The sequence below is a fragment of the Lissotriton helveticus genome, chromosome 12 (genome assembly GCF_964261635.1).
Source record: "Lissotriton helveticus chromosome 12, aLisHel1.1, whole genome shotgun sequence".
In the NCBI taxonomy this organism is placed as follows: domain Eukaryota; kingdom Metazoa; phylum Chordata; class Amphibia; order Caudata; family Salamandridae; genus Lissotriton; species Lissotriton helveticus.
In genome coordinates, this window is record NC_136073.1 from 917,986,659 (window position 1) to 918,275,016 (window position 288,358).

At 49.4% G+C, this 288,358-nt stretch overlaps 1 protein-coding gene across 1 annotated transcript; it reads right to left on the minus strand.

Moving 5' to 3' along the window:
- Positions 1–4,396: 4,396 nt before the first annotated feature.
- On the minus strand, positions 4,397–144,052 carry LOC144798234 (uncharacterized). The gene is made up of 6 exons (XM_078668983.1): positions 143,857–144,052; positions 142,342–142,427; positions 47,209–48,727; positions 20,505–21,146; positions 18,995–19,734; positions 4,397–6,999 (listed from the first exon to the last, which is right to left on the minus strand). The coding sequence occupies exons 3-6, from the start codon at positions 48,065–48,067 to the stop codon at positions 6,136–6,138; spliced, it is 3,105 nt and encodes a 1,034-aa protein (XP_078525109.1). The 5' UTR covers positions 48,068–48,727; positions 142,342–142,427; positions 143,857–144,052; the 3' UTR covers positions 4,397–6,135.
- Between the last annotated feature and the right edge of the window lie 144,306 nt (positions 144,053–288,358).

Genomic DNA, 288,358 nt, shown 5'->3' on the forward strand with positions numbered 1-288,358 from the left:
TGAAGGAACGCACTTCACAGAGGCCATGCAATCACTTTAATGTCCTTTATTAACGTGCATTGGCATAGCCAATAGGTCTCGCCTTTGGGACCTTATAAGTGTTTAGCCGTGCAACACTTGATGTTGTTGCAGTAAGGATATTGTGCTGCATAACTAAATACTTATAAGGTCCCAAAGGCGAGATCTATTGGCTATGCCAATGCATGTTAATAACTAGCTATAAGACACTGGCAAAGCCAATAGCTCCCACATAGGCAAAACCTATTGGGGTGAGGTCAGAGGGGGTGGGATCAGAGAGGGTGGGATCAGAGGGGGTGGGATCAGAGGGGGTGAGGTCAGAGGGGGTGGGGTCAGAGGGGGTGAGGTCAGAGGGGGTGAGGTCAGAGGGGTTGGGGTCAGAGGGGGTGGGGTCAGAGGGGGTGGGGTCAGAGGGGGTGGGGTCAGAGGGGGTGGGGTCAGAGGGGGTGGGGTCAGAGGGGGTGGGGTCAGAGGGGGTGGGGTCAGAGGGGGTGAGGTCAGTGGGGGTGAGGTCAGTGGGGGTGAGGTCAGTGGGGGTGAGGTCAGTGGGGGTGAGGTCAGAGGGGGTGAGGTCAGAGGGGGTGAGGTCAGAGGGGGTGAGGTCAGAGGGGGTGAGGTCAGAGGGGGTGAGGTCAGAGGGGGTGAGGTCAGAAAGGGTGAGGTCAGAAAGGGTGAGGTCAGAGGGGGTGGGGTCAGAGGGGGTGAGGTCAGAGGGGGTGAGGTCAGTGGGGGTGAGGTCAGAGGGGGTGAGATCAGAGAGGGTGAGGTCAGAGGGGGTGAGGTCAGTGGGGGTGAGATCAGAGGGGGTGAGGTCAGAGGGGGTGAGGTCAGAGGGGGTGAGGTCAGAGGGGGTGAGGTCAGAGGGGGTGAGGTCAGAGGGGGTGAGGTCAGTGGGGGTGAGGTCAGAGGGGGTGAGGTCAGAGGGGGTGAGGTCAGTGGGGGTGAGGTCAGTGGGGGTGAGGTCAGAGGGGGTGAGGTCAGAGGGGGTGAGGTCAGTGGGGGTGAGGTCAGTGGGGGTGAGGTCAGAGGGGGTGAGGTCAGAGGGGGGGGGTGTTTACGCTAGTCTGATGATTTCTGAACCCTGCACTGTTGTCTCATTGAAAGATTTAAACATACGGTTGGACCACTGATGATTCTATATCAAAGCAGTCTTAAGAAATGTTATTTCAAGTGATACATTGAACCACTATCTCGAGGAATAAAACAAACCTACTTATTGACCTAAAGAAAATTGAAAACTATTCTACGTGTCGGCGAACAGAAAGAACTGTTTAGAGGGCTGGGGAAGAGCTCCGATGACCAACAGAGCGACAGCTGGAAACACAAAACATCCCAAACACGCAGAAAACATGGGCCATCCGAGTCCAGCCGAAGACATGCGGCAGTAGGACCAGGGCCAGCCACGGCTGCACTCTTATAACATACAATATGGATACAAGCCAGTTTAAACGAAAACCGCTGGCACCATCTCCAGTAGCAGAGGTTCCAGTAAAAAGCATTATTTGTTCCATCTGCTTTCACTTCATTCATCCAACTAAATCTGTGTTCCGTTCGGCGACTCCACTATTTCTTGCGCTCTAAGTACATCCAGTGAATGTCAAAGGGAAGAGCTCAATAAGTGGAAACCACCTGCACTTTGTTGGTTTTGCTGCTGTTTTTGTAGAACACACATCTGTTAATGAATTTTGAGTCCTGCATAACATTCTAAAATGTTTTGAACAATGCAGTTTAGGCCTCGACGCAATAATAATGAATAATCTTCGTAAAAACTTGGATAAATATTTAATGAGCCTGAGTGGTAGCCCGATGTGCTGCGCAGAAGGAGAATGCGCTAGAAATACCACTATTTTATTTATTTTGAAAGCGCTACTAATCCCGCTGCAGGGTGCCGGAGCGCTTTCTGTAACATGCATGTTACCTATCCAGCCAAAATAAAAATCTGTCATCGCAGGTTACAGGATGTGCTATTTACAGGTTATATTACAGCTTTGTAAATGGAGCATAGGATGAGCACGAGCAGGCTCCTTGGGGAGAGTAATCCGCATTCCTCTTTCCTATAAACCATCTCACTTTTATGTCATCCAAAAGCAAAGTAAACACCAAGCTCCCTCGTAGACGCAGCTTGATCTCTGAACTCTATCTTTGAATGAACAGCAAACGTGACGAGATAAGAACAAGACTTAAAGGCCTGTTTACAGAAAGCAAGTTTGTGGAAGAATACCGAAAGAAGGGTTTAGGCAACGGGAGGTATGAACTGAGCCTGGAGAGCTGAAAGCAAACAAAGCCAGCAAAGAGAAAGCCAGAAAATGTGAGTTACTAACCAGAAAGTCAATGGTAAGCAATGGACGGAATGCATTCCTAGATCAACTTTCACCGTCTTCAAGATGTCTTCAGCAAACCAGAAAGCTGCACTGTCTGGGAGGCTGCGACCTAAAAACAGATATCGCAAAGGGGGACATATTTAGGATTTCTTCCAACTAATCAGGAAAATACTTGTCAAAGAGAATTAAGGGGTGGAGGTCTGTGAGAAAACCAGTGATGGAATTGGCTCAAAGGTATGATCTCACAGTCTGCTGGTGCTCTCGCCATAGATCCGTATTTGTAAGGCGAGAACTACTCACCCTTACTGGTCTCAAGGCGCTGGACGCCGTCGTGGAAATTAAGTGAGCTATTGCCCAGAGTCACACAGTGCAGAGCTGCCGCTGGAGCCGGGGATCGAACCGTGAACCCAGTGCTCCGAAGTCATCTGCCCTGGCCGCTGCGCCACACCTTCCCATTGGGGAAGGCCATAGGGATGTAAAGTTAATATAAGATAATGCAACAGATGCAATTCTGGGTAGTCCGAGGTGGAAGACGTACATGATAAACAGCGGGACAACTGGTGATTTTTGGTGGTCGCTTCTTACCCCTGCACGACCCAAAGCAAGCTTGAGGACTTCTCTCTAAATGTCTTGTGTGAGCCCTGATTCTTTGATCCACCACAAGAGACACCTTTAAGATTTTTTGTGCTAACATGCTTGTTTATTAATACCATCTATCATTTGTATCATTTGTGGTTTTTAAATTACGTTGAATAAAAAATACAAGAACCGATAATTCAATATTTTCAAATGCATGCCAAACACCGGCAAAGCCGCCACCACCACCTTTCCCCACTCGGTCTTCAAGAGGGCCATCAAACACTTGCTGCACCCTCAAACTGTGAAGCAGTATATTCTAACTTCCTAAAAGACTTACTTTTTTTCCTCTTCCAACTATAGCTAAGTAGGATTCAAACAGCTTCTTCAACAGAAAAAAGGCCCCCCCGCCTCATTCGCAAACAATGGGGGTTGTGACACTGGCTACTGCCATGGTGCAATTAACAAAATTAAATTAAAAAGGAAAATAAACTACCAGACTGAACAAAACGAATATAAATATCCAACAAAAGGTAAAAGGGGTGACTTGCACACCTAACACAAGCGACTGGAGCAGGGTCTGTTCTAGATCAGGCACTTCAAAAACAAAACTGAAATCACTGGATGTCCAGGACTGTGGTCAGCTTAGAGTCTCCAGGATACCTCTGCTAGAGCTGTGGCCCTCAGCTTACAGGTGAACGCAACAGGTTCAGAGACGCAGGCCCTGTACACAGACATCACGCGTGCCTGTAGCACCTATAAGAGGGCAACTGCTATGAGAGACCATCCGTGGACATGGAAATCCTCACTCCCATTACTGACCACAACCGGAGGCTTCTCTCACAGCCTGGACAGCTTCGCCACTGGTTTCGTCTGCTGTGGAGGGCTGGCTGCCCTTGGCACCGTCTGCCCAGATACACAGGGCATGGATGGCACATGGCTCTGCCGTCCCGCCACACACATCTTTGACAGCATTATTGCAGTCAGTGTCAGTATACAACCCCATGCCTGGTGTCTCCACTTGCTAAATCCTCTCCCTTGGCCTAGTAGTTTGTGAACTACACCTGGCCTGAACATGCCCTACTATCTGCAAGTACAGCATCAAAACCGATCGGCGTCAGATAAGCCCAGCAGTTATGTTATGTTAAATTTTATTTATTCAGCGCACGTACGCCCGTGGGCTTCATGGCGCTATCGAAGTTTTTTGAGAACACAGCATAACACTTAAAGGTACATTTCGCAAGGGTACATTTCGCACTTATTTAAGGATAGGCCTGTCTGAAAAGCCATGTTTTAAAGACCGTAATGGAAGCAGCAATGGAGACAAATGTGCACACGGTCAGGGGTTTTATGTCCTGCTGCGCCTTTCCCCTGAATGTCCCCTTAATGGATGAACATCATGAATGAATCAAGAACATGCAATTCCTGGTAAATCTCTCAGCCAATGTTAAACCCTGAAAAAAAAAATCTTCAATAGATACCATCTCCAATACGGTTTATTTCTGCAAACTGATACAGTTTCCACCTCTGTTGCTTTCGTGACTTTAAACTTTTTTTGGTCAGAGTGACCATCAACAAGATCAACAGTTAATTAACAACACTACAAGGCATGTTAGTGACTGTTGACAGCATTGCGAATCCCTAGAAGGAACCAGGGTCTCAGCTGAAATAACTATTTTAATAATTTGCCTGTCGTGCCCGTGTCGAAGTCCGACACACGAAGGTCCTTGGTTAGCTCGTGTCGGGTGAGGTTCTGAGGCTGTACATTCACCCAGCATATGTTTTCAACTGATCCATAAGGAATCAGGAGAATTGAAAACCACCCAGCATCCACTGAATGCGCCTGCTTATTCTGATGGGTTCTTGCTCAGCGCAGGCCATTGAAACGCATTCAGAATTCACTTCATGTTTACTTTCCTGTCAGTTCTGGCGAGTTCTCGTGGATTAGAACCAATTTAAGCATTTCCCAAAAATGCACAATTGGACCCTATTTAGTTTGGTGGATGGGTTACTCTGTCACGAAGGAGACAGAAATCCGGTCTGTCTCACTACAAGTGCCAAAGGCTATAATGCACTAGTAATATGGCAGGGAGGATAATCCGCCCGCCAAACTCCATATCAGGCTCCTTTTCGGTGCTCGAATGGCCAGGCTGGGTTAGGTGTAACATACACACAGTTACAGGATCTAACCTCATTCCTAAGTGAAGGTACACCACAATAATGGCCTGCACAGTAGGTGGCACGACACTAGAGCTTTAAGCGTCAATACGATGCACATTATGTAGTGTTATGGATTCTGCATCTTAGGATTTATTATCTTAGTACTGACCACCAATATTCATGTTGGACTGATGGCACAGCAAAGATGTCTGACGTGGTGGAAACAAAGGCAACTCAAACACTTCTAAATCGACTAGACAACAGTGAGTGTGTTCACTTAGGTTTCTTTAGATGTCAAAATTGAATTATCGTTCTTGCGACATTCAAGGCATGTGCGGGCTTCCTGACCTGCGTGCATTCCCGGAAGAGTCCTTCGGTGTTAGAACTGTTAAAGTTCAGTGCATCGGTAACAACAAAGTGTATCCCCTCAGAAATCTGTTTCCAGTAAAACATTCCTCACAGCAAGCTCAGAACTGATGAAATCAAGACAGTGCATGTTCACACATAACATGACATTGCATGTCATTTCTAAATGTGGTGTTTTCCCTAAATCCCTATTCTGCTGTGCTATACAACATTATTGCATACCAGAACTTGAAACATTCATACTCAGGCTAAGTGGGAGCTTTAAAACTTTATACTACAACTTTCCCAACATTATCGCTCTCACAACTGTCTACGAATAGCAGGACAATGCATTATCGATACATGTCCACAAAGAGCACTCCAATCTATTATCCATATCGATGACAATATTACCAATAGTGTGAGGCATCCTTATTAATCAAAGCATGGTTAATTAGCTTAACATTTGGAGCCAGGAGTATACCGCTCTAATGTGCGTGAGAAGAAAATTACATAATGCGCCCAATGGAAACCCCATCACCAGCTACACTCCTTATACGTCAGTAACCATTAACACTGGGTATGGTGTAGCATAATGCCCATCTGCAAAGCATTTCAGCGCCACATCAGTGGTTGTATGCGCTATATGAATACCTCTACTATATGGGGTGTCTTCTCTCATGTGTGTTCACTGACAGGATATTTGACCTGAAGATCAACTGACATTAACTTCACTTTCACTTGTTATGTTCTTTTCTCCTCTGTGTGTTCGCAGATGTCGCTTTAGGGCTGATGAGACTCCGAAACCCCTGCCGCATTCTTTGCAGCCATATGGTTTTTCCCCTGTGTGTCTTCGCTTATGGGCCCTTAGATGCGATAAGGCTCTGAAAGTCATCCCACAGTCGCTACATTCATATGGCTTTTCCCCTGAATGTATTCTCCGATGGGCTGTTAAGCTCGACGAGGCTCTGAAATTCATCCCACATTCGGTGCACGTATGTGGTTTTTCTCCCGTGTGTGTTCTCTGATGACGTCTTAGGGCTGATGAGACATTAAAACTCATTCCACACTCATCACATCCGTACGGCTTTTCTCCTGTGTGTGTTCGCTCGTGTGCCCTTAGGTTTGATAACCGAGAACAGTCCAGCCCACATTCCTTGCATATGTATGTTTTTCTTTCTATGTGTATTTGCTGATGGACCCTTAGCGACGTTAAGTCATTGAAACTCATACTACAGTCTGGACACACGTATGAATTATCTCCTACATGTGTTCGCTCATGTTTTCGCAAGATCGATGAGTCATTAAATCTCTTTCCACATTCGCTGCATGTGAATGGTTTTTCCCCTGTGTGTATTCGTTGATGAATTGTTCGATCAAATGATCGACTGAAAGCCATCCCACACTCACCACATATGAAAGGTTTTTCTCCTGTGTGCGTTTGCTGATGGCGTTTTAGGCTCGATGAGCGAGTGAAGCCCTTCCCACATTCAATACATACGTATAATATTTCTCTTGCAGGTACAGTGGCAAACAAGGGTATGATTCGGTGTGCAAGCGATTGCTGCTGGGCCATCATTGTTCAACACTCCTTTATAATATTTCAGATAAACGTCGGCCAATTTCACAGCATGGTTTAAATGTCACTTAAAATAGTATCACATATGGTCAACAAACTCTTAGGGGTACAGTTTCCAAGCTGGGCAATGGTTTTCATAAAAATAGTTTGACTAATGAATCTCATCGTTCATCTGGAATTCCAGTCATGTGTTCGAAATGGACTGAACACACGTTCTATTCAACCTTCTTCTGTCCAGCTCTTCGTTTAGGTTTGCTGCACCTTTGCGCTAGCTCTGTTTGCAGTGGTCCATCGATGAGTGGAGCCGACAACGAATTATGTATTTGAAAGGTTAGCGCTGTACAAAACCTCTTCTTGATATTTCTGGACCAGGGCTGGTCGCCAGCATGTTTCTATGCTAGATGGTAGGTTGCAGGGCATGCCACCTACTCAGATTCTATGCAGACATTTTCGGAGTCCATCTGCAGGGTGGCACCCACCTGCCTGACCGTGCTGGTTTCTTCAACTGTTTGTCTGTTCCTGTGAGTGTTTCTCTGTTTCAATCTTGTTCCTTCAGTTTCTGATTGCAGACCATTCTCTCCCGGGTTCTTGCAGCAGTTTTGTTACAGGAGTCATCAGTAATTCAATTTATGCTCCATCTTCGTCACATGGGTTTGAAGATTTCTGTTGGATGTAAAAATATTTACCATAGTTAAAACCTAGAATATGTCTTTCATACTAATTCAAAGCACCACAAAAAAACATTTAACCAGTTATTGAAGAACTCACTTCACAAATGAACATATTTCAAATATAATAAATCATAAATGGAACAAGTAACAAAAACCGCTGAAAGCCACAAAACTGTCAAACACAAGTAGCAAAATGACCAGAAAATAGATGAGTGCGAGTTACCCAGAACGTTGTGTCATCAGTAAACCTTTTTCTCAAACAGTTTATTTTATGGTTTAACTTTTTTATTGAAAGCTACACAGAAAGAAAAAAACAGAAAGTACAACATTCACCTTCGGGGCAAATACTGTTAAGTGACATAAAAGGAAATGGGGTTCGATGTAGGTACGTTGCGATCTCCAAAATACAGTCTGATAAACCCCCAGCCACTGAAATGCCTATAAAGGTTATAACAACAAAATGAAGAACCTCCCCCCCCACCCCACCAGCCACCCCCCCCCCGCGGTCCAGTGCACATAACCACCCCCAGTTTCCCCGCCTCTCGCGTCCACTGTGTCTCCCCCTCCATTTCCGCCTTAAGGGTCTACCTCTTTTGGCTCCGAGAGCCTCAACAGCCGGAGGTACCTAGGACAGGTGATTTCTCTGAACTCGGTGATCAAGAGGGATCGAAATGGTAGCCAGAGCTCTTCGTATTGATCTCCTTCCCCCGCCATGGTGAGCGATAGTTTTTCCATGCCCAACACATGCCACAACTTATGCAGCCAGCCAGTGATGGAAGGGGTTGTGTCGGTGCGCCAGTCAGTGTGCGAGGATGTTTTGCAACACGGAACCCAGTGCAATGGCTATTTGACGTCCTCTGCAGGAGCGTAAGGAATACGTTAGAGGGTTAGGAAGCCCTAATAGCACATATGCTGGGAAGCGTGGAAGCTCCGTTTGGAAGGGGTTGTCCACATCATCCAGCACCTGTGTCCAGTACGATTGGAGATGGTTACATTCCCACAACAGGTGTACCAGGTTGCCAACCTGGCCGCAACCCCGCCAACAGAGTTTCTCTTTGCTATGATCCATCTCGTGCAGGCGTTCCGGAGTGTAGTACCAATATGTTGCTATTTTCGTGAGTGTGTCGTAAGAACCCTGCCTAGTTCTCTCTCCCATCGTTCCCTGCCAGGGTTATAGATATGCGTCTGTGGTGTCTGCAGCATCTTGTAAAGGTCAGATATGAGTTTAGCATCCGCGGTGCGAGATAGGAGCCATCTTTCAAACGGTAAAAACCGTCTGTCTGCGTCTGTCCTCACTTGTGGTTGTAGTGCCCAGTGTCTGACTTGGAGGTATCTCATCCGTTCTGTCTCCGGGAAGCCATACTCTTGTTTAAAATGTGTAAATGGGAGCACTCCCTCTGGGCTATAGATGTTATATAAGAAGCGGCAGCCCGCAGGTCTCCAGTGTGCAAAAGTCAGTTTCCCTGTGCCTGGTGTAAAGTCTGGGTTATCCACCAGCGGGGTAAGCGGGGACGGGAAAGTCGTGAGGCCGTGGGTAAGGCTAGTGGCGTCCCACACCTCCAAAGGGACTCGCGTGATGGACAATGCATATAGATTGGCAGGCCTGTGGCCTTTCCGGAGAAAGGGGATTTCCAGTAACGGGCGGCCTGCCACGGCCTGGTCCTGGAAGAGCCAGTGTTTCTCTGACTCCCATTTGCTCCATTCTACCAGGTAGCGCAATTGCACCGCCTGATAGTATTTGTGCAAGTCCGGTATCCCCAGACCCCCGGATTCCGGGGCTAGTGTGACCAATGCCCTCCGCATTCTAGGTTTCTGGCCCTGCCAGATGAATTGGGCAAGTTCAGCTTGTGTTTGCTGTATCCAACCGGCGGGTGGTCGCAAGGGTAGGGCCCGGAAAAGATAGAGAATTTGGGGTAAGATGGTCATCTTGACCGCTGCAATCCTACCCAGCCAGGAGAGCAGGAAGTGTCGCCAGCGGCCCAGTTCCTCCCGTATCTTCCCACGGAGTGTCGTGTAGTTAGCCACTGCCATGGTGGTGAGTGAGGGGGCCAGCTGGATCCCCTAGTATGGAACCGTGCCCGATGCCCACTGGATAGGAAATAGGCCCTGTAAATAAGCTCTCGTGGAAGGAGATGGCGATAGGTCTAGGGCAAGCGATTTATCTGTGTTCATTTTGAACCCGGCCACTTTGATGAGTGCCTCCAGTTCCGCCATACAGGCTGGTAGAGCAGTTCGTGGATTTTAGATCAGTATATCGTTTGCATATAGACTGATGGTATGTGTGAAGCCGCCGAACTTTATCCCTATAGTCTCCTGATTTTGACGTGTGCTCTTGGCGAGAGGTTCCATGTACAGGGCAAATAAGAGGGGCGAGAGTGGGCACCCCTGCCTCGTGCCCCTCTCAATGATAAAACTGACCGAACTATATCCATTCACCCGGACTACTGCAGTGGGGGATCTGTAACAGTTAAAAATGAGGTTGCGGAATTTCTATCCAATCCCTACCTTTGCCATAACCATTTCTAAATAAGGCCAATGGACTCTGTCAAACGCCTTTTCGGCGTCCACTGCCAGCATCATTCTCTCTCCCTGCACTCGGGTAGCTTTTTCTATCAGGTGCGTGATGCGCTTCGTATTATCTACCGTCTGGCGCTCAGGGATAAAGCCTGCCTGGTCTAGGTCTATTAGGCCTGGTAGATGGGGTGCTAGGCGGACTGCCAGGATGCCTGTGTAGAGTTTGAGATCCACGTTTAACAACGATATCGGCCGGTAGGCCCCATATCTAGTCCTGTCTTTCCCCGGTTTGGGAATGACCGTTATGGATGCCTGTAGGAGGTCAGGTGGTATAGCTCCGGGTTCAGCAAAAGTGTTAAACAGGCGAGTGAGGGGCGGAGCCAGCGTGGTGCAAAATTTCTTATAAAAAATGGCTGGGAAGCCATCCGGCCCCGGTGCCATCCCCAGTTTGAGCCTAGAGATAGCGGCAATTACCTCTCCCACACGAATGTCCCTCTCGAGATGTTCTGCTTAAGGCGCAGATAACGAGGGGAGTGGGACAGAATCTAGGTAAGAGGTAGCCTCCGGGCCATTCGGCGGGTCGCCGGTGTAGAGGGTGGCATAAAATTTGCAGGAGGCGTCCGAAATGTCGGCATCTTCCGAGACACCGATCCCATCGGATCGAATAATCTCTTTAACCTTTTGTTGTTGATGTGCTACCCGCAACCGGTTAGCTAACAGGCGACCACACCTGTCCCCTCCTGTATAGTAGGCATGCTGCAACCTCAACGCCGCAAATTCCGCTTGATCCATATCTAAGGCCATTAACTGGTGTCGCATGGCCTTATGTTGCTTATAAAATTCTTGGGGCCCCTATCCTCTGGTGCATTTGCTCCAATTCATGGACGCGCTGCGTAAGTTTGTCGCGTTTACGCTGCCTGTCCCTGTTTTCAGCTGAGGAAAGGGCTATAAATTCCCCGCGGAGGACAGCCTTCAGAGCTGGCCATTGCGTCGCAAGGGATGTATCGGAATTGGCATTGTGGGAGAGGTAGTCTTTGATTGTGTCTTGAATGTGTGTTATTACGTCCCTTCTATGCAATAGCGCGTCTCTAAGGCGCCACACTCTAGGGGGGTAAGATGTAGGTGGCAGAGTGAGCGTGGCGGTGACTGGTGCGTAGTCTGAGAGAGAAATAACTCCTATCTCTGTCGAGGTCGTTAGTGTGCGTGCTGGTCCTGAGGCTAAAAGGTAATCTAATCTGGCATACGTTTTGTGTGCATTAGAATAGTAGGAGTATTCTGTGGCCCGGGGATGGTGTCTGCGCCAAAGATCGTGGAGATCAAAATCCCTCAGCCGTTCAATGCTGCTAGTGGAGAGCGCGCCTACGTGGTGAGTGCGTTGGCCTGACCTATCTAGGATATTATCGAAGGCTAGGTTTAGATCACCCCCTAGAATAATGTGTCTGTCTGGCGTGGCTGTGACTTTGGTGATAGCCGAGTGGAGGAACTGTTCCTGGCCCTCATTGGGGGCGTACAATAACCCCACCGTGAACGTGAGACCCCCCCCCCCAAGGTGAAGCGGTATGCAAGCAGCCTCCCTCTAAGTTCTGCACTTTTATGTAATACCTCCCCCTTGAAGTGTTGTGCCACCCAGATCGCTACTCCCGCTGTCTTGGTTGGGCCAGAGGAGAAGAACTGTGTTGGAAATTTGCGAGAGCGCACCCGATAGCAGTCTCGCGCCAATAGTCTCCTGCAATAAGCATATGTCTACTTGCGCGTTTTCTAGGCATGACAAAATCGCTCGCTGTTTGACAGGATTGTTAAGTCCCCGCACATTGAGGGTCAGTACTTTAAAAGGTGGTGAGAGGCATGATCTATGGGAGATCTAGTCGCGCTAGTGCATGAGGCCCGACGTGGCAAGGCATAGGGACGCGTGATTGTTTGGCGCGAGGGGTACCCCCCACCCTGCGTGAGTGTAGCCTCTGGGAGCAAAGGTCGAATACTGAACGCCCTTCCTATCCCGCTTCCCCAACTCCCCCAAGAACTCACCCCGTCACCCCTTCTCCCCCCACACTCCCCCGTCCCCCCCTCCCTGGTCCTTCCTAACCCCAACAAAGAACTCCAGTGATCGGTCTATAGTCCCAGGCCGGTTAACACTCAGTTCTGGCCTGTGGTAACAACACATGAAGGAGCAAGTGGTTGTGGCGACTCATTCGCCCCCCCCGCCCGACCCGCTAAAGCAAAGTGCAAGGAGAGCCCCTGCCCCTATGTGGTCAATGGAATGCAGCTGTGTCCTTAGACACCTCCTGGATAGCCGATGCTTGCTCCTGTGCCAGCGTGGCAGGGTGCGGTTTCGGGGCGGCCTTGGGTGAGCGTCTGCAGCCCACTTGCTGCCACCCCTCTTGCGAGGAACGTGAGGACTTCTCTTGTGCAGATCGCAGAGCAACCTCCAGTGGCTGGGGCTCCTCAGGAGAGTCAATACCCAGTAGGTCACACATGTCGTGCAATGATGGAAGTTGGTGCAAAGTCCCCTTTCATTTAAAAATCAGTCTAAAGGGGTGGCCCCATGAGTAGGGAACTCCTTTGTCTCTGAGGAACGACGTAGCAACTCGGAATGCCTCCCTCTTGTGTAGGGTGATAGCTGAGAGGGCCTGATACAATGCTACCTGGTGCCCCTGGTGGCTTAGGGGCTGTTTCTGATGTGCTGCTTGCCGGATCCTCTCTTTCAAAGGGTAGTCGGGCAGGTAGGCCAGGATGTCAGGCGGCGGGGCAGGGGCCCGGTGCGCAATGCCTACCCTGTGGACTCTGTCTATGCGGATGGGAAAATCGTTGGTTTCTCGCAAAATGTCCCTGAACATCTCCTGTAAGAAGCTGATGACGTTGTTCCCTTCTGCTTTGGACGGAACGCCTCGGACCCTGATGTTGTTCCTCCGAGAGCGATTCTCGAGGTCCTCCATATGTGCCTGGAGGTCTACCTGTTGTTCTTTCAGGCGAATAACTTCTTGCTGCAGCTAGTTGAGCTCCTCGCTCCTAGCTTGCGCCGTTTCCTCCACTGCTGCCACCCGTTCATCCAATCCATCGGCGTCTCACCTTAGCTCACGGTGCTCCCCGGCCATTTCTTGTTTTAGCGCCTGGAAGTCTTCGTGCAAGGAATTAAATAAAGTCTCCAAGAATGATTTTGTGATGGGCATCTCCTCTTCCCCTGATCCCGAGGCCTCCTTCTTCACTACATTTCGGTGATGGTGCGTCCGCCCCTGCCTCCGGCGTTGGCCATGATTTACTGCTCCCCCTCCTCAGTGGCACTCTCACCTTCTGCCTGACAGGGGAAAGTGCGTAGATCTTAGCCTCCTCACCCCCTCAGTTTACACAGTTACTGGGTACTCCCCGGCAATCACCGCCTCGACTGGGCCCCTCGAAGTTCTGTCTCACCCCCGGATCCCGGGGCGCTCGGGGTATCTTGCTCACGAAGTAGTTCGGTCGCAATTATGGCGGGAAGGGGTCCAGGCAGGCAGGCTCCTCTTTGTAGCAGTTCGGATTGAGCCTCAGGAGCCGCACCTGCCAAAATAAAAAGCGGCGCCCAGAGGGCCTTCCTCAAGCCGCCTTCCCGCAGTTCCTCAGCTGTCGTAGGGGCTCTCGGGGCCACCACCTCCCCTGCTCTCCTCACCTCGCAGATTAGTGGCCCGGGTGCCGGGCAGAGGCAGGCACCTGTTCAGCTCCCGGCTCCAGTCTCTCGGGTGTCAACGCTGGGTCCCACGTCTCAACCCCGGCTCCTCTGCCTCCACCTCCAGCACTCTGCTATATGCCCCGGTGCGCCATGGAGTGTGTATGTCCGCGTAGTGCCACTCCGGCAAGGTCAAGTGCGTCTCCTCCGGGGCAGGCCGCAAAGCCCCGGCTCAGTTTTCGCGCCCGCAGCTACCGGGTCTCCACCACCTCGCCTGCGGTCCCCGGCCTCCGTTTCGGCGGTCATTAAGTGCGGTCACTCCGCTACCCCACCTCGTCTTCTTAGCTCCACTGTGCAGGGGATTGGGACCGGACCGGACCAGACTGGGTGATGGTCCGCAAAGCCTGGGGATCAAGTGTCGCGTTGCCCTCGGCCGGGCCACTCGTACTGCCGCTGGCGGTTTCTTTAGCTAATTCCCTTATTACAACGGTGCCTTCGCAGCCTCCCTACATGCGGTCACTCCTCTGCCTCCGCTTGCTCCGCTGTGTAGGGGGCCTGGGCCGGGTCCGTCTGGTGGGCGCCCCGGGTTGTAGGCCGCAAAGCCTGGGGCTCAGGTTTCGCGCTTCCCGCGAAGGGGCTGTACGTGCTGCTGCTGGCGGCATTCCGTCGCCAAAGCAAGGGCGAGGCCAGCGAAGCTGACTGGCAGTCAGTCACAATTATGCTAGCCACGCAGGGCCGGGGGATGCTGGCCAATAAGCCGCTGTGTGCCTCCCCAGCGGAGGCCCCAAAGCCCGGGGCTCAAGTTTGGTGTCTCCCTCGGTCACCTCCGCCGCCACTGTCAGCTCCACCTGTGAGCCTCAATGGTAGTTTCGCTCCGTCGCTCACCACACCCGAGCTCTCCCTGCTTCTCAATGGGCGTCCTCGGCTCTGTACTGCAGACGAAGTTCTCTTCAGGGCCCCGCAGGCAGCAGAGTGATGTCACGGTGCCGCGGCCCGGACCACAGCCATGCTGCGGTCGCGTCCCTCCGGTCTCCTATGCTCGAGAGGAAGACTCTCCTCTTCAAAAACGCTTCAGGGAGGGTCACCAGGTGCTCGAAGTGACTCTTAACTTCAGGGTTCACTCGTCAGGGGCCGAAGCGCTGTGCAAGGGTCACAACAGGAGACCGCGGACGGGGAGCCTCTCGATCTTCCGTCTGTTCAGGTCGCCATCTTGGCCACGCCCCAAACAGTTTATTTAAGAGGTATTTAAGAGTTATTAATATGTACACTGTAACCCCAATGCACATCAATGTGTCGTTTCTAAGTAGGTTACGGCCCACTCCAAAAGATGGCACAAAACTTCACACTCTCGCAATCTCCAGGGTTATGTGCCGATGCTTGGCGCACTGTGTCAACCACGTCATCAAACCACTACCATCTCATCAACATGTCCTACATAGGCCGAACCAATTAACAACTCCCTTTCAACCATTCACCCACTGTAAGATGGGGCACTTCTCAAACTCACAAGAGACATGATGTGCTCTATAAATAATTCAGCCTTTCACCCAGAAAGCACTTTAGGCCTAGCAAGGGATAGGAGAAGCAATATATAATTAACCTGTACTATACAATAGAACACAACCCTATACTCTAGAACAATATAATCTCAAAAGATATTCTATAGCCCTAATGAGGCTTTTCAAAGAGCCAAGCAGCATATGTCCTCTATTAATTAAGCACACTGCATATCCCCAGTGCTTTAACAGTTCTCACTTTGCACAGTAATAAACCACTTACAACCCAACATTACCGAAAGACCTCAAGTAAGGCAAATAATAATGATGCAAACAATACTAATCATGTTTTTTTCTCCCGAGCTTAACTGAGGACCTGCTTTTGTCATCCATGCGCAATTTATTGATGAAGCCATAATCACGACTGCACATTAGCACATGCAACAAACCAGATAATTTCAGGTTTTGCACTTCCAAGACTAACTCTCTCCAGAACGTTAATGCCTCAAAATGACCCTAGCACATGTCCACGAGCAAATTCTTTCCAGGCATTCAAGCTGGTGATGAAGTGAATTTGACCACTCTCCGTCGGGGTCTCATAGTGGCTCCAGCACCTGGGATGGTTGATCAGAGAAGGTGCAGTAGAACTCCAGCAGATATCCATCTGGACCTGGGTTCTGGTTGGTCACTAATGACCGAGTAATCTGTATTTTTTTGAGTAGCGGAGCTAGAGAGGTCAAGCTATTGGTGCTACCCTGAGATGAGTTATGGCAGAGGAACCTCAGCCAGGAAGGTTGCCATTGCCTTCTGTGGCATAAAGGTTTGTGTAGGTCAGTCAGGGAGTGCAGATATGTGTCTTGATTGAGCCACATGGAAGGGATGGTGAGATGGGGTTGCTGCTACTTTATGAGCCACATGAGAAGGACAACAGATTTGGTGGCCTTCGTGTGGGCTTTCACTGTGTGTGCCGTAAAGTGAATGCAACAGAGCTGTTCAAGTAGATCAGAATGCTTCACTCGAGGCTCCAGGATCACCTGCTGGTGTTCAGTATTGCTAAACATCTAAATCTCCAAGCGTAGCCCGGGCCCATCGTTAGTCCGCAGATCTGAATCAAATACAGTGCAAGCACCTACCACTGTCAAAATGTAAAGTCCTCTGAATGTGACTTTAACAGCATCCGATTGTAGAGCCTGGATAGAAGCTGAATTTTGATTAAGGCTGAAATAGTCTACGACTTAGTCACGGAGGACAGCAGGAAACCACTGGTTCTCCAGTAGAGAGGGCTGAAACTTACATATAGGTATATGCAACAACAAAAACTATTGATGGTGGAATGCTGAACAATGTCAAACATTCAACCCCAGTACAGAGATCTGGAACGAAATCCATCCTTTTTTTGTTCGCCAATCCAGTTTAGACCCAGACATATGGAAATCAGTCTTGAATCTAATCCCTATGGGAGCTGTCCAACCCAAACTGTCAGATCAGGTCCGGTTGGGACCGATTTTGGGGTATCATCTCATATCAGCCAGGCTAGCTTGACTCCAGTGGCATGATGAGCACGGGACTTGGATGTCACCCAAGAAAAAAAAACACACAAAAAAACATAAAATGTAGGTGAGTAGGCATGGTCTTGGGCAGGTAATAGCTGGGTTGAGAGGACATACTTTTATAATTAAGGGGGCAGGGTGACGCATGAGGCTCTCCTCTCCAAGTTGATTACAGCCCCACCTCGGGCCCAGACGAAAGTGAAAACGGGCGAAGAGGCCTGTGTGGCCCCCTGCTGGGTTTAATTTCAGCTATGGGGATCCCATCACCTCTGGGTCTCTGCTAGATCACAGAATAGAGAGGAGGGCAGTGCTGCCCCCTACCGTGCTGTTTTTGACTCCAGGGATCCCATTCACCAGGGCTGGCTCAACTATACTCTGGAGTGCTCAAAAATGCTCTCGCCCGGTGGGGGTGGACTTTTCGTCTGTTTCCCTGCCTGCTGTAGGAAACAGATGAAACCATTCCTCCCAGCTGCAGGGAGCAGCATTTGGAGCTGTGGGGTTCCTGGGGCTCCCCCGATGCCCCCAACAATGGTGAAGTGGGCCCCGGGCACCCACTCGTTATTGGCCGGGCTCCGGCGGACGGGGTTCCGTGGCCAAAATCAACACATGGGGAGGGGCGCAGGCGGCCTCCCTCCCCAATTGGTAAGTGCCTAGACCCCAGGCGTCAATATTGGTTCAGGTGGTGGGGCTGTGTACATCCTCTCCCTTAATATGGCTGAGCCCCGGGAGATGGTGTCCTGGGGCCAGAAATCGGCCGGGGTTACGTGCCTCTCTCTCCACCATAATTTAAATGTCCGGCCCCATTTAATGGGATCCCTGGGACCAAATGCGGCCCTTGAGCAGAGTCCCAGAAAAACATAAAAAATGAAAAGGAGGCAAATGTTGAAATACCCTGACCTCCTAGGCCTAGTCCTACAGGGCCACAAAGAGCATTTTTTTCTTCTTTCGGCGCAAGTTGTGTTGGATCTGCGCATTTAATCAACAATTGCCCTCCGGGTGGGCCAGGTCTCAGGGGCATGTGCACAGTATGGGGGGGGGGCCTCACTGGCCCACCCGCCTGGGGCTTATGAATGCCCTGGAGACCACCGCCTCCTCCTACAGTACTCCGCTTCCCTTGCGGTACACTCCTCCACTCACATTCAAGTCCTACCACAGCTGTTCCCAGGATCACTTTACCTACCAGTTTCTTAGCACTCAAAGATTATTTTAGTTCATTGCCCAAGTACATAGACAGTACTAGGCTACAGTCGGTGGAAGACATAGTCATTAATGCACAAGAAATTTCAACAGTCGACAAAGGACATGGGGAGAGGGCAAACCAATGTAACATAAGATTATTTGTGGTGACAATATCATCATATTATATAGTCATTCAAACTCGTCTTCCTGGGTTGGCTGTAGTGTCTCTTGGTGCACTTCTAGAGTTGGCTCTGGTGTGTCTTGATGCACTTCTAGGGTTGGCTGTAGTGTGTCTTGATGCACTTCTAGGGTTGGCTGTAGTGTGTCTTGATGCACTTCTAGAGTTGGCTCTGGTATGTCTTGTGCACTTCTAGGGTTGGCTCTGGTGTGTCTTGGTGCACTTCTAGGGTTGGCCCTAGAGTGTCTTGATGCACTTCTAGAGTTGGCTCTGGTGTGTCTTGTGCACTTCTAGGGTTGGCCCTAGAGTGTCTTGTGCACTTCTAGGGTTGGCTGTAGTGTGTCTTGATGCACTTCTAGAGTTGGCTCTGGTGTGTCTTGTGCACTTCTAGGGTTGGCCCTAGAGTGTCTTGATGCACTTCTAGGGTTGGCCGGAGTGTGTGTCTTGATGCACTTCTAGGGTTGGCTGTAGTGTGTGTCTTGATGCACTCTAGGGTTGGCCCGAGCGTGTGTCTTGGTGCACTGCTAGAGTTGGCTCTACTGTGTCTTGTGCACTTCTAGAGTTGGCCCTAGAGTGGCGTGTGCACTTCTAGGGTTGGCTGTAGTGTGTGTCTTGATGCACTCTAGGGTTGGCCCGAGCGTGTGTCTTGATGCACTTCTACAGTTGGCTCTGGTGTGTCTTGTGCACTTCTAGGGTTTGCCCTAGAGTGTCTTGTGCACTTCTAGGGTTGGCTGTAGTGTGTCTTGGTGCACTTCTAGAGTTGGCTCTACTGTGTCTTGGTGCACTGCTAGAGTTGGCTCTACTGTGTCTTGGTGCACTGCTAGAGTTGGCTCTACTGTGTCTTGATGCACTGCTAGAGTTGGCTCTACTGTGTCTTGATGCACTGCTAGAGTTGGCTCTACTCTGTCTTGGTGCACTGCTAGAGTTGGCTCTACTGTGTCTTGGTGCACTGCTAGAGTTGGCTCTACTGTGTCTTGGTGCACTGCTAGAGTTGGCTCTACTGTGTCTTGGTGCACTGCTAGAGTTGGCTCTACTGTGTCTTGGTGCACTGCTAGAGTTGGCTCTACTGTGTCTTGGTGCACTGCTAGAGTTGGCTCTACTGTGTCTTGGTGCACTTCTAGAGTTGGCTCTACTGTGTCTTGGTGCACTGCTAGAGTTGGCTCTACTATGTTTTGGTGCACTGCTAGAGTTGGCTCTACTGTGTCTTGGTGCACTGCTAGAGTTGGCTCTACTGTGTCTTGGTGCACTTCTAGAGTTGGCTCTACTGTGTCTTGGTGCACTTCTAGAGTTGGCTCTACTGTGTCTTGGTGCACTTCTAGAGTTGGCTCTACTGTGTCTTGGTGCACTGCTAGAGTTGGTTCTACTGTGCCTTGGTGCACTTTTAGAGTTGGCTCTGCTGGGTCTTGGTGCAGTTGTAGAGTTGGCTCTACTGTGTCTTGGTGCACTGCTAGAGTTGGCTCTACTGTGTCTTGGTGCACTGCTAGAGTTGGCTCTACTGTGTCTTGGTGCACTGCTAGAGTTGGCTCTACTGTGTCTTGGTGCACTGCTAGAGTTGGCTCACCCGCCAGCTACGATCGACCAGCCTCGCCCTTGCCGCCGTACCACGCATTCGCAAAGCCACCGCCGGGGGAAGATCCTTCTCCTACCTGGCAGCCAAGACATGGAACTCCCTCCCCATCCACCTCCGGCTGACCCAGGATCACCTTTCCTTCAGGAAGCTCCTCAAGACCTGGCTCTTCGAGCAGTAGCGGACCCCTCCCCCCCAGCGCCTTGAGACCCTATCGGGTGAGTAGAGCGCTATACAAATGTCAATGATTGATTGATCTTCGTGACAACTTACATAAGTTTCCCATCCATTCCTAATGTGTTCTTTTATATTCACTAGAACAGGATCACTCTCCATTGCAACATCCTATAACTCTTTTCTCAATGCTGCACATTCGTGAATTATGCTTCCTTCCTTCTCATTGGGTTCAAAATCATTAATTTCAGTAACCTAATTTTTCGCAGGGAGACGCGATAGACAATCTGCTACTACATTTTTTAGTCCTTTTAAATATTCTACTTCAAAGTTATATTCTAGAACTGACAATAACCATCTTGAAATTCTAGGAGTAACTCCTCCTTCTAGACCTCTTCCTCCCTTGAATAAATGTGTTAGTGGTTTGTGATCTGTCCTAACTTTGAACGGCAAACCCCAAAGAAAATACTTAAAATGTTTGATTGCCCAGCAACATGCAAGGGCTTCTCTTTCAATTGTTGAGTAACTTTTTTCAGCACCTTGCAGTCTCCTGGAAGCGAATCCAATAATCCTTTCCTTTCCTTCTACAATTTGAGATGGTACTGCTCCTAATCCTACACCACTCGCATCAGTCGTCGGATAAGTTTTCCCACTAATCTCAAAATCTCCCAATAAAGGAGCTTTCATGATATAATCTTTAACTTGCTCAAATGCATTCTCGCACATCTCACTCCATTCAAATGTTCCATCCTTCTTCATTTGTAACCTTAAAGGTTCTACAATTTCACTAAAGTTCTTTACGAACTTCGAACAATACTCAGCTAACCTAAGGAAGGACTTCAATTGATCTTTACTTTCTGGTCGTGGTGCTTCCTTAATGCCTTGAACAATGCTCTGTTTGGGTTTTATACCATCCCCTGAAATGGTATGACCTAGATATGTTACAGATCCTTTTCTAATTTGGCATTTTTCACGTTTGACAGTCAACCCATAATCTTCTAAACGTCTCATTACTTTATCCAACAGATCATCATTATGATTCTCATCCTTCCCTGCTATCATGATGTCATCTTGAAAATACCAGACATTTTCCAGACCTTCAAACACCTTCGTCATTACCCTCTGAAATACTGCAGCAGCAGATGCTAACCCAAAAGGCATCCTCAAATAACAAAATGCTCCTAAGGGAGTGACAAAGGAAGTCAAATGTCTAGAATCCATGTGAAGATTAATCTGATAACCTGACGTCATATCCACAACCGAAAACACCTTTCCACCAGTCATAACAGATAACATTTCTGAAATATTGGGGAGTGGTTGTCTGTCAACCCAAATATTTCTGTTCAAATCTCTTAAATCAATGCATAATCTAATCTTCCCTCCCTCTTTGGGTGCCACAACAATAGGAGCCAACCACTCGGATGATTCTATTGGCTCGAGTATACCCGGACTCAAAAGTTTGTCTAATTCTTTCTGTATCCAGCACAGCAGTCTCTTCTACAGCGCTGCCTAACAGTCAAGTCCTTACAGAACCTCTAGTACAATACATTCTATTCTCTCCTGGACATTCCAGTTCACAAGCCAATCACTGTATAGTGTATTTATAGCATGCTATAGTTACATTAACTCTACCCCAACCCTTGCTGCACTAACAGCACAACGCGATGATTCCTTTCCCACCCAATTGAGTCCCAGCAGCGCCATCTGGTGGTCATTGGCATATTGGCTCTCGATGTTTTCATTTTGATACAACTAATTTAGCTTTTGCTGTTGGAGCACCGGCGAGGGGGCTGCCCAATAAATCTAAAGGGCTTGGTTTCTTTGTGTTCACACGCCCAGAATAAAAATGTCCTAATCTGGGGACCATGTTTACTTCTTATTCTAGGAGGTTAAAGAAAAATTACCCACCGCCCCACTAAACGCCTTCTACCTGCGGTAGACCAGGCGCTGTTGCGGGCTATTTCTAGGGCATGGGCTCCCCTTAGGGAACAGGTGGACAGGCTGACGAGAAGCATCCCAGGGATGTTTAGTGATCCTAACCAGGTGGAGGTGGGACATAGTGACTCCCATGTGGGGGGAAAAAAGGGCCACAAAGCGTGACGCAGGGCACTTGGAAGGATTTGACAAACTCAGGGAAACCTATTAAGTGTGCAAATGCTAAAACATGTACCCTGCCAGGAGAAAAATGAGCCCGAAGAAAACTGCAACATGGTCGTTCCAAATTCTGACCCTGATGGGGAGGGTGTGTCGGAGGAAGATCTCTCCGACGACAAGGTAAGGACCCGGGTCATCCCTGGTGCCAGGGTACCCAATCCTCTGAGACCCCAGAGGGGGACAGGGGCCACTCAGATATGTTTGACCCTACACATATATACCTTCCTAGGTCTCCGTAGTGGACCCCTGACGCCAAGTGGCAGAGTATGTGGCGGGGAAAATCTATCAACCCTTAGAGAAAGAGCTAGACAGCGGGTGGAATGCGCCAGGACCTCGCTTAAAGGGAAAGTAGTGAACATGCCCAAGATAAAAGGGGACAGATAGGTCCTGGAAAAATTGACAGGACAAAATCCTGGACGTAGTGGACCCCTTGACCCAAATAATCCAAAAGGTAGAAGGCTCAAAAGCTTCTGGATCCCCTATGTCTATGGACATAGTTGCTGGTTGGGCACAGAGAGCGATATGCCTCCTCTGCAATGCGAACTGTGCCCTGGCAGCAGAGAGGAGAAGGTCTCTACTTATAAACATTGACCCTAACTAGGAGACCTAGCTATCTTTGAGGCGAGACCCATAGCACAGGGTTAGCTCTTTGGCGAGCCTTTTGTTAAGAGGGCTTAACCAATCAATCAATCAATCAATCAATCAAGGAATTTGTATAGCGCGCTACTCACCCGTAAGGGTCCCAAGGCGCTGGGGGGTCGCTACTGCTCAAACAGCCAGGTCTTGAGTTGCTTCCTGAAGGCGAGGTGGTCCTGTGTCAGCCGGAGGTGTGTGGCGAGGGAGTTCCAATTCTTGGCTGCCAGGTAGGAGAAGGATCTTCCTCCGGCGGTGGCTTTGCGAATGCGTGGGACGGTCGCAAGGGCGAGGCTGGCGGAGCGGAGCTGGCGGGTTGGCGTGTAGAATGTGAGTCGGTTGTTGAGGTACATGGGGCCCGCGTTGTGGAGAGCTTTGTGTGCGTGGGTGAGGAGCCGGAATGTGATTCTCTTGTTGACGGGGAGCCAGTGCAGATTCTTCAGGTGGGCAGAGATGTGGCTGTGGATGTCCAGGATGAGTCTTGCCGAGGCGTTCTGAATGCGCTGCAGTCTTTTCTGGAGCTTGGCTGTGGTTCCGGAGTAGAGGGTGTTTCCGTAGTCTAGGCGGCTGATGACGAGGGCCTGGGTGACCGTTTTCCTGGTCGCGGTGGGGATCCATCTGAAGACTTTCCAGAGCATGCGCAGGGTGTTCGAGCAGGACGATGAGACGGCGTTGACTTGTTTGGTCATCGTTAGGGAGGAGTCCAGGATGAAGCCCAGGTTGCGTGCGTGGTCTGTGGGTTTGGGGGCGGTGCCCAGGGCAGGTGGCCACCAGGAGTCGTCCCAGGCCGAGGGGGATGGTCCGAGTAAGAGGACTTCCGTCTTGTCTGAGTTCAGCTTCAGGCGGCTGGTTTTCATCCAGTCCGCGACGTCCTTCATTCCTTCCTGGAGGTTGGCCCTGGTGGTGGCGGGGTCGTTGGTGAGGGAGAGGATCAGCTGTGTGTCGCCGGCATAAGAGATGATGTTGAGGTTGTGTTTGCGTGCGATGGCAGCGAGGGGGCTCATGTAGACGTTGAAGAGAGTGGGGCTGAGCGAGGATCCTTGTGGGACGCCGCAGATGACTTCGGTAGCCGCGGACCGTAACGGGGGAGGCGAACTCTGGGTTCTACCGGCGAGGAACGAGATGATTCATTCTAAGGCCACACCTTGGATTCCGGTGTCGTTGAGGCGTATCAGGGTGCGGTGGTATACCGGGTCGAAGGCTGCTGAGAGATCCAGGAGGATGAGTGCAGTGGTTTCCCCGTTGTCAAGCATAGACCTGATGTCGTCGGTGGCTGCGATGAGGGCGGTCTCAGTGCTGTGGTAAGCTCGGAAACCGGACTGTGATGGGTCGAGTGATCCGTTTGTCTCGAGGAAGGCGGAGAGTTGTTGGTTGACTGTCTTCTCGATGACGCTGGTAGGAATGGAGGAGCGAGATGGGTTGAAAGTTCTTGAGGTCCGTGGGTTTTTTTTTCGGCGTGCTTCCAGCTCTCTGGGAAGGTGGCTGATGCGAAGGAACTGTTGATGACGTCGCAGAGTTGGGGTGCGATGATGGAGTCGGCTTTGTTAAAGATGTGGTGTGGGAATGGGTCGGTGGGGGAGCCGGAGTGGATGGTGCTCATAGTGCGGGCGGTGTTTTTGGTGCTGACCGGGTTCCAGGTGCAGAGGGTGGCGGTTGGGTGCTCTGGATTGGTGGTTGGGTTGTTGGTCTGTGCGCTGAAGCTGTCGTGAATGTCGGCGATCTTGCGGTGAAAGAACGAGGCGAGGGAGTCGCAGAGGACTTGCGAGGGTGTGATGTCGTTGTTGCAGGCGCTGGGGTTGGAGAACTCTTTGACGATGCTGAAGTGTTCCTTGCTGTTGTGGGTGTTGTTGTCCAGGCGCTGTTTGTAAGTGGTTCTCTTGGTGGTACGGATCAGTTGGTGGTGCTTGCGGGTGGCGTTCTTGAGGGCTGTCATGTTCTCTGATGTCTGGTCCTGGCGCCAGGTCTTCTCCAGGGAGCGGCAGGTTTTCTTTGAGTTTATGAGGTCATCCGTGAACCACGAGGCTTTCTTGCTGTGGGGTCTGCTGGGTGGTTTCTTCAGTGGTGCGAGTTTGTCGGCGCAGTCGGTGACCCATTGTGCGAGGTTGCGGGCTGCTTCGTTGGGGTCCGTTGTGATGGTGGGTGGGTTCTGGCTGAGGGAGGTGGTGAGCTAGTCGGCGGTGATCTTGCTCCAGCTTCTGCGGGGGGGCCTGTTGCGGGTGGTGGTGGGTCGTTGTTTTCTTGAAGGAGAAGTGGACGCAGCTGTGGTCTTTCCAGTGGAGTCTGGTGGAGTGGCTGAAGGAGATGTGTTTGCTGGAGGAGAAGACGGGGTCGAGCGTGTGGCCGGCGTAGTGGGTGGGGGTGTTCACAAGTTGCTTGAGTCCGAGGTTGGCGAGGTTGTACAGCAGGGTGGTGGTGTTGCTGTCATTGTTGTTCTCCTGGTGGAGTTGAGGTCTCCTAGGAGGATGTAGTCTGGGGAGGCGAGGGCGTGCGGGCTCACGAAGTCTGCGATTGCTTCGCTGAATTGAGTGCGTGGTCCAGGGGGGTCTGTAAATTAGGGTGCCTCTGAGGGTGGTCCTGGGGTCGGTGTGTATTTGGAAGTGCAGGTGTTCGGCGGATGTGAGGGCATCTTCCGAGTTGGTCGTGATGCGGATGGTGTTTCTGTGGACGATGGCGATGCCTCCTCCAGTTTGGTTGGTGCGGTCCTTCCGGGTGATCTTGTAGCCGTCCGGGATGGCTATGGCGATGTCAAGTTTGTCACCACCTTTTCAGCCATGTATATGGCCCAGGTCCCTAAAAAAAGATTTTCCCAGTGCTGGTTTTTGCTGGGGCAAGGAAGAGGTAGGGGCTGCTCCTCCAGCCGCATCTATTAGCAAGGCCACTCCAACACAGGTCAGCAACGAAGGAATTATGGCTGGAATGATGGCCGCCAAGGGACCTTCTATCCCAGCAGAGTTTCTGGTAAAGGGAAAGGGCACTGAAACAACAGAGGAGACGCCAACGCTCTAGGCGGACCCTCTGGTAAGGCTTATCCTTTCTTCCCCACAAGATCTAGGGTGGCGGCTCCTACGCTTTGCACACAACTGGGTATGGATCACAACAGACCCATGGGTGCTGCAGACTGTGAGGGGTTTTCATATGGAGTTATTTGCAGGTCAATACTCCACCCAAACGGGTTTCTAAGCAACCTTTTCCTGGTTCAGAAGAAAGACATGGGCTTCTGACCGGTCATCAATTTAAAAGAATTCAATGAGCGACCGGTCTATCGTCCGTCTAGATCTGAAGGACACTTACCTAGCAATCCCCATCTTCCCTCCTCACCGGAGATTTCTCCAGTTCGCTTGGAAAGATCAGATCTTTGAATTTCTGCCCATTGGCCTCTCTTCAGCCCCTTGGTACTTCACAAAGCTGTTGCGCCCAGTGGTGGAAATTCTCTGCGAGAGGTTGATGAGACTACCTGGACGACATCCTGATTATGGATTAATCGTTGGTGCATCTTACTCACAACATGAACATGATCTGGGTTTTGTCATCAATAAACAAAAGTCGGATCTCCGCCCGGCGCAGCAGATGATCTTCCTAGGATTTCTCATATTCAATCTCAGCTTTCCGGAGCCTTCCAACTCCAAAGGAGACCAAGATACAGAAGGAACTCAAACAAGGCCAGGATAGTGGACCTTCTCTCCTCTTCTATGCAGGACATTTTCCAGGGCCCATTACACTACAGAGCCCTCCAGAGACTGAAAGCTCAGCATCTACAGAGGGGCCCAACCTACCCCGAGAACATCTTCCTGACGGGGGAAGCCAGGGTGGAACCCCAGTGATGGATCAACCACCCGACAGCCTGGAATGGAAGAGCGTTCTTCAGATCGACTCCAGATATGGTGATAGAGTCAGATGCCAGCAGATTGGGCTGGGGAGACCGATGCATGGAAGTCTCGAAGGGAGGTATATGGTCAGAAGAGGAGTTACAGTTGCACATCAACTGTCTGGAGATGCTGGCGGGATCCTTCGTGGTAAAGTTTCTCACCAGGGACAGAGTCTCTTGTTTCATACTGCTGAGGATGGACAACATCTCAGCGGTCCAGTACATCAACCGCCTGGGCGGTCCTCGATCGAAGGCCTTATCCAACCTGGCGAAGGACTTTTAGCACTATTGCCTCCAGAGGCAGATCTCGGTAACAGCAGAGTACCTCCCCGGCCTGCAAAACACAGTAGCGGATTAGAATGCCAGCAACTTCTCCGATTAGAGTGACTGGGAACTAGATTGTGCGGACTTCCTGGCTTTGATGGACAGATGGGGACCCATGCAATCTGGATCTTTTTGCCTCATGATTGAACCATCAACTTCCACGGTTTGTGAGCTGGAGACCTGACCTTAGAAGTCACAGCAGTGGACGTCCTACTCCAGGACTGGTCGAAGAAGTACCATTATGCGTTTCTCATATTCATTATGATACACATAGCAGCCCATTCCTAGCGGAATTGTCCCAAGCTGGTCTGGCCTATCGAACAGTTAATTATTTTTGTTCGGCCATCTCAGCGGGACACTGAGATTGATGGCAAACCTGGGGTTGTGGGTTAATGAAAGGCATCCCCCTGTCTAAACCTCCAGAGCCTAAATATTCCGGCCTGTGGTATGTTAATGCAGTGCTGAGACTTCTTTTTGGCTGGTAACATAACCAATATCTGTCTCACAAGAAGCTATCAGCTAAACTAGCCATCTAGCAGCATATGTGCGCCCGATATTTCTATCTGGTTTCCCGCATATTGCCTGTGCTGGGAGTAATACCGCACATGATTTAGCATTAAAGGAGCCAGATTCCGACTATGTTGGTGTAAGGTTTTACCCACGATAACTTTGTAGGAGTGAAAAGGTTGTGAAAATACAGACATCTAAAGAGACAGGGAGCGTGACTTTTTTCAAAATGGAGATGGATGGGCTTAATGTGCCCTTGTTTTGAGTACTTAGATCTTTGATGTAGTGCATAAGGAGGTCAGTGAAGGTGGAGTTCACGTATGAGAACCCGCATTTGATTCATCGGAAATTGAAGACGCTACATCAATTTAGAACGGTTTCACACACTTTTGTTTAGTCCTGATGAAGACCCCAGATTGACAATACCAAGCTTTTGCGTGATAAGGAGGGGTCGAAACGTCAACGTGTTTGATATATTAAATGTCTTAGTCGGTGTCGAACAAGAGACTGTACAATTCAACTGTGATATTTGACACATGACTACCGAATAGGATGTGATAAGAATTAGTCATTTTTACATGTGATTATTATTTTTGGGTATTGTAGTGTGATGAGATTTTCATATATACATGTCTTTTTTCCACACTGTAAATGTTTGTAACGTGATGTGATTATATATGTAATCATTTATACACTGTATGTTATTTTTGTGTGTATACACTATATCTTTAATACAAAAATGTGATTGATTGGTGTATGATTATTAGAAAAATTCAGGAGAACCTTTTTTGAAATTAACACCCTTTTTTAAAAATTTATATTTTTTGTCCCACTGAATGGTTAGCCCATGGTGGGGGGCTTGGTTTGATCATTAATATATTCTGTGAGCGATAGGTAGCAGAACCATTGTTCGTTTACTGCAGTATTCCCCAGGATCTGTACACAAACTGGGTAACTCCATTGTTATTAATGAAGTGTAGAATTGGACATGTTAGAATATTTTTGTTTAATCCCCAATCAAATATCCTAACAGAAATAGTAAATACATTGTTCAGAGTAAAATCGAAGAAAGGATGCTGTGTCAAAATGTTGTAATCGGTTTTGGTGAAAGATTTGGGGCAGTTGTGTGATGGATGCGGTCTGATGGCAGAAATGCTCTGGATTTCTCTTTTTCCTAAGCCTACTGCTTCGAGTTACTTTAGTAAAAACACACATGGTGCATTATTTTTCAACACTCACACCAAGTTTGACAGTGGAACACAAATGTGTTCTCAAATTAACAAAACACATACAGCTATCCCTGTACTATTTAAAGGGAAATTTAAAAAGTTCTCTGACAAACCAGATCGCATTTGCTAGATTTTAAGTGACTAATTAGCACTGTACATTCCTTTGACCCTAAGATGACTTCACAGGAAGTGAAGTGACGGGTGACATGGAAGCTACCTCAGAGCAAGTGATGGTCTCACCCGCCTCAGATGAGATATGAAATTTCATGCCATAAATTGGGTGAGCTGTGACCACAGTGCCCACCATTAACCCAACTAACACTTATGTTAATCCATTATGAGAATAATCAAGCACAAGTCAGTAACAGCTGCTTTTCAGAAATATTTTATACTGACTGAATACTTAAATTAACTTACACATTTCGGTAGAAAGCTGGGATTAAGACAGGTTCTAGACGCTCCAACTATCAATCACACAAATCATAGACTTAAGCTTTAGATAAAGTAAGAAATTGTTCAGGTTACACAGATCTTAACACAGTACCAATCTTTGGACAAACTATCTCTCATGTTATACAGACCTGCGGACCTGAAAAACTACTGGCCCATTTCTCTCCTCCCCTTCATGGCCAAAGTCACCGAGAGACTCTCAAACACCCAGCTGACTGCCTTCACGAAGAGAACAACATCCTAGGCGCTTCCCAGTCTGGATTACGCAGCAACCACAGCACTGAGACCCCCTCCTTGCTGCCACTAACGACATCCGCATGCTACTCGACCAGAGACACAAAGTGGCCCTCACCATTCTAGACCTCTTGGCAGCCTTCGACACTGTTTCACATCACACACTCGCAGCCAGACTTCACGACGCGGGGATACAAGAAATCGCCCTCGACTGGATCCAATCCTTCATCTCCGACAGAACCCAGAGGATCTGATTCCCTCCCTCTCCGAACCCACAGATATCAACTGCGGAGTACCCCAAAGATCATCACTCAGCCCCATGATTTTCAACATCTTCATAGCCCCCCTCGCCGCCATCGTCAGACAGCATGGGCTCAGCATTGTATCCTAAGCCGACGACACCCAGCTCATCCTCTCACTCACAAAGAATCCCGAAGACACCAGACTCTGCTTCCAGGAAGGAATGAAGAACGTGGCACCCTGGATGAAAGACAGCTGCCTGAAGCTCAACTGAGAGAAGACCGAGGTCCCCATCCTTGGACCCTGCACCTCTACATGGGGCAACACCTGGTGGCCCTCTGCCCTTGGGAACCCACCCATCCCTACATACCACGCACGAAACCTCAGCATCATCCTCGACTCCTCCTCCATGAACTGCCAGATCAACACCGTTGCCTCCACTAGCTTCTACTGCCTGTGCATCCTCCGTACCGACGGAAGAAGGGAAGTCACCCAAGCACTCATAACCAGCAGACTGGACTACGGCAACGCCCTCTACGCCGCAATTAACGGAACTCTTCTACACAAACTCCAAACCATCCAGAACGCCGGAGCCAGATTCGTCCTCGGGTCACAAACACATGACCCAACAAATACGAAGCCTCCACTGGCTCCCCGTTGAGAAGAGGGTCACCTTCCAACTCCTCACCCAAGCTACAAATCCCTCAACAACATCGGACCCAAATAGCTCAACGAGAGAGTATCTTTCCACGTACCCAAGAGGAACCTCCGCTCCGCCAACGCCAACCTCGCCCTGGCGGAAGTCCCCCGCATCCGCAGAACAGACAGGAGAGCCTTCTCCTACATTGCAGCCAAGACCTGGAACGAGCTGCCTTTCAACATCAGACGCCCCCCAACCCTGCACGCAGTCAGAAAGGACCTCAAGACCTGGAACGAGCTCCCTGTGAACATCAGACGCTCCCCAACCCTGCACGCAGTCAGGAAGGACCTCAAGACCTGGCTCTTCGACTGATCCGGGGCCAATGCCCCCGCGCCTTGAGACTCATGTGTGAGCTGCGCGCTTTACAAACCCCTGATTGATTGATTAAACCCGAGGCCTCGTTCAGCAGCAAAATACATCCAGGTGCTAGGCGGAGAGTAACCTCCCTTGGGACACAGATGGTACAGGCCCAGTGTTCAGAGACAAGATTTATGCCCAAATTTACCAGAGAATTTACTGGCTTGGCCATCTAAGCTTTCCATGAATATAACAAATCTTACAGCGTCATACCTCGGACAGCGTAATTTTGCCTTGGGCCGCACCAATACTGCAGGCTCAGGTTTCAAACATCAACCCCTTGGGTTGCACTGATCTAAGAGACTAGAGCCTTAGAACTCTTTCTTAATTTACAGAGATTGACAGTTTCAAATTTGAGACCACAGAACTACTACTGGTGTTACATCTTACAGGCCAGGGTTGAAGGCATCAAAGGTAAGCACTGGCTCTACAGGTTTCACCGGTGCAGAACTCTGGTAACTGAGGTTTGCCTCAGGAAGCTTAGATCCTGGGTGCCAGACATCATTCCCATCTCGTTACTGAGAATACAAACCTCTTCCTCGAAGCGGTTAGGTTACAGAAATTGCATCAGGCTTCGACAGCACACACATTACCAGAACTGCTAGGCTCAGACCAAGCAGCAATGCTATGCAAATGCCTGTCAGACCTTCCATGCTCAGGCTTAGACAACAGAGCCAGGCCTGTGGCTGTGCGAACTCTCTGACCTCAGACAGCAAAGCTGTGCCTCTGGCTGTCAGACCTTACAGGCTCAGACATCAATGCCTGGCCTTATAGGTCTCTCACCTTTTATATATAAATGAAAACAACAAGCCACTTTTTAATAACTGGGTTTGAATTTTTACCCAGGACTTCTCTGAGCTACTCTCCAGGATCCATTCCCTATTAGAGGACTCGTTCTCAGCACCTCCCTGTGCAGGTCCTGGGCGGGCAATTTGGGTTCTGGGGCGAAATGTGGAGTCCCACCATACAGACAGAGGTAGCCATTTAACAGCGCATCGACAAATGCACAACGTAATAATGCTATCACAATCTATACCGCCTTTCAAGCACAATATACGTATACACTTAGGACAACCCAACATTTTGTGACTGTGCATGCTGAATGAACTTTAATGTGATAGAGACTTGCATTGAACCGCAGCATGCAAGGGTTGAAGACCACAGAGTGTACACTTCTTACATCCAACAATCCCAGTCCATAGATCACGAGACTGATCAATGGGAAGGAGTTTCAAATCACCGATCACAACCAATGCACAAAGCGTGTCTGCCCAGCTGACCCAAGCAGGCCCTAAGGAGCCCCCGGGAGGCCCTGAGGAGGTCAAAGGGCGGATTCAACTGGACCAGAAGAGGGGACCTGCAGAGACCCAACAAGAAACAAACTGCAGAACCGCGTGACTGATGCAGGAGAGAGGGGCAGAACAAAGAAGCGGGGCAGAACAGAGGAGTGGGACAGAGGGGCAGGACGGGGGGGGGGGGGCAGAGGGGCGGGGCAGGGGGGGGGGCAGAGGGGCGGGGCAGGACGGGGGGCAGAGGGGCGGGGCAGAGGGGCGGGACAGAGGGGGGGGCAGAGGGGCGGGACAGAGGAGCAGGAGGGGGGGCAGGACGGGGGGGCAGAGGGGCGGGGCAGGACGGGGGGGCAGAGGGGCGGGACAGAGGGGGGGGCAGAGGGGCGGGACAGAGGAGCAGGAGGGGGGGCAGGACGGGGGGGCAGAGGGGCGGGGCAGGACGGGGGGGCAGAGGGGCGGGACAGAGGGGGGGGCAGAGGGGCGGGACAGAGGAGCAGGAGGGGGGGCAGAGGGGCGGGACAGAGGGGGGGGCAGAGGGGCGGGACAGAGGAGCAGGAGGGGGGGCAGAGGGGCGGGACAGAGGGGCAGGACGGGGGGGGCAGATCAGGGGGGCTGAGGCAGATCAGGGGGGCTGAGGCAGATCAGGGGGGCTGAGGCAGCACAGAGGGGCAGATAAACTCCTACCTGTGCGGGTCCGGCGCAGACACTTCCAGGCGTTGTCCCGGGGGAGGGGGGGGTCGTTGTTGCCCCCGAGGAGGGGGAGGGGGTATCTTCGGTGTGTGAGGGGCGTTGCCCCGTGCGGGGGGGGGGGGTCGTTCTTGCCCCGTGGGGGGGTCGTTGTTGCCCCGTGGGGGGGTCGTTGTGGCCCCCGGGGGTCTGCGGGTTCCTGCACGAGATGACGAGGACCTTCCTCTTCAGCCTGAAGCGGGACAGAGAGATGCCGGAAGTGATGTCAGAACCAACTGCGGGCGCCGGATGTGACGGCGGCTACTGCAGACTCTGCCACCGCTGACCCGGAAGAGGCAGGACACTGGCCGCACCTGCTGCTGACGCCGACCCGGAAAAGGAAACTCGTCATATTATAATCAACAACACATGAGGGGCCGGCTGACGATGCGCGCGCTCCCGACTAGAGAAACAAGCACTGGCAAAGGCAAGAGGGCCCGCCTTTCAACCGACTGCAAGAGGGCCCGCCTTTCAACCGACCGGTTGCTGCTGAAGAATACACACAAAAACAGTCTTTCATAAAGACATTTACTGTTATTACTGATCCAAGATGGATTGATAGTAACAGTGAGGGGGGGGGGGGGGGGGGGAACATGAATGCGTTTTTTTTGGGTCTGAATGGGAGGAAGCGGGGGGGGGGGAGGGAGACCAAAGGAAGAGAGGGGGGGGAGAGACCAAAGGAAGAGAGGGGGGGGAGAGACCAAAGGAAGAGAGGGGGAGACCAAAGGAAGAGAGGGGAGACCAAAGGAAGAGAGGGGGGGGAGACCAAAGGAAGAGAGGGGAGACCAAAGGAAGAGAGGGAGAGACCAAAGGAAGAGAGGGAGAGACCAAAGGAAGAGAGGGAGAGACCAAAGGAAGAGAGGGGAGAGACCAAAGGAAGAGAGGGAGGAGACCAGAGGGAGGAGACCAAAGGAAGAGAGAGGGGGGGGGGGGAGACCAAAGGAAGAGAGGGAGAGACCAAAGGAAGAGAGGGAGAGACCAAAGGAAGAGAGGGAGAGACCAAAGGAAGAGAGGGAGAGACCAAAGGAAGAGAGGGAGAGACCAAAGGAAGAGAGGGGAGAGACCAAAGGAAGAGAGGGGAGAGACCAAAGGAAGAGAGGGGAGAGACCAAAGGAAGAGAGAGGGGGGGGGGGGGAGACCAAAGGAAGAGAGGGAGAGACCAAAGGAAGAGAGGGAGAGACCAAAGGAAGAGGGGGAGAGACCAAAGGAAGAGAGGGAGAGACCAAAGGAAGAGAGGGAGAGACCAAAGGAAGAGAGGGGAGAGACCAAAGGAAGAGAGGGGAGAGACCAAAGGAAGAGAGAGGGGGGGGGGAGACCAAAGGAAGAGAGAGGGGGGGGGGGAGACCAAAGGAAGAGAGAGGGGGGGGGGGAGACCAAAGGAAGAGAGGGAGAGACCAAAGGAAGAGAGGGAGAGACCAAAGGAAGAGAGGGAGAGACCAAAGGAAGAGGGGGGAGACCAAAGGAAGAGAGGGGGGGAGACCAAAGGAAGAGAGGGAGAGACCAAAGGAAGAGAGGGGGGGAGACCAAAGGAAGAGAGGGAGAGACCAAAGGAAGAGAGGGAGAGACCAAAGGAAGAGAGGGAGAGACCAAAGGAAGAGAGGGAGAGACCAAAGGAAGAGAGGGAGAGACCAAAGGAAGAGAGGGAGAGACCAAAGGAAGAGAGGGGAGAGACCAAAGGAAGAGAGGGAGGAGACCAGAGGGAGGAGACCAAAGGAAGAGAGAGGGGGGGGGGAGACCAAAGGAAGAGAGGGAGAGACCAAAGGAAGAGAGGGAGAGACCAAAGGAAGAGAGGGAGAGACCAAAGGAAGAGAGGGAGAGACCAAAGGAAGAGGGGGGAGACCAAAGGAAGAGAGGGGGGGAGACCAAAGGAAGAGAGGGAGAGACCAAAGGAAGAGAGGGGGGGAGACCAAAGGAAGAGAGGGAGAGACCAAAGGAAGAGAGGGGAGAGACCAAAGGAAGAGAGGGGAGAGACCAAAGGAAGAGAGGGAGAGACCAAAGGAAGAGAGGGGGGAGACCAAAGGAAGAGGGGGGGGAGACCAAAGGAAGAGAGGGAGAGACCAAAGGAAGAGAGGGAGAGACCAAAGGAAGAGAGGGGAGAGACCAAAGGAAGAGAGGGAGAGACCAAAGGAAGAGAGGGGAGAGACCAAAGGAAGAGAGGGAGGAGACCAAAGGAAGAGAGAGGGGGGGGGGGAGACCAAAGGAAGAGAGGGAGGAGACCAAAGGAAGAGAGGGAGAGACCAAAGGAAGAGAGGGAGAGACCAAAGGAAGAGAGGGAGAGACCAAAGGAAGAGGGGGAGAGACCAAAGGAAGAGAGGGGGGGAGACCAAAGGAAGAGGGGGGGGGGGAGACCAAAGGAAGAGAGGGGGGGGAGAGACCAAAGGAAGAGAGGGAGGAGACCAAAGGAAGAGAGAGGGGGGGGGGAGACCAAAGGAAGAGAGAGGGGGGGGGGAGACCAAAGGAAGAGAGGGAGGAGACCAAAGGAAGAGAGGGGGAGACCAAAGGAAGAGAGGGAGAGACCAAAGGAAGAGAGGGAGAGACCAAAGGAAGAGAGGGAGAGACCAAAGGAAGAGGGGGGGGAGACCAAAGGAAGAGGGGGGGAGACCAAAGGAAGAGAGGGAGAGACCAAAGGAAGAGGGGGGGAGACCAAAGGAAGAGGGGGGAGACCAAAGGAAGAGAGGGAGAGACCAAAGGAAGAGGGGGGACTAGCCAGAGGGGAGGCGGGGTGCTCAAGCATCACAAGCTGGGGGTGGAGGGCAGAGGGAACACCGGGGCGCAGCAGGAGTTAGCACACAGCGAGATCTTGGTTTCTAGAGATTTTTGCTTGCGTTTAATGCGTTTAAAATAAAACATGTGCACAAAACACTGCCACAACTCGCAGAAGCACATTATTTTTTAGTTACAGCTAAGTAAATTTAAAGTGAGGTATCAGCTTTTTTATAACATACAAAAAATACACAGATAACAAGAAGAGAAGCACATTTTATTTATTAAGGAATTTCATATGGGTTTACGTCTCCTTCAGGTTATTGCAGAAAACACATTTTAAATGATCTTTCATAACTATTCTTGGAAACAATCCACAGGGAACAGATTGAGCCATCTTGTTTATTTTAATTACAGATGAAATATGAATAAAGAAAGCATTGATACTATATACATATTTTTCTGATGCCGAATTTATATGAACACACAAGACCTACACATTTAAAATACACTAAGAAAAAAGCTCCTATACACAGACAAGGGATTTTAAAAGTTATTTTTTATAATGCAGAATCCAAAGAAAATAAACAGATACCCAAGTTAATTATAAAGTCACTGAGACAATAATAAAGAAAAGAAAAGAAAAAAACACATTTTTAATATCAAGTGTAGGACTGACACAGAAACTACATTGCAAGCTGCATCCCATCCTTGAAAGTGTTTCATTAGACCTGAAAGTCTTAACCATCTGCTGCTTTTACAACTCAGTTGAACTCCTTTTCTGCGCTCCAGGAATTTGTCACAAGAAAGTAAATTAACCCGCTCGGTGCTCATGACGGAACCATTCAGTCACGGGCGCGCTGTGCTAATGACGGAGTGGTTCCGTCACGGCGCGGCCGCCCCGCCCACGCTGCAGCAATTCCGCGCCTGCGCAGCCGTTCTAATGAGCGGACGGGGCCGTGACGGAACTACTCCGTCACAAGCACAGCGCGCCCAGACCCCCCCTCCCCTCCAGCGCTGCGGCGGAATTACCACCGAGGCCAAGGGGTTAAGAAGGCCTGGAAGGTCAGCTATAACACTGCTGACAACAAATGCAGAGAGACTAGAAATGCAGAAACTCTGTATGAACCTCCCTTGGGATGACCTGGACTATTGTTATGAATAAGTATGGTAGATACAGGTTTTCTTTTCCTTACCTATCGGCTGATATCACAATGTCAACATATTATTGTAACAATCATTTTCTCTTCTGTGTGCACTTGCAGTGTTCCTCCACTAATATGCCAGACAGTTCATAAGTTTGCTAATTCTGTAGTGTCATGTAAAATAAGCTAGTTTTCGAACTTTTTGAGGAACAAGGTTTTTTGGATCCTGGGACAATCAATATATGTGAAAAAGACAAATGTTCCAACTACGTTACAACAACCTAAGTTTAAATATGGAATACAGTAAAGTTGTGACCCTGATGTGTTTAAAACAAATTTTCTGCAAAAAACACAACTTAAAAACACTCTATAGTACACAAACATTCAGCTTACTGTTAAGTAAGTATTTATGTTGGACTGAAAGTTATGATGTCCATAAAGAGCTACATACTATACGTGCTCCAGGGACTCAATCGTATTTGTTGCTGTCTGGACATCCATTTACTCCTTTTAATACATTTGCTTACAGCACAAAACTCAGTCGCGCTTAGTACAGGCAATACTAAATTTCCAAAAGACAGGTGAATCACGCCCAATAATTCCCACCATAATATATCTTAATTTATTTGTAGGTTTTCAGTTGAGAACACACACCACTTAAGGCATGTCATGAACTGGGCCACCTTCCTTTTCTTTGTGAAACGTTACACATCTAGGAAGTTGAAAACTTTTTCTTGGTGTCATTCTATACAACTCTATGGATACCTATCCTGATGAAGACCCTCGTAATAATCACATATGGTTGAAAAACATAGATGCTATTGAAGCAGGACCTATTGCAATTTATATTAATGAGTCTGAGAAAACCACATTTGATTACTAGGGATTCATATACGCTCTCTCTTGCTCTGGCACCCATCTCATGGACCAACGAAAAGATTATGTCAAACATTATACAACAGCTAAAGCAGACCACTCAAACAGCCTCAGATGGCCTTGCTTATTTCTCTTTCTTCATGAATAAAGAAGGTGCACTCGATGTGAAGTTAATAAATCAGGCCAATATTATCCAAACTTTCTTTTTATTAAGTTAATCATAAACATTGGCACACATCCAACGCGTTTCGGTCCCGGGTGCCAGAGGGAACTTTGTCAGGGCTCTGAAATATATGTGTGCCAGTTTCTATGTGTGATTTATCGACCTCACATCGAGTGCACCTTCCTTATTCATGAATATTTCTCCATTACCTGCATCCTTGGACGGCGGGTGCTGGAAGTGGTTGCACCATCTCTAAATATAACGTACATGTGGATTTGACATGCTTAACCTTGATCAGCCGTTTGCTCTTTTGCCGTTATTGCTCTTTCTTACTTGGTCCAAATGTTACTAATTGTTTACTTCTAGTCGTGTAAAAAACGTTCGGGTCATCATAAAGCAATATATACTCTGATCACCATCCGTGTGCCTTTCACAGCTTCCTTTTCCAGTCCTGGAGAAGGAATGCAAATTCACTGGGAACATATTAAGCCACATACAAGACGCTTACTTAAAAAACTATTGAAGTGTGATTAAGTTGACACAGATTTTAGCGTGTAGGAATTTATTTAAATAGTATATTTATTTTGAAAGAAATATGTGATTTTCCAACACCTCAAGGCAACAACTAATCCGTTTTCCTCATTTAAATGTTTGTTGCGCAATATATAGCCTGAGGGATTACCTTCTTTAACCCCTTCTGCGCTGATGACTAGCTCAGCTCGTCATGAGTTTTACCTGGCGTGCGCTCATGACGAGCGGAGCTCGTCATAAACCGCGGGGTTTTAAAAACTTCAGTGCGCAGCGGGAAAACTCGCCGCGCGCATGTGGTTAACTTATATTTAAATTCTTTTACATCAGGCTGTGCACTTTTAGTAACGTTTGGGGCATGCTGTAAATATATCTTTTAGCTCCACTTCTACTGCGCTGTATTGCTCTGTGGTATTGTTTTTTATGGTTTGCTGTTTACCTTTACTATTTTATAGATATCAACGTATTAACCCCCCCCCCCCAGCAGAAAATGTCCATATATTACATTTGTCCTGTAACTGGATGGTCTTGCTGTACGTTTGACGGGCAGCGGTTCAGCACATTAGCCAGGCTCATGTCACTCTTAATGGCCAAGAGGAACCTTTTGCATTATTTCAGTCTTGTAATTAAGATTTTCACGGTTGAAAATATTTTTTTTTAACAAACTACAAACACCATAAAGCACCAAACAGTTCACCCTTCTGGGCCCAACTGGCAGTAGAGGGAATACTGAGTCAGAAGAATCTCCAGTCTGTGGACCCCTATCCAACTTTCCACATCCCATGTAGTTTGCATTCACTAAATAATATTTACAAGCTGGTATGAAGAGTCCAACCCTACCCCTTTCTTAAAAGAAATGAAACAACCCTCCCTCGCCTAAGAAAAGCAACAGCACTTATGTCTTGTGAATGTGAAAACACACTGTATATTGTTGAATATAATTTCCCAGCTGTAGGAAATTGGGTAACTTGTTAAGGGGGAAGGGGGGGGGGGGTGAAACCCTTCAAGCAGCAACCACACTTCTTGTGAGGGCTAAGTCACATGCACACCCCATATTAACCTGTGCTGAACCCGCTGCTAGACTGCAACAAAGCAGTCAGGTTTAACTCAGCAGCAATGTGTAAAGTATGTATGCAGCACTTCAAACAGCGATAAAGTGAAAATACCACAGAAGAAAAATCCCACACCAATTTTGAAAAATACAGTAACATGTAATACATTATTTGAGACCAAAGCAACAGAAATCCAATTAGTAGGACTTAATTTTAAATATGTAGATAGAAATATTGCTTAAAAGGACAAAGTGACAACTATGCTTACCGGGTCCTACTGGACAGGGACAAAGTCCCCAATTGAGGCTGACCGCAATGGAGCATGGGCCAGATACTAGGACCAAGTTAGGCCAGCTGAACAAAGTACCTTAAATCCTAGTTGCGATCGTTGGGAGATCCCACATCGAGGATGACACGCAGTGGTGGTTCCGATGAGCTGCGGGGTCCGACATCAAGGATGAGTTGCACAGTTTCTATAGGTTTCCACCCCAGAGTTGTTTGAAGTTTCCTTCCTCCCTGCCCTGGACCCAGCCTGTGTATGGCCACAAAAGACTAGTGTGAACTCCTTTGTGAGTAGGCAGAGGCAGAGTCTTTGTGAAGTGTAAGATTGGTAGGTGACAGCTCTCCCTCATTCTGACAGAGATGGCCCATTCTGCCAACAACTATCCCCTCATTTGTCTCACTGTTAGGGATGCACACACAGAGACCACCAAGCCACACCTAGTCATGTTACTCAGGATACTAGCACCAAAAGGTTAGGATAAAAAAGAAAAATGGCAACTTTCTAGAAATTACATTTTTATAATTGTGACCTAAATTTAAACTTTACCATAATAAAAGGATTTAAATGACATTTCCTTAGACACCACACTAAATATTCCTAGCTGCTCCCAACTGAAAAATATCACTTACTAAATGTAACAGTGTAACCCAATGTTATCCTAAGGGAAAGTCATGCCTTGCAGTAGTAAAAGAAAGAAAAATCTAAGAGTTTTTCACCCCCTGGGCATCTAAAACTTAAATGTATATGCCGGGTTTTTAAATATACTGCACCCTACACTATGGGCTGTTTAGGGCCTATCCTAGGGGTTATATATTTTTTCAAAAGGAAGGTTTAGGCCTAGCAAAAGGTTTATTTTGCAAGGTCGATTTGGTAGTTTAAAACTGCACAACAGGCTGCAATGGCTGACCTGAGACATGTTTGAAAGGGCTACTCAAATCGGTGGCATGATCAGTGTTAGTAGCATTTACTCTATAGGCCCCGTTGACACATAGTACCACTTTACTAGTAAATGCAATGTGCCAATTGGGTGTAAGTCAATGCTACCAAGTTTTAGGGAGTGAACACGTGCACTTTAGCATCAGTAAGTAGTGGTGGTAAAGTCCTAAGGACAACCAAAATGAATTCAGCAAAAAAAGGAAGAGTAAGGCAAAATGTCTGGGGATGACCACCCTAAGGCTGACAAGTCTAACATATGCCCACTGAAGAGACATTCTTTCATTGCCTTCACTTCAATTTGATGGTACTCTCAGGCACTAAATATCGAAATCTCCACCACCAACTTCAGAAAAGTCATTTACACAAGATCACCCACCATAGACAGTGTCCTGCACTCTTTCGTTAATGTTAAATTAACTTCCTCTGATTAGTTGCCCATGTCCCCATCACAATCCAATGATTCAGCAAACTCCTTCCACACAAGCACAGATCTGTTAGAATTTTATATTACACAATACAAAGACTTCAAACGGTCAATGGTGGCTAAATATTGGCTAGGCTCCATGAAATGGAAGAGCTTTGCAGTATACTGACAGCACTATGCAAGGACCCCTTAATTCTCACACAACAGGCAACAAAGAGCAGATTTCGAGATTTCCATGCCCAAGCCAACCCCCGAACATACAGAGAACATACTAATAGCTTATGTGACTCCAGCGGAACTGAGATAGAGGTAGTGAAAGCAGTCCATCCATTGGTAACATGTGTGGGGACAATCTCCCTGATGAGCTGTCACCGATGGACTTGCACTACTGTTTAAAGAAGCAGCTGTAAAGGGAACGGCAGGAAAGTGCCCCTTTTTGACATGGCGACCCCCCGACTGAAGTGCACTGGGTTCCTGCTAACCAGGTCACCAGTGCTCTTTCCCTAAAACAAGCTAACTATGCAATTGTTCCAAAGCTGGCAAGACCTTTAGCACCCCCTGTAAGTTCCTAGCAACTCGTACCCCAGGCTCCCGGGGCATGGGAACTAAAGAGGGTCCCTAAGGGCTGCAGCATGTACTGTGCCACCCAAACGGACCCAACACCAAACTCATACATGCTGCCTTTGCAGGCAGTGTGAAATAGTGCACACAAAAGTGAAAACATGACATGGCACACACCCTGTGTGCCATGACCCCAGACACTGCATTAAACAGATGTAAGTCACCTCTACAGCAGGCCTTACAGCCCCAGAGCAGGGTGCATTATATTACATGTGAGGGCTTATCTGCATGAGCAGGCATGCTCCCTGTGCTGTTAGTTCAATTACTAGATAGTACAAGTGAACAGGGAAGCCATCTTAGGCACACGTACTGGGCACTGGTCATTACGAGTTCCCCGGTTACAGGATGGCTTCACTAAAAACCTGTAGTGTTTGATATCAAAGACCCTGTCTTGATAAATCCCCACTGGTGCCAGTGGTGGATTTATTGAAACATGCACCCAGAGGGCACCTTAGAGGTGCTACCTGAAAACTTATCAGCCTCTTAGTGTGCTATTGACTAGTATCGTCCAGCCTGCCACCATAGACATGTTTCTGACCCCCTGCCTGCAGGCGAGAGCCCTCGCTCTCGGAGGCCAGAAACAATCCCTGCTACGGAGGAAGGCGTTCACACCTCATCAAGCAGGATAACTAGTGAATCTGCATACCAAGAACAGGGACTTCAAAGCCCCTGCTGCCTTTGAAATGCAACCATTGCGTCCCAGAGACCTGGGAGAGGACACCCCTGCCCTGCCGCTCACGTGGCACCAGGAGAGGCCGAAAACGACCTATGCTAGGAGGCATGGTTCACTACCAGGTTAGTCACACCCCAAGGTGGGCTGCCTGATGTGCCCCAGGAAAGAAGGTTTCCAACACCTTGATTTTGGTGACATTAAGAACTCTGGGACAGGGTTATGCCCACTACCCACAGGAAGTGGACATGTAGGGGCACAGTGACCCCAAGGTTAAGTAGCCCATGTAGTACACTCCCCTTAGCATCTCTAAATTCAGTGTTTAGGTGCCCCCCTGGCAGAAGGAACTCCAACTCCCAAAAAAGAAGGAGCAAGAAGAGCTGAAGGAGCTAGAAGAGCTTAAGATGGGAGAACTGTGGACTGCTGGTGGAGTTTGATGCCAAACCCTGCCATACTACCTGCTCCTATCCCGACAATTGCAACAACCTGACTCTTCCTGTAGCTGTGCATCCTCCATCGGCCGCCTGAGGGTACCAGCACTTCGCCAATCTGTCTGCATCTCCCTGGAAGTGGAGGAGCGTTGGGAGATCCGAGACTTGCCCCCAAGTACCCCCATTTAAGCCTGTTTCCAGGTGATCTCCCTCTCTGCCTACAGCGTAGCGCACAAGGCTCCCAACCAGACCAGTACCTCTGGACCGGACACTCCAGGGCAGGCAAACCTGAACTGTTGGTGGTACTATGGACCCTGGCCCCCTAGAACCTAGAGTCCCTAAAGGGACCCCCAAGAATCGCTTGCCACGAACCGTATGTAGTACATGTCTTTTTCTAACACAGGAAAGCATTGCCGTGTAAAACGCATTTGAGTGAGCATTTCTTACCTGCTAAAACTGAAAAGTACTTACTTTTACGAAGTTCTTGGTGTTTTAAATAAATCAAAATAATTGTTATTTTTCTCAAATTGGTCTTGAGTTTCTTCTCAAGCGTGTCTCATGTATTGAGTCTGTGTGTGTTCAACAAATGCATTAACACTACCCTCTGAAAAGCATAAACTGCTCGCCCACACTAGCACAGAAGAGAGCACCAAGGATTATTAATTTAAGCCCTATAAACCAAAAAGGGTGGTGTGGACTTTACCTAAAAGGAAACCTCTCACGACCAATGCGGGAAGCTGGAATTCTGGCATAGATTTAGACTGAAGGTAATGTCTGAGTAGTGAGGAACTGGAAAAGGTACAAGACATGGATTTCTCTCTCATCTTTTCTGTTTCTCTTGGTGGTGGAAGCCCTTGCGTCTTACTGCTTAACAACACGAAGGGACACGGGTTGAGAATGGTTATTGAGCATACTGTGGACCCTACCAGGTTTTAATAGGTGCCCAGTGACAGACAGGGTTCGGTAATGGAAACTCAGAAATGTTTGATGGTAGACGACCCATTGTTGACAGGAAATCTGACATTTTTGCTGAAGTCAGGAAGATATTGAATAATAAGACCCGCCAAAGTTTCAAGTCACAAGCATTGCACAAACAAACAAGGACCCACGGAGCTCCTCAATAGAATAGCTGCCTGAAGCCGAAGTACGTGGTGTGCTGGCCTTCGCACCAGGTGCTAAGTGTTTTACAACAACATACAGAGCCTTACCGAACGACAAAGCCCAAATGAGGATCGAAGCTACTAGGAAACAGTAGAACAAAATTCAACGATGAATATTGGAAAACTTTAACCTCCAATCTTTGCTATTATTGAAAAATCTTCCATGACCAAAAGGCTCCCAGCCTCATTCAGAAACAATGGGCATTGTGGCACACTGGCTATTGCCATGAAGCAATGAACAAAGGAAAATAAACAAACAGAACAAATTAAACTAATATTAAAAAAACACAAATTAAAAGCAGCAACTTCACACCAAACAGAAGGAAATAGAATAAAACGTTAAAACCCTACCAGCCAGTCTTTCTTCCAGTTCCAAAGTAGGCACGTCAAAAACAAAACTCAAACCAGCTTAATATCCTGGACTGTAGTCTGCTTAGAATTCAGGAATACCTCTCTCGATACAGTTTCAAGCATTCCCTTCCTGTACGCACAGACACCACGCGTGCCTGTAGCACCTGTAAGAGGGCAACTACTATGAGAGATCATCAGAGGACATGGCAATCCTCACTCCCTAAATACTTAAGGCATTACTACTCACAAGTGTCGGCGCCTCTCACAGCCTGGACAGCTTCACCACGGCGTTTCGTCTGCTGTGGAGGGCTGGCTGCCCTTAGCTCGGTCTGTTGCGGAACGCAGGGCATGGAAGGCACTCTGCTCCGCCGTGGACAGCACTCGGCTCTGCCGTCCCCGCTGCACAACTCTTTCACAGTATTATTCCAGTCAGTGTCAGGACACTGCCAGGGTCTGGTGTCTCCAGATGCCGCATCTTCTGCTTTGGTCTAGCAGTTTATGAACTACAGCCAGCATGAACATGCTGCGCTAAATGCAAGAACAAGTTATATTGAAACCCTCTGGGCATTAGGCAAGCTTTGGTAGCCAAGGTAGTGGGGAACCAATGAGCAGGAGAAGATGAAAGAAGGCACATCGAAATAGCATGCGGACTTGGGACAAACCCAGCAGTAAAAGAGGTAAATCTACACTCAAGTCTAGGAGGGATTATAAACCTCTGAACCTTTCTCCAGAAAGTTGCATCATGAGATGAACAGCCTGAACGTATCAAGAAAAACATGTGAAATTCCTTGTGCATCTCTCCGTCATTGATGTGTACACCTGAGCACGTCCCCCCCCATGGATTCTATCTCCAAACATGGTTCGTTTGGCATTCCCAAATAGTTCCTATTTCTCCTGCTTTCGTGTTTTCAAATCTTTTTGGTCAGACTGCAACTGTGTGACCATCAACAAGCAACCAAGATTGAAAAACATCCAGCATCCACCGATTGGGCCTGCTTTTTCTGAATGGTCCTTACTCGGCGCAGGTCATTGAAATGCATTTAGAATTCACTTCATGTTTACTTTCCTGTCAGTTCTGGCAAGTTCTCGTGGATTAGAACCCAAAATGCTGGCCAAACTCCCTGAGTCCTGTACCCGTTCCCTCTACACAGGTAAAGAACCTGGGAGTTTACCTGGATGACAGATTGGACATGAGGAAACAAATAAACGCAGTGGTTTCTTCTACGATGTTCACTATTAGAACCACTAAGAAAATTCTCCCTTTCTTGCCCAAGGAGAGTCGGCAGACGGTGGTCACGGCACTTGTCATGTCAAAACTTGATTACTGCAACAGCCTCTATTTAAACATCCAAGAGAGGCTGTTGCAGAGGTTACAGTTGTTGCAGAACACGGCTGCCAGGCTTATTTCCAGCATACCTAAATTTTCCCCCATCTCTAGAGAAATTCGCAAACTTCACTGGTTACCGGTAAGACAACGGATACAGTTTAAATCTTTGTGCCTTGTTTTCAGATCTCTTCAGAAGCAGGGCCCTCTCTATCTTCAGGACCAACTGCAATGGTACTCACCATCTAGATCCTTGCGCTCATCAGCGCAAAAATTAGTAAGAGTACCACCGGTGAAAAAGGCCCGTTGGTGTGGTAAGAGATTTGTGGCGGGTGCAGCAAATCTTTGGAACCAGCTCCCCGCACATTTGAGGTGCTGCACAGATTTACTCCCCTTTAGAAAAATGCTTAAGACCTGGTTATTCTAGAATCTTTTTTCTGACTGTGCAACCTACTTCTCCCTAGGGACAACAGATAGCGCCAGGACACCTCCGGGTAACAGACGCGCTTTACAAATTAATTAACATAGCATAACATAACATTTAAGCATTTCCCACAAATGCACAATTTAGGCCCGATTTAAGAGTTTGGTAGATGGGTTACTCTGTCACAAACGAGACAGAAATCGTGTACATCTTATTACAAGTACCGAAGGCTATAATGCACTAGTAATAAGTCAGGGAGGATAATCCGCCTCCCAAACTCCATATCAGGCTCCTTTTCAGTGCTCGAATCTCCAGACTGTGAGGTGTAGTATACACACACTTACAGGATCTAACCTCATTCCTAAGTGAAGGTACACCAGAATAATGGTCTGCATAGGAGGTGGCACGACACTAGAGCTTTAAGCGTCAATACGATGCACATTATATAGTGTTATGGATTCTGCATCTTAGGATTTATTATCTTACTACTGACCACCAATATTCACGATGGACTGACGGCACAGCAAAGAGGTCTGACGTGGTGGAAACTAAGGCAACTCAAACACTTCTAAATCGACTAGACAACAGAGAGTGTGTTCCCCAAGGTTTCTTTAGATGTCAAAATTGAATTATCGTTCTTTCAACATTCAAGGCATGTGCGGGCTTCCTGACCTGCATGCATTCCCGGAAGAGTCCTTCGGTGTTAGAACTGTTAAAAGCAATTTCCACACTCGGAGCACCTGTTACGACAAAGGGTATGCCCTCACAATTCAGAGCCTAAATCTGTTTCCAGTAAAACATTTCTTACAGCAAGCTCAGAAATTGTGAAATTATTATTGCATAAGTTCACACTTAACATGACCTTGCATGTAATTTCTAATTGCGGTCCAGACTTAATATGTTTGAACTATAGAATATACAGGAATGTTTTTCCCTAAATCACTATTCTGCTGTGCTATCAAACACTACTGTATACTACAACTTGAAACATTCATACTCAGGCAAAATGGCAGCTTTAAAACTCTATACTACAACTTTCTCAACATTAACACTCTCAAAACTGTCGACGAATGGGATCACAATTCATGATCGATACACGTCTACATAGAGCATGGCAATCTATTATTCACAGCGATTACAATGTTAGTAACAGTGTTAAACCATCCTTATTAATCCAAGCATGTTTAATTAGCATTACTATCTTGTACTAATGGCCATGAGAACAATATTTCACACTACATGGCATCTAATGGAAAATACATGACTAAGTACACTGCTTATACGTCACTAACCATGAACACTGGGTGTGGAGTAACATGCTGCACGTCTGCTAAGTATTCCACTGCCTCTTCAGGGGTTGTGTGCTCTACGTGAATACCTCTACCATATGGGGTGTCTTCTATCATGTGTGTTCACTGACAGGATCTTTGGCCTGATGATCAACTGACATTCACTCCAGTTTCACATGTTATGTTTTTTTCCCCTCTGTGTGTTCGCAGATGTCGTTTGAGTGCTGATGAGACCCCAAAAACTCTCTGGCATTCATTGCAGCTGTATGGTTTTTCCCCTGTGTGTCTTCGCATATGAGTCCTTAAATTTGATATGGCTCTGAAAGTCATTCCACAGGCATTGCATTCATATGGCTTTTCTCCTGAATGTATTCTCCGATGGGCTGTGAGGTTTGATAAGGCTCTGAAATTCATCCCACATTCACTGCATGTATGTGGTTTTTCTCCAGTGTGTGTTCTCTGATGGCGTTTTAGAGCTGATGAGACACTGAAACTTGCCCCACACTCTCCGCATATGTATGGCTTTTCTCCTGTGTGTGTTCGCTCGTGTGCCCTTAAATTTGATAATTGAGAACAGTCCATCCCACATTCTTTGCATACATATGTTTTTCTTTCTACGTGTATTTGCTGATGGCCCCTTAGTGAGGCTAAGTCATAGAAACTTATATTACACTCTTGGCACATGTACAATTTTTCTCCTGCATGTGTTCGCTCATGTTTTCTCAGGATTGAGGAGTCATTAAAACTCTTTCCACATTCACTACACGTGTACGGCCTTTCCCCTGTGTGTATTCGCTGATGTGTTTTTAGCTCAAATGAACGGCTAAAACCCATTCCACATTCACTACACATGTATGGTTTTTCTCCTGTGTGCGTTTGCTCATGGCGTTTTAGGCTAGATGACCGAGTAAAGCTCTTCCCACATTCAATACATATGTATAAGGTTTCTCTTGCAGGTACAGTGGCAAACGTGGGTATGAATCCGTGCTCAAGCAATTGCTGCTGGGCCATCATTTTTCAACGCTAGTAGATGGTATTTCAGATAAATGTTTGCCAATTTCACAGCACTGTTTAAATGTCACTCAATAGACTATCACAGTTATGGCACGACAAACTCTTATATGTGTGAAGTACAGTTTCCAAGTTGGACAAGAGTTTTCTTTATAAATATTTTGAAGAAATAACCTTATTGCTTAGTTGGGGAATTGCAGCCAAGTGTTCTGCACTAAACTGAAAGCATCTTTTCTAATGAACCTTCAGTTGTCCAGCTCTTTATTTAAGTTTATTGCACCTTTGAGCTATCTTGATTTGCAGCGCCCCATCGATTAGTAGGGTTAACAATAAATGTTTTTAGGTTTTTAAAAGGTTAGAAGTGTAAGAATTCTCTTATCCCCAATCTCTGGACCAGGACTGGTCGCCAGCCTGTTTCTATACCATATGTTGAATAGAAGTGCACGGGTGACACTCAGCTATGCGTCTTTCATCCACTTGACTGGTCTTGCTCGTTTCTTGAAGTTTGTCAGTTCATGTGAGAGTTATTCTGTTTTAATCTTGTTACTTCTGTTTCTGATTGCAGACCATGTCTTCCCGGTGCCTCTAGCAGTTCTCTGATCTGAGTTAGCAGTAATTCAATTCAATTCATGTTCCATCTTCTTTACACGTGATCGTGGATTTCTGTTGAATGTAAATATATTTAGCATCATTAAAACCGAGATATCTTTCATAAAAGCCCCACATTAATATATTTAACTACTTGTTTAAGAAAGTACTTCAAGAATTAACATATTTCAACTATGACAAATAAAATAAATCTTGAATGTAAGTTGGGGTTACAAAAACATTGAAATCATTAAAACTGCCATTTACACAAGTAGCAATATTGAAGGCTTCCTGCGGTTTCCCAACCATTCCGGTGCTGTCAGATGTCCTGGGGAGACCGATGTGAGGGCCGAATTTGTCAGATGTCCTAGGGAGACCGATGTGAGGGCCGAATTCTGCGCGCTTCGGTGCAAGCCAACACCCACTCGTCATGTGCGCGTGCCACATCGCTTATCGGCGGACAGGGTCTCTGATGGCTCCTGATCCCGCTGCTACTACACTGGGGACCCGTACTGGGACTCGCAAGTCTCTGCTACTGATGCACGCTACGACGCTGGAGTCACTACTCTGTGGTGCAGGAACGCTCGACCATGCGGCTTGCGCCCACACCAGTCTGCCCTGAGGCGGGGAGTCCCTACAGCGACGCGGGCCCACTGAGCTACTAAGATCCAACCCCTTGACAAGGTGAGGGCGCCTACGGACCCAAGCTTCCACGGACACACGGAGGCGACCTGCTTGGGCTACACGTCCCCCACCATAGTGCTTGCCACTTACGCCTCAGAGGGCTGCGGGAGTGTCGGTGCAGCAGAACCCTGAGACACCTGTGAGACCTACGCATGGTGGGAGCGATGAGTTGGATAGAAAAGGCCTGTACTCATGCTGGTTCTCGGGCCACGGTGGGTTTGGGTCTGCTGTAGGTGTAGACTGTGGGAGGAGGTCTCCTGAAGAACTTTTGCTACTACGGACATTAAGGTGCCGCATACTCCCACTCAGGCTGAAAGCAGCGTCTTGCCCTCCCATCTCTGCATCCCCAAGTGCACCGGCATGGACAAGTTTCCACGCGTGGGCTGATCCTGAAGCTTAGCGACTTTCAACGCACTGCTGGGACACACGGACTTGCTGTGCGGTCCCCGCCCCAGTATCCTTCACCGCTATCAGCCCTCTGTGTCTGGCCATCTGCCCCTTGCAGATGGCGTGATGGGCAAGCCCAGAGCGGAGAAGTCCCAGGTACAACCGCCGGAAATGGAGTCATCGCCCGGGCACGAGGAGTGTAGTCCGCCTGGGGAGACCACAATGATCATTCACACAGATTTGATGAGCTGTTGGCGGCGATACCCAACATTAAAACTACCTTGGGCACGAAGATTGACTCACTGAGCATCGATATGGGGTACATTCGGGAGGACCACAAGAAGCTGAAGGGCCGAGTGGAAGAGTCTGAATCGACATTGGCGTCATTACGCCCCACGGTGACCGCGACGGCCACCCAGCTGCAACCCCTCCAACAAGAGGTAGACTTTCTTAGGGCACGCACAGAGGACCAGGAAGGGCACTCACGCCGGAACAAAGTGCAAATCGTTGGCCTCCCCTAACGGACAGATGGCCCTAATATCGAACTCTACCTTGAGGAAAGGTTCTCCCGAGACATTTTGCAGGGTAAGATGTCGAAGTTCTTTTCCATAGAGCGGGAGCACCCCCACACGGGAGCCTTTCCCAGACTGGTGGTGGCAAGACTGTTCAACTACCGCGTTAGGGATCACATACTGCAGGTCACCTGCACTAGGGGCCCCTGGCAGGTCGACAACGCCACTGTCCACATTTATCCAGACTATACTGTTTCAGTACAGCGCCACCGTTTCTTTTACCTGGAGGTCAAGAAATGCCTGAAGGACCACTACCTGCAATACCCGGCACGTCTTCGCATTCGCAATAAGGAGGTCACAGTATTCTGGAAAAGTTCCCTTTTCCTGGTTGTTAAATGACAGATAGGACTAGTTATCAAAGGCCCTCTGTCAAGACGTGTTTTACGGTAGCTAGTGAGTGTAGTTAAAGTGGAGCCCCATGCTACAAAATAACAAATTTACACAACTTACATCAGTATGGGCAATACAGTTACCAAACTTAGAAATACTGGAATTAAGACAAAAATGAGAACATGCATCAAAAGTATACAGGAGAAAATCAAACTAAAGAGGTTTTGCATTATATGTTTGTTAAAAAAATATAAATTTTTTTATTTTTATTTTGCACACAAAGAAATACTGGCTTGTTTGTTCATTTACAACTCACAAAAAAACAATTTTCAATTTATTAAAACATGACATTACATTTCTATTAAAATCATTAGAAAAAAGCAAGGAATTGTCGACGCGGCGTTTTGGTGAGAGTGTTGATCACCTTCAGGACAATGCTTTCTTATATTAAAAACAATCTATACAAAGAGAATTAGAATAAAAAAATTAGTTTTTGTATTTTATTATGAATACATACCTCTCTTGCAAAACCTCTTCCCTTTTCCCATCATCATCATAGTAACTTTATACATTCCTTTCTCATTCCATTCTATTTTCAAGCTAGAACATGCTTATCATGTTTCACTGTTTTGCTTGTTTGTACAGTTTAAAAATCATATTTAGCCAAAATCCCATTTTGACAAAAAGAACTGTCGTACATATACATAAGGATTGGATAGGTTGTATCCTCTATTATTTGTTACTTTGTGGGCCCCAAGTCATTAACATACCCTCTTAGTGAACTGAAAATGATGCAATTCATAGAAGGAGATACTCGCTATTATAACATCAGGTTGCAGCTCAGGCTAGCTATTAGCTTGTAGTACTGGGCTCCTGGTAGGGCTTCAGTTATATTAATTGTATTGAAACATAAAGCGCATTTTATTTAATTACCACTTTTGGGTGATCTTATCTCATCGCCTTTAATTTAGATTTACATTATTCTATTAACTTACTTTTTATATATCTGGTCAGAGATTTATAAATTCTGTTCCTACTTTCTTTTAATTGTCAGCGGTTCTTATTTGCTTAACCGGCTGTGGGGAAAAAAAATGTTTTGCTCAGTGGACTTCCTGATTACTGTGCACCATAATTTTGTGCTACAAAGGTTTGTAAAAAATGTATTTTCCAACCTGTATTGAAGTACGATTGAGTGATATTTTTACTTCTTTAAAAATGGTATCAATTAGTCAGCATGCCCTGTCCAGGTCATTATAATTCTTCACCTTGGATTCCGGGGGACTATAAAGTAATGAAAAAGAAAGGCTATTGTATCTTGCTTGGGATTCCTCTCCCTCAAGTAGATCTGGGCCATATTGCTCTTACCTTCACTTTTGGTCCTTCTTGTTGGAGCTTAGATTCTGCACAGGACGGTTGGGGTTTTAAATTTTGGTTCACTGTGGAGACACAACCTTCGGTTACTAGTTCTAGTGCGCACAGTGATTTTTGTTCCCCTCTATACAGATAGTTCTATACATTTAAATATATTACCTTGAACTTATTTAGTAGATGTAGACCCTCTTGGTTTGTGGCTTGTTTGCATCAATGCCTTCCCTGATTTTTTACAATTTCAGGAGCTTCTGTATATTAGAAAAAGTATTTTGTAAATTTGGTTTAACAAAGGATAGGAATTTTAAGTTTAAATTAAGTCTCTATTAAATATGCTAGAGCTAGGGGTAATCCACACTTACTTGTGATTTTCTGGACTCGCCTCCTCAAACCGTCCTGTGTGATGGCTGCAACTGAGACTGATACTCAGTTTGCTCTACTTTTTATACCCTGGTTGATTGGTCTAATTGGTCCTAATTCCTCCTGATTGAGGGTTAATTGCTCGTGCGGTTTAAAAGAATACGGTTGCAGGGGCCATCTGGTAATGTGCTTATACTGCATTAATTGCTATGTATATACTGTCGATTTTTCGTGGTGCATAGTTTTGGCACCTTTGTAGATTGGTGTTGGCAATAAGATGGTTAAGGATATTGTCCCGCCGTCTTCACTAGTCACTCTATAGGGCGATTTAGTTAGATTATGCGCAATCTCTAGTGTGATTGATGCCGCGATCGGTACTTTATTATTCATTAATCACGTTGCAAAAATTATGTGACCTAAAATCTATGAATGCCATCGCTGACAATCGCTCTTGTTGGGCATTTATATTCCATAACCATATTGTCGTTCTAATCGGGCTTATTGCCGTCTGCGGTGCTCATTTAATACAATACCGCATCGGCCATTTGTAAATGTGTTTATATCGTATTACCTTATATTAGTTGGCGGCGCCTCATTTAGTTAAGTGTCTTATTTTAGCCTGTTCATAGCAGCCAAGTACGTGGTATATTATGCAGGTAATTATACGAAGTATTCATTGAGCCTAAACAAATCGTACCCGCATTACTGTTATTTTTCGTATTCCCATTTTATTTATTCTTCGAGTGTTTTTTTTTTAAACTTCTTTTTATTAAAGAAATACAAAAAAACCTATCAGCAGATGCCTTACATTACGGAGTAAGCAACATGTATACAAACCAACAGTGGATAATGTACGGAATTCCATAATGCGAAAGCAAAATATCCAGCTACCATGGCATGCGATCGTAAAAACACAGGATATATCAATCCGACCAGTTCGACACATTTCGTGAGGCCGACACCCTTAGAAGCAGGATTTTAAAGGAGAAAAAGAATCATAAAGTTCGAGTGGCAGGACGGCTTAAAATAATTGAACCATAGCAAAACAACCATCGCTCCCCGTTTGCAGCACTTAAAGGCAATACATTATAAAGGATCTCTTACACATTACCACTCCTAGGACCTGTCCACCCACCAATCAATCCAACCCCTCAGGAAGGCATCTAATAACAGAAAAGGGACAGGATATTATACATAAAAACGAAAAGAAAGACATTACAACAAACTCCTACCCCCCACCCTGCACCCCTGCATAAGGCTTCCGCCCAACCCCAACTAGCAGTGTGCCTGTTGCCCCAACTAACTGTGTTCTAAACGTAGAAAAGAAAAGTGGGGGAGGAAATTGACATACGGCTCCCGGTCCCCCCTCCCCCGTCAGAAACAACGACCCCTGAGCGCATAACCAAAAGACGATCATGATATTCAACCAGAGCTTACAGGGGAGGTTATAAACACCACCCACCCCTGCGCAAGAATAGTGGTAGCAAACCCATGTCTATTGAAGCGACGTTCCAAGCCCCTTTCAGTCAATCTCAACCTTGGCCCTTACGGTCTAAAATACAAACTCCCTCAGGTGGAACCACTCTCCCCACCGGATAAACGAGATGGAAAAAAGGAGAAAAAATGTTCAGTCCATATAAAGTCAATAGTAGTAGTCCATCACGGATCCCAGTCTCACATACGCACCCCCTCTCCGACAGTAAGTCCCAAAACCGTTTCCTCCGAAGACACGATGAAGCTGCGGGGGGAGGGGGGGGGGGGAAAAGAGGTGGTTATTGCGGCGAGCGGGGACCCCGGCCCTTCGAACCCGGGGAGGGGGCGTACCCGGTCTCCGGGACGGGGGACTCCGGTACGCGGCCACAGGAGCGTCGCAGCACCTCTTCTTCGGTGTTAAGCAGACCAAGCGACCGCCATCAGAATCAGGCAAAATGACCTCCGCAGCGATAGACCGGACCCAACCTGGGTCCCACGGCCGATGTTGTTCAATTGTAACCCGGCCGGGCCAGTACTCAAGGCCCCGGCTCACCAGCCGGGTTAGGCCAAGAATTGCAACACGGTGTAACTTTGTCGATCAGGGACGCAAAATAATCGGGATTGCACCACCGGGGTCAGCAAATATTCATCCACCTGGAGGTCGGGCGTATGATCGGGATAAATAATAGGATAATCTGACGGGAGACGGAGGTCGGCGGAGCCGGGAGCCTAAGGGGCCATCTTGTTCGCGAGCGTAGTTCCTCCCCATTCTTCGAGTGTTTTACTTTAGGAATATAAGTTATCCAGGTTGTCTAATGTGTATCAGAGCTTATTTTCCAGCTTCTACCCACGTACATTATAAAGTGTCTTTCCGATTGAAGTTGTTTCGCGAGCGGTCACGTGGGAGTGTGGGTGCCGCATCGGCCATCTTGTAACAGGCTCACTCTATGTGCATTCACTATATAGAGGTGCTTGTTTCCAGATAGGGATCGTTATTCTATTCAATAATACAATTATAATTAGAAGAAAACTAGTTTATCTAGATCCGTCACAGTGTCTGATTAGTTTGGGCGGACATTTGCAAAAAAGGAACTGCACCATGGCACTTTCCGTCTCTGCAAGCCTTCTAGGAAGAGGTGTGGCGCCGCGGCCAGGGCGACTGACGCTGGAATCTGGGGACCACGGTTCGATCCCCGGCTCCGGCGGCAGGTTAGCCCAGCACCATGTGACTCTGGGCAATAGCTCGCTTAATCTTCCCGACGGCGCCTAGAGACCCTTACGGGTGATTGTGCGCTTTACAAATGTGGACTTTACTTTACTTTGTGTTTGGTCGAATTTGGTCGGTATCTTCTAACGCTGACTTAGGTACACCTTCTCAGCTTATTATTTGTGCAGGGAAACAAATTTAGGTGTTCATAAATCAGCCTTTTATACTCTGATCATTTTGTATATGTGGGCATACATAAATGCGTTGCCAACTTCGACTTGGGCTTGCATTATTCTGGTTTGCTTGATACCCCTGGCTAAACTATTTTCTTTTAAGGGAAAACAAATGTCTCTCAAGCTAGTATTATTTGAGAGTATTGCGACTCTAGATTTGACATTGTGCTTCTTTTCTCATCTAATTAAATCACTCTTTCTGTTGGTATGTGTCTCTAATCAGTTGGCCAAGCTTTTTAAAGAATTCTCTCCCATTCTTCTCTACTATTAAGAACCGCTGACAATTAAAAGAAAGTAGGAACAGAATTTATAAATCTCTGACCAGATATATAAAAAGTAAGTTAATAGAATAATGTAAATCTAAATTAAAGGTGAATAATGTAAATCTAAATTAAAGGTGATGAGATAAGATCACCCAAAAGCGGTAATTAAATAAAATGCGCTTTATGTTTCAGTACAATTAATATAACTGAAGCCCTACCAGGAGCCCAGTACTACAAGCTAATAGCTAGCCTGAGCTGCAACCTGATGTTATAATAGCGAGTATCTCCTATGAATTGCATAATTTTCAGTTCACTAAGAGGATATGTTAATGACTTGGAGCCCACAAAGTAACAAATAATAGAGGATACAACCTATCCAATCCTTATGTATATGTACGACAGTTCTTTTTGTCAAAATGGGATTTTGGCTAAATATGATTTTTAAACTGTACAAACAAGCAAAACAGTGAAACATGATAAGCATGTTCTAGCTTGAAAATAGAATGGAATGAGAAAGGAATGTATAAAGTTACTATGATGGGAAAAGGGAATAGAGGTTTTGCAAGAGAGGTAGGTTTCCATAATAAAATATAAAACTAATTTTTTAATTCTAATTCTCTTTGTATAGATTGTTTTTAATATAAGAAAGCATTGTCCTGAAGAAGGTGATCAACACTCTCACCGAAACGCCACGTCGACAATTCCTTGCTTTTTTCTAATGATTTTAATAGAAATGTAATGTCATGTTTTAATAAATTGAAAATTGTTTTTTTATGAGTTGTAAATGAACAAACAAACAAGTATTTCTTTGAGTACAAAATAAAAATAAAAACATTTTTTTAACAAACATATAATGTAAAACCTCTTTAGTTTTATTTTCTCCTGTATACTTTTGATGTATGTTCTCATTTTTGTCTAAATTCCAGTATTTCTAAGTTTGGTAACTGTATTGCCCATACTGATGTAAGTTTTGTAAATTTGTTATTTTGTAGCTTGGGGCTCCACTTTAACTACACTCACTAGCTACCGTAAAACACGTCTTGACAGAGGGCCTTTGATAACTAGTCCTATCTGTCATTTAACAACCAGGAAAAGGGGAACTTTTGCTTTTTGTTGATCACAAACCCAATCCCTTTTTCGTAATTAAGGGTATCTCCCCAAAACATTTTTGCACAGTATTCTGTAATACACCTGAGGAGGCGTAGACCTGGATCGACCAGCAAGGCTCTGCGCACAGTCCCCTCACACTATCGACGGATTCTCCACAGTCCTGGACACTAGTGGAGCCCAGAAGGGGCAGTGGCAGAGGTCAGATATGTCGTCCAACGAAGGCACAGTCGGTCCAGAACAGGCACAGGCCATTAAAACGGCAGAACACATAGGCAGCTCCGCATCCTCTCCAAGACTGGACTCGGACAAGACTATGGATCAGACACTGCCCATCACGGCCTTGCAGCATTGTCGGGGGCGGCTCGGCCTTCACCCCACAAATCGCAGATGCACTGGGTTGAACATTCCAGAACCATACGATGGCTTTCACTACAGAGACTGGATGATCTGCACACGCATGTTTGGTGCCAGGCTGTGTGATGGGAGGCGGCAAATACACGGTCTACCAGTTCCGCTACGCCCTCCCCTACGAGTGATAAGTAGATGATATAGCACCCTATCCGTTCTTATTTGTTATAGGTTATATTTTGTTGTCTATTTGACCCGCATTTTAGTGCAAATGGCCCATTGCCCTCTGGCAAACAGGCCTGGGGTGGGATGTTGGGAAATCGCTTAACATATCAATCTCTTTATCTGTCTGTATACAGTGGGGACTGTGAGCTGCCTGCATATTTTTAATACTATGTGTGGGGGAGGGCTCCGGGCTGGTGGGGGACTGGAAGCTTGAGGCCTGTTCCCCTTTCACAATTAGGTAAATGGCGGCTGGAGACTAGGTTTTGTTAACATGGAATGTTGGGGGCTTGGGGGGGGATGTGCTAAACACCACAAAGTATATCAATATTTACGCAGTCACAGGATCACATTTACGCTAGTGGACGGAGCTTTCACTTACCTGTTGGGCTTCTGTAGACTGGGCAGCACCTGGGGGGCTGAAGCTGTTTGTCTCCCCTGCCACCGCGCTCTATTATCCCGCGGTCGCAGTCGGGGGAGACTACAGTTCCCAGGGTGCACAGCGGACGACTTCCGGTTTCCGGCCACCATCCCGCCCGGCGGCGCCTATAAAGCGGAGAGGCTACACCCGCGCCGCGGGACGCGCCGGGCTGAGCCCGAGCAGAGGGCGGGCCATCTGTGGCCATCAGGGGCCATCAGGGGCCAGCAGAGGCCGGACCGGGCCACCCCTCGTGGTTACGGAAATGGGGAAGCGAAAACTAAATACTACGGAAGGCGAAGGTAAGAAAGACATAGTCCCCAGGAAATCCGAGTCCATAATATCATATCTCACATCGGCAGTTGGGGTCCTCAGCGCTGAAATTGCCAAAGCAGAGAAAGAACTGGGCCTCGATGTTGTTCCTATCATGCAGGATGTCTCTGGTGCTGCTCTACATTTAGAGCCAGCTCTCCCGACTCCACTTGAACCTACCGTGGTGATCGTGAAACCTCCACAGATCCCTCAGGTCAATTTAGACGGAACCGGGGCTCTGGATCAGGACAGTGAGGTGCATACTCAGGGTCAAGATTGTATTGGACACGTAGGATCAAGGGGGAATCGGAGGCACTAAAAAAAAAAACGATAGCAAAATAACGTTAGCTTGTCTTCAGATAATGCACCTCCTGAAGTACGACTCCCGGATCATTTGGCAGATTTGATGGAACACTTATTTCAATCACGGCTGTAGCCGGCCCTTGTGAACATTGCCAAAGACATTGTGGACACCCTAAACTCTTGCATGGCCAGCCTTTTAAATAAATGCAACCACATTGATCGCTTCATAAAGGAATAAAGGGTACAACATCCTAGGTTAGTAGAGTCGCGGGAGGCACGGGTGAGCCCCAATTCACAGAATGTTCAATATGTAACAGCAGAAACTTCAAACTGTGTAATTACCAACAGCGCAACCCTAAGTGTAGAGAAGTTGGGGACCAGGGAGGAGGATAGTCATAGTGGGCAGCTGACCAGCTCCGCAGAATCTTCTTCAAAGCAAGGAGTTGGTTTAGCACATTTTAAATCTGCCTTAGGCCACATAAAGCCTATCTCTAACTGGGGTCCTACCTTTCATCTCCCACCTGATGCGGCGCCCTTCGTAGCAGTTCTAACTGGGGTGCCTCAAATCAATATAGGGCCAGTGGAAACCGATTTTGATCTATTGAGGCAAGCTAAAATATGGTGTTCCCAACTCAGCAGCGGAGGAGCTGACATTGCCTCGCATGTTATTTCTGCTAGACGGGTCGCGTGGGTAGGGAGGAGAACCAAATGTATACCCGGTGATTGTGTGGTAGTAAATTTTAACTGCCCAAACGTGGCTGACAGATTGTTTTGGGACGGATCAGAAACGGTGGGTCCTGGTATTAGACCTTTCCCCCTGGGTTATTTTTACCCCCCGATATTCCACCCATACAGAGGCCCTCTTAGGCTAGATGCCCAAACAACCAGACGTCCCCATTTTGAAACGGCTGTTACCAATATAAACACACCACAAGTTTCTAGGTTAGTTGCATATAAATTTAGAGGTCCCCACCCCGAAATAGCCCTCACCAATAATAATTCCTACCAAGCTCAGCAGGCCTCACTGAGGAAGGAGGGAGGGAGTCAACCTTCCCGATGTATGATGGGTACTTCTTCTAACCAAAGGTCCCCAGATTTAATTTTAGCAAATAGGTTTGCACCTCTCTCTCACAAGGATGCTAATGATTGACTAAATACAACGGAACAAGTGCAGCTAGGTGGCAGTAAGGCGACACCACATTCCTCTATGTGTAAATTCTTCAGTTGGAATATAGCAGGATTAAAAAAGAAAAGTGCTGACGAGAGATGGAAATTTTTTGTATTAAACAGCATGACATTATCGCTTTACAGGAGACCTGGGACACAGAAAACAGCTTCTGTCTTGATGGGTACTCCAGTTTTGCTGTTCAGGCAGTTCCAGGTCTAGGGGGTAGACCCAAAGGAGGGCTGCTTATGCTTATTTCACTCGAGTTATGTGGCTCCTTTAAACAGCTTGAGCTGCACTCAGGCCAACTCCTCTCACAGTTAACTGATTTGGGCCTGCCCATTCCAGAATTAACATATTGTCTAACGGCTAGGGTGCTCGACCTCGGACCTGGGGGATCTAGGTTCGAGTCTTGGTAATGACGCCCAAAACTCCTGTGATTCTGGGCAAATCACTTAATCTCCCCGTGCCTAAAAAAAAAAAAAAAAATGAAAGTAACGTAACTGGAAAACATGTAAAGCGCTCCGATACCGGATTCGGTTCGGGTCTAGTTCGCGCTATATAAAACTCTGCAAAAAAAAAAACTACCCTTTTGATTAATTTTTTCAATGCCATGGAGAAGGACCAGTGTAACCTACATCTTAACTTTTTGGAAGATCTTTTAGAGGAATATAAATCCTCACGTCACACAGTATTCGATATCATTTTGATGGGAGATTTTAATATTCATCCATGCACTTGGGATTGTCTAGCAGAACAGGTAATGGGACCCGTTGGATCTATTTCCACACACTTCGAACATAGCCCGAAGGGGGAAGCTCTCGAGGGACTATTAGCCATGATGAACTTGTTTGAGGCAGATGGTTTCAGGGGGGAGGATACGGCCCCGACTTTTAAAGGAAGAGACTCAGACACTAAGATTTTATCTTCGTATCGGTAGGACTGATAACAAAGGCCTGAGGTTCCGTGAATTCTGAACCTGGATCAAAAAGGTCGTGGTTCTGTTACGATTTTGGTAACAGCGAACCGTAAACAGTGAGCTCAGCAAGCATGAGTGTTTGTCATGTTACACCGATTAATTCACTGTGTATTTGAAGATTTCGTTCTGAACCTTTGGGTTCCATTTTGTGCATGGCAGCCATTTTGTTGTTGCCCTCACATAGGCCGATGACTTTAGCTGACTCTTAGATGACCTGAGTGAACTGACCCTGTTGCCTGAAGCTGACCTTGCCAAACCAGTTTTTTCCCTTTAGCTGATCAAGATAGAGATCAAAGAGCAGGACATTGCTGAGTTTATGGCACATGCCTACACCCTTCTATCTTGTTTCTCATCTGTTTGTGTTCCTTCTCTTTATGACCTGTTTACGATATGGGTTGTGGTCTTTTATTATGGGTTTGTTCAGCTTGTGTAAGAAGGAATGTTGGATTTTTTGCATGCTTGCAAAAGCTAGGACTGCCCCTTACTTTTGTGCTGAGTCATGTAACCCTAAAACATATAAAAGGCCTCTGTCCTCTGTATTCCTCAGACTACCTCATTCAGTTGCTACAGCTTCTGTGTGACATGGCCTCACTTATAATAAAGATGTATTTTCATATTTCAGCTTCTGTGCCAAGTTCTTTATTATATTAGTAAGTATTCCCTGAGAATGAAGATTTACAGTTCTTCAAATGGCGCCGCCAACGCGGGGCTCATCAGAGAAGTGGCTTTCTGTGGGAGTGATCTTGTCAGGAGACTGAAATCTACTGAGGAGAACAGGATTCTACTAAGAAGGTACTCTGTGCACAGGGATTCTGGAGATTCTTCGTCTCTGCAGCCCAGTATATTTCTGATCTTCCTGATTTTGATCCTCCACATGATGTCACTCCTGACTGAGAACCTTTTTGGCGTGAGTATTCTAAAAAGACCATTAGGTCATGTAGAACTTGACAGTTAGAATTTGGATAACCTTTTGATTAGTAAAAGTAAGAGTTAAGTATAAGTGGGTCGCTCCCAGTCCTTTGTTCTTTGGTTTTGATTGGTTCTTAGTTTTGCTTGGTCCTTAGTTTGGTTCTTAGTTTGTTTGGTCCTTAGTTTTTATTTGAAGATAGCAATTTTTAAAAACCTAGGGTCTTGTATATTTACGAGTGTATCTATAGAGATAGCCCCTTGAAGTTTGAAGCTAGATTAGTGAGCTATAAGATGCCTGTACTTAGCCAATTTGGAGCTTTGTGTTGGCCAACTTAGTATACGTTTGGATCAGCCGGCTTCCCCTAAAGGGAATATCTAAATAGGTTTAGATTTACAAACATATTTTTTCCTTGGTGATTTTATATCCCCAGGGAATTAAAATATGACATAATACAAAACAAGGATCCTTTGTTCTGCGCAGTTTTATGAACAAAAATATGCAGAATGATTTTGTGTGGTATTCTGCGAACCAAAGCTAGTGAATTGAGTGTATTTTCGCTTCTTGGACATACATCAGTCTGTTGGGCTGTTTTTGCAGTTTTTTTAAAACACGATTGAGAAGCGTTTCTTGTAAATATGACTTACAACTAATATTTACAAATGCTTCGGTTTAAGTACAGTCTGTGGGCTGTCCTTTATTTTTGTTCTGAGTATTGGTTTGTGGGTTAAATGTGTGTTGTCTATGTGGGTTTCCCATTAGTGCAATTTCTGTAAGTGAATAGCGTTGGCGCTATTCATGAAACTGCATGGCTAAAAGCGCGCCGTATTGTGTGTCCTCAGTGTTTCACCCCTTTCTGTTTATGTCTGAAATGAGCTCAATGTCTGTTCGTGGTTTTTCTTGATGTTTTCAGTCTATTAAGCAACATTTTGTAAGCATATTCTTGGGTCTGTTGCAATTGTCCTTTTTAGAAAGAAAAAAATGGCGTAAACATTTTGTCATGTTTCAAGTTAGGCGTCTGTGCTTGGGCTTATAAATGAATGTGTCTAAAAATGATAGGCAAGGGATGCAGCTTGCTCTTATATGTGGAATTATCAAAAATAATTGGGTTTAAAAATGTTTTTTTTAAATTATTAATTATGAAAAATTATTAAAAATAAGTGCTACAAAATTCCTTTTTTACTATTCATGAAGCTTAATGCTCATACTATAGACATCCTAGCATTACAATTTAATTTAAGTTGTGCTATACTGCATGATGAGAACATTAGCATATAGAATTTCACTTAGCGCAGGCGTAAAAAACTCATTTTTCTAAACATTTACATGGGATATGTCTGATTAAAAATCTCTGTAATTTGTAAAAAACATTCTTAGGATGATTAATATGTAACAATTATAGGATATTTATTTTTAAGTGCCCCTAATATCAAAGTAGAATTTGGGTAAAATAGACCATTTAAAACAGCATTCTTGACATTTTAAATAGCTTTAAATTGCTTTAGGCTTCAGTAAATGCATACATTTAGGTATAATACAAATTTGCAGGTTGTCCCCATTTGGGTTTACTTTTAAATGGCCCAGTGAAATCCAATTAAGGTTGCTGAAATGAGTACCATTGCAACAAGCATTTTTTCTAAAAACTGGTATGTGTGTTATTAGGTTCTGTGAATCATTCACAGTAAATGTAGTAGGCCTTCTGTCTTTGTCAGCCTCACAATGAGCAGAAGCTGTGGGCTAGGAGAACAGGCTGCTCAAGTTGCGCTAAGAGGCTATCTTTGGTTTCCCTGTAAACAATGGAAGGAGGCTGTCATGTTGACATTTGTGACCTTTTAAATTAGGACTTGTCTCTGTGAAATGCAGAATGACCTTGCTAAACAGGCCTCTAAAAGGAAGGGTTTCTGGTTTCTCCACAAAATTAAAGAACTTAATTCCAAAGGGAAAAATATGAAAAAGGTTTCTTTAGAAGTCCCAACACATGCTAAATGCTCTGCAGAAATGATACATTTGTATTTCTGCTCTAAAAAATGATGTCCGCTAGTTGCTTTTATTTTTGACAGAAAATGAGGCATTGCATTAAGTTTTAGACAGAAAATAAGAGGAAGCTCTTTATTCAAATGTTGAAGGCTACATGCCCAAGTGAGGACGAATTGTGGGGCAAGGCTAACATGGAGTGTCAGTGAAAGAATTGTACTTTTGGAAAGTTAAAAGGGCTTCATGTTGCAAGGTGACCAACAAGATGGTAACAGTTAAGTAATGGAAATTAATTTTTGTGTCTGTTAATGTGTATTATGTTTTGTCTTCTGATTAAAAGTTATAATTGATATGTGTTTGCTATGAAAAATGTCTCTCTTTTGTGTGTTGTGTTTTTTTTTTCCTTTCCCGCTTCTGCTCACAGATCATCCATGGATTGCTCTGGGGAATTTTAAGGCTGACAAGACACGTGAGTTTGGTTGGTTGAAATAAGATGTGTTTTTTGCGTAACTCCTTTGGAAAGAAATGTCCATGCGTTTTTCATATTTGTGTATTTGGTTCTATCATGAATTGTTCTTGCTGGTTCTGTGTGTCTGAAAGTTGTATTTGACAGCAGATATCCACTAATTGGTGATCTACTGTCAAAAAGGAGGGCAAGGGTTTTAAACCTGACACGGTATTATGCGTCATCGCTCATTTATAAATTCTATTGTTTTACAGCGAGTATATCTGATGGCTTGACGTGTCCGTTTTGTGCGTTTTTTGCATGTTTTATGTTGCTGCTTATGATACTATTACTAGGTTACCTGTGTTGTCAAGGGATATACATGACGATGTGTATCCTGCAAACAGTTGGGTAGATTTGCTTTCACACTAAAGTTCACAGAAAGACAGACAACACTTCATCAGTGTATGTCAAATTTGGCTTTAATGGTATTTGAAGTAAAATAAAAAAAAGATATACAGGAAACAAGGTTTCACCTACAGTCACATTACTGCCCCTTTCCTGTAAGGAACAGGCAGCCCTAAAATTATGTATCCTGATTGGACGTAAGGATAAATTATAGATTTGTGACTCTTGTACATGGTGACCTAATTTCTATATTACATTAGTCAGTTTTATTCTGCTTCCTAAGTAGTATATGGCTTTGTACCATAAAGGAAACCATGTTTCATTTTTCCCTGAAGAAGGAACTGGAACATTAGCTGAGATTACCGTATATGGTGTAGCGGCCAACGGTAGAGTTAAATTTGTAAACTATTGTGTTTTTTTTTTGTGTATCACCCATACTCTTGGTATTGTGTCACATGCCTGACTATCACCCAAGCGCATCGTGCCTAGTTATTGGGGATTTCAGCTGTGTCCTAGTCCCATTTCTCTTTTCCGTATTCCTTTCACCAGTCAGCTTTTATTATTATTAGTGTATTGTTCAGGTTCAAACTTTCAGATTGCAGTAATGTACCATGGACCCCCATCTTATGTATAATTCCCTTTTGCATAACCAGACTGTTTTCCCTGATAATCTGCATTATGCGATTTTTCTTTTGAGATGTTCTAGATGAGGAATTTAGGAACACCTATATGTAATCATTGAGATAAAATGTGTTTGCCCCATTAGACGATGCCACTATGTGTGAGGACATCCATTCAGATAGAATTCCCATGTCGCTATCTACCCTTAGATGGTGAAGGATATGCTCTCACACGGAAACCCAATTGAAGAGCCTAGAGGCACTGTTTTGCCTACTGCCTTTGTTTTTGTATTGCCTTTGAGAATGACAGTGTATTTCAACGCAGAATTGTCCCATGGCGTGTGGCCACTCCTTTGAAGATCGCAAGCCACCTGTTAGCAGTCTCCTTGTTATACAATGAACGGTTTAAAGCATCGCACTTGCTTCATCAGAAGGCGTTCAACATCAGAATAGAAGGAGGAGCTGGTTTTGCCACAGAACCAGAATTTCAGTGCAAAAAAGCGCCTGTCATGTGCTGGTTAACCTCTGACAGTGTGCAGTCCCTTGAGCCCCTTGGCCTCAGTTTTGGCCACACCCCCCCCTTTTTCCTTTGCTCCAACGGAAGTGCAGTGCACCGGAGGATCCAAGATTGGCAAAAGGCACTACATTCTGGTGCCCATGAAAGAGCAGCCTGAGCGTCCTCTGACACTGAATGTTGAGTGTTGAAGCCTGAGAATGGTCCCGGGTCTGCACGAGATGATCTGTGCCCATGACCAATGAAGAGCACAATATCTGTAGTGTTTTCCGCAGAGGAGAGATACTGGTGCACTGCCTTGAGACATTGAGACTTTTTGAATGAGCTATGAGTGTTTGCCAGGAGGGCACTCCAACAGATACTGAGAAGCATTTTTTTCATGGGAGGCCTGAATCCAAAGGCCCATGCAACAACGGGAGCAGACTTGATGGACAATAGAAGCCTGCCAGAGAGGCTTTTTGAACAGACTCTGGGCATAGTTGGTTTCACAAGAGGTTTCCGTGTGATTGTATAGACTAAGTGTTAGGAGAATGATTCTTATTGTTCTGCTGGCATTATTTTAAAGTAGGATTCTGTTTAGTAAAAGCAGAATAAAGTCCATTTTCTGTGGAAGAGTATCCCCTTTTCACCTCAGAGCATTAATGAGGGTCACCGCTGTTTCACTTGAACATATAATAAATTACTGAAATGCATAGGAAGCCCTAAAAATGTTACTAGATAATTTTAGGATTTACTTTTTGCTTAGGGTTGTGAAAAATTATGATTTCGTTTGTAATAGCGGTCACTACTTTCTCCTGTTGTCTATATGTTCTTAACGTGTTTTTTTTTGTGTTTTTAAACATGACATTGCCTTCTATGGGTGGGATTGTTTTTTGCTACTCAATTCACATCTGTACCCACATCCCAACCTATGTCTTTTCCTACTACTACTTCTTTGCATTCTTTCCATACTTTACCTTAACATGAACTGGTTAGGAGGTCAAAGTTTATTAATAATTCCTTTGTACCGCTTCTGCATCAACACCAGCTAGTAGTGAACATCACTAATTGTTGGATGTGTGGTCTTATGCCACATACTACAGATAGAGGTATTCCCTATTTTGTCCTGCCATATGCGGCCTTTGTGCTACTACGTGTGTAAGGAGACCTGTCCCGAAGAGAGTTGCTAAGTAATAGGATTATGCCACAGCAACATCTTGATGATCTGATGAATATAGACCTGGATTCAGATTGACGTGAGTTTAGGTTATTGCCTATGTAAGGGCAAAAGGAGGGTCTGAGGTTCCATGAATTCTGAACCTGGATCATAAAGGTCGTGGTTCTGTTACCATTTTGGTAACAGCGAACCGTAAACAGTGAGCTCAGCAAGCATGAGTGTTTTCGTCATGTTACACCAATGGATTCACTGTGTATTTGAAGATTTCGTTCTGAACCTTTGGGTTCCATTTTGTGCATGGTAGCCATTTTGTGGTTGCCCTCACATAGGCCGATGACTTTAGCTGACTCTTAGATGACCTGAGTGAACTGACCCTGTTGCCTGAAGCTGACCTTGCCAAACCAGTTTTTGCCCTTTAGCTGATCAAGATAGAGATCAAAGAGCAGGACATTGCTGAGTTTATGGCACATGCCTACACCCTTCTATCTTGTTTCTCATCTGTTTGTGTTCCTTCTCTTTATGACCTGTTTACGATATGGGTTGTGGTCTTTTATTATGGGTTTGTTCAGCTTGTGTAAGAAGGAATGTTGGATTTTTTGCATGCTTGCAAAAGCTAGGACTGCCCCTTACTTTTGTGCTGAGTCATGTAACCCTAAAACATATAAAAGGCCTCTGTCCTCTGTATTCCTCAGACTACCTCATTCAGTTGCTACGGCTTCTGTGTGACGTGACCTCACTTATTACATTTAATAAAGATGTCTTTTCATATTTCAGCTTCTGTGCCAAGTTCTTTGTTATATTAGTAAGTATTCCCTGAGAATGAAGATTTACAATTCTTCAGGCCATCTCATACGAAGTAGTAGTTTCTATTTTGAGTGATCATAATCCTCTTGTGCTGGTTTTGGATCTTGGGGATGTATAAATCAGACAAAATTTAAACACTGTTAATACCAACACTTTGATCCCCAAGGCCCAGGCCAGGAGACTAAATTGGACCAAGGTTGTTCCAGACACTTTTATGTCGGATCTCCTCATTAATGCAGAGTTGTATTTTGCAGTTTGCCTAGATAATACAGCTACTGGTAATGATATCATCGGTGCTTATGTCCCCATTTGCACCAGAATTAACCAGGAATTAAAAACTAACCCTAGGCAGAATGAGCTCAATCACCCTAGGTGGTTTGACGCTAAATGCTCTAAAGCACATAAGGACCTTCTACTAGCCTTAAAACTAAACCCCCGGAATAGTGAGCTCATCTCTGTGATGAGAAAGGCATATAAGTTGGCTATGTCCTATAGGAAAAAGGCCATTAAAAAAGAGGCTTGGAACAATCTTATTTCTATAGTTATCCGGAAGGATAGTAGTAAATTCTGGGCAACAATAAACAACCCCTTTTTTACTGGGGTAGATAACACGGTCTTGGACTGTGTGATCCCTGACGATCTATGGGTCTCACACTTCAGTAAGATCTATGATGCTGAGGAGTGTGTACCCGTGATAGTCACGGACTGTGTGATCCCTGACGATCTATGGGTCTCACACTTCAGTAAGATCTATGATGCTGAGGAGTGGGTACCCGTAATAGTCACGGACCTTAACTCATTGAACTCCGCTCATTCGCTACACTTTGAGATGGCTGAGGTTTAAAGGGCGATAGAAGAGACATCAAAAAATAAGGCCCCAGGGCCAGACGGAGTCCCAGCAGACCTTTATAGGACACCCCCAAAACTCTGGGCAAAGATTCTTACAAATGTTTTTAATTCATTAAGTAGCAGCGGATTTCCATCCTCCTGGGCAACATCGACTATAATTCCTGTGTTTAAGAAAGGTTTGCGGAGTGACCCCGCCTGTTATAGGCCCATCTCCTTGAGTGACTCTGCCGTTAAAATCTTGGGCAGAGTCATCCTGCACAAGATGGAAGATTACCTAGGGGACAGGGGAGTCCTCTCCAACCTACAGTATGGGTTTAGGGCAAAAAGAGGAGCTTTAGACCAGTGCCTAAACCTCCAGATGCTCATAAGTAAATACACCCAGGCGAAGGACGGTATGCTCTACATGGGTTTTATGGACCTCTTATCGGCCTTCGACCTGGTAAACCGGGTAAAATTATGGTCGATCTTATCCAACTTAGGCTTCGATCCCTCCCTGGTCAACTTTTTAGCGACCCTTCACCAAGGTCTCCAAGCATCAATTAGAGTTAACAAAGAGGGGGGTTGCACCAGTTATTTTAACTCCAAGCGTGGTCTCAGGCAGGGGTGCATCCTGGCACCCCTACTGTTTACCTTATATATTAATTCCCTGGACAAACATCTAGAGGGGGCTACCTTGGATGTTCGCGTGTGGGAGACTGTTGTCCCGGTCCTTCTTTATGCGGATGACGCTGTTCTATTAGCCCGCATGGGACTGGGGCTGCAGAGACACTTGGACACCTTTGGTGGTTTTATGGGGTCCCTAGACCTACAGGTAAACAGTAAAAAGTCCCACGTTATGGTGGCAGGCAAACGCCCGAAGGCCCAAAAAATAAAACGCCTTACTTGCAATGGGGCGGTGATATCCAGGGTCCCGGTTTTTCCATACTTAGGCGTCATTTTCGACGAAAAGGGCGCCTGGGCCCCTCAACTAAACGCTAAGAGCATCTTCAGCCCTTCTGGGTTTTGCGAAGCGTTTGGGCTCGAGGCCTATAGAAGCCCTTTTAACAGTATACAAATCTAAATGTTTGTCTATTGCACTGTATGGTTCCTCACTCTGGGGTTATGTTCCGTCAGGCAAAATACAGATTATGGAAAATAAGTTTTTAAGGTCACTACTAGTAGTTCCTCAATCCACTCCTGTATTTTCCCTGCACTCAGAGCTAGGCCTGAAGTATATTACGGATCTTATACAGTTTGCCCCTCTGATTTGTTGGATTAAAATCTGGCTTAATAGTGAGATCACATTGAATCATTGCATTTTAAAAGACTGTATGGCACTAGACAAGTCAAATAAAATACCTTGGCTAGTTTATGTTAGAAACACATTCTGCAAACTGGGTCGACCGGAACTGTACTCGTCGCCTAATTTGCTACAAAAATGTGACTTAGAGTGGATTAAGTCCAATTTTTTAAGTCGGGCGGAGCAAGAACGGGAGAAGATGGAATTGCTAAAACCTATTGGTAGAGCTAACTTTGTTCTGTAGACATCACCACTTCTTGAACCATACCTTAGGATTGTGTCAATCCCATTCCACCGCCACCTTTTAATCCGATTTAGTCTTAATATTGCTCATTTCTCCCTGGGTCATTTTCCAGTTTGGGGTAGACCTGAGTCATCAATTCCATGCAGTTGTGATAATTTTTCTAGCCAAACTCTGATGCATTTTATCATGTTTTGTGACCACTATGCCGATATTAGGAAACAGTTTTTGGTACCACTTCTTAGAGAAGCAGGGTTCATGCAAGTAAGGCCCGCATTAATGTACCTACAACTCCTAGGTAGTTCACAGGTGATCTATGGGGTTGCATGTTTCCTGGTGGCTGCTGTCCAAAAAGAGACTTGCGGCATTAGAGACTGTGGGATGATTGGAACTCTCCTGCTAATTAATTTTTTATCCTCAGTATTTTAACTTTTACGAATCTGATGCTCACTGATGATGAAATTGGTTTTATTGTATCTTTTATACATAAATGTATTATTGTCACTGCTTTATGATTTTAATTAATCAAATAGAGGGTTATTTGACTTTGACATTTACGCTGTTACAAGAGACACATCTCACCGCACAAACACTTGCATCCCTTCGTAAACCCTGGAGTGGCATGATCCTGGGCACTAGGTACTCTGGGTATGCCAGAGGCCCGCTTAATTGGGAGGCACCCGGGACCCCATTGTAGATTACACACTCCAGAGTAGACACGGAGGGCCGCTTTGGCACCATGGAAGGCCTTTTAAATGGGTCTCCATTGGCAATGGTGTGTCTGTATGCTCCGAACTCAGGCCATTCTACCTTCCTGCAAACACTCACACAATCCTTACTCGCGGATCTCACGGCCCCCATGTACTGGGGCAGTGATTTTAATGGGATACAAGATCTTTACCTGGACTGCTCCCCGAGATCTCGACCTGGCAACTGCCGTGCTCGCTGACTCATCCTACTGGGCCACCCTTTCGGAGTCCATTGATTCATATTTCTTGACGAATGCAGGTACTTAATCATCGGCCGGGGCGGAATGGGACGCCGTTAAGGCTGTTCTTCATGGACACGCCATCAAAACCATGTACGGCGCCCGAAAGGCACTGACCACTGCGCTCCACACTCATGAGTCAGAAATACAGAGATGCGAGCAACACATTTCCACTGACCCCCGGGTTGGCCCTTCCCTAGTCCAAGCCCACTAAGGCGTACAAGAGCGCAATGGACGACCTCTGCTTGCTAGACTACAAGACATAATTGGCGCACAGACACAAGGAGGGTGACAAGGGAGGCAGGCTGCTCGCGTGGCTACTGAGATCCGATACTTCCCAAACCCCCATCACCGCCATACACACCTCTGCCGGGACTCTTGTTAACATGCAGGATGCCCTAAATCAGTCATTTTATGAATATTACACAGAGCTGTACGCGGCTCCGGCCATGCATGACCCTACTTCCATTCAGGACTTTCTTACGGAGATACAACTCCCTCAGATTACGCCAGCACACTACGATTCCCTAGAAAACCCCATCACGGTGGATGAGATCACAGACGCAATCGGACAGCTAGCGACTGGCAAGACGCGTGGGACAGACGGCTGGCCGTCGGAGTTTAATTCCACCTACTCCGCACTACTAACACCTAGGTTAGACAATGTGTATGCCGAAGCCTTTAAAAAGGGCGCGCTGCCCCCCACTCTGAGGGAGGCGACGCTAGTGATCCTACTGAAGCCAGGCCGTGACCCTCTCCTAATGGCCTCATATCGCCCTTTGTCGATGTTGAATGTCGATTACAAGATCCTTGGGAAATTACTGGCGAATAGGTTAATCGCAACAGTCCCCCTATTAGTCCACGAGGACCAGAATGGCTTCATACCAGGGCGAAACACTGGCCTGAATCTACACCAGGTCCTGGATAGCATCCTTAGACATCGAGAAGGCATTCAACACTTTGAGCTGGGATTATTTGATAGAGGTGTTGACAGGGTTGGGCATCAGCCCCAATTTCATACGGAGGATACAACTGCTATATGTGAGCCGCAAGCTAGGGTGAAGACGGGTCGCACCTTCTCTCGGTCTTCCTTGCTAGCACACGGTACACTGCAAGGTTGCCCCCCTGTCACCGATTCTCTTTGCTTAGGCCATGGAGCCACTGGCATGTAGACTGCGGCAATGGGTCACGGACTGGGGCATACACTTCGATCACCAGTGGCACATAGTGTCGCTATATGCAGACAACGCATTAATCTATCTGCGCGGCCGGACTGAGGTACTGCAGTGGATTATGGACCTCCTAGATGAACACGCACGGGTCTCCGGACTACAAGGAAACTGGTCAAAATCGGTGGTGTTTCCGATGACGCCCATGTCGCCAGCCCGGGCGGCACCAGACACACCGTTGGCATGGGCGTTTGATACTTTTAAATACCTGGGGATCCAGGTCTACCATCTGGGGGCAGATACTATTGATGGCAACCTAGGTCGGGCCAGAACTAGAGCCCGCTAGACTCTGCAGTTCTGGCTGGGCCTCCCCTTGTCTCCCATGGGAAGGGTGGCCATCTCTAAGATGCTGGTCCTACAGCGCCGTTTCTACTTCTTCTATACACTTCCCTACCGCCTGCCCTGGAAACTTTTCAAGAAGCAGGAATCCTTTCTAGTGTCCCTGATACGGGGAACTCAAGGGCCAAGGTGACTCTTCATAAATTATACCTGTCAATATCGGATGGTGGCTTAGGCTCCCCAAATTACGAGCGATATTATGCCGCAGCACAACTGCAGTGGCCAATGCGGTGGCTAGCATAGAGCAATCTCACCGAGCTGGCCACGGTGGCCCTGTCATGGGATCCCCCAGTATTACTGGAATGGATGTCAGGCACAACTACTCTGACCCAGAAACACCAAGGTAACATCTCAATGGCAGCGGCTAGACTGAGCTCCTCCAGATACGTGATGCCCAAGGACCGGACCGTGCCGTGCCATATGTCCCTGGCCTGCCTCTGGAGATACTTCCTAGTACATTCACCTGTCATGGACGCCTAGAATTTGGGCCCTGGAAGGAGAGGGGGTTGGACACATGGGGAGACATGTATGTATAATCACAATTACAAACATTCGAGGAGCTAGTAGACGACTATGAGGTACCACAGGCCTCTTTCTTGTTAAATACTGTGCTCACACGCCACTCCTTGCAAGCGTGGGATAACGACCGAGCAGAACCTTCCACATCGCACCTGCTACAAACGCTGCTCATGCACGGTCGGGGTGGACATGCCTTAACAGCCATTTACATCTCTTTTAGACTAGTGGACCCACCCGCACGGTTGACACTTCGTGAGTATTGGGATGCCAAGCGTCCACCACCCTCTCTGATAAGCAGTGGGTGCAATGCCTTAATCTCTTGACCAACGCCAGACGGAAGTATACTCAATTTCATTACTTCCACCATACGTATCTCACACCCCTTAGGTTGGCACGCATGTATCCTGTTACCGCCGACATGCTCTAGGTGTCGTGCTTGAGCCGGTATCCAAACATTCTGGACTGATGGAGCTGCTGCACTCACGGAGGAGGCTGGCACCCCGGTGGATGCAGAACCTATTCATTTCCTATTGGGCGTCACGAAACGCAGCGCATCCCGTAAAGGCCTGAATACATTTTAAGATCTTGCCCTGGGCCTCGCCAAACGTAAACTAGCCATGACATGGAAGGCAACACTAGGTCCTAACATATACTCATGGATGCTTATCTTCGCAGGGCGCTAGTGTCAGAACACACGAACCAATTGGCTACCACAGCGCGAGCAACAGCGCATCCACGACTTAACTCCTACTCAATGGCAGGATTACCCGACAGTAATTGAGGCCAAACTCTCCGCAACACAGCCTCCCTCTTAGACCCGTTCACTAGAATAGGACCCTTGGCTTCGTCAAGTTCACGGGAACCACGCCAACCGATACATATGTACGCCCTCGACTAGCGGGTGTCCTGGCCCGCTCCACCATTCGCCTTGCCCATTTCTCCCTCCGCTCCCCCCTCACCCCCCACCCCGCTCCATGGCACATTTACCACTAACGGACCAACAAACCCAATCAGCTACATGTATGTTACCCACTAGTATACCACACCGCCATGCACACTCAGGCCTGAATCTACACATTGAGATCGTTTTTTCTTTTTTCTTTTGTTACTCTTGTTCAGGTTATTTTACTTTGTTACTTGTAATTTAATGGAGAAATTGATCTGTGTAACAATGGTGGAGTTCCCTTTGGTTCTCCCGATCTATTCAACTGTTTGTAAATGTAATATGCCGCAGTACGGTGAAGCAGCACGGCTAACAAGGTGGACTTTCTGGCTTACTAATTGGCTTACTAATTGAGATTCCTGGCATCCCGCCTACGCCATTCAACTCATTGTCATTTTACAATGTCAATGTTGGACTATATCGTCATGCAGATGCTAATGATATTACTTGGTCAAAATCAATAAAAAGAATTTACCAAAAAACCCCACAAGAAGCAAAATGAACAAGAAAATTGAAGAGTGCGAGTTATGCAGAATGCTAGATCAGTAAACCTTTTCTCAAATAGTCTTAACGTTTTTTTAAATGTCAGTTATATTTTCAATGTAACTCCAATATGGCGCCACAATGGTAGTTTCTACAACAGAGTATGTCCACCCCAAAATAAGGACCGACCGAACAATTTATTGTTCATGTGTACTCCTTTTAACTTGAGTATATATATATATATATATATATATATATATATATATATATATATATATATATATATATATATATTCACTGAAAAAACCATAGGTTATAGACCATATATAGTTAGGAATTTGCATTTACAAAACCTTGAAAATTCACTGAAAAAACCATAGGTTCTAGACCATATATAGTTAGCTGTACATTTTATTGACATAAAACCAATGAAATTCCATATATAGTTAGTTGCACTAACTATATATCGCGCACCCGCAATCCACTGCTGATGATGTCACATATTACATCATTCATGACATGGTCAGTGACATCACTGATGACATCTCAAATGACATCACTGATGACATCACTGATGACATCTCAAATGACATCACTGATGACATCATCTAGTGTCTGTGTGTTTTTGTAAAGTTTAAATATGTTTTACATATTGAAGAATGAGTGGATGTATGGAAGACTGAGTGTGTGTGTGGCTGGCTGGGAGGTGTGTGACTCTGCATATCAATGCGTACTTGTATCAGTGATCATATAAGAGAGTAAGTATGTGTTAGTATATGTGTGAAAAGTATGGTGTTCTGTGTTTAACTGTATAGATGAGGAAATCGAAGTGTGATTGATTCTTCACAGGACTGACTAGGTGTATGAGTGCATATGATAGTGTTGTAATAATGAGTGACTGTATGTATGAGTGATTGTATGGGTGAATGAGTGAATGTGTGTGTAGACGTAGGAATCAGTGAGTGCGTATGTAGTAACTGGTATTGGTGTGTCATGATGTCATCAGTGATGTCATCAGTGATGTCATCAGTGATGTCATTTGAGATGTCATCAGTGATATCAGTGATGTCATCAGTGATGTCACTGACCATGTCATGAATGATGTAATATGTGACATCATCAGCAGTGGATTGCGGGTGCGCGATATATAGTTAGTGCAACTAAGTATATATGGAATTTCATTGGTTTTATGTCAATAAAATGTACAGCTAACTATATATGGTCTCGAACCTATGGTTTTTTCAGTGAATTTTCAAGGTTTTGTAAATGCAAATTCCTAACTATATATGGTCTATAACCTATGGTTTTTTCAGTGAATTTCATTGGTTTTTTAAAAGCTAATATCTATAGCTGTAAAATATATTCTTTATTACGTGACGTATCACGTAGCCACGTGAGACGCCTCATGACGCGTCGCATAACCGTGACGTATCGGCTCTGCAGCGCAAACAAAACCCGTAACGTAAGCGTGCCGGAGCACGCTTACAGATATATATATATTTTTTTTACCTTAATTAGACAAAATCCACACGTGCACATATCTTGAGGCCTTGCAAAGGCACATCAAACAAACAGTCCCTACAATTTTGCCAAGTTTGCTGGAAATCTATTCCCTTAATTTTTTTTTTACTGTTTCTCTTGGTTTTCCCCTTGTTACGCTTACCGGGACGCTACCCGGTACGCGAACCGGACGCTCCAAAAACACAAGATGGCGGACTCCCGTTACGCTGCCGGTTAGCTGCCCGGTTCGCGTACCGGGAAGCGCCTCTACCGCGAAAAATCGCGGGCGACTTTAATATCCCCCTCATCAATCCTAGGGGGTCAGGAGGGGTTTACCTTGCCCCCTTTCCTTCATTTCCCCCTTCTTTTTTCACCACATCTTGTCTCTCGAACCTACCGAGAGACAAGATGGCGGCCGCTCCGGACTGTTTACAATGTTGACAGCTACGCTGCCGGTTAGCTGCCCGGTTAGCTGCCCGGTGAGCGGGGCACTTTAATATCCCCCTCATCAATCCTAGGGGGTCAGGAGTGGTCTACCTTGCCCCCTTTCCTTCATTTCCCCCTTCGTTTTTCACCACATCTTGTCTCTCGATCGTACCGAGAGACAAGATGGCGGCCGCTCCGGACTGTTTAGAATGTTGACAGACACCGGAGAGCCAATCAGCTTCGTTTCGCGAAGTTCCGTTACGCGTCAGGTACGCGAACCGGGGCGCTAACCGGAGCGCTGTCACAGATATATATATTTTTTTAAACGTTAATTTCTCAAAATCCACTGGAGCACATATATTGAGACATAGCAAAGGCACGTCGGGCAAACCATATCTACAATTTTGCCAAGTTTCATGTAAATCTATTCAGCCGTTCGAGCTAAAAGTGAGTCCAACCGCCCTATGGAAAAATGAATGGGAAAAACGTGTTTTGGGACCCCCCTTTTTTCTCGCCCCCCCCTTGACGAAACCCCCCCCAAATTTTCAGGGGCTGCTCAGAAACAAAATGTGCCATTTTCCTGAAAATTTCAGCCAATTCCGTCCACAAACGCCAAAGTTATTAGACATAGAATTTTCAGAAATCCCATAGAGAAAAAATCCTAACTATATATACCCACTGGCTATCGCCAGTAGGTAATATACATATATAAACATATATAATCTGCATATCTATATAAATATAAATGCATGCATACATATACATATATGCATACATATGCATGTTATTTACATGAAAGTTTTAAAAACACTAATAAAAGCAAAGCTAAAAAGCCACCTCATCACAAACAGAATGGCTTTAACTTAAACGAGGGCGAGATCTATTGCATTTTCAATGCTTGTTTACTTTGGTTCTATCAAGAAGGCATTCAGATGTGTCACACATTTGCCATAAATTCTGAATGTTAGCACTCTAGTTGCTCATTAGATCACTGTAGTAAAGCTAGTGCTCACCAGGGAAGTCTGCTGCTAATCATGGTTTGCAGCCATTTTCCCGCATTTTTTATCCCGCAGACTTTCAGTCCGCATACCATTATCCCGCAAGGTCATTGACCTCGCATACCATTATCCCGCATTTTTTCAAAACGCATGTGCATTTATCGCGCATGCCTTTACAAAGAATTACGTTTTAAAGGCATGTATGGTAAATGCATTTGCGTTGTGAAAACCACGATGATGAGAGAGGTAAGTGGGTTTGTGTTAATTTTTTTGTGGGTTAGTGATTGTGTAGTGTAGTGTTGTGTAGTGTAGTGTTGTGTTAGTGTAGTGTAGAGTTGCGGTGGTTGTTTAGTGTAGGGTCATGCTGGGGGTAGTGTTTTAGGGTTTAGGGTTGTGTTGTAGTGTTTGCGTAGTGTAGGGTCATGCTGGGGGTAGTGTTTTAGGGTTTAGGGTAGTGTTGTAGTGTTTGCGTAGTGTAGGGTCATGCTGGGGGTAGTGTTTTAGGGTTTAGGGTTGTGTTGTAGTGTTTGCGTAGTGTAGGGTCATGCTGGGGCTAGTGTTTTAGGGTTTAGGGTAGTGTTGTAGTGTTTGCGTAGTGTAGGGTCATGCTGGGCATAGTGTTTTAGGGTTTAGGATAGTGTTGTAGTGTTTGCGTAGTGTAGGGTCATGCTGGGGGTAGTGTTTTAGGGTTTTGGGTAGTGTTGTAGTGTTTGCGTAGTGTAGGGTCATGCTGGGGTGTAGTATTTTAGGGTTTAGGGTAGTGTTGTAGTGTTTGCGTAGTGTAGGGTCATGCTGGGGGTAGTGTTTTAGGGTTTTGGGTAGTGTTGTAGTGTTTGCGTAGTGTAGGGTCATGCTGGGGGTAGTGTTTTAGGGTTTTGGGTAGTGTTGTAGTGTTTGCGTAGTGTAGGGTCATGCTGGGGTGTAGTGTTTTAGGGTTTGGGGTAGTGTTGTAGTGTAGGGTCATGCTGGGGTGTAGTGTTTTAGGGTTTTGGGTAGTGTTGTAGTGTTTGCGTAGTGTAGGGTCATGCTGGGGGTAGTGTTTTAGGGTTTTGGGTAGTGTTGTAGTGTTTGCGTAGTGTAGGGTCATGCTGGGGGTAGTGTTTTAGGGTTTTGGGTAGTGTTGTAGTGTTTGCGTAGTGTAGGGTCATGCTGGGGGGTTTTGGGTAGTGTTGTAGTGTTTGCGTAGTGTAGGGTCATGCTGGGGGTAGTGTTTTAGGGTTTTGGGTAGTGTTGTAGTGTTTGCGTAGTGTAGGGTCATGCTGGGGGTAGTGTTTTAGGGTTTAGGGTAGTGTTGTAGTGTTTGCGTAGTGTCGGGGCATTCTGGGGGTAGTGTTTTAGGGTTTAGGGTAGTGTTGTAGTGTTTGCGTAGTGTAGGGTCATGCCGGGGGTAGTGTTTTAGGGTTTAGGGTAGTGTTGTAGTGTTTGCGTAGTGTAGGGTCATGCTGGGGGTAGTGTTTTAGGGTTTAGGGTAGTGTTGTAGTGTTTGCGTAGTGTAGGGTCATGCTGGGGGTAGTGTTTTAGGGTTTAGGGTAGTGTTGTAGTGTTTGCGTAGTGTAGGGTCATGCTGGGGTGTAGTGTTTTAGGGTTTTGGGTAGTGTTGTAGTGTTTGCGTAGTGTAGGGTCATGCTGGGGGTAGTGTTTTAGGGTTTAGGGTAGTGTTGTAGTGTTTGCGTAGTGTAGGGTCATGCTGGGGGTAGTGTTTTAGGGTTGTGTTGTAGTGTTTGCGTAGTGTAGGGTCATGCTGGGGGCAGTGTTTTAGGGTTGTGTTGTAGTGTTTGTGTAGTGTAGGGTCATGCTGGGGGTAGTGTTTTAGGGTTTAGGGTAGTGTTGTAGTGTTTGCGTAGTGTAGGATCATGCTGGGGTGTAGTGTTTTAGGGTTTTGGGTAGTGTTGTAGTGTTTGCGTAGTGTAGGGTCATGCAGGGGGTAGTGTTTTAGGGTTTAGGGTAGTGTTGTAGTGTTTGTGTAGTGTAGAGTCATGCTGGGGGTAGTGTTTTAGGGTTTAGGGTAGTGTTGTACTGTTTGTGTAGTGTAGGGTCATGCTGGGGGTAGTGTTTTAGGGTTTAGGGTAGTTTAGTTGTTTAGTGTATGCTAAAGGCATATTCGTTCTAAAAGTTTTCGTTATTTTAATTTGCGGCCTAATAGTACATGCGGGATTTTTTTTGCGGACTGATGGTATGCGGGATTTCGTCATATATTCGCTAATCATACTTTCTATGGCAAAATGAACCCCCTCATTTTGTTCCTTTTTAAATTAAATGTTTTAAGAGTTACCACTTTATTCCAATCAAGATGGCTTCAGGTGTGCCATACCTTTGTAATAAGTAGGACTGTTAGCACTCTAGTTGTTCTTTAGAACACTCTGGGACATTCTGTCATTGGGCTATAGTTGGGCTACATCTGGCTGATATTTGGGCTACATTTGTTTTTTTTTGTCTCTGGTGGCCATCTTTGGGCTACATTGGGCTACATTGGGCTACATTTGGGCTCCAACATATATATAGCCCAATGTAGCCCAATATATATTTTTCAAAGTTAATTTTCGTAAAAACCACTGGAGCCTATATCTTGAGACATAGCAAAGGCACATCGGGCTACCAGTCCCTACAATTTTGCCAAGTTTGGTGTAAATCCTTTCAGCCGTTCAGGCTAAAAGTGAGGCCAACCGCCCTATGGAAAATTGCATGGGAAAAACACGTTTTGGGACCCCCTTTTTTCTCGGCCCCCCCTTGACGAAACTCCCCCAAATTTTCAGGGGCTGCTCAGAAACAAAATGTTCCATTTTCCTGAAAATTTCAGCCAATTCTGTCCTCAAACGCCAAAGTTATTCGACATAGAATTTTCAAAAATCCCATAGGAAAAAAATCCTAACTATATATACCTACTGGCTATCGCCAGTAGGTTATGGTGTTATATATATATATATATATTTGCTCAAACGATTCTCAAACCGCTGTCGCGCGAAATAATGTGCCCCCTACGCCAACAACAATCGATTTCTTGACTGGATAATTACAGTCGGAGTTCCCTTACCCGTTGCGCCGCTTCTCGCCGCAGTCACAGTCCATCCGGAAAGGCGAAGGGCGATGGGTGGGATCCGCTGCTAATTCCAAGTGTCCTCACGTTGTGGTGCGGCTGGAAAATTGTATTTCCGCTCCGTGTACACCTGCCGACCGCACTCGTAGGCTGGTGCTTGCTTTGTCGGGGGTGTGCCCGACATTTAATATTTGCTCAAACGATTCTCAAACCGCTGTCGCGCGGAAAAAGAGATAGCAGCACTCCGAGGGTATATGCACAAGGTTTATTTCAAGAACGCGCTTTCGGCACTCGGCCTTCTTCAGTATTAGATCAGTTGCCACAAACAACTACCATTTAAAATAAAGATCACATGACATATGGACAGAAAAAACGGACTTGAGTGCAAACAATCGAAAGCAAATGGTCGCCATTTTGGAATGGGAAAGTACATGAGACTAAATGCATCCCATTATATCGTTTCGTTTCATATACATTCTAATTATGTTGTCGATTCAAACCCTGAATGGGTCTACCATTCGTTACTAGCAGCAGAATATTACATCCTATATGCATTGTATATGCACATCGATTAATCCACTTATATAGTGCAAACAAATAAAGGCCAATGATCGCCATTTTCAAATGGGAAAATGCCTGAGGCGGAATGCATCACGTGATATCCCATCATCTTATATACAATCATATCAAGTTATTAATCAAAACCCTACATGGGTTCCCCATTTGCAACTAGCACCAGAATTTTTTTGAATCGACAACATAATTAGAATGTATATGAAACGAAACGATATAATGGGATGCATTTAGTCTCATGTACTTTCCCATTCCAAAATGGCGACCATTTGCTTTCGATTGTTTGCACTCAAGTCCGTTTTTTCTGTCCATATGTCATGTGATCCTTATTTTAAATGGTAGTTGTTTGTGGCAACTGATCTAATACTGAAGAAGGCCGAGTGCCGAAAGCGCGTTCTTGAAATAAACCTTGTGCATATACCCTCGGAGTGCTGCTATCTCTTTTTCCGCGCGACAGCGGTTTGCGAATCGTTTGAGCAAATATTAAATGTCGGGCACACCCCCGACAAAGCAAGCACCAGCCTACGAGTGCGGTCGGCAGGTGTACACGGAGCGGGAATATATATATATATATAATATTTTTTTTTTTTGTATTTTCAACAAAAGATATTCCCATGTTTTGTGCTTTGTATATTCATTTATTGATTTTGTCAAATGACCCCGCAGAGTAAGTTTAATATAAATAACTACAGAATTTTCTTTAAACAAAGTCCCTTGCAGGCATCTTTCCCGGTCACACCCCAAAATATGGCACATTACTTTTCACAATGTCCAGGCTTATGTGTACATACTCAACGTCCTGGGTGTCAACCAAAGCATCAAACCATAACCATCTCTTCAACATGTCCCATGTAGGTCAAACCATAAACCCCTTCCTTTCAACCATGCACCCACTGTAAGTAGACTCTTCTCAAACTCACTTGCGAGAGGTATGAAGTGCTCTATAAATAAATCAGTCAGATCCCCAGGAAGCTCTTTAGCCCTAGCAAGGGATATGAGAAGCACTATAGAAATAGCCTGTACTATACAACAGAACACACCTGCATATTCTAGAACAATATTACCCCAAAATATATTCTCTACCCATCAGGAGGCGTTTCCAAGAGCTAAGCAGCCGATGCCCAGAACCAATGTAGTACACTGCGTTTATTTATGTTGCCAGTGCTTGAACAATGCTCACTTACCTACACTTACTGAATGAGGTCAAATCAGGCAAATTTGTCTACAGAGCTTAACTCATGTCCTGCTTGTGTCATCGGTGAGCAATTTATTAATGAAGCCACAATCACGAAAGAACATTAGCACATGAAACAAACTGGGAAATTTCAGGTTTTGTTCTTCCAAGACTAACTCGCCAAAAGGATAGTGCCTTGAGATGAGACAATAGCACGAGTCCTTGTGCAACATCTTTCCAGCCATTCAAACAGATGCTGTAGTCCATACGGCCACCCTCCATCACGGTCTTTGATAGTTGCTCCAGCCACTAGGATAAGAGATAAGAAAAGGCCCGGTAGAACTCCAGTAGGAATCCCTTTGGACCCGGGGTCTAGTAAGCCAATAAGGACCACATTGCCTCCTGTTTTTCGGCATCAAATCTAAGGATGTCAAGCTCTTGGAGCGGCTTTGAGGTGAGTTGAGGCAGCGGAATCTCAACCAGGAAGGTCGACATCACGTCTGTGGCATAAAGGTACGCATATGTCAGCCTGGGTATGTGGATAGGTGTCCCGAGTGAGCTGAATAGAAGAAATGGTGAGATAAAGTAGGAATAGCCTATGAACCACCGGAAAGGGCACCAGATTTGGTGGCATCAGAGTGGGTTTTCACAGTGTGTGTTTGTTAGACCTGTCTGCTTCTGAGAGTCCCCTCACACTATGATTTATTTTGTTCCCCCGTGCCTCCTAAAATTTGTCGCTTTTTCTTTGTCTACCAGGACCTTTTTGTGTGTTGTCCCATGGGGCTAGATGCTCTTTGATGCCCAGTTGCTCACCAAGTTCCTGGCACCTATGTACAAGGCGCCTGACGGAGCCAGTGGCATAACCAACTGGGGTTGTCAACCCTAAAATGGTGGACACCATTGTCCCCTATGAGAGTGACTCCCATTGGAGCCCCTCTGACCTCTGACCCTTTGAAGGTTTTGGCGCACTTTGTGTAACCTGCAAACCTGACAGGAATCCCCTCAGGAAATACCAGTACACAAAATGGCTGCCTTAGGAAGCCCAGTACGGTTGCTCCTAATGACCAAAAAGATACCTTGAAAGGGCCATGTCATTGTGTGGAAAAGTAAATTTTGTCATGTTCTGTGTCACCACGTGTCATCCATCATATGTTATGTGTGCATGACCAATATGCATATGTTATTCCCCATGTCCGATTAATGACGCAATTATAGTTGTGTCCACCTCTAGTATGCCAGTTTCCAGTTCTCGTGAATACTACGAATATCAGGCCTATGTAAAGCTATGTTGCCACGTTCCCCAGTGTGCACGTTATTTCATTATAAAGTCCCCGTTTCCAGGCCTCAACAGGGCCTGGACACTAGATTCAGCTCCTGTCTCCTGAAGCCTCGTTGAGGAGCGATCCAGCCCCCACCTGTATCCTCGACCTTTCACTTACTTCCTGCCTCGCAGTGCCCGGTGCAGCTTGGCTCTGCCTCTGAGTCTGCCAAAAGTCCAGTTATCAGTTCAGTCCTCCTTCTCTGCATTCCTAAGCTACTGAACTGCATCAATAGTTTCCGTCATTGTCTAGCCTTCACGTCTCCATGTTAGAGAAATACTGTATTTACTGGTCATTTAATATTCTTCATCACGCACTACATGTAGAATAATGCATGGTCCAGTCTTAGAGTCAAGTTAGCTTTTCCCCTCATGACTTCTAGTTTATATCAACATGTTCCCTAAACATCAGATACTAGATAGGGTTTAGGTACATGTCGCTCCGACCCTCCAGACTTTAGTCTCTGCTCCTAGCACAGAGTTCATAGCCCCCAGCTTCTCCTAGTGATACGTCATTGCCAGTTTACGCGCACCACCAGGTTAGAGGTCCCGGCTCCTTAGGTAGCCCCCTCCAATGTTTCCGCCCATTTCATGACATATTCTGTTACGTCTGCACCACATGTCTATGTATACGCCCAGTTACACCTACTTTTACTGTTATCTTTCGCGACTGCTACGCGTCACACCTTCTGCTCCACCCACTGCTACGCCTACTGCAATGTAATGCTATGTGTTCGCGCTATGTATATATGCCCGTGTATTGTTATTAAAAGTTAGCGCGCTCATCCCAGACCCAGCCCCGGCAGCTGCCGGGCCACTCTAGCCCTGCCGGGCCACTCTAGCCCTGCCATTCTGTTCCTATGCAGGTTGTCCTGTTCCTGTCCTTATGCTGTAATAAACCTGCAGAAACTCCTACTACCTCGAATCTTGACTCTTATTTATTGAGCTATCTGTTATGATATATGCCTAGTCAAAAATAGGGTATTATTTATTTATTTACCACATAATGGCGCCCGAATAGGGACTTGCCCTTTCCCCACGCGTCGGTGAAGCCACGCCGACCCCCTGACCCTCTGCAGTCGTGACGGAACCATACTGGCCAAGTGCAGATATTTCTGCTTCAAGTATCCCTCAGGCCCACGGAGGAGACGGAGGAGGCGGTCCAGCATCCAAACGAGACGGTGGAGGAACGCGGCGAGTCCCGACCAGAGCCCAAGCCGAGAGTCCAAGGTCCGAGGTATCCGGAGGCCCACCCGTAACTGAAGTCCGAAGTCCGAAGTTCGTCGTCATCAGTCCAGTCCAGTCCGAGGCTTTCCGTTCCGTGCTGCCCGGTGAGTACCATTGCTGGAGTAGTATCTAGACAGGACCAATCTAAATTGACTCCTGGTCCGTGGGTTGGTGGTACCCAGACTCACAAACGAAGTGTTCACCTAGGTGGATACGGGTCTTGATGCGTCCCCTTATGGGACCGGTATGTTCCGTACTGTTACAGCAGTGCATCCAGTAACTCTAGTCTGTTCCGTTCTCGAGAAAATTCTTGTATTTCTGTTCTCAGTATTCCAGGTAATATTCTGTTCGAACTGTTATGTTATGATATTGTTTAATGTATTTTCAATGTCGTGGTATGCCTGAATTGTTTTCCCAATTGTTATTGTTCTTTGTGTATTGTATTGTGTTCCGATTCAAGTTTACAATGCCGCTCTTTTCCAAGTTACGTCAGTTAAAAACTAGAAAGGGTTTATTAGAAGAAGCAGTTCCTGTTCCGCCGAGGGACAGTCCAGGTCATTTTATGTATCAGAAACATGGCATAAGTGCCATATTGTATCTAGATTTATGGGTAGAGTATACCAAACAGTTAGAAGAAAAGTATAGATGGCCTGTATCGGGTACATGGGATGCCGAATGTATCATGCGAGTAGAAGAAGCATTATGGAAAAAGAAAGCCAGACAGTCACAGAAAGATGCCATCGAGTTATGGCGTAAAGAAGCGCATAGAAGAACCGAAAAGGAAGTCAGAAAGTCAGAGTTAAGTAGAGAATCCCAAGAACGAGCCCAAGAAAGAGAATTAATCGAGATAGGTGAACAAGTCAAAGCCGAACAGTCAGACAGACAGAGGCATGCCCTTATTAAGGGTATGTATCCTCTTCTTGCCGAGGGCTTGCCAAAAGCGACCCCAGAGGCATCCAGTAATTTCCCGCCACCATTAGTTCCGACCAAGCTACGTCACAAATCGACCGCAGCTGATATTTTTATTTCGTCCTATTTGGACGACACAGTCCCAGAATATGCAAATCCTGTTCGCGCTCCGCCAGTCCCTGTAAATCAGGCACTTCCCGCTCTTCCAGACACCGGAGTACCTGCTACGGTACCCCCGGTCCAGCCAGCATTTCAACTTCCCGCTCCGCCACGAAGAATGTCCGTCGATGATTCTAGTTTAGGGGCCGCAGGAGGAGGTCCTCCTCAAACCCCGCCGCCACACAAGCGTTTAACGTTAGCCGAATTACATGCACAAGCGTCACAGCGTACGCCTAGACATCAGACTGTAGCAGAAATAAGAAAATCCCTTGCCGAATGTGTTTATGATCCAGTCCCAGGCGAGGATAATATGGTTTTATATTCGTTCCGTGTAAGAAAGGTGGCCGAGTATCTAGTCACCTTACCGAATATGAAAGAAGATCTAGACAGAATATATCGTTTCATCCGTACAGGGGATGATCCAGAAAGTATTCACGAAGCCATGTCTCAAAGGAAAGCCGAGATCCAGCTCATGATATTAAAGTTTCTGATTAATTGTCTAATAAGAGAACAAGATTACCCGTCTAAAGATTCTGCCGAAATGAGAATCCTGACAAGGTGGAGTGATAATATAGCCGAGGGTAAGCACAAGACCGTCGGTGCCATGGAAAGTATGTACAAGAAAATCCGTAAAGAAATAATAAAGATACACGAACAGCGTAAAGCAGCACAAGTAAGCGAGAAAGAAAGTACCTCTGATCCTGAAGAGGAAGACGACGAGAATTCTGCTAGAATAGCGTATGTAGGAAAATCTAGATTTCCAGATCGTCATTTACGTCTAGAACCCAAGTCTATTTTCCATCATTCAGTACCAGAACAAGGTTCCCTAGAACAAGTATTTCAAGCTACCGATCACATTCTGAGATCACGAATCGGTTACAGTGAATTAAGTACTATGCATGAACAAGAACTAGTCCGATCAGCAGTCCGATGGATTACTGATTCTACCACTTTTCCAGACGAAATAGTGGCACAAATGTTTCTGAAACTGCCCCCAGCCGAGCAGCGACTGGTGGGTATGTATATGATCCAGCACCTCATTACTCTGTATGAGGGTCAACATTCTGATCCAGGTCCGTTACATGATATCCTGAACGAGTTACTCCAGTATAAATGGAGAGGTCTAGGTACCGATTTAATTAGTGTCATTCTAGAACAGCGTCACAAATATAGAACGTTCTTGAACCCGCATTTTGTTCATGTCTCACCCCCAGAAAGTAAACCGTTCTACATAGACAGACAGAATCCGTTACGAGAAGTCCACCCAGTTAGAGGAACGGGTGGCGAAATGCAACGAGTGTTTGTATACACTCCGATTACAAAGATGGAACTCCTCGAGATGAAGAAATTAATTCCCTGTCATGACAAAGATCCAGCAGGGTTCCATCGAGAATTAAAAGACATGCTCCGTATGGGAGAATACACTTACCCAGATATCATTAAAATGTTAAAGGTTCTGCTACCCGCAGGGGTGTATGAAAAGTTAAAGGAAAAAGAATGGGAGGTGGGAGAGAAAAAGATCGATTGGACAGCTCTAGAAGCTGAAGACAAGGCACGAGTACCAGGTACCGGTCTTGGAGATAAATGTAAAGAATTACCAGAATTATTAATTCAAGTTTTACCCAGATTATTAACAACGAGAAAAGAAGACTGGGATGCAATCTCAGCCTGTAAACAGAAACAAGATGAAGATATTAGTGATTTTTATTCTAGGTTTGAAAAATGTTTCAGTATTAACAGTGGTCTCAAGACAAGTAGTGAGTCATACCCTCACCTTTTCGTTACTAAATTAGTCGAGAATTCAAGTCCACAAATTAAAAATCGAGTTTTGAAAGTCGAAAGCACCTGGCAAGCAAATACTCCGTCCCAGATGCTCCAGATGCTTCAGTATCACCAGAATAGAATCAGGGAAGAGCAAGAACACGAGAGAAAACGTATGAAAGATACGAAAATGAAAGTGCTAGTTGCACAATCTGTTCCTCAAGACAGTCAGAAGAGGGGTCCGAATCAAGCCAGTCATCCTGCAGCTCCCGTTAAAGGGAACTGCAATTATTGTAAACAGCCAGGTCATTTTATAAACGAGTGTGCAGTTCTGAAACACAACATAGCTACTGGTAAGACTAAAGAAAGACCACGTCCGCCTAGACAAGAACAAGTTTCACAGATTCCTCAGCCACAGAATGCACCACAGACAGTTACAGTACCGCAGCCTATTGCTGCAACACAGCATGTCACATCACAGATGTACCAGTATGCACAGTCTGAGTATCCAGAGTACCAGTCATATTCATGAAACAGCCTAGAGAGGGAGGTAGGCTTGCCTCTCATCGAGATACCTGTAGATCAAGAAGGTCCCTATGTTCACAGTCAAGTATTAGGGAAAGACAGAAAGTTTCTGATTGATACAGGGGCAAGTAGGACCACAATTAGTCATGCCGAAGTTCCAGGGGCTCCGCTCTCAGGCTCAAGAAATGTTTCCCTTGGATTTTCAGGAAAACCTATCGTTAATGAGATTTCAAAGCCAGTCACTCTAGAAGTAGGTCCATTGTCCCGTACCACTGATCTGTTACTTACTAAGTCATGTCCAGAAAACCTATTAGGCATCAAGACACTGAAAGAATTAGGTGCAGTTATTTGCTGTTCCCCGGAGGGAATACGATTGTTCCTACGTGACTTTAAGGGTCACTATGTATTACGAGATTTTGATTCAAGACTGTCTAAAGTTCCGCAGCATTTATGGGCGCAAGGTCCAACTGATGTAGGTTACATGCAAATCACACCCCATCGTGTGACTCTAAAACCAGGTGTAGTGTTACCACGAATCAGACAGTACAGATTGCCACCCGAGGCTGTAGCAGCCTTATCCAAAATTATAGACGAGCTCATTGCTCAAGGAGTAGTTGTAGAAACTGACTCCAATGTATGTAATTCTCCGATCATTCCAGTCATGAAACATACTGATCCAAATGCACCCCCAGTATATCGATTAGTGATTGATTTACGAGAACTTAACAAATGTATTATTCCGCAGTACCCAGTTGTCCCAGATATCTCTTCCCTGTTAACAGCCATTGATTCCGAAGCCATGTTCTTCACTGTCATAGATCTCAAGAATGCATTTTTTAGTGTTCCCATTCATCCAGACAGCCAGTTTCTTTTCGGATTTTGTTTAAATGGAAGGAGCTATATGTTTACACGCGCTCCTCAAGGTTTCACAGAAAGTCCTAGTATTTACAGTCAAGCACTGAAGAGACAACTAGACAATATTCACATGCCAACTGACACTGCCCTGCTCCAGTATGTCGATGATCTACTGATCACAGCCCGTTCTGAACGTGATTGCGAGCGTGCATCACTGACAGTTCTGTATTTCCTAGCCGAGATGGGGCACAAGGTGTCCCCTTCGAAGCTTCAATTCTGTGTCCAGCAAGTGGTATACTTAGGACACTTGCTGTCCAAGAGGGGTAGGCAGTTGACACCCGACCGTATCCAGTTAATAGCGAGTCTTCCCCAGCCCAGAACCCAGAAGGAGGTACGTGCTTTTATCGGCCTTACTTCTTATTGTAGACAATGGATTCCCCAGTATGCATTTCTAGCCAAGCCACTGATACAGTTAACGACACAGGAGGCAGCCGTATCGACTGTCCTCCCTTGGACATCTGAACATACACTTAGTTTCAATGAGTTAAAGACAGCTTTATGCCAAGCTCCAGTTCTAGCTACACCGAACTACAGTAGGCCTTTTACACTTTTCGTCACAGAACGTGAAGGTACAGCATTATCTGTTCTCACACAAGATCAAGCAGGTCAATACAAGCCCTGTGCTTATTTTTCGAGCACATTAGATCCAGTCGCCCAGGCGTTGCCTGCGTGCCTCATGTCAGTTGCAGCCACAGCACTAGCTATCAGACAAAGTGATTCCATAGTTTTAGGACACTCCTTGACAGTACAAGTTCCACACTCCGTAGAAGTTCTTTTAAACCGAACACAAACACAGCACTTGACAATTGCACGTTTAACAGGTTATGAATTGACACTGTTTCAGCCACACATAGAAATCAGACGCTGCAACGTTCTGAATCCTGCTACACTGTTACCATCAGTTAGTTCAAATTCTCACACACATGACTGTGTGGAAGTAGTTAACATTACGACAAAGCCAAGACAAGACCTGACAGATATTCCATTACCAGATCCCGACCTGACACTTTATGTGGATGGTTCATGTATGAGAACTAGTACAGGAGAACTAGTCGCCGCGTATGCAGTGACTACTGACACTGAAGTTATTAAGACACACCGCATTGACACTCTGTCCGCTCAAGCAGCAGAGCTAGTTGCTCTGACACAAGCCTGTATACACGCCGAGAACCAGAAAGTTAATGTTTACACAGATTCACGTTACGCATTCGGAGTCGTACACGACTTTGGAGTGCTCTGGCAGGAGAGAGGTTTCATGACTTCTCATGGAACCAAGATTCAGCATGGTTTCCTTATTCAAGCTCTGTTAGATGCCATACATTTACCGACATCTATTGCTATCATGAAGTGCAAAGCACATACGAAAGTTACTGACATTATTTCTCAAGGTAATGATCTAGCAGATCGCACAGCCAAGCTTACAGCACAGACTCCAGACATTCCAGTTAACATGACACATACTCCAGATCTGACTACATGCATGACAGTTAAGGACCCTACACAAGATGTCATAGATATCCAGTTACATGCTACTCCCGATGAAATCAAGAAATGGTCTGAACAAGGAGGGGTCCAGACAGATCAAGGATGGTTAACAAAGGGTAGAGCCACATGGTTTCTCCCCGACTCTATGGTTCAAGTCATTGTTAATACCGCACATAGTCCAGCACATTTAGGAGAAAAAGCTATGTTAGACAGTATCCAGAACATTTGGTTCAACAAGCATTTACGAGCTGCAGCCAAGCAGAAAGTCCGTACCTGTATGATATGTTGTCAGTTCAATCCAGGTAAAAGTGTCCCGGTGGAGCAAGGTGGTTTCCAGCCTCCTGACCACCCTTTTGAAGTCCTCCAGATGGATTATATTCAGATGGAGCGATGTCGAGGTTTCAAGTATGTCCTTGTAGTTGTATGCGCTTTGTCCAGATGGACAGAAGCATATCCAGTCCCAGATTACACAGCCGCGACCACTGCCAAGCAGTTGGTTCGTGAATTCTTCCCTCGATATGGACTCCCTAGAGTCGTATATTCTGATAACGGTCAGCCATTCTCATCTGAACTCATGAAGCACGTTTCCCTTTTGTTAGGGTACCAGTGGAAGTTCCATTGTGTACGCCGTCCTGAAGCAGCCGGTCTAGTCGAGAGACATAATCAAACTCTGAAAATCCGTATCGCCAAAGTATGCAAAGAAAAGGGTGTGGACTGGCTAGTAGCTCTGCCAGTCGCTTTATTTTATATGCGCATGGTCGCACATTCCAGATCAGGTCTGTCCCCGTATGAGGTCGTATTCGGCCGCCCCCCTAACATGTGGGGTACTCCTAGACCCCGAAGTATTACCGATGTTTCATGTAATATGCTGACAGATTACCTAGCTTCCTTGATGTCTGCCCTCAACTCATGTCGTTCACAGGTTGCCGCCGCATTTCCAGACAATACCGAGGTGGCACCGCATGAAATCGTTCCAGGTTCGCTGGTGATGATCCGAAACTTTGACAGATCAAGTCCGCTGGAACCTCGTTGGAAGGAGCCACGTCAGGTCCTCCTGACCACCCGTACTGCCGTGAAGTTGGAAGGCCGAAAAGGATGGATACATCTTTCTCATGTAAAACTTTTCAATGGATTGAAACCCGTTTCTAAAAATATTTCCAAGGATTCCCAGGATTTTAAAGACTGCCGAAATATTGTTCCTAAGGACTGTCCCGCAAAAGACATTGACACAACCCCTTCCCTGTTAGAGAAAACTCCGCAGCAGGAGTATAAGTTAAAGCTCCGGTCTAGTAAAATAAGTCAGTCAGTTTGATTGTATAAGTCCTCCCCTAGGTGAAACGGTTAGGCTGTTTCTGACATGTATAAAATAGACCCCCATAGTGAGAGAGTTAGTCAAAGTTCAATTCAATGTATCATTTTTCTAAGCTTCATATTATTCATCAGCATTATGATTTCTTGCATCAGCTATGCATTTTTCCTGTATTTTTCAGTTCCTCATGTAAATAAGTCTGCTAATGTTACAGTAGAGCACACGTTTAGTGATCTGCCTCCTCACGAATATGCTTACCGCCTCGCTATGCGTAACAATTCATTTATCCGTATGTTACATTACTCACACCAGACCAGCAATGCCACTAATTGTTGGGTGTGTGGTCGACTCCCCCCTTTCCAGACACCGAAGGGAGTTCTGCCACTTTTTCCTTATCCATTCTCACATAATGGTTCGTGTGGAGCATGGTCCACGTTAACGTCATCCTCAACAGATATGTCTTTTCTTAACAGTACATGTTTCCCAGACAAGCAAGGTTTCCCCCACAGAACAGGTTTAGATCTAGAAAATGAAGTGTATAATTTAGGTAATTATTCGTCGAATTTCATGGTCCTGAATGTCCAGTCTGATACTACTCCAGACTCACCTGCTATTTCAGTACTACCAGTCAAAGGCGAATTATGTGTCCGTAGTCATGGTTCTATACACGTAGGACATAGTGATTGTACTACTATTATCCAGTATAGTGACAGTGGGAAATCTAATTTTAAAGCTTCACGTCATTCTTATTTTGTTTGTGGTCAAACTGCATATGTTCATCTGCCCCTCGATTGGGAGGGAACCTGTTACATTGCCTTCCTACTGCCACCTGTTTTTCTAGCCCCACCTGACTATCATAGAAACACACATCTAGTACATACTAGACACAAGAGAAACCTCCCGATTGTCGATTATACTGAAACTGCCGCAGAGCAATTCATTGATATAGATAAAGGTGTGTTCCCTTATTTAGGTACAGTTGTAAACAGTAAGCTAATCCGTAGGTTAACAAGAACCCTTGAAGCAGTAGTAGATGAGACTGCCTCCGCTCTAGGTAATTTAACCGAAGAGCAATCCTTTATGAGAATTGTCGTTTTACAGAATCGTCTCGTCCTTGACGTCATACTGGCCGATAGGGGCGGGGCCTGTAAAGTCCTCGGATCTAGTTGCTGCATTTTCATTCCTAATAACGCGCCGTCTGTTTATTCAGCTATAACCAGACTTCATAAAATTGCCCATCTGTTACACCAAGACCCAGGCACCTGGACATGGTCCGGTTGGTTCTGGAATATAATTTCCGCATGGGGATGGAAAGTCCTGTCCTTTCTAGGTATTGCAGTAGCGATCATATTAAGCTGCTGCCTCTGTATACAATGTGGCCCTGCGATTTGCAGCATGTGTGCTACCTCTTGTATTCCTAGTCCCAAGCCCCGTTCTAAATCCCGTTCCAAGACAATTCGAGATGAGCAAATGATACTGTATGAAATGATAGATGGTATCATGAATATTGATGTTTCCTGATGGAAACGTAGTGACAAGGAGGGAATGTGGAAAAGTAAATTTTGTCATGTTCTGTGTCACCACGTGTCATCCATCATATGTTATGTGTGCATGACCAATATGCATATGTTATTCCCCATGTCCGATTAATGACGCAATTATAGTTGTGTCCACCTCTAGTATGCCAGTTTCCAGTTCTCGTGAATACTACGAATATCAGGCCTATGTAAAGCTATGTTGCCACGTTCCCCAGTGTGCACGTTATTTCATTATAAAGTCCCCGTTTCCAGGCCTCAACAGGGCCTGGACACTAGATTCAGCTCCTGTCTCCTGAAGCCTCGTTGAGGAGCGATCCAGCCCCCACCTGTATCCTCGACCTTTCACTTACTTCCTGCCTCGCAGTGCCCGGTGCAGCTTGGCTCTGCCTCTGAGTCTGCCAAAAGTCCAGTTATCAGTTCAGTCCTCCTTCTCTGCATTCCTAAGCTACTGAACTGCATCAATAGTTTCCGTCATTGTCTAGCCTTCACGTCTCCATGTTAGAGAAATACTGTATTTACTGGTCATTTAATATTCTTCATCACGCACTACATGTAGAATAATGCATGGTCCAGTCTTAGAGTCAAGTTAGCTTTTCCCCTCATGACTTCTAGTTTATATCAACATGTTCCCTAAACATCAGATACTAGATAGGGTTTAGGTACATGTCGCTCCGACCCTCCAGACTTTAGTCTCTGCTCCTAGCACAGAGTTCATAGCCCCCAGCTTCTCCTAGTGATACGTCATTGCCAGTTTACGCGCACCACCAGGTTAGAGGTCCCGGCTCCTTAGGTAGCCCCCTCCAATGTTTCCGCCCATTTCATGACATATTCTGTTACGTCTGCACCACATGTCTATGTATACGCCCAGTTACACCTACTTTTACTGTTATCTTTCGCGACTGCTACGCGTCACACCTTCTGCTCCACCCACTGCTACGCCTACTGCAATGTAATGCTATGTGTTCGCGCTATGTATATATGCCCGTGTATTGTTATTAAAAGTTAGCGCGCTCATCCCAGACCCAGCCCCGGCAGCTGCCGGGCCACTCTAGCCCTGCCGGGCCACTCTAGCCCTGCCATTCTGTTCCTATGCAGGTTGTCCTGTTCCTGTCCTTATGCTGTAATAAACCTGCAGAAACTCCTACTACCTCGAATCTTGACTCTTATTTATTGAGCTATCTGTTATGATATATGCCTAGTCAAAAATAGGGTATTATTTATTTATTTACCACAATTGATATAGCCAGGGAAGGTTCTAGAACCTTATGGCTCGTGCTGGCATCCTAGTGCACGGGCTATAAAAGGCCCAGTCCCTGGCGGCCATAAAAAGAATGATCAAAGAACACCAGAAGAAGAGGACTTGACCCCAGATTGACACCTGCCCTGTTAACCCCCTGAGGCAGCTGATAGCGCAGGCAGAAGAGCAGCAGAGGTTGCTGGCGTGGACCCTGACTGGCGTTCCAGTCAGAAGCGTGAGCAGTGACCTCTAGCCTTCAGCGCCTGGTCAGCGAGTGCCCAATTGCCCCTCAGAGACTTTGGCCATAGTTAGAGCCTCCCCGCCCCCCAGTGGTGAGATCGCAACTGCAACTCTTAAAAGTGCCACCTTCAACTTAAGTGCCTCCTGGCGGGCGATCGGACGTCTCCGAACCCACCGCCGTCGACGCGCTGTTTGTGGATAGAAGGTGAGGTGCTGCGCTGGGGCGGGGAAAGGCTGGCCTTCATTTGGGCGAGATTACTGTCTCTGCCCTGCCCGAGTGACTTGGGAGCTGGTGTGTGGGCGGGAACCTCCCCCCGTGAGTGAGCTCGGAGGGAGGATCGCGGAGCCCCTGGAACCCCCCCTTCGCCCTTGGGAGAAGTGCCATACTGACTGGAGCGCTTACCGGCGCCGCCGAAGTGAGGTGGGCCGTCTCTACCCCTGAAGTTGCCGCGTTGTTGTGGAACTGTGATGCGGTCTCATTTTGAACTGTGCGCGCAGGTGTTTTGGCCCCTCCGGCAGCCCGTTCGACGGTCCCAAGACTCGTGAACTGGAGCCGCCTTCGGAAACCCCGCCTGCGCTGACAGAAGCGCACAGACTCCTCCGGCAGCAGTAGCATTGAACCGGCTGGCCGCGGAGTGTAATTGCCGTAGTCATTTTATGCCTTTATCTTCCAGATATACGCGCAATGAGTTGTGAGTGCAACTAAGGGATTATCACGCGTATCTTGTGCCAGAGAGCCCGAACCCGTGAACACTTCAAAAACTGTAAGAGCACGCATTCCGCATTGAATGACAAACGTAATGTGTTTACCCTGAAAGTGATTAATTGGTGGCAGCGATACCAGAATGACCCTGTGATATTTATGTGAAACGATCAGTATTTAACCTGCTAGGAAACTGTCCCGTCATTGCTGATATTTATTCCAGTCATTGCTGATATTTATTCCAGTCATTGCTGATATTTATTCCAGTCATTGCTGATATTTATTCCAGTCATTGCTGATATTTATTCCAGTCATTGCTGATATTTATTCCAGTCATTGCTGATATTTATTCCAGCCATTGCTGATATTTATTCTAATGTATTGAATCCTGATATTTATCCAGTATATTTATTTATTAGAGTCCAACTATTTATTCCTGAGAAACCAGTACACAGCTAATCAAACCCATGTAAGAAATGTGAATGTGATTACCTAAGTGAACTTCCTTCAAACCCAGAGAACTTTTACATAAACGAAACGTATTTTTCTATAACAGTGGTGTGGTGTCCTTCTTTTTGTGTGGTGTGCAGGGAGTTATTATTTGGTCATAGCCGGCTTAACACAACAGCCTTCTACCGCCTTGTCACTCAAGCCAAGCTACCCCCCTTTGTGCTGGGCTTGCCTATCGCAGGTCCAACATAAAATTGGTGCTCAGCGGTTGGGATTGCGAGCCGTGCTTGTTTTGAACCACATAATAATTCAGTGTGCACCACAGGTACACACCCGGAGTTTTCTCCTAGCGGCCCTCAAATTCAACGTTTTGCTTTTTCCAAATTCTTTCCTGGAGGTGGGTGGAAGTGACCCTCAAAGTTCTTATCCTGGTCACCTACTTCGGGGTGGTGGTCCACACTTTTCACTGACAAGATGGAATTCGAAATGTCAGAGCTGGAGACCTATACTGTGCCCCAGCTCAAAGATTTCTGTCAGGAGAGGGGAGTGTTTGTCAGGCGAGGGGCCAAAAGAGAGGAGCTCCGTACTAGTCTGCGAGCATGGGTGGAAGCACACACGGAGGGAACGGTGGAAGAGGAGGAATCGGACAGAGGTACTGTCATTGATAGGACTGCGAAATGTCCCCCAGGGGTGGGTGAGATGTCAATCAGCCCCAAGGCAACCTCGCGGGAGGGCAGCAGTGTGTCATCGAGAGGGTTGTCAGAAACCGAGTTAGCTGACAGGAGAGAGGAAAGACTGTTAAGGTGGGAAATAGCAAAAATGGAGTTGGAAGAACGGAGGGAGGGGAGGAGGTTGGAACATGAGTCCAAGCTGGAGATGGAAAGGAAAAGGATGGAACACAAGTTCAAGCTACGAGAACTCGAGTTCCAGGCCTCTAACATCACTCCGAAGGGTGTCGAGTCAAAGGAATTTGCCAGGGAGCCCAGGCCCCATTTACCCAAGGACGTAGTCGCCAGTTATACCGCTGGAGACGACATAGCCAAGTGGCTGGCAGCCTATGAGGTCTCCTTAAGAGCCCATGGGATCCATGAGAAGCATTGGGGTGGTGGATTATACCGGTACATGCCTCCGACAGGTAGGGATGCCCTATTGGCCCTAGACCGGGAGGAACAGGTTAATTACCCCGCCATGAAGGTGGCGCTCATCAGAAAGTTTGGGTTGACCCCCGAGAAATACCGGCAAAGGTTTAGGGGCAGCCACAAGCTGAGCTCACAAAATTGGGTTGACTTCCTGGATTTTGCCAAGAAAGCCCTGGAAGGGTGGGTCCAAGGTAGTGAGGTGGAGGACTATCAAGGGTTGTATGACTTAATCCTCAAGGAGCATCTACTCGAGAAATGTCTTCCCGAGCTGAGGCAACACCTGGTAGACAGCAAACTTACTTGCCCCCGTAAGCTTGCTGAGGAGGCGGACATTTGGGCGAGTACCCGAGTGTCCACGAAGGGGACTGGAGGAGATTCTCAGAAGTCCGGACAGGGCGCACCCCAGAGGAAAGAGGGGGGAGATAATAGGAAAGAGTTCTCCAAAGGTCCCCAAAATAACCTTAAGGGGAAAAACACCTTTTCCAACTCTAAGGCTAACCCGCAGAAGAACCCTAACCCTGGCCAGAGTCAGCAGCCAAGGGTTGTCCATTGCTTTGAGTGCGGTGGTATTGGACATTACAAAGGAGACCCGAAATGCCCAAAGAGACCACCCCCTCCCACTGGAGGAAAGGCCCCGGGAGTCGCTAGTGTAGCGCTCGGGGAGGAGATGTCCTTAAGTAAGGGAAGGGAGTGGGCGGGAGTCACCTTAGTGTCCCTGGGTGATCGGGAGATGGTTCCAAAGATCCAGGTGCCCGCGAATACTACCAAGTATGGGCAGTGGATCACCATCAATGGCCATAGAGGGGAAGCTCTGAGAGATACAGGAGCCAGTATGACTATGGTAAGGAGTCATCTGGTGTCCTCGGAGCAGGTGATGCCAGGCGTACTTCATCCAGCCGCAATGGCTGACGGCAGAATGGGTCACTATCCTGTGGCCGAGGTTGCCTTTGAGTGGGGAGGGGTTGTAGGTCCACTTCGAGTCGCCGTAAGCCCCGCCGTGCCAGTCGATTGTTTGCTGGGCAATGATATGGAGCACAATGCTTGGAAGGAGGTGGAATACCGGACTCATTCTGAGATGCTGGGTACACCTGATTGGGCCTGTGTGAGTACCAGGTCGGCGACTGCTCGAGAGGAGAAGTCGCAGGGGTCGGAGTCTGGAACAATGGCCCGCCCCGTAGCTGCTGATGAGGGAGCATGTCGAGGACAGGAGGAGCCTGCCTCGACGTCTGTGCCCCGTGAGGCGGATAGGCCACCTGCGGAGGTGGACCTGGAGTCCACGGAGGAGGACATGGTTCCGTTGGAGAACTTACCTATCCCCGCTGATTGGCGAGTGGAGGGAGGTCCGTCCAGGGAGGAACTGAGCAAGGGACAAAGGGAATGTCCCTCCCTCGAGGGTCTGAGGCAACAGGCTGAAGCCCAAGCAGCGGGTAACGAGTCTGGGAACTATCATGTTTACTGGGAGGATGGCCTTCTCTACAGTGAACCCAGGGCGCCAGTGCACGGATTGTCACGGGCCCTGGTAGTCCCACAGTGTTACCGAGCCTTCCTGTTAGAGTTGGCTCATGAGATTCCCTTGGCAGGACACGACCGTTGCCAGGCTTGTCCCCCACTTTTATTGGCCTCGAATGAGGGTGGCGTCCGACGCATACTGTCGGTCGTGTGTGTCATGCCAAGCCAGTGGGAAAACAGGGATGAAGCTGAAAGCTCCCCTGAAACCACTTCCCGTCGTTGGCACCCCCTTTGAAAGGGTGGGCATCGACATTGCTGGGCCCCTAGATCCACCGACAACCTCCGGTCACAGGTTTATCCTGGTACTGGTGGATCATGCCACAAGATATCCAGAGGCAATTCCTCTGAGAACCATCACTGCACCGGTGGTGGCAAAGGCCCTCATGGGGATCTTTACCCGAGTGGGTTTCCCCAAGGAAGTTGTGTCTGATAGGGGGACCAACTTCATGTCAGCATACATGCGGGCAATGTGGAAGGAGTGTGGAGTGACCTACTGGTTCACCACTCCTTATCACCCACAGGCCAATGGCCTTGTGGAAAGATTCAACAAGACGTTGAAGGGTATGATCAGAAGTCTACCCGAAAGCCTGCGGAGGAAATGGGACGTCCTCCTACCCTGTTTACTTTTTTCTTACAGGGAAGTGCAGCAGAAGGGAGTGGGCTTCAGCCCCTTCGAGCTTTTGTACGGGCACCCTGTACGTGGACCTCTCAGCCTGGTGAGGGACTCCTGGGAAAAGTCGCCCCGGAAAGTTCCCCAGGATGTGGTGAGCTACATGCTGGCCTTCCGGAGCCAAATGGCTAAGTTGTGGAAGCAAGCTTCTGACAACTTGGAAGCCAGCCAGGCCGTGATGAAAGCGTGGTACGACCACAACGCTCACCCAGTGGAGCTGGAGCCTGGACAGAAGGTGTGGGTGATGGAGCCGGGAGAGCTGAGCGCTCTTCAGGACCGTTGGACAGGCCCCTATGAGGTATTGGAAAAGATGGGCAAGTCTACCTACCTGGTGGACGTCAAGACCCCACGGCATCCCCATAGGGTGCTGCATGCCAATCGCCTCAAGCCCCACTATGAGAGGCCCGAAGTCATGTTAATCATGGTGACTGATGGATCGGAGGAAGAGGACACTGAGCCTCTCCCCGACCTGTTTGCGTCTCAAGAGAAGGATGGGTCAGTGGGGGGAGTGAAACTCTCACCATCCCTAACTCTGGAGCAGCAGGAGGAATGTCGCCAGTTCTTGGGGTCATTCTCTCCTCTGTTCTCCCTTGTCCCGGGTAAGACCCATCTGTGTGTTCATGACATGGACACCGGTGACAGCCCACCTGTGAAGTCTAAGTCCTACCGGCTGTCGGACAAGGTGAAGGCCAGCATCCGAAGCGAAGTAGCTAAGATGCTGGAGCTCGGAGTCATTGAACCTTCGAATAGCCCTTGGTCTAGCCCGGTGGTTTTAGTTCCCAAAGCTGCACCACCTGGCACCACGCCAGAATTGCGATTCTGCGTGGACTATCGAGGACTCAATTCGGTCACGAAGACCGATGCTCATCCAATCCCTCGGGCGGATGAACTAATTGACCGGTTGGGAGCTGCCCAATATCTGAGTACCATTGACCTCACAGCAGGGTACTGGCAGATTCCCATGACTGATGGAGCAAAGGAAAGGTCAGCCTTCTCCACACCTGATGGACACTACCAGTTCTGTGTGATGCCCTTTGGGCTCAAGAACGCTCCTGCAACATTCCAGCGACTAGTGAACACGATCGTCACTGGGAAGGAATCCTTCTCTGCTGCTTACCTGGACGACATTGCCGTCTTCAGTAGCAGGTGGGGGGATCACTTGCAGCACCTGCAAGACGTTCTCCAGGCCCTGGAACAAGCTGGTCTGACGATCAAGGCCAGCAAGTGTCAGATTGGGCAGGGGTCGGTGGTGTACTTAGGTCACTTGGTGGGCCGGGGAACGGTGCAACCCCTTCAGGCAAAGAGTGAGGCAATCGTGGCCTAGGAACCCCACAAGACCCAGACTGAGGTCCGAGCCTTCATGGGCCTCACAGGTTACTACAGACGGTTCGTGAAGGGGTATGGCACTATCGTGGCTCCCCTTACTGAACTCACGGCCAAGAAGCAACCCAGGAGAGTCATCTGGACCGAGGCTTGCCAACGAGCCTTCGACACCCTGAAACAAGCATTGTGCAACGCTCCAATTTTGAAGGCTCCAGATTTCTCAAAGGAATTCATTGTCCAGACAGACGCATCCGACATTGGCATTGGGGCGGTGCTATCGCAACTCAATGAAGAGGGTCTGGATCAACCCGTGGTCTTCCTGTCACGGAGACTACTTCCCCGGGAACAGAGATGGAGTACCATTGAGCGGGAAGCCTTTGCGGTGGTCTGGGCACTGAAGAAGCTGCGACCATACCTGTTTGGTTCGCACTTCCTGGTTCAGACAGACCACCGACCCCTTCGTTGGCTCATGCAGATGAAGGGGGAAAACCCAAAACTGTTGAGGTGGTCTATCTCCCTACAGGGAATGGACTTTCGGGTGGAACATCGGCCCGGAGCTGACCACGCCAATGCAGACGGTCTCTCCAGGTATTTCCGCCTTAGTGTTGAGAACTCCCAAGGGGTTGGGTAGCTCTCCCCACTTTCAGCTGGGGGGGACGCGTGTTAGACCTGTCTGCTTCTGAGAGTCCCCTCACACTATGATTTATTTTGTTCCCCCGTGCCTCCTAAAATTTGTCGCTTTTTCTTAGTCTACCAGGACCTTTTTGTGTGTTGTCCCATGGGGCTAGATGCTCTTTGATGCCCAGTTGCTCACCAAGTTCCTGGCACCTATGTACAAGGCGCCTGACGGAACCAGTGGCATAACCAACTGGGGTTGTCAACCCTAAAATGGTGGACACCATTGTCCCCTATGAGAGTGACTCCCATTGGAGCCCCTCTGACCCTTTGAAGGTTTTGAAAAGGGGGTGGTGATGAACAGAGTGTCTGAATTAAGCAGACCACTCTTACCCAGTCCAAAGATCAGGGCTTGATCCATCACCGTTATTTAGCTCACTGCCCCATCCCAGATCAGAACCTGGCTATATGCAAATTAGTCTGCCCCTGGCCCAGAGCATCATGGGAACAGGGCAGACCAAACTACCAAGCCAATTCTTCACCAGAAAGGAGACAAGCTACCGGGGACCGGTTTCTGGCATTTCAGCCTCGTCGGCCCGGCTTGCTGGAATCCTGATGGAGCAGTGAGCAAGGGACTCATGTCTGAGTATACCCTGCCACACCTATAGTGGCCAAAAACGATTCAGAAAAGGGGGTGGTGATGAACAGAGTCCCTTGCTCATTGCACCATCAGGATTCAAGCAAGCCGGGCCGACGACGCCTGAAATGGTAGAAACCGGTCCCCGGAAGCTTGTTTCCTTCCCAGTATAAGAATTGGCTTGGTAGTTTGGTTTGCCCTGTTCCCATCATGCACTGGGACAGGAACAGACTAATTTGCATATAGCCAAGTTCTGAGCTGGGATGGTGCAGTGAGCTAAAAAACGGTGATGGATCAAGCCCTGATCTTTGGACTGGGTAAGAGTGGTCTGCTTAATTCAGGCACTCTGCTCATCACCACCCCCTTTTCTGAATCATTTTGTCCACCATAAGCGTGGAAGGGTATACTCAGATGTGAGTCCCTTGCTCATTGCACCATCAGGATTCAAGCAAGCCGGGCCGACGACGCCTGAAATGGCAGAAACCGGTCCCCGGAAGCTTGTTTCCTTCCCAGTATAAGAATTGGCTTGTGTTGGAAATGGGATCCCTGGCTGGCCAGGGCTTTCGCCAAAGTCAGTCAGAGACCACCACCCCCAAGTCAGGGCAAGGGAGTTACACGCCAAGATAACCCCTACTCACCCTCTAGGTAACGTGGCGCGAGCAACAAGGCTAAACTTGGAGGCGATGTAAGTTAAGTATTTGCGCAAGCACCCCAGCAACAACATCCAGGCCCACCACAGAGGAAACTCCACACAAGGTTATATAAAAATAGCCTTTGTATTACACCAAAACACATTAGATAAAACACACACTTTACAATGTGCCAGAGGCAAGGGCAGAATTTACAAGGGGGTATGTACAAGACAGGGCCACCTGGGCCACTGTCAGGAATCAGAAGTAGCACTTTCAGAAATAGCACTTAGAATATAAATCACTGTAGCACAAAATCACACAACCAGTAATTACTGGTAACCAGGATCTCACTAGCACCACCTGTACTAGGGAGAAAACAACCACCTATGTATCACAATACCTGTAGGGGTGTAAGGACATACACATGATGCAATGCATGACATTCATTCAGAGGTGTAAAGGCACATGACGCATAAACAATACATTCAGAGGTGCATAGAAAGTACAATTGCGCCAAACTCACGTAAGTCACCACCTGTGACTGTCCCTAGGCCCTCTGGCCTTGTTGGGGCTAGGACGCCCTGTGTCCAAAGTCAGGGTCCTAAACGTGGCAGCTGCCCACGAAGTGCTGGGCAGCTGAATCACTGTTGGGCCACTGCGGGAGCCTCGCAGGCTCTGGCCAAAACAATGTGGGCAACAAGGGAGAGCCTCTCAGGGCTCTAAAACAACAATGGGGCCAATGTGGGAGCCTCGCTGGGCTCTCAAGAAATAAATTGGCCCCCTGAGCCTCTCTTAGGCTCTAGACACAACTGTGGCGCTTCTCTTTGGGAGTCCCCCCTCTGGGGACTCGAAGTGAAAGTGGGGCGCTCAGAGCCTCTCAGGGCTCGTGAAATAATTGCCCCAATGAGCCTCTCGGGCTCAACTACCACATTATGCCCCCAGAGCCTCGGGGCTAGCAGACAGCAAATGCCCCTGAGCCTCGCAGGCTCCAACAACCAAATGCCGCCTTTACGAGCCTCTCTGGGCTCTAAACACAAAGCGTGAGGTCGCGCTACCGAGGGGGGGGGGGGCGGACACCGACAATGTGTCCCGGCGCCCCTCCCGTGTCTGGTGCACTCACCGGCTTCCGGTGCAGGTCCGGGGCTCCTCTCCAGCTCGGGGAGCCTCGGGCAGCCCCCGCAGGCAACGCCTTCTTCCACTCCGCCAATCAGAGCATAGGTCAGCCGGCGAGCCTCCCGCAGCCACAACCAATGGCAGCGCGGCTCCCGGGTGACGTCAGCAGCTGCTCCGTGGCTTCTCCTCGGCTCGGGGAAAGGCGGGGCTGCTTCCTCCGGGCTGCGGCGGTGCTTTTCACCCGGGGTAAAGGCGGTGTGGGCAGCCGCTCGAATGTTCCAAACCAGCGAGGTGGGCACTCGCTTTACAAGGTCGATAAGGCGCTCCCAAGCGCCAGGGGGCAATCACAGCGCTCCCAAGCGCTACAATTCAAAATAAAGCGCTCTCAGCGCTGGGGTGAAGGCACAGCGCTCCCAAGCGCTACAAGCCAAATAAAGCGCTCTTAAGCGCTACAAGTAAAATAAAGCGCTCCCAGGTACCCTCAGCAAGCAGGGCAGAGTCCCAGCCGTCCTTGGGCAGGCAGGGGGGGGGGGGGCAAGGCTGGGCCCAGAGCCAGCACACTGGGTCTCCAGGCAGGGAGACACCCCAAGTGGCGGTCCTCTGGCCCAGCGACAGCAGCAACAGCCCCCTCAGGATCCTGGAAAGGAACAACCTCTGTGGGGACACAGCCCCATTTTTTATACAGTGCATTCCTTTGTTCAAGGGTGCAGAGTGGGGGCGGAACCAGTCGCAGCTGGTTCTTGAGTACTCTGTTTACCTCAACCACCCTCTCTATTCACTGGCAGGGCTTGGGTCATTAGACACCACAGGGGGGCGGAGGCAGCATTGTGTGGGGAAAACCCAGCCCATCCAGTACACAGGTACACTCCTCCCACACATCACTCATGCTAATCTCCCACTCACCACCGGGCAGACCCATCCAGACTTCCTGGAGCCTGGCATGCCAGCCAGCTCCAGCCAATCACACGCCAGCACCCTCACAGCACACGTACAGCCATGTCTAGAAATGACGCTTCCCTACTAGACACATACATGCTGCATACACCATCTCGCAGCATTCACTCTCACAAGTTCACACATACCAGACTCAAGCCTGTACACCCCACGCATCAGGAACTACCAGGGACACATACATTCCCCATGCATTCCTATGGGCGGGCAGGCCTAGCTCAGCACATGCACTCAGAGTGCACACGCACTTTCCACTGGACACAGTGAAAGTGCGCAGAAACCCAAAAATCACCATTACCAGGTCACCATTTCAAGCAAAAAGTCTAGGGGTGAACCTGCCCTAAGGGCCAAAGTCCAACAGCTTGGTAGTTTGGTTTGCCCTGTTCCCATCATGCACTGGGACAGGAACAGACTAATTTGCATATAGCCAAGTTCTGAGCTGGGATGGTGCAGTGAGCTAAAAAACGGTGATGGATCAAGCCCTGATCTTTGGACTGGGTAAGAGTGGTCTGCTTAATTCAGGCACTCTGTTCATCACCACCCCCTTTTCTGAATCATTTTGTCCACCATAAGCGTGGAAGGGTATACTCAGATGTGAGTCCCTTGCTCATTGCACCATTAGGATTCAAGCAAGCCGGGCCGACGACGCCTGAAATGGCAGAAACCGGTCCCCGGAAGCTTGTTTCCTTCCCAGTATAAGAATTGGCTTGGTAGTTTGGTTTGCCCTGTTCCCATCATGCACTGGGACAGGAACAGACTAATTTGCATATAGCCAAGTTCTGAGCTGGGATGGTGCAGTGAGCTAAAAAACGGTGATGGATCAAGCCCTGATCTTTGGACTGGGTAAGAGTGGTCTGCTTAATTCAGGCACTCTGTTCATCACCACCCCCTTTTCTGAATCATCCCTTTGAAGGTTTTGGCGCACTTTGTGTAACCTGCAAACCTGACAGGAATCCCCTCAGGAGTTACCAGTACACAAAATGGCTGCCTTAGGAAGCCCATTACGGTGGCTCCTAATGACCAAAAAGATACCTTGAAAGGGCCATGTCATTGATATAGCCAGGGAAGGTTCTAGAACCTTCTGGCTCGTGCTGGCATCCTAGGGCACGGGCTATAAAAGGCCCAGTCCCTGGCGGCCATAAAAAGAATGATCAAAGAACACCAGAAGAAGAGGACTTGACCCCAGATTGACACCTGCCCTGTTAACCCCCTGAGGCAGCTGATAGCGCAGGCAGAAGAGCAGCAGAGGTTGCTGGCGTGGACCCTGACTGGCGTTCCAGTCAGAAGCGTGAGCAGTGACCTCTAGCCTTCAGCGCCTGGTCAGCGAGTGCCCAATTGCCCCTCAGAGACTTTGGCCATAGTTAGAGCCTCCCCGCCCCCCAGTGGTGAGATCGCAACTGCAACTCTTAAAAGTGCCACCTTCAACTTAAGTGCCTCCTGGCGGGCGTTCGGACGTCTCCGAACCCACCGCCGTCGACGCGCTGTTTGTGGATAGAAGGTGAGGTGCTGCGCTGGGGCGGGGAAAGGCTGGCCTTCATTTGGGCGAGATTACTGTCTCTGCCCTGCCCGAGTGACTTGGGAGCTGGTGTGTGGGCGGGAACCCCCCCGTGAGGGAGCTCGGAGGGAGGATCGCGGAGCCCCTGGAACCCCCCTTCGCCCTTGGGAGAAGTGCCATACTGACTGGAGCGCTAACCGGCGCCGCCGAAGTGAGGTGGGCCTTCTCTACCCCTGAAGTTGCCGCGTTGTTGTGGAACTGTGATGCGGTCTCATTTTGAACTGTGCGTGCAGGTGTTTTGGCCCCTCCGGCAGCCCGTTCGACGGTCCCAAGACTCGTGAACTGGAGCCGCCTTCGGAAACCCCGCCTGCGCTGACAGAAGCGCACAGACTCCTCCGGCAGCAGTAGCATTGAACCGGCTGGCCGCTGAGTGTAATTGCCGTAGTCATTTTATGCCTTTATCTTCCAGATATACGCGCAATGAGTTGTGAGTGCAACTAAGGGATTATCACGCGTATCTTGTGCCAGAGAGCCCGAACCCGTGAACACTTCAAAAACTGTAAGAGCACGCATTCCGCATTGAATGACAAACGTAATGTGTTTACCCTGAAAGTGATTAATTGGTGGCAGCGATACCAGAATGACCCTGTGATATTTATATGAAACGATCAGTATCTAACCTGCTAGGAAACTGTCCAGTCATTGCTGATATTTATTCCAGTCATTGCTGATATTTATTCCAGTCATTGCTGATATTTATTCCAGTCATTGCTGATATTTATTCCAGTCATTGCTGATATTTATGCCAGTCATTGCTGATATTTATTCCAGTCATTGCTGATATTTATTCCAGTCATTGCTGATATTTATTCCAGTCATTGCTGATATTTATTCCAGTCATTGCTGATATTTATTCCAGTCATTGCTGATATTTATTCTAATGTATTGAATCCTGATATTTATCCAGTATATTTATTTATTTATTAGAGTCCAACTATTTATTCCTGAGAAACCAGTACACAGCTAATCAAACCCATGTAAGAAATGTGAATGTGATTACCTAAGTGAACTTCCTTCAAACCCAGAGAACTTTTACATAAACGAAACGTATTTTTCTATAACAGTGGTGTGGTGTCCTTCTTTTTGTGTGGTGTGCAGGGAGTTATTATTTGGTCATAGCCGGCTTAACACAACAGCCTTCTACCGCCTTGTCACTCAAGCCAAGCTACCCCCCTTTGTGCTGGGCTTGCCTATCGCAGGTCCAACATAAAATTGGTGCTCAGCGGTTGGGATTGCGAGCCGTGCTTGTTTTGAACCACATAATAATTCAGTGTGCACCACAGGTACACACCCGGAGTTTTCTCCTAGCGGCCCTCAAATTCAACGTTTTGCTTTTTCCAAATTCTTTACTGGAGGTGGGTGGAAGTGACCCTCAAAGTTCTTATCCTGGTCACCTACTTCGGGGTGGTGGTCCACACTTTTCACTGACAAGATGGAATTCGAAATGTCAGAGCTGGAGACCTATACTGTGGCCCAGCTCAAGGATTTCTGTGAGGAGAGGGGAGTGTTTGTCAGGCGAGGGGCCAAAAGAGAGGAGCTCCGTACTAGTCTGCGAGCATGGGTGGAAGCACACACGGAGGGAACGGTGGAAGAGGAGGAATCGGACAGAGGTACTGTCATTGATAGGACTGCGGAATGTCCCCCAGGGGTGGGTGAGATGTCAATCAGCCCCAAGGCAACCTCGCGGGAGGGCAGCAGTGTGTCATCGAGAGGGTTGTCAGAAACCGAGTTAGCTGACAGGAGAGAGGAAAGACTGTTAAGGTGGGAAATAGCAAAAATGGAGTTGGAAGAACGGAGGGAGGGGAGGAGGTTGGAACATGAGTCCAAGCTGGAGATGGAAAGGAAAAGGATGGAACACGAGTTCAAGCTAGGAGAACTCGAGTTCCAGGCCTCTAACATCACTCCGAAGGGTGTCGAGTCAAAGGAATTTGTCAGGGAGCCCAGGCCCCATTTACCCAAGGACGTAGTCGCCAGTTATACCGCTGGAGACGACATAGCCAAGTGGCTGGCAGCCTATGAGGTCTCCTTAAGAGCCCATGGGATCCATGAGAAGCATTGGGGTGGTGGATTATACCGGTACATGCCTCCGACAGGTAGGGATGCCCTATTGGCCCTAGACCGGGAGGAACAGGTTAATTACCCCGCCATGAAGGTGGCGCTCATCAGGAAGTTTGGGTTGACCCCCGAGAAATACCGGCAAAGGTTTAGGGGCAGCCACAAGCTGAGCTCACAAAATTGGGTTGACTTCCTGGATTTTGCCAAGAAAGCCCTGGAAGGGTGGGTCCAAGGTAGTGAGGTGGAGGACTATCAAGGGTTGTATGACTTAATCCTCAAGGAGCATCTACTCGAGAAATGTCTTCCCGAGCTGAGGCAACACCTGGTAGACAGCAAACTTACTTGCCCCCGTAAGCTTGCTGAGGAGGCGGACATTTGGGCGAGTACCCGAGTGTCCACGAAGGGAACTGGAGGAGATTCTCAGAAGTCCGGACAGGGCGCTCCCCAGAGGAAAGAGGGGGGAGATAATAGGAAAGAGTTCTCCAAAGGTCCCCAAAATAACTTTAAGGGGAAAAACACCTTTTCCAACTCTAAGGCTAACCCGCAGAAGAACCCTAACCCTGGCCAGAGTCAGCAGCCAAGGGTTGTCCATTGCTTTGAGTGCGGTGGTATTGGACATTACAAAGGAGACCCGAAATGCCCAAAGAGACCACCCCCTCCCACTGGAGGAAAAGCCCCGGGAGTCGCTAGTGTAGCGCTCGGGGAGGAGATGTCCCTAAGTAAGGGAAGGGAGTGGGCGGGAGTCACCTTACTGTCCCTGGGTGATCGGGAGATGGTTCCAAAGATTCAGGTGCCCGCGAATACTACCAAGTATGGGCAGTGGATCACCATCAATGGCCATAGAGGGGAAGCTCTGAGAGATACAGGAGCCAGTATGACTATGGTAAGGAGTCATCTGGTGTCCTCGGAGCAGGTGATGCCAGGCGTACTTCATCCAGCCGCAATGGCTGACGGCAGAATGGGTCACTATCCTGTGGCTGAGGTTCCCTTTGAGTGGGGAGGGGTTGCAGGTCCACTTCGAGTCGCCGTAAGCCCCGCCGTGCCAGTCGATTGTTTGCTGGGCAATGATATGGAGCACAATGCTTGGAAGGAGGTGGAATACCGGACTCATTCTGAGATGCTGGGTACACCTGATTGGGCCTGTGTGAGTACCAGGTCGGCGACTGCTCGAGAGGAGAAGTCGCAGGGGTCGGAGTCTGGAACAATGGCCCGCCCCGTAGCTGCTGATGAGGGAGCATGTCGAGGACAGGAGGAGCCTGCCTCGACGTCTGTGCCCCGTGAGGCGGATAGGCCACCTGCGGAGGTGGACCTGGAGTCCACGGAGGAGGACATGGTTCCGTTGGAGAACTTACCTATCCCCGCTGATTGGCGAGTGGAGGGAGGTCCGTCCAGGGAGGAACTGAGCAAGGGACAAAGGGAATGTCCCTCCCTCGAGGGTCTGAGGCAACAGGCTGAAGCCCAAGCAGCGGGTAACGAGTCTGGGAACTATCATGTTTACTGGGAGGATGGCCTTCTCTACAGTGAACCCAGGGCGCCAGTGCACGGATTGTCACGGGCCCTGGTAGTCCCACAGTGTTACCGAGCCTTCCTGTTAGAGTTGGCTCATGAGATTCCCTTGGCAGGACACTTGGGTCAGGACAAGACCTTTGCCAGGCTTGTCCCCCACTTTTATTGGCCTCGAATGAGGGTGGCGTCCGACGCATACTGTCGGTCGTGTGTGTCATGCCAAGCCAGTGGGAAAACAGGGATGAAGCTGAAAGCTCCCCTGGAACCACTTCCCGTCGTTGGTACCCCCTTTGAAAGGGTGGGCATCGACATTGCTGGGCCCCTAGATCTACCGACAACCTCCGGTCATAGGTTTATCCTGGTACTGGTGGATCATGCCACAAGATATCCAGAGCGGTACCTGCAAACACAACAATGATGGACAGAATGTGGATCAATGTCACACATTCACCCCAGTCCAAAGATCTGGGCCCAAATCCATCGTTTTTCCACTCCACACCACCCTGGGTTAGACAATGGTGATATGCAAATCAGCGCTGACCCTGTGCCCCATGGGAACAGTCCAGTCCGAACTACAAAAGCCATGTCCTTCCCAGAACGGAAACAAGCATCCGAGGACCGGCCCGGTTTCGAGGTAACACCTCTCTTCAGCCCGGCTAGCTTGATTCCAGTGGTGTGGAGTGCCTGGGACTCACGTCTGAGCATCCCCAGTACACTTAGAGCGGTAACTGCAAACACAACAATGATGGACAGAATGTGGATCAATGTCACACATTCACCCCAGTCCAAAGATCTGGGCCCAAATCCATCGTTTTTCCACTCCACACCACCCTGGGTTAGACAATGGCGATATGCAAATCAGCGCTGACCCTGTGCCCCATGGGAACAGTCCAGTCCGAACTACAAAAGCCATGTCCTTCCCAGAACGGAAACAAGCGTCCCAGGCTCTCCACACCACTGGAGTCAAGCTATCCAGGCTGATGAAGGCTGATAGCCAGAAACCGGTCCTTGGATGCTTGATTCCGGCCTGGGAAAGACATGGCTTGGTAGTTCGGACTGGACTGTTCCCATGAGGCACAGGGTCAGAGCTGATTTGCATATAGCCAGTGTCTAACCCAGGGTGGTGTGGAGTGCAAAAAAACGATGGATTTAGGCCCAGATCCTTGTACTGGGGTGAATGTATGACATTGTTCTACATTCTGTCCATCAACTGTGTTTTTTGCAATTTTCACCCCGAGTGGGCTGGGTATGCTCAGACGTGAGTCCCAGGCTCTCCACACCACTGGAGTCAAGCTATCCAGGCTGATGAAGGATGATAGCCAGAAACCGGTCCTTGGATGCTTGATTCCGGTCTGGGAAAGACATGGCTTGGTAGTTCGGACTGGACTGTTCCCATGAGGCACAGGGTCAGAGCTGATTTGCATATAGCCAGTGTCTAACCCAGGGTGGTGTGGAGTGCAAAAAAACGATGGATTTAGGCCCGGATCCTTGTACTGGGGTGAATGTATGACATTGTTCTACATTCTGTCCATCAACTGTGTTTTTTACAAGATATCCAGAGGCAATTCCTCTGAGAACCATCACTGCACCCGTGGTGGCAAAGGCCCTGATGGGGATCTTTACCCGAGTGGGTTTCCCCAAGGAAGTTGTGTCTGATAGGCGGACCAACTTCATGTCAGCATACATGCGGGCAATGTGGAAGGAGTGTGGAGTGACCTACCGGTTCACCACTCCTTATCACCCACAGGCCAATGGCCTTGTGGAAAGATTCAACAAGACGTTGAAGGGTATGATCAGAAGTCTACCCGAAAGCCTGCGGAGGAAATGGGACGTCCTCCTACCCTGTTTACTTTTTTCTTACAGGGAAGTGCCGCCGAAGGGAGTGGGCTTCAGCCCCTTCGAGCTTTTGTACGGGCACCCTGTACGTGGACCTCTCAGCCTGGTGAGGGACTCCTGGGAAAAGTCTCCCCGGAAAGTTCCCCAGGATGTGGTGAGCTACATGCTGGCCTTCCGGAGCCAAATGGCTAAGTTGTGGAAGCAAGCTTCTGACAACTTGGAAGCCAGCCAGGCCGTGATGAAAGCGTGGTACGACCACAACGCTCACCCAGTGGAGCTGGAGCCTGGACAGAAGGTGTGGGTGATGGAGCCGGGAGAGCTGAGCGCTCTTCAGGACCGTTGGACAGGCCCCTATGAGGTATTGGAAAAGATGGGCAAGTCTACCTACCTGGTGGACGTCAAGACCCCACGGCATCCCCATAGGGTGCTGCATGCCAATCGCCTCAAGCCCCACTATGAGAGGCCCGAAGTCATGTTAATCATGGTGACTGATGGAACGGAGGAAGAGGACACTGAGCATCTCCCCGACCTGTTTGCGTCTCAAGAGAAGGATGGGTCAGTGGGGGGAGTGAAACTCTCACCATCCCTAACTCTGGAGCAGCAGGAGGAATGTCGCCAGTTCTTGGGGTCATTCTCTCCTCTGTTCTCCCTTGTCCCGGGTAAGACCCATCTGTGTGTTCATGACATGGACACCGGTGACAGCCCACCTGTGAAGTCTAAGTCCTACCGGCTGTCGGACAAGGTGAAGGCCAGCATCCGAAGCGAAGTAGCTAAGATGCTGGAGCTCGGAGTCATTGAACCTTCGAATAGCCCTTGGTCTAGCCCGGTGGTTTTAGTTCCCAAAGCTGCACCACCTGGCACCATGCCAGAATTGCGATTCTGCGTGGACTATCGAGGACTCAATTCGGTCACGAAGACCGATGCTCATCCGATCCCTCGGGCGGATGAACTAATTGACCGGTTGGGAGCTGCCCAATATCTGAGTACCATTGACCTCACAGCAGGGTACTGGCAGATTCCCATGACTGATGGAGCAAAGGAAAGGTCAGCCTTCTCCACACCTGATGGACACTACCAGTTCTGTGTGATGCCCTTTGGGCTCAAGAACGCTCCTGCAACATTCCAGCGACTGGTGAACACGATCGTCACTGGGAAGGAATCCTTCTCTGCTGCTTACCTGGACGACATTGCTGTCTTCAGTAGCAGGTGGGGGGATCACTTGCAGCACCTGCAAGACGTTCTCCAGGCCCTGGAACAAGCTGGTCTGACGATCAAGGCCAGCAAGTGTCAGATTGGGCAGGGGTCGGTGGTGTACTTAGGTCACTTGGTGGGCCGGGGAACGGTGCAACCCCTTCAGGCAAAGATTGAGGCAATCGTGGCCTGGGAACCCCACAAGACCCAGACTGAGGTCCGAGCCTTCCTGGGCCTCACAGGTTACTACAGACGGTTCGTGAAGGGGTATGGCACTATCGTGGCTCCCCTTACTGAACTCACGGCCAAGAAGCAACCCAGGAGAGTCATCTGGACCGAGGCTTGCCAACGAGCCTTCGACACCCTGAAACAAGCATTGTGCAACGCTCCAATTTTGAAGGCTCCAGATTTCTCAAAGGAATTCATTGTCCAGACAGACGCATCCGACATTGGCATTGGGGCGGTGCTATCGCAACTCAATGAAGAGGGTCTGGATCAACCCGTGGTCTTCCTGTCACGGAGACTACTTCCCCGGGAACAGAGATGGAGTACCATTGAGCGGGAAGCCTTTGCGGTGGTCTGGGCACTGAAGAAGCTGCGACCATACCTGTTTGGTTCGCACTTCCTGGTTCAGACAGACCACCAACCCCTTCGTTGGCTCATGCAGATGAAGGGGAAAAACCCAAAACTGTTGAGGTGGTCTATCTCCCTACAGGGAATGGACTTTCGGGTGGAACATCGGCCCGGAGCTGACCACGCCAATGCAGACGGTCTCTCCAGGTATTTCAGCCTTAGTGTTGAGAACTCCCAAGGGGTTGGGTAGCTCTCCCCACTTTCAGCTGGGGGGGGACGCGTGTTAGACCTGTCTGCTTCTGAGAGTCCCCTCACACTATGATTTATTTTGTTCCCCCGTGCCTCCTAAAATTTGTCGCTTTTTCTTTGTCTACCAGGACCTTTTTGTGTGTTGTCCCATGGGGCTAGATGCTCTTTGATGCCCAGTTGCTCACCAAGTTCCTGGCACCTATGTACAAGGCGCCTGACGGAACCAGTGGCATAACCAACTGGGGTTGTCAACCCTAAAATGGTGGACACCATTGTCCCCTATGAGAGTGACTCCCATTGGAGCCCCTCTGACCTCTGACCCTTTGAAGGTTTTGAAAAGGGGGTGGTGATGAACAGAGTGTCTGAATTAAGCAGACCACTCTTACCCAGTCCAAAGATCAGGGCTTGATCCATCACCGTTATTTAGCTCACTGCCCCATCCCAGCTCAGAACCTGGCTATATGCAAATTAGTCTGTCCCTGGCCCAGTGCATCATGGGAACAGGGCAGACCAAACTACCAAGCCAATTCTTCACCATAAAGGAGACAAGCTACCGGGGACCGGTTTCTGGCATTTCAGCCTCGTCGGCCCGGCTTGCTGGAATCCTGATGGAGCAGTGAGCAAGGGACTCATGTCTGAGTATACCCTGCCACACCTATAGTGGCCAAAAACGATTCAGAAAAGGGGGTGGTGATGAACAGAGTCCCTTGCTCATTGCACCTTCAGGATTCAAGCAAGCCGGGCCGACGACGCCTGAAATGGCAGAAACCGGTCCCCGGAAGCTTGTTCCCTTCCCAGTATAAGAATTGGCTTGGTAGTTTGGTTTGCCCTGTTCCCATCATGCACTGGGACAGGAACAGACTAATTTGCATATAGCCAAGTTCTGAGCTGGGATGGTGCAGTGAGCTAAAAAACGGTGATGGATCAAGCCCTGATCTTTGGACTGGGTAAGAGTGGTCTGCTTAATTCAGGCACTCTGTTCATCACCACCCCCTTTTCTGAATCATTTTGTCCACCATAAGCGTGGAAGGGTATACTCAGATGTGAGTCCCTTGCTCATTGCACCATCAGGATTCAAGCAAGCCGGGCCGACGACGCCTAAAATGGCAGAAACCGGTCCCCGGAAGCTTGTTTTCTTCCCAGTATAAGAATTGGCTTGGTAGTTTGGTTTGCCCTGTTCCCATCATGCACTGGGACAGGAACAGACTAATTTGCATATAGCCAAGTTCTGAGCTGGGATGGTGCAGTGAGCTAAAAAACGGTGATGGATCAAGCCCTGATCTTTGCACTGGGTAAGAGTGGTCTGCTTAATTCAGGCACTCTGTTCATCACCACCCCCTTTTCTGAATCCTCCCTTTGAAGGTTTTGGCGCACTTTGTGTAACCTGCAAACCTGACAGGAATCCCCTCAGGAGTTACCAGTACACAAAATGGCTGCCTTAGGAAGCCCATTACGGTGGCTCCTAATGACCAAAAAGATACCTTGAAAGGGCCATGTCATTGATATAGCCAGGGAAGGTTCTAGAACCTTCTGGCTCGTGCTGGCATCCTAGGGCACGGGCTATAAAAGGCCCAGTCCCTGGCGGCCATAAAAAGAATGATCAAAGAACACCAGAAGAAGAGGACTTGACCCCAGATTGACACCTGCCCTGTTAACCCCCTGAGGCAGCTGATAGCGCAGGCAGAAGAGCAGCAGAGGTTGCTGGCGTGGACCCTGACTGGCGTTCCAGTCAGAAGCGTGAGCAGTGACCTCTAGCCTTCAGCGCCTGGTCAGCGAGTGCCCAATTGCCCCTCAGAGACTTTGGCCATAGTTAGAGCCTCCCCGCCCCCCAGTGGTGAGATCGCAACTGCAACTCTTAAAAGTGCCACCTTCAACTTAAGTGCCTCCTGGCGGGCGTTCGGACGTCTCCGAACCCACCGCCGTCGACGCGCTGTTTGTGGATAGAAGGTGAGGTGCTGCGCTGGGGCGGGGAAAGGCTGGCCTTCATTTGGGCGAGATTACTGTCTCTGCCCTGCCCGAGTGACTTGGGAGCTGGTGTGTGGGCGGGAACCCCCCCGTGAGGGAGCTCGGAGGGAGGATCGCGGAGCCCCTGGAACCCCCCTTCGCCCTTGGGAGAAGTGCCATACTGACTGGAGCGCTTACCGGCGCCGCCGAAGTGAGGTGGGCCTTCTCTACCCCTGAAGTTGCCGCGTTGTTGTGGAACTGTGATGCGGTCTCATTTTGAACTGTGCGTGCAGGTGTTTTGGCCCCTCCGGCAGCCCGTTCGACGGTCCCAAGACTCGTGAACTGGAGCCGCCTTCGGAAACCCCGCCTGCGCTGACAGAAGCGCACAGACTCCTCCGGCAGCAGTAGCATTGAACCGGCTGGCCGCGGAGTGTAATTGCCGTAGTCATTTTATGCCTTTATCTTCCAGATATACGCGCAATGAGTTGTGAGTGCAACTAAGGGATTATCACGCGTATCTTGTGCCAGAGAGCCCGAACCCGTGAACACTTCAAAAACTGTAAGAGCACGCATTCCGCATTGAATGACAAACGTAATGTGTTTACCCTGAAAGTGATTAATTGGTGGCAGCGATACCAGAATGACCCTGTGATATTTATGTGAAACGATCAGTATCTGACCTGCTAGGAAACTGTCCAGTCATTGCTGATATTTATTCCAGTCATTGCTGATATTTATTCCAGTCATTGCTGATATTTATTCCAGTCATTGCTGATATTTATTCCAGTCATTGCTGATATGTATTCCAGTCATTGCTGATATTTATTCCAGTCATTGCTGATATTTATTCCAATGTATTGAATCCTGATATTTATCCAGTATATTTATTTATTAGAGTCCAACTATTTATTCCTGAGAAACCAGTACACAGCTAATCAAACCCATGTAAGAAATGTGAATGTGATTACCTAAGTGAACTTCCTTCAAACCCAGAGAACTTTTACATAAACGAAACGTATTTTTCTATAACAGTGGTGTGGTGTCCTCCTTTTTGTGTGGTGTGCATGGAGTTATTATTTGGTCATAGCCGGCTTAACACAACAGCCTTCTACCGCCTTGTCACTCAAGCCAAGCTACCCCCCTTTGTGCTGGGCTTGCCTATCGCAGGTCCAACAGTGTTGCAATATTATTGCAACAGATCCATTCAAGCAGCTCACAATACTTTGCTCAAGCTGCCAGGAACACCTTCCGATGGACTGCGTTGCTAAACATCTCACTCTCCAAGTGTAGCAGGGACTTCTCACTATCCTGCAGTTCTGTGTCAAGTACAATGTGAGCACATACCACCTCTGAAAGTAACTTTAAAAGCATCCCATTCTAGCACCCGAGTAGAGGCGGAGTTTTGATTAAGGCTGAAAAACCTGGCCTTCCAGTAGAGAGGGCTGAAGCTTCTACATGGGTATGAGCAGGTGCAGACCCCCCCCCCCCCCAACCCCCACCTCTGTGATAAAACTGCCCTTACAGTGGTGCTCTCACAGCAGATGGAGAATTTTGGAGAGGCTTTTGGGTGATTTTTTTCCCCCCTAACTAAACAGTTTGTCCTTTCTCTCTCGCCCCTTTCTATCACCCATCCACCAGCTCTCGGTATGCTCTTTCACTCATTTTCTATCACAACCACTTTACCTATATGTACCCAATTCCAGTCTCTTTACACAACTTTCTCTTTTGCTTCTACTCCATGAGCAGCCCTGCCAAGTACCAAGCATCAGGGGTTAGATTAACGCATTTTAGTGCTGGCGGACGCATCACAGTACTAAAATGCATTAGTCACACACTCAGTAATGAAAAGATGGGACACCAGGGGACGAGCCGGGGGTACCCGCGGGTGGACACCGTCCACCCTGCCAAGAAGTTGGGAACCCCTGAAAAATGTGTAGAATTCGTCCCGCTGTAATTTGCACGCACCGGGACGCATTCAGCAGCGCCTGCACGTTGTGGTCTGCTTTCGATCTGTCTGTCTGTTTCTGAAAGTGTAATGAGAACTCATCGCTTTATGATCAATGGGAAGAGCATTACAAATCCAATTGGCAAAATAGTAGAACGCAAGTTACCATATTGAGGTTTAGAAATTCAGTAAACTTTCAGACTGGCACAGTAAAGATTCCTAGAGATGATGTAGAACAATGAATAAAGAATGAGCGAGCTACGAGATTCAAAAAAGAAAATCTACAGTTTTCTAGCAGTCAGCGGACCAGAGGAGCTTGCAGATGGCACAGGAAACTGTTTTATGTGGATTAGGTATGAGGGACAAAGGGATCTGTGTTTTCCGAGGGTGCCTTTTGGCCTCCGAATTGTGACGATGAGACCGGGGAGCGTTCATTTGCGCCGGATTGGTCAGGTGGTGCCATATTTTATTTTAAATTTAATTTTATTCTGCATTGTAGAAGGGTACAGCATAATATCAATCAAGAGACCAGTCTCAGATATTCTCAAATCGTAGCAGAAAAACAAATTAAAACCAAATAACAAACAAGCATTTTCAATGCAATAGGTCGCGCAGTTGTGAGAGTTTGAGCTATTGGCATTGTAAATGGCAATGCCTTTTATTTACGTGTTGGTTTTTAAAACATAAATAAAAGGCATTGTCATTTACAATGCCAATAGCTTAAACTCTCGAAAAATGCAAGACCTATTGCATTGTAAATGCTGGTCTTTTCCTTTGAGGGGTTGGAGGGGGGACTTTTCCTTATCTCTTTATTCTGGCAGGTCTGGCAGGTGTTCGTTTTTAGGTTTGTTCTTAGTATCGTAGTTCGGTATTCTGCACAATCCAGACATCGCTGCCAGCGTCCAGGTTGTAGGCACTGAAGCGGTGTAAACTTCTCGTTCTTTGACCCCACGCTGCCGACCAGTACGGTTGTAGGCATACAGCTGTGTATTGCCCCCGGATTGTTGCTTAATACTAATAAAAAGATTGGTTCCATAAAGTGATCACCTCCCTACATGTTTTATGGACACAATGTCCAGTCCTAGGATTATGGGTGGCAGCCAAGCCCATTCTCGAAAGTAGTCCATTGATATATTCAGACCCCAACCACTGCCCCCACCTAATAACAATGATTTGTCGGTGAAACGTCCAGGACGGGTAAACACTATCTATGATGATATGGAATAAGGTGCACAGCCAAACAGAGCTTGGCCGTGCCCCAGATGCGGTCTAATCCTTCCTACAAGGTATAAGAGGCTGAGGCTTGGAGGGGAAACACCCAGGACTGGACATTAACAATAACAGAAGCACCTCAGAGCACTGCCTGATCAAATAGGCTAGACTCCCACTTCCACCAAATTCACCTCTACTGTTGAAAACTGAATGGCAGACACAGTGCAGGTCTTAACTGGACACCAGAAAGCAACACAAAATGGTTGTTTCCTGCTTGGTTGAGAGAGGTAAAGCACTGGGTACCAAGCTTCTATAGAAGAAGGGATACCCACCTTGTAAATCGCTACACTTTTCTTTTCTATTGCCCCTTAATGATAATTAAATGATTACACTATTGTTTCAGTAGTGACATTAAATCCACCCATTCCTAAGGTCCACATTGTAGCCAACTACTTGATCTCCCTGTATTTTAACTGTCTGAAGGATGAACCAATAACTGCAATTTATTGATAACAATAGATGAAAACAGACTCTGCTGCAGTCCCCCACACCTCTATTTACAATGTTCTCCCCAAACCTCATTACGCCACTTTGAAAGGTTGGTTTGCAGCGATTTGTGTTAATGCCTGAAAAACTCTTGCTAAATGCAGTCTCAATGCAGATTTTTGCACCATGAGATTTTTCATCTCATTAACAGTCTCATAAATAAGTATTGTCAAAGTCAATGGGTCCGGCTTTAAAGTGCACACATACAACCACAGGCATTCACAAACGCTCTTTGTATTTCTTGCATGACCGAATGCAGTTTAGCACAGTCAAGTCAGACCTACAGACTTGCCCAATTCAGGGGGAAATTGCAAAAAAGGATTGAGAGATAATATACTTTTATTTGATTTGTAAAAAAAAATCATAAAAGGGTGGAACTTACCACCATGCGGTCAACATTTACATCTGTAAAACAGCACAAAATAAACAACAAGTCGGATTAAAAATAGTAACGTTAAATTACACAAACTTTGCAGAAATAATCTAAGGGGGGGGGGTGAGTAAAACTTGGGAGAGTAGTGTAAGTTGGATCACATTACACTTTTTAACCCCCCAAAAAAATAAAAAATAAAATACTTGTACTATACTAGTGAGTGGAGAAAAGAGTATCCATTGAGCAAAATGAAGGAGGGTCCATGACCGGCAATAGCCAGGCCTGTTATCCTGAGTCCTCTTTGGTTGGTACCTTGTTTTCCAGCTCTTGAGCAGTATACTCCAGAATTTTTATAGTATTACAGGATAATTGGATCCGAGACCCACTAAGGCATTTGATGACAGCCGCCCTGCAAGTTCTCACCTGAGCATCTCTTAAAAGTGGTAGCAGGAGCGTTTTCCTTAGTTCCTGAAGTGCCGGACATATACATATTAAGTGCAGTAGTGACTCCGCGCCGTTTCCACAAAGGCGACAGTCGGGTGTTGGCCACGACCGTAGCCATTTGGGGGTGAGGTCTTTACTCAAAAAGCAACACAGCCTTAGCAGGCTTAATTTCCTTTTGTAATAGTCCCTGAAGCAGTCCTGCAAATATGGATGGGGTTTCAGATGGATGTATGATGGCAAGACGATCCAAGAGTGGCTTTTACCAACCACTGCAGCTTTGTCCATTAGTAGTGACGCTTGTTTAATTGCTTTGTTGGTTAACTGTTTGAAAGCGGTGTAAGTCATGGGTAAAAGCCAGGATTCTTCTAGTGCTAACGCATGAAGCGCTTGCCTATGGGACTTATATATGGAATTGGGGAGCCCTGCCTGTTTTTCAACTTCTAGCCAGCACAGATGAGCCAGGGAATGATCTTCTGCGTCCCTCATTCGCCAGTAGTATTTGGCAAGGGCTCCTTGTCTTGCCGGAAACTGATTTGTGAGACCATATTCCAAACGTATTTGGGCTTGGGAAATGTGACGCGGAATTGAAAAAAGGTTTTTGAACAAGCTGAATTGGGCGAGATTTAGGACTATGGAGTCCCGGGTTGCCATCATCTCAGAGCCGTATGTAAGCGATGGCAGGAATTTGGCAGCTACAATCTTTAAAATGTGCCAGTGGAATTTCCACTTAAATGTTTTTGGACGGTTTTAAAGGCAAATTGGAGTTGTTTGACTTTTGATTTCCCTTGTTCTAAGTGCTGTTTGTACTTTAACTTATGGTCCAGTAAAATGCCCAAATATTTGTATTGGTCTACCTGAGTTAGTGTGGTGGAGTTTATCTTCCAGACAAACTTTTGTCTTTTCTTGCGAGAGCCGGAGAAGCATAGGAAGTTTGTTTTTTTAAGATGTATTGTTAGTTGTGCATTCGAGAGATACGACGCAAGTTTGGAAATCATGCGTTGTAGGCCGAGAGGAGTTTGTGACAGGAGCACAATGTCGTCTGCGTATTGGAGACTCATTATGGGTAGATTACCCAGTTTTGGTGGATCTCCCTAGATAGAACGTAAGTCACTTTCTAGGTCCGCAGTGTACATGTTGAAGAGGCAGGGGGCCAATACGCAGCCTTGCCTTAAGAAGTTTAGCGTGCGAAATTTCTTTGTCAGGCATCGGCCGTCTCCTTTTTAGGGCTCGGCCTACGTCACCACTGCGTCAGCAGGGGGGCGAGCTCCTATTGTTAGGGGGATCTGAATCGTGCAGGAAAAATTCCTCAGTGCGCGAGATTTTTCAGTAGTTTGTTTTGCCATGTGCATGGTAATTGGTCCTCGCGGTGCCCTGTTTCTAGTAGCCTTCACGCAATAGGCCATATGTTTTTCTGCTTCAGCACTTCCGCCATATCCTGTGTGGTTATGTGCACGGCAGTGCAATAAATTATCAATTAGAGCGGTCAGGGTGCCGCGGTAATGGAATCCAGATGGTCGGGGCGTGTTCACCATTCAGCAGTGAGTTTTGCGGGCGCGCGTTCCTCTGCATTCTTTCATGTTTAAGTGTTGGCCTTTCGCCAGATGCCGGCTCGCAGAGGCCTCTTACATCGGCTCTCCCCGCCTGCTCCTCACTGCAGCCCCCACCACTGGAAACGACAGGCTGGGAGCTCACAGAAGCCTCTGACATCGCCTCTCCCAGCCTGCTCGTCCTTTCAGCCCCCACCGCTGGAATTCATATTTAAAGCATTCTTTTGATATACATAGATATGCTCTGTTGCTGCTGCTGCCTTGGCACAGTACCTGATGTGAGTGTGTGAGGGAAGCTTGCACCGCTGCTGCCTGTGATGTCCTTGTGAGTGTGACAAGCTTGCACCACAAGAAGGACATCACAGGCAGCAGCGGTGCAAGCTTCTCACACAGAGCCTCTTGCTCTGTTGCATCTGCCTTGGCACAGTACCTGCTGTGAGTGTGTGAGGGAAGCTTGCACCACTGCTGCTTGTGATGTCCTTTTTGTGAGTATGAGGAAGAAGGAGATCACAAGCAGCAGTGGTGCAAGCTTCCCTCACACACTCACAGCAGGTACTGTGCCAAGGCAGATGCAACAGAGCAAGAGGCTCTGTGTGAGAAGCTTGCACCGCTGCTGCCTGTGATGTCCTTCTTGTGGTGCAAGCTTGTCACACTCACAAGAAGGACATCACAGGCAGCAGCGGTGCAAGCTTCTCACACTCACAAGAAGAACATCACAGGCAGCAGCTGTGCGAGCTTCTTACACTCCCAAGAAGGACATCACAGGCAGCAGTGGTGCAAGCTTCTCACACTCACAAAAAGGACATCAAAAGCAGCAGTGGTGCAAGCTTCCCTCACACACTCAACAGGTACTGTGCCAAGGCAGCAGCAGCAACAGAGCATATCTATGTATATCTTGTGAGTGTGATATGCGGCAGCAGCGGTGCAAGCTTCTCACACTCACAAGATGGACATCACAGGCAGCAGCGGTGCAAGCTTCCCACACTCACAAGAAGGACATCACAGGCAGCAGCGGTGCAAGCTTCCCACACAGAGCCTCTTGCTCTGTGTGGTGCAAGCTTCTCACACTCACAAGAAGGACATCACAGGCAGCAGCGGTGCAAGCTTCTCACACAGAGCCTCTTGCTCTGTTGCATCTGCCTTGGCACAGTACCTGCTGTGAGTGTGTGAGGGAAGCTTGCACCACTGCTGCTTGTGATGTCCTTTTTGTGAGTATGAGGAAGAAGGAGATCACAAGCAGCAGTGGTGCAAGCTTCCCTCACACACTCACAGCAGGTACTGTGCGAGGCAGATGCAACAGAGCAAGAGGCTCTGTGTGAGAAGCTTGCACCGCTGCTGCCTGTGATGTCCTTCTTGTGGTGCAAGCTTGTCACACTCACAAGAAGGACATCACAGGCAGCAGCGGTGCAAGCTTCTCACACTCACAAGATGGACATCACAGGCAGCAGCGGTGCAAGCTTCTCACACTCACAAGAAGGACATCACAGGCAGCAGCGGTGCAAGCTTCCCACACAGAGCCTCTTGCTCTGTGTGGTGCAAGCTTCTCACACTCACAAGAAGGACATCACAGGCAGCAGCGGTGCAAGCTTCTCACACAGAGCCTCTTGCTCTGTTGCTGCTGCTGCCTTGGCACAGTACCTGCTGTGAGTGTGTGAGGAAAGCTTGCACCACTGCTGCTTGTGATCTCCTTCTTCCTCATACTCACAAAAAGGACATCACAGGCAGCAGCGGTGCAAGCTTCTCTCACACACTCACAACAGGTACTGTGCCAAGGCAGCAACAGAGCATATCTATGTATATCTATATATCTATGTAAGCAGCGGTGCAAGCTTCTCACACTAAGGACATTACAGGCAGCAGCGGTGCAAGCTTCTCACACTCACAAGAAGGACATCACAGGCAGCCGCGGTGCAAGCTTCTCACACTCACAAGAAGGAGATCACAAGCAGCAGTGGTGCAAGCTTCCCTTACACACTCACAGCAGGTACTGTGCCAAGGCAGCAGCAGCAACAGAGCAAGAGTCCCCTACAAACAACAGGCACAGCACAGAGATGCGCAATGCAATCTTCTCATACTCACAGGCAGCAGCGGTGCAAGCTTCTCACACTCACAAGAAGGACATCACAGGCAGCAGCGGTGCAAGCTTCTCACACTCACAAGAAGGACATCACAGGCAGCCGCGGTGCAAGCTTCTCACACTCACAAGAAGGACATCACAGGCAGCAGTGGTGCAAGCTTCTCACACTCGCAAGAAGGACATCACAGGCAGCAGCGGTGCAAGCTACCCTCACACACTCACAGCAGGTACTGTGCCAAGGCAGCAGCAGCAACAAAGCAAGAGTCCCTTACAAAGAACAGGCACAGCACAGACATGCGCAATGCAATCTTCTCATACTCCCGAGAAGGAGATCACAGGCAGCAGCGGTGCAAGCTTCTCATCCTCACGAGAAGGACATCACAGGCAGTAGTGGTGCAAGCTTCTGACACTCATGAGAAGGAGATCACAGGCAGCAGCGGTGTGAGCTTCTCCTACTCACAAGAAGGAGATCACAGGCAGCAGTGGTACAAGCTTATCACACTCACAAAGATCACAGGCAGCAGCGGCAGCATAGAGGGGCGCTGACCTGGGGCACTGTCATTTTGTTTTTAATACATAGTTCTTGCTACACAGAGGGGCTTCTGTAGGACAGGGTCAATCTGCTTGTAGAGGAGAATTTTGGCGATATAAAACAGAGCTCAACTGCGGCAGTGTTACTGTTCGTCAAGGCTATGGTGGGAGTTTAATTTTCTTTTTCTTTCCTGAGGCCTGTTCAGTCCTCTGGCCTGGGGCGGGGACTGGTGTGCACAGCACTAGAGACAAGAGAGGCTGTATTTTGTAGTAAACATGTGAATCACTCCCTCACCCCCACCCCATGCTGGCCTGGAATGCTTTTGCTTTATAGAGCAGGGGCTGGAGGAGGGGCCCACATTTATCAACAGCTATCACGCACACTTTCACCAACAACACGCATCACCATCCAGCTCTCTACGCTTCACAGCCACAATCAGTAACAGCTTTTACTGAACGCTAACACTAGTCATACACACCTCAAACCACCACTACACGCTTCCACCAAACACACACACCAACAGCCATTACTTCACAATACCTACAGGCACACACATCCACCACACATCAGTGCCACACATCACTGCACACACCAATTGATAACGCATCCACCAATTAAATTTGTACCTATCGCACTATGCTGCACTTCAGCTTTTAAACAGAATGCGTTAACGTGCAGCATGCCACAATTGATAACATTCCAATACAAGACACATATCTCAAACACACATCATATGCTTCCACTCTAAAACACATGCCGAAAACACATTCCATTTACAATCTCATTATCTCAAACTCAAATAAAACCCGAGCCCTAATGCATTCATAATGCTTGTTTCACTTGGACCCATGTGTGTGAATAAAGCTCTATAATTGCTCCCATTAGCTTTGGCGGCGCACCCCAGGCTTTCATTTTGGCCCAAAGTTTGGATCTGGGGACTTTATCAAAGGCCGCTTTTAGGTCCAGAAAACAAGTGTCCAGAGAGTTAGAATTGTCGGTTGCCTTTTTAGCTAGGAGGGTTATCGCGGATAAATTAGTAAGAGTGCCCATCCCTGGGCGGAAGCCTGTTTGTGGTCAGGGGGATTAGACCTATGCTGCTAACCCAAGCTTCCAGTTCTACTAATAGATTTGACGCGTAGATCTTAGCCTCCACATCTATTAAGGCTATTAGCCTGTAGTTGTTAGGGTCTGAGCGGGACCCGAATTTATGTATTAGGTGTAAAATGCTGCCCCTCCACGATTCAGGAATGGTTCCGGTCCTTAGACTGTGACTGAATAAGGGGAGTAATTGGCTGACCCAAAACATGGGGTCTTTCTTGAATAAGGCATTAGGAAGACAATTTGGTCCAGGTGCTCATTCGGCTCTCATTGATTTTATGGTGTTAGAAACCTGCATAGGCGTGATCAAGTCGGTTTTTCCTGTGTACTTTATTGTTAGTGGTTCACTGGTAACTTTAGAATCAAAGGACTTTAAATCTGCTGTTGTTCTCAGGCTTGACGGGGGAGTCTCTGGGAGAGACTCTGCTTTGTAATCTATGGAGGTATCGTGCGTGGAGTTATATAATAAATCGATGTGGCTGCACCAAAGTTGATCAGTCATGTCTGAGTTAAACTGCCGATGTTTGCCATGAAGCAAGAAGTTTATTTTTACCCAAAAGGATAGTTTCCTGTACAGAATGCTCATAGGAGATGAAGAGCGTGATCGACAATTTGATCGTTCAGTGTACCTTTCAGATGTAAAATAGTTCATCATTCATTCTAATGAAACATTCCAAAGGAGGCAGATGAAAGGCTGAGTGCATCTGCCAGGATTTGAACCATGAGGTCAAACACAGATCCCTGCAGTGGATACATTAGTCCACTAAACCACCAGGCCCGGCATATGACGTATATCCGAGTTTTATCTGATTAAATGAAGCTTAACGTGCATTGTGTTTACAAACATGGAACACCTCAGAAAACTAAATTGCCAGAGGGGAACCCCCAAGAAATCTAAACTCCAGTGTTGCTTGTGTATGCAATCAGATTATTATACCCCCCTCCCCCGGGAAAATATGAACCATTAGCAAAGGAGTGCCTGTTTCTTACGTAACAATATTCTGTCTGTGCAGGTGGAGACAGCTCACACATTTACGTTTTCAGGGGCTTGGCTTTTCAACAAAAGTGTCAAATGGATAACTTGGAGTAGATTAGCACCTCTGAGTTATTACAGCACACTGTACTTTCCACCTCGCTTTTCTTTTCAGTAACCCAGGTAGTCAGGCCTTCCTGCCACACAAAAGGCTCTTACAAGTCGAACATTGCTTTGTAAATGTAGTGCTTATATAGCGCACGAATCACCCCCGAAGGGGTCTCAAGGCGCTCTACACATACCGCTGTGGAACCCTTCCTGGCCTTTTCCTGTGAAGTGCCCACTCCTGGGCACCCCCAAGGTGAAGCCAGGCATCCCAGCGCTGTTGGGGTCGTTGTGGAGATTAAGCAAGCTATTGCCCAGAGGTGCAGATTGGGACCCATGATTAGAATAGGCACCGAGGCGAGAATGATCAGGTCCGGGGAAATTGAGTCCAAGAGCTGCCGAGGCGGGAATTGAACCCTGGTCTGGGCCAGACCTCTGCATCAGGGTCTGCCGCTCTAACCATTGATTCAAAAAGGGGGTGGTGATGGACAGAGTATCTGAATTAAGCAGAACACTCCTACCCAGTCAAAAGATCAGGGCTTGATCCATCACCGTTTTTTAGCTCACTGCACCAACCCAGTTCAGAACCTGGCTACATGCAAATTAGTCTGTCCCTGGCCCAGTGCATCATGGCAACAGGGCAGACCAAACTACCAAGCCAATTCTTTACTGGGAAGGAAACAAGCTTCCGGGGACCGGTTTCTGGCATTGCAGCCGTCTTCGGCCCGGCTTGCTTGAATCCTGATGGTGCAATGAGCAAGGGACTCACATCTGAGCATACCCTTCCACACTTGTGGTGGCCAAAACGATTCAAAAGGGGGTGGTGATGGACAGAGTATCTGAATTAAGCAGAACACTCCTACCCAGTCAAAAGATCAGGGCTTGATCCATCACCGTTTTTTAGCTCACTGCACCATCCCAGTTCAGAACCTGGCTACATGCAAATTAGTCTGTCCCTGGCCCAGTGCATCATGGCAACAGGGCAGACCAAACTACCAAGCCAATTCTTTACTGGGAAGGAAACAAGCTTCCGGGGACCGGTTTCTGGCATTGCAGCCGTCTTCGGCCCGGCTTGCTTGAATCCTGATGGTGCAGTGAGCAAGGGACTCACATCTGAGTATACCCTTCCACGCTTAGGGTGGCCAAAACGATTCAAAAAGGTGGGTGGTGATGGCCAGACCTCTGCATCAGGGTCTGCCGCTCTAACCATTGAGCCACACTTCTCCACTTGTTGAATCAAGTGATAGCGTCTATTGTGCGACAGAAGAGCCAGACACCTGAAATACTTCTGTGAGAGGCAATATTGTTATCAGCCTTTCAGGCATGTAAGTTTTTTTAATTTTATTTATAAAAGTTTTATTATGCGCGAACTTGATCCCGAAGGATATCCGAGCGCTTTACAATTTGAGGCAAAGGTAACAAATCTGAACATTAGTCTAACATGGGGAATCTAACGAGCATTGAATCAACTAGAACAAACATAACTCGATATAACCTCAGTGCACGAGTAGGAATGGGCTATGCGATGCAGCATAGAGAGATAAGGGGAGTACATACAATAATGGCCCTAGAACTCACAGGTGGTTATAATTCACCTCATTTAGTGACTGTCCTATACTAGATAAAACGTAATTGTTAGGACATCACTTCCTTGTGCTAGGCCATGCTTCAATGCTTTGAATTGTGATTTTTTAAAATTAATTTTAGAGTGATCAGCAATTTTTATGTGTTGTTGAAGGGCATCTGAAAAACAAATCTTAATCATCTCTAGAACAATGCCCCAAGGTTGTCTTTTAAAGAACAGGCTGGTATACTTCCTACGCCTGCGGTAAACTATATTCTTGTTTTAAGAACTTTGCTTCCATTCACAAAGGAGACAGTTTGTCTGCTCAAAACTGTATTGGGAAAGAATTACATATTTCAGGATTATAGATTTACTGGAGAAGATTTATATAGGCCGCCAGGGTGCCAGCGCTTTGCAGAAGTGGATGAGCAGAGAACCCTGGAGACCAGAAGGCTTAGCACAGAGTGGCGGCTGGTACTTCCAGCTTGTATTTCAGAGCCTCCGGAAATGACGTCAACACTGCTGATCTTACTGGTCACAGAAGCAGCGTGAGAAAATGGAAATGAGGTTTCCACACTTGGCCTTTCCCTGACCACTCAGCAGCAAATAGGAGTCTGTTGAGTGGCCTATGATAGTACACGGATTCAAACCTCTGATGTCATCAGGGGTGAAAGGTCACGTGTTGTCACTTCCACTAGCATGGAGACAACATAACACCATGAACTGAAACAATAATACACTGTTCATTTCGTAGCACGCTGTAAAAGGTATCACAATACATGGGCTGCGATCTAGCAACTAAACTGCCAGCGTTGGAACCTGGACACCTCGTCCTAATCCTGGCTCTGGCACTGCAGTCTGTGTGATTCTGGGTATTTTCTAAATATCTCTATGTCCAAATTTGTGAATATGCAAATGTGCAAATCCCCAGTGGACATAGAGAACTCTTACTACACAGCTAGGGCTGCACAACATAAATACTACAAACACCAAGCTGGTGAAAGCGCAGCAGTGCAGGGGGAGGGAAAGTGAAATCGCTTCGGCTCACGTTAGAAACGCTCCTCAAAGCCTCAGCAAAGCGCTCTGACAGCAACAGAAGCTATGAAAACAAGCAAGAAAGACAGAGCGGGGGGAGGCAAATGGAAACACTGCAGGTGCCCAGCTCCCCCGCCTTCCTCACCTCGCTCCGTGCTCAACAGTGTCTCCTCAGGCCTCGGCAGCAGCTCCTTCTAGAGCACAGGGCAAAGCGCTAACAACCCGACCGCCTGTTGCTCGGAGGCGGCAGGAGTGCTGCAATTGGTGGTCGGGCTCCCCACTCTCAGCTGTCCTTGCGGCTCTCGGGGCACTCTTCGCATGCATGCACCACCCTCCCAACCAGTATGGGTCAAAGGACAACATGTGTTTGTACAACACACCCCTGTCCTGTAGGGATACCGTTTATGATTCGTCATCCATATAGAAAGATTACTCAATCTCTAAGGGATGAGCCCGTACGTAATCCTTTAATGGTTGCCAGATGTGTTTTGGGCGCGCAGTCGGTGGCTGCAATGTGGCACACCTCACTCGTGGTGTGGCGGATCCAAGCCTTCGCAGTGGGTGTATGCACGCTACCCCAATTTAGAGAGGCCTCCGTTTTGAAATAAGCTACAGGTAGGGTGGGTGGGACGAGTGGTGAACACAGTGCATGTAGTTTTCATAAGAGTGAATGGATATTTCATTGTTGGCCATTGTGCGTTTGTTACTGTAACAGGCTGCCACCGTCGACTTTCAGTTTAATTCAGATGTGCACTTATTTGCAAGGTGCCGAGTGTGAAAAGGGTGCGTCATTTCTGTCTCGACAAGCTGTTGGGTGGGGCGTTGTGTTTATTATACCCAATGTATTTGTAACGGGGGCACTTACAAGTGCCTTCGTGTTTTGAAATATGACGTGATACGACCCTGAAAACTGGCCTCGGTGCAGTTCACATTTGCCATAAATTGTTCATAGTAAATAGTAAAAACATGCAGACAGAAGCCATAAGGCCTAACAAGTCCGTGCTTAATTGGGGGGGGGGGGGGGGCCTACGGTCTTTGGGTGTTCTCACACGTAAAAACACAATGCTCAGATACATACAGGTTTCCTATATAAACTGAGAATCTTGCAAAGTCATTACTGACACCATTTTATTGTAAAGGTAAGTCATAACCTCTGAAATTAATGTTCAAATAATGACAGCATTTAGAAGATGACGGAGGTAATTAAAATCTAGTAGGTGCGTGTCGAAGTGAACTCGAGGTGAAATGTGATTCGCACTGTGGATAAACCCGAATGCAGGGAAGATTTTTCAAAATGCGGAAATAATTCAGCTCCCTACTGGAGATGCAATTGACAAGATGGTTAGAATCCAAAGCCGGAAGTGATCAGCTTCCAGCGTTTCGGCGCTGCAGCGAGTACATAATAATTAGGGGGGGGGAGGAGAAGTGCGAGACACGGCCTGGCGGCCGTGAAAAGTGTGTAGCAGGGGGCGGGGGAGCGGATCCCTTTGAAGTGAAGCTCTCGGAGGCAGACGGCTCGGGGAGCAAATGGCAAGCGCGTGCACGCGCACATGCACTCGACGTAATCCGCCTGGTGGTTTCAGAGCTTGGTTTGCCCTCAATACTCTTGTCTATTGATCACTTACGTGATAGAATAGTCGAGACCTAAAAAGCAGGGCAATCGCAGCAAACCGTTGCACTCCTTTCTTTAGAGGGGTAACGTACCCCTGTAATGCAATCAATGGCTCAGGGTGTAGTGTATATTCAATCGTCAGGGATCGTTGCCGGAAGAACTCGGTGGTGCCGTCTGTTTAATGGGAGATCCGTTTGTGGCGGCGTACTGACTGGAGGCAGGTTGTTTTTGGGTGAGGTGGTACTGGGTTTGTTCAGGGGACATGAAGTGGAAGGGTTTTCGTCCCTCTTATAAAAGCTTGCAAGTAGGAGGTGGAGGGTGCATGATATATTTAACACTTCTGAAGGAGTTAAAAAAAATGCCATAATAATACAACAAAGATGACATCAATAAAAACAACCGTTTAGACGAGCGCCAATCTAGTTTCAGGTAGGCCTGTAGCAAAGAAACAATAATAATTGTAATAGGTGACGCCTTCAAGTTACTGGGCAACAGAGAGGGCAGTAGCCTAGTTCTTTTTGACTTCAGAAACACATGGTGAAATCAGATGAAACCAATGGCAAGGACTAAAATTGGTTAAGACAAACTGAGAGGCAGGGTCAATACAGTTGAGATCAGAATCTTTGCGCCTCACCCTCGCCTCTATCTCAAATGGTCCAAAAAGATTCCATTTTGGATACTACACCTTTTAACCTATAAATAGAAACGCTCAATAAGTACTTGGAGACGTAGATCTGAAAGTGCATCAATATGTTGACACCCCTTCCACATGCATGCGATGTAACGTGCACGTGGAAGTGACATTCCTCTTTTCCTGGGAGGTCATTGGGTGCAGATGAGCCACAGCAAGGGTCGGGTAAGTGGCGTCATAGGGCTCTGTATCTTCTCAATAGTGGCATGGGCATGACAAATAATTTTAGCCCTGTGGATCCACTTTCCTGTGTCCAAGGGGTCTCTAGACAGTTTTCAGAGACTGATTTCCGTGCCGTAACAGACTAAGAACATGTCTTTTCAAGTTTATAATCTGACTGATGTTCGTCCTAAACCACGTCTAAAACATCAGTATTCTGAGTCCTGCAAGGGGTTTCAAACCATGCTGATGGTCGACCCATTCTGCTGCACAATCCAGGGGGCAACTCCTCCAGCGGGAAGTGGGCACATCAGTGCCGGTCTCTGCAGAATTGGACAGCTATGCTGAGCCCTATTGGTCCATGTTATTACTATGGTTTTCTCTTATCCCATTTCTCCCCAAGTCTCACACGGCTACCAAGAAGCGCAGGTAGTTACACATGGTCCATTGCAAACGCGAGTTGCCTTGTGTCCTTAATAACTTGGTGCCGGTCTCAAGGATTTTTCTTCCCCCGGGGGGGGGGGGGGGGGGCACACATTTGGCAAAACACTCTTTTTCACAGCCCTGCGTTACTGTAATTCTGAACCAGTATAGCAAACGTCAAGTTAATCTAACTGAATGTGTGCAGACTAAATTAACTGCTCGAACAAACATAAGCAGGTGTGGAGGTATATAGTACAGCAAAACACCAACATCATATTACAAGAAACTGGCCTTGTGAGATGCACAGAGGCATAGAATGGCACACCCTAAGTATCGCAGCAAAAGCTGACCGCATTGAGAGACAAATCCGCTGGGGGCGGGCATCCTCTGCAAAACTAGATTTAATATTGACACCATGAAATTAGTAAAGGCCAGAGATGGTCGCTACCGGACGCTGCACACAATCCGGGGTAAGCAACCCCTCACCCTCCTTAGCATCTATGACCCAAATATGGACCAGGATAATACCTTTGACGAGTCTTGCCGGAGCAATTAGCAGGGGTGATGGGCGATGTAATAGTCTGCAGCGAATTTAACTTAGTGTGGGACGTGAGGAATGGACAGAAGCACCACCACCTATCAAAGCACCGGAGCAATGTCAGCACACCTTAAGAAAGATCGAACAGACTTGTGGCTCGCGGATGCTGGCAATATAGTCATCTCGACATACGGGATTATCATTGTTTTTACCCACGTGGAATACCTCATACCCCAGTATTGATTTTTTGCTTATAACCCATTCCCTGCTCAGCAACCTCATGTCAATAGAGGAGTCAGACATATCTCTTTCCAATAATGCCCACATTGAAGCAAACTGGTCTGATGGCCTTTCTCTGCGTCTAGGTCCTCTGCACTGGCGCCTGCATCCACCCACACATCCTTTGTGTACCTAGTAGATGTAGCCGAAATTCGCAAAGGGATTAATGAATACTTTACACTTACCACCCTACCAGACATATCACCCCGTCTGAGATGGGATTGGCTCAAGGCCACAAACCAGGAGGTTATCTGCTCATTGGTGACTGCCCAGGGATTGAAGACCGACTCGTTGAGTCTAAGCTGACAGACATCAAAGCTCTAGAACAGCAGGATAAACATGCGCTTACCCGTCGAAACAAGAGCCAGTTTCCTATCTTAGGGGCAAACTTAGACCACAGCGGACTAGCAGGGCAGAAGGTTTCCTACCAGCGCTGCAGCAATGCAACTATGAGGGGGAGAAATAAGGTAGGGATACTCCTGGGTCGCCGACTAGGTTATGCACAAACTGCGAAACAGGGTATGGGCGCTGGGTGACTGCGGAACAAGATAAAGGGTGTTCCGGGACTATTATCAGACCATGTATTCAGATGAAGTGGTTACGCCAACCTTAATAGACAAAGACCTGGCGACAAATGAAGGGACTCCCCAATCCCCCCCAACATGAGGATGCACTCGATATCCCAATCATCTTGGAAGAACCCAGTAGTGCGGTTCGATTCCAGACTGTCTAAAAAGTGGCCAGGTTTCCCCTATTTTAAAAACAAACCCAACATTGACCAGTCAGATCCTAACAACTACTGCCCTATCTCCAATATCACAACCCTGCCAAGCTCTTAGAAAAATGTGTACATAGACAACTTTGTAATCGCATAGAGCAACTCCAACTCCCCGACCAATACCAATCTGGTTTCAGGCCGGGTCACAGTACGGAAACTGCCCAAGCCTATATTGTCGACAATGCTCTGAAACTTCTGGACCAGAATGAATTCTGCCTATTTATCCTGCTTGATCTGTGAGCTGCGCTTGAAGCAGTTAAAGTTGAGAACCTTTTGGACCACCTTGAATGCACGATGGATGTCTCAAGTTCAATCACACTATCTAAACAGACGGCAGTCACACATGGTGTCCCTCAAATATCCACTCTCCCCCACCCTTCTCAACCTGCCCATAGAACCCCTGACTTGTCCAACTCTATAACATCTCATACCACATGCAAGCTGAAGAAACTCAAATACCTGAAACTCGCCTCCGCAGAAGACATCAGAATCCTCAACCACATACTGACAAAAAATCAACACTCGCTGACTCATAACCACCTCAAACTAAACGCCCTCAACACTGAATTCCTCTTATTCTCTTCACCCAACCACACTCCTATCATCAAAGAATGGCTCATTCACCTACAGCCTTGACCTGTAACCCCCGCATCAAAACCTCAAGGAATAATCCTGGACAATCACCTCTCCATGCAGCAGCACATCAGCTCCGCCACCAGGGGTGCCAACTGCGGGCACTAAGCAAATGAAATCCTTTCATTCCTATTGCAGATCTCAAGACACCGGTTCAAGCAATAGTGATCTTCAAACTAGATTACAGTTGTGCCCCCCTTGTAGGTCTATCAAAAGCAAAACTGGTACCTCTGAAGGCAACTTTAAAGCAGCAGCTGGACTCAGCACAGGTTTTTTTTTTTAAAGTGTTCGCATCACCCAAGACCTCAAAGCACTGATAGGATACCCTATTAGGCTAAGTTACACCTAAAAATAGCTTGCTTGACTCAAAGCTCTTCATCACAGCATTCCAACGTACTTGGCCAAGTATCATGTCCTATCATGCGATAATAGTACTTTAAGAAGCACAGGCTCCCCACTACTGAAGATCTACAAAATTTTAAAAAACGAGAAAACATACAAGAATTCCTTCCTCGGACTTGCTCCCAAAATTTGAAACCCACTTCCTTGCGAGACCAGATCCAACCCCTCAACTGCCCTCTTCAAACAAAGCGTAAAAAATCTACTAATGAAAAGATTCCTTCCTCCGTGAATATGCAACCCTTTCTAGAACTTCTCCTGGCCAGTGCTCCCATAAGTCTAATTGTCCCGCTACAAACCCTTCGTTTTTCTCAATGATGACTTACCACATATCTAAATGATATACGAACTAAGACTCTACAAACATCAACGTATGTCCCTGTACTCACTTTGTTGCTCTCCTGCACTTGTATACTCTTATTTGCTTACCTTTCCAGTTGTACAACGCTCCTATTCCCGAAGGGTCACTTGTATACCATTATTTGTTTTCCTCCCGATACCCCTAAGAATCATGTTCACGCTATATAAAACTTAATAAATAAATGTAATTTGATGATTTGAGGTCTTCCTGGTTCCTCCACAACCCCACAAAAACTAAATAGGGAAGGATCATAAAAAACTATTTAAACTCTGATTGTACTAAGTCCACACAGTGCCAACTTCGGGAGACTTAAAAAATATATCAAGTGAATAATATGCAATAAATTAGTCCTACACATGAAACAAGAAAAAAAATCTCTAAAATCTACTGCAGCAGACTTATTAATATCCAACATCCACTTTTATCTGAAGGCAAAGTTGCAAACAAACATAAAAGCTAAGAAGCGGTCACCTTTTCACACAGGTTATCACTGAAACTGAAACAAATCTTAATTCTTTGTCCTAGCCATGTGTTCATGATGTACTTTGTTTGTTGTAACAGGTGACGACATTCTTGTGTAATATTTTAGTACATGCTACCTGTCCAATTGTAGTTTAATTCTAACAAGGGTTTGCATTCTTCTGTAATATCTTTGTGAGCTATGCATGTCCTAATGTAGCTTATGTCTAACAATATTTGAAATTCATGTGTAATATCTTAGTCCACTCTCCCTGTCCCGATGTAACTCCATTCTAACAGTATTTCGGTCATAGATTTATGTGCTTTCTAGAAAACATGATGCTCCAATATTTAAAGCTCAAATGCAAAACATTGTATTGCTTTAGTATATTTAATCATAGACTGTCGTGTAGTTCCCAGGACCCCCCAGTACCTGCACGTTTTGGATGACCTAAACTGAGGGCTTGGTGTGCAGACAGACTCTGGACACCGCCACAGGACGAGTCAGCTGGCTCTTCGGTGCCACTACCACCCCCCTGTATTCTTAAGTGGTGAATGCAGTTTCTGGCAACCACTGAACAGGACAACCCTGATTTCTCAGGTATCGTGGAAACAATACGGTATCTTTCACTCAGTCACTCATGCTTGTTTTTCTCAGAATACACATAGAATGACGATTGGAATGGTTTCAAAAAATATTCATTGCTCAAGCATCTGTCTAGTGTGAAACATATTAGCGGCAACAAGCTAAAGACAGGAGCAGACAAGTGAAATCGCTAGTACCTACATAGGAAAAATTAGATACTTTTCTACCACAGTGCTAATAAGATGAATTAAAGAATATTATATAAAACAATAGCATTGGCGTACTTTTACGATGCGTAGCCTGCCTAAATGTACCCATCCTAGATCTGTAGGTGAAGCATGTGTATGTAAATGTCAGGATAGATCCCAGTGGAGCCAATAATCCCCTGGGGAAGTGCTGACCCCTCACTTGATGGTTCTGAAGGAAGGATCCAGTCTCTGCGTCGAGGAAGTCACCCCTCAAGGGATGTCCGGTCTCTGCCCGTCGAAGGATCAGCCTGCAGAGTCTCGGTCCAGCCTGGAAGGAGTTCTGCTCTGTGATTGTAAGGGGGTATGAGGGTCTTTTATACTAAAGTGGTCACTCCAGGGTTTCTATCAGTATCGATATGTTTTGAAAACATTCACTAATCCTAGGCTAAACACACATGATCACGCACAGCTGGCTGTTGGCCATGGATGAAAAAAGTGGTGACCCTTAAACAGAATAAATCTACCGTGCCAGGGGACATGTTTATGTATGTCGGGTACCGGGATTAAGATAGGGTACCGAAAACCTGGTGTCGTAGAACTGTTATGTTGTGTGGATGGGACAAAACGTATGTAATTGGTATGAACATGATGGGACTATCCTAAAGGACATGACAATACAGTGGATAAAATTCTGATGAACCAGAACAGAACAATAAAATGTTGAAAAGGATTACCACTAACCCAACTAAACACAGTAATCCAATGCAGGACCTACACAAGGCTGGCCACAGCAACGTCAGAGAGGTCATTAATAACCATGCTCACAAGTTAGGAGACTAAAAAGCTGCATCTTCAATAATTCATATATACAATAAAGTAAAATGCGTGGACGCCCAAAGTCACAATGTCAGGACAGGCTGCAGGTAGCCAGGAACAAACCTACACGTGGCAGCTGCCCACGAAGTGCTGGGCAGCTTTGATGAAGGGGCCAACGTGGGAGCCTAGCAGGCTCTGGACAACTGGAATGCCCCCCCGAGCCTCACGGGCTCTTCAGAACAATAGTGGCGCCTGGAGCCTCTTGGGGCTTGAAGAACAAACTGGCGCTAGAGCCTCTCGGGGCTCTGAGAACAAACTGGCGCTTGAGCCTCTCGGGGCTCGAGAACAAAGGTGCTGGGGTTGAGCCTCGCAGGCTCGAAACAAATGTGCCAAAGGTGGAGCCTCTCTGGGCTCAACAACGGGGATGCTGGGACTGAGCCTCGCAGGCTCCGACGAACAAATGCTTATGGTGGAGCCTCTCGGGCTCGAGGCTCAAGGTGGGGTTAGGCGGAGTCCCTTTCGGAGGACTTGGCATTGCTTGAGGCCCCACGGACCTCTTAGCACAACAAGGGACTCGCAATGTGCCCGGACGCCCCTCCTCACCGTCTCTGCACTCACCGGGTCGTGTCTCCGGCGGCTTCTCAGGAAAGCTCCCGCTCCTCGGGACTCTCAGGTGTCGCAGCTTCCTCTCGCTCTCCGGGGCTCTCCCTCGCTCTTGGGAGCCCCGGGGGGGTCAGCAGCTTCTCGGGGGCAATGCAGGAGCGCGGAGTAGGCTCCCGCCGCTCCCTGCTTCATCTTGCTCCGTGGGCGGGACCTGGCAATCTCCTCGGGCCGGCAGCCAATCACGGCGCGGCCCGGGAGGGGAAATCGATGAGGAGTAGGCTCCCTCGTAAATAGGGCCATAAAGAAATAAAGCGAGGTGGGCACTCGCTGGGGGTCCAGAAACCCTTGCAAAACCAGGGCAAATGCCGGGTGGGCACCGGCTGAGATAAACAGCGCTCCCAAGTGCTGTGTGCACGAGAAGCGCTCTCACGCGCTAGGGGTCAAGGGACAGCGCTCCCAGGCGCTAAAGCAAGCAGACAGCAATAAAGTCCTTCAGGGGTCCAGGACCTCAGCAGTCCAGGGGCTGGGCAGGGCCCAGGGAGACAAGCCTTCCCCTGGGCCCAAGCAGCAGCAGCCCCTGGGAGATTCAAGTTGGGAACAAGAACCTGTTAGAAGAGGTCAGAGCCTCTTTTTATACATGAAATTCCTTTGTCTAAAGGTGCTGGGTGGGGGAGAAACCAGTCGCAGCTGGTTTTGGGAGTACCTTGTTTTCCCCAGCCACCCTTTCCATTCACCAGGCAGGCTAGGGTCATCAGACGCACCCCAGGGGGTGGAGTCAGCATTGTGTGGGAAAAGCCCAGCCCTAATCAGGAACCAGACGCAGCCCCTCCCTCACATCAGCATGTTAATCTCTCCATTCACCACCGGGGCAGACCCACACAGACTCTTGGAGCCAGGCTCCCCAGCAAGCTTCAGCCAATCACGCGCCAACATACTTACTGCACACACACACCTATGTCTAGAAGTGGCACTTCCTCACTAGACACATACACGCCGCATACATCATCACGCAGCATTCAATCACACGTGTCCGCACATATCAGACTCGAGCCTGTACCCCCCACGCATAAGGAACTACCAGGGACACCCACATATTCCCCATGCATTCCTACGGGAAGGCAGGCCTCTCTCACCACACGCACTCAGAGGGGGAATCACCATCCCCAGGTCACATATAGCAAGCAAAAACTTCAGGGGTGGACCTGCCAGAAGGGCCAAGTCCGACAAATACCAACAAACTTCAAGTCGTTATTCTTCTGTAAATAGAAAATATATGGCAGAGCTAAGCAAGTCAAAATTTAACCCCTTCTTTGTATAGAAGTAAATGTATCCGACTACTAATACAGGTTGTAAGCACCTACTTGATTTGTGGTGATACTTCCGGACCACAAAGGGTTTCTGTATCTGAAAGGCGTATCCCATAAAAATGTGTTATTTATTCTGTATCCTTCTAGGATTATAGATTCCATTACTTGTATGTCATCCAAACTGCAGAGAGACCCACTCTTCAATGTTGAGATACGAACCCAAATCTCTGCCCCATGGAGTTGTTAATAAATCTAAAGACCTCAATCCAGACTTAACATACTCAGGCGTATCGTTCCAAGTAACTCATGCTCTATATTGAAATTCCTATATATTAACCTTACATGGAAATAGAACCCGGTTATTATGTTAACATGTACTCCATTCCTAATGGTATTTAATTATAATTCCTTGTGTTTCATACATCCACAACAAACCCCACATCTGCCCTCTAGCCTATCACCCGTCTTCACAATAGACGATGATAACACGGTTATTAGTAAATCATGGAGTTCTATTCTATACGTATCGCTCAAGCCAATGCAGTAGGCATTAAATAAACCACCCGGCAAAACCTGGTAACTTTCCTCAAAGGAACACTAATTAACTGAAAACTCTCTACTTGCCCTCGTTAGCATGTTTGTAAACTCAAATACAAAAAAGGCGCTCTCTCTATGTCCACATTTATCTCACTAGAAACGCCGTCTCTTGTCTCAGCAATCTTACCTCAGTAATCATATCTTTGTGTGGATCCGCGTTCTCTTTGTGCCAGAGTGCGGCAACAGACGCCAAACGAACAGGAACGGCTCCCTATATCCAGGATTAGCCAGATACAATCTCCAAAACCTGCGGGCCCGGGAACCTATTTCCCAGTATGCGCATGGAAATAGGACTAACCACAGCTCCTCCTGAAATCGCCGTCGCTGTGGTACTTGAAGCAGAAATCAGGAAAAACGGGTTTAACATATACTGGCCTCCAGTAATACATATGAGAAGGAAACAAGGGAAAGGACATGTATAGGTATTTATGGTATGGGGCCCAGGCTGTGCCAGGGAAGTGGCTGCTTGGTGTTAAGCAAAAATGACCTGAGAATGGTGATAACCAGAGAAAAATTCCACAGAGATTACTGGCTGAGCAGCTATGTCAATCTTCCAGAGCTACATTTTTAGCCCTCTTGAAATGCTGCACTGCTTCATGCATGCTCTACAAACACCCCACACACCCTCAATCCCAAAATGCACACAACAGGCATTCTCTGCAAACTGGTCCACATCAAACACCCTCCGAGCTCAGTCAACTGCTAGCCACATCCAACACAGCAGCAGGCCACAACATGCACAGCATCAGTGCTACCATGCATAACTTCCGGCACGCTCTTCGAATCTTTATCTCCATACTGCACATCACCGTTTAACTACACCGGGTCGCAACTGACAGCCGCGAGCGGATCGTAACTACATCCTCATGGGGGTGATCTCCGGCACTTTCCCTCCCCCTTCTCCCACCTGCGCATGCCTAACTAGCCACTTTGTTCACCATAAGTGTGGCAGGGTATGCTCAGACATGAGTCCCTTGCTCACTTTGCCACTGGATTCAAGCAAGCCAGGCTGAAGACGGCTGTAATGCCAGAAACCAGTCCTCGGAAGCTTGTTTCCGGTCCAGGGAAGGCATGGCTTGGCAATTTGGGCTGGACTGTTCCCATGAGGCACAGGGTCAGACTGATTTGCATATGGCCATGTCTGAACTGGGGTGGCAGAGTGGGCTAAAGAACGGTGATGGATTAAACCCAGATCTGTTGACTGGGTGTGAGTGTTTGATTGGTTCGGATACTCCGTCCATCACCACCCCTTTTTGTACCGCTTATCTAGCCACCCTGTCACAATGCATCAATCAGGCGACTACCCCCAAACGGTAGCAATAAAAAGACACCGTGTATCCCAGTTCTATACCCCAGGTTTGTTCAACCCCTTCAGTGCTGATGACAAAGCCCGCTCGTCATGGGCATTACCTGCGCTACGCGGATGACGAGCTGGCTTTGTCACAAACCGCGCATTTTTGAAATTCCAGCGCACAGCGGGAAAACGCGGTAGCGGTTACGTTTATATTACTGCTGACATACCACCACCCCTATGAAATTGTGCTAGCAGAGAGAGCACGCCTAACATCTCAGTGTACAACAAAGACTGCCTCGTATGGGTGCTGACACTACCCCATTGCCACACCAGGAACACGGCGACCCGGGAGTACGCGGCTTCACTTCGTTCGTTCGCTTAAGATAATTACTCAGAATTTCAGGCCTTACTATTGATTGCCTAAGCGACTCCTGGGCTCAGCACCTCTTCACTAAAAGTCTGGGGAATCGCGAGATACATACACAGTTTTCCACATCATTGATTATTGCATTAGCTGAGATTCCACACCGGGAACGCCTACTCCTTGATACAGGGTGCAGATTTTACATCCTTGATTATCACCACAAAGGTCACGGGCTCTGCTGGGTCGGAAGTATCACCGGCAGAGCGCCCTGAGGATTCGCATAAGCGATGAAACACGTGTCGGCTGGCTGTTTTTATCGGATTGTTACCTTACAGGATATCCCCAAATATTCTGTTGCTTTGTTGCTTTTTTTTTCACTCATATACAATTTATTGTAATTTCTTGTGTGTGCATAGGGCATTCCTTCTGTTCTTTGGGTTGGTAGACCTGTCTATTAACCGCAGAGTGGTTCCAAGGGTTTTCCACTCACCCAGTTGCACCATCCACACATAGCATGTTACTCAATCTATGCACCAACTGATGGCTGAGCGCCCATTGCTTTTCTGACACCTAAAAACCTTTCAGGATTAGCGACACTACCCCATCACTAGTCCCTTAGACCCATCATCGACTATAAGGCTACGTGAGAGATTGTAGACCATGATGTGACCTAATCTCATGCCAAGATGTAAAGTATGTGAGATTTTTCGTGTATAACAATGCCATTGTTACGGCTGTAATGCACGTAAATACAGAAAATGCCAATAAAAAGTTTTTCGAATTTTTTTCTCTCAAAAATCCCTGTTTAACTACACAACTAAACCCCACCCCCAATCATGTTTACTTTTCACACACGTTGGTATGATTTTATAGCCATGTTTATTAGTGTCACAATTTATTTTTTGCCTTTTTACACAGGATTTCATTAATAAACATATTACAGTTATTTGCAGTCTGCTATTGTTTTGCAGAGTTTAATACATCTCTTAATATACAAAACCCGCTAAATGAACCATAACGGGAATGATAAGGGGCGGGGGGGGGGGGCAAATACCAAAGAGGGAACGAATAACTGGACACAAAGTACACTTAGCACCTCACTTCTGCCCTTTCTAGCTTTCTAAGTGCTGTAAAGAACAGGTGATTTTATTGCCCATTTAAATGGTACTCCACATACTGAGAGACAGGTAGAATGCTGATCTGGTTTTCCAGGAATTCAAGCTTATGAACTGCAGATCACATAAGACGTTCACACTGAATGCTAAGACGAAAGGTTGGAGACAAGCACAGACAGAATTTAAGGAGTTAAAATATGTACCTATAAATTACTGCTACCAATCAATGTCTTTCAGCAGCTGCAGACTACAGGGTGCTAGGTATTTACTCTGTCAACCCCATACCCGAGAGCACACACAATAGGTAGCAACACAGGCTCTAGGCAGCAGCACACTGCCATAGAAGCTACAACCTGAATCTGACCCTCTGATTGCTCACTTTGGATTGTATAACTTCCATCAGCTTTTCAATTCAGTGCAAGAAACTGGCTAAAGAGTCACCGGAACAAGGCACTAATGGATCAGAGCCATATGAAACACAGTAAGTGATGCCTCACTATTCCAGCCTTTGAAACGAATTGCACAATGTCACAGCACCATTGTGATCCGACTGTTCCAACTCTAGGGAAGAGTGATGTTTCTAGAAGAAGAGGAGGGTAGATTATGATGATTTGCAGAGACTTACCAGTCCAACAGGGTTTGTGCCCTTTCACCACGAAACTGCATCAATGTTGCTTAACCGTGCATTGAAAGAGAGATGTCGCTGTTCACCTGTTAAAGACAAAGGAGGAACAAGCATCAATACCTTAAGACAAGGCCTACATTTTAGTTTTGAGCAAGTACTTTCTTTGTAATGACCATTTCATTTGATAATCAGCCACATCTCTAAAGAAGGACTACCGTAGGTAACTTTAGCCTGTGACTGGTTGTGTGTGTCTGTAGGTGTATGTTTATTTCTCAAATGTCTTGGTTCACCATGAACTGCTGTGGGTACTGGACTGCTCGGCTGCCTTTTCACATGCGATCTGTTGTGCCATCTGCTTATTTTGTCAGCAAGGGAAGTCGCCCTTGTCATACCAGCAGTGGTTCGGTACCTTATAGAGTTCAAATCAAGGACCAAATGGAAGGATGTTCATTCCAACACGGAGAGCTTCTCTCTTGAATGCTTTTGGGTCAGAAGGGCTGAACATAACTTTTTACTGGTGGCTTTGGGTGATTGTTGTAATGTTTTAGAGAAATGTATTGAGAATAATGAAGACTAGAAACAAATTATTATTGTAAGTTTTAACCAATGTTAATTCGACAGCCAGTCCCAAAGATCAACTGAAACTATTAACCAATTTGTAACAAGTCTAATGGAGTTAGCTTCCAAGCGGGAGTATGGGTGTGACAACGCATTACATGGAGTGAATAGTTCACCGTGTTTGGCTGCAGCACAGGAGTGTAGACAACGAGGAAGGAAAAAACACTTTACCAGAGTGCAGGGTGGGGTTAGGCAGAGTGTACCATGTAAGGATATTGAAAGCGATGGGGAGAGATGCGGGCAGAATATATATATTGTATTTATTTTTTTAAAGAGGCATGAAAGGGAAATGTAATTAGCTCCATATAAGTCACCAATTATAGGATGGGGATTACCGTACAGATGGCAGAACACTAAATAAAGCGAGGGGGTAATAAAGACGTTAAGCATCGTGAAACCTTACAGGCTCTCGGATAAGCCTTTTGATTTACTGAAGTATGTTTTGGGAACCATCCCATTCCACTGGATCATCAACCCCCCCCCGGACTACCAGCAAGGCTTGTTCATTGATTACCTGCATGTGGACAGAGCCAGCCGCACATGCGCAGGCTCAATCACCACCTCTACCCACTCACACCCACGGTTCAGCTTTTTCTTTATCGTTTCAACGAGTTCAGAGCTCTGAGCCCCCCCCCCCCCCGACGAGCGACGCCCCAACACCCGCAGCCCCCCCTCCACCCCGAGGCGAGGCCCGGCCGGGGGGGTCACCGGAGGGCCCCACCTGGGCACACAGGGGGGGTCACAGGAGGGGGCGGGGCCAGGCCTGGGAGACACAGGAGGGCCCCACCTGGGGGGCGAGGCCTGGGGGGGGGACAGGAGGGCCCCGCTGCCCCCACCCGGGGTCGAGGCCCGGCCGCCACCGGGGGCTCCAGGCCCGGCCCCTCCCGCGGGTCCTACCTGGCGGGGGCGGCTCCTCTCCTCGGCTGCAGCGGGGGCTCTGGACCGGGCCCCCCAGGGTCTGTCTGTCTGTCTCCCTCAGCGGCGACGGTCGCGTGTCTGTAACGGCCGCCGGTGCTGACGCTGCCTCCAGCGACCCGGAAGCGGAAGTCCAGGCGCGCGCAGGGCCTCAGCTCGGGCAGGGACGCCACCTGCGGGCGGCGCGCGCCCTCTGCCGGCGGCCGGCGGAAGTTCACGCGGGGTCAGACGTGTTTATTGTTTTATTTTATGTATTTGCGCGGACTCGACCCGAAGGCGTCAGACAAGTGAACACATGACAACAGCAGACGATACGTGACATGAGGCAAAAGTGACAACCGTGAGCCAACAAAATACACGAGGAGCGAACGGGGCATTACTACATAATTTTTTTTTTTTTTTTTTAAATGACTAAAAAAAAGAAGGTTACAAGAGAAACAAAGTACAATTAGAGGTAATATACTGCAATATATGCTAGACACAGAGGCACAAGAACAAACGTTACGTAGGCAATGGTGGCACTTGTGCAAGTATCAAAAGCAAACAAAATGTGAGAGGAGCAAAGAGTGTGTTACAAGAGAAAAGTGGCGTGTGCAAGTAACAAAGAGTACTAAACACAGGTACAAACATAATACTGCAGTTCTGCCATGTGTCACGCATCAGGCGTGATTCTAACGCATTTCAGTGTGGTGATCCGCATCACCACACTGAAATACGAGGTCACGCATTTTAGGGCTTGTGGTCCTCAGCTGTCAAGCGCTGCGGGACGGGCCCTGGCCTTTTTAATTACTAATAAGGTATAGCAGCCGGCCATGCAGCACGCACAGCTCCACACACTTAGAGGGTGGACTGGGTAAGCCCACTACACATCATGCAACACTGCTTTCGATTGTTGAAATAATCACCACGCAGCCACGCGCATGCCGCACTTTCCTGACGTCACAGCTACTTCCGCCAATCATTGGTAGACACCGGGCAGGCGGCAGTTAATTCTCCACTGAGCCCGCTCGCTGTAAAATGAGGACTGCTGTGGTTCTGCAATTAAGCATGAGTCCGACCCCCATGGACGTGGACTTGATGCCGCCCAAGCAAACCGGCCCGGCACCCCTGTCTGTAGCTCTCAGCTGACACTGAGCCGGCCCAAGCGAGCTCGGGCAGTCAGGCATCAGACAAGCGAGGCCGACACGGAAAATGCAGCTGTACTCTCTCGGCCATCACTGCATAATTAAGTAAGTATATGCGGAAGGCAATTCCTGGACGCACAACATAAATTCATTGAAGAACGTTAATTGAAAGTTACAAATGTTGAGGCTCCCATAATTTAGAGCCTCTGCCAGCAGTGTCTTATTTAGTAACAAGAATTTTTTACCAAATGTCCTGGATAGTGTTGGGGTAATCATTGCTACTTTACTAAACATGCCTGGTGTCACCGGAGCGAACACTTTTGTGTAGAAACGCACATATCTGACAGTACCAGCTTCAAGCGAACAGCTCGTGTGTCCGATAAAGCTTTGAATTGTCTAGTCTCGGCTTTTTCCTCAGGGCACTCTGTTCCTCTTTTCCGGTCTCTTGGCCTCTGGAAGATGCCCTCGGGGCCCCTTCAGAGCCATATCTAAATATCCATTAATGTATGAGACTTTACTGTAGTGTTTACAAGGCTCGAGCTCTAAGACGGTAACTGGATGGCAGCACAATTACAGTCGATTCGGAGAAAATATCTTAATGATAACTACAAGTAGTGTTCACCATGTTTGTAAGTATTTAAGTTTAAGAAGCACCTGCTGTCGCTTTCATTTCCTCCTGAAATGTTCATACAACAATAACAAGCATTGGAAATGCAATAGGTCTCGCATTAGAAAAGTTGGAGTTATTGGTCTTGTAAATGACATATTTTATTTATTTGTTGGTTTTTAAAATTGCTAAATTGATGGCTTTGTCATTTACAATGCCAATAGTTATAACTTTCGCGAATGTGACACCTATAGCATTTGGAATGCAACATGTTTTGTATTTACGTGACTTAGATGGCAGCTCTGGTCGTTAGGCCACATCTCTAGAGAGCAGGAGAGTGCAGCAGGGGAGAGAAGCACAACAATGCAATAGGTCTCGCATTAGGAAAGTTTGAGCTATTGGTATTGTAAAGGACACATTTTTTATTTATGTGCTTGTTTTGAAAATAGCGAATTAATAGCTTTGTTATTTACAATGCCAATAGTTTTATCTTTCGCAAATGTGACACCTATTGTAACACAATGTGTGTTGTGAGGGTGAGGGTGAGGGGTTGAGGGTGAGGGGTTGAGGGTGAGTGAGGGGTTGAGGGTGAGTGAGGGTGAGGGGTTGAGGGTGAGTGAGGGTGAGTGAGGGTGAGGGGTTGAGGGTGAGGGGTTGAGGGTGAGTGAGGGTGAGGGTGAGGGGTTGAGGGTGAGTGAGGGTGAGGGGTTGAGGGTGAGTGAGGGTGAGGGTGAGTGAAGGTGAGGGGTTGAGGGTGAGTGAGGGTGAGTGAGGGTGAGGGGTTGAGGGTGAGTGAGGGTGAGGGTGAGTGAGGGTGAGTGAGGGTGAGGCTGAGGGGTTGAGGGTGAGTGAGGGTGAGTGAGAGTGAGGGTGAGTGAGGTGTTGAGGGTGAGGGGTTGAGGGTGAGTGAGGGTGAGGGGTTGAGGGTGAGTGAGGGTGAGGGGGTGAGTGAGGGTGAGGGTGAGTGAGGGTGAGGGTGAGTGAGGGTGAGGGGTTGAGGGTGAGGGAGGGTGAGGGAGGGTGAGTGAGGGTGAGGGTGAGTGAGGGTGAGTGAGGGTGAGGGAGGGTGAGGGTGAGTGAGGGTGAGTGAGGGTGAGGGGTTGAGGGTGAGTGAGGGTGAGGGGTTGAGGGTGAGTGAGGGTGAGGGGTTGAGGGTGAGGGGTTGAGGGTGAGTGAGGGTGAGGGTGAGTGAGGGTGAGGGTGAGTGAGGGTGAGGGTGAGTGAGGGTGAGGGTGAGTGAGGGTGAGGGTGAGTGAGGGTGGGTGAGGGTGAGTGAGGGTGAGGGTGAGTGAGGGTGAGTGAGGGTGAGGGGTTGAGTGAGGGTGAGGGGTTGAGGGTGAGTGAGGGTGAGGGTGAGTGAGGGTGAGGGGTTGAGGGTGAGTGAGGGTGAGGGTGAGTGAGGGTGAGGGTGAGGGGTTGAGGGTGAGTGAGGGGTTGAGGGTGAGGGGTTGAGGGTGAGTGAGGGTGAGGGGTTGAGGGTGAGTGAGGGTGAGGGGTTGAGGGTGAGTGAGGGTGAGTGAAGGTGAGGGGTTGAGGGTGAGTGAGGGTGAGTGAGGGTGAGGGGTTGAGGGTGAGTGAGGGTGAGGGTGAGTGAGGGTGAGTGAGGGTGAGGCTGAGGGGTTGAGGGTGAGTGAGGGTGAGTGAGAGTGAGGGTGAGTGAGGTGTTGAGGGTGAGGGGTTGAGGGTGAGTGAGGGTGAGGGGTTGAGGGTGAGTGAGGGTGAGGGGGTGAGTGAGGGTGAGGGTGAGTGAGGGTGAGGGTGAGTGAGGGTGAGGGGTTGAGGGTGAGTGAGGGTGAGGGTGAGTGAGGGTGAGGGTGAGGGTGAGTGAGGGTGAGGGAGGGTGAGGGAGGGTGAGGGTGAGTGAGGGTGAGTGAGGGTGAGGGGTTGAGGGTGAGTGAGGGTGAGGGGTTGAGGGTGAGTGAGGGTGAGGGGTTGAGGGTGAGGGGTTGAGGGTGAGTGAGGGTGAGGGTGAGTGAGGGTGAGGGTGAGTGAGGGTGAGGGTGAGTGAGGGTGAGGGTGAGTGAGGGTGGGTGAGGGTGAGTGAGGGTGAGTGAGGGTGAGTGAGGGTGAGTGAGGGTGAGGGTGAGGGTGAGTGAGGGTGAGGGGTTGAGTGAGGGTGAGGGGTTGAGGGTGAGTGAGGGTGAGGGTGAGGGGTTGAGGGTGAGTGAGGGTGAGGGTGAGTGAGGGTGAGGGTGAGGGGTTGAGGGTGAGTGAGGGGTTGAGGGTGAGGGGTTGAGGGTGAGTGAGGGTGAGGGGTTGAGGGTGAGTGAGGGTGAGGGGTTGAGGGTGAGTGAGGGTGAGGGTGAGTGAGGGTGAGGGGTTGGGGGTGAGTGAGGGTGAGTGAGGGTGAGGGTGAGTGAGGGTGAGGGTTAGGGTGAGGGTGAGTGAGGATGAGGGTGAGGGTGAGTGAGGGTGAGTGAGGGTGAGGGTGAGTGAGGGTGAGGGGTTGAGGGTGAGTGAGGGTGAGGGGTTGAGGGTGAGTGAGGGTGAGTGAGGGTGAGGGTGAGGGTGAGGGGTTGAGGGTGAGGGGTTGAGGGTGAGTGAGGGTGAGTGAGGGTGAGTGAGGGTGAGGGTGAGGGGTTGAGGGTGAGTGAGGGTGAGGGTACATGCTTTTCACTTTCTTCAAAGGTTGTCCGTGCATCAAGGGTAGTTGACTGAACTTTAAGTATAATAATTGTACGTACTCTTCGGTGGCATTGAGCTCACACCCTCGAATGGTCTTCGGTAGTATTGTTTCCTGTAGAATTCTATTTCCTGCTTATAAAGCGCATGTCTCGGTCAGTATCAGCAAAGTGGTATGTGCATGTGAAAGTCGGAGAGTTGGAGGCGGTTAAGGAAATGCAGAACATTCTGCAAAAGTAATGGGAAAACCATTTTTATCTTGAAACTGTTTTTAACCGACAGTCTTTTATTCCTAATCATAGATGAGTGGGAGTAATACAGGGACTGGAGCAGCAGCGCCTCAGTTTGGATTGGTGTGGCAGGCAGGAGAAAGTCAGGAGAGGGAGGAGAGGGAGGAGGGGGAACTGCTTGCGAAATGAAATTAAAAGCGGCCGGCCGGGAAATGCTCTCGGTAGCATTCGTTTGAAGTGTGAAGCAGGGGGCGGGAGCAGCCTTTGATGTGCGGATAATTAGGGGAGGAGCAGCCAGGAGATCCAAGCTGGGGAACAGATGGCTGGCGATTTGGTGCTGTGCACGCGCATTTTAGGTCAATGCGCTTGCGCATTGACCTAAAAGCCACGGGCACAGCACCAAATCGCCACAGTTAGGTAAGCTTTGTTTAAAGCCCTATAGTCTCGCTTCTCTCAATGCGCATGCGCATTGATAGGTCACGAGACCTAAAAATGGCACGATAACTCTGATTAATGTTCTTCTTGGAGTGCGATCATTTTCTCCAGTGGAAGTTTTGACTGATTACAAAGTAGCACAGCAGGTTAATATACCTACTGCAAAATACGCAATCCATACGGTTCAGGGAGTGCATATATGGAAAATAGGTCAGTGCTTTAGTTAGAGAGGTAATTCTTTACTTGAAGTGTTAAAGTTAAAATCCCAGTTTAGAACAGGGAACTAATAACTGTCATAAAAGAGCTGGAAATAAACTGGAAGGTACAGATTAGGGCGCTATGATCCCCCCATCACTCTTTCATTATTATAATGTTGCAGAAAGGGGTCATTTCGATAAAAAAATAAACAGTTATTATTAAAGAGAAACCCCAACCATGGAGTAAGATGTTGAATTATGAGTTTGTTGTTTCTCCAGACCAAGACCTCCTAAACTATACTGTTTATCAGTATGGATGCTTGTAGTTCTCTGTCTTAAGTAACATTCCTATACACTGATTTACACATTTTGAATGAGTGTATGTGTGTGATGTAAAGTGCTCTAACACCCTACACTGGTATGAGTGGCGCTATAAACCTAGTTAAATGCATCCGAGCTACAGTGGTTATAGAGAATTGAGGGGACTGTTAAAGGGGTGGTATTAAGGGAATCCGTAGCAAAGTTGGTCCTTGGGGGTCCAGCAAACAAACAAGCCGGCACTGGATATAATAATATACGTACAGCTGACAACAAGGCGAGTGCTCTTCTGCAATGGCCAAAGTCATACAACTGAATTGAATTACCACCTATCTTAGTGACTCCACTGTTGACTAAGCGTTCGTCCAGTATTAACAGGCTTGAGAGCAGCAATGAGCCTGGCTGACTGTAACTTATGTGTGCCTCAGTCTCACTCTCCTGAGGCTTGCCTGATGCGGAGAGTCTTTGACCGCTGACTGAACAGGTTACAAGGGCACTAGGTTGTGCCCTTCAATTTCTGATGCTTTGCAGATATATTTTAAGATCTTTTCAGGAGTTTCTCGTTGCTCAAATGGGTGTCATTTCTTATAATTGTATGTTTCCCTCGTCTTCATTGCTTGATTTTGCTTGTGAGAAAGTGTCACTCATAGTTGTTTAAATGTCACTCACAATTACACTGAAATTAAGAAAATGTCACACATAGCAATCTGAAACCTTGCAAGCTATGATACTGCAATAAATGGCAAACACTCCAACCACAAGAACACACTGGGAAGGCACTTCCATAGTCATGGAGAATAGCATTCTCAATAATGTTATGATTATTTCTGGTAATCCCCATTACTCTTAGTGCTACGCGTCCTCGACCCAGTCGTCACTCATGAGGTATCCCACAAGACAGGAAACAAAACAGGAAACGCTTTTAGGCTCCACCCCCCCCTCCTGCCAGGTGCTATATCATTCCTAACCACCAGAAGCACATCCTGACACACCAAGCAACAAAGGCCTGGACAGGGATGGAGGGTGGAAAGTATGACTCAGTGGAGGACGAGTAGGACTAAGAGTAATGGGGATTACCAGAAGTAATCATAGCATTATCTCTACATCCCTCGTCCTCGACCCAGTCATCACTCATGAAGCATACCAAAGCAACGCCCAACCAGGCCTTTGGCACACCAAACACAGCAAAACACAGACCAGACACAAAGGAGTGCAGCAAGTGAAAGTTTTAATAAACAAACAGAATCAGAGCAGTGAGGGAACCCCCACAGCCTGCAACACCCCACAACCAAAATTGGTCCGGTCAGAAAGGGCACAATTCAACCGGTAGTGTCTCACAAATGTAGACTCGGAGGCCCAAGTCCCCGCCCGACAGATTTCATCAAGAGACACACCATGATAAGCAGCCCAAGAGGCAGACACGCCCAAGTGGAACGCACCTGAACACCCACCGGACAAGGCAAACCAGCACCAAGATAAGCCAGAGTGATGACCGCCTTAATCCAGCGACCCAGAGTAAGCCTGGAGGTAGCCTTACCCCTACCAGCCAAACCAAAGGTCACAAAGAGGGAGTCAGAGGAGCGAAACCCCTCAGACCTAGCCACATAAATAGACAAGGCACGCTTCAGATCCAAGGAATGAAGTAAGAGCTCAGAAGGAGAAGAAGGAGAAGGACACAAAGAAGGAAGAACCAGCTCCTGAGAAGAATGAAAGCGAGAGCGGATCTTGGGGACAAACCCAGGATCCAAAGAGAGCACCACAGCGTCATCCAGAAAACGCAAAAAACGGAGGAGAACAACGCAAGGCCGTAAGTTCCCCCAGCCGTCTCGCAGAAGTAATAGCAACTAGAAAAGCCACTTTGTAGGACAGGAACTTAAGGTCCACCGACTCCAAAGGCTCAAAGAGGGAAGATTGCAAAACACCCAACACCAAAGAAAGATCCCAAGGGGGCACCAGGGAGAGCGAACAGAAGGGGAAGAGAGAGAGAAACTCCGAAAGAGGCGAGAAACCAACAAGCCATCCGAAGGTAGAAAAGAATCCGAATCCCGGAAGGCACGGATAGCAGACCATTCGCCCCGCAAGGTAGACAAAGCAAAGTGCTTCTGAAAACCATCCAGAAAAAATTGAAGAACAGAAGACACAGGGCAAGAGGTAGGAGACAAGCCAGACGAGGAACACCACCCCGAGAAAGAAGACCAGTGCTTGGAGTAGGAAGACAAAGTAGATGGCCTACGAGAGGCCTGTATCACAGAAATTATGTGGTCGGGCAGACCACGGACCCCAAGAGACAACCGTTCAACCTCCAGACTGCCAAGGAGAGGGGAACCAGAAGAGGGGACGGGGACCTCAGAGGAGAGGGGTAGCGGGGCAGAAGCCAAGGAGGGCTCACTGCTAGGCCCAGCAACAGAGGAAACCAAGACCTCCTCGGCCAGTGTGGAAGAACAGCCACCACCCGAGCTCCCTCCCGCTGAACCTTCAGCAAGAAGGCAGGAATCAGAGGAAAGGGAGGAAAGGCATAAAGAAGCCAAGGAGGCCACTGGAGAGACAAGGCATCCACCCCCCAGGCGCCCTCCTCCGGAGACCTGGAGCAGAACAGGGGAACCAGGGCATTGGAACGGGAGGCAAACAGATCCAGATCTGGAGTCCCGAACTTCGGGCAAAGCAACCGAAAGGTCAGGGGAGCCAGACACAGGGACAGAGACGAAGGGAACCTCCGGCTCAATGAATCCGCCATCACGTTGTCCACACCCCGAATGTGCTGAGCAGACAGGGCCAGAAGATGTTGCTCCGCACAGTCCGAAATAGAGCAGGCCACCAAATTCAGGGATGAACTGCGGGTCCCGCCTTGGTGATTGATATAGGCCACAGTCACCGTGTTGCCGATCTCACCAGGACCTGGCAACCTTTCAGACGAAACAGGAAGAAACGAAGCGCCTTCTCTACGGCAGACAACTCCCTCCAGTTGGACGACCTGCACAGTTTTGGTTCTCAGTCCGGCCCTGCATGTTGGGCAATCTCCCCTGTACAGGCCAATCCAACCCCTACCCAGCGGCTTGCCTGGACCAGCCCTCTCATGCATATCTGTAGTTATTACCCATTGTTTAGCGAAGTGCTAACTTGTCGTTCTATGTTAGGTTAATTCTTGCGTGTTAGCGTATAGGGCATAGGGTCACTTTAGCAAGTCTATGTATAGCACAGCACAGTGGGAAGCACATTTTAGGATGATAGACTTCGCAAACACCTTTAACGAATCAACACAGAACGTGTCCGCGATTGCAAATAGGAACTGATGGCTGACATGTTGGTGCACCAGTAATCAAAGTGATCACGAACCAAGGTCAGTGGGCCTACCCTCTCTTCAAACATGAAGCAGAGGACTATAGGCGTACCATAGGTCATACTACGAAGGGTATTTTTCAACCCTCCACATGGCTCTGTCAACAGAGGTATTGAAATGTTGCTTCACGCGGAGTGTGTGAACAATATTCGACGTGGCAGGTACTTTGCAGTAATTCCTGGCTTGCCGTGCTTCTTTCAGTTTAATGAGGTGGTTAGAATAGGTTTATTATTCCTTGAGGCATGTTTAATTTGGCTACTGCCATATTACAATTGCACGACTACTAACACTTTAAAAGTCCCTGCAGATCAGTTGACAACATAGCGCAGGGTCGCTTTCAGGATGTGGGGGATCCGGCGAGTACTTACGCTGCAATTTGTAAGATTTGAGGGTATGGATGCATTCGCGGATCACAGCACAGGCAGTATGACTATCAGTTGCCCCAGGTAAAAGCTTAGTTGGGCCCCCCTCTCCTCTCCCTGGGGTGGAGCAGCTTCGGTTTGATACAGGCCACCCCTCTCATGCTCATGCTTTCAAGAGTCATGACGCGCACACTTCTAAATAGGTCTGCATTCAAGTAGGGGAGGGTGATGTGTTTGTGTGCTGCGTCACAGCAGCAGCTCATTAATGGTACGGAAATTAGTAAGTGACCCACCAGCTAGAATATAGGAGGTTTCACCCGATCTAAAGAGCCCCTTCAGTGATGTTGGGGGAACATAGGGCACAAGGTGAAGTGTCGCAGGGGGCGCACAAGGTGAAGTGTCGCAGGGGGCACACTCCAAGAGTGGGTTCTCTCACAAAGGCTGCCTCGAACCATGGCTTCTGAGAGCCTCTTGTTGGTCAAATGGGAGGGATGAATGAAAGGGGTCTCCCGCACCCTGATTGCTTTGGGCACCATTGGAGCTCATTTATTCTATGCAACTAAGAGGCATGCAGTAAGCAAACAGTGGGCTTGGTTGAAGATGTGTGCTCCGGGTCTAGATGTGGGTAGGTAACAACAACGGTCTCAATGCGGACTGCAGGGTTCCCACGCAGTGGAAGGTCCTGGGCTAGGTGCATCGGCACGCGCGCAGCCTGAGTCAGATTTAGGTTTGGTTATTCAGGTTAAAGTAGGGAGATCTCAAGCGGCATTTACATGCTCGAAGGGGCATAGGGAGTAAGTAATAGTGTCCCTAGTTGCCCAACTGGTTTTTTCATCTGAACAGGGGGCTTGTCAAACAGCCGCCTGGAATCCAACGAATGCCCATTAGGGGTGACGGGTCACGTGACGGACATACCAGTCACACTGCACGGGGAACGTGAAGGGATACTGGCTAAGTATTTCCTATAAGCGGCTTCAACGCATGATGGGGACAATTAGTGACATGCCTGGAGTGGTAAGCCTGGTAGCTAGGCGCAGGACACCTAGGGAAATAGCTGGTCGGGCATGCACAGGCAGGTGATTTCAATGGGGGCCTTAGCCAAGCTTGCTGCCAGGCCGGGGGCCCACACAACTAAGGTGATTACATAAGGTTGCAAGCATGCACCAGGAAATAGATGCTCAAGCCCAACGCCAGAATGGCGAGATAGTCCCCAAGGTGGGAGATGGCCATTGTGCGCCTCACTAGGTCAGGGACAACCACTACTTGGGGCTGATAGCAGGAACCTGACGGGTCCTCAGCGGATCCTAGAAGCCTATAACTAGACATGTGACCCACTCTAGTAGTCGATACCAGTACTGGTTTAAGTATCCAGGGTCCCAGGTGTATAACAGGGCCGGCCATCGGTAGGTTTGCACCCCACGAAATGTGCAACGACTTAGGTGGGACACCGTGCTTTATTCCCTCATTCCTGTGGTGACCACATTGTCAGGGCACCAAGGATAACGTGAACATAACTTGAAAGTGTCTCGTCAAGGTGGCACAGTCAGGAAGGTTATGTTTCTCCTTGACGTGCGGGAGGCACTAGAAGCTGCGAGACGTAACTAGGGAACTCTGAGGTTGGGGGCTCTGTCATCGACGGTAGCCTCCGCCAGAGCTGTGGCGGAGTTATAAGGCGATCTGGAGGCAGACTGGTACAGTAAGGGTACCTCTGCGGCAGACGGGTACCGTAAGGGTGCCTGAGCCAAAGACCTGGAGCCACAGGGAGGTTCCGGGAAAACCGCGACAGCGCCCCGTTAGTCCTTCGGGCGGTTGGGGGGCCTTACCAACCGGGGGTGTGCCACACCACGCTCCGCCCTGAAAGGGGGGGCGGGAGTATAAGACATGATCACGTGATCCGTAAGGGGATCAGCAAAGGCTGCACTGTCTGGGCGTCGACCCACCGTGCCGGCTGGCACATAAGGCGGGCGGGGCAGCGAGGGGCTGCCTGCCCTGGATCGCCCGTAAGATAACCCACAAAAAGTCATACTTTTTGTTGTACGAAAATAAACTTGCAGCAGTTCTTTACCCATAATAATGTATCTTGTGTAATCAGTATATGGGCAAGTGTATAAAATGCAGGGGGGGAGTGGATGACGGTGTGGGCACTATGACGCTGCCCGCGTCCCCCACAGGGGGACATCAGCAGGGCAGCTCCCTTAGACTCACTAGTCGGAGCCCCCCCCTTCCGTCAGTCCTCGTGGAGGGGGAGGCTCGGGCAGTGCACCTGCCCCTCCCCCCTGCTGGGTGCACCCGTGACGTGCATCCAGGGGAGGGCGCGTTGGGGGATGCGGGCCGGGTACATAGGCCCCTGCAGCCCTGCATGTGACCTCTCTTCCGGTCGTCTGCCCTCCCGACTGCCCCTGTCCGGCCTCGGTCTGGTCGTCCTGCGCTGGCCTGCCTCGCTGCACCCACCCTGTCCTCGTACCCAGCAGATTGACAGGTGGCATGCTGATCTGGATGTTCTAATGTTTTCTTTTGTGTTGCAGGTGGAGTTACAAGGCGATCTGGAGGCAGACTGGTACAGTAAGGGTACCTCTGCGGCAGACGGGTACAGTAAGGGTACCTCTGCCTGGCACAGAAAGGGTGCCTGAGCCAAAGACCTGGAGCCGCGGGGAGGTTCCGGGAAAACCGCGACGGCGCCCCGTTAGTCCTTCGGGCGGTTGGGGGGCCTTACCAACCAGGGGTGTGCCACACCACGCTCCGCCCTGAAAGGGGGGGCGGGAGTATAAGACATGATCACATGATCCGTAAGGGGATCAGCAAAGGCTGCACTGTCTGGGCGTGGGCCCACCGTGCCGGCTGGCTCATAAGGCGGGCGGGGCAGCGAGGGGCTGCCTGCCCTGGATAGCCGGTAAGATAACCCACAAAAACGTCATACTTTTTGTTGTATGAAAATAAACCTGCAGCAGTTCGTTACCCATAATAATGTGTCTTGTGTGATCATTATATGGGCAAGTGTATAAAATGCAGGGGGGTAGCGGATGACGGTGTGGGCACTATGCTTTTTCCAAGTCTTGTTTTATGGCTCCGTCTGTGCACAGTGGTTGTCATTTGGCGCTCTATGGTATTCTCTCTCTAGTAGGATATGTGATTCAAGGTAGACGCAGTATTATTTTTAATGTTTTGTTGAGAAGAGTATTTGCCATGATTTAATTCTGAGGTTTATAAAAGCATGATGGAACAGTTGATGAAGGTTAGGGTGCAGTGACAGAGGTGTGCGTGGGTACCACGAATGTGACAGCCGTGCAGGCGAGACATTAGAAAAGGCTCCTTTGGCAGAGCTGGGTTTGCACAAAGCACTAAAGCAACACCTGTTCCAGAATTCGATTGAGGTGAAACATATGTGACGGCTACAACACAGCCATAGCAGTGGGAGAGGCAGGTCCGCATTGAGAGGACTGAAACGCGACTGTTGTGGGCGCTACAAGAAGCATGGCCTGGTGGCATCATGGCTGGACGGGGTTCCCCTGTAAGAGTGTGGTTCCAACATTAGAGCTCCAGAATCCTTGACCGATGAAAGGGCATGGCATGAGATGCTAAACTTTGGAGCAATTTTTTTTATTCCCGTCTTTTTGTTGATCTGGAAAAGATGAAATGCTGAGTGAATGTCTGACAAGAAATGCCTTTCAACCTTTTAGGTCGAGGACCGTCGCACTGCGTAGCAGTGGGCGGAGTCCGAAGATTTTATGTTTTTAAGTTAGGGGGGCTTGAACCCGCCCCTCTCCTCCATTGGCTGGCTTCCTAAACAGAGGCCAGCCATTGGAGGAGAGAGGCGTCACTCCATTCAAGCCCCGTCTCTTTCGGATTCGGGGGCGTGTTTTTTGCATTCTTTCGCCCTGTGACGTCATCCGTCACTCACGCAAAAACACGCCCCCGAATCTGAAAATGTCCAGCCCTTGCATCCATCCGACACTTCCAGAGCGAGCCTGCTTATGATGCCATTGCTGTTGCACGCTTCCAGTAACACCCCGGTCTTGTCATTACTGTGGATTGACGGTCTCGTGTGCACCTCGTGCTTCGGAGACACCACCAGCTCACGCACCTTCTCTGTAAGATTTATGTTTACATGCGCCAGCCTTATTCCCACCCCACACTACACCCCAGCCCACCGCTGCTTTTGATGAGTGCCTGCACTTGTTTTTTTTCCAATCAAAGCCCTGGTCACAGGGCTCTGCTGATCTCAGCTGTCCCAGACCAAACTTTCTCTTCATTTCTTGTTTCCCCCCAAACAGGACACATCTCTTCCCCGGCAGAACCAAGAAAGCGCGCAGAGCGAGCACAAAGCGCTTTCCTCAAGCTAGTCTGCCTCACGGCGCTGGGCTGGCAACAGTAGATCCGCGTGATCTGGGCATACGTGGCAACCTCAGATCAATGGGTCAGTTAATCTTCTTCAATGGGGAGATGCTCAGAGGTCAAAGGTCGTAGGCAGGCTTCTGGAAAGCACTAGAACCCGTGTTAGGCCCAAGGGCCCGTGATCACACGTCAACAATTGGGAGTCCAGGCCGTGAGGAGGTGAAACACGGGGGTGGCTGTGGGGGGCAGAAAACTGAGCAACAGCCGTGTGACAAGTGAGTGCGGGCGAGATGTCAAGAGGCACCCCACCACCAAACCCCCAAAAGCTCACACTGAAGTCATGCACCTGCTCTGTCCCCACGGTGCATCAGCAGACGGGCAGCTGGGACTTCAGTGATTAAAGATGCCCCCTGAGGGGGGCTCAACTATAACCAGGCAAAGATCAAGCGCTCACCTGCACATTCTGGCCAGGGAGGTGGGGGCCCCAGCAAGGGGGGGTTGTAAAGCAGCATTTACCACAATCCCTCACGCAGGGCTGGGATCCAAAGAGCTGCCTTTATAGCGCCACTACAGCTAGCCTAGTGTGGTACCAGCCCCACCAGAAGCAGCCTCCCCGCTGCTCAGCCCATCTCTCACTGACCACACTCATCCACTCAGACACCCAGGCATTCCACGCATCACAGGCACACCAACATTCCATGCATCACAGGCACACCAACATTCCATGCATCACAGGCACACCAACATTCCATGCATCACAGGCACACCAACCAACATTCCACGCATCACAGGCACACCAACATTCCACGCATCACAGGCACACCAACATTCCACGCATCACAGGCCCACCAACATTCCAGTCACCACATGCCAACCAACATTCCACGCATCATGGGCACACCAACATTCCACGCATCACGGGCACACCATCATTCCACACATCACGGGCACACCAACATTCCTCGCATCACAGGCACACCACCATCATGCCACACATCACGGGCACACCAACATTCCTCGCATCACGGGCACACCAACATTCCACGCACCACTGGCACACCAACATTCCACGCATCACAGGCACACCAACATTCCACGCATCACAGGCACACCAACATTCCACGCATCACAGGCACACCAACATTCCACGCATCACAGGCCCACCAACATTCCAGTCACCACATGCCAACCAACATTCCACGCATCACGGGCACACCAACATTCCACGCATCACGGGCACACCATCATTCCACACATCACGGGCACACCAACATTCCTCGCATCACGGGCACACCAACATTCCACGCAACACAGGCACACCAACATGCCACACATCACAGGCACACCAACATTCCACGCATCACAGGCACACCAACATTCCACGCATCACAGACACACCAACATTCCACGCATCACAGGCACACCAACATTCCACGCATCATAGGCACACCAACATTCCACGCATCACAGGCACACCAACATTCCACGCATCACGGGCACACCATCATTCCACACAACACGGGCACACCAACATTCCTCGCATCACGGGCACACCAACATTCCACGCATCACGGGCACACCATCATTCCACACAACACGGGCACACCAACATTCCTCGCATCATGGGCACACCAACATTCCACGCATCACAGGCACACCAACATTCCACGCATCACAGGCACACCAACATTCCAATGACCAACTCACACTCTGGCTGAGCAGCTAGAGGCAGAAGTGTTGGAATACATGTTATACAAATAAGTAGGGTATAACACTGTGGTTCACAGAGCGGCCTCCTGAGCCGCTTTCACTGCCTCCAGACATATCACACAAGTAATATATACCTAAAGCAAGCAAGACTTATTGACTTTGCCAATGCCTCTTAGCAGGATCAATTAAACGATTGACCATGACTTTGGTGTGAATTATTAGAATAAGAATGGTTCAGGTATTGGCGTTTAGAGTGTCTCATTATCTCTTGAACTTCCCCTCACACATTCTCTACTAGAGTGTGTGTCAGACACTCACATCCTTGTCTCACATGTCTGGACCCCGCCTCTCCACACCTCACACCTCATCGTTCCTCTTCAGCGCCCTGTATCACTCCTTTCATCTTCTCCTCTTCACCTTCCTTGCCGTGCTCCCCCCTTGGACGAGTCTGTAGTCCTTGAGGTTCCACTTTCGTTTTGTGTGGTGTGCAGAGCTTATTCTACACCGCAAGGTTCTCCGCTTCCTGGAATATGGCACCCAGTCTTTGTTGATCTTGTAAATTACCCTCTGGATCTGGGGTCTCACTTCGACGAGCTCTGGCTTTCCTTTCAAACCCCTTGGGGTCTAGGGGTGTGATTTGTGCAATTCTCAATAATCTGATGAACATAGGTTGGGTTGTGGTTATCATTAATTCCACACATTATTCTCCTTTCCAATGCCAAGTTCCAGTGGTGTGTGTTCTTTACAACAATCCGAGAGTAATAGGTTTTCAAAGCCAAAGAATGGGGTGCAGTTTCAGATGCTGAAGTTTGCAGAAGTCCTCCACACTCATCCCACCAGCAGGAATGATGTCTGTTTATATTCTTAGATTTGAAAAGGTGATATTGAAAAGATTGGGCAACACTCATAAATGAAGGAAGTCAGTAAAGTTGAATTTGGCAAAAATGTAAAACGCTAGCTGTGAACCCGCTGCCTGTGGTAACCGTTGAACCAGTCGAGGTGTAACAAATTATGAGCCTAAGATCAGGCGGGAACTAGACCACGTTCCTCATTATTAATCTTTAACCGAAGATACATTAAAAGATTTGTAAAACGAATTTGGGAAAATGCTCATCTGGGCACCAGATGAGAAAGTGAGAAGAAATGTTTATCTTTGACTAATCCAGGGGTGTGGACAGCAGCCATTTGGACGTTGCTCATTGGCCACAAGAACCTTGTTCAACCTCCAGTTCGCGCTTTAGCGGCAAGAGTTCATTGCTAACCGGAACCCCGGTCCATGGTTGTTTCTGTGGCCATAACCAGGTCCCCTAGGACAGATAATATGCCCGGATACACTCAGATACAGAGAGAGTGGAACAGTGATACAACAATGGCAGACCTGGCAGTTCCAAGACGTATGAATGAGAACACTTGAAAAGACAGTGAAAACAAGACAAACAACACATTTCATAGAACAAAGCCGCTCCTAACAGAGGCGATGAGGACTAGAAGGCTCCCCGGCGGAGCATGGAGGGGAGGGGAAACACCAGAGTGTGGGGCAGAGCCCAGGCTGCCTTCAAGCCGCCACCACCCACCCCGGAGTGGCCAAAGTATTGCACCAGGCCGAGTATTTGCAGTGTCCATGGTTCTCCTCGTAGGAAGGGAGCCCAGACCTCCTCAAACTTCTGTCGTTGACCATGGAGCTTATGAATAAGTGGCCACGTCATGCAAGTCAGCGAGTCGTGTACTATGGGATGGTGGCGTGGGTGATTTCCAATCGCGCAAGAGTTCCACCGTCACTACTGCCAGAGCTGTTGATGGAGCGATGTGGCAAACACAACATTTTGTGTACCCCTCGTAAAGTTAATGTCCCATAACAGTAATAATTGACTGATTGCATGTTTTGCAAAATTAATCAACCATAGAATAAAGTGCACACATTATTTTTATTATTACACATGGGGGGAACTAACTTTGCTTGCATGTTGCAAATAAACTCAGCTAATATGGATTGTTATTGTGTTGTGAATTAACCCCTTGACCGCGGCGAAAATTCCGCCGCGGTGCGGGTGATTTACGGCGTGGGCGTGGTTCGGACGGCCCCCGGCCGTCCTCCGCACACGCCCACCGTGACGTCGGCCGGCCGCCGGCCGTCTGACGCATGGAAGGGGTTAATGCACAGCTTGGAAAATAATCAAAACGCAATTTAAGTGTGCTTATTGTATTCGTTTATGTGGTGAGGAGGTCGAAATGTAAGTATAAAATGCATTTATGTGGCTTGTTTGCTAGGTAACAACTAACTGGGAAACATTAGTTCGGTGGGAGGTAAACCGAATGGGTTTAAAATTCAATAACTAATGTAAAATCTGTGTTTGTTTTTATGATAGTTCCAAAAGTGGCTTCTGAGGCCTAGCTAGAAAATGGACGGTCGGGTAAACTGTGAGCCAGAACTGAACTGCGCAGGCGTGCCGAAACCTGCACGTCAGAGTGAACTGCCTGTGCTCGAGGAGGTTCAAGGCTGCTGTGGCCCGGATCCTAGGCTGGGTGCCAAGCATGGACGATGTAATGCTAAAAGCCTGGGAGAGTTTGAGGATATTTCAAATACAAGGAAGCTTCTAGGCCTCAGACTAACTTAAACAATGAACCTTTATTTCTTGCTGACACGTTGTGAAAAAGATGCCGTAATGGTGAGAGGATGCTCACCCACCCCGAAATTGTCCAATGAAATTTTGAATAAGGAATGTTAGTTACATTTTAGATAGATTAAGTTAGGGATTTAGGGTATAAAAACCCCTGGTTTTGTCTAGTTGGGGTCGCCTTTTCAATTTCCATCAGAGATGCTGCCCGATTGCTGACCGATTCCTGGATGTAAGAACTCCAACGTTTTCTTTACTTGTTTGCTTTGCAGGACTGAAGCATAAGATGAGGACGTTAGTTAGGGATAATAGGAGAGAATGACTTTGGAACTATCTGTTCTTTGCTAAATTTTAACTCTTTTCTAAAATAAAGCGATTTTCTTTAGCTCTAAATAAAATGATCATTTTGAAATAAAGTTTAAGATTTTACTGAATAAAGATTTACTAATGCCTAAATGTCAGACATGTTAAAGTTTTGGCTTTGAATAAAAATTAGAGAAATGAAGAAGTAAGAGCTGGTCTTTGAATTCTTCCTACGCCTCATTTTCATTCTAGCAGATCAATTGCAATTATGGTGGTGTGTCTGAATAATTTAAGTCTGAATAAAACAATGGTAAAATGTCTTTAAATCTGCAGGTGTAAATAGTAGTTAGATAGGTTTAGATGCTCCACCTAAATGTTACAGCGTTTCTCTGCCACGATTCACCAGAGCCTTGAAGCCGAGTGTAAGTGAACAGGGTAATTGCACAGTGTTTGGGCCCCACTGATGCATGATTTGTGTGTTTTAAGGTTTCAGGGAAATGGTGAGAATTGATTAGAAATGATTTCTGGAGCCGCGCTGTAGCACGGTAGACAACCATTGTTTCCCATTATGTGTTGAGTCCAGGAATACGAACATGTCATTAAGTAAAAGTAGGCGGGCCACACCCAGGCGTGTCGTCATGGTAACCCAAACAGAGCCCCAGAAGTGTGAAAGCAACGTAGAGTCCCCAGAACACTTTCAATGTCACAGCTCGATGCGACACACCTCCAGCACGTGGAGACAACGGCCTTTTTCCTCCTACACAGTTGTGACGGTGTCAATGCCAGAGGTGCGAGACCTTGGAGTAGCTACATTTAAACCTGGCCTCTGAAGAAAGGCATCCTGCTCCCCCAAAGGAATGGAGGGGTCTAACCTCTGCTCCCAACAACAAAGCAAACTATGTGCAGTAGACTAGAAAGAGGAGGTGTCAGGGTAACACAGTCCATCCATAGCCCCTGTACCCCTTCCATGTTAGAATGTATTGTAACAGCAGCTCAGACACTACATCGTTGGGGGGAATCCATCGTGTGTTGCAGACTGTGTGTGGGGGTGCATCCAGCGTGTGTTGCAGACTGTGTGGGGGGGGCATCCAACATGTGTTGCAGACTGTGTGGGGGGGCATCCAGCGTGTGTTGCAGACTGTGTGGGGGGGCGCATCCAGCGTGTGTTGCAGACTGTGTGTGGGGGCATCCAGCGTGTGTTGCAGACTGTGTGGGGGGGCGCATCCAGCGTGTGTTGCAGACTGTGTGGGGGGGCGCATCCAGCGTGTGTTGCAGACTGTGTGTGGGGCATCCAGCGTGTGTTCACCCCTAAACTTTTTTCTTTTAATGGTGACCTGGTGATGGTGATTTTTGGGTTCTGCGCACTTTCACTGTGTCCCAGTGCGTGCATGTGGTGAGATAGGCCTGCCCTCCCATAGGAATGCATGGGGAATGTATGTGTCCCTGGTAATTCCTGATGCGTGGGGTGTACAGGCTCGAGTCTGGTATGTACGGACTCGTGTGATTGAATGCTGTGAAATGATGTATGCGGCATGTATGTCTCTAGTGTGGAAGTGCCACTTCTAGACATGGCTGTACGTGTGCTGTGAAGGTGCTGGAGTGTGATTGGCTGGAGCTGGATGGGATGCCAGGCTCCAGGATGTCTGGATGGGTCTGCCCAGTGGTGAGTGCTGAGATCAGCATGCTGATGTGAGGGGAGGGCTGCACCTGGTTCCTGATGGGGCTGGGCTTTCCCTACACAATACTGGCTCCGCCCCCTGTGGTGCATCTAACGACCCTAGCCTTCCTAGTGAATGAAAGGGGTGGTTGAGCAATCAAGGGTGCTCCAAAACCAGCTGCGACTGGTTTCTCCCCCAACCTTCCCCTTACAGACAAAGGTTTTCATAGTATAAAAATGGGGCTGTGTCCCCACACAAACTGTTCTTTGGTGATCTTACGGAGGGGGGCTGCTGCTGCTGGGGCCAGGAGGAACCGCCACTTGGACTGCCTCCCTGCCTGGAGGGCCAGTGAGCTGGCCCCTGGCCCAGGCATGCCCCCCCCCCTGCCTTGCTGCATTTTTACCAGGACTTGGTTGTTGGACTTTCCCTATAGCGCCTGGAAGCGCTGTTGGTTGTCCTAAAGTGTTTGGGAGCGCTTTATTTTCTTTATCTTTGCCTAAGCGCCTGGAAGCGCTTCATTGGCCACTTACAGCGCTTGGGAGCGCTTAGTTTGTAAAAGCCGGTGCCTACCCGGCATTTACCTGCGTGCTGCGTGCTGCGTAGCGGCGCGGGTGCCACACCGCTCATTGCCGCACTTTCCCAGCCGGTGCCCACCCGGCATTGCCCCACTGGTTTGCTGCCCCAAGCGAGTGCCCACCTCGAGATCACCGCTGCAGCCCGGGACAACCGATCATCGCCGCCCGGCCCGTGACCAGGAAGTCAGGCAGGCCGGGGGCAGGCCTCCGGGACAACCGGAATCGGAAGTAGGAGGGCGGGAGCCTACCCCGCCTCCCACGGAAGAGCCGCGGCGCGAGAAACAGAGTAGGTGCAGGCGGGGCTCCGGTGCCTGAAGGAGAGCCCCGCGCTGCCCACAGACGAAGGAGGAAGCAGGTCCCCGATGACTGAGAAGGAGAGCCCCGAGGTGTGGGAGCTCTCCTGTGTCCCGGGAGCAGAGAAGCGTGGGGGCTCGGGGTTGTTGCCTAGAGTTCCCCCGGGCGGCCCCACGTGGCAGCGGGCTGCCCTGCATTCCGGGGCACCCTGTGTCAAGAGCCCCCATTGTGAGGAGCCTAGAGAGGCTCGTGGCTGCATTTTTGTTTATTTGGAGAGTCACGGGCATTCGCGGGTTCAGAGTCCCCAGTGGGGGACTCCTACGCCGGGGTCATAGTTGTCAAGCCCTGCGAGGCTCCCCGCATCAGTAGTTCGAGCCCAGAGAGAGGCCTAGGGGGCTACAGTTGTTACAGAGCCCCGAGAGACCCCGAGCGTGATTCACGCGCACAGTTTTGATTATTCACAGCCCCAAGGAGGCTCCAGGCGCCCCACTAGTTTTACGAGCCTGAGGCGCTCAAGGGGCATTTACTGCATCTCGAGTCCCCAAGAGAGGGGGACTCCAACAAAGGCGGCACATTACTTGTCCGAGCCAGAGAGGCTTGAGGGGGCATCTTGGCAAACTCGAGTCCCCTGAGTAGGACTCCAACGTCACGGGGGCAGTTCTTGCAGAGCCCCGAGAGGCTCAGTGGCAGCCACACCTTTGTGTTTAGAGCCCAGAGAGGCTCTGGGTGGCAATCAGTGTTCTTGAGCCCGCGAGGCTCCAACGTGTTGGCCCTCATTATCTACACAGCTGCCCAGCACTTTGTGGGCAGCTGCAACGTTTAGGCCCCTGACACTGGGACACAGGGCGTCCTAGCCCTAGAGAGGCCAGTTGGCCTAGGGACTGCCACAGGTGGTGGCTTATGGGATCTTTGCGCAATTGTGTGCTCCTGCACCTCTGAATGTGTTTTAATGCGTCATGTGCCATGTTCTTACACCTCTGAATGTATGTTATGCATCATGTGTTATATTCTTACACCCCTACAGGTATTGTGATACTTAGGTGGTTTTTCTCCTAGTGCAGGTGGTGCTAGTGAGGTCCTGGTTACCAGTAGTTACTGGTTGTGTGCTACAGTGATTTACATTCTATGTTCTATGTTCTAAGTGCTATTTCTAAAAGTGTTACTTCTAAAAGTGCTGATTCCTGACAGTGGTCCTTGAGGCCCTGTCTTGTACATATCCCCTGTAAATTCTGCCCGTGCCTGTTGGCACATTGTAAAGTGTGTGTTTTCATCTAATGTGTTTTGGTGTAATACAAAGGCTATTTTTATATATAACCTTGTGTGGAGTTTCCTTTGTGGTGGGTGTTGTTTCTGGGGTGCGTGCGCAAATACTTAACTCACATCGCCTCCAAGTTCAGCCTTGCTGCTCGCGCCATGTTACCTAGAGGGTGAGCAGGGGTTATCTTGGCGTGTAACTCCCTTGCCTTGACTTAGGAGTGGTGGTCTCTGACTGACTTTGGCGCAAGTCCTGGCCAGCCAGGGATCTCATTTCTAACAGGGGGCATCCAGCGTGTGTTGCAGACTGTGTGGGGGGGGCATCCAGCGTGTGTTGCAGACCGTGCGGGGGGCATCCAGCGTGTGTTGCAGACTGTGTGGGGGGTCATCCAGCGTGTGTTGCAGACTGTGTGGGGGGCCATCCAGCGTGTGTTGCAGACTGTGTTGGGGGGCATCCAGAGCTTGTTGCAGACTGTGTGGGGGGCATCCAGAGTGTGTTGCAGACTGTGGGGGGGCATCCAGCGTGTGTTGCAGACTGTGTGTGGGGGGGCATCCAGAGTGTGTTGCAGACTCTGTGGGGGGCATCCAGAGTGTGTTGCAGACTGTGTGGGGGGGCATCCAGCGTGTGTTGCAGACTGTGTTGGGGGGGCATCCAGCGTGTGTTGCAGACTGTGGGGGGGGCATCCAGCGTGTGTTGCAGACTGTGTGGGGGGGCATCCAGCGTGTGTTGCAGACTGTGGGGGGCCATCCAGCGTGTGTTGCAGACTGTGTTGGGGGGCATCCAGCGTGTGTTGCAGACTGTGTGGGGGGGCTTCCAGGGTGTGTTGCAGTCTGTGGGGGGGGGCATCCAGCGTGTGTTGCAGACTGTGTGTGGGGGGCATCCAGAGTGTGTTGCAGACTCTGTGGGGGGCATCCAGAGTGTGTTGCAGACTGTGTGGGGGGGGCATCCAGCGTGTGTTGCAGACTGTGTGGGGGGCATCCAGCGTGTGTTGCAGACTGTGTGGGGGGGCATCCAGAGTGTGTTGCAGACTGTGGGGGGGGGCATCCAGCGTGTGTTGCAGACTGTGTGGGGGGGGCATCCAGCGTGTGTTGCAGACTGTGTGGGGGGGGCATCCAGCGTGTGTTGCAGACTGTGTGGGGGGGCATCCAGCGTGTGTTGCAGACTGTGTGGGGGGGCATCCAGCGTGTGTTGCAGACTGTGTGGGGAGGGGCATCCAGCGTGTGTTGCAGACTGTGTGGGGGGGCATCCAGCGTGTGTTGCAGACTATGTGGGGGGGCATCCAGCGTGTGTTGCAGACTGTGTGGGGGGGGGGCATCCAGCGTGTGTTGCAGACTGTGTGGGGGGGCATCCAGCGTGTGTTGCAGACTGTGTGGGGGGGCATCCAGCGTGTGTTGCAGACTGTGTGGGGTGGCATCCAGTGTGTGTTACAGACTGTGGGGGGGGGGCATCCAGCGTGTGTTGCAGACTGTGTGGGGGGCATCCAGCGTGTGTTGCAGACTGTGGGGGGGGGGCATCCAGCGTGTGTTGCAGACTGTGTGGGGGGGGCATCCAGCGTGTGTTGCAGACTGTGTGGGGGCATCCAGCGTGTGTTGCAGACTGTGTGGGGGGGCATCCAGCGTGTGTTGCAGACTGTGTGGGGTGGCATCCAGCATGTGTTGCAGACTGTGTGGCGGGGCATCCAGCGTGTGTTGCAGACTGTGTGGGGTGCATCCAGCATGTGTTGCAAACTGTGTGGGAGGGCATCCAGCATGTGTTGCAGACTGTGCTGGGGGGCATCCAGCGTGTGTTGCAGACTGTGTGGGGGGCATCCAGCGTTTGTTGCAGACTGTGTGGGGAGCATCCAGCATGTGTTGCAGACTGTGTGGGGGGCATCCAGCGTGTGTTGCAGTGTGTGGGGGGGCATCCAGCGTTGCCATAGCAGATGGGTGAGCAACCACAGGTGAATCGCCGAAGTGCGGCCAGACAAGAACCCAACCTGTGAGTGCTGGATCAGTGTGGCACTATAGGACTGGAGCCTGGTGGCCAGAACCGTCACCATAGTGCCACTATCGGCCCACTCACCAGCCCTGCCGCAGCAACATGCATGTATCATAAATAAGCAGACAAGACAACTTTTTGTTGGGAGAAAATTGCTGCAGGTTTATTAGCATAACAAATGCCAACATGATGGGTTATCTCACAGATGATCCAAAGGCAAGCCGCCCCTCACAGCCTACCACCTGATGGGCCAACTTGCATCGTGGCCTTAGCCAATCGGTGATTAGCGGTTGTAGGAGGGGATAGCCACTCCCACTTTCGGTGACCCATCGGTCCACCCTCTTGCTCAGCGCCCCCCTACGAGGGGCGAAGCGTTCAAGTGACCCCCGGTTGTTCAGGTTTCCAACCATCTGTAGGATAGACGGGGCGCAGTCGCACCTTAGGGTCCACCGCACAGACTTCCTGGGGATATTAGGCCTCAGCATCCTTTGTGCTCCTGAAGAGGGTACCCCCGAGTACCTTTCTGCCTCTGGATCGCCCTGTAACTCCGCCACAGCCCTGGGTGTGGCGACCGTCGCAGCCAGGGCCCCCCACCAAGGCCGGCATTTCTCCTTACTATTCCTTACTTGCTATTACTAGGGCCGCCTCCCTATCCAGCAAAAAATAGGCCCATTCTCAGAGTGGACCGCTGTACCATCGTCCTGAAGCACCCTGTGGATTTGGCGTGTAGCACTCATGGCTAATAATGCCAAATCTCTGCTCAAAAATTTCTGCATAGTGCAGATAAACCTCCTCCGTGCCCGCTGCCTCACTTCCCCCCCAACAGAGCTCCATGCCATGGGAGCAAAGGGTGTGAAATCAGACCACTAAAGTTCACCTGTCCCCCTGGTTGCCAATTGCACCATGTGGTCTTCTAGGGTGCATAACTTTGCCCCGTTGCCCAGACAAGTTCACAGTTCTTTTCCATTGCTCCCTGGCGAACATAGCGCGGTGTCACAACATGAAGGAGGGAATGGGTGTGTGTTGCCTGAATATTAGATAATTAATCTTTCGTGAAGGGCCACTTCGCAGCCTACCCTGCTTGCTGAACCTTTGACCGGACACCGATGCCCGGTCCCTGCTTTCAACCTGTGGGTGCCTTGATACTTCCACCAGAATGGTGTCGGGCTACCAGATTCTGTGTCACCTGCTTCACTGTAGTCCCTTTTGGAGGCTCCGCTGGGACCCTTCTGTATCCCTGCAAATACTGTCACGCACTAGGCCCTTTATGCCCTTCCCCATCCCTCAAAGACATCTGACAGCCTGATGCCCCCTCGCAGCTTTGGTGAATGGCATTGGGCCCAGCACACCCAGTCAGTGTTTGTAACATATAACTTCCTTGAAGTTACCAGTCGTTTGTGAGTGGCTACCCCTGTCCTGTCACGGCATGTCAATGGCCGTTCCCACCTATTGGTGACTATCTTGCCACGGGATGTGTCACATATGCACGTGTGTGTGCACGCTTGTCCAAGCTCGCGGCCGCTACCAATCAGCACTTGAAACCTCTTTTACAGATGTGAGGTTTCGTTCGCCCCCGGGGGGGCCAGTCAGGTAATCACAAGGTGCCACAGGGTAATAGGGGGCAAGAATTGGGACATCGGCAGGGGGCAGCTTTATATCCGAGCTGGGGGGAATGGAAGGCACACGCACATGGCCCTGCATACAACCACCCCGCGAGGGAGGGACCAGGCACAGCAAGAGGGGCTCCCCTCTTCACACTCAGACTCTGCACCCCGGGCGCACCAAGCAGGGCTGAGGCACTGGTCCCGCCACAGTGATAGTGTTACAGAGGGGGACTCCGACACGCCCCTAAATATCTCTTGCTACTCCCCCCCCCCTCAACATCATGCCCGGAGACAGTGCGGCTTGCACGGTGGTACGACGGAGGGGGTAGCCACGTGGCTCTCTGCCACCACCCTTCAAGGCCCATTGGAGGCAGGCTACCAAAGGTGGAGGAGATGCGAGCACCTAGTGCTCCTGCCCCAAGCCGCTCAGAGCCAGGTTAACTCACTGGCCTTCTCGCCCCCTGCCCTGGACCAGTTCTGAGCCGCGTGGCAGCCTCGGGGCCTTGACCGTGTGGGCAGAGACCCCCGTAGCCCCTATAAGGCAAGACTGCCGGTTAGGGGCCCAGTCTTACCCCCCCACCCTAATACGGAGGGGGAGAGCATCTAACTTCACCACCCTCGCGCCGAGAGCTTCTACAAAACTCCTGCCCCCCCCCCCCGGGCCGCAGCCATAGCCGGGCCATCCAGCCATGAGTACTACCCCAGAGTGGGGAGACCGGGCGGGGTACAGAAGGGGGGGCGGGGGCACTCACCGCTCTGAAGATGCAGCAGCTCAACGGGAACGTTCGAAACGGCGTCAGGGTGAGGGGACAAAGAGGCCACCAGGTGGGCAGGGGAGGAATATATACCTCTCCCCGCCTCCCACCACGGCCGGAAGTGACGTCCGGGACCCCTTAGGGTCGTGGAACACTGGGCTGCCCCTTGTGCCATCTTGTGTCGATCGGCCCGCATGATCTTCACATCCATGTTGATGAGGGTTATCAGACATTGAAGTGGGTCTTGACCTGGTTTGGGAATCAAGGAGATACGTGTCCTGTTGAATTCCGGGAGAGGAGCTGTGGGAGTGGCAATCTCCCTGAACAGTTTTCCCAGCAACGACACTATCAGAGGTTTAGTGATTTTATAGAATTCAATCTGGAGGCCGTCATTTTCCTGGGTCTTCATAGTGGCCGTTCCATCAATGGCTTGTGCAATTTCCTCTTCGCTGATGTCAGCACCGAGAAACTGCATCTGGTCTCGCGGCAGGGCTGGGAGGGTAAGACCCGTCATGAACGCCTACTCTGCGGCAGCATGATCGGGCACTGAGGAGGAGTAGAGGGCCTCATAAAAACTAGCAAACATCTGCCATTTGTGGATTGTTAAAGAGCACATCATGGCTTATATTATAGTGTGCGACTGCGTCTGATGCAGCTGTTGGCCAACAGCTGTCCAGCTTCCCCCCCACTCTGGTTAATGCCACAAGCGAAAATGCACAGACTCTGCTTGCGTGGTGTATTGGCAGCTCAGAGCATACTTGGCCCTAAGTTACCCCTCGGGTAGGGCTTCCCAGCCACCCAGAGCAACTGTTCGTAGGAGACAGACCCACATTCTCCTCCAAATACTGGCCCTATATTATGTTATGCAGACATATAAAGCGCACGGCTGCCCCAGCAATGGGGCGTGCCACGTTAGGCTGGCTACAGCATTGGCACAATCGACATTCGTCCTCAGGAGCTTTATACCGCATAGAGGTGTTGCTCGAATGTGAATTTACATTAAAAACTGAAAACAAGAGGCGTTTGGCAAACAGGAAAAGCTGGTTTCATTAAACGCAGCGGCCAGGAGCACAGGAGGCAGAATCAGGTCTGAAGACTGTCTCAAAGCACATTGGTTTCGGCTGTCATTCTATGCATTTCATGAAGCATCATAAAGTAATTTATACATCTTGGAGGCATAAATCTGGGCCTAGTCATGGGCCAGAAATCTTGTCATTTGATATTAAGCGCAGGTGGATCGCGACCTGGCGTGGACGCAATGTGAGGCTAGTGCCATAGAGTTGTTTTCTCCTGTAGCAGATGTTTGAACAACTCAGACAGTTCTTCTCCAGGGATGACCAGAGTCAGCGTGTGTATGGTTATGCGGGTGCAGAGGCCCTGTCATCTAGGGACAAGCTGAACAAAGGCAAACTCCCCACATTGCCAGTAGATCTCCATCAGCGCGGAGGTGCCCCATTGCATGTGTGGTACGTGCAGTCTTGCTCTAAAATTCTCATTTGTGCTCGGTGGGAACGCTCCTTTGCCTCTGAAACACAAGAATACAGCGTAGGTTTCCATACAATTAGGCTGTGCCCCTTCTATCCACATGTACCTATCTCTTTCAGTATCCCAGATTTCCTGACATGGGGTGTAGGATCACCTTCTTACAGTTACCCCACTTTTTTGGCTGAAGTTTCACTGTTTTCGACTTAGGGTGGCTGGGATCCTGCTATTCAGGACCCCAGGCTAGCTGCTTTCTCCTCTCAATTGATTGCATGTACTTTAGGTACACTCCAGATTGAATTCTGGGGTACCCTTTTATGTCCCTAGTATATGGTATATGGTCAAGGCCCCAGGAGCTGTGCGGCGCCCAACAGAGATGCTCTTTTGACAGAACGACCCTTTTATGAGATGCAAAACCTCACCAGGAATCCTTGTCACGCCACGGACCTCCGCATCACCTAAATCCAGCCTGCTGAGCCGCTGCAGCTTGCCGGACCCGCTGCGCGGGTCCCGCTTCGCGGACTCAGGCGGCTGTGGGACACTTGCTAGGGGCTTCGTGTGGACACCGGCAGGGCTGCGAGGGTAGAGCGGGTGGACTCAAACTCCCAGGAGTCCCCGCGCGCCCGTTGTCAGCTGGGCTCCTCTCCCTGCCGGCCCCGCCCCCAACATAACACCACTTAAGCGCCTCCAGCCCACACAGGAGTGGAAAACCTCACCAGGAATCCTTGTCACGCCACGGACCTCCGCATCACCTAAATCCAGCCTGCTGAGCCGCTGCAGCTCGCCGGACCCGCTGCGCGGGTCCCGCTTCGCGGACTCAGGCGGCTGTGGGACACTTGCTAGGGGCTTCGTGTGCACACCGGCAGGGCTGCGAGGGTAGAGCGGGTGGACTCAAACTCCCAGGAGTCCCCGCGCGCCCGTTGTCAGCTGGGCTCCTCTCCCTGCCGGCCCCGCCCCCAACATAACACCACTTAAGCGCCTCCAGCCCACACAGGAGTGGAAAACCTCACCAGGAATCCTTGTCACGCCACGGACCTCCGCATCACCTAAATCCAGCCTGCTGAGCCGCTGCAGCTTGCCGGACCCGCTGCGCGGGTCCCGCTTCGCGGACTCAGGCGGCTGTGGGACACTTGCTAGGGGCTTCGTGTGGACACCGGCAGGGCTGCGAGGGTAGAGCGGGTGGACTCAAACTCCCAGGAGTCCCCGCGCGCCCGTTGTCAGCTGGGCTCCTCTCCCTGCCGGCCACGCCCCCTAGGCCACCCTTGTGCTTCTTTAAGAGGAGCAGTCTTTCCCGCCGCGCGGGAGCGTGCCGGGAGAAGCCCGGGACAAGGGCGGGACCGTCTGTAGCCGTCCGGGGTCGGACGAGGTTGGGTTGGGCCTAGAGTCCTGGTTTATTTTTTATATTTAGATACTTTGACAAACTGTACCCAGAGGCTCTAACACCTGCTCCTAAATATGGCCCTGAGATCTGGTAAACAACGACTAGTGCATATTCAAACTTCACAGGGTGTTGTTTCAGGCCCCCTAGATGCTTTTATTACCAGAGCCACAGGAATACTAGAAAAATAAATTGAACAGGTTGAGCACAGATTGTCCCTGGACTTAGTTACTGGGAAACGCTCCTCAATAGGTGTTCTGGCCTGCGCTAAAAGCCCACTAACCAATGCAGCGTTTAACTGTATTTCTACTTCAGACGCCGACATAATAGTCCATGAGGATGGGGTCGAAGCAATAACACCTAGGTCACAAGAAAATACGGATCTGAACCCTGACTTTAATTTGACTAGTACAGATGGGGATAGCCTACTTACTGAGAACGATAAGCGTAGTTCGCCAGGAACCCCGCAAGTACATGTCCCTACCCTACCCAGTACCCCCGTCCCGCTACCAGTAACTACCAATCAGGTATCACGAAAAAGAAAACATGTTTCAAGCCCACAGGGGGTCATGATACAGAAACAACTCAAATTAGATCACGCAAATAGCTCTTCCCACTCCCAGACCACTCAAGGACCCCCAATAGTGTACTGCCCATCATTGGCCCACTCTGGGTCTTCAAACCCCTGTCCAACCTGTCTTAGTAGTGATGATGTCCTGTTGGCAAAAATGGAAGCAATGGTTAAAACTTTACTGCTTCCGGTTTTAGAGAATACCAGGATAATGTCCGCTAAAATAGATGTCTTAGAAGCAGCTATTAATATTAATATGGACCTCCTACAAAATTTAATACCTACTGGTACAAAGTTGAGGGGCCCAAATTCAACTGGGGGAACAACTCTAAACACGGGGATAACTAAAACCAATCCGGCAGTGACCCCAACTATTAATATAAATAAGAAACTACAAACGGGGGTAAAAATACCATCTGCTAGTAGAGTCCCGGTCAAAGAAACACCGAAGGCCAAACATCCATTGGCAGCCAACAACGCCCAGGGGAAAAAAGATCAAGAGAATGGTGTATCAAATCAGCAAAAAAACACCCCGGTATACACACCTGCATTGGGAAGGGATAATAAAACCCCATATCCAGACAGGAACAAGAGGACAAATAATAGAACCACACGAAATCCATTGAGGGTTAATCTACCCCCAGAAGCGTCACAATATACTATTGTACTAACAGGAGTGGCCCCCCTTAGAGAGGGTTTTAAAGAATCTCAAGCGGATCTGCGGAATAAGGTCACGTTCTGGCTGAATAAACATCGCCCACTTTCCCCGTCATCCCCTACCGAAATCCTCTATGTTAGGAGAGTAGAATGGGTAGGAAGGGGGAAAAAGATTTGGAAGGGGATTGCATTTTAGTTTCATTCAGAGATCCCTGGGTAGTGGACAGAATTCAGAGGAAAGCCAGATTCGCCCGTTTGGGTGATGTTCAGACCTTACACCTTGGCTACTTCTACCCCCATATACACCAAACTAACCATATGGGCCACAATCCATGGAAAGTTAAAGGGGGAAGACCCCGAGAGCCTGCAATACACTACCCCCAATATTATCCTCCCCTTTACAACCATTTTGAGGCACTGTCAGACCTAGAATGGGTGGACTGACTATGTGCACCGACCCAGTTACCTAACTTAGTATCAGTGGAAGTTGAAGGAGTGTACACCCCACCCACCCACATCCCAAAACTAGCAAAGGAGCAACTGTTTACGCTCCACAATACCAGGATGCAGAGGGGGCCTGTGGGGATTAATATTATTTCTTCTAATATAGAAGAAATTGGACCAACAGATACCTGCCTACTGAGCCCCCATTCCCCTATCCCTGTCAGTAACAATCATGCAGAGATAGACTCACTAAGCTCATATATGGTGTCTTGGAATGTTGCTGGAGCCAAGTCACGCTTGGAATCTGAGGATTGGTTGGGGTTTATAGGTAATTACGAGGTCGTATTGTTGCAGGAAACGTGGGCTACAGCTCCGTTTTACATGGCTGGATACATAAACTTTTCTAAACCTGCAATAAAAGGTACAAAGGGGCGGGCGTCTGGGGGATTAACCACATGGGTAAAACAGGCCTGGTGTTTTTCAGCTGCTGAATTGTATATAGATAATCCTGATATACTGGCTATTAGGTTGAGCAAAGCAGGGGGGCAGGACATGCTTATTATTAATATATACTCCAGAGGCCTCCCTGGCGGCCGATGCCCCAAGCTGATAGGTGCTTTAGACACGCTATTAACGGGCTGGAATAAAGCCTCACTAATCATTTTAGCAGGGGATATCAATTGTACGATTGAGCCATTGTATCTGCCGGAGGACAACTGGGGGTTTGAAGAAGATGCCACGTGGAAGATCCCCGAACTTTCCAATAAAATTCCAGTTAAAGCAACGGAGGCCGCTCTGAACTGGACAGCTTTTTGCCTTACTTGGGGTCTAAGGGCAGTGAATGGTCGCACCAAATCGGACATTGAAGCTAAACCCACTTTTGACAATGGTGTGAGGAAAAGTCGGATCGATTACATCTTTATAAAAATGGAATATTGGAGTGTAATTGATGACATGGAAATCATAATACGACCAGATAGTGACCATAACCCCCTGTCCCTGAAATTTAAAATGTTTGATCAGATAAGATTAGGGGAACCTGATCCAAGGGGGCTCGGGGTTGTAACCTTAGCAAATGATCGGAGGAGAGTGAAGTGGTCACTAATTTCAAATGATGTAACGATACAGGCCGACATTGAAAATGTGGTGACAAACGCCTTAAACAATATGAGGACCGTTGCAGTTGAGCGGGGTCAGGGCGAACTACATAAGATGATGGGCTTACATGACAAATGTTTTTCTGAACTTAAAATTATTTTATCAAAGCCATGTAAGTCAAACACTGGGCACCCGAATCCACCAAGAGCAAAATGGTACAATAGAGAATGTAGAGAGGCCCATAGTTATCTCATCGAGCAAGTTAAATCTAGAGATTCTGGTGCAGTTAAAGAGGCCAGGAAAAGGTATAAAAAAGTGCAATGGGTGGCAAAAAAGGAATGGGAAGACGATTTCTGGGCAGACCTTCTAGACGCCAGTAAATCAAACGACCAGACCAAATTCTGGGATATTGTCAAAAGTGGAAAGGATGGTGAGTTTCGTACTCCGTCTAACCATGTATGCCCGGAAGATTGGATTAAATATTACTCTACCCAATTTTGCCCAGTAGCCGTAGACTCCTTGTCCAGACCAACTATGTTGATGGTAACAATTCCCAGCATTACGACCCTGTCTTTTACTGAAGCAGAAGTGGAGTATGCATTAGGGTTAACAAAGAGGGGGAAGGCACCTGGTCTGGATCAAATTCCGGCAGACCTATTCAAAGCAAATATAGGCCTATGGGTACCTTATTTAACAAGTATAGCCAATACCATAGCAAGAGGTGCCCGTATCCCTAAGACATGGAAAGGGGCGGAGATTCTCCCCATACACAAAAAGGGCGATAGATCAAACCCAGGGAACTACCGCCCGATTAGCTTAATTGACTGCTTTCAAAAAGTGTTTGCTCGTATGATTTTGGTGAGGGTTCTTGGGTGGATGGAGCTTGAAGGAATACTGTCCCCATTACAGGCGGGCTTCAGATCTGGTACAAGTACCATTGACCAGGTCTTGAGGTTCTGTATGATCTTTTGGAAGACTGTCACACTTGGCGGTGGTACCATCTTTGCTGCTTTCATAGATCTGAAATCGGCTTTTGATTTGGTGCCGAGGGAAAAATTATGGCGGGTATTAAGGGACCTAGGAATGCCGGGGGAATTAGTGGAAATTATTATTAGACTACACGAAGATAATTTCGCTAGGGTCAGATGGGGGGCACAAGGGCAAGTTACGGACCCATTCCGAGTGTCACGAGGAGTCCGTCAGGGGTGCGTTCTCGCACCCACCCTATTCTTACTCTACATAGATCAGGTAGTGAAATTCTTCGGGTCTATTAACACGGATGCACCGTCCTTGGCAGGGACTAAATTCCCAATGTTGATCTTTGCGGACGATACCCTCCTCTTATCAAGGACGAGGGGGGGTCTGCAGAGGGCTCTAAATCACTTTGAGGAATTCTGCCACCAAAATGACCTCCAGATAAATGTGGGGAAAACTAAATTTATGGTTTTCTCCAGGAAAAAACCTATACGTAGTAGTGTTCAACTTAACGGGGTTAACCTGGAACAAGTTGACACGATGACGTATCTGGGGGTCACTCTGGATTACCGTTTGTCTTGGAAACCACAAAGAGACCCAGCAGTTAAAACTGGCCCAATTGACTGGCTGTCTCCTGCGAGAGCAAAAGAAATCTATCACCAAAAGGGTTGCCCTCGCATTACAAATTTATGATGTCAAAATTAATGCTGCAACACTCTATGGGGCTGAGTTATGGGGCTTTATGGATCTCTCAAGCTTGTACAAAATCCAGTGTAGGTTTCTTCGCAACCTAGTGGGGCTTCCCCAATCAACTCCATTAATCCCTCTTTGCCACGACATGGGTTGCCTTCCAATAACAGACATGGCAAGGTATAGAGTAGTGTCTACCTGGAGGCGTTTGTGGACTACGGAGGAGTTGGCACTCTTTGCAAAGGAGTTAACCGAGGTGAAGGCAATTGGGCGCTCAGAGCGAATCCCCTGGCTTCACTCGGTGAAAAAGAGCCTATGTGATATGGGTCTTAGTCATCTGTGGGTTTCGCCAAGCACTAACAATTTCCCCCCGAAAAAGGAATTTAAGAGTTTATTTTGGGCCTCAACTCGCCATTCTTTGGCACATGCATCCAGCTCCGAAGATCTAACGGGGCGTTTTTTAAGATTCAAACTGGATCCGGCTCGTGAGATATATTGGGATCTTATCTCCAGGCCATTGGACAGAAAACTGTTCCACCAATTTCGGGTGGGCTCATTACCCCTTAATTCCTTTACCTCATCCTGGTGCAACAACACTACCAATCTTTGTAGTTATTGCCCCGGGTGTAAGGAAACAGAGGGCCATTTTTTGTTCGCCTGCCCCCAATATAGAGAACCCCGTTTAAAATGGCTAAAACCCATTTTTAAACGCATGAAATGTAAAAAATCCTCGGATGCAATATGGGCCTTAAAAACAAATACAACTGATTTCACTGTGACATGTTTGGCCAAATATTTAGGCTGGGCATGGGCAATTAGAGCAAGAAGGAATTCAACCGCCACATGATTAAATAAAGTGTGTAAATTGTATAGTACTTTTTAGCAAATGCCAAATATATTTTTAAGAATTGTTAAATTTAATGTCTTGTTCACTTCTAATAATGGTTTAATAACTTTTTAACTGTGGATTCTAAATAGAGTTTAGACCGTTGATTATATATAGATACAACTATTTTATAACATTTTTGTATTATGTAGGGATAATGAAATTGTTTTAAATGTTTGTTAAAATTGTCTTTTATGATTTTATCATCGAAATAAAGACATTAAAACCTGAAAACCTGGTATACTATGTACCCAGGGCATAGGTACCCCAGAGGACTCCCAGGGGCTGCAGCATGTATTATGCCACCCCTGAGAGGACACTCAAATTAACACCGCAGGTCTGCTACTGCAACCTGTGTAAGGTGGTGCATGCACCCCTTACTTCGATATAGATCCACTATATCTACCTTAACACTGCACATATAAACCTATCAGTCACTCCTATGGCAGGCCTTATCAATCCTGAAGGCAGGGTGCTGGGTTTTATGTGAGAGGATGCCCATGCATGAGCAGGGCCCCTCTGCAGCCTTCAGAATCTATTCTCTGGGGTTGTTCTGTGATGCAGCCATACCATATACTCTTACGTGCATTACAACCTCGCGGTAAATGCTAACTTTAAAACAGCTGCACAGAAACCTGTTGTGTTTGGTATCAAACACCTTGGAATCATACCTCCACACCAGTAACTGGTGTGGGAGGTATGATTCCATCATCCTAGAAAGAGAATTAGGACTACATCGGGACTTCCAGTACCAGCTTTACAGAACCCTGGCATCACAAGATGGATGCTGCCAGCCACAGACACAAGTCTGCCCCCCTGCAGCTGGATGAAACACTGGTAGTGGAGGCTGTACACTAGGTTTCCTGTCACAGGGAGGTGTAACCACCTCCCAGACAGGCTTTAGTGTATTGGGGCTGGGTGAGTGCACTCAGAGTGCTTTGATGTCTGCACTGGGGGCACATTTGGTGACTGTTAGAAGGGCGTGATCTCAGAGGGCCAGATTGTGCTCACCTGACTGCCCCAGGACCCACCTCTCCCACAGATATTGCTGAGTCTTATCGTGAGGTCCCCACCGGGGAGGACTTCGAGTCTAGGATCGTACACATGGAGCTCACACCACACTTACGAACGGACACCACACCGTTGGATTTCAGTAACAAGTTCTTTATAAGCAGTAAAACGAAAGGAGCACTCTTATGTACAAAATGATCGAGGGATCACAAAGTCTTGAGGATTCGGGAAGAGGGGAGCGGGACAGTGTTTAGCCTTTGGGCCAGTACGAGGCGTACCCTGCACACAGCTCTCAATCCTCGAGCCGGGGGATATGGGAGATGATGGGCGTACTGGCTGCTTCACTCACGTCGAATCGGCTCGGGTCGTGATGGTAGTCTCGATGGTCCAGCCGGACCAGAGTACTCCTCGAGCCGCGATGAGGTCAGCAGGGCTCGATCTGGAGAGGTTCATGGGGAGCCGCGACAGCGTCAGCAGGGCTCAGGTGGTTGAGAGTTCAAGCTCGAGCCGCGACAGCGTCAGCAGGGCTCCGAGGTCTTAGAGAGGACGTGCCGCGACAGCGTCAGCAGGGCTTCAGGTCCAAGATACAACTGCCCGCTAGTTGTGGTGCGGGCCTTGTTATAGTCCAGTGGCCCTTTGATGTCCGGACCCTCGCAGGCGGAGATCTCGTGCCTTGGGGGCTGGTCGTTGGCGGGGTCCGGCGGTTGGCTCTTTGATCCTTTGAGGATGTGCCCGGGAATTCCCAGACGCCCAGCAGGTCTGGAGCCAGCACTCAGGGAGGCCAGAGGGCCAATCGAAACTGGCCCCCAGGGGGAGGCCAAAGGTGTGACAGATACCAGTCTCTCAGGGGAGGCCGGAGGTGCCATCGAAACTCCCTGGCTTCTCACTCGGGGAGCCCTTTACCCCCCAGCCGAGACTGGCGCGCCTTTGGAGTCTGGGTTTCGCTGGCGCCGGGGTCACGCTAGGCCCAGGGACACAGGGACCTCGGGAAGGGAAAATGGCTGCCGGGTCTTGTGGGGCATTCAGGTTTGAGGCGCTCGGAGCCGGGAGTGGGACGGGATAAGCGGGGCTGGTCGTCGGTTACGGGGTCTGGGCGTACAGGGAGCAGGATGACCAGGGGCTCGGGGTGCAGGCTACACTAACTGGGTGCTGCGCAGGGAACCCAGGGTGCAGGGCTACGCTAAACAGGGTGCAGAGGAGCAGGGGCGAACCATGCCACGAGGCCGGGTCCAACAGTGACCCTGTGCATAGTCCAGCTCAAACAGGTTGCAGGAGCCATTTGCTCATGATCTAACGTGAAACTGGACAAAGGACATGGGTGTAGCTACCCCTCTGTCCTGACCCTCCCATAGGTGGGTCCCCAGAGTTTGTCACACCCCTTCCTTGGGTATTAAGTAGGAACCCCTGACTACACGACTTCATATTTACCTGGACGAAACTCTGCTCCAGAAACCAAGTACTTCGACGATTTACACTGTACTAAATGACTGAATAATATCTCTTGGAGTAAAGGAGTCACTCCCCTGCTAAGCAGGCACCAAAGACGCATCTGACCAGTTTGCAACTCCAAAGCTCCAGAGGTCAACCAGTGTGCTCAGCAAACCTGAGACTTGTATCCCTCGTGGGGACCGTGCAACCCAAACCCCTGTGCACCGTGTACATTTGCAGAAGCATCCGCTTTCCAGCGACCCCTGAAGCTGTGCTTTGGGCTACTTGTAGTCCACACCCCAAGCAGAGATCCCACCGAAGATTACTGGCATACACTCCATGAGAGTTCTGTGGGCTAGTATTTTGTGATTCCACTCGAGGTCGCTTTGCGATCCCTGGCCTGTGGGTCACTGAGAAGGCAACTTTAACTTTCAGTGGGCTTTCCTGGTTGCTCCAGGTGTGCCAGACTCCCCATCACTTGGGGAGTCACCAGGACCTTGCTGGTCCTCACCAAAGCATCTTTTCTAACCGCGTGGGTTGCAGTTGCTAAGGCTTGTTGGTGTTCAATCCGGACACTGACCCCCCCCCCATGCACTCGACATCCTTCGTGGGACAGCTCGCCTTCAGACTTTGGTCCTCCTTGACTTCTCCTGGTCCCCGTGGCTGCAGAAGTCAAGCTTCCCCTCTTCTCACCTGAAGTACCAGACCTCGGTGGGCATTCGTCTACCAAGTCACTGGCAATTGGCCCAGATTCTGTCCACTCTGCTTTCAGGTTCTTCTCATCTGGGATCCAGGCTTGGATCCAACCGGACACTTTTCCTCTTCACAGCAGCAATACTTTTCAGCATCACGCCTTAGATTCCCGACACCTATGCACCCGGCTTCCCTGGGTTAGGTAACATGAGTACTCCGGTGCTCACATGGGTACTGGCCTTTGTGGTTCTGAAAATTCTGGACTCAAGAATTAAACTTCATCATAGCATGATGATTTTATATCAAAAGACCGAGAATGGCTAGTACACTATGCTCAAGCATTTTCGTCATATTCGAGTGACGATTTCACCTCGAAATCGTCATTTTCGTCCTGAACCCTTGGCTTCCATTTTGTGTACGGCAGCCATTTTGTGAGTTGGCCTCACATAGGCAGATGATTAAAGCCAAATTCGATTCCAAAGGACACGTACACCTTAATTGACTTCTCGGCGACCTGGGCAAGCTGGAACCATTGCCCCAGGCCGAACCTGCCCGGCCAGTTCCTCTCCCAGTGGCCGAACGAGATAGCATCAAGGAACAACATGCCATAAACCCTTTTCATCGCACACACACCCTACCTAATCTTGCTCACACCTGTCCCTGCTGTTTTCTCTCTCACTTGCTTTATGACAAGGAGGTGCCCGTTTTTATTGGGGGTCCACCGATATCTGATGAAAATGTTGGGCCTTGCCGGGTAATTTGTTGTGGGCTGGACAAACTGAAATGTGGGCTTGTCATCATGACTCTGCTTTTTCTTTGTAGTGGAAACATGTGAATGGTATACTAAAATGTAAGGAATGTTTGCCTAAAGCACAATATTTCGTATAAAAAGAGAAGCCTGACTTTGTAAGATTGAGCAGTCTCCTGAGAATATACACCCCGTGTTGTTGTACTTCTAGGACGCCTGTTACTTGGTTGCAGCCAATAAATTCGATCTTTGACTTCACCTGGAAGACTGAGTTTCTGTGGTCTAAACAGGAAAGTACCCGAGGTCTTTGGGTGTACCCTGACACCACTGGGTTACCGGTTCGGTACCGGTTCTGAAAAACCCAGTACCTCACCTTAGAATCTTCTAAGTCTGAAAGGGTTTGCTCAAAGTCATCTCATAAGTGTCCTTAAACTTTAAAATTCCAACTTCGACTTTCCCGTAGAGTTGTACGGAGCTCGCGGCTGGGTGGGTGCACTCAGAGAGTGCTATGATGTCTGCACTGGGGACACATTAGGTGCAGCTGTGCATAGTCCAGCGCAAACAGGTTGCAGGAGACATTTGCTCCTGATCTGGCGTGAAACTGGACAAAGGATATGGGTGTAGCTACCCCTCTGTCCTGACCCTCCCATAGGTGGGTCCCCAGAGTTGTCACACCCCTTCCTTGGGTATAAAGTTCTCACACTGCACGTGTCCCCTGTGTCACTACCTTGAGTGGTTCCTTGGGGTCCCAGCGATTCTACGTGCTCTAGGCACTGTGTCTAGTTAAGTCATGGTTGTTATACCACTTTATGAGTATATGGTTTGGTCTCTGTTAGAATCGGAGGTCTCTGGTTGGCACATGTATGTACTTGTGACAAGCAGGGACCTTCTCCTCTAGTCAGGGCAAGGGAACTACTCCGCAAGAATAACCCCTGCTCACCCTCTAGGTTGCGTGGCACGAGCAGACAAGGCTAATCCTCAGGGCGATAGTTAAGCCTTTATGACCACATACAGTAAACCCACTGACCCACCACAAACGGACACCAGTCGTAAGGTTGTATCAAAAATACATAGACTTTATGTCAAAGATATACTTCGGAAGATGGCGGCGGAGTAGGACGTGCTTCTTGTCCCCTCCGGCGCCGGGCCCAACACAGCCTTGACCAGCGTTGACCCCAGGGGCTCCTCTGGGCTGTGGGTCGCCCCGGAGCCTTCTAGGAGCAGAGACCGGCGGTGGTGAGAGCTTTGCCGCTCCTGGTGCCCGTGACGGGGAGCGAGGCTGGCCGCTGACCTAGCGGGCCTGCGGCGTTGTGAGCTGCGGCGTCGGGAGGCGTTTGGGGAGCCCAGGAGGCCCAGCGGACACTAGAGGTCGGTGGTTGGAGGTCGGTGGAGCCTGGTCTGGTGCGGAGCACTGCGGGGGCTGAGAGGAGGTGAGATCGGGCCGGACCGAGGCTTTGGACCGGAGCCCCGAGAGGAGGCGGGGCCTATTGCCCGCGAGACAGCAACAGCAAAAAGAGGGGTGAACAGGGGATAACATGCGCTGGGAAAGAAAAATAAGTACAATCACAATATTTAGTAAGCTCCAAGGATCAGATTCTGGTCACCCCACCAGAGTCAAAACCTGCGACACCAAGGGGCCACAGTTAACCAATACAAACAGGCACAAGATCCTGAGCTGGAAAAAAGTTCAAATGAGTTCGAGATATCAAGTCCCAATATTTTAGGTGCTCCTCATTTTATTCTTCATGAAAAGATTTTTCTTTCATTCAATTGATAGAGTCCAATCTTCATATATTTACAAGAGAAAAACCACAACCACCGCCAACACGTGTTTCGTCTAGGTCGTTAAGACCACTAGACTTCGTCAGGGCTGTAAATACAATATTGTAAAAAATAATCACAGTCATGTTCTAATTAACAGACAATATTATAGGTAGAACGAAAAACTTATCCTATTTACAATTATGTAATACAAGGTGGCAAAACATACCAAGGTACCAATGTACATGTTGTTGTTAACCTTGGCACACACAATTAAAATTATTTCCATTAACATGTCATCCACAATGAGTGGGATACACTGTGATATGCAAACAGAAAAGTAATCCAATCACCAAAACACCAGTGATACTCAAAGTGTAGCGGAATAAAGAAGGAAAGAGTGAAAAAAAGATATTAGTTGAGAATGGTAACCACCACAAGAGAACCTAATCAAAAATAATATCTAAAGGTATAGTAAAACACATTGCACCCTTAACGGTGCCAGAAACTAACCATAAGGCCACAAGTGCCTCCCAACCAACATGCGAGAATAAAATCAAGTAATAGCTCACCAAAATATGTCAATTGCAAGCTTCCAATGGGTAAGCGTGGGCGTATTTGTTCAGGCAGAACAATCTATAATAAACATGGGACACAGTGAGCCAAACCATGCCCACTCGTCCAAAACGCCCCTGTTAAACTAATAACAATTGCTTTAAGCGATCAAAGAAATGACAAATATAAACACTCACTAATAAGTTTCCAAAAGTGCAGCGTCTAGCACAAGGCAATTATCCCAGGTAAGGGACAGTCAGTCCTCAGGTCAGAAACACGTATCCATCCAATCCGAAGCTCCCAATAGATCCTGTTATGTACATAAAGTCGATATCAAAAAAACAAAGTCGACAAGCATGTGGTCGGTACATATAGTTACAGGTAGGTTTAACCCCTTAACCTTATTAAAATACCCCGTAAGGCCATTCTCCTTTAGAGCCCATTGTTAGGGTCCAGACACACACACACCATTGATCCTAATAATGTCACAAAGTCACCGCCATTAAGAACCCGATGCGTGCAGGCCCCCCGTTTACAGAAACATGCCGGAAAACGTCCGACAGGACATACCTCCGAGTACGGGGTCCAAGTTGAGGAAACAGTACGTTCCTTTGCAAGTCACGGCGTTCAACTCCGGCGCCATTAGCTTCCTTCTTTTATTTTTACCTCCTGTTTGGAAGTCCGAGCAGGAAATAGAAGTAGGACTATCCTACAGACACATACGATGGCCGCCATCTTAGAATGGTCATTAAACGTACCAAAGACCAATACCTGTTACTAAAGTTATTATTTGTATATCATAAAAGAAAAGCTGTTTTGTGGTGCATAGTTAGCCAAATTAACCCAAGTCAGTGGGAAACACCAAACAGAAAAGGAGAATGTCAACAGAGGAATTAAATGGAAATAGTAAAGAAAAATAAAGTAAAAAAGACAGAGATCATGTTTTAAACCTCCATAGAGGGAAAGCGGAAAAGGTCATGAAACCAAACCGAACTATGTGTCACGAAACAATCAAATACGTGTAATTTGCGAACAATTTAAAAAGGGTAGCACACAATCAAATAAAATTGTACACTCTTTACAGCAATATAACCTGTACACATTACAGAAGCAAATAATTACAAAAAATATATATATACACATATATACAACACATATACAAACGGAGAGGTCATCATAATTCGGGAACACACGGGACCATATTGGTTAGCTATGACGCTATACCAGAAAGAATTGTAACTCATCATCAAAGTTCAAGCCCCGCTCCACTGCATGAACCCGCATTATCCAACGCGCTTCCTGCTGGCGTAACCTAAGCTCGCGATTTCCACCCCTAATATCAGTAGGCATCATCTCTATACCATGGAAGGACATAGTCAGATGTTCAGTTTGGGCTGGGCAGTCCATGGCATGCGCGGCTATTGGGACTCTGTTGTCCCTATTTTTAAGACCCCTGAAGTGTTCACTGACACGATCTTTCAGTTTTCTGATGGTACTCCCAATATAGACTTTACCACATTTACAGAGAATAGCATATATTACGTATGTGGTAGTGCAGTCAATATGGGTTTTGATGTGATACGTACCCGAGTCATTGTAATTAAAGTATTTAATCCCATGTATTGACATTCTGCACATACTGCAATTCCCACATCTATAAGAGCCCTTATTGTGAGAGTGCAGCCAAGATGTTTTACGCGCAATCGTGGGATAACTGGGACTAATCATATTTCCAATCGTGACCCCTCTCCGAAAAGTCATAGATGGATGTGGCAAAATATGATCTTTTAAAACCGGATCTGCAGTGAGCATAAACCAGTATTTCCTTAAAATACCATAGATATTAGTTGACCATAAGTTGTAACTGGTCACAAATCTCACCAGTTGCTTAGTCACAGTATTTTTCGGTTTAGTTTGTAATGTTGTATCACGTTTAAGTTTAAATGCCCTGTTCTTGGCTCTACTTATGACACCCCTACTGTAACCCCTGGATAGGAATCTGTTCTCTATATCATTTGCACATATGGTGAAGTCAATCTCTTCACTACAATTCCTGCGGGCTCGGTAGAACTCGCCAAAAGGAATAGAATTCACCTGCGATTTAGGATGCGCACTATTCCCGTGTAATACAGCGTTACACGCGGTCTCTTTTCTGAACAGTGTGCTACACAGTTTGCCATTTTGCACATAAAATTTTAGATCTAAAAAAGTTATTTCCGTGCGACTGTAATTCATAGTGAAGGTCATATTAAATACATTTTTGTTCATGTACTCAAAGAAATGCAAAAGTTGAGTTTCGGTACCCGTCCAGATGAACAACAGGTCATCAATATACCTGCCGTAGTAATTGATACAATCATGCCACTCTGTACCACCAGGGCCCCAGATATGCTGCGCCTCCATCCACCCCATATAGAGGCAGGCAAAAGACGGCGCAAATCTGGAACCTATTGCCCGCGAGCGGCGGACCTGCAGCGCGACCGGCGGCCTACTCGAGGTCGGGGTCTGCAGCCTAATCCGGGAGGCGGTGCACGCTGCTCTGGGACCCGGCTCTCTACGTGAGTGCCCAGATGTGGAGGTGAGCCGGTGGAGCCAGGAGGAGGCCGGTCCAGCACATCAGTAGCGGCGCCGGAGAGGGGGCGGGACCTTCTGGCCAAACATCGGACATCGCGCTGTGGCTGTCGGCGCACTCGAGGCCGGGGACTGCGGCCTTGCTGCCGAGCTGTGGCCCTGCTGCTGGGGGCCCCGTCCGGACCCCCTGCTTTGTGGAGAGCGGTAGCGGCGGCCTGTGGGGACAGTGGTGGGCCCCCCCCTGTTCGTTGGCTGAGCAGGGTATCCCATTTGGGACCCACGTGGTATGGCTGGCCGGACCTGAGGCCTGCAGCACGAAGCGGACGCATGGGTCATCGTGGCTGAGGGGCCCCTCGAGGTGAGAGACACAGCGGTGTGGAAGCGGAGGTCCAGTGGTGTGATTGTGGATAGCTGTGGACATAGCGGCGTGAGCTGGAGCTGCGGGGACCCCTTACTGTAGTGGACTTGCTGGTGGGGAAGGCACGCTTGGAGCTCACTGCTGCGGCTGGAGCCTTGGCTACGCTGAGGTGGCGCCGACGTGCCCAATACCTGCAGCATTCCTGTAGTGGCCGCCAATTGGCTACCTTGGGATCTTGGAACGGTGGGAGACGACTGGCGCATTCGTGTTCATCCTATCTGTCCTCCTTCCTTCTGCTGGACTCTCTTCCGACTCTTGGGCAAACGGCACTGGAGTGGTGATGGCCAATAACTCCCGCAAAGGGAAGGTGGGGTCTGCCAAGAACTCTCAAGCTCCGGCCTCCCCTGGCCAAAGCTCGTCATCGGGGAGATCTGACGATGAGGCCCCCGCGACTAAGGCCTTCATGAAGGAACTTTTTGCCTCCATCAAGGATGATATCTCGGAACTCCGCACCCAGCTAACTTCAGATCTCCGTGAGGTGAGGCGGGACGTCGACGGCATTGGGGAGAGGGTGGCCACCCTGGAAGATCACGACCTTAGCATGGCCAGTGATGTGCACTTGCTGCAGCAGGATGTGCTCCGCCTGATGGAACAGAATATAGACCTGCAGGCACATGCGGAAGATCTGGAGAACCGTTCCCGCCGGAACAACATCCGCATTCGAGCGGTTCCCTGGGACGGTGAGGCGGGGGATCTCCGGGAGTATGTGCAGGCGCTCTTTCTTCAGATTCTGGATGAGGAAGACGTGCAGGAGATCAGAATGGATCGGGTTCACAGAGTGGGCCTGCCCCGGCGGAACGGAGGTCCCCCTCCGGATATCCTGGTGTGTGTCCACGACTTCCAGGTCAAGGAAAGGATTCTGAGGAAGGCGCGTGCCATACCATCCCTGCAGTTTAGAGATCATCGCCCTCAGCTCTATCAGGACTTGGCCGCGACGACACTCCAGAAGAGGCGCGAGTTCCGTCCTGTCACTGCCTACCTCCGAGAGCACAATGTCTCCTATTCTTGGGGGCACCCTTTCCGGATCATTTTTCGATGGCAGAATAGGTTGGTTCAGATTCGCTCTCTCAGGGAAGCGAAAGAGCTGTTGGGCCTTGAGGATGAGACCCCGACACCCGACCGCCGGAGCTCCTCACCACGGAGAAGACGCCGTTCATCGTCCTGGCACAGGGTGGGCCCGGAGAATCGCCGGAGGCCTGATCGCGCGACTAGCCTTAAGGAGCGAGGAAATGCTGTGGCTTCTGTGGCCTCCGCCACGCTTCCGTCGTCACAGCAGAGCTCTGGGGCGGCCTGATCTTCGCCTGGCTTGCCTTGGCGCCGGAGGGGCACGCACTTACAGGTAACGGGGCGATGAATGTACTTTCCGAGAAGACACCCCGGTCTTTGGCCCTGAGAGACTCGTTCTTGGGTCTCCAACTACGCCCCATGGGAGACTTTCTACGGGGGCCGTCCACCTTGGGACTCATTCTGTTATTGTTCTGGGTAGTTGGGGGTTTGAGGGATGGGAAGGGGGCAGAATGGGGAATGGAGGGGTGCTGTTGGGTGAATGGGGATTGGGGGAGGGGGAAGGGTGGTGACGACGGGGGGTTGGCTGTGCGTGTCTGGACTGGTGTGAATGGAGTTTTCCTGGGCCTGGGAGGGTCTGGAGAGGGGGGTTGCCGTGAGGAAGGGGGTATACTGGACTTCGCTGCTGGGGAGCTGGGAGGCGCACTCTGCCCACATGCCTATTAGTCTGGGTACCTGGAATGTAAAAGGCCTCAACTCGCCACAGAAGCGCCTGAAATTGTGGAAGTATCTCTTGGATCACCATTTAGATGTGGTGGGGCTCCAGGAGACCCACCTGGCCCGTAAGGATGAGCTCCGGCTCCGACATAAGCAGTTCCCCCTCATATACAGGTCCTCCGCTTCTACTAAGCATAGAGGGGTGGCCCTTCTGTTTAGGTCTTCTATACAGTTCCAACCTCTGGGAGTGAATAGCGATAAGGATGGCAGGTGGCTGATGGTTAAAGGGGTGCTTCATGGGCGTGTGTGTACGTTTGTAGTGGTGTATGTGTCGAATACCCAGCAAAATAATTTTCTTCAGGGTCTGTTGGAGGCAGTGGGGGCCTTCGTCGAGGGTCATCTGGTGGTTATGGGGGACTTTAATATGGTATGGGATCAGGCTGTGGATAGCTCCCGTGCCCAGAGGTCGGACTCTGGAGTATTCTCTGCTGTGACTAAGCATAAGATGGAGGAGCTGGGTCTTCTGGATGGGTGGCGTGCGGTGAATATGCAATCCAGGGACTATACTTTTTTCTCCCACGTGCACCATACCTACTCACGCATTGACCATATTTTTGTGAATCAGGCCCTTAGGGGAGATGTCCGAGCCTCTGCGATCTTTCCTCTCTCTGTCTCAGATCATGGCCTCTTGACACTCCAGCTTCAGTGGTCGGTGGAGGGAGATGGGTTTCGGAAATGGTACTTTCCGGCGGCCTTGGTGCGCGATGAGGCATCCTGTAGGGAGCTCAGGAAAGCCATTAGGGAATTCTTTACAACAAGGGGTGGTGATGGACAGAGTCTCTGAATTAAGCAGAGTACTCTCACCCAGTCAAGAGATCAGTGCTAGATCCAACACCGTTTTTTAGCTCATTGCACCATCCCAGTTTCAGAACCTGGCTGTATGCAAATTAGTCTGTCCCTGGCCCAGTGCATCATGGGAACAGGGCAGACCAGACTACAAAAGCCAATTCTTACACTGGGAAGGAAACAAGCTTCCGGGGACCGGTTTCTGCCATTTCAGGCGTCTTCGGCCCGGCTTGCTTGAATCCTGATGGTGCAATGAGCAAGGGACTCACATCTGAGTATACCCTTCCACGCTTAGGGTGGACAAAATTATTTACAACAAGGGGTGGTGATGGACAGAGTCTCTGAATTAAGCAGAGTACTCTCACCCAGTCAAGAGATCAGTGCTAGATCCAACACCGTTTTTTAGCTCATTGCACCATCCCAGTTTCAGAACCTGGCTGTATGCAAATTAGTCTGTCCCTGGCCCAGTGCATCATGGGAACAGGGCAGACCAGACTACAAAAGCCAATTCTTACACTGGGAAGGAAACAAGCTTCCGGGGACCGGTTTCTGCCATTTCAGGCGTCTTCGGCCCGGCTTGCTTGAATCCTGATGGTGCAATGAGCAAGGTGAAGTATTGGCTTGGTAGTTTGGTCTGCCCTGTTCCCATGATGCACTGGGCCAGGGACAGACTAATTTGCATATAGCCAGGTTCTGAGCTGGGATGGGGCAGTGAGATAAATAACGGTGATGGATCAAGCCCTGATCTTTGGACTGGGTAAGAGTGGTCTGCTTAATTCAGACACTCTGTTCATCACCACCCCCTTTTCTGAATCGTTTTTGGCCACTATAGGTGTGGCAGGGTATACTCAGACATGAGTCCCTTTCTCACTGCTCCATCAGGATTCAAGCAAGCCGGGCCGAAGAGGCTGAAATGCCAGAAACCGGTCCCCGGTAGCTTGTCTCCTTTCTGGTGAAGAATTGGCTTGGTAGTTTGGTCTGCCCTGTTCCCATGATGCACTGGGCCAGGGACAGACTAATTTGCATATAGCCAGGTTCTGAGCTGGGATGGGGCAGTGAGATAAATAACGGTGATGGATCAAGCCCTGATCTTTGGACTGGGTAAGAGTGGTCTGCTTAATTCAGACACTCTGTTCATCACCACCCCCTTTTCTGAATCGTTTTTGGCCACTATAGGTGTGGCAGGGTATACTCAGACATGAGTCCCTTTCTCACTGCTCCATCAGGATTCAAGCAAGCCGGGCCGAAGAGGCTGAAATGCCAGAAACCGGTCCCCGGTAGCTTGTCTCCTTTCTGGTGAAGAATTGGCTTGGTAGTTTGGTCTGCCCTGTTCCCATGATGCACTGGGCCAGGGACAGACTAATTTGCATATAGCCAGGTTCTGAGCTGGGATGGGGCAGTGAGATAAATAACGGTGATGGATCAAGCCCTGATCTTTGGACTGGGTAAGAGTGGTCTGCTTAATTCAGACACTCTGTTCATCACCACCCCCTTTTCTGAATCGTTTTTGGCCACTATAGGTGTGGCAGGGTATACTCAGACATGAGTCCCTTTCTCACTGCTCCATCAGGATTCAAGCAAGCCGGGCCGAAGAGGCTGAAATGCCAGAAACCGGTCCCCGGTAGCTTGTCTCCTTTCTGGTGAAGAATTGGCTTGGTAGTTTGGTCTGCCCTGTTCCCATGATGCACTGGGCCAGGGACAGACTAATTTGCATATAGCCAGGTTCTGAGCTGGGATGGGGCAGTGAGATAAATAACGGTGATGGATCAAGCCCTGATCTTTGGACTGGGTAAGAGTGGTCTGCTTAATTCAGACACTCTGTTCATCACCACCCCCTTTTCTGAATCGTTTTTGGCCACTATAGGTGTGGCAGGGTATACTCAGACATGAGTCCCTTTCTCACTGCTCCATCAGGATTCAAGCAAGCCGGGCCGAAGAGGCTGAAATGCCAGAAACCGGTCCCCGGTAGCTTGTCTCCTTTCTGGTGAAGAATTGGCTTGGTAGTTTGGTCTGCCCTGTTCCCATGATGCACTGGGCCAGGGACAGACTAATTTGCATATAGCCAGGTTCTGAGCTGGGATGGGGCAGTGAGATAAATAACGGTGATGGATCAAGCCCTGATCTTTGGACTGGGTAAGAGTGGTCTGCTTAATTCAGACACTCTGTTCATCACCACCCCCTTTTCTGAATCGTTTTTGGCCACTATAGGTGTGGCAGGGTATACTCAGACATGAGTCCCTTTCTCACTGCTCCATCAGGATTCAAGCAAGCCGGGCCGAAGAGGCTGAAATGCCAGAAACCGGTCCCCGGTAGCTTGTCTCCTTTCTGGTGAAGAATTGGCTTGGTAGTTTGGTCTGCCCTGTTCCCATGATGCACTGGGCCAGGGACAGACTAATTTGCATATAGCCAGGTTCTGAGCTGGGATGGGGCAGTGAGATAAATAACGGTGATGGATCAAGCCCTGATCTTTGGACTGGGTAAGAGTGGTCTGCTTAATTCAGACACTCTGTTCATCACCACCCCCTTTTCTGAATCGTTTTTGGCCACTATAGGTGTGGCAGGGTATACTCAGACATGAGTCCCTTTCTCACTGCTCCATCAGGATTCAAGCAAGCCGGGCCGAAGAGGCTGAAATGCCAGAAACCGGTCCCCGGTAGCTTGTCTCCTTTCTGGTGAAGAATTGGCTTGGTAGTTTGGTCTGCCCTGTTCCCATGATGCACTGGGCCAGGGACAGACTAATTTGCATATAGCCAGGTTCTGAGCTGGGATGGGGCAGTGAGATAAATAACGGTGATGGATCAAGCCCTGATCTTTGGACTGGGTAAGAGTGGTCTGCTTAATTCAGACACTCTGTTCATCACCACCCCCTTTTCTGAATCGTTTTTGGCCACTATAGGTGTGGCAGGGTATACTCAGACATGAGTCCCTTTCTCACTGCTCCATCAGGATTCAAGCAAGCCGGGCCGAAGAGGCTGAAATGCCAGAAACCGGTCCCCGGTAGCTTGTCTCCTTTCTGGTGAAGAATTGGCTTGGTAGTTTGGTCTGCCCTGTTCCCATGATGCACTGGGCCAGGGACAGACTAATTTGCATATAGCCAGGTTCTGAGCTGGGATGGGGCAGTGAGATAAATAACGGTGATGGATCAAGCCCTGATCTTTGGACTGGGTAAGAGTGGTCTGCTTAATTCAGACACTCTGTTCATCACCACCCCCTTTTCTGAATCATTAGGGAATTCTTGGCGCTTAACCCGTGCTCGGACACCTCAGTGTTTAATACCTGGGATGCATGTAAGGCCTCACTGAGGGGTACCTGCATAGGGCTTAATGCAGCTCTTAATCGCCTGCGTAGGGGGGAGAGAGAAGCCTTGGAGGCTGAGCTTGAGAGACTTGAGAGGGCCCACAAACTGGCTCCGTCTCGCGCGACCCTCCGTCCTCTGACGGCTGTTAGAGGGAAGTTGAAGGCGCATTATGCCAACCGCTCTGAACTGACCCTTTTGCGGCTGCGCAGGGGCTCATACGCTCAGGGGAACAAGGTGGGCCGCCATCTGGCTCGCCAGCTTCGAGAAAAAAGGGAGAGGGAATATATAGGAGGAGTCCGGGACCCGGGGGCACAATTCGTCATCGGGACGGGGATAAGGCGGATATTTTTGGGCGATTCTACGAGACGCTTTATACTGGCGATTCTCTAGATGCGGAGGCGCAAGACGCCTTTTTATCCGGACTCCCCCTCCCACAGGTCTCTTCCATCAGCAATGACCTTTTGGCTGCCCCCTTTACTAGGGAGGAAGTCCTTGGAGCGATTAAGGCCCTGAAACTCAATAAAGCCCCAGGGCCTGATGGGTACACAGCTTTTTTTTACCAGTTGTTTGCCTCGGAACTTGTTGATTACCTGGTCTCCCTTTTCAATAGCATGGCGACGGCCGGGGAGACCACGGGCACTATGGCTGAGGCCCTGATATCTGTGATCCCCAAATCAGGGAAGGACCCCTCCAGCTGTGCTTCGTACTGCCCAATAGCCTTATTGAATGTGGATGCCAAGCTGTATTCCTCTCTCCTCGCCCGCCGGCTGCAGGATCTGATGCCGGCCCTTATACATCCGGACCAATCTGGTTTCATTAAGGGACGGCAGACTCACGATAACCTACGGAGAGTGATCCACCTGATTGAGAAGGCCTCTAGGTTCCGGATTCCTGCAGTGCTGGTAGGTCTGGACGCTGAGAAGGCCTTTGACCGGGTCGATTGGGGCTTTTTGTTCCGCACCCTGACTGCTTTTGGGTTTTCCCACCAATTCCTGACGATGCTGCGAGCCAATTTCCATCGTCCTACCTCGAGGGTGTTAATTAACGGGCACCGATCGGTTGCCTTTCCCCACTCTAGAGGTACGAGGCAGGGGTGCCCTCTTTCTCCTCTCCTCTTTGCTTTGAGTATTGAACCTCTGGCATTGGCGATTCGGGAGAATGACCGCATCAAAGGCATACCCTTCACTGGGGAGCAACACAAAATCTCTCTGTTTGCGGACGATGTCCTGCTATCTTTAGGTGACCCAGCTCAGTCCCTACCGCCTGTCCATGAGGAGCTATCCAGGTTTGAGGCAGTGGCGGGGTTTCGGGTCAACTTTGACAAGTCACATGTCCTGAATTTGACCCTCCCCTCAGCGGAGGTGGACCGCCTACGCGGGATTACGACTTTGTCGTGGGCCACCTCGTCCTTATCATACCTGGGGGTACGCCTCACGCCAACTGTGGGCTCCCTCTTTGCGGCGAATTTCCCCCCCCTGTTAGCCTCGGTGCGCAATGACCTTGATAGATGGAAGCCGAAGTTCCTGTCGTGGCTCGGTCGGATACATGCGCTTAAAATGGTCCTCCTCCCCAAGTTTCTTTACCTTTTCCAAGCCCTACCTATACCTTTGGACGCGGATTTCTTCCGCCGCCTGAAGACGATGATGCTGAAGTTTGTTTGGCAGGGGGGCCGGGCTCGGATACCCTTTCTGACACTTCGTCGGCCTAGGGAGGAGGGGGGGTTGGACTCCCAGACATGCTATTATACTACAAGGCCGCGCAGCTGCGAGTGATAGTGGAGTGGACCCAACAGCTTTCTGAGAAGCATTGGCTACATATGGACCGTGCAGTGGCGGGTAGGTCTATCTGGCACCTGGCGTGGAAGCCTAAGAAAGATAACCCAAAGAATGCTTACATTAGCACGCCAACTAGCACGGTCTTAAAGGTGTGGGATACGGTCACTGGTGACGATCGGTGGACCACTTTCCCGTCGCCCTTCACCCCTATCCACTTTAATCCGGCCTTTCCGCCAGCCACTCAGGAGGGTCCCTATAGCCAGTGGCGAGAGGGTGGATGTCGGGCGCTTACGCACTTGTTTCATGGGAACGTACCCCTCACCTTTCATAATTGTATGCGAGATTATGGCATATTACCCACAGAGAGCTATCGCCATACCCAGCTGCTTCACTGGGCGACCTCAGAAGGTGTGCGAGAGGCGGCTACTCGTCCACTCTCTCCCTTCGAATCCTTCCTACTTCGCACTTCGACGATGCGGGGAGCGATTTCTTTCCTATACGGCCTACTCCTGCGTACGTCGATTGCCCCGCGACCTCGATATATGGAATGATGGGAGGGCATTTTGGAACGGGACATTTCTGACACGGAATGGAAACACCTCTGGAGAGATGTGGCGGCACACAATCACTCTGTGAGCCTTCGGGAAGCCCATCTGAAAATGATGTATGATTGGTACCTGTACCCCTCCAGGCTCCACCGCATTTTTCCTACGTCATCGGACCGTTGCTGGAGAGGGTGTGGCCTGCTGGGTGACTTCCACCATATCTGGTGGGACTGCCCGATCATCCGCCCCTTTTGGTCGGAGATTCTCTCCCACATCAAGGAGATACTGGGGTACCCGATCTCGGACTCGGTGGAGCATGTACTACTGGGTCTTCGAGACCCCGTGTTGGAACACCAGACTAAGGCTGATAAGCGTATTCAATGGCTATGTCTCGGGCGGCTAAGCTCACCCTGGCGGCGGCATGGAAAAAGCCGCAAGCACCGGCTATATCATTGTGGCATTCGAGGTTGTGGGGCCTTCTGAGTATGGAGAGAATGTCGGACATCTTCCAGGGGACTTTAAGAATTTCCACTTTCGATGGGGTCCACTAGTCCGCTTTTTGTCATCTGGACTCCCGTCTGCGGTATGCCCGCCCACGCTTCGAGCTTTGCACTTGTTCCAAGTCTGAATGGTTTGTGTGTCCTGCCTCCAGGATATGTGTGGACATGGATGCGTCGTCACCACTGGGGAGGGGTGGGGGGTGGGGGGGGAGATCCAGTTGGGTGTTTTTTTTCTTGGTTACTGTTTATTGTTGCGACACTGCTTCTCTTGGTGCCTAGGAACTGCTATGGCTTCCAGCACCTTTCCTTGATTGCCTCTGGTCATAGTTCTTTGGTCCACTGAGTCGACACGAACGTCGTGTCTGTCCGTACCTGCTACCTACTATAGAGTGAACTTTCGTGGACTGCTTACAACATTTTCGTTACAGCTTATTATGCTCCCCTGTGTGGGATTTATGGCGGGGTTGTCGCCTGTTCCCTTTCCTTCCCCCTTTCCTCCCTTCCCCTTTTTCCTCTGAATGAATTCAATAAAAATATATTTTACAAAAAAAAAAGATATACTTCGTATGCAGGATTATCACAAGACCATATAACGTTTAGCGATTGAGGGCCACCAGATTTAAATAGGCAATTGTTCTTAAGTGTTCTTGGTCAGCAAGGTACGATGACAGGGAAAACAAACGTTGCAGACCCTGGTTCCGATGAGAACTCAGGATGGAGTTCACGTGTACCTTGCGTTGAGTGTCCGAGGCGTTTCAGGCGCGGCTACTAGTGAGGGCGGAACCGGGACGAGGCCAACGGTTCTCCAAGGGATCTATCCGGCTCGGGGCTCCCTCGAGGTGCTAGGCGGGTGAGCGGGACGGTGTGGAGGGTTGTGGCGATCCGGGGTCTGATGCAGCTCATGGGGCAAGGCGCCGTTTAGGCCTGCGGGGCGTACTACTTCTTAGCACGCTAGGTCATACCTGTGGATCTGTGGGGGGGCGTCGCGTTCTCGGGCAGATGGGTGCAGCACCTGGCCTTCGGTTCCCCTGTACAGAAGGCCTTTCTTGAGGTGCGGCACGAGCCTTGGTATGCAGGAGGGCAAAGCGAGACAGTCGGGTACGTTACGACGTAAGGACCGTCCAAGGCTATCAGATGCACTCCGTGCAGATTCCGGCAGGAGAAGATGAGGCGCACAACGCGCTCCGTAGCACGCGAGGTGACAGGAGAGCGGGCGGCCCGGCACTGAAGCGGAGAGTGACTCAAGCTTGAGCGGGGCTCTCTGCAGCGGGGCGACCAGGCTTTGAGCTGTCACGACCTTAGGAGGGGCGAAGGCACACGAGTCACAACTCCGGCGAGGGAATAAGAACTAAAGGCCCAACAGCAGACGGGCACAGGCAGAATAGAACCCACTGGTCCTGGGGTTCCGTTCAGGGGGCAAGCTCATGATCAAGCCCTTGGAGATCGTTTCAGGCACAAGTCTTCAAAGTCCTCTCTGGTCTTTTCCTCTCTGTTCTCAGCAAGGCACCACTGCAGGCCAGTCCTTCAGGGCAAAGACAGGTTTCCTTCCTTCAGCTTCTCCTGGTCCTTCTAGTCAGGCAGAGGTTCGTCGTGGTCAAACCTGGACCTGATTTGCTAGGAGCAGGGCTCCTATATTTATACTCTGTTTCTTTTGTCTTTGCAGGGGGCCTGAGCCTGGTTCAACCCAGTTTTGGAGCACCCTGTTGACAGGAAGCTGCCGTCTTCTTTCAGGGTGCAGGGCAGGGACATAAGACGCTCCGCAGGAGGTGGAGCCAGCATTGTGGCGGTGGAGCACAACCCTATTCAGAGTCAAGAACTACTCCGCCCACCCATCCTGGTGTAAGCACCCTATTCACCACCTGGTAACGCCGACTGTCCCCGGGAATTCCCCAGCCCTGTCACTCACACAAAGATACATATCCTGGCAGAGGCGGGCTGAAATAGTTAGGCGAGCAAATGCTAACTTTCTAAAAGTATTTACAACAAGGGGTGGTGATGGACAGAGTCTCTGAATTAAGCAGAGTACTCTCACCCAGTCAAGAGATCAGGGCTAGATCCAACACCGTTTTTTAGCTCATTGCACCATCCCAGTTTCAGAACCTGGCTGTATGCAAATTAGTCTGTCCCTGGCCCAGTGCATCATGGGAACAGGGCAGACCAGACTACAAAAGCCAATTCTTACACTGGGAAGGAAACAAGCTTCCGGGGACCGGTTTCTGCCATTTCAGGCGTCTTCGGCCCGGCTTGCTTGAATCCTGATGGTGCAATGAGCAAGGGACTCACATCTGAGTATACCCTTCCACGCTTAGGGTGGACAAAATTATTTACAACAAGGGGTGGTGATGGACAGAGTCTCTGAATTAAGCAGAGTACTCTCACCCAGTCAAGAGATCAGGGCTAGATCCAACACCGTTTTTTAGCTCATTGCACCATCCCAGTTTCAGAACCTGGCTGTATGCAAATTAGTCTGTCCCTGGCCCAGTGCATCATGGGAACAGGGCAGACCAGACTACAAAAGCCAATTCTTACACTGGGAAGGAAACAAGCTTCCGGGGACCGGTTTCTGCCATTTCAGGCGTCTTCGGCCCGGCTTGCTTGAATCCTGATGGTGCAATGAGCAAGGGACTCACATCTGAGTATACCCTTCCACGCTTAGGGTGGACAAAATTATTTACAACAAGGGGTGGTGATGGACTGGGTAAGAGTGGTCTGCTTAATTCAGACACTCTGTTCATCACCACCCCCTTTTCTGTATCGTTTTTGGCCACTATAGGTGTGGCAGGGTATACTCAGACATGAGTCCCTTTCTCACTGCTCCATCAGGATTCAAGCAAGCCGGGCCGAAGAGGCTGAAATGCCAGAAACCGGTCCCCGGTAGCTTGTCTCCTTTCTGGTGAAGAATTGGCTTGGTAGTTTGGTCTGCCCTGTTCCCATGATGCACTGGGCCAGGGACAGACTAATTTGCATATAGCCAGGTTCTGAGCTGGGATGGGGCAGTGAGATAAATAACGGTGATGGATCAAGCCCTGATCTTTGGACTGGGTAAGAGTGGTCTGCTTAATTCAGACACTCTGTTCATCACCACCCCCTTTTCTGTATCGTTTTTGGCCACTATAGGTGTGGCAGGGTATACTCAGACATGAGTCCCTTTCTCACTGCTCCATCAGGATTCAAGCAAGCCGGGCCGAAGAGGCTGAAATGCCAGAAACCGGTCCCCGGTAGCTTGTCTCCTTTCTGGTGAAGAATTGGCTTGGTAGTTTGGTCTGCCCTGTTCCCATGATGCACTGGGCCAGGGACAGACTAATTTGCATATAGCCAGGTTCTGAGCTGGGATGGGGCAGTGAGATAAATAACGGTGATGGATCAAGCCCTGATCTTTGGACTGGGTAAGAGTGGTCTGCTTAATTCAGACACTCTGTTCATCACCACCCCCTTTTCTGTATCGTTTTTGGCCACTATAGGTGTGGCAGGGTATACTCAGACATGAGTCCCTTTCTCACTGCTCCATCAGGATTCAAGCAAGCCGGGCCGAAGAGGCTGAAATGCCAGAAACCGGTCCCCGGTAGCTTGTCTCCTTTCTGGTGAAGAATTGGCTTGGTAGTTTGGTCTGCCCTGTTCCCATGATGCACTGGGCCAGGGACAGACTAATTTGCATATAGCCAGGTTCTGAGCTGGGATGGGGCAGTGAGATAAATAACGGTGATGGATCAAGCCCTGATCTTTGGACTGGGTAAGAGTGGTCTGCTTAATTCAGACACTCTGTTCATCACCACCCCCTTTTCTGTAACTTTCTAAAAGTAGCATTTGCAAACACAGGATATTAAAATAAACATTGCTAAAGGAAGTATTTTATTATTCTGAGTTCAGGCATACTAAACTTGATGTGCCACCGTGTTCCCTGAGCCTGCCGGGACTATAGCGTGTAATAATTCCGGCAGTTCACCTTGGCCTAAGAGAACAGGCAGCCCTTCAATAGTGAAGAACGAAAAGGGCGGTAATTCACTATTATGACATGCCACACACATCATAGCTTGTCCTACCTTACGCTTACAATGCACCCTGCCCATAGGCCTACCATAGGGGTGACTGATATGAAGGTTAGGGAAAGTTTAGGGACTGGCAAGTGTGGGCACTTGCGCAGTCAGCGTGGCAGTACCAGACTGTATGCAGGGTCTGCAATGGCGGACCAGAGACATTTTACGAGGCCGCTTCTGTGGATGGCGCAACCAGCGCTGCAGGCCCACTAGCAGCATTTGTATCTACAAGCCCCGGCACTGCTCGTGCACGTTACTGGGGACTGACAGTAAACCAAATAAGCCAATCATGGAAATCAATTGCGGATACACTTTATATTGAGAGCACGTGCACTGCGGCACAGATTTGCCGAGGCGCAGTGCCCTGAGCATCGAACACCAGCAAAACATCTGAGTCACATCAGCAAAAAGTGGAAGGGAGACTCACGCCAAGGTGCCAGGTCTAACACGTGTCCCCTCCAGCTGAAACATGAGAATTACCCTACCCCAGGGAGTTCTTCATCACTAAGGCGGAAAAACCTTGACAGACAGTCAGCATTGGCGTGGTCTATACCAGGGCGGTGTTCCACCGTGAAGTCCATACCCTGTAGGGAAATGGACCACCTCAACAGTTTTGGGTTCTCACCCCTCATCTGCATCAACCATCTGAGGGGCCTGTGGTCTGTCTGAACTCGGAAGTGAGACCCAAACAACTAGGGTCTTAGCTTCTTCAATGCCCAGACCACAGCGAAAGCTTCTCTCTCAATCGCACACCACCTCCGTTCCCGTGGAAGTAACCTCCGACTTATGAAGGCTACAGGTTGGTCCCAGCCCTCCTCAGTCATCTGTGAAAGAACAGCCCCTACCACATGCTCTGAAGCATCTGTCTGCACTAGGAACTCTTTGGAGAAATCAGGAGCCAAGAGCACGGGCGCCATGCACATGCCCGTTTTCAGGGTGTCAAATGCTTCCTGACAGGCGTCAGTCCAGATCACTTTCCGGGGCTGCTTCGAAGTCAGCTCTGTCAAGGGGGCAACGATGCTGCCGTACCCCTTGACAAACCTCCTGTAGTACCCAGTGAGTCCTAGGAAGGCCCTCACCTCCGTTTGGGTCTTGGGGGGTTCCCAAGCCAGGATGGTCTCAATCTTGGGTTGAAGGGGCACCACCTGGCCGCTCCCAAATTGGTGTCTCAAGTACACCATGGAACCCTGCCCGATCTAACACTTGCTTGCCTTGATCTTGAGGCCTGCCTTGCACAGTGCCGTCAACACTTCCCACAGGTGTCGCAAGTGTTCGTCACACGTACCACTGAACACTGCGATGTCGTCCAGGTAGGCGGCACTGAACTCGTCCAGTCCAACCAACACCTGGTTGACCAACCTTTGGAAGGTGGCAGGGGCGTTCTTCATCCCAAATGGCATAACCCGGAACTGGAAATGCCCATCTGGGGTTGAAAACGCGGACCTCTCTTTGGCCCCGTCAGTCAAGGTGATCTGCCAGTACCCAGACGTTGAGAACGTGCTGCGATACCGGGCAGCCCACCACCCATCGATGAGCTCATCAGCTCTGGGGATGGGGTGCGCGTCGGTCTTCGTGACCGGAATGAGTCCTCGATAGTCCACACAGAACCGGAGTTCGGGTGTGGCTCCCGGCGTTGTAGCCTTCGGGACCAAAACCACTGGGCTGGCCCAAGGACTGATGGAGGACTCAATCACCCCAAGAGCAAACATCTTCGAGACTTTCTCCTTGATGCAGGCTCTTACCCTGTCAGTCACGCGGTAAGCCTTGTGCTTCACCGGCAAACTGTCTCCCGTGTCCACATCATGGACGCACCAATCTGTGACACCGGGAACCAGGGCGAACAAGTCAGGGAACTGCCCCAGCAGCTGGCGGCAGTCACTCTGTTGCTCAGGGGTCAGGGAGGGTGAGAGGTAAACTCCGTCCACCGACCCATCTCGCTCGGAGGCTTCCAAGAGGTCCGGAAGAGGTTCGGTCTCCTCCTCCATTCCGTCATCGGGTGCCAAGAGCATGCCCACTTCGGACCTCTCCAAGTGGGGCTTAATGCGGTTAACATGTAGGACCCTCAAAGGGTTCCTGGGAGATTGCAAGTTCACCAGGTAGGTGACAGGACTCTTGCGCTCCACAACCTCAAATGGGCCTGTCCACTTATCCTGAAATGCACAAGGCTCCACTGGGGCCAAGACCCACACCTTTTGTCCAGGTTGAAGCTCTACCAGAGTGGCACTCTGGTCGTACCACCGCTTCATCTCTTCCTGGCTGGCTTCCAGGTTTGCCTCAGCAAGTTGCCTGAATCGCCTGGTCTGGTTTCGGAAGGCCTACATGTAACTGTATACATTCAGGGGAGGATTCCTGGGAGATTGCTCCCAGCCTTCCCTAACCAGACTCAGAGGTCCTCAGACCAGGTGACTGTACAAAGGTTTGAAGGGACTGAACTAGAGCAACTTCTGTGGTACCTCTCGGTATGCAAAGAACTGGCATGGCAAGAGGACGTCCCACTTACGTCTCATTGGTCCTTCTAGGCCCATGATCATGCCTTTTAGGGTTCGGTTGAATCTCTCAACCAACCCGTTTCCTTGGGGGTGGTAAGGGGTGGTGAAATTGTAGGTTATACCACACTCTTGCCAAAGGGATTTCATATACTTCGATATGAAATTGGTGCCCCTGTCAGACACCACCTCTAGAGGGAATCCCACTCGGGAGAAAATTCCCATCAGTGCTCGTCCCACCACGGGGGCCGTCACTGTCCTCAGAGGGATGGCTTCAGGGTACCGGGTGGCATGGTCCACCAAGACCAGGATGAACCTGTTGCCCATGGCTGTCTTGGGGTCCAGAGGCCTCACAATGTCAATTCCCACTTGCTGGAATGGGGTGCTGATGACGGGGAATGGTTGGAGGGGAGCCTTGTTCTTCCCTCCACACTTACCACTTGCCTGGCAAGTCTGGCAGGTCCTACAGTGAGCATCTGAGCTCCTGTGCATTTGGGGCCAATAGAAGTGGGTGACAAGCCTGTCATAGGTCTTGTGATGTTATACGGACATTTGGGGATGGACATCGTGAGCCAGCCCCAGTAGGAAGGCTCTGAACTTCTGGGGTACCACCGGCACACGGGCTGACCCAGGTTCAGCAGCCTTAGGCTCCGAATACAGGAGATCATTCTCCCAGTAGACTAAGTATTTTCCGGACTGAACACCACTGGCCTGGTCTGCAGCCGCATATCCACGATAGAAGGGCACTCTTTCTGCTCCCTGCAGAATTCCTCCCTGGAAGGGCCTCCTTCTTGCTGCCAATGGGTCAGCTCAGGCAGGTCCGCGAGTTCGGCGATCTGTTCCCCGGTAGGCTCCAGGGCATCCCCCTCGAGGTCCGCCTCCTCCTGGGCCGTGGGAACTTCGGGGGCTGGCTGTCCGCGCCTTCTCTCTAAGGCCGGTTACTGGGCCTCTCCCTCAGGCTCCAGGACTTCTTCAACACCCCTACTGGCTGCCATGGACAAGGTAGTCACGCACGCCCAGTCGGGTAGACCCACCATCCGCAGATGAGTCGTTTTCTCCACCTTTCACCAAGGGGAGTTCTCCAAATCGTTCCCCAGCAAACAATCTACAGGCATGGAGGTCCTCACATCGACTTGCAGAGTACCAGAGACCCCCCCTCCCCCACTCAAAGGGAACCGGAGTCATCAGACACTGGCTCTCAGAATTGTCAGCATTGACAACCCTACAGTAGGCGTGCGGTACCACCTGCTCTTGAGACACCAGGCGCTGCCTCACTGCAGTCACACTTGCTCCTGTGTCTCGAAGAGCCTACGCCTTCTTACCGTTGATGGTCACTACCTGCCCATATTTCTTAGTGTTTCTGGGTAGGTAGTTCTCGGGGATCATCTCACTGTCTCCTAGCGAGACTAGGGTCATCTGTACGGGATCCCCACCCCCTTGGACTGCTACTTCCTCCCCAAAATTAACGCTAGCCATTTGCTGGGGTGGAGCACCAGTGGGTGCGGGTTTTCCAAATAAGCGACATTTAGGATCAGTGGTAATGTGACCCTGGTCGCCACACCTGTAACAGGTGATGGGCCCTCTTTGAACAGGTCTACCTGTCGGGGCCCTGGTCTGCTTCGGTGGTGGAGGAGGCTGAGAACCTTTCCTTTGGTTCCCTTGGGGATTATTTTGGGGGCCTTTTTGAAACCCTTTCTGTTTTCCCCTGTCCCCCCAACTCTTCTGCTGGGGACCCTGCCCACCTTTGGCTGAGTCTCCCTCTGGACCCTTGTGGACCCTGGTGCTGAGCCAGCGGTCCGCTTCCTCGAGTTGGACAGCTTGCTATTGATCAGGTGCTGGCATAGCTCAGGAAAACAATGAGTGGACAAGTGCTCCCACGCCACTAAATCAAGAAGCCCTTGAAAATCATCCACTTTGCTACCCTTCACCCAACCATCCAGCGCTCTGCAGAAAAAGGTCACATACTCCACATACGTACCCCCAGGAATCTTAGTACAACCCCTAAACCTCTGTCGGTACATCTCCGGGGTTAACCCAAACCTGGTCATTAAAGCATCTTTCATGTGTGAGTAGGAATTGTACACCTCGGAAGGAAGATCTAGCAGGGTTTCCCGCCCCTCGGTCAGGAACCACCCCCACAACCCCACTCCCCAATCTTTCTCAGGGACCCGGTGGGAGGACATGGCTACCTCGTAGGCCCAAAACCACTGCCCTATGTCATCCCCCTTAAAGTATTCCTTCACCACATCTTTCGGTACATAGACCCTTGACTCTACCTGCACCGGCGTTGTGCTTCCACCAGGAGCTGTGTCCAAGCTTTTTGATTTCAGCTCCAATTCTTTGAGTCGTATCTCATGCTCTAGCTGGAGTTTCTTCTCCGCCATCGCCATCTGTCCGTTCACTCTTGCCATCTCGACTTCATGCGCCCTGGTCGCGGCCCTGTCCTCCAGCTCCTCTGGTGATAGGCCTCCGTGCACCTCGACAAGGTTATCTGGTGGATCCACCACCAGCTGATTCTCTGGCTCTCTCGACTCTTTCCAGGCTCTCAGTGCCTTGATGTTTTGGGCTTTGGTTTTGCACCCGGTTTGGGCGACTCGGAACTTTAGGCAGAAATCTTTTAGCTGCTCGGCTCTGTAATTTTCATGCCCTTCCCAATCAACATCATCTAATCCAGATATGATAGAGGCTGCTCTCACAGGGAGTGAACCAGGCATGTTTTGACGATACCCGATCTCTCGGCAAGACAATAAATCTGTGGCTTCGTTATAGGTCTGCTCTCACTACGTGGTGATCAGTAATTCACTGTACATAAATCATAAATGCAAATTCAAAATCCTCACCGCTGCCACCAATGTTAGAATCGGAGGTCTCTGGTTGGCACAGGTAGGCACTTGTGACAAGCAGGGACCTTCTCCTCTAATCAGGGCAAGGGAACTACTCCATAAGAATAACCCCTGCTCACCCTTTAGGTTGCGTGGCACGAGCAGACAAGGCTAATCCTTACGGCGATAGTTAAGCATTTATGACCACATACAGTAAACCCACTGGCCCACCACAAACGGACACCAGTCGTAAGGTTGTATCAAAAATACGTAGACTTTATGTAAAAGATATACTTCATATGCAGGATTATCACAAGACTATATAACGTTTAGCGATTGAGGACCACCAGATTTAAATAGGCAATTGTTCTTAAGTGTTCTTGATCAGCAAGGTACGATGACAGGGAAAACAAACGTTACGGACCCTGGATCCGATGTGAACTCAGGATGGAGTTCAAGTGTACCTTGCTTTGAGTGTCCGAGGCGTTTCAGGCGTGGCTACTGGTGAGGACGGACCCGGGACGAGGCCAACAGTTCTCCAAAGGATCTAACCGGCTCGGGCCCCCTTGAGGTGCGAGGCGGGTGAGCGGGACGGTGTTGAGGGTTGTGGTGATCCGGGGTCTGATGCAGCTCACGGGGCGAGTACTTCTTAGCACGCTAGGTCGTACCTGTGGATCTGTGAGGGGCGTCACGTTCTCGGGCAGACGGGTGCAGCACCGGGCCTCCGGTACCACTGTACGGAAGGCCTTTCTTGAGGTGCAGCACGAGCCTTGGTATGCAGGAGGGCGAAGCAAGACAGTCGGGTACGTTATGACCTACGGACCGTCCGAGGCTATCAGATGCGCTCCGTGCAGATTCCGGCAGGACAAGATGAGGTGCACAACGCGTTCCATAGCAGGCAAGGTGACAGGAGAGCGGGCGGCCCGGCACTGAAGCAGAGAGCAACTCAAGCTTGAGCAGGGCTCTCTGCGGGGGGGGCGACCAGGCTCCGAGCTGTCATGACCTTAGGAGGGGTGAAGGCACCCAAGTCACAACTCCGGCAAGGGAATAAGAACTAAAGGCCCAACAGCAAGCGGGCACAGGCAGAATAGAACCCCAATGGTCCTGGGGTTCCGTTCAGGGGGCAAGCTTGTGATCAAGCCCTTGGAGATCGTTTCTGGCACAAGTCTTCAAAGTCCTCTCTGGTCTTTTCCTCTCCGTTCTCAGCAAGGCACCACTGCAGGCCAGTTTTACAGGATACAGACTGGTTTCCGTCCTTCAGCTTCTCTTGGTCCTAGTCAGGCAGAGGTTTGTCATGGTCAAAACTGGATCTGATTTGCTAGGAGCAGGGCTCCTATATTTATACTCTGTTTCTTTTGTCTTTGCAGGCCATGTCTCCTTAGCCTGGTTCAACCCAGTTTTGGAGCACTCTGTTGACAGGAAGCTGCTGTCTTCCTTCAGGGTGCAGGGCAGGGACATCAGACGCTCCGCAGAAGGTGGAGCCAGCATTGTGGCGGTGGAGCACAACCCTAATCAGAGTCAAGGACTACTCCGCCCACCCATCCTGGTGTAAGCACCCTATTCACCACCTGGTAACCCCGACTGTCCCCGGGAATTCCCCAGCCCTGTCACTCACACAAAGATACACATCCTGGCAGAGGCGGGCTGAAATAGTTAGGCGAGCAAATGCTAACTTTCTAAAAGTAGCATTTGCAAACACAGGATATTAAAATAAACATTGCTAAAAGAAGTATTTTATTATTCTGAGTTCAGGCATACTAAACTTGGCGTGCCACCGTGTTCCCTGAGCCTGCCGGGACTATAGCATGTAATAATTCCGGCAGCTTACCTTGGCCTAAGAGAACAGGCAGCCCTTCAATGGTGAAGAACGAAAAGGGCGGTAATTCACTATTAGGACATGCCACACACATCATAGCTTGTCCTACCTTACGCTTACAATGCACCCTGCCCCTAGGCCTACCATAGGGGTGACTGATATGAAGGTTAGGAAAGGTTTAGGGACTGGCAAGTGTGGGCACTTGCGCAGTCAGCGTGGCAGTACCAGACTGTACGCAGGGTCTGCAATGGTGGACCCGAGATATATTTTACGAGGCCACTTCTGTGGGTGGCGCAACCAGCACTGCAGGCCCACTAGCAGCATTTGTATCTACAAGCCCCGGCACTCCTCGTGCATGTTACTGGGGACTGACAGTAAACTAAATAAGCCAATCATGGAAATCAATTACGGATACACTTTATATTGGGAGCACGTGCACTGCGGCACGGATTGGCCGTGGCGCAGTGCCCTGAGCATCGAACACCAGCAAAACATCTGAGGCACATCACCAAAAAGTGGAAGGGAGACTCACGCCAACGTGCCAGGTCTAACAGTCTTCCCGTGGAGCCCACTGTATTGTGCTATTTACTGTTCTAGTGATTTAATATTGTGTACTTTGTGCTCTAATCTCAAAGAGATTAGTAGAGAGTGTTTAGTAATAAATACATATTTTTATAATAACACCTGTGTGGTTCTCCTTTCATTTGGTCATTCAGGACGTTATAGACTGGTAAAAGAAGCTGCTTTACATTCCTTAAAGAGTTAGCCTGCAGGCTGCTCTCCATAGCTACCACTAGGATAGTTTTCTATAAAGGTTGTCTTTAACCTAATCATCAATACGGCTGCAAGATCACCCGCAAGGACCGCACCAATGGAACAGGATGAGGAATCGCCATCGTCCACAGAAACACCCACAGAATCTCGACTAGCACAGACGACACGCTTATCTCCATCAAACTACTACACTTCCAGATCCACACCGACCCCAACACCACCCACATTTACAGACCACCCGGCACCTACCTCAGTTCAGCGACTCCATTGCTGACTTAGTCAGCACGCACGCCCTTGTGTCCACGGACTACATCCTCCTCGAACACTTGTACATCCTCCTCAGAGACCTGAACTTCCACCTCGAGAACACCAACGACAGCAATTCCACCACCCTGCTTGACAACCTCAGACTAACAGCTTGTCACAACCCTCACCCACTCCACCGGACACACGCTCGACTCCATCTTCTCCACCAGCAACCACATCACCTTCAGCCACACCACTGGACCAATCACCTCTGCGTCGACTTCACCATCGAGAAGCCTACCACGCACCAGTGCATGCAACGGGCCCCCTACCGCAGCTGGAGCAAAGTCACCGAAAAACAGCTTGTTTATTTAAAAGGTTTTATATAGCGCTGGCTAGACCCGGAGGTATCAGAGCGCTTTACATGAGTATCAGACCATAGTTGCAGGTTACATCGTTATAAAGGTTACACAGTTGTTAGAGCATGGCAACATAGTTACATGTAAGGTCGAGATAGACAATAAGGACATGTACGCAAGGGAAGAAGCAGCCAACGGGAGAGATTCAGGGGAGGGGGGTAGGAGCACGGGAAGTAGACAGAGTGAAGCAGGGAAAGGGGAGGGTGAGAGACAGCATGGAAAGAGGGGGAAAACGTGACGGGGACACAAACCGGTAGACAAGTCAAAGCTGCATCCAAGGTCCAGTAAGTGCTGATCCCAGGGGAAGTGGTATCATTTCCCTATCTCTGTTGCGAGAGGTTCCCTTTACGCATTGGACTCTCTCAGTGGGGTCTCTGAGACTCCAAGGCCTACATACTGGATCCTTTTCCAAAAAGGGGAGAGGGTGTGCTTTGGCAAGGGGTGTCATACAGAGATAAAGGGAAGTAACCCAGACCTCCGCTAAGTGAAGAATCCCTTAACACTGTGGACTCTCTGAGGCGTATCAGATTCAGGACAGGAATGCTAGGATCCTTCCCCAACAAGGGGAGAGGAAGCGCTTTGGCAAGGGGCACATTCAAGGAGGCCTATTTCCGTTATGTGTGAAATCCATAACACAGTGGACTCTCTCAGAGGGAACTCTGAGGCAATAATGCTGGAACCCTCCCAACAAGGGGAGGGTGAGTGCTTTGGCAAGGGGCACAATCATGGAGGCCAATAATGGACAGTTGGGTGGGGGGCGCTATACTTAAGGTTCAACGTAAATAACAACATTACATCAGTTACATGATTACATCAAATACTAGGAGAACATTTCAAGAGAATAGAAGATGAAGTAAAAGAATCTAAGGGTAAGAGGGTATAGATAAATATATGCGACATTGAAGAACGAGAAGGGGAGAGAAATAAAGCGGATAGGGGCACAGAGGGATTGATAAGGGAGAGGAAGACGGGGTAGACGGTATGAAGAGACAAGGGGAAAATCTGATCAATGGTCGACTGGGTAGGTGACGGTCGAGGAGGGAATCACCGCCAGTCTCCCCTTTAGCTCACAAGGTAGCTCCATCGGGCATCAGTCAGATGGTTAGGTCTCTAGTTTAAATCCGGTAAGGGTTACATTGGTTGTTAGTCACATTTTACTAGCATATAAGACAAGATTAATGGTGGTAATGAGAGTAAGGGTAAAAGGGGAACTAGGAGTGAGATACGGCGGGAAGCCGAAGGAAATGGACTGTCCAATGTCCAGGGGGAGTAGGTCACCACCCTTGCCCGAAACCCACCAACAGACACTACCAACACTGACTCCACCACCCTCAATGTCAGGAAATGCATCGACGACTGCGCCAACACCCTTGCCCCACTCAAGAAACCCTCGAACAGACGCACCCACAGAAAAGCCATCTGGTTCACCACCGACCTCCAGGCATCCAAGCAGGCCTGCCGTAGGCTCGAGATGAAGTGGCAACACGAACAGACAACTGGCAGCAACACAGCTTACAAGTGCGCCATCTGCAGACACCACCAGCTCATCCAAACTGCCAACAATGCACACACCAGGAAATAACTCTTTAACATTGTGAAGGAACTCTCCAACCCCAGCTCCACCTCCAATGACATCCTGCCATCGCAAGACCTCTGCGACTCCCTAGCCACCTTCTTCCACCGCAAGATCGCAGACATCCACGACAGCTTCAGCAACCAGGTTCCCCCGAACAGACACCTCAGACATCAGACTCACTGCCCCAGCCACATCGACCCACCTGCTTTCCTGGACCCATGTCAATGACGAAGACACCATCAAAATCATGAACACCATCCAGCTCACCTTCTGACCCCTGTCCGCATGACATCTTCAACAAAGCAAGCACCACAATCGCACCCCATCTCCGCAAGATCATCAAAAGCTCCTTTGAGACAGTCACCTTCCCGGAGAGCTGGATGCACACCGAGCTCAACGCCCTACTCAAGAAACCCAAGGCAAACCCCAAGAATTCCGGCCCATCCCCCTCCTCCCGTTCCCGGAAAAAGTAATTGAGAAGATTAACAAGCAACTGACCTCCTTTTTCGAGAAGAACATTCTGAACCCGTCCCAATCTGGATTCCACAACAACCACAGCACTGAAAGCCCTCATCGCTGCCACCAATGACATCAGGGCCATGATCGACAATGGAGAAACCACGACCCGCTTCCTCCTGGACCTCTCAGCCGCCTTCGACACGGTCTGCCACCACAGCCTCCGTACACACCTCCACAACGTAGGGATCCGCGACAAGGCACCGGACTGGACCACCTCCTTCCTGACTGGCAGAACCCAGAGTGTCTGCCTCCCCCCATTCCGCTCTAACGACACCAAGATCTGCAGCGTACCCCAAGGATCATCCCTCAGCCCGACACTGTTCAACATCTACATGGCACCGCTTGATCACCGGACCTCATCCTCTACGCCGACGACACCCAGCTGATCCTCTCCCTCACCAAGGGCCCCGCCACAGTCAAATCCAACCTCCAAGAAGGATTCAAGGCCATCGCCGGATGGATGCTGAACAGCTGCCTGAAACTGAACTCTGACAAGACTGAGGTCATCATCTGATACACCCCCTCCACCTGGGATGACTCATGGTGGCCAGCCACACTAAGCAGCACCGACGCCCACTGACCACACAACCTGGGAGTCATCCTGGACTCTGCGTTGTCAATGACCCAGCAAGTAAACGCCGTCTCCTCCTCCTGCTGCTGCTTCAACACCTTCCACATGCTCCGTAAGATCTACAGATGGATCCCCAACAGAACCAGAAGGGCGGTCACCCAGGCCCTCGTCAGCAGCAGACTGGACTGCGGCAACGCCCTCTACCAGGAACCTCAGCCAAACTCCAGAAACGACTACAATGCATACAGAACGCCTCCACACGCCTCATCCTCGAAATTCCCCGCCACAGCCGATCACAGCCCACCTGAAAGACCTGCACTGGCTCCCCGTCAACAAGAGGATCACCTTCAAGCTCCTCACCCACGCTCACAAAGCACTCCACAACACCGGAGCAGCATACCTCCACGAACGACTCCCCTTCTACACCCGAACCGCCAGCTTCGCCCCGTTGACCTCGCCCTAACCACCGTCCCCCGCATCCATTGAACAACCGCCCACGGCAGATCGTTCTCCCACCTTGCCTCAAAAACCTGTTCGAGCAGTAGCAGCCCCTGCCCCTCCCTCACGGGTAAATAGTGCGCTCTACAAATGAACTGATTGGATAAGGGTTACTTGGACTGGTACAAGGTGCCCACTATAACTAGTGGTCAGAATATACCAGGCCTAGTTCTCACATGGAGTATCTATGTGTGCATTTGACCCTTCCCTTCTAGACTCATTTCCTCTTGTATCTTTGAGGTGAATAACCCTGCACTGGAACTCCATGTCTGGGGTCCATTTGTTAATAATGAAGGCTGCCACAGATATAAGGGTAGGATCGGCTTCTTTTAGGTACCTCCACTTTTGCTGATGTTTCACGTTTTTCTACTTTAGTCTGGCAGGACCCCAGCCTAGCTGCTTCCTCTCTAAAAGGATTGCACGTGCTTTAGGTACACCACAGATTGGATTCTGGGGTACCCTTATAATTCCCTAGTATATGGGATCCTATATACCCAGGGCATAATTACCACAGAGGCCTCTCTGGGGCTGCAGCATGTATTAAGCCACCCCAGGGAGACCATGCAAAATGGCACCACAGGTCTGCTACAGCAGCCTGTGTAAGGTGCTGTAAGCACATCTTACTCAGATATAGGTTTCCTAGATCTAACCTACACATATGAACCTATTGGTCACCCCTATCGTAGGCCTTATCAATCCTGAAGGCAGTGTGCTGGTGTTTGTGTGGGAGGCTGCCCCTGCATGAGCAGTGCCCCTCTGCAGCCTTCGGAATCTCTCCTCTGGGGTGGTTAGTGATGCAGCCTAAACCATATACTCTTAAATGCATTATAACCTTGCGGTAAAGGCTAACTTTAAAAGGGCTGCATGTGCATTAATTTTGTACTTATTTTTACCATCCATGGGCTGAATTAAAAATAGGGTGCAATATCTGTGTTTATGCTGGGGCGCTTCTGTAGATGGGTGTGCCCAGCCTAGACTAGTACAGTGTGTCTTCTTAGAGTAATAGTTGCTGCCCCATCACAGCCACAAACTGTGCTTGCAAGTGAGGGAACACCCCCGCATGACTGCCAGTTCGACCATTCTAACAGAAAGGGACGCTCAAGGCCTCTTCTATAATACCAAAGTACCTGGGGAGGTGCAAGAATTGGGGGCAAATGCCTTTTCGCCCCTGCATACTGTAATATAGCCTCAAAAAAACAAAATGATGAGCTGGTGTACTACATGCACTGTGTCCGGGCACAAACGCACCCTCGGCTCCACCCCCTCAGCCTGGGAAGACTCCTGGAGGCCGACTACACTGGGAGCAGCACCGACTCCCACCGACCATGCACGCACGCATGCAACCTGGGGTTCATCCTTGACTCAAATTTATGACCAAGCAAGTCAACGCTGTCTCGTCCTCCTGCTTCAACACCCTCCGCAAGATCTACAGGTCGAGCCTCACCAAAACTAGAACAGTCCCCCATGCCCTCATCAGTAGCAGGTTGGACTACGGAAACTCCCTCTACGCAGGAGCCTCCGGGTCAAACTCCTGAAACATTTACAATGCATATAAAAAGCCACTTCACGCCTGATCCGCGACATCCCTCGCCACAGAGACATCCCTCCCCACAGCCACATCACACCCCACCCGAGACACCTGCACTGGCTTCCCGTCAACAAGAGGATCACCTTCAAACTCCTCACCCATACACACAAGGCACTCCAAAACACCGGACCGGCATACCTAAATGGAGGACTCACCTTCTACACTGAACCGCCAGCTCCTCTCCGCCGACCTCGCCACCTTCCCCCGCATCCGATGAGCAACCACCGGTGGCAGATCATTCTCCCACCTCACCGCAAAGACCTGGAACACCCTCCCCATCCTCCTACGGCAGACCCAGAATCTACTAACCCACAGGAGGCTACTCAAGACCTAGCTATTCGAGCAGTACCAGCACCGCTCCCCTTATCCCCCCCTCCAGCACCTTGAGACCCTCATAGAGGAGTAGTGCACTTTACAAATATTCTGATCAATTGATGGTCCATAAAGTACCCAGAAAATCTGACAAGTATGCAAAAAGAACCTAAAGCCCAGTACCTTAAAACCGCACCCAGAAACACTTCTAGTAGACAACTACCCACACCGTGACTAATGTCAAAATGAAAACTAACTTAATCTTTTACACAAATGGCCCGACTAAGTGGAAAAACACCTTTTTTCTTCACTTTCAAGTCACCAAATAAGTAAATATTCCCTATGGCGAAAAAATCTCCACAACAGTCACCCCTGCCTTCAAAGGGGAACGCACAATTTCCATCTTCAGAACAGGAAACATTCTCATACAGGCCAATGACCCGCACCTCACCATTTTTGATTGGCACTTCCCAACACTTCTCTCCTCTTAACTCATCAGTACCATCAAAACCAATCCCCCCCCCCCCAGACAAGAAACCTGGAACCGACCCAATCCCCCTACACAGACAACCCATGCTACAACTCATGGACGTCCACCATCACTAATTATAATCTCAATACCCCTATCATCACTCAACCGCCAAACACCCTCTATACTGACACCACCAGGGCCAGCAAACGCACAGTTAATAAACACCACAAGGTTGATCCTGAGCAAGGCAGATCAGATTCAAACGACAGTCTTCCATTACAGACCCCACTACAGGCTCCCCCCCTCGACTTCTGGAGACCCACTATACCCTCGCAAACAATCCTCAACTCCACCACTGTCCCTACTTCCCAAACCATCTCCATACCCAACTTCAGCGATAACCCCTTGGACAATGACCTCCCTCAAACCACTGCACACACTTCTCCCCCAAACCCTCCGCCACATGACCAACCCGCCACCACCTCTAATCACTCTGCCAATCCCCTGGACACAGACTTTCTCCATAGCATTGCTCACTCCCCTCCCCTCGACCAAAGACCCACAACACCTCCTAACCTCTGGAAATGTGGAGTCGGGTCATTGTTGTTTCTGGTCCAATCTACCCTTACTCCTAATCCCAACGATGCCACTCAATCCCACAACCTTGTACCCTCTCCTTACTCAGACCCTAGTCATACACCACTCTAGACAAAGACAATATGCCCTTTCAGCATACTTACCCAGCTACTGACTCTAATGGATCAGAAAATTTACTTCCAAGCAGCACATATCCCACACCTACAGCTAGACCTTCCCAACCAGATAAAGCCACCTTGCTCACACAATCCGGGCAACTACACACCTTCCCCCTTACAGCTTTTTCCTTGGCCCCACCAACCCTGTGAGGACAGGCACATCGACCTAGCCGAGCTCTCCGCCCCATCTAAGAACGAGAAGCAGATAACAACTCTTACCTCAAAATTAGCCAGAACCCGGCCCCATTGGTAATTCCAGTTTTTGTGAGCTCTAAAAGAACCCCTAGACCAGTCCTCTCGCCCAGACCCCCTGCTCAGTACACTCCTATACATACAGTACACACCTACTTTGAGGCACCCCGTCCTCCATCATGCACTCTCCTCAATTGTAGATCAGCAGTACAAAACGCCACAGATATTGCTGATGTTACACTCACGAAAGAAATAGACATCACATTCCTCACAGAATCCTGGCTCAATTACCATTCTTCCCTCATCCTAGACCTTCTCACCCCTCCAGGATACATCATCATCAGACATGAAAGACAAATCAAAACTGGTGGCGGGCTAGCTCTCATTCATAAAGAAGGAATAAATATGACCAGATTAAAACCCATAGAATACCTGACTCTTGAGTACCTAGGTGTTGAACTTCGTCAAAGGCACAACGCCCATCAAATTTCACACCATCTACCACCCACCTGGTGAACGTACACTCTTCGCTGAAGAACTAACCGACCTAATAACTCATTTCTCCCTAACAGAAACGGAAGACATATTCCTGGGGGGACTTCAGTATCCACTGCAACAACTCAGAAGACACTACAACCCAGAACCTCTCTAACCTGCTTGAAATTACCAACCTCAAACAACTCCGCAATGAACCAACACACAAAGGAGCAACTCTGGATATAAGTGTGTGAAAAGTTCAGAGCGATGTCAAGAGGTTGTTTTGCTCCAGGCTCAACCTAATGGCACTAATTGGTCAAACTTCGAACTCAAGTCAGAAATTGACTTCTTCAAAATAGTTGCAAGCTTAAAGCCTACTTCCCACACTATGGACCCCTCCCATCCACACGAGTATAAAAAAATAAAAATAAAAAAAAAACACAAAACTCAACCACATTACCCCTTTCTGGACAAAATCAACCTCTCCCACTTCAGGTCGTGTCCCAGACTCCCAACAGCTAGGACAAATCACATTTCTACTCAAGAAACCAGCGGCCGACGCCAACTAGCTCAACAACCTCAGACCTATTTCCAACTTTCCGTTCGTAGCTAAAACATTGGAGAAGTGCGTTCTCCAACAACTTAACAAACATATGGATTACTTCAACCTCCTCAACACCTTTCAGTCGGGTTTCAGGAAAGGATGTAGCACCGAAACAGCGATGCTCAATACTGCAGATGACATCCATAGAGCCTTAAATGAAGGTGAAGCCTGCCTCCTCATCCTTATTGACTTAACAGCATTTGACACAACCGAGCTTTACTTGAGTCTCTAAAGAGGCGCGCTGGCATTAATGGCACAGTATTAGAATGGTTCACTTCCTTCTTGCAGCACCGTCCGCACCAGATTAAAATCAACTCCTGCCTCTCTGTACCAACATGAGTCAAACTCGGAGTCCCGCAAGGATCGATCCTCTCACCATCCTTCTTCAATGTCTTCATTGCACCTCTAGCAATTATTCTGAAAGAAGCAGGGGTTCAATACCACGTATATGCAGATGACAAATCTAATACAAAATCAAATCACCCAGTGATGACCGACACCTCAAGGTCACCCTAACCAAGATGCAAACCCGGCTTAACGTAAACTATTTAAAACTGAACCCAGGCAAAACAGAATTAATACTGTTCTCTTTCTGAAAAGTAGCCACCGACCATTGCAAGACTGGTTCAAGGAGCTTGATGCTCTAAACTGCTCCCTCGTCCTATCCGACTCGGTAAAGTCACTTGACATTACCATGGATAAGAACTTGTCAAAGAAGGACCATTACAAGAACTCTGCAAAAAGTGCGCTTCACCTTTCATATCTCAAGACAATCTTATAATCCTTAGTATTTTCTAAACTGGACTATGGGAACGCTGTTAGAGGGAGATTTATTACAGGCCAAAAGGGCAAGAGGCTAAACTGCAGCACAGAGCCTGCAGAGAGTGACAGAGTGAGTGAGCTAGGGACAATAGGGGTACCTTAATTTGTACCGGGTGTGCAGAAACGCTTGCTCTAAAAATAGAGAAAACATGTGAGCCATGGAAAATGAAGCTGAAAGTTTAACAGATTTATTAAGAAGATGCAACTTCAAGACCCTTAAATATAAAGGCATAAAAATCACATTAGTTCTGAATCCAGGGCTCCGCATTCTCAGGTAGCCACTTGGATCAAATTGCATTTACTGATAGTTGCTTTTGAACAGTTAGAGAGAGTCTAAACCTTAAAGACACATTTATAAGTTGAGGTAAAATGAATTCAATAAGCAAAGCACATTTCATCTGGGAACACTCACATCTGCCTATAAGTGAGAAATCCTGAAAATACAATATAAACACCTTTAAATGTAATAAAGGGAAAAAGCAAGTTTACAGAGAACATAGCAAGTATAATGTTTCATATTGCAGAGTATAAAATACATGAATAAAGGCGGTCAAAATAGCCCTTAGGAAAAACTCACTGTCTGACATTATGTACAGACGAGGAGTAGTTCAAATATGTGTTTGTGGACCTCGTTTTTATATTCAAGGCGGTGAGAAGTCTATGGTAACGTCATCTCACGCCACCCGATGCCACTTCTCCTACCTGTGTCACTTATGGGATTGTGCTTCTTACTTTTTCCCATACATCTGTGCAGCCCTTCCTGTAACTGTGGTACGTAAGCTGGACTAAATGTCATGCCTCTTAGACTGGAAGTCGGTTGTAAATTTGCATCGGACAGCAGAAAAATGTGTTATTGGGTAAAGGGATTTTATGTATATACTAAACTGTACGTCCTATTGCCACATCCATCACTCCAGCTTGACGTAGCTGCGGTGGGAAAGTTGCCCTTTTCCCATGCACAGTCTTAGGATGTGGTCCATTGTATCTCGAAAGAACAGGGGGGAGATGAACTTTAACCTTCGTGAACTTAGCATACGAGTAGGGTGGGGGCTCAAACAGGAGCGAGCAGCCTCACAGACAGGGGAGCTGAATAAAATCTTGATCAGACATGCCTTTAGTTTGCTAAACAGAAAGATGGCAGTACTCTGGCCAATCTAACTAAGGCCGACATTTTAAACAGAAGGGCCTACACAGGGCTTCATGCTGGCTAAGTGATAACAATGTCTCACTATATCATGTGGCAAAATCAGTCCCTCTTATTTACCCCTTTTTGTTCATTTATTGAACACCATTCTAACCGCATATTTAGCTGGCGGTGGGGGCAGTGGCCAAGGTGAGTCATGAAGAAGCAGCTTATCAGGGCTTTTGTTAAGGGCACCTCCGAAGTCTTCATGTAGTCCCCCTGATAGGTCACACATTGTCTCTCCCCAAGGGAAGTGGGGGCCACTATGCACCTGGGCTTGGTAGTGACTATCAAGAGGAACCTGTAATGTGCGAGTCAGGGATGGTGAGTTCTACTATATTTAACATTGCTAATTCTTCCCCGTCCCCTTGTCCCTTGCGTATTTCTGTGTATACTCCAGAGTCTGCATAATTCATCCCAACTACCTTAGAGCTGAATCTCTTACTACTGTACAGTATTATGTGTCCCGAAACGCAAAAGCAACAACACACAAAAGATAGGCATTATAAATTTTAGTACAGCAGACAGCCATGAAGGCATCCAGTCCAAGTTGAACCAATTAGGTAAAGTGTCTGCCTCAGCACCTCCCTCCTCATGCATCTGTCTCCCCAGATTGTCCAACTCCTCAATGGCCTTTGTAAGTCTTCCATTGTCCGCATGATTGGCCAAAACGAAAGTACAGCAGAACCTCCCCACTTTGGAGCATACACCACCATTCATAGCAGTTAATTGGTCTAGAACATATCTGTGCTCCAGAACCATAAGTTGCAAAGGTCTTAGTTCTTCTGTCACAGCGTTGAACCCATCACGGGTGTTGTTGATGAGCTGCATTAGCTCATACCTGGCCACTAGAAGCCAGCAGGCATTGGCTTTGGTCTGGAACAGGGGGATAACGCCCCCGAAGAAAAGTTCAGCATCGTTGAAAAGGCGGAATTCTTGTGGAATCTCTTGAAATGGGCCATCTGGGAAATACTTCTTGACTTCCCTTTTTCGGTGGTGGAGCAGGATGACATCACCTTTCATCGGGTGGGTATGGATGTGGGAAACGTTCGCTGCTGGAACAACCAGATGCAGTTCATGCATCGTGATGATATAACAGAGTCCTTGCCAGTGGGGAGGCAGCTGCAGGTAAATGTGTTCTCCGCAGGCCCAATAGATGTCCATGAGGCTGGAGGTGCTGTACTGAAGGTCCAAATTAAAAGTGTGTTGCTGCAATTAGTGTTCCGACTCACAGGAACTGTTCCATTACCTAGGAAGCAAAGGAGAGGAGACTTTAGCTTGTATGCTCTTTTTGGTTTGTATGTTGTACCCTCATTGAAAGTACCTTCTAGTTTCCTGTGCCCATTTCTCAGCACACTCCCTCCCAATATCCTCATTGATATAATGTTTGTGCGCTTGTCCTACAATTGGGCTTCCTAAGGAGGCTGCCTTACATATCAAGTCATGTGGGCCATTCCACTTGCTGTTGAAATAAATATTAGCCTTCAGGCGCAGAATTGGTCTCCACTGACAAGGGCATGTGTCATGGGTATGGTTGGCTCGTTGATGGGTGGGTGAGTGGCATTTTGATGGGGTCATTGGGAAGGTGAAGTACCCTAGTCTCTTAAAGTGATATTCCCAAACTTGCATAATGTTTGCTGGCACTTTCATATTACGGTAAACCTCCATTCCCCTTTCAAACTCCAATGGATCAGGGACGACCGTAAATGTAATACACTGGTCATCCCACTCTGTGGCGTTTACACATCCATCTATATCGGCTGACTGGAGCTGTATCTGACCATGTATGCAGCAAAGAAACAGGTGTAGGAGACATTTGGTGGTGGGCGGTGGGACTTCTTTGGGAAAGAACAATTTATCTACGCCTACAGCGCGAGGAATGTATGAACACAAAGCAGGACTCATTTGTGACCTTCCTTCCAATCTCCCTCATGTCCCTGTAGCACATGTTTTCTAATAGTGCGTTGTGAACCCCATTATCCTCTGCTGGCTTACTAGGGCGCTGGGAATGGAAATCAGGCATAGAGTGCTGCTCGAAAGTACAAACAACTGTGTTTTGGAGATCACTGAGCCAGTCTGATATTTGTGCAGCCGGTGCTTTCTTACGTTGGGTACGTGATGTTTCTGACTGGCACTCTCTCGTGACCCATTTTATATCTGACAATTTTTTTTCTTTTGGCGGGAACGTTTAGGGGTGTCCGGCATAGGGGGATTCAGGGTAAGATCAAGTACCATGTCCCATTCTGTGGGGTCGGCATGGGGTATGGAAGGTGTCATGGTGGGCGGCATATGGGTGTCATAGCTACTGCTGGTGCTTATCCCAGTTTGCTTGTTACCAGGAAGTGTTTTGGACATGGGGTGCCCTGTGGTGGTGGTAGCTCTAATATTGCTAGCAGCACCTCTCTGAAGGCACTGCAAACCAGTGGAATACAGCTATTGAAGCAACAAACATAGAAAATAATGGTGTCTGTACATATCTTTAAGTGACATCTTGGTACGAGGGGTGAGTCTGTTACTGCGTCTCAGTCCATAGACCACCATACGATCTCCATGCTCATGTTCTTGGATGGTCAATATTCAAATCTCGGATGGTGCCGGGTGGGTCCTCACGTGGCTTCGATGTATCCATTCCTATTTGGCTACTCAGACAGCTGTGGGTGAAGACTCCATGATTTTAAAGTGTCCGTTGAATTTGGGGTCTTTCCACTTCCGGACTTCTTCCATTACTAAGGTGTCCCAAGGCAGATAGCCAGAAGTTAATCAGAAATGGGACCCTTGTTCTTGGTCTTTGATATCTGAATGGAAAGGAACTTTGAAGCATGCATTAGGGCACATAATTAAACAATTCAACTTTTAAAATCTCAGAAAACTTTTCAGTGTCTACTTTAGGTCTGGTGGAGAGAACAACCACACTCCTTGATCTGTCAGTGACAAGCTGGTGAGGTGTGAGGTGATGAGAGCTGGGAGTTTTTCTGAGGTTAAACCGAGCAAATGGGAAGGCAATAGAGTCATTTCTTTTCAATTGTGGCACCTCTTACTGATCTTGGTTTTGAGCAGACCGTTGAGGCGCTCACAAATACCATTGCTTTGGGGGTGATAGGCTGACGTCAACGTATGTTTTACTCCTAACATTGTGGCAATTGTGTCAAAAATGGCTTTTGAAAAATGGCTGCCATGGTCACTGCGAATGGCATACGGTAACCCCCAGCGACACATGACCTCACGAAGCAGGAAGGTAGCTGCAGCCTTTGCGTCACAATGGACACATGGTCCAGCTTCAATCCACCGTGAGAAAGGACACACCACTATGAGACATTGGTAGTTCTGGCACCTGTCAATCATGTCTACATAGTCAATGTGGAGCTCTCTACAAGGACCCTTGGTGTTGTTGATGAGACTGTTTTCATAGCTGGATTAGGGGAATACTGTTGACAAATGAGGCATTGATGAACAAAGTTGTATCTGCTCATATGCATTGGGGATGAACCACTGTCTGCAAAGTTGTGGACATGATATCACGAGGGACATGTGTAAGAAGGTGTGAGTGCCATTTGCAATAGTGCCTGTGACATGACAGGCTCTCCTGTCATGGTCTGTAAATGAAATCTGAAGCATCCTGCTCTACTCCCCTCTTCTATCCCAACTCTCAGGTGGGGCACTCTCCTGTATCTCGGAGGTGCAGTTGTGCAATGATATCCTATTGCTGTGTATCATCGATGGTGTATGGAAGTGTTGGGTCAGGGGTATCAGACAGTGGCGACTCACTTGTGTCAACTGTATTTTGTGTACCTTCCTGCACTGCTGACGGTGCATCTTGGGCAAGTAGAATGGGGGCACAGACATTTTGTACTGAGGATAGAGATGGTACAGGTCGGGCCCTCTTGCTGCTGCTTTTGCAGCTCAATCTGACATGGCATTTCTTCTGGACACGACATTTTGGCCATTTGTGTGTGCAGCACATTTTACTACAGCTACTTCGACTGGCAATGTCACTGAATCTATAGTTCTTCAAGTAACTGTGTGTGCATCACAGGTGTGCTGTCTGTTTTCAGAAATCCATACCTTTTTCATGTCAAGATGCTGGAATGTGTTGGTGGTGACATATGCAAAATCAGAGTATACAGTAATTCTTTCATCAGCTCCATGTTTGAGGGCTGCAATCAGTGCCACTAACTCTGCTGCCTGTGCCGTGTAATGTGATGGCAATGCTATCTGCTGTACAAGGTCTAGAGAGTCAGGAGTTATTCTGCTGTGCCCTGGCCACTGCAGCTCCTGTTTATCTTATCCCTGTCTCTTAATTAATGGTAGAAGAACCATCAACAAAGTAGACTGTACTGTCTGTAAGGGGAACTTTTGGGTGAGGACTGCTGTCATGACCTGTCCATTACAGTGAGTGAACAAATAGGCTCTCCTGACTACACAAGAATTCTAACACTGGTGCAGTTTTAATCTCATCTTTCAATTGTACAAAGGCTGATGTCATTTCAGGTGTCCAGTCAATCTTGTTATGCCTGTCTTTAGCCATTTTGACAGCTTTCAGGAGTGGTGCAGTGACAGTAGAATAGTCAAAGACCCACTGTGTGACGTAGTTCACTAGTACCAGGAACTTTTGCATGTCTTGGACTGTGAGGTTCTGGAGTGTTCCTCATTACCTGTACTCTCCCTGGGGTAACTCTTCTCCCTGATGCTGAAATCATCTGATCTAGGTACTGCACTTCTTTCTGGCAGTATTGCAGTTTGTCTACTTTGTATCCTCTCTGTGCTAGTGTTGTAAGCAGAGCAATTGTATCCTGTCGGCACTCTTGCTATGTGGTGCTGCAGAGGAGTATGTCCTTGCCCTATAGTAGCAGAGTGCTGCCACATTGGAAATTGAATAATCACATTTGACAACTGTTGATCACACTGGGGGACTCACAGTAGTCTTGAGGGAAACTTTGATATGTGAACTCCCTAATATTTGTGAAACACGGCAACGCGGGGCACACTAGAGTGGTCTGTGGGCTGTCCTAACTTGAATATCCTCCAGCCTGGTACTGCTGGATGGTGCCCTGTGAAAACGAATTGGAGGGCAGTACTGTAGCTCCCTGTGGTACAAGGGCTTGAGTCTGGGGCACCATTTGGTACACAGGTATTTGTTGCTGAGGTAGCTGTGGCTGTATGTGTGGTGCTGTTACCTGTGTGTTACCTCCTCGTTCATTTAAAGCACTTTGTGAAAAATTAGTGGCAGCAGTCACTTGAGTCACTGGTGTAGTTACCATAACTGCTTCAAGAGCCTCTCTTTAGTTTTTGCTGTACTAATTTAGTAGATGCGTTTTCATTTGCTAATTGCCTTGTGACATTAGAGATCCGATGTCTGGGACATCGGAAGACTTCCAGCGCAGTTCATGCCATAGCGCTGATCTCATTTTATTGAAAGGATCACCATCTAATTCTGTATTAGTGGTGGAAAGTCTTGTGTCGATGCGTGTAAACATATCCTCTGCATCCTCTCCAATCAGGGAGGTGAGCAGACTTTTCACATCCCAAATAGCCAATGACACCTGTAGTGTGCTCTTCAAAGGCTTGTATCCACTTTCTCGCACCCTCTGAGGTGGGAGTTCCTCCTTCAAATGTTCTTTGTCCATAAGGGACCAAGAGTCATAGATGGGGGTTCATTTACACTTTTGAACAGCAAGGGCAGCTGGTGTTACCTCTGTAGGTCTTGTGTGACCATATCAGCGTGAAAATTTCTGACAGACCCTTAGGCCTTGGCGCATGTACTCGTAGTTCCAATTGTTATCTCCTGCAAGATACATTCTTCAGCAGTGGCCATTTCTACTGCCTCAAAAGATCCTTCTCGGGGCCAGACATTCATTTGATGTGCATTAGCTTCTGTCCAGCCTGCCAAGTTATCTGAGAATGGATTGACATAGTAGTCAGACCCTTCTCCAAGTATTACTCTCTCATTTGGCGTCAGACCATTGGTCAATGGCTGTCTTGGCCTGTTAAGGGCCATGCAGTGCAGTCCTCTAGATCTGGCGGTGCGCAGGCGTGCTGTACCTGATACAGCATATTCCTGCGGGATGTCATCAGGCCGCTCATCGTTACCTAACACTAATATTTTCTATCGCTGTTCTTTCCCGCCTTCTCCACCTATTTTCTGCCCGTTCAAGCACGTTTGGCAGGTACAAATTATCTAGGTCTAGCTGTGGTGTTTCTGGCCTGCGTGGTGTAACTACAGGAAGTGATGCCTGAGGTACAGGCGTAGGTGGTGGTGTCACCTGAGGGTTATAATAATGACTGTTGGCAGAGCTTGGGGTGTACTTAAGTTGGCTGTAAGAGATGCTGCTGTGTTGCTCTGGTGTGGCTACACTTTGGGCCTCCTAATGAAAGTCTATCCATGGCCCTTGCTGTGGCATGATAGTTGGGACCTCGCCACTGTGTGACCCTGCTAGGCTTGCAGTACCCGCTAATTCATTGAGTGTTTCTTTTTTACTAAATTGGCCCAAGCCACCGTCAGTTCAGTCATTCTATCCTCTACCCTGCCTACTTGTAATGGCAGTCGCTGGATTGTTGCTGTATTGCCAGTGGGATTTCTTGTGTACTGTTCTTGTGACATGTCCCCTGCTTCTCTACCCGTTCTTTGGTACGAGTCGTGCTCAGTCCTCCTCCTCCTGCTAATATGTCCCTCAGTTACTACCTCAGGGGGGATACTGCTCGCTGTCCCTATTTTCTTCGTTAAACTGTAGCAGGTGCACTTCCTCTCGCTTGGGACCATTGTTAAGGGGTTGCCATCCTTTATAGTGTGTCTATATTGTAATGCTGCTGGCTAGTGGAACGGAATGGGCCATAATGTCTAGTTCTTGTCCCTGATGGATTATGATCCTCAATGAGGGATGTGGGGGCTGTGCTGTGAACTGCCAGAGGCCCCATTGCTCTTGGTCCTGTTCCTGCTGGGGGCTGCAGAGTTGGATGCAGACGTCATCTCTATTGTAAATAGTGTGTTAATCTGACCTGGCATTCCTGATGTTGCACCCTGCATCATTGGGCTTTGGGAGCTTAGGGATAGCTGGCCCTGTGTACTCTGGTCTACTGTCTCGTGAATCATTTGATAGGTCTGGGGCAGAGAGATAGTCATGGCCTATGGCTGCCTGGGCATTTGATAAGAGACCAGCTCTGGGTACATACCACCTGCGTCATAGGCTGCTGGAGGTATTGTGGGTGTTGGGGCTGGTGTGTCCCTGTCCTTAAAGATGCTCCACATAGCAAGTGTGTTTTGTTTTTTGAGTTTGCTACCGAGTACTTTCCTTCCAGGAATGTTGCAGTGCAATCTAGCACCTTTTTATCGAATGCACCTTCTTTTGGCCAGGGGTGTAGCATATTTTGTGTGAGGTCGTGCAGCTCGCTACAATGTTTGATGATACTCTTTTACTGAGCTGTGAAGTTTTATCACGTGGTGCAGTGGGGTTGCCATTATTCCTCAGCGTTGTGTGTAGAAAGGGGCAAGGGTGTAACTCTACTAGGCGTTATTGTCAGCCTCACCTGCTGCAGGTCTGTTGTGTCAATTCGCAGGGCTGAGATTAGTGTCAAGATGACTGTACACGTTAGTGGTGAGACCTGAACAGAGGATGGTGTTGTATCCTCAGAAAGGGCAACACAGCCGTTCTCCATGTGTACCGTGATCTGTAGTCTTGGGTATTGTGTGGTCTGTCTACTCATCCCCTAGAGTTATCTTTGAGGTGGCAATTGGTGGCAGTGAATTTGACAACACTATTCTCCTTTTAACTGGCGGTTTTGTAAATATGCCCACAATAATGGATAGTGCGTTGTGGAAGGGTGTCTTTGTAACCGCCTAGGATACTTGGTGAGGGCTGCTGCTGCAGCTGCTCATGCAGTAGCTGGGCGTGATGTTCACAGACCAGGGGCCAGTTGGGGTCGTGGAGTGCCTGCAGAAATAATGCGTGATGTTCAGCCTAGTGGGGCGTGAGTATCTTGTGAATCTCCCTGCTTCTCCTGGCAGTTAATGCTTGAAAGAGATGATGTCAGTGAGTGTTGATGGGTGAGATCAGGGCTCTCGCTTCTTACTACACTTCCCACTGACGGTATTGATTCTGTGGAGGACTCTTCAGTAGTATATGATTTCGATGGGGATACCAGTGGCAGTTGCAACGGTGTATCATGAGTGTCCCCCACAGAGGGGGAGCTCTGTGAATACTGTGGCCCCTCAAGTGTAGGGTGTGGGTTCGGGGTAGCGGGTCTACAGGCTGACACTGGGAGGCACCGTTGCACCAGATGCAGTGTAGATGATCTTACCCCAGTGCCCCGTGTGAGTGGGACTCCCAACAAGTTCCACGCTTTAGATATCAAGGCACTTTGGCGTTTGTCAATTTTTGTCAGAGTTTGTGCGCTAGTATTGTGTACTGTTATTATTCTGTTGCTTAATATGTGCAGAACTACTTCCAGTGGTTGCTGCCCACTGTGGCTCATCTGTGTCTCCTAGTGAAGTATTATATATATATATATATATATATATATATATATATATATATATATATATATATATATATATATATATATATATATATATCCTTATGTGTCAGTTGTTAAGGTAGGGAAGTCCAGTACAAGCTCGTCCCCTAATGCCTCTTTAATGACTAAATAAAATGCCTCTTTAATCTCTTGTTTATCTGGGCCGTTATAAACACCTACTGGAGAGAGGTCAGGGAATTGTAGGGTACTAGGGTGTTCGCCCAAGCAAGCAACGAGGACCTTGCTTCGCAAGGAGTTGCGGGGCCAAGAGGTGATCACTACAGTGGGTATCTCTAATCCTGGTGTTACCATAGAAACCTGCACGTGTATGGTGTGTGCAGTCTTATATGTTCTGTAGCTATGTATTCTATTTATTTTGATGAAAAAAATGTTATTCAAAAGAAAAACATTTCCTGCAGACCCGAGTGACACCCAGTTATTTTGAATGGCCCAGTGAATGTTCTCTGGCTTTTTCCTAGCGAAGTCTGCAGTGCTGATGGGGGGGGGGGGGGGGCAGTCCTGAATGACAAATACACCCAGGAAAGTAGCAGCATTCAAATATTAGATCTATGACAATTGTGGCACTCTAGATGCTTTAACTGAAGAGATTCTGTAAGCTAATCAGTGGCAGATCAATACACATGGATACAAAAATGCATTTGAAACCTCCCTAGTTATTGGATCTCACTAATAAACCAGTCTTCTGCATTTGGCAGTGGTCTACAATAATGTTCAGAAAATATTTTGCAGCAGCATCCTACGTAGCGGGCCCTTACCCTTAAATGATAGGATTGGTATGGGGCCAGTCACACAAATATTTGTTTACAATCAATATACATGTGCTTATAAACAAAGAATCAACAAAAAAACAATCAGTGTGCACCTACATATAATGGTCTCACTAAAGTCAGCCTCTGTACCAGCCAGTGACTTCCAATACAATGACCATTAAAAAACAATAATCACAGAAAAGTTCAGTTGCTATACCCAATAAAAACCCTCTATATACACACACCACTAGACACTAAGCAATAACATACAGTCCTGAAAGTACCTAATAATTAGCGAGCATTTTGTACGTGTTTCAAAAAAAGAAAGAAATGCAAACGGTGCACACAAAAAAGAGAATGCAAAAGGTACTTTTAACTGGCGAAAATACAATATTTACTCAAAAAAACACTTAATCATCCAGGGGAACCACTTAAATGGTCTACACAGGCGACATCCAAATTCCGTTAGCTACGCGGTTCTCAGATTTAGCCTCTTCTCTATGGACTATTGAAATAGAGGTTCTTTTATCTCAGAAGCCACAAAAATCACCAGATAAGCATTGAAAGATGCAAGGCGCAGTCTTTTCTTCCCGGTCTCTTTACATCAGACAGAGGTCTCCCTTGTTTAAAAGTGCAGCAATTGATAAGCATTGAAAGATCCTAGACCCAGACCCAATCTTTCCTTCCTTGTCACTCTATTCTGAACAGAGGGTCTCTTTATAAATATTGAGAAAGATACTAGATCCAGTCTTTCCCTTCCCCGTCACTCTACCCTGGACAGAGGATCTCCTTTTAAAAAAGCAAAAAGGAGCACTGTAAGATGCCAGACACAGTCTTTCCTTCCTTGTAGTTACAAGAGGCACAGTAATAACATGTGTCTATTTCTAGCAAGATAAGCATGTAAATCACGTCAAGGTTCTAACTTCACTCTCTGGCTCAGAATTCCACTTTGCACACAATTTTCCCTCAGTTTGAGAATATTTATAGCGAGACCATTAGACAGTAACAAGCCGATAACCTGGCAGGGATACAGCTGTGTCACAAAAACAAACGCCTCTCTACCGTAACCAAGAAAAGACAATCGCACCAGGCAGTCCAGTTATAAACTTACCCGTGCGTTGTGCTCCTCTTATGGCTCAGTCAGAAAGGAGGGCACGATTGTTTAGCAGCCTGCATTTCCTTCCGGTCCAGCTGTTTCCTGTCTGTTGGTACTGCTACCCGAATGGGAGATTTATTACGGGGCAAAAGGGCAAGGGGCTGAACTGCAGAACTCCGAGAGCCTGCAGAGAGTGATCTAGGGACAATAGGGGTACCTTAATTTGTACCGGGTGTGCAGGAGCGCTTGCTCTAAAAATAGAGAAAACCGATATGTGAGCCATGGAAACGGAGGCTGAAAGTTTAACAGACTTAAGAAGATGCAACTTCAAGAAGCTTCAATATAAAGGCATAAAAATCACATTAGTTCTGAATCCAGGGCTCCGCATTCTCAGGTAGCCACTTGGATCAAATTACATTTACTGAATAGTTGCTTTTGAACAGTTAGAGAGTCTAAACCTTCGACACATTGAGTCTAAACCTTAAAGACACATTTATAGGTGGAGGTAAAATACATTCAATAAGCAAAGCACATTTCATCTGGGAATACTCCCATCTGCCTATAAGTGAGAAATCCTGAATACAATATAAACACTTTTAAATGTAATAAAGGGAAAAAGCAAGGTTACAGAGAACAGCAAGTATAACATTTCATATTGCAGAGTATAAAATAGAGCAGCACATTTAAAATACATGAACAAAGGCTGTCAAAATAGCCCTTGGGAAAAACTCAGTCTGACATTTATGTACAGACGAGGAGTAGTTCAAAGATGTGTTTGTGGATCTCCTTCTTATATTCAAGGCGGTGAGAAGTCTATGGTAACGTCATCTCACGCCACCCCATGCCACTTCTCGTACCTGCGTCACTTATGGGATTGTGCTTCTTACTTTTTTCCATACATCTGTGCATCCCTTCCTGTAACTGTGGCACGTAAGCTGGGCTATAGGTCATGCCTCTTAGACTGGAAGTCTGTCGTAAATTTGCATCGGACAGCAGAAAAATGTGTTATTGGGTAAAGGGATTTTATTTATATGTATATATTAAACTGTACGTCCTGTTGCCACATCCATCACTCCAGCTTGACGTAGCTGCGGTGGGAAAGTTCCCCTTTTCTCATGCACAGTCTTAGGATGTGTTCCATTGTATATCGAAAGAACAGGGGGGATGCTGAACTTTAACGTTTGTGAACTTAGCACACGAGCAGGGTGGGGGCTCAAACAGGAGCGAGTAGCCTCACAGACAGTGGAGCTGAATAAAATCTTGATCAGACATGCCTTTAGTTTGCTAAACAGGAAGATGGCAGTACTCTGGCCAATCTAACTAAGGCCGACATTTTAAACAGAAGGGTCTACACAGGGATTCATGCTGGCTAAGTGATAACAATGTCTCTGGATATCATGTGGCAAAATCAGTCCCCTCTCTCAACGCCATCCTAACATCACTAAGGTCAGTCCTTAACATGGCAGCTCGACTCATAACTGGTGTTAAAAGATTTGAACACATCTTACCAACCCTCAACTGGCTTCCCACAGAGGGTAGATGTATTTACAAACTTGCCTGCATCACTCAAGGCCCTTCATGCCCAACCCCCCCCCACACTACCTAAACAGCAAACTAGGAAAATCCAGAACTCTGAGAAGCACCAACTCACTTCTTGTCCCTCCAAAACTGAAAAAGAAAAATGACCCATTGCCGGCTCTTCTCTGGCAACCTTTAGGATGTGGAACGCACTCCCTATCGACCTCCAATGCAACCCCTCCTTGTCTTGCTTCAAAAAGGATCTGAAACTTCTCCTCAACCAACACTTTACCAACCAAGGGCAACCATCCTAGACACCCCCCCCTCCCCCTCCCCCTCACTTGGACCTTTAAGGATGGTGATTACCTGATGGTGCAAACTACCTGCGTCTCTTCCCTCACTGGATACATAAGTATTTTGTCTTTGCTTTTATCTTTAGGCACCCTCGTGTGCTGCAATATTAAGCAATTTTTTTTCTCCTTTGTTTTAAGTAAAGTGCTGTGATAACCACGGGCAGTGGCAGCTGGTGAAGTTTGATAGTGGTGTGGCTGAACTTGGGCAGGGGGGGGTTAGTTGCCATTTCCCCCTGACCCCATAGGACAGAGAGCACCCCGGCCCTTTTGCTACCGTCAGACGAGAGAATGAGCAGGACAGCACAGATGCTGTGCACAAATACAGAGCCAACACTGGTGGTAGGGTAAGCACACTAGCCTCACAGGGGGAATCAGCAGACCCACCCTCCCCCCAAACGGTCTGTTTCTCGTGCAATTCTCCAGTGCCTTCTGCGAGCCCTAGCTTTCCTCCCTACACACAATTCCCTAATAACCTCCGATACTCCAAGGCCCAAACCCATTGGCCTGGTCCTTGAGCACAGGGCGCCTGAATAGCCTGCATTGGGTTCCATCCTTGGGGAGGCTCAGTCCTTGGACCAGTGGACACTGAGCTAAAGGGTTTGTTTACTGGGGAGGGTGGGCCACTTTAACGATATAAGATGTACAGGGGGAGATGGGGTGCTGTGAGGGGTGGACACGTGCATGGGTGCATGAGGCACTGTGAAGGCAGGCTGTATATTGGTAGGGGTGGGTACGGGAGGTGTGCACAAGAGGGTGTGGCAGTGTGAGGGCACCGAAAGTGCAGAATGGAAGGGGCACAGTCAGCACACGTGAAATGCAGGGGACGAGGAAGAGGGGCATCATGAGCAGAGCTGCTTTAACACATCTGCAAAATGAAGAATTACCCGGGGCCTCCACCTTCCAAGCAGCCCATGGTGACGTGACCAGAACAAGCCCGCTATAACAATGGAGTCCAGAAAAAATATAATTTTAAGTGTGATAGATGGGCATGCAGAAGTCACTGAATCCGAGCATGTTTACCCCGCCTTCTCACACGTTACCCTTGCGTTAGAGGCAGGTGAATTAAATTAAACAAATCTGTCTGAAGTTGTTTCTGCCCTTACTTCAGGTCATCTCTGCTCACCCTCTTGATTTCTTGCTCTCTCTCAAGCTATTGCTACATCTATATGTACCTGCACATACCTTCCCCCTCTCGCTCGCTCTACCTCAGCTAGTTCTAATTCAACTCCCTCAAAACACCTTTCTGTACCCATTCTCTCTATACCACCCGGAGCCTACCACTACCTCCCTACCCGCTGCAGAGGGTAATGCAAACCCGGTCTGAAAGATGAGGCGAATTGTAAACCAGGACTCATTGCACGCACACTCAAAAAGCATTGTTACTACTGGTCGTGAGTGGGGATGCTAGAATTAATACACAAATCGGTTATCTCATTCAAATGAGAACCTTTCAGCTCTGTTGTCCTTTGTGGTTGAATGATGGAAAAGTACAGAAACATGCCAAGAAGAGTGCTTTACATTTGCCCTGACCAATCTGTAGAGAAATGTAACAGGAGGAAGAGAAATTGTGACATGGAGGATTATAAATTTGTTTTGCGACATGGCAAGCCTCACAGTAAGATAAACAGCAGACAGGGAACACCATACGCACAATAATTTGAAGAGTCGTTCCTGACTTCGAGGCACAGAAACAGATTTCATGGGACTGTATGGCAAGAACCAGTGGAAAATACTAAGAGCCACAGATCTTGTACTGTTCTCTGAAGTTGAACATTCACCTATAAGACCATCAAGGCCCCTCTTGTTCTGCAGACAGCACTGTGGATAGTGTTCTGGATGGCGGAGTGTAGAACTTACGGAGTCCATAGGTTAAACTGAACAATTAGTACAGAAAAGACCTGAACAGAACCTTCAAGCTCACTTCTAATTAAACTTTTTTCTGAGCTTCTCCTGATCAGGTCGTGAATAAAGAATCAGACGGGGTTCACCACTTCGCATGAATGAACTCAAACTAGCTGAAATTCTCTTCTGGGAAGGTACTGTGAGTGTCATTTCAGACTTGGCACCCTTCTTTGGTGAAATACTGAATCCTGATACTGTGCTCTGCTGCACTATCGTAAGACACATGTGTCTTTGATGAGGTGTATAATAGGATTCCCTATTGCACACTTCTGAGGCAGCAAACAGCAGGCTGCCTCATGAACAAGAGGTAATGGCCCAGTTTGTGATAGAAGAGAAGAAGCCCAACACACTATACACATAGCTTCAAACCCACACAGTGCTTATTGGTTAGAAAATCTACTACTGAAAACAGCAAAATGACACTACAGTGGTTATTCTCTAGTAGCCCAGGGCTATATACCCGTTCTGTGCCAATGTATGAGATGTTTTACAATAGCTATTCAGCTGCAAATGCACGGTTGCCTCATTTTATTTTTTCAAGTATTGCTTTCAATTAAACTGAAAGTGATACACTTGCTATCAGAGCGTGACATCAAACTGCAGCAGTGCTCTGTGAAGGGGAACTTAGGCAGAGGAGGCAGGGGAGGCAGGGTGCCGTCTACAGAAAATAACTAGGGCTGTAGTGGGGTGTTTGGAATAAGCTAAACACCAAGAGAGCTCGTTCGATCTCTCGCTCTCACAAGAGTGAAATAGAGTGAGATTGAGAATCAATGAAGGGCATTGCTGAACATGCGTACTCCCAGAGTGCTAAATCTAAAATGACAAGGAAAAAAAAATACAGCAAAAACATCTTCCTTGGCTTCAGCAGTGAAAGGATACAACTCATCTAATCAGAATATTGTGAGACCGAAATGCTCCTCGGTGGGACAAGCAAGAAAAAAGAGAGGATATTCCTGAAATCAAGAGTAGACTACCGAGAGGGACAAACCATTCAATTATGACCGGGGAGCCAAAACACGCATACTCCAAGAATATGTTTTGTGTTAGAAACACTAGGTCTGCCTGCAGACAGCTAAAGCGGTCTATAAACAACAACGAAAAAAGGAGAACTTGGAAAGACACAATAAAAGTATAAGACATGGAAAAAACATGTTTACATAAAGATGCAACGCTAAAGCATAAGCAGGCTTGCTAGCAAAATCTGACATGAAAATGCAATTAAAAGACTTAATAGAGTCTAATCGGCTGTAAAAGATGGGGCGCGTTTAGCTATGATCACAAAGCTTTGCAGCCCCAATTGGAACATGGACCATTCTATCTATGACTACAGATGCAAAGGCGCTGTGCTGGCAGTTTCAGATACCATTTAAATAACTGAAGTGATACAAAATGCCAGATTTATTAGTCTCTTGTCGGATGGGTCAACTGCTCAAGGAATATTGCTACAAGAACTGATTTATGTGTGATGCAAAACCTACTACACATGAGACCGTGTAAACATGAAACGCTCCAGAGGACGGGGAGTCAAAGATGCTTTACTAATTCTTGGCAACATGTCGGATTATCAGTGGAGATACCTGGTTAGACATGTTTTGATCTGAATAAAGATGGCAGAGTCACGAACTTGGCAGCACATCAGAAAGTGGTAAGCAGCTACCTGATAACGCGTCTGCTTACTAGGCATGGGGCAACCACGGCTACATTGCAGCAGTGCATTATGTAGTTTATAAAGTAGAACTTGCTGTGTGTGATGCAAAGAAAGGAAAAACATCTATTTAGACAGTTTTGAAGAAGGACTTACATGAACCTGTATGATTTATTATTCACCTAAGCAAGGAAGGAAGGAATCTTCAGGAAATAGACAATCTTGAAGAGCAGTTAAAGCAATTGGTGGATCGTATCTAACAATTAGCATGTCCGCACGCTGCACTGGTAGATCTCAAGATAAACTGGGAGTCTTTAGTATTCCAACTAGAGCGCCGTTGTGCTTGTAAAGGGTACTAGTTTTTCACCAAGGCGGCTGATTGACGGATATTTATTGTTCCGGAGGGGAGCCGCCTGCCAATTGCTGAATGTCCGGCCAGACAGGTAGGATGGACGCCCCGGGCCGCCTCATAGTTTGCCCTATTCATGGAGCTGGAGGGCCTGCGTCGGGGCCACTATCAGCCCCAGCCCCACCTGCGGCTGTACTTCCAGGTGCAGCGGACAGACGCCGCCGGCACCCTCACCCAGGAGCGAGTCCACCTGGCGCTGGGCCAGACCTTCAGCCGGTAGGTCTCTACCTGCGCATCAGCCTGGACCCCCCAGGACGCGCAGGCCCTGCAGACCAGCCGGACCCCGCTGGAAGCCCACTGGGCAGGGTGAGCTACGCCCTCCATGAAGAGCTGGTGGCCCTGCTGGGCACCCAGGGCGGGCTCCACGAAAAGCTGGTGTGGACTCTGTCTGACTTGGCTTCTCAGATCCTGCCTCTGCTCCTCTGCCTGACCCTGCTTCTCGGACCCTGCCTCTGCTCCTCTGCCTGACCCTGCTTCTCAGACCCTGCCTCTGCTCCTCTGCCTGACCCTGCTTCTCAGACCCTGCCTCTGCTCCTCTGCCTGACCCTGCTTCTCGGACCCTGCCTCTGCTCCTCTGCCTGACCCTGCTTCTCAGACCCTGCCTCTGCTCCTCTGCCTGACCCTGCTTCTCAGACCCTGCCTCTGCTCCTCTGCCTGACCCTGCTTCTCAGACCCTGCCTCTGCTCCTCTGCCTGACCCTGCTTCTCAGACCCTGCCTCTGCTCCTCTGCCTGACCCTGCTTCTCAGACCCTGCCTCTGCTCCTCTGCCTGACCCTGCTTCTCAGACCCTGCCTCTGCTCCTCTGCCTGACCCTGCTTCTCAGACCCTGCCTCTGCTCCTCTGCCTGACCCTGCTTCTCGGACCCTGCCTCTGCTCGACCCTGCTTCTCTGACCCTGCCTCTGCTCCTCTGCCTGACCCTGCTTCTCAGACCCTGCCTCTGCTCCTCTGCCTGACCCTGCTTCTCGGACCCTGCCTCTGCTCGACCCTGCTTCTCGGACCCTGCCTCTGCTCGACCCTGCTTCTCGGACCCTGCCTCTGCTTGTGCTCCAGCCCCCCTCTGCCCGATGGCCGCAGCCGTGCCCCCCGCCGACCCCTGGGCCGTGCGGGTATTCCTCCGTAAAACCCTGGAGGAGGCCTGCCGGCAGCTGCTGCGCTGCCTCACCGAGGCTGCGCCGCTGATCCGGGGGCGGAGGAGATTCTGCGCCACACTGCAGAGGAGCTGCTTGAGGCCGTCCGCCACCTGCCCACCCCTGCCAGCGCCACCAGGTGGCCCCGCTGCTGCTGGTCGAGGCCTGTGACTACGACCTGCTGCCCCCTGCTGCCCTGCCCGTGAGGCTGCTCCAGCGCCCCGCCACAATCCTCCAGCTCTCTCCCCTGGCTGCACTCCAATCCAGCTCTCTTCCTTCTCCCTTCCCTTGTTTTCTTCTTCCTTCTCCCTTCTCTTCCTTCTCCTGTCTCCTGTGGATTTCTCAGGTTGGTTAATCTGGTATCATGAGACATCCATCAAGCTACTGAAACCAAACTGTCCCAGACTATCACCGTGAACTTGAATTTGTTGGGAAAATTCAGGTCGCAGTGCTCTAAATCTTAAGGACTAGAGAATGTCCAAGTGCCCTAAGCAGAGATCAGACAGACATACTGCACAGAACTATCGGAACCAGTTTAGCAAAGGGATCGAAAGCTGTAGAGCACGAACACCTTAACTCCGAATATACGAGTGAAAATGCGGTGGAAAGCACACCATTCATGGAAGCAAAGGAAAAGCAACGCTTGCATAGAATGGGAGAATACGGCTACACAAACCAGAGCGGAAACATGCACAAAGAGTACCTTGTTATTCCAATGCACAGGGACACAAAGAAGATGAGACGTAAAAAGATTGCAGCAGTGATGCCTTGGAGCAGACAGAAGGAAAAGCCCAGCGCAATGCCTCCCGCACACACTGTGTGCAGCCGGATCCCGTTAACCAATGACCGCTTGATAAACAGAGGCACATGGAGGGGAAGGATGGGAGTGCTGTCAGCACTCCTCTGCCAAGGAAGCCCAGGAACCCCCCAGAACCCCGATCATGCCGCGGCATCAAGCGATGGTACATAGGGACCAGCACCTCCCCCCCCCCCACACACACCAGACACCCCAACACCTAAAACCAGGACATCATCAACAGATAAGATGCGGAACCCCGAAGAACCACGTCTATTCCAACAAGCAGACAACCCTCCAGCACTAGAGATAGAGCCCAAATCAGGTCGCCACGAGGTATATGGGCCAAGCACATAGCAACACGAATGCCCCCGCAAGAACCGAGCCGGTCCTATACCTAAAAGAGCCCACAACATTATAAGCTCTGACATGCTACGCTCGCTGCCAGCGAACCCCTGTGCCCCTAAAGGTAGGGGCAACCACCGCCCCCCACCGACCGGCCCTCCCACAAAAAAACAAAAACACGAGTGTCTAATAATAGTACGAAAGCACAGGACATGAGTGGCCAAGCCCCCATCCCCCACCGTGCACTTCAAAAGCAAGGCGCGCCACACTAACCTGGGACCAGAAGGCTCTCACTGGGACAGAGCGCCCCCACCGCAGACACCCCATTATTCGGAGCAGCTCGACCATCGCACAAGAGCGGCAGTTAAATGTAGTTCACTCAGAATGCACAGTAATTACCTTATACTACTTGGCGCTCTCACGTGAAACAAAACTGCTATCAGCCATGCCCATACCCACACATGTAGCAGTCCACAGCAAATAAGCAATGTACTGAAGAGGTCTGCCACAAACCGCTGGCTAATAGAGGACTTACGTTCACTTCTGTGGGTCCCAACTAGTTACATACTATAACAGGCTTTTGACATCTGACATGCCACTCCGATATGGATAATGATAGTCAAGCTATAAAAAACGAGCTGAATCACAAGCAAGTTAGATAACTTGGACACTCCTGAGGCGTAGCCGGGAGTAGTAGGAGACAGAATTATTTCACTATTTTTAACTTAAACAATTGTATTTTTGCCACTTGAATTTTAACTCACTCACCCCTCCTGGGACATATCCTCTGTGTGCAGGCACCCTTCCACGCTGATAACAAGTGCTGGTAAGGGCGAAATTGCCGCCTTTCCCGCCTAATAATCTCCTCCCGCCCTGATTGGGACACGCCCACTCGAGGCCACTCCTCCACCTATCCCCTCCCAACAAAAATGTGCATGTTCCGGAAGCGCAGCGGGCGCGACGATTGCGTGCCGAAGGCGCGCATAAGGCAAGCTCGTCTGTGCTCGTCCGTGCCGAGACCGGGCCTAGGGCCACCCCCCCTATATCCCAGGCTACAAAACGCAAGCATTACAGCACGGAAACTCTTGGGATTAAGACCCCATGGCAGGGATTGCTATCAGTCCCAGTTCCACGCAGAAAACATCCCATTTACCTGTCCCTCCTGTCAATCAACCCTCAAACCTAAGCCGGCCCCAGACCAATCACACGAGTACTGCATGTTCTTCCTCAATTGCAGATCCCTGCCCAAACACAGGGCAGAGTTTGCGCTACTGCTGGAAGAACGTTTGCCAGACATTGTTTTCCTGACAGAAACATGGCTGGCCACAGACTCGGACCCGGCTGTAATCACAGCCCTCCCTCCTGGCTTCCAAATCATTCGACAGGACCGACCTGAGGGCAGAGGAGGAGGTTTAGCTATTATCTATAAAGACCAATTCCTCTGTCGAGTAATCCCGGAAACCATCCCGGACTGCGAGAGCTTAGCCTTCAGCCTCGAACTCTCCCCTAACATCTGCTTCACAGGTACTCTAATTTACCGCCCCCCAGGCCCTCCCAAGCAATTCCACAATTTTCTCGCTTCAATTGTGGCGGAACGCGTCAGCACTCCCTAGAACTTCACCCTGCTAGGGGATTGTTGGACCTGGGCCTCTTGGCAGGGTCATCCCTAAACTTTTTGCCTTCCTCCAATACTCTCTGACCTGTTTTTGTTGGTTTAATGACTCTGGGCACTTTGCCACTGCTGACCAGTGCCAAAGTGCATATGCTCTCCCTGTAAAATGTACCTGTGATTGATGTCCATGATTGGTTCATTGGATTTACTGTTAGTCCCTAGTAAAGTGCACCAGGCGTGCCTGGGCTTGTAAATGCCAATACTGCTAGTGGGCCTGCAGCGCTGGTTGCGCCACCCACAGAAGCAGCCTTAAAATGTGTCTAGGGTCTGCCATTGCAGAACCTGCGTGCAGTCTGGTACTGTCATGCTGGCTGGGCAAGTGCACCCACTTGCCAGCCCCTAAACCTTCCCTTAACTTCATATTAGTCACCCCTATGGTAGGCCCAAGCGCAGGGTGCATTGTAAGTGTAAGGTAGGACATGCTCTGGTGTGTGTGGCATGTCCTAATAGTGAATTACTGCCAAATTCGTTTTTCACTATTGTGAGGCTACCTGTTCCCTTTAGGGCAGATGGGCTGCTGGAATTATTACACTCTATAATCCCAGCAGGCTCAGGGAACATGGTAGAAATTAATGCTTAGTATGCCTGAACTCAGAATAATAAAATACTTCTTTTAGTAAAGTTTATTTTAATATCCTGTGTTTGCAAATGCTACTTTTAGAAAGCTAGCATTTGCTTGTCTAACCATTTCAGCCCGCCTCTGCTTTTGTGTGTATCTGACTGTCTGAGTTGTGGGAGTTGACAGGTGGTGAATAGCAGGATGACACCTTAGTGGGAGGTGGGAGTTTCCCTGAATGATGCATCAGGCTTTGCTCTGCCTCCACAATGCTGGCTCCGCCCCCCTGGGGAGCGACTGATGACTCAGCCTGCACCTGGCCCAGGAAGGACCGAAGCTTGTCAACAAAGTGCTCCTGGCTGCCCCTGTCCACACAATGCTGGCTCCGCCCCCCTGGGGAGCGGCTGATGTGCCTGCCCTCACACTGAATGCAGAAGCAGAAGTACCCACCACAAGTGCTCAGGGACTGAGAGCAGTTATGCAAAGGCCCCCCTGGCCTGTAAGAACAAAAGAAACTGGGTATAAAAGTAGGAGCCCTGCTCCTTGTAAATTAGATCCTGTTTATGCTACAGAAGAAACTCTGCCCGAAGAGAAGGACCTGGAAGGACTACAAGGAGGAGTGCCGTCTCTGGCCTGTGTCTGGTGCCTTGCTGCAGAAGGAGAGGAAAAGAAGAGACTACAAGAGACTTTTGCTTTTACTGAACTTTGTGCCAAACTTCTACTAAAGATCTCCAAGGGCTTGCTGTGGAACTTGCCCCCTGACCAGCGCCCCAGGAACAGTGGGCACTACCCTCCCTGATCAAGGAACTGCTGTGTGTACTGCTCGTCGCTGCAGCGCTGACCGAGGAGTCTGAGAGCGTTGTGCGTCCCTGCCACGCTCCCCGTGATCCAGGACATCGGTATTCCCCCCGAGCACCGTGACAGGGGCCCAAAGTGGACCGCAAGAGCAACGTGAGGCCCAGCCGCCGCTGGCCCGAACACCGTGACTGCATCTGCCTGTGAGCCCCGAGAGCAACGTGAAGGAGGACCCGTCCGGTCCCAGCACCCGAGTCGACTGCGCCTCGCGCCGTAGACCTCTCTGCGAAGACGGACTGCCGCCCTGTGTCAACCCCCCTCCGATCGGCATCCTGCCCGACAGCTCAGCTGTGAGCGCACAGCTGCAACCGGCACTTTGGCTGGGTACGTCCCGCACTTGGGGACCGTACTGCCATTTGCCGCCATCACACAGTCGCCTCCTTCAGGGTCGGAGCGCACTCCAAAGGAAGGACCCTGGCGCCACCGATCACCGCCGCCCCGGGTGACCCGTGACCTGCCCAGCCTCGAGCCGCAGCTCGCCTCGCCTCCGGGGAAGCAACGCGACGTGGGACAGGCCCCCCTTCCAGCCGTCCGCTTCACAAGGAAATCACCAAACTTAAGGTACTGTGCGCTGTTCAAAGAACTGTGTGCCTCGATTGAGCCGGAGTGTGTGCGCTAAGAGTCGTGCGCTTCACACCCCCTCCTACGCTCGAGTCGCACCGTGCACTGAGCCCTGCCTCTACTCCCTGGCCTTTGCCCTTGTCTGGGCTGCATCGTACCCTGACCAGTGGGGAACGTACTGAGAGCAGTGCGCCTCCACTCCCAGGAACAGTACGCCTCGCACCTCCGGTTTGCAAGGACCGCACTGTACGCCGCTCACGCGAGATGCGTGAGGTTTAGGGGGGGCCGCGGAGGAAAGCCGAACAAAGGACACAGGAGCACCGCAAAGCGCCCAGAAGCGCTAGAAGGCACATTACCTTACTAAAACTGGGCAGAAGGCCCAGAACATTGCATTTTTAGGGAACATTGCCTACTGAAGAACTATCCCTAATGCTAAACAAGAACTGTGACATTGCTAAAAGTAACTGGAACCTTGCATTTTTAAAGTAACAAAACTGCATTTACAAGTCTGCTTCTAAAAAGTATATAAAGAGAATATATTTTTAAATAATACAGTTTGGTGTCATTGTGTGGTGGGTTGGTTGTGATGGTGTGATACTGCAAATGTTTAACCCCATGTGCCCCAGAGATTAGCCTAGACTGCTTGCGCCACACTACCTAGAGGGTAAGCAGAGGTTGTTCTTGAAGGTAACCCTTCGCCCTGACGTGGAAGAGAGGGTCCCTGCTTGTCGCCAGTGCTGCACTGCGCCAACCAGAGACTCCCCTTTCCAACAGGGATCTTAACTACCACTTTGACTCCACAACCGATCACATAGCCACTATGCTGGTAGATGACCTAGCAGCGCTGCAGCTAACCCAAATCGTCAGGTCCCCCACTCACGTCAAAGGCCATTTGCTGGACCCTGTGTTCAGCAGTTGTGCAGATCTTACATTTAGCCCACCAATCCCCCTTCCATGGACTGACCATTTACTAGTCCCCTTCACCTGGACCACATTCAAACCCCCAACCATCAAACCCACAGTACGAATAGCCAGAGCCTGGTCCCGCCTCCCAGTCGATAAATGGACGACCAAACTCGCTAGCAGCCTTCCTCTCCATAACAAGGATCCCTGCCTAGCCAACCAGACATTTGAAGACTGGATCACCCAATCCCTTGACAACACTCTCCCCAAAAGAAAAACCACTCTGAAACGTTCCCACAAATCTGCACCCTGGTACTCAGAGGCCCTTAGGGCAAAGAAACGCCTATGCAGGAAAGCTGAAAGGAAATGGCGTTTGGACTTCTCTCCAATGGAAAAAACCCAATACCGAACGCTACTTAACCACTTCGACGCTAATGACAAAGCCAGCTCGTCATGGGCGTTACCTGCCCTGCGCTCATGACGAGCTGGCTTTGTCACAAACAAGCCATTTACTCCCTTCTCAGCGCAGGGCAGGTAAACGCGGTAGCGCTGAAGGTGTTAAAGAGTACAAAGAAGAAATCAAAGTTACTCAGGCGGCATATTTTGCTAACAAAATCATTCTAGCCAAATCAAAAGCAAAGGAGATTTTCCAAATAGTAAAAAATCTCACCAAGCTACCACCCAATTTGCCTGAAACCACATCGTCAGAGCACTGCAACAAGGTGGCAGCCTTCTTCCATCAAAAGGTTGACAAAATCTACGCCTCCTTCCCCCCCCCCCTTGGCCGCACCCGTCACAGCCTCGACTAACACAGCCTTGACACACCTTTCCCCACAGACGCCCTCCACACTAGATCACTCCCCCCCCCAGATCTGGTATCTCTGGAAACTGTAGCCCGGAAAGTCAAATCTGGCTCCACCAATGACCCAGCGCCACCTGACATTATAATGTCGGCATCTCAGGTCACCCTGCCCATCATTATGGACCTCTTGAATGCCTCCATCTCCGCCTGGATGGAAACTGGCCATGGTTAAAGCGCTGCTGAAGAAACCCAGTTTGGACCCACTAGACTTCAGCAACTATCGGCCAATCTCCCTACTTCCCTGGCTGAGCAAGGTTTTGGAGAAATACATCAACAGCCATCTGGTCACCTTCCTAGAAACCAACCAACTACTAGATCCCACCCAGACAGGCTTCCGACCCAAGCACGGAACCGAGACCGCCCTCCTCATGGTCACCGAGGAATCCAGAAAAATCTTGGACCAAGGAGGATCAGTGGCAGTGATCCTCCTTGACCTTAGCGTGGCCTTTGACACGGTCAGCCATGACATCTTGCTGAACCGTCTAGCTGATGTGTCAAGCACAAGGCTTGGCTATGGTTTGAGTCCTTCCTGAAAGACAGATCGTTTCAGGTATTCGACGGGGAATCAGTGTCCACCAGCAGACCTTTAAGGTGCGGAGTCGCACAAGGCTCCTCTTTAAGCCCGGCACTATTCAACATTTATATGAGGCCACTGGCTGAGGTTGTTCGTCCGTATGGAGTTAAGATCATCTCCTATGCGGACGACACCCAGCTGGTGGTCTCACTGGCGCAGGAGGCCAACATTCCCATAAGCGGAGGACTCTAGAAGTGCCTTGAGGAGGTAAAGAGCTGGATGTCTGCCTCATCACTCAAGCTAAATGGGGACAAGACGGAGCTGATGCTTCTAGGTTCTGCGAACCCAAGCTCCTTCAATTCCCTGTGGCCACCCTGTTTGGGTACCCCTCCAACACCCAAGGAGCAGCATCAGGAGTCTTGGGGTGTGGCTCGACAAAACCCTGTCATTCGACACACAAGCTACCAAACTTTCAGCCACCTGCTTTGGCCTGCTTAAAATGCTCAAAAAAATTCTTCATCTTTTACCCATGGAGGCTAAACAGGTGGCCATCCAGGGTCTGATCCAGTCCTGCCTGGACTTCAATAACGTCCTGTATCTCGCGGCACCAGACTACACACTGCGGAGACTTCAAACAGTGCAGAACTGTGCAGCCCGGACACTGCTCCAGCTCCCACGCCGACAATCCATCAGAGCTGGTCTGACCAGTCTACACTGGTTGCCAGTCCGCCAAAGAATCCACTTCAAAGCCTTGTGTATCGCCCACCAGGCCTTCTGGGACACAGGCCCCATTATCACCCGCGACCTAATCTCTCACTACCATCCAAGTAGAAATTACAATTACAAGTGCATTCTAGCACATCTCTGAATCTTGTGTTCCACCAGTTTGCCTTCTCAGGGACATACATAACCTTTAAACACATTCTTGGCACAGAGCGTAAAACTAAAATTCGTCTTTCCAACCAAACACCTCGGACCCCGCTGCCTGCGCTCGGACCCTGCTGCCCCCTGCCGGCTCCTGGTCGTGGCCCTGCTCCTGTCTGCCTCCCTGCCTCCTGCCTCCTGCCTGCTGCCTGCTGCTGGTTCAGCCTCTCCATCCATCGCTGACCCTGGGATCCAGCCCTTGGTCCTGGCTCCGCTGCTGCCCCCGGCCGCCCTGCAGGCCCTGGCCGTGAGGCTGCTCCAGCCTCCAGGTGTATAAATGCTCCTGGTCGTGGCACTGCTGCTGCCGGTGCCCCCCGCCTCCCCATCCGCCGCTGAGCCCGGGAGCCAGATGTCTGGAGTCACGCCTGCGGACCCCCGGCTGGTGCGCGTCTTCCTAAGGAACCCCCTGGAGGCTGCCTGCGAGTGGGTGCTCCTGCGGGAGGACGTGCTCTTCAGCTCGGTGGGCGAAGAGACCCTGCAGTGGCGCGCCGGCGAGCTCCTAGAGGCCATCCACCGCCTGCCCGCCCCCCGCTCAGCCCCAGGCCGTGGCCCCGCTGCTGGTGGAAGCCTGCGATTGCGGCCGGCTGCCCCCGCCACCCGGGACGGGCTCAGCTTCGCCCTCCAGCAGGAGCTGGCGGCCCTGCTGGAGCCGCACTGCTACCTCCACCTCCACCTCCGGCGGCGCTACCAGGCCAGGGTGAGCAGAGCCGCCGCCACCTCCGCGCAACACCAGACGCGGAGAGTCGACATGGCCTTCGGTGAGAGCACCAGCGGCGTGAGGGCCTTCGTCACCGTCCGCTGCAACCCGCAGGACATGCGGGCCCTGCGGGCCGGGCAGGCTCTGCTGCGGGACATTCTGGCGGCCGAGGGGACCACCGCGCCCGGAGGCACCATCACCGGGCCGCGGAGCCGCGCCTGCCACCAGCTGGTTTTTTACAGCGCCGGGGAGCTGGGCCAGGGGGCGGACGACCACAGGGAGGCCATCGCCATGCACCTGGCAAGCTACAGCACCTGGGAGCAGGTGGAATATCTCTATGAGGCGGCCTGGGGGCTGCCCCCCGCAGGTGGGGGCCTCCATCCTGCCAGTCTGGCCAGCCACTCCAGAATCCGGAGGCTCCTCCCGTGCGGCTCGGCCTGCGGGACACGCTGGAGGCGGCCGTGCGGCTGGTGCTGCTGCACCTGAGGGAGGCGGCGCCGCTGGGCCCCGCGGACCAGGAGGCCCTGGAGCGCACCGCCGCGCACCTCTGCGTGGCCGTCCGCGGCCTGGCCGGCCCCCCCAGCCCCAGGCCGTCCAGCCGCTCCTCCTGGAGCCCTGCGGATGCCAGCTGCTGCCCCCCGCCGTCCAGCTGGCCGTGGCGCAGCGGCTGCTGGAGCGGGTGGACCCGGCGCACTTCGCGCTGGTGCTGGGCCACCTCCACCAGGCCGTGGCGAGGGAGCGGCGCCTGGCCGCGCTGCTGGCCACCCCGGAGGGCTTCACCCGCGCGCTCTCCGCGGAGCTGGAGGGGCTGCGCCGGGGCCGCTACCTGCCCCAGCTCCACCTGCGGCTGGACTTCCAGGCGGAGCTGACGGACGCCTCCGCCACCGTCACCCGGGAGCGCGTCCACCTGGCGCTGGGCGAGGCCTCCAGCCGCGTGGGCCTCTACCTGCCCCAGCTCCACCTGAGCCTCCGCTTCCAGGCCACCCTGACCGACGCCCAGCAAAACATCAGCCAGCAGCGCGTCCACCTGCGCCTCCAGTACCAGGTATATCAAGGCCCGGCCCGAGCGCAGCTGACCCTGATTGCGGCTCTGTCGCGTGTGGACAAAGACACTGCGCCTGCTCCCGGTGCTCCTGCTGTGCCTGTGCCCGCTGTGCTTCTGCTGTGTTCCTGCTGTGCCTGCTCCCGGTGCTCCTGCTGTGCCTGTGCCCGCTGTGCTTCTGCTGTGTTCCTGCTGTGCCTGTGCCCGCTGTGCTCCTGCTCCCGGTGCTCCTGCTGTGCCTGTGCCCGCTGTGCTCCTGCTCCCGCTGTGCTCCTGCTCCCGGTGCGCCTGCTGTGCCTGTGCCCGCTGTGCTTCTGCTGTGCCCGCTGTGCTTCTGCTGTGCTTCTGCTGTGCTTCTGATGTGCTCCTGCTGTGCTTCTGATGTGCTCCTGCTGTGCTCCTGATGTGCTCCTGCTGTGCTCCTGATGTGCTCCTGCTGTGCTCCTGCTCCTGCTGTGCCTGCTCCTGCTGTGCTCTTGCTGTGCCTGCTGCGCCCGAGATGGCCGCCACCGACCCCTGGCCCGTGCGCTCCTTCCTCCGGGGGCTCCTGCCGGTGGCTGCTCCGCCACCTGACCCTGGAGGTGCCCCTGACCCCGGGGGCCCAGGAGCTGCTGCGGGCCGTCCGCCGCCTGCCCGTCCGCCGCCAGGTCGCCCAGGTGGCCCCGCTGCTGGAGGAGGCCTCGGGCTGCTGCCCCCCGCCGACCAGCAGGTCCTGGCCGACCGCCTGCTCTGGCTGCCGCTGGACCTGCCCCACTTCCAGCGGGTGCTGTGGGCCGCGCACCGGGCGGTGGAGAGGGAGCGGCGGCTGCGCGCCCTGGCTGGCCCGGGGCCCTCCGGCACCAGCTGTACCTGCTGCAGGGCCTCTTCGTGCCCCAGCTCTGCCTGCAGCGGGCCTACACGGCCACCCTAACGGACCCCGCCCGAGCCGCCACCACCCAGGAGAGGGTGCAGCTGGCCTTCGGGGAGCTCGGGGCCGGAGTGGGGTCTACATCCGCTGCCTCCTGGACCCCCAGACCCCGCAGGCGCTGCGGGACGCGGCCGCGCCACTCGAGGCCATCTGGGGGGCGGCCCAGGCCACCGCCCCTGGAGCCCTGACCACCACCAAGGGCAACCGGGCCTGCCTGCTGGTGCTGCTGCAGACCCAGGAGGCGCCAGCGGCAGTGGGCGCAATGCTGGAGGGCCGCAGCCTCTGGGGCTCCAAGCTCGGCCTCTACCCTCCGGCCTGGGAACTGCCCCCCCGGGAGGCCAGGGTCTGCTTCTTACCCATGCAGCCGCACTAGTGACTTTAAAGGCCCTTTGGAAATCTGAAAATAAATGAGTGTTGATTGCACCCCCGAGTCCGTGGTAGTCTGTGCGCAGCGGCGGGGGGAGCGCAGGGGGGGGGGCATGTATCTCAAGGGGGGGGAGCGCAGGGGGGGGCATGTATCTCAAGGGGGGGAGCGCAGGGGGCATGCTTGTCTGTCTGCTTGTCTGGATGAATGGATGCGAGCTCAGGGGGCCTGGCGCTGCGAGGGGGGGGGGGCATGTATCTCAAGGGGGGGGCATGTATCTCAAGGGGGGGGGAGCGCAGGGGGGGGCATGTATCTCAAGGGGGGGAGCGCAGGGGCATGCTTGTCTGTCTGCTTGTCTGGATGGATGGATGCGAGCTCAGAGGCCCTGCTGCGGGGAGGGGGGGGGGGGCACAACTAACCCCTGCTGCCCCCATATCCTAGCAGCCTCCTGCTCTGAAGCCCCCTCAAATGTCCTTCTTCCAGGGGACATCTGGCGAGTCCCGCTGGAGTGAAGGAAGGATGGAGGCGCTGCCAGGAATGCGCTCCCAGCCTGGGGCTTTGCTGAGTCCACACCCTCGGATGGGGCCCTGCGCCCGGGGTCAAGGGTGGCTCCATGCCCTCTGATGCTCCTCGAGGGGGCGCTGCTGCCCCTGTCTGAAGCCCCCTCAAATGTCCCTTCACTCCAGCGGGACTCGCCAGATGTCCCCTGGAAGAAGAAGGATGGGGGCGCTGCCAGGGTCTTCAGTCCAAAGGTGCAGCTGAAGGGCCCTGTTTCACAGCAGGGGTCCCTTTGATGGTCTTAAAGGGGCCCCAGTAATCCACCGGATCTTGAGGGGCCACTCACCCTCGGATGGGGCCCTGCGCCCGGGGTCAAGGGTGGCTCCATGCCCTCTGATGCTCCTCGAGGGGGCGCTGCTGCCCCTGTCTGAAGCCCCCTCAAATGTCCTTCTTCCAGGGGACATCTGCCGAGTCCCGCTGGAGTGAAGGAAGGATGGGGGCGCTGCCAGGGGGGGGGGGGGGGTCGTGTCACCTCCGCGCTGTACAGATGTCTTCAGTCCAAAGGTGCAGCTGAAGGGCCCTGTTTCACAGCAGGGGTCCCTTTGATGGTCTTAAAGGGGCCCCAGTAATCCACCGGATCTTGAGGGGCCACTCACCCTCGGATGGAGCCCTGCGCCCGGGGTCAAGGGTGGCTCCATGCCCTCTGATGCCCCCCTTGAGTTGGGCTGGATGTGAGGGCTCCAGCCTCCGCGTGAGAGCCTCGGGGGGGCCCCCTTGGGCCAGGGCACTGGGGCGCTCCAGGGCACTGCCTGGCAAGCATGACGGAGGGGGGGCTTGGTCTCTCTCCAAGGGGCGTGGCCACTAATGAGGGGCGTGGCTTTAAAACACTCGCTAAAAATCTGTGTTGAGCAGAGTGTGCCGCCGACTTGTATTTTGCATCCAGATACGTGATGCAACAAGTAAGCACTATTGGCTTTGGCAATGGTTATTAGTTGCCTCAGATAACTATCTTATTCCATAGAACATTGAAAAGTGTCCACTTAAAGCCCGGGGGACCCTACCACAGTGTTGCTGCGCTTCAGAAAGGAGTTCCCTTCCCCCACCAGGCTGGACCTACCCCACTTCAGGTGTCCACTGCTGCCCCCCCTGCCCCCAGCCGGCGCGCTCAGGGGGGGGGGGCGAAAGTGTTGTTTATAGGGCCGTGGAGGGGGGGGGGGGGTCACAGGGAGGGCGGGACACCGACGGCAGAGTACCAGCGCCCCCCTCGCTCTCACCAGCAGCAGCACACGGCGGATCAGCAGCACACGGCGGATCACCAGCACACGGCGGATCACCAGCACACGGCGGATCAGCAGCACGACGGGGCCTGGGGCAAGAGCGGTCCGCAGAGGATCACAAGGAGGGTCCGCGGGGGAGGCCGGGAGCGTGGGGCGGAGCCTCAATCAGGGTCAGCTGGGCTCGGCTCGGGCCCGGCCCGGCCTTTAAATACCTGCAGAGTAACCGCTCACACCTGAGGCGGCTGTTTGTTCCTTCTTGAGTGACAGAACTTTATTTCCCCCGTAAAAGTGAAGCTGGTGGCAGAAGTGGGGAGAGGAGGTGGCCTAACGGCTAGAGCGCTGGACCTCGGACCGGGTTCGAGTCCCGGGAGTGTCGCTGACACATCCTGTGATTCTGGGCATGTCACTTCACCTCCCCGAGCCCCCCAAAGGGAGTCATTGGGCAGCTCCTGGTATCCCGCCCCCGCCTGTGGTGTGAGGGGGGCTTGCATTGCCGCGGGGGGGGGGGGGGGTCACTGACGTCAGAGATGCCCCCCTGCATCATGTGCCCATGGGACTCGCTGGGGCAGCGCTTGGCATCCTTTGCTCGCTCTGCTGCTGCCCGTGGGGTGTCTCAGCCCCCCTACTGGGGTTCACCCCTTTGCTGTCTGCCCCCTGTGGGGTGTCTCAGCCCCCTACTGGGGTTCACCCCTTTGCTGTCTGCCCCCTGTGGGGTGTCTCAGCCCCCCCCTACTGGGGTTCACCCCTTTGCTGTCTGCACCCGGTTTCATATCTGTGCTCTTCCCTCCTCTGCTGGGTGGGGGGGGGGGGTTCTTCTGTCTGTGCAGGGGGAGCCATAGCTGCCAAGGGTCTAGATTGCTTATGTGTGACACTTTTATAATTTCAGTGCAATTATGAGTGACGTACAATGACCATGAGTGACACTTTTATAATTTCAGTGTAATTATGAGTGACGTACAATGACCATGAGTGACACTTTTATAATTTCAGTGTAATTATGAGTGACGTACAATGACCATGAGTGACACTTTTCTCGCGATCAAAATCATGCATTAAAGTCCCCGGAAACAGACTCGTTTCAGATATTACATCCATTTGTGAAATGAGAAACTCTAAGGAACGCTATTGTATGAGCTTTTAAACGTATTATTTCTAAATACACAGCACCCCCGACCCCCTCAAGGCAGCACAAGGTGTGACCACAAGTAACATAGGGATCTCTGTGGCAAAAGCAGTAACCCACTGAGCGAGACACATAAAATGCAGTTCTGTGATAGGCTGGTACGCGTTCTTTGCAGCAGGCACATTAACCCTCTGTGCTACTTCACGAGGAGTCAAAACTGCCAGAAGAGGAACACTCCGACCCCTTTCCAGCAGCAACATCCATCTCCAGTGTTATCTTTGTTTCACCAAGTCTAACTGCGCTGCTGCTAGGGACTGTGTGGAGTCACTGGCTGCAGACTGCAGTGAAGACAGCAGTCACTGGCTGCAGACTGCAGTGAAGACAGCAGTCACTGGCTGCAGACTGCAGTGAAGACAGGAGTCACTGGCTGCAGACTGGAGTGAAGACAGGAGTCACTGGCTGCAGACTGCAGTGAAGACAGGAGTCACTGGCTGCAGACTGCAGTGAAGACAAGAGTCACTGGCTGCAGACTGCAGTGAAGACCGCAGTCACTGGCTGCAGACTGCAGTGAAGACAGCAGTCACTGGCTGCAGACTGCAGTGAAGACCGCAGTCACTGGCTGCAGACTGCAGTGAAGACAGCAGTCACTGGCTGCAGACTGCAGTGAAGACAGCAGTCACTGGCTGCAGACTGCAGTGAAGACAGGAGTCACTGGCTGCAGACTGGAGTGAAGACAGCAGTCACTGGCTGCAGACTGGAGTGAAGACAGGAGTCACTGGCTGCAGACTGCAGTGAAGACAGGAGTCACTGGCTGCAGACTGCAGTGAAGACAGCAGTCACTGGCTGCAGACTGGAGTGAAGACAGGAGTCACTGGCTGCAGACTGCAGTGAAGACAGGAGTCACTGGCTGCAGACTGCAGTGAAGACCGCAGTCACTGGCTGCAGACTGCAGTGAAGACAGCAGTCACTGGCTGCAGACTGCAGTGAAGACAGCAGTCACTGGCTGCAGACTGCAGTGAAGACAGGAGTCACTGGCTGCAGACTGGAGTGAAGACAGGAGTCACTGGCTGCAGACTGGAGTGAAGACAGGAGTCACTGGCTGCAGACTGCAGTGAAGACAGGAGTCACTGGCTGCAGACTGCAGTGAAGACAAGAGTCACTGGCTGCAGACTGCAGTGAAGACCGCAGTCACTGGCTGCAGACTGCAGTGAAGACAGCAGTCACTGGCTGCAGACTGCAGTGAAGACAGCAGTCACTGGCTGCAGACTGCAGTGAAGACCGGAGTCACTGGCTGCAGACTGCAGTGAAGACCGGAGTCACTGGCTGCAGACTGCAGTGAAGACAGGAGTCACTGGCTGCAGACTGCAGTGAAGACAGCAGTCACTGGCTGCAGACTGCAGTGAAGACAGCAGTCACTGGCTGCAGACTGCAGTGAAGACAGGAGTCACTGGCTGCAGACTGCAGTGAAGACAGCAGTCACTGGCTGCAGACTGCAGTGAAGACAGCAGTCACTGGCTGCAGACTGCAGTGAAGACAGCAGTCACTGGCTGCAGACTGCAGTGAAGACAGGAGTCACTGGCTGCAGACTGCAGTGAAGACAGCAGTCACTGGCTGCAGACTGCAGTGAAGACCGGAGTCACTGGCTGCAGACTGGAGTGAAGATCGGAGTCACTGGCTGCAGACTGCAGTGAAGACAGGAGTCACTGGCTGCAGACTGCAGTGAAGACAGGAGTCACTGGCTGCAGACTGCAGTGAAGACAGGAGTCACTGGCTGCAGACTGCAGTGAAGACAGCAGTCACTGGCTGCAGACTGCAGTGAAGACAGGAGTCACTGGCTGCAGACTGCAGTGAAGACAGGAGTCACTGGCTGCAGACTGCAGTGAAGACAGGAGTCACTGGCTGCAGACTGCAGTGAAGACAGGAGTCACTGGCTGCAGACTGCAGTGAAGACAGGAGTCACTGGCTGCAGACTGCAGTGAAGACAGGAGTCACTGGCTGCAGACTGCAGTGAAGACAGCAGTCACTGGCTGCAGACTGCAGTGAAGACAGCAGTCACCGGCTGCAGACTGCAGTGAAGACAGGAGTCACCGGCTGCAGACTGCAGTGAAGACAGCAGTCACCGGCTGCAGACTGCAGTGAAGACAGGAGTCACCGGCTGCAGACTGCAGTGAAGACAGGAGTCACTGGCTGCAGACTGCAGTGAAGACAGGAGTCACTGGCTGCAGACTGCAGTGAAGACAGCAGTCACCGGCTGCAGACTGCAGTGAAGACAGGAGTCACTGGCTGCAGACTGCAGTGAAGACAGGAGTCACTGGCTGCAGACTGCAGTGAAGACAGGAGTCACTGGCTGCAGACTGCAGTGAAGACAGGAGTCACCGGCTGCAGACTGCAGTGAAGACAGGAGTCACCGGCTGCAGACTGCAGTGAAGACAGCAGTCACCGGCTGCAGACTGCAGTGAAGACAGGAGTCACCGGCTGCAGACTGCAGTGAAGACAGCAGTCACTGGCTGCAGACTGCAGTGAAGACAGCAGTCACTGGCTGCAGACTGCAGTGAAGACAGCAGTCACTGGCTGCAGACTGCAGTGAAGACAGGAGTCACTGGCTGCAGACTGCAGTGAAGACAGGAGTCACTGGCTGCAGACTGCAGTGAAGACAGCAGTCACTGGCTGCAGACTGCAGTGAAGACAGGAGTCACTGGCTGCAGACTGCAGTGAAGACAGGAGTCACTGGCTGCAGACTGCAGTGAAGACAGGAGTCACTGGCTGCAGACTGCAGTGAAGACAGGAGTCACTGGCTGCAGACTGCAGTGAAGACAGGAGTCACTGGCTGCAGACTGCAGTGAAGACAGGAGTCACTGGCTGCAGACTGCAGTGAAGACAGCAGTCACTGGCTGCAGACTGCAGTGAAGACAGCAGTCACTGGCTGCAGACTGCAGTGAAGACAGCAGTCACTGGCTGCAGACTGCAGTGAAGACAGGAGTCACTGGCTGCAGACTGCAGTGAAGACAGGAGTCACTGGCTGCAGACTGCAGTGAAGACCGGAGTCACCGGCCAATGTGGAGTCACAGTCACTGGCTGCAGACTGCAGTGAAGACAGGAGTCACTGGCTGCAGACTGCAGTGAAGACAGGAGTCACTGGCTGCAGACTGCAGTGAAGACAGGAGTCACTGGCTGCAGACTGCAGTGAAGACAGGAGTCACTGGCTGCAGACTGCAGTGAAGACAGGAGTCACTGGCTGCAGACTGCAGTGAAGACAGGAGTCACTGGCTGCAGACTGCAGTGAAGACAGGAGTCACTGGCTGCAGACTGCAGTGAAGACAGGAATCACTGGCTGCAGACTGCAGTGAAGACAGCAGTCACTGGCTGCAGACTGCAGTGAAGACAGCAGTCACTGGCTGCAGACTGCAGTGAAGACAGCAGTCACTGGCTGCAGACTGCAGTGAAGACAGGAGTCACCGGCCGATGTGGAGTCACAGTCACTGGCTGCAGACTGCAGTGAAGACAGGAGTCACTGGCTGCAGACTGCAGTGTCAGTCAGTCAAATTTCTTTATTCGATTATTTAAAATCATAAAAGAGCGAGCAATACACGGGAACATTTCATCATGACACATAATAATATAGATCAAAATTTTGTTTAAAAAACCCTAAAAACACGTTATACAGAATAAAATATACAATAATATTTAAAAAAGATAAAATCAATAAAATATAGAGGGTACACATTAGTCAGGGACAGAGTGCCTAATACTAAAACGATGCTTATTTATACGTGCACCGGCAACCAAAAAACTAGCAACATGAAATGCCACTTTTAAATTCGATAAAAGTTGCAGGAACAGCATAGCTGGTTTTACCTGTGTAAAACCCATATTGCACAGTATAGGCAACAAACATTTTTTCCTACTCTCTTTGTAGTGACTGCAGAACAGGATAAAATGGGTCGTGTCTTGAATAGAAAAATGGTCGCAATCACATGGATCAGCATTTTCAGGTCTAGTCCATTTTTTAAAATTGCCCAGGACAAAAGGAATTAAATCAAGACGAAATCTGGTTAGAAGGAAACGGTGGTATGGTTTATGTACCGAAAAGAGATATGGTTCCATACCTGGAACAGATGTTAACATGCAGTGTTTCCTAACCGTAGATTTATTTAACTCTGTGGCTTCCCTCTCCGAGACATAACGATCAGTCAAAAGATTTTTGACTATCTTTATGTCTTCCAAATTTATCAAGTGTGGGGAGGAAAAAAGTTCAGATCGGCCAACTAGAGTTAACTGTGTCTTAACATATTTTAACCATGGAATGTTATGTGCTTTGTCCAGGGCTAAGCAGTCTTTGAGAATATGGTGGTTTAGGGTAAGCTCCTGGTTGAGCCACACTTTCAACCAACCAATAACTGGGGCTGCCTTCAAAATGTCGGTAATGTAGCCCAAACCAAGCTCTGTATGTGTTATATATGTAGAAGTTGACTGGGGGACAGAAAGCAGGGTTCTCAAGAATTTGTTTTCTACTTTCTGAATTTTGTCATGTTCATGATTAGTGGACCCCCAGATAACAGAGCCGTATTGAGCAACCGACAGACATTTGGATTTGTAGACCTTTATAATGCTTTCCATGGGGCGTGCTCCGAGCTTTTTAGCGAACCCAAGCAACCCAGCAGCCGCTCTTGCTACTGCGTTGCTTTTAGCCAAAAGCTGGGGGCCCCACTTTCCTTTTTCATCAAAGATCACGCCTAAGTAGGGGAAAGATGGAACTCTCCTAACCTCTTTTCCAGCACAAAAGAAAGTTTTGGTCTTCCTTTTCCTGCCTGCGGCTCCTGCTATCATTACGTGGGATTTTTCTACATTAGTTTTCATGTCCAGCGAGGACATGAAATCCCCAAAGGCTGAGAGGAGTTTATTCAGTGCCACTCCAGAGCGTGCTAAGAGGACAGCGTCATCCGCGTACAGGAGGACAGGTATCTTTATCTCTCCTGCACGCGGAATGTCAATATGGGACACTGCCAGAGCTGCCTCAAGACCATTTATATAAAGAGTAAAGAGAAGGGGGGCAAGGATACATCCTTGCACCCCTCTCCCTGATTCAAAGTGGCAGGTGCATCTTCCTTCCCTGGTCACTCTGACCGAGGTCTTGAGGTCTCTGTGTAGCTCTGCCAGGTACCCTACCAGGGGGGCATCAATGCCCATGGCCAAGAGGACCCCCCACAGCTTAGCCCTGTTAACCAGGTCAAAAGCTGAGGAGAGGTCCATAAAGGCCATGTACAGAGAGCCCCCCTTGGCTGTTACATATTTGCTTATGATCAGTTCTAAATTTAAGCACTGATCTAAAGTTCCTCTTTTGGCTCTGAAGCCATATTGTGCGTTCGATAAAATGCCCTTCCCTTCTAGAAGCTGAGTCAGTCTTCCTAAAAGGACTCTTCCCAAGATCTTAATACTAGAATCAATTAGGGAAATTGGCCTATAACAGGCCGGGTCTGTTCTTTGGCCCTTTTTAAAAATCGGTATAATAGTAGACTTTGACCAGCTGATAGGAAAAACAAAATCTCTTGTGGCATTAAAGATGTTAGTGAGGATTTTGGCGCTTAATTCAGGAACACTCTTAAAAAAGTCTGCGGGAACCCCGTCGGGGCCCGGCGCCTTTTTAGAGTGTGTGTCGCTGATCGCTTTTTTTACCTCTTCTATGCTAAAAGGGGAAATAAGAGCTGCTGCTTGTGTGGATTGTAATCCGCCGTCTGGGATATTATCAGGACAACTATAGATATTACTGAAGTGTGTGACCCACTGTTCGTCAGGTATGATGCAATCTGCTCTCTGCTTGTCTAGACCCACAAAAAAAGGATGATTTATTATCGCCCAAAATTTTGAGCTGTCTCTCTGTATGTCGGGCGACAACAAGTCGTTCCAGGCCTCCTTTTTAATCTCTAATTTTCTCTTCCTGATAGCGTCATTATAATTTTTCCTTAGCGACGCTATCTGTGCTTTATCTCTTGGCTTAATTTTTAAGGCCTTCAAGAGGGTTAAGTGAGCCTTTGAACAATCCGAATCAAACCATTTTTGGCCCCTACATATCTGGGCCTTTTTCCTTACAGTCAGATCTAGATTAACCTGGCTGCAGATGGCGTTAAAAGCTTCTATCAGGGTAATAACCGAGTTATTATTATCCAGGCAGATTGCAACCTCACCCTCAACTTTGGACAGAGTGTCCTGTATAAAAGTGATTGGGGTGACTTGGTCCCACTTCAGCCTGCGATTCTGATCTCCCAGGACTAAGATGATTCTTAGCGTCGAGACGCCTACGGGTATTTGCTGCGCTCTACAAATGTCAAAAAATAAATAAATAAATAAATAAGTTAGTCGCACATAAAACTCCAGCCTCTCTCTTTCCCAGAACTCCCTGAGATAAAATCTCTAAAATTACTGGGTTGTGATCACTGAAGACTGAGGTTTCCACCTTATAGGTTGAAACCTCAGACAAAATACTAGGCGACAAAAAAATATAATCTACTATTGTGCCAGAGTTGTTACCCACGAATGTTGGTAACCTCAAGCATCTATTGCTACTAGAAAATTCATAAAGATTAAAAGTTGCTAAGAGTGATTCCAAAGCCTCTCCACGCGGTGAGTGTTCAAAGTGCGGGATAGAGAGGAAAGGGGGAAAGTCCTCATATTCCTCGCGACAGTCCATGTTACATGGGTGAATATTGTAATCTCCCATGAGGATCACGTCAAAGCCATGGGCACTATTCTCGCTGTGGGTAGACAAGAAATCCTCTAGAGTTACCAAGTGCTCGTTCAATATTTGACTGACAGGGGAATTATAAAAATTAACTAATATAATAGGCTGTGAGTTATATGTTGTTAATTCAACCGCTAATATATTTGTCGAGTTGGTTTTGATCTGTCTTGGCTTTCCTTGGACATCTAAAGAGATATATATAGCCAAGCCTCCCTTTGCCCTTCCAGATGTGCTAGGTACAGCAGGTACAGAGAAATGGGAAAAACCGTCTAGAACAAATCTGTCGGACGTCTCCCAAGTCTCCTGAAATACAAGAATGTCGTTTGATCTGACCATTTCCAACCAGTTCTTATTGCTGAGTTTAGATCTAATACCAGCGACATTCCAGCTCAAGATACTGCAAACCCTGTTACCTGTGATTTTTGGGTCTAAGTGTGCAGAGACAGGTAAAGGACCCTCATTATTGGTATCTTCTGTAGGAGCGAGTCAATCGTTCTGATCCATTAAGGACAATGGGGCGTAGCGATTAAATAACTGGAGAGGTTCAACAAAAGAATTTTGCTGTGGTAGAAGGGGATAATGAGCCACTGAATTATGCCTTATATCCTGCCCCCGTCTAGGGTTAGAATCCCAGAATCTATCCCACCCTAACGCAGGAGTCCTTGGGTAAGTGACATTTTGTTGCTCCCCGTAAAAAAACTTCAAGGTTAGAGGAACAACAGTACCTTGTCTGCGTTGGGGAGGGAATAAATTAGCCAGTATGTTAGGAAGAACATCTTGATTCGAGAGGCTCACTGCCACACAGTCCCCTTTAAACTTTTTCGTCCGGTTTCCCAGCCAAGGGACCCTGGTTGCGGACTTAATAACATTTGCCAGTTGATGTTTCCCCCCTGGGGCTAACCGCATGTTACTGGTTAGCCAGTGCAGAGCCTTACTTGTAAGGGAGGTAGGGCTTTCCACTGTTCCCCCTTCCAAGGGAGGTACATTTGCTAGCACCAGGACCACTGGGGTGGCCTCGACTAGAAATTGTAGGGGGACCGTAGTGTGGGTAGTTGCTGGGGGTGGTCTGGCAGAAGGGATATCATCTGTTGGGATGTTAACTAGAAAAGGGCCCTCAGTGATGGTAGTCAGTGGTATTAAAGGCTGGGGCAATGAATTTTCAACAGGTAACTGAGTCCCTTCATTATCACAAAAGACTTCACTAATCACATCTCCCCCTATATTATTAGGCAAATTTGTGACTATCTTAGTGATGTTTTCTACCCCATCTACGACCAAAGTGTTTAGACCGCCCAACCTCTTAACCTCTGCATGCAATTTGTCTAGTTTAGATATTAAGGGTTTGACAATGGCATTAATTTTTAGTTCAAGAAAGTCAGCAATCCTTTCAAAGAAGGCATCCTCGGCAATAAGATTCTGATTATCCTCCAAAGTGTTTACTTGCTTTATCTTTGGGGTAGTAACCCTTTTCCTTCTTGCCCCTATGCGTGGGCCACTCAGCTTAGGGGGATTCTTGGTGCATAAACGTCTTGGCCTTGTTGCACGCCCTTTCGGTGTCATCTCATCGGGTGCAACTCGTACATGTCTCTCTTGATCAGAGTCAATGTCAGTACCACCCTCGGCCTGTATGTTGGAAGTCTCGGTGGCCGGGACTGCATTATCAGCTGCACTACTTAAATCTAGGAGAATGGGGCCGCCAGTTGCATTCTCCTGACTAGATACCTGCAAAATAGTGTCATCAATCATAGTAGATGCAGTCGGGGACAAACAACGAAGGTCTGGGTATTGACTTAACCCAAGAGAGTCTCTCCTTTGCGTATTTATTTTCCTGACTGTCTGGACAAGATAATTGTCAAGGGTATTCTGTGGGGCTTCCTTCAATTTCGCAGGCATATTTTCAATATACTCCCAGCCTAATTTTCACAATAAAATGCTTGATTTTAGTAATATTTGCGACAGTGTAGCTTACTTGCATGTAAGTCCTGTAGAGTTTCTGGCACTGCCCCTGCCTCCTCGTGCCGATGAGGGCCGTAGAGGGCCCGCCCTTTGCCCGGGCTTCGCTCCGGGCGTCCCGCTCGCGTCCCGCGACGCGGGGCTTCTCCGAGCTTTATCCCCCCGTTGGCGCTCTCTGGCGCGTGTGCGTCACCCTGGACGCGCCGCCGCGTGGCCTGCCGGGTGCTGTAGTCCCCCGGAGCGGCGGCGCGGAGTCGAATGCCTTCCTGACTCTTGGCGGTGGCGGCTGCTGCAACGGAGGTCTTTACTGCAGGTAAGTGACTCTCGGCGGTGGCGGCGATTATTTAACTGTGAAGACAGCAGTCACTGGCTGCAGACTGCAGTGAAGACAGGAGTCACTGGCTGCAGACTGCAGTGAAGACAGGAGTCACCTGCCGATGTGGAGTCAGTCACTGGCTGCAGACTGCAGTGAAGACAGGAGTCACCTGCCGATGTGCAGTCACAGTCACTGGCTGCAGACTGCAGTGAAGACAGGAGTCACCTGCCGATGTGGAGTCACAGTGACTGGCTGCAGACTGCAGTGAAGACAGGAGTCACCTGCCGATGTGCAGTCAGTCACTGGCTGCAGACTACAGTGAAGACAGGAGTCACCTGCCGATGTGCAGTCACAGTCACTGGCTGCAGACTGCAGTGAAGACAGGAGTCACCTGTCGATGTGGAGTCACAGTGACTGGCTGCAGACTGCAGTGAAGACAGGAGTCACCTGCCGATGTGGAGTCACAGTCACTGGCTGCAGACTGCAGTGAAGACAGGAGTCACCTGCCGATGTGGAGTCACAGTCACTGGCTACAGACTGCAGTGAAGACAGGAGTCACCTGCCGATGTGGAGTCAGTCACTGGCTGCAGACTGCAGTGAAGACAGGAGTCACTTGCCGATGTGGAGTCAGTCACTGGCTGCAGACTGCAGTGAAGACAGGAGTCACCTGCCGATGTGGAGTCACAGTCACTGGCTGCAGACTGCAGTGAAGACAGGAGTCACCTGCCGATGTGGAGTCAGTCACTGGCTGCAGACTGCAGTGAAGACAGGAGTCACCTGCCGATGTGGAGTCACAGTCACTGGCTGCAGACTGCAGTGAAGACAGGAGTCACCTGCCGATGTGGAGTCACAGTCACTGGCTGCAGACTGCTGTGAAGACAGGAGTCACCTGCCGATGTGGAGTCACAGTCACTGGCTGCAGACTGCAGTGAAGACAGGAGTCACCTGCCGATGTGGAGTCACAGTCACTGGCTGCAGACTGCAGTGAAGACAGGAGTCACCTGCCGATGTGGAATCACAGTCACTGGCTGCAGACTGCAGTGAAGACAGGAGTCACCTGCCGATGTGGAGTCACAGTGACTGGCTGCAGACTGCAGTGAAGACAGGAGTCACCTGCCGATGTGCAGTCAGTCACTGGCTGCAGACTACAGTGAAGACAGGAGTCACCTGCCGATGTGCAGTCACAGTCACTGGCTGCAGACTGCAGTGAAGACAGGAGTCACCTGTCGATGTGGAGTCACAGTGACTGGCTGCAGACTGCAGTGAAGACAGGAGTCACCTGCCGATGTGGAGTCACAGTCACTGGCTGCAGACTGCAGTGAAGACAGGAGTCACCTGCCGATGTGGAGTCACAGTCACTGGCTGCAGACTGCAGTGAAGACAGGAGTCACCTGCCGATGTGGAGTCAGTCACTGGCTGCAGACTGCAGTGAAGACAGGAGTCACTTGCCGATATGGAGTCAGTCACTGGCTGCAGACTGCAGTGAAGACAGGAGTCACCTGCCGATGTGGAGTCACAGTCACTGGCTGCAGACTGCAGTGAAGACAGGAGTCACCTGCCGATGTGGAGTCACAGTCACTGGCTGCAGACTGCAGTGAAGACAGGAGTCACCTGCCGATGTGGAGTCACAGTCACTGGCTGCAGACTGCTGTGAAGACAGGAGTCACCTGCCGATGTAGAGTCACAGTCACTGGCTGCAGACTGCAGTGAAGACAGGAGTCACCTGCCGATGTGGAGTCACAGTCACTGGCTGCAGACTGCAGTGAAGACAGGAGTCACCTGCCGATGTGGAGTCAGTCACTGGCTGCAGACTGCAGTGAAGACAGGAGTCACTTGCCGATGTGGAGTCAGTCACTGGCTGCAGACTGCAGTGAAGACAGGAGTCACCTGCCGATGTGGAGTCACAGTCACTGGCTGCAGACTGCAGTGAAGACAGGAGTCACCTGCCGATGTGGAGTCACAGTCACTGGCTGCAGACTGCAGTGAAGACAGGAGTCACCTGCCGATGTGGAGTCAGTCACTGGCTGCAGACTGCAGTGAAGACAGGAGTCACTTGCCGATGTGGAGTCAGTCACTGGCTGCAGACTGCAGTGAAGACAGGAGTCACCTGCCGATGTGGAGTCACAGTCACTGGCTGCAGACTGCAGTGAAGACAGGAGTCACCTGCCGATGTGGAGTCACAGTCACTGGCTGCAGACTGCAGTGAAGACAGGAGTCACCTGCCGATGTGGAGTCACAGTCACTGGCTGCAGACTGCTGTGAAGACAGGAGTCACCTGCCGATGTAGAGTCACAGTCACTGGCTGCAGACTGCAGTGAAGACAGGAGTCACCTGCCGATGTGGAGTCACAGTCACTGGCTGCAGACTGCAGTGAAGACAGGAGTCACCTGCCGATGTGGAGTCAGTCACTGGCTGCAGACTGCAGTGAAGACAGGAGTCACTTGCCGATGTGGAGTCAGTCACTGGCTGCAGACTGCAGTGAAGACAGGAGTCACCTGCCGATGTGGAGTCACAGTCACTGGCTGCAGACTGCAGTGAAGACAGGAGTCACCTGCCGATGTGGAGTCACAGTCACTGGCTGCAGACTGCAGTGAAGACAGGAGTCACCTGCCGATGTGGAGTCACAGTCACTGGCTGCAGACTGCAGTGAAGACAGGAGTCACCTGCCGATGTGGAGTCAGTGACTGGCTGCAGACTGCAGTGAAGACAGGAGTCACCTGCCGATGTGGAGTCACAGTCACTGGCTGCAGACTGCAGTGAAGTCAGGAGTCACCTGCCGATGTGGAGTCACAGTCAATGGCTGCAGACTGCAGTGAAGACAGGAGTCACCTGCCGATGTGGGGTCACAGTCACTGGTGCAGACTGCAGTGAAGACAGGAGTCACCTGCCGATGTGTTGTGACAGTCACTGGCTGCAGACTGCAGTGAAGACAGAAGTCACCTGCCGATGTGGAGTCAGTCACTGGCTGCAGACTGCAGTGAAGACAGGAGTCACTTGCCGATGTGGAGTCAGTCACTGGCTGCAGACTGCAGTGAAGACAGAAGTCACCTGCCGATGTGGAGTCACAGTCACTGGCTGCAGACTGCAGTGAAGACAGGAGTCACCTGCCGATGTGGAGTCACAGTCACTGGCTGCAGACTGCAGTGAAGACAGGAGTCACCTGCCGATGTGGAGTCACAGTCACTGGCTGCAGACTGCAGTGAAGACAGGAGTCACCTGCCGATGTGTAGTCAGTGACTGGCTGCAGACTGCAGTGAAGACAGGAGTCACCTGCCGATGTGGAGTCACAGTCACTGGCTGCAGACTGCAGTGAAGTCAGGAGTCACCTGCCGATGTGGAGTCACAGTCACTGGCTGCAGTGAAGACAGGAGTCACCTGCCGATGTGGGGTCACAGTCACTGGCTGCAGACTGCAGTGAAGACAGGAGTCACCTGCCGATGTGGAGTGACAGTCACTGGCTGCAGACTGCAGTGAAGACAGGAGTCACCTGCCGATGTGGAGTCAGTCACTGGCTGCAGACTGCAGTGAAGACAGGAGTCACCTGCCGATGTGGAGTCAGTGACTGGCTGCAGACTGCAGTGAAGACAGGAGTCACCTGCCGATGTGGAGTCAGTGACTGGCTGCAGACTTCAGTGAAGACAGGAGTCACCGGCCGATGTGGAGTCAGAGTCACTGGCTGCAGACTGCAGTGAAGACAGGAGTCACCTGCCGATGTGGAGTCACAGTCACTGGCTGCAGACTGCAGTGAAGACAGGAGTCACCTGCCGATGTGGAGTCACAGTCACTGGCTGCAGACTGCAGTGAAGACAGGAGTCACCTGCCGATGTGGAGTCACAGTCACTGGCTGCAGACTGCTGTGAAGACAGGAGTCACCTGCCGATGTGTACTCACAGTCACTGGCTGCAGACTGCAGTGAAGACAGGAGTCACCTGTCGATGTGGAGTCACAGTCACTGGCTGCAGACTGCAGTGAAGACAGGAGTCACCTGCCGATGTGGAGTCACAGTCACTGGCTGCAGACTGCAGTGAAGACAGGAGTCACCTGCCGATGTGGAGTCACAGTCACTGGCTGCAGACTGCAGTGAAGACAGGAGTCCCCTGCCGATGTGGAGTCACAGTCACTGGCTGCAGACTGCAGTGAAGACAGGAGTCACCTGCCGATGTGGAGTCACAGTCACTGGCTGCAGACTGCATTGAAGACAGGAGTCACCTGCCGATGTGGAGTCACAGTCACTGGCTGCAGACTGCAGTGAAGACAGGAGTCACCTGCCGATGTGGAGTCACAGTCACTGGCTGCAGACTGCAGTGAAGACAGGAGTCACCTGCCGATGTGGAGTCACAGTCACTGGCTGCAGACTGCTGTGAAGACAGGAGTCACCTGCCGATGTGGAGTCACAGTCACTGGCTGCAGACTGCAGTGAAGACAGGAGTCACCTGCCGATGTGGAGTCACAGTCACTGGCTGCAGACTGCAGTGAAGACAGGAGTCACCTGCCGATGTGGAATCACAGTCACTGGCTGCAGACTGCAGTGAAGACAGGAGTCACCTGCCGATGTGGAGTCACAGTGACTGGCTGCAGACTGCAGTGAAGACAGGAGTCACCTGCCGATGTGCAGTCAGTCACTGGCTGCAGACTACAGTGAAGACAGGAGTCACCTGCCGATGTGCAGTCACAGTCACTGGCTGCAGACTGCAGTGAAGACAGGAGTCACCTGTCGATGTGGAGTCACAGTGACTGGCTGCAGACTGCAGTGAAGACAGGAGTCACCTGCCGATGTGGAGTCACAGTCACTGGCTGCAGACTGCAGTGAAGACAGGAGTCACCTGCCGATGTGGAGTCACAGTCACTGGCTGCAGACTGCAGTGAAGACAGGAGTCACCTGCCGATGTGGAGTCAGTCACTGGCTGCAGACTGCAGTGAAGACAGGAGTCACTTGCCGATGTGGAGTCAGTCACTGGCTGCAGACTGCAGTGAAGACAGGAGTCACCTGCCGATGTGGAGTCACAGTCACTGGCTGCAGACTGCAGTGAAGACAGGAGTCACCTGCCGATGTGGAGTCACAGTCACTGGCTGCAGACTGCAGTGAAGACAGGAGTCACCTGCCGATGTGGAGTCACAGTCACTGGCTGCAGACTGCTGTGAAGACAGGAGTCACCTGCCGATGTGGAGTCACAGTCACTGGCTGCAGACTGCAGTGAAGACAGGAGTCACCTGCCGATGTGGAGTCACAGTCACTGGCTGCAGACTGCAGTGAAGACAGGAGTCACCTGCCGATGTGGAGTCAGTCACTGGCTGCAGACTGCAGTGAAGACAGGAGTCACCTGCCGATGTGGAGTCACAGTCACTGGCTGCAGACTGCAGTGAAGTCAGGAGTCACCTGCCGATGTGGAGTCACAGTCACTGGCTGCAGACTGCAGTGAAGACAGGAGTCACCTGCCGATGTGGAGTCACAGTCACTGGCTGCAGACTGCAGTGAAGACAGGAGTCACCTGCCGATGTGGAGTCACAGTCACTGGCTGCAGACTGCAGTGAAGACAGGAGTCACCTGCCGATGTGGAGTCACAGTCACTGGCTGCAGACTGCTGTGAAGACAGGAGTCACCTGCCGATGTGGAGTCACAGTCACTGGCTGCAGACTGCAGTGAAGACAGGAGTCACCTGCCGATGTGGAGTCACAGTCACTGGCTGCAGACTGCAGTGAAGACAGGAGTCACCTGCCGATGTGGAGTCAGTGACTGGCTGCAGACTGCAGTGAAGACAGGAGTCACTTGCCGATGTGGAGTCACAGTCACTGGCTGCAGACTGCAGTGAAGTCAGGAGTCACCTGCCGATGTGGAGTCACAGTCAATGGCTGCAGACTGCAGTGAAGACAGGAGTCACCTGCCGATGTGGGGTCACAGTCACTGGTGCAGACTGCAGTGAAGACAGGAGTCACCTGCTGATGTGTTGTGACAGTCACTGGCTGCAGACTGCAGTGAAGACAGAAGTCACCTGCCGATGTGGAGTCAGTCACTGGCTGCAGACTGCAGTGAAGACAGGAGTCACTTGCCGATGTGGAGTCAGTCACTGGCTGCAGACTGCAGTGAAGACAGAAGTCACCTGCCGATGTGGAGTCACAGTCACTGGCTGCAGACTGCAGTGAAGACAGGAGTCACCTGCCGATGTGGAGTCACAGTCACTGGCTGCAGACTGCAGTGAAGACAGGAGTCACCTGCCGATGTGGAGTCACAGTCACTGGCTGCAGACTGCAGTGAAGACAGGAGTCACCTGCCGATGTGGAGTCAGTGACTGGCTGCAGACTGCAGTGAAGACAGGAGTCACCTGCCGATGTGGAGTCACAGTCACTGGCTGCAGACTGCAGTGAAGTCAGGAGTCACCTGCCGATGTGGAGTCACAGTCACTGGCTGCAGTGAAGACAGGAGTCACCTGCCGATGTGGGGTCACAGTCACTGGCTGCAGACTGCAGTGAAGACAGGAGTCACCTGCCGATGTGGAGTGACAGTCACTGGCTGCAGACTGCAGTGAAGACAGGAGTCACCTGCCGATGTGGAGTCAGTCACTGGCTGCAGACTGCAGTGAAGACAGGAGTCACCTGCCGATGTGGAGTCAGTGACTGGCTGCAGACTGCTGTGAAGACAGGAGTCACCTGCCGATGTGGAGTCAGTGACTGGCTGCAGACTTCAGTGAAGACAGGAGTCACCGGACGATGTGGAGTCAGAGTCACTGGCTGCAGACTGCAGTGAAGACAGGAGTCACCTGCCGATGTGGAGTCACAGTCACTGGCTGCAGACTGCAGTGAAGACAGGAGTCACCTGCCGATGTGGAGTCACAGTCACTGGCTGCAGACTGCAGTGAAGACAGGAGTCACCTGCCGATGTGGAGTCACAGTCACTGGCTGCAGACTGCTGTGAAGACAGGAGTCACCTGCCGATGTGTACTCACAGTCACTGGCTGCAGACTGCAGTGAAGACAGGAGTCACCTGTCGATGTGGAGTCACAGTCACTGGCTGCAGACTGCTGTGAAGACAGGAGTCACCTGCCGATGTGGAGTCAGTGACTGGCTGCAGACTGCAGTGAAGACAGGAGTCACCGGCCGATGTGGAGTCAGAGTCACTGGCTGCAGACTGCAGTGAAGACAGGAGTCACCTGCCGATGTGGAGTCAGTCACTGGCTGCAGACTGCAGTGAAGACAGGAGTCACCTGCCGATGCGGACTCACAGTCACTGGCTGCAGACTGCAGTGAAGACAGGAGTCACCTGCCGATGTGGAGTCACAGTCACTGGCTGCAGACTGCAGTGAAGACAGGAGTCACCTGCCGATGTGGAGTCACAGTCACTGGCTGCAGACTGCAGTGAAGACAGGAGTCACCTGCCGATGTGGAGTCGCAGTCACTGGCTGCAGACTGCAGTGAAGACAGGAGTCACCTGCCGATGTGGAGTCAGTCACTGGCTGCAGACTGCAGTGAAGACAGGAGTCACCTGCCGATGTGGAGTCACAGTCACTGGCTGCAGACTGCAGTGAAGACAGGGGTCACCTGCCCATGTGGAGTCACAGTCACTGGCTGCAGACTGCAGTGAAGACAGGAGTCACCTGCCGATGTGGAGTCACAGTCACTGGCTGCAGACTGCAGTGAAGACAGGAGTCACCTGCCGATGTGGAGTGACAGTCACTGGCTGAAGACTGCAGTGAAGACAGGAGTCACCTGCCGATGTGGAGTCACAGTCACTGGCTGCAGACTGCAGTAAAGACAGGAGTCACCTGCCGATGTGGAGTCACAGTCACTGGCTGCAGACTGCAGTGAAGACAGGAGTCACCTGCCGATGTGGAGTCACAGTCACTGGCTGCAGACTGCAGTGAAGACAGGAGTCACCTGCCGATGTGGAGTCACAGTCACTGGCTGCAGACTGCAGTGAAGACAGGAGTCACCTGCCGATGTGGAGTCACAGTCACTGGCTGCAGACTGCAGTGAAGACAGGAGTCACTTGCCGATGTGGAGTCAGTCACTGGCTGCAGACTGCAGTGAAGACAGGAGTCACCTGCCGATGTGGAGTCACAGTGACTGGCTGCAGACTGCAGTGAAGACAGGAGTCACCTGCCGATGTGGAGTCAGTCACTGGCTGCAGACTGCAGTGAAGACAGGAGTCACCTGCCGATGTGGAGTCAGTCACTGGCTGCAGACTGCAGTGAAGACAGGAGTCACCTGCCGATGTGGAGTCACAGTCACTGGCTGCAGACTGCAGTGAAGACAGGAGTCACCTGCCGATGTGGAGTCACAGTCACTGGCTGCAGACTGCAGTGAAGACAGGAGTCACCTGCCGATGCGGAGTCACAGTCACTGGCTGCAGACTGCAGTGAAGACAGGAGTCACCTGCCGATGTGGAGTCAGTCACTGGCTGCAGACTGCAGTGAAGACAGGAGTCACCTGCCGATGTGGAGTCACAGTCACTGGCTGCAGACTGCAGTGAAGACAGGAGTCACCTGCCGATGTGGAGTCAGTGACTGGCTGCAGACTGCAGTGAAGACAGGAGTCACCTGCCGATGTGGAATCACAGTCACTGGCTGCAGACTGCAGTGAAGACAGGAGTCACCTGCCGATGTGGAGTCACAGTCACTGGCTGCAGACTGCAGTGAAGACAGGAGTCACCTGCCGATGTGGAGTGACAGTCACTGACTGCAGACTGCAGTGAAGACAGGAGTCACCTGCCGATGTGGAGTCACAGTCACTGGCTGCAGACTGCAGTGAAGACAGGAGTCACCTGCCGATGTGGAGTCACAGTCACTGGCTGCAGACTGCAGTGAAGACAGGAGTCACCTGCCGATGTGGAGTCACAGTCACTGGCTGCAGACTGCAGTGAAGACAGGAGTCACCTGCCGATGTGGTCACAGTCACTGGCTGCAGACTGGAGTGAAGACAGGAGTCACCTGCCGATGTGGAGTCACAGTCACTGGCTGCAGACTGCAGTGAAGACAGGAGTTACCTGCCGATGTGGAGTCAGTCACTGGCTGCAGACTGCAGTGAAGACAGGAGTCACCTGCCGATGTGGAGTCACAGTCACTGGCTGCAGACTGCAGTGAAGACAGGAGTCACCTGCCGATGTGGAGTCAGTGACTGGCTGCAGACTGCAGTGAAGACAGGAGTCACCTGCTGATGTGGAATCACTGTCACTGGCTGCAGACTGCAGTGAAGACAGGAGTCACCTGCCGATGTGGAGTCACAGTCACTGGCTGCAGACTGCAGTGAAGACAGGAGTCACCTGCCGATGTGGAGTCACAGTCACTGGCTGCAGACTGCAGTGAAGACAGGAGTCACCTGTCGATGTGGAGTCACAGTGACTGGCTGCAGACTGCAGTGAAGACAGGAGTCACCTGCCAATGTGGAGTCACAGTCACTGGCTGCAGACTGCAGTGAAGACAGGAGTCACCTGCCGATGTGGAGTCAGTCACTGGCTGCAGACTGCAGTGAAGACAGGAGTCACCTGCCGATGTGGAGTCAGAGTCACTGGCTGCAGACTGCAGTGAAGACAGGAGTAACCTGCCGATGTGGAGTCACAGTCACTGGCTGCAGACTGCAGAGAAGACAGGAGTCACCTGCCGATGTGGAGTCACAGTCACTGGCTGCAGACTGCAGTGAATACAGGAGTCACCTGCCGATGTGGAGTCACAGTCACTGGCTGCAGACTGCAGTGAAGACAGGAGTCACCTGCCGATGTGGAGTCACAGTGACTGGCTGCAGACTGCAGTGAAGACAGGAGTCACCTGCCGATGTGGAGGCACAGTGACTGGCTGCAGACTGCAGTGAAGACAGGAGTCACCTGCCGATGTGGAGTCACAGTCACTGGCTGCAGACTGCAGTGAAGACAGGAGTCACCTGCCGATGTGGAGTCACAGTCACTGGCTGCAGACTGCAGTGAAGACAGGAGTCACCTGCCGATGTGGAGTCACAGTGACTGGCTGCAGACTGCAGTGAAGACAGGAGTCACCTGCCGATGTGGAGTCACAGTCACTGGCTGCAGACTGCAGTGAAGACAGGAGTCACCTGCCGATGTGGAGTCACAGTCACTGGCTGCAGACTGCAGTGAAGACAGGAGTCACCTGCCGATGTGGAGTCACAGTCACTGGCTGCAGACTGCAGTGAAGACAGGAGTCACCTGCCGATGTGGAGTCAGTCACTGGCTGCAGACTGCAGTGAAGACAGGAGTCACCTGCTGATGTGGAGTCACAGTCACTGGCTGCAGACTGCAGTGAAGACAGGAGTCACCTGTCGATGTGGAGTCACAGTGACTGGCTGCAGACTGCAGTGAAGACAGGAGTCACCTGCCGATGTGGAGTCACAGTCACTGGCTGCAGACTGCAGTGAAGACAGGAGTCACCTGCCGATGTGGAGTCACAGTCACTGGCTGCAGACTGCAGTGAAGACAGGAGTCACCTGCCGATGTGGAGTCACAGTCACTGGCTGCAGACTGCAGTGAAGACAGGAGTCACCTGCCGATATGGAGTCACAGTCACTGGCTGCAGATTGCAGTGAAGACAGGAGTCACCTGCCGATGTGGAGTCACAGTCACTGGCTGCAGACTGCAGTGAAGACAGGAGTCACCTGCCGATGTAGAGTCACAGTCACTGGCTGCAGACTGCAGTGAAGACAGGAGTCACCTGCCGATGTGCAGTCACAGTGACTGGCTGCAGACTGCAGTGAAGACAGGAGTCACCTGCCGATGTGGAGTCAGTTACTGGCTGCAGACTGCAGTGAAGACAGGAGTCACCTGCCGATGTGGAGTCACAGTCACTGGCTGCAGACTGCAGTGAAGACAGGAGTCACCTGCCGATGTGGAGTCACAGTCACTGGCTGCAGACTGCAGTGAAGACAGGAGTCACCTGCCGATGTGGAGGGCACCGTCTGGCTGCAGACTGCAGTGAAGACAGGAGTCACCTGCCGATGTGGAGTCACAGTCACTGGCTGCAGACTGCAGTGAAGACAGGAGTCACCTGCCGATGTGGGGTCACAGTCACTGGCTGCAGACTGCAGTGAAGACAGGAGTCACCTGCCGATGTGGAGTCACAGTCACTGGCTGCAGACTGCAGTGAAGACAGGAGTCACCTGCCGATGTGGAGGGCACCGGCTGGCTGCAGACTGCAGTGAAGACAGGAGTCACCTGCCGATGTGGAGTCACAGTCACTGGCTGCAGACAGCAGTGAAGACAGGAGTCACCTGCCGATGTTGAGTCACAGTCACTGGCTGCAGACTGCAGTGAAGACAGGAGTCACCTGCTGATGTGGAGTCACAGTCACTGGCTGCAGACTGCAGTGAAGACAGGAGTCACCTGCCGATGTGGAGTCACAGTCACTGGCTGCAGACTGCAGTGAAGACAGGAGTCACCTGCCGATGTGGAGTCACAGTCACTGGCTGCAGACTGCAGTGAAGACAGGAGTCACCTGCCGATGTGGAGTCACAGTCACTGGCTGCAGACTGCAGTGAAGACAGGAGTCACCTGCCGATGTGGAGTCACAGTCACTGGCTGCAGACTGCAGTGAAGACAGGAGTCACCTGCCAATGTGGAGTCAGTCACTGGCTGCAGACTGCAGTGAAGACAGGAGTCACCTGCCGATGTGGAGTCACAGTCACTGGCTGCAGACTGCAGTGAAGACAGGAGTCACCTGCCGATGTGGAGTCACAGTCACTGGCTGCAGACTGCAGTGAAGACAGGAGTCACCTGCCGATGTGGAGTCACAGTGACTGGCTGCAGACTGCAGTGAAGACAGGAGTCACCTGCCGATGTGGAGTCACAGTCACTGGTTGCAGACTGCAGTGAAGACAGGAGTCACCTGCCGATGTGGAGTCAGTCACTGGCTGCAGACTGCAGTGAAGACAGGAGTCACCTGCCGATGTGGAGTCACAGTCACTGGCTGCAGACTGCAGTGAAGACAGGAGTCACCTGCCGATGTGGAGTCACAGTCACTGGCTGCAGACTGCAGTGAAGACAGTAGTCACCTGCCGATGTGGAGTCACAGTGGCTGGCTGCAGACTGCAGTGAAGACAGGAGTCACCTGCCGATGTGGAGTCACAGTCACTGGCTGCAGACTGCAGTGAAGACAGGAGTCACCTGCCGATGCGGAGTCACAGTCACTGGCTGCAGACTGCAGTGAAGACAGGAGTCACCTGCCGATGCGGAGTCACAGTCACTGGCTGCAGACTGCAGTGAAGACAGGAGTCACCTGCCGATGCGGAGTCACAGTCACTGGCTGCAGACTGCAGTGAAGACAGGAGTCACCTGCCGATGTGGAGTCACAGTCACTGGCTGCAGACTGCAGTGAAGACAGGAGTCACCTGCCGATGTGGAGTCACAGTCACTGGCTGCAGACTGCAGTGAAGACAGGAGTCACCTGCCGATGCGGACTCACAGTCACTGGCTGCAGACTGCAGTGAAGACAGGAGTCACCTGCCAATGTGGAGTCAGTCACTGGCTGCAGACTGCAGTGAAGACAGGAGTCACCTGCCGATGTGGAGTCACAGTCACTGGCTGCAGACTGCAGTGAAGACAGGAGTCACCTGCCGATGTGGAGTCACAGTCACTGGCTGCAGACTGCAGTGAAGACAGGAGTCACCTGCCGATGTGGAGTCACAGTCACTGGCTGCAGACTGCAGTGAAGACAGGAGTCACCTGCCGATGTGGAGTCGCAGACACTGGCTGCAGACTGCAGTGAAGACAGGAGTCACCTGCCGATGTGGAGTCACAGTCACTGGCTGCAGACTTCAGTGAAGACAGGAGTCACCTGCCGATGTGGAGTCACAGTCACTGGCTGCAGACTGCAGTGAAGACAGGAGTCACCTGCCGATGTGGAGTCGCAGTCACTGGCTGCAGACTGGAGTGAAGACAGGAGTCACCTGCCGATGTGGAGTCACAGTGACTGGCTGCAGACTGCAGTGAAGACAGGAGTCACCTGCCGATGTGGAGTCACAGTCACTGGCTGCAGACTGCAGTGAAGACAGGAGTCACCTGCCGATGTTGAGTCACAGTCACTGGCTGCAGACTGCAGTGAAGACAGGAGTCACCTGCCGATGTGGAGTGACAGTCACTGGCTGCCGACTGCAGTGAAGACAGGAGTCACCTGCCGATGTGGAGTCACAGTGACTGGCTGCAGACTGCAGTGAAGACAGGAGTCACCTGCCGATGTGGAGTCACAGTCACTGGCTGCAGACTGCAGTGAAGACAGGAGTCACCTGCCGATGTGGAGTCACAGTCACTGGCTGCAGACTGCAGTGAAGACAGGAGTCACCTGCCGATGTGGAGTCAGTCACTGGCTGCAGACTGCAGTGAAGACAGGAGTCACCTGCCGATGTGGAGTCACAGTCACTGGCTGCAGACTGCAGTGAAGACAGGAGTCACCTGCCAATGTGGAGTCAGTCACTGGCTGCAGACTGCAGTGAAGACAGGAGTCACCTGCCGATGTGGAGTCACAGTCCCAAAATGGGAGGAAAATCCTTCCGCTACTTAGCCACCAAGCTTTGGAATGCCCTACCGATACAGCTCCGGATGGAGCCATCGGAAACCAGGTTCAGAGCCAAACTCAAAACGCATCTATTTCCCACAGCTTAGCTTCTCTTCCTGTTCTCTGGCCTCTGGATGGGTTGAACTTGCAGTCAGCGCGGGGACACACAGTTTTGTGCAGCCAGGCGCTCAATAAATGATTATTATTATTATTATTATTAGTCACTGGCTGCAGACTGCAGTGAAGACAGGAGTCACCTGCCAATGTGGAGTCAGTCACTGGCTGCAGACTGCAGTGAAGACAGGAGTAACCTGCCGATGTGGAGTCACAGTCACTGGCTGCAGACTGCAGTGAAGACAGGAGTCACCTGCCGATGTGGAGTCACAGTCACTGGCTGCAGACTGCAGTGAAGACAGGAGTCACCTGCCGATGTGGAGTCACAGTGACTGGCTGCAGACTGCAGTGAAGACAGGAGTCACCTGCCGATGTGGAGTCACAGTCACTGGCTGCAGACTGCAGTGAAGACAGGAGTCACCTGCCGATGTGGAGTCAGTCACTGGCTGCAGACTGCAGTGAAGACAGGAGTCACCTGCCGATGTGGAGTCACAGTCACTGGCTGCAGACTGCAGTGAAGACAGGAGTCACCTGCCGATGTGGAGTCACAGTCACTGGCTGCAGACTGCAGTGAAGACAGGAGTCACCTGCCGATGTGGAGTCACAGTGGCTGGCTGCAGACTGCAGTGAAGACAGGAGTCACCTGCCGATGTGGAGTCACAGTCACAGGCTGCAGACTGCAGTGAAGACAGGAGTCACCTGCCGATGCGGAGTCACAGTCACTGGCTGCAGACTGCAGTGAAGACAGGAGTCACCTGCCGATGCGGAGTCACAGTCACTGGCTGCAGACTGCAGTGAAGACAGGAGTCACCTGCCGATGCGGAGTCACAGTCACTGGCTGCAGACTGCAGTGAAGACAGGAGTCACCTGCCGATGTGGAGTCACAGTCACTGGCTGCAGACTGCAGTGAAGACAGGAGTCACCTGCCGATGTGGAGTCACAGTCACTGGCTGCAGACTGCAGTGAAGACAGGAGTCACCTGCCGATGCGGACTCACAGTCACTGGCTGCAGACTGCAGTGAAGACAGGAGTCACCTGCCAATGTGGAGTCAGTCACTGGCTGCAGACTGCAGTGAAGACAGGAGTCACCTGCCGATGTGGAGTCACAGTCACTGGCTGCAGACTGCAGTGAAGACAGGAGTCACCTGCCGATGTGGAGTCACAGTCACTGGCTGCAGACTGCAGTGAAGACAGGAGTCACCTGCCGATGTGGAGTCACAGTCACTGGCTGCAGACTGCAGTGAAGACAGGAGTCACCTGCCGATGTGGAGTCGCAGACACTGACTGCAGACTGCAGTGAAGACAGGAGTCACCTGCCGATGTGGAGTCACAGTCACTGGCTGCAGACTGCAGTGAAGACAGGAGTCACCTGCCGATGTGGAGTCACAGTCACTGGCTGCAGACTGCAGTGAAGACAGGAGTCACCTGCCGATGTGGAGTCGCAGTCACTGGCTGCAGACTGCAGTGAAGACAGGAGTCACCTGCCGATGTGGAGTCACAGTCACTGGCTGCAGACTGCAGTGAAGACAGGAGTCACCTACCGATGTGGAGTCACAGTCACTGGCTGCAGACTGCAGTGAAGACAGGAGTCACCTGCCGATGTGGAGTCACAGTCACTGGCTGCAGACTGCAGTGAAGACAGGAGTCACCTGCCAATGTGGAGTCAGTCACTGGCTGCAGACTGCAGTGAAGACAGGAGTCACCTGCCGATGTGGAGTCACAGTCACTGGCTGCAGACTGCAGTGAAGACAGGAGTCACCTGCCGATGTGGAGTCACAGTCACTGGCTGCAGACTGCAGTGAAGACAGGAGTCACCTGCCGATGTGGAGTCACAGTCACTGGCTGCAGACTGGAGTGAAGACAGGAGTCACCTGCCGATGTGGAGTCACAGTGACTGGCTGCAGACTGCAGTGAAGACAGGAGTCACCTGCCGATGTGGAGTCACAGTCACTGGCTGCAGACTGCAGTGAAGACAGGAGTCACCTGCCGATGTTGAGTCACAGTCACTGGCTGCAGACTGCAGTGAAGACAGGAGTCACCTGCCGATGTGGAGTGACAGTCACTGGCTGCCGACTGCAGTGAAGACAGGAGTCACCTGCCTATGTGGAGTCACAGTGACTGGCTGCAGACTGCAGTGAAGACAGGAGTCACCTGCCGATGTGGAGTCACAGTCACTGGCTGCAGACTGCAGTGAAGACAGGAGTCACCTGCCAATGTGGAGGGCACCGGCTGGCACAGCGATAGAGACGAGGCTCTCCTCTGCAGGCTGCGTAGATTGAAGTCGTGGTCACTGGTGAGAGCTCGTGACGTGGCCCCGCGGCTGGAGGCCACAAGCCTAGTATTCAAGGCACTCAGCAGCGCCTGCTCTCACCGGGGCAGGACACAGCCCTCTCGCCTCAGTTCACACACACACAAGCATTTGCAATGCAAAGCTCTCGGCATTATTACAGGTAGAGCTATTGGCATTGCTTATGACATTTTTTCATTTTTTTTAAACAAAAGCAATGCCAACAGCTCTGGGGTGAGACCCAGGGAGGGGTGAAGAAAGGGGGGCAGGGATGCTCAGAGTGACACTGCGAGGGTGGTGAAGTGAGGGTGGGGTGAGGCAGAGGCAACACTGCTCCCGCTGCACATAGATTTTTCTTTCAAAGCACTCCCAGGCGGTGTTTAAAATAAAGAGCCACTCTTGAAAATATAACGCAGTCTCATACCACATGTAATAAAAATATAGAAGCAGAGGTAGAAACAACAGGTACCCCCCCCCCCCATAGTCAGTGCGACTAGGCATCTTTCTCAACCACCCACAACAAAGCAGAGAAATGACCACTCTGAGAGGCTCTTCTCGTCCGCTGCCCCCTGCCCCTCCCAGGTCACACGTCACATGCCCTGCGTACCAGGCGAAGGACTGATGCCACGCGTGCCAGTGACGTCACAGCCGGCGGGGCACGTGCTGCCTTCAGGCTCGTGGGCTCAAGCGCTGCTTGCTGTTTTCTATCCTCGGGCAGTGTCCAGTTTCCTTGCTGCTGCACCTTCTGATTTTTGAAAGATAATTCTATTGCAGGACAGGAGGCTCCGGTTATGATAGTCTCATTTCTTTATTTAGAAATGCCCAGCAGCCATGTAAAAACGACAATACCCAGAAACACTTGGGTAACAACCATAGAGTCTGTAGTATAAATAGCCATGTAGACAATCCCACTTCCTCTTTCTTTGCTGCTCCGCAGCCAGATAAGTGCTTTCTTTCATATTGTATATACTGTTTGCCTGTATTTACGATATTTTCATTAGCGCTGTGCTCGCACTTTCTGCCGCATTGTGTTTGCGCTTGGTTCGCACCTTTGCTGCGTTCGCTTCAGCGCTTCCTTCCCTTTTGCCGCTTCACTTCCTCGATTGCGGCGCTCGAGGCGGGGAGCGTGTGTCACCTCCCGGGGTCAGGGCGCGTGTCACCTGTGTCCCGTTTCTTTTGTAGAGAGGAGCCTGAGGGGTAGAGCAGCCTCGCGCGCGTCTAGCGCGAGCTGCTCCCTGTCTGTGAGGCACGCCAGACTCCGCACATGCGCGGTACACATTTCCTTCGTTCTTCACTTTCCTCAGTGAACGGAGCCGGCCGAGAGTTCGTCCTAAGGACAAACACGCCCACGGCCTCACAGCTGTACCCTGCTGACACCGGAGCTTGTGAAAAAGTCCCGGTTGTATTATAAGCATAGGCTTTGCCTAGAGTGAGGTTTTTGTTGGCAGCAAGCCCTCCCTCCACCCTCTAAAAAATTTTGGTGCAGTTTGGCTGCCTTGTCTTGCTTGCTGCGGGGTTTTTTCACTCCCCCAGAATTTTGCCACTGGCAAACCAGATTTTCGGTCACCAAGTGGGCATTATACCTACACTACCTGTGTATCATGAGTGAGTCATATTACTACGATGAGGAAGGTGACTATGAGAAGGAAGGGTCAGAGTTCCTTGAACAGGACTTGGTGGAGGCTCTTGACAAGGGGGTACAACACTCCATGAATAAGGCGCTTGTTCGCGCAATAACGCCCCTTAAACGCCATTTAACCAAATATGCGCAACAACAAGGTTGGGTGCCTGCGTCAAAAAAATCCACGACATCTCCAGGCAACCCACATGCCTCTGACTTTCGCAGGTTCGCTCAAACTTCATCCTCTTCTAAATCCAAATCCTTTGCAGATGAAGCGGACAGTGATGACCAGCATTCTTCTTCGTCCTCTGAGATTGCTCCTCCTCCGCCAAAAAAGAGAAAGTGCAAGGAGCATTTCATGGATGCCCATACTCATCCTCCTGTGCTAACTTTTGAGCCTGCTGACATTGTGCATCCACATTCCACTGCGTAGCTCCCTTCCCCTGCTGTGGCGGAGTATGTGCAGCAGCATATCCGTCAACCATTTGAAAAGGAGGTTCGTACACGTCTGCGCTCAGAGTGTCCGAGACCTGATTTAGCAGATAATCTAGCTGACACACCAGAGGTGGATCCCACCATGGTAACATATTTGAAAAAATTTGCATAGGACCCTAAGAAGGGTTTGGATTGGTCCTGGCGTGCTTGCCAGGACAAGGTTTTGGATCTCCTAGGACCCCTTACCAAAATTTTGGACCTCAGCTTCGTGGCCAAAGAATCCTCTTCCATGGTAGACCCCGATGAATTAATTGAATGGGCACAGCGGGCACCTTGCCAATTAGGAAACACCAACTGCGCGCTCTCTAGTGAGAGGCGTAGGTCTAACCTCCTCAAGCTCGACCCCAAACTGGCAGAGCTTTCCGCATCGGAGTCGGGGGCGGCTGCTCAAGGCCTGCTTTTCGGTAAGCCTTTCTTGAAGGAACTGACACAATTTGTGAATACTTTTAGCAGCATTGATAAAGCCCAGGCCTCACTGAAACGAGCCATGCGCCCGGTTTTCACCAGGTGAGGTACTGGGTTTTTCAGAACCGGTACCGAACCGGTAACCCAGCGGTGTCAGGGTACACCCAAAGACCTCGAGTACTTTCCTGATTCAGACCGCAGAAACACAGAGTCTTCTAGGTGAAGTCAAACATCGAATTTATTGGATGCAACCAAGTAACAGGCGTCCTAGAAGTACAACAACACGGGATGTATATTCTCAGGAGATTGCTCAATCTTACAAAGCCAGGCTTCTCTTTTTATACAAAATATTGTGCTTCAGGCAAACATTCTCCACATTTTAGTATACTGTTCACATGTTTCCATTACAAAGGAAAAGCAGAGTCATGATGACAAGCCCACATTTCAGAACGTCCAGCCCACAACAAATTACCCGGCAAGGCCCAACATTTCCATCAGATATCGGTGGACCCCCAATAAAAACGGGCACCTCCTCATCATAAAGCAAGTGAGAGAGAAAGAGCAGGGACAGGTGTGAGCAAGATTAGGCAGGGTGTGTGTGCGATGAAAAGGGTTTATGGCATGTTGTCCCTTGATGCTATCTCGTTCGGCCACTGGGAGAGGAACTGACCAAACAGGTTCGGCCTGGGGCAATGGTTCCAGCTTGCCCAGGTCACAGGAAAGTCAATTAAGGTGTACGTGTCCTTTGGAATCGAATTTGGCTTAATCATCTGCCTATGTGAGGGCAACTCACAAAATGGCTGCCGTGCACAAAATGGAACCCAAGGGTTCAGAACGAAAATGACGATTTCGAGGTGAAATCGTTACTTGAGCAAGACGAAAATGCTTATACATAGTGTACTAGCCATTCTCGGTCTTTTGATATCAAATTCGTCATGCTACGACAAAGTTTTATTCACGAGTCCAGAATTTTCAGAACTACAAACCCTCCTTTTGCCCTTACATAGGCAATTTAACCTAATCTCATGCTAATCTGAGTCCAGGTCTATATTCCTAAAGTCATTGAGATGCTGCTGTAACATCATCCTAGTACTTAGCTCGTCTCTTGATACAGGTTTCCTTACACATGATGTAGCACAGAGGCCACATATTGCAGGAGCACACTGCATGCACAGACAGAACAGGAAAAAAATGGCTAAGACCATCCCAATGACCATCAGAATTTTCCATCCCCAGCCGGATATCAGTTCCCAGAACCACCCCATTAATGACCAATCTCCTTTATCGACATGAATAGATTCGGAAATCTTATGCAGTTTGGAGATGGCCTGGTACACTGTTGGAGCGTTATCTGGAATGAAAACACAGCAACTCGATTGGATCAATTTACATACCCCACCTCGGTCTGCAAGTATGACATCTAAAGCGACCCTGTTCTGAAGGGTCATAAGACGATCCGACTGGAGCTCAGCAGTCAAGTTACTAAGGGCACCAGCAGTTTCAATTACGGTGGACTCAACCACCCTTGTCAATTGCCTTATGTTCCTGCTATTAACCATTGGTCCCCAAAACGGCAGAAAACCCTTTACGAAGTCCCCAAATTCTTGTCCTGCAGTGTCTTCTTTACTCAAGACACCTCTAACTATCCTTGTCTTGTGGTAGTCTGCCGCTGCTGTGTAGGTGGGAGGCAACAGGAACGAAACAAAACATGTGCCCGAAAAGTCAGGGGGCAACCTTGTATAGGCTCTATCATGGCAGATGAAATAGGTACCCTTAGCTGCTAAAACGCAGGGGAAGTCTGAGACCCAAAAAACATATGTTTCCGTACAGATACTTTTCCCTAACTGAGCTCTGGGATTCTTGCCAGTACCTTGCAGACACAGGTGACCCTGATGGGGTACAATCCAAATTGGGGACGATCTCTTAGCTTGCTGTTTCTCACTCAGAGTAGCTCCATATCCGGTCACATTCCATCCTATATATGCAAGTGTCTCATCTTCGGGGGTAGTTTCATAGGAAATATCTACCTTAATCATGTCGACTATACTCTTAACTAGAGCACTATTCTTAGGATTGTCTTTTACAGAACGTAGAGGGTAGACTTCATGTGCATAGGGGAACATTGTTCTGTATGCCCACACAGAACCATTATGGCTGAAAGGCAAGACCAGATAAGGGATACCTTTATCCGTTGTGTGAGGCATAAGACCACACACCCAACAGTTAGTCGTGTTTATTACAAGTTGGTGTTGGTGCAAGAGCTGAACAAAGGAGTTATTAATAAACTCTAATCTCCTAACGGATTCATGTTCAGGAAGGGGTTGAAAAGAGTGTGGGGAAACAGTAGAAGGAGGAGGCATGGGCGATGTGGTGGGTGCAAATGTCACTTGAAAAGAGAATAAAACATATCTTATTAAAAATATCATCACACTGAATAACATGAAAATGCACAATATCAAAAAACTTTTCTTTGTCATCATTTTACATATCTTGGCTTTAAAGTTCATTGTTTTGGCAGGTCTCTATATCTCGAAAAACTCCATCCTCTCTAAAGTGCTGCCCGCGATGGGAGGTTGTTTCTGCTAAGGAATGCTTCTGTCAGTCTAGGGCAACTCTCTTGGACCAACCAGAACTGTCGACCTAACGTCGTCAGCTGCACCCCAAAGACTTTGGGCAATCGCGGCCCTAGCAGCGGAACCCGGATGGCGGTTCGAAAAACAAAAATAAGCAAGTTTCTCAGATGGGAGAGCTGCGCTTTCAAAAATAGTACTTGGAGGAAAAAAAACACTTTTATTAGTTCGTATTTCTCGACCTCAGATTATATCGTTGTTTTCCTGGTATTGTATTATCTTGGAAAAGGAGTTCAGGTTCTGTAGTGTCCAATCGAACTGATGGTGATACAGCTGGTTGCAAAATTTTATCACTCTCTTGTTCAGTAAGTGTTCCTTTTACACGTACATCACTGAAAGGCAGAAAACGTGGCACGGTTTCAGTCTCTGAGTCAGCGACACCCTTCTGGACCCACTGGTCGTACGGCAGAGGTAAAGGGATCAGCTTGCAGTTGATCCCGTGGATCCAGTTTTTCTTCCCTTCCACTCTAACAGCTGATCTCGTGGAAAGAAGGACGAGGTGCGGTCCGGTCCACCTGGGCTGGTCGTTCTTGGTTCGCTGGAAGTTTTTCACGAGAACCCAGGATCCAGGGTCGATGGGATGACCTGGAGTTTCAGAGACCGGAGGCAGGGTGTCATGGACCTGTTGGTGTAAAACACGCAATTTAGCCGTCAATTCGTACAGATAGTCAAGCAAAACAGGGTGTTCGATTTCACTGAACTTTGTGGGCCTTGGCACTCCCCATATGTTGGCCGGGCGGCCAAAAACTATTTCATATGGACTAAGTCCCACTCGCGAATGCACAGTCATTCTGGTTGATAGGAGTGCTAAAGGGAGAGCGTCAGGCCATTTAAGACCAGTGCTCGCTTGAATTTTGGCTAGTTTTAACTTTAGCATGCCATTATAACATTCTACTAGTCCAGCTGATTGGGGGTGATTTGCAGCGTGAAACTTCTGATGAATGCCTAGCCCTTCGCATACTTTCTTCATCACTCGACCCACAAATTCACTCCCATTGTCACTCCAGACCATTCTAGGCATTCCAAATCTGGGGTAGAATACTTTCACAAGGGCTTTCGCTGTGGACAAGGCAGTATTGTCCTTTAGGGGATATGCTTCTACCCATCTTGAGAAGGCACAAACAACAACGAGTACGTATTTCAGATTGTTGCACCTCTCCATGTGGATGAAATCTAGCTGCAAAACCTCGAACGGATACGTAGGAGGTGCAAAATGACCAGCTGGAGTTGTGGTTCTGTACCGCCCGGATAATTTCTAGTCTTTTCTAGACTGGAAACGACCATATTGTACTGTCATCTCAGTCTAAGCAACCCTTTCATCTAGAAATAGGGCTTAATCGAGTGCTTTAATAGGGTTTAATGCCTCTTAGCAGCTAGTTAGGCCCGTAGGCCCAAAACCATAGAGCAGCCATCTTGGACGACTGTCTCATCCATTTTAGATAGATGCCTCGTCTGTGTGAGGCGCTTGGAGAGCAAAGGGCATATTTAGAGAAGAGGTGTTGTTCGCTAGCTAGAAACCGGTTGAGACCGGCCCTTATCGAAGGAATGTATTTGGTTCACTGGTGGTAGACGCAACACGCAGATGGCCACTGCATGCGGCGTGGGACCCCGGAGGCTGGTACAGGAATTCGGTAGGAGTCGGCCTACGACTGGAAATTTCCATAGAGAAAGGGAGAGATATATTATCAAAGAGCAAGTAGCAGACAGAGAGAGAGTTACGTGCGGAGCAGACAGATGAAGTTGTCCTGAAGAGCTGGTGATTAATAACTGGCTTGTAACCAAGAGAAGGAAGAGATCGAGAATCCTGTAAGAGCAACATGCAGGAGTGGTAGAAGCCGAGACGCAATCCAGAAGAGGGTTCAAGTTCCAAGAACCAAGGCAGCGTAGACGAGGTGCAGCGGTGCAGACGTGTATCCGTGAGCCATAGTGGGAGAGCAGAGTCCGGAGCAAGTGAAGACCCGAGAGAGGGAGAGAGGGATCAGCTCCACTGCCGAGATGGAAAGACGCACGTACATGGTGAGGCGTTCTGAGTTAGAGTAGGAGACATATAACTAATAACAAACCTTTCCTCCCTTTTTAGGTTGTAAATGCTAACTACTTGTAATAGTGTTTAGATTGCTATGATGACAATTATGTATGAAATAAAGTGATGATATCCAATATCCATATTTGAGTGTTGTTTCTAGGATATGGCTAACCTTTCCTTTCAACCAGATACTGGCAGGTTAGCAGGTGATTGGACCCTTCTAGCAGGTAACTGAGAAATGGAGAATAGGGTAGACTCAATGCGGGAAGCAACTCCCAAATGTTTTAATCAGGCCGCTTCTATCTAAATTGAAACTAGTTCATATTGTTGGCGCACCTTAAGTGTGCCACCGACCCCCATAGAACACCCCATTGAGGGACAATAGGTTCACCAGTGGGAAACATAGATGATATTGATCCTAAGAGTTAGGGACTGAGTAACTAGTCATCCGGACGTTAAACGTGAGAGAATAAGTCATCCGGACGTTAAACGTGAGAGAATAAGTCATCCGGACGTTAAACGTGAGAGAATAAGTCATCCGGACGTTAAACGAGAGAAAATAGTCATCCGGACGTTAAACGCGAGAGAATAAGTCGCCGGACGTAAAACGAGGAGCTGCTCTCCGACGCAAGAGGGGGTAGGTTGGCCCAGGTCAGATTGCCGTGGGGCTATAAAGTGAAGATCATAGGATATAAGATAAGGGATCCCCTAGATGTTAGTTATATTTCTAATTATATAGGCTTGTAAATAGCTCATAATTGCCTTCTCAGGCAAGTCTTGTAAATAGTGACCTGAGAAGAGGGAAATTACGTGACGGCTGAAGGAGCCATTATTGATGGCCACCGAGTAATCCAAAAATCCAGTCGTTACACTTGGCGTCGCGAACCGTTTTTGATCTATTGGTGCGGGAATGCCTTTGTGATTTCATGAGAGAATCTGTGTGTTCTCGCCTAGTTTGATTTTGTACATATTTGATTGATTGTACAGTTTTTTGATCGATTTTTTGATTTGTTTTGATTATAAAATGTTTTCGAAGAAAGTGAAACCGACTTTTCAATTGCCTGTTGATATTCCTGGTTGGGAGGCTACTGCTTACGAAGCGCTTGCGCGTGAGTGGGCTAATTCTACAGGTTTGAGTGAAAGCTGGGCTTCGTTCTTAGAATGTGCCGACCCAGCTCAGGTGGTTGCGTGCTTGCAAAAAGTCCCGATTGTACAGAATTCTGAGTTTCCTCTTGTAGGTCGGAGAGGTTGGATTTTGTTGCATGCATACAGGATTGTACATGAAAATTGTGCTCAATTGTTGACTGAAAATAAGACTTTGGAAGAACAATTTGTTAAAGTTCAAAATGAGATTACTCTTTTGCGATGTCAGAATAAATTGCTCGCTGACAAACTTGACACTTATCAGGCTGTGGCCGAAAGGGCTGCTGTCCGCATTGCGAAATATAAATATAGACATCGACGTGGAAAAGTTAATACCAAAAAAGTGCGTATGTTCGTTGCGAAGGCAGGTCTTGATTGGAATCCCGATGAGTGGGATGGTGATATTTGGAATTCGTCTGATTCTTTGTCTTCTAATGATGAGACTGCGGCGCATGCGTATTCGACTAATACGAGCCGAGACCCTTCTTGGGGTCCTACTGATGTTTCTGCTCATCCGATTCATCGACGAAAGTTGCAGGGTAATCCTCAAAATTCCCATGGTGTTCCTCTTCACAGTTTGGAGGATTATACTCAACAAGAATTAAATGACATTTTGGATCGCTTCCGACAGAAGTCGGGTGAATCCTTATTGACTTGGATGGTCCGTCTTTTTGACACTGGTGCTTCAGGTATCTCGTTAGATCAGGGTGATGCGATGAAGTTTTGTACGTTGAGCTCTGATTCCACTATTCAGGAGACTTTTCGTCATTATAATGGCAATAATCAAACTAATCTTTAACAGCTGGCTGTTGACGGCTGTAACCGTAAATACCCTACTGAATCTGATTGGCCTCTGCAGGACAAGCCATGGTACACTTTGCAAGATGCTTCTCAAAGATTGAAAGAGGAATGCATGAAGACTGCTATCTTTTTGAATGCGGCTGATCGATTAATGGATGGTGTGCTTAATCCTTCTGTAAGGAATAGAATAATACGTACATCTCCTCCTGCTTACAAACAAGTAATGATGACTTTGCTGATTAATCAGACTGGTAGTCGCTTGTCTGACGTGATTGAAGCTGTGCGCGAACTTGGAGAGTTGGGTGAATGGATTAAACCTGAACGACAGTCTCGACCGGAAAACCGCACTAATGATTATAGATTCACTAGACGTGATATGTACACAGCACTGCTTAGGGATGGTGTCCGTGAGAAGGACATTCGAGACCAGCCCAATAATGTGCTATTGAATATGTTTCGTGAGCGCGGCTTGGATAGGAAGGAAGGTGCTAGGAAGGTTCGTAAACAGGACCTAGGTGCTGACCATTCTGCTGACAGTGGGAACGATACTGGTACATCTCGGGTGAGAGACAGAGAGAGGGAGAGAGAGAGAGAGATGGAGAGAAGGAGAGTGGGATAGGACGCGAGATGAATCGCCCTACACCCGGAGAGAAAGAGATTCTGTGCGAGACAGAGAGAGGGAAAGAGGGAGAGAGCAATCTCCAGAAGGGAGTATGAGAGATAAAAGTACACGATCTAATGAGAGAGGATCACAATATTTTATAAATGACAAAAATTCCTTCCGTGAGGATGAAGGATATGAACGGGATGCGGCATTACCCAAACGATACGAAACTCTTTATCCTGATTTGTCTTGGGCGCGAGAACACGGTAAACGAGACTAGGAAGTAGGTCAAGCTCCAGTGCGAAATTGGTCTCGTAAAGACCATAGGCCTTATGTAGATATTGAAATATATTGGAGACATCGAAATATACAGAGGGCCCGAGCATTGGTGGATACTGGAGCAGAGGCCACTCTAATTTCTGGAAATCCTAAAAAGTTTAAAGGACAGGGTTACACGATTACTGGGCTAGGTGGTAAAGAGACCCCTGCTGTACAAACTAAACTTGAACTAAAAATTGGAAGAAATCCCCGAAAAGAGTACCATGTATTGGTGGTACCTCTTGATGAATATATAATTGGCATCGATATTTTAAAAGGCATGACATTGCACCTGGATGATGGATGTTATAAGTTCGGACATACTTCTTACATATCAACCAAAATTGTGAGAGTGGGGCGTTTAATGATGCCTCCGATTAAGATCCCTCAAGCTACGAAAGTGGTCTCGGTGAAACAGTACCGCATTCCCGGTGGGCACGATGAGATCAGTGCTACCATTCAAGATCTAATGGACGCGGAGTAATAATTCCTGTCACTTCGGCTTGGAACAATCCTGTTTGGCCGGTCCGTAAGAGTGATAATTCTTGGCGCATGACAGTTGATTATCGAGAATTGAATAAACATACACCTCCGCTGACGGTTACAGTCCCTGATGTTATTACGCTGATCGAGAGAATTCAGAAACATTCAGGAACATGGTATGCAACCATTGATATTGCTAATGCTTTCTTTTCCATTCCAATTGCACCCGGATGTCAGGAACAATTCAGTTTTTCGTGGAATGGCCATCAAATGACGTTTAGACGCCTTCCACAGGGCTATTTGCATAGTCCGACAATATGCCATCGAATAATAGCAGAGCATTTAGATGAGGTAACTATTGATCCCAAAATTCAAGTGTGTCATTATATTGATGATATACTAATTCAAGGTGAGACACAAGATCAGGTGCGAACTCAATTTGAACTAATCATTGCACACTTACAAAGCAAAGGCTGGGAGATTAATCCTGAAAATTGCAGGGTCCAGCGCAACATGTGAAATTTTTAGGCATTCACTGGAATGAGGGGAACAGAGAAGTAATTCCTCAAGTACAACAGAAAACTGCAGAATTCGCAGTCCCCAAAAATAGGAAAGAAGCCCAAAAATTCATCAGTTTATTTGGCTTTTGGCGCCAACATATTCCACATTTGAGTCAGATTTTGGCCCCTTTGTACAAAGTTACCCGTAAAAAGAATGTGTTTGAATGGAACACTGCACAACAAGATGCGCTTGATTCTGCGAAAGAAGCGATTCAGCATGCTCTGAATTTGTGGCCAGTACGCGATGGTGATGTGGATTTGAATGTTTCTGTACAAGATATGTATGCAAACTGGAGTCTGTGGCAGAAGCAAGGCAATACAAAAGTACCTCTAGGTTTCTGGACCAAAAAGCTACCAGACGCGGGTGAGCGTTATACACCTTTTGAGAAACAGTTGCTTGCATGTTACTGGGCTTTAGTAGATACTGAACAATTGACGTTGGGACACGATGTTATTTTGAGACCAGAAATTCCTATCATGCAATGGGTTTTAAGTTCCCCAAAAACCCATAGAATTGGACATGCTCAGGAAATGAGCATAATAAAGTGGAAATGGTATATACAAGATCGGGCTCGTGTGGGTCCGAAAGGAGTGACAATGTTACATGAGAAAGTGGCGCAGGCGCCGATGGCAGAGAGAGAGAATGAGTGCATTGTACCTGTAGTACAGGAATCACCTGTTAAATGGGGTAAGCCATTCGATGACCTGTCCGCGGAGGATAGAAGACACGTTTGGTTTACGGATGGTTCAGCTAGGTACATAGGAGAGAAGAGACACTGGAAAGCTGTCTCCTATAACCCCACGACACACAAAAATTACTGAGTACCACTGGTGAAGGGCAGAGTAGCCAGTTTGCAGAATTATACGCTGTATATCAAGCTTTAAAACAAGAATTACCTGGAAAATGCTACATCTTTACTGACTCATGGTCCACTGCGAATGGACTGGTGATGTGGTTACCCACATGGAAACTTCATAATTTCAGAATTAAAGGTAAAGAGATTTAGCGAAAAGAGGTGTGGAAAAGCATCTGGGAGTTCCTTCCTCAGAGTGATGTCATAGTCGTTCATGTTGATGCTCATACATCTATTGACTCTTTAGATAAATTATTTAATGATGTTGCAGATGAACATTCTAAAATCCGTGAGGCAGTGGTGGACCAACGAGACTCTGATTTGGCAGGCTTGGCGAAATGGGCTCACCAAAAAGCAGGACATTATGGCGAGAAAATTACTAGCAGGTGGGCTACTGAGAGAGGCATTTACATTCCCTATGACTTAATTAAAACAGCTATACTCCACTGTCCTATATGCCAACATTCCCGACATAGAGAGGTGCCCCGAATAGTGAAAGGACAATTACATAGAGGAAAGTCTCCTGCCCAAATATGGCTGATAGACTACATAGGCCCCTTACCAATGAATAGGAACTGCCAATATATCTGCACTGTCGTTGACACGTTTAGTGGTTATTTAATCGCTTTTCCTTGTAAAAATGCAACACAAATTAATACCATGAAAACTCTAGATTTGATTACATTGTACTATGGTACTCCACTTCAGGTGCAATCTGACAACGCATCTCATTTCAAAGGCAGATTAGTGCAAAATTACTGTGCAGAAAACAATATTGAGTGGGTGTTTCATATACCCTATTACCCTCAAGCATCCGGTCTGATTGAGCGGATGAATGGATTACTGAAAGATCAATTGCGCAAATTGTCAGATGGTACCTACAAGAATTGGAGAGATCATTTATCTGATGCATTGTTAATTTTGAATAATCGACCATATCTGTATACCAATTCTCCTCTCATGCGTTTATTTCCTCCAGCAATTGAGGTCAAACCGAATACTGCGAATAGTACAGTATCCTATTGGGAAATTACCCCTGGAGCCTTGGCTCCATGTCGAGCTACCCCTGGATCTGCGGGCTTAGACCTGCATTCTTTAAAAGAAAACATTCTGAAGATTAATGGTATTACCATAATCGAAACTGGAATAGGTGTCCAAATACCTTCCGAATATTTTGGCCTAATTGCCCCGAGATCTGGTTTAGCTTTAAAAGGTATCCAGGTGCTTGGTGGTGTGATTGACAGTGATTATCAAGGAGAGATTAAAGCGATCCTGTTGAACAGTGGCGATTCTGAAGTTACAATTAATAAAAATGATAGAATTGCCCAATTGGTCATTATGCCTGTATTCAGTGGTGAAATTCAGAAAAGTGCAGCCCCAACTCTGTTAACAATACGTGGTTCAGGTGGCTTTGGTTCCACTGACAACCCTGGAGCTAGAGTATGGGTGCAATCACCAAATAATCCCCCTGAACAGGCTGAAATTATTGCCACAGGATCAGATAATACCATATTAGTGATGAGGCCAGGGCAAGAAGGCTGGGATGTAGTCCCGGCTAATAAATGTTATTTACGAGAATAAATGATACGTGTTCTTTGAATTGCAGATCATTATATGGATTGCTGCTGCTGGATGTGTCGTCGTTGGACTCCCGTGGGTCTGCTGCGACGAGAGTCAAGAAAGGGTCCGGGACCGGACTAACTACATGGACAGTGAACGTCGACCCAGTGCTGCGTGGGATGCCACTACGAACTTTTGGGTCAGTCTGGCCCGCTCAATCAGTGACTCCTCCCATTTTTGTTTGACTTCCATGAAATCCGTTAAGGACCTTCTTACCACATGTTTGGTAGCCGTACCGATTTCTACGGCCTCCCTTCTTCATTTCTTCAACGTCACTAAAA

Bases quoted from the DNA above. Each gene is read 5' to 3' on its own strand.
- LOC144798234 (XM_078668983.1), bottom strand. From the start codon at position 48,067: ATGATGGCCCAGCAGCAATTGCTTGAGCACGGATTCATACCCACGTTT. The intron at 19,735-20,504 runs GTGCTGAAAAAA...CAACTCTAGCAG, and splicing joins CGCTTCCAGGAGACTGCAAG to TGCACCAAGACACAGTAGAG. The intron at 7,000-18,994 runs GTAGAGCCAACT...GAGTGTTGAACA, and splicing joins TAGCAGTGCACCAAGACACA to ATGATGGCCCAGCAGCAATC.